Consider the following 288,358-nt stretch of genomic DNA (forward strand, 5'->3'; position numbering starts at 1 on the left):
CCAGGCAGAATCATCCATTTATGTTACCTACCTGGATCCTGTAGACATTTGGATACTCCCAATACTGTGACTCTCAGTACTCTATCTACAGCCCAACCTACATTTCTGTACTCCAAATAATATAGTACACTTTTGGCCATTTTCTCCATTTGTATGTCTGATGGGCCCTCACACTCAACATGGGTAAAACAAAGCTAATAATTTCACCCTCAGTTCTTCTCATCCACTTGTGTTCCTCCTCTGAGTGAATGGCACTCCCTGACATCCAGGTTCAAGCCTCAGATTCATCCTCGCACTCTATCATCCACCTTGTCAGTGGCATTCCATTGGTTAGCAAGTCTGCCAATTATAGCCCCTAAATGTCTCTCAAATGCATGGCCCCCTCCTTTCTCCCCACTGCTGTATTTGTAACTCAAGGTCATATCAGCTCCACATGCATGATTGTAATAGCCTCTCTAAGGCTTTTCATGATCAGGTCCCTACTGAGTCCTCCAGTGTTCTCTCTTTACCACTCAGTTCACACCCTAGGTTCAAACCCAGCACTGCCAGGAACTCTCCAGGTTCTCTACACCTCTATGACTACCTGCTCTCTCTGCTCAAAATAGCCTTCCCATTTCTCTGCTTGAAACACCCTTCCTATATCCCATGTTTCAGGAAAAGCCACACTCTCATATTTCAACTCAGACATTACCACCTCTAGAATGCCTCTCCTGACAGCTTACATCCTGTCTAGGGTCTAGAACAGATGCCCTCAGCACCTCTCACCCACTGCCCCCACTAAATTAATTTCCTTGTGGGTAGAAAAGGTATTCAGCAATGTACTCTACATGCTTTTTCTTTCTTTTTTACTCTACATGGCTTTCAAAGTGTCTGGCACACAATAGTCCACCAACAAGATCTTTTTAAGTAAATGATTCTCTGAGCAAAGTCTATCTCTATAACACTGGTGCCCTAGAGTCTTTGCAATTCAATTCCATATGTCCATTTTCATCTATATCTCTCACTACACCCCTACATGTATATCTAATGCCCCAAACAGTGTAAACAGTCAAGAATATCACATTATAGTCAAAATGACTAGGGAGAAAGTCTGTAAAACCCAACACTTATTATTCATAAATTGAGATAAATTGCCACTATGACTGTTGAATATGTAGCCAAATTGTTCTACTTCACTCCCTGAAGCTCTTGGGCTGGTTTCCCACATCTATCATTGCTCATGGTTTCCTCAATATCTCTTCTTATAAGTCTATCCTTCATATACCAGATAATATACTGTTTCCTTAAACCTGACCAGCTCGACATAGCCAGAAAAAGAAGTGATTACTTTTTCCCCTGAGCACCTCCATGACTTGGATTCTCGTATAACTATCCAATTTTGCCTTGTTTCATAGTTATTTGTGTGCATAGCTTTTATCCCCTTCCTGAGTATAGTTTCCCACAAATCAGGGACCATGTCTTTTTTGACCTTTGAATGCCCCATGGCATCTTGAACTCAATGAATATTTTTAAATACATATTAAATCAAATCAGATCGAGGGGAGCATTTCACCTATTTACAAACACACTTGGCATTTGATTATCATCCCCCAAGCCAACTGCTTTGTGAATTTGAAAAAGAAAAAAAACCTCATCCATGGTAATTATTAAGTACTAATTATCATAGTGGTTTCCTATTTATAAATGTTAAACACAAGGGGGAAAGGTTTTCAAAGTCACTGAGAGGAATAGACACGTTGGTTTCCGTTTCTAAAGGCAAAGCTACGGAATCCATTTTCATGTGGTCTGCTTGGACAGCAAAGGGATTGCCTCAGTTCCCAAAGGCAACTATATTGGCAACTCAGAGGTATCTCTTCAAGCCCTGAGTAGCTCCCCTGGAGCCTTCCTCAGATAAAAAGATGAAATTTAATTTGCCATTGCATAACCCAGTCACGGAAAGCTCGAAGGCACTCACGTTTTTCTTCCCTTCATAGTAGACATTTAATTATATGATAATTACTTACAGCTTGCTGCTCAGCTTCTACTTTTATGAAATGTAAATTACACTTCACTCAAAAGTGCAAGATGAGCATTTAAAATACTTTACTAGATAGATTTAAGGAATTTTCTGACATCTTTTCCCAGCCCAAGAATTAGGTGATATACCATTAAAGGAAACTTTCATTTAGATACCAAGAAATTTGAGTTCTTAATGAATACCTGAAAGACAGAAACACTTCCAAGGGGAAAAAATGTATATTGGGTTTTGAACAAATTCAGTGGCCTCGGTAAAGCCAAAGCCTCATCTCTGAGAAAATGTCAGCCTCCCTATTAACTGTGCTCACTGGTAGATTCATTAACTGAATTTTACTGGCAAGGCTGAGGGAAAGAAAAGTAATGGCAATGATAAAATAATACAATTTGAATGACTACTTTTGGAAATGAATGTCAAATGTATCTTATTCTTCCAGCATTATTTTCACCTGACATTAGAATTATGAACTTCTAACAGAGGTCCCTTGTGGCTCAGACGGTAAAGCGTCTGCCTAAAATGCAGGAGACTCAGGTTTGATCCCTGGGTTGGGAAGTTCCCCTGGAGAAGGAAATGGCAGCCCACTCCAGTATTCTTGCCTGGAAAATCCCATGGACAGAGGAGCCCGGTAGGCTACAGTCCATGGGGTTGCAAAGAGTCAGACATGACTGAGCGACTTCACTTCACTTCAACAGAGGTCAAATGATTGGGAAAATCATTATTTCCAATGCTACATTATGCATGTATGTAGAAAACCTTGTTTAAGGCATGCAAAGCCACAGGTAACTCAAAGAATCATGAGCCATTCTCCTTAAACTTTTCAAGGATTTGCCATTGTCCGTTGCCAGCTCAAAATTTAAGAGGGTTCAAGATTACTCTCCATGATATTTGTCTCTGGTTTCTCATCCGGGGTCTTGACAGGAAAGTTCAAAGAAACTAGAAAATGAACAATAGCCAGAAAAGGAGAGAAGTAACAGATTTTTGAAGTTGGAAACAAATATATAGAAATTTAAAGCAAATTATTTGCCACTGTTTGATCAAGAAATCACTAAGAATTCAAGTTCAACTACCACTGATAATAAGATTGTTTATTTGTAGATGATTTTACTATTTTCAAAGAAATTTCACACAAAATCATAGCATGTTAGAACTGTAAGGAACATTAAAAATCATGCAGTTTAACTCTAATATATTCATTTTCATTTTATTTTTAAAAACCTTTCAAGTATAACATGGCTTCCCAGGTGGCACTAGTGGTAAAGAACTCACCTGATAACGCAGGAGACAAAAGAGACATACATGGGTTGGATCCCTGGGTGGGGAAGATCCCCTGGAGGAGGGCATGGAAACCCACTTCAGTATTCTTGCCTTGAGAATCCCACGGACAGAGGAGCCTGGTGGGCTACAGTCCATAGGGTCACAAAGAGTTAGACACGACTGAAGCAACTTAGCACACACACCACACAAAGTATAACATATATACAATAAAGGTAAATCTTAATTGTACAGACTGGTTAACTTTAATAAAGTGAGCACACCACCTAGATCAGGACTTAGAACATTAATCAACTTCCCAAACGTCTCTCTAATGTCCCTCCTGGTCTACTATTATTCTGATCTCTATCATCATTGATTAATTTTGTCTGTATATGAATTTGATATAAATGGACTCTTTTGCATCTAGCTTCTTTATCAACCTTATGCCTATGAAATTAAGTCAGTTGTTTGGTTTAGTAGTAGTTTGTTTTTTCTAATTGCTCTGTGATATGACATGGCGTGAATATACCACAATGTATATATCTAGACAAATGTTGATGAACATTTGGGTTTCTTTCAGTTTGATGCTATCACAAATAATGCTGCTATGAATATCTTGCATTTGTCTTTTGGTGCACACACATATGCATTTCTATTGGAGAGACAGATTGACTTGTAAGGCCACTGGGTACACATATATATTCAACTTGAGTAGATGCTGCCAGTTTTCCAAAATGATTGTACCAATTAAGATTCCATTCAACAGTGCATGAAAGTTTTAGCAGCTCCCCCATCCTTGATTTTACTGGGTATCGTTGGTCTTTTATCCTGATAGATGTGTAGTGATTTCTCATTGTGGTTTTAATTTGCATTTCTCTGATGACCAACGATGCTTGGTGACCATTTCAAAACCTTATTTTTTGAAATATCTGTTCAAGTCTTTACAATTTTTAATTTGCTATCTATATTTTTATTTTTAATTGATTTGTAGAAATTGTTTATATGTTTTGAATATAAGCCCTTTACCCATTATTTAGATTTCAAATATTTTCTCCCACACTGGCTTGCCTTTCATTCTCTTAATGGTGTTTCTTAGATGAATAGGAAATTTTTTATTTCATAAAGTCCAAGACAGAGGACTCAACTTACTGATACAAGGAGTGAAAAAAGATTTCACTACAGATACTATATATGTTGAAAAGGATAATATAAACAATTCTATGCCAACTCTTTCAGCACAATAGTCAACGCAGTCTATTTTCATCCTATAAGCTATCACTACTATATAAACTTAAAGAAAGATTAGAAAATAACTTCTGCATTACTTAAAAAATATGCAAATTTCCCCCTTCATTTATTCACTTATTCCATTCTTTTTCATCTTCTAAATGTCAGATATTGGAAGGCAATGGGAATATAACAATGAACAAAAAGATTAGTTCCTATCCTTATAGAACTTACAAACCAATATTAATATTAACTAATATTAACAATCACTTTAATAACTCATTACCATTATTGTATGTGCTACGTAGAATAGATTCAAAGTGCTATGCATGCATGCAATGGGAGCCTAATTAGAGTAAGGGGCCATGGAAAACATCAAAAAGAGTGACATATAAGCTGAGTCTTGAAGGATGGCTAGGAGTTTGCTAAGTGAAGCAGGGTGAAGGAGCAGGGAGGTTGAAAAGGGAAAATTCAAACAGAAGGAGAGCTCCTCCCTCTCTCCTTTCCAATATCCACCCACACATGTGCAAACACGCAGGTGCACACACACCCTCAGTTCAGTTCAGTTCAGTCGCTCAGTCGTGTCCGACTCTTTGCAACCCCATGGACTGCAGCATGCCAGGCCTCCCTGTCCATCACCAACGCCCGGAGTTCACTCAAACTCATGTCCATTGAGTGGGTGATGCCATCCAATCATCTCATCCTCTGTCATCCCCTTCTCCTCCAGCCTTCAATCTTTCCCAGCATCAGGGTCTTTTCCAATGAGTCAGTTCTTTGCATCAGGTGGCCAAATTATTGGAGTTTCAGCTTCAGCATCAGTCCTTCCAATGAATATTCAGGACTGATTTCCTTTAGGATGGACTGGTTGGATCTCCCTGAAGTCCAAGGGACTCTCAAGAGTCTTCTCCAACACCACAGGTCAAGAGTAATACAAGCCTTATGACCTAGAAACCTGGGGATTCAACAGCTCCCAGGTCAAAGTTAAAAGAATGGTGTACTCTAAAGCCAAGGCAAAAGGAAGCAAAGAGCTAAACTGCTGCGCTAAAATCGAAGTGGCTCTGAGGTTTGGTACCTCACATAAAGAGGGACCTAGAGCTTTAAGACTGACCCTCCAAACTGGCAAGGCTAGTGGAGTTTTACCAATTCTACAAGTAGAGCATTTAGCTGCCCTGTTCCCTGACAGTGCACAGGAAGGTGACAAGACATCAGAAGAAAATGGCCAAGTGGTATCCAAGAAAGGGTAGACTGCAGGCTGATCCGGGGCTCCCAGCCTGGACAGAAACCCTCCACCTCAGCTTAAGCAGAATCAGCAGAGCTGTTAGCCTTGAAGAGACCATCCAGGATATAGACTGAAGATCTGAGCACTCCCAGTGATGGTCTGGGAAAGAGCACTTAACATGACCCTGGAGGCCTCAATAATCCTGACATTGAATTTTCTACCAAATTTGGGTGGAGCTGTGTGGTCTCTGGGCTTCCCTGGTAGCTCAGCTGGTAAAGAATCCACCTGCAATGCAGGAGACCCTGGTTTGATTCCTGGGTCGGGAAGTTCCCTGGAGAAGGGATAGGATACCCACTCCAGTATTCTTGGGCTTCCCTGGTGGCTCAAACAGGAAAGAATCCACTGGCATGCAAGAGACCTGGGTTCAACCCCTGGGTTGGGAAGATCCCCTGGAGCAGGGCATGGCAACCCACTCCAGTATTCTTGCCGGGAGAATTCCAGGGACAGGGGAGCCTGGTGGGCTACTGTCCATGGGGTCGCAAAGAGTTGGACATGACTGAGCGACTCAGCACAGCACAGCACAGTGTGGTCTCTAAACAGATTAAATCATGTTTGTGCTAAGTCGCTTCAGTTGTGTCCAACTCTTTCAACCCCTATGGACGGTAGCCCACCAGGTTCCTCTGTCCATGGAATTCTCCAGTCAAGAATACTGGAGTGGGTTGCCATGCCCTGCTCCAGGGGATCTTCCCAACCCAGGGATGGAATCCAGGTCTGCTGTGCCCCCTGCATTGGCAGTGGGTTCTTTACCACTAGCACCATCTGATCTTTTGTTTTCTGCTGCCCATCCTGGAACCACTGACAGGTACATTGTCATGGGTAGCCTTAATAGTCCCCACACATGTGTTGCAAAGATACTCAAATTCCTCCCAGGCCTCAAATTCAGCTGGAGTCAGATCACTGCCATGTCTCCTTAACCTTGACTTGAAGTTTCTTCAGGTGTTGAGGGTACTCAGTACTACCCAGGAAACACTGGGCTCTTCCCCAGACCTCACTGGGAAGCCAAATCACATTAGAGAACAAAAGAAATACAACATTTCTTTGATCCACATTTTGAGGCAAAAGGCTGTGAAGAAGTGGAATCTGGAAAAAGTCTCGAAGCAGTTTGAGCTGAGCTTCAGGTGTCTTTTACTGGATTCTGCTGGCCATAAGTGGAGATCAGATCAGTCACTCAGTCGTGTCCGACTCTTTGCGACCCCATGAATCGCAGCACGCCAGGCCTCCCTGTCCATCACCAACTCCCGGAATTCACTCAGATTCACATCCATCGAGTCAGTGATACATCCAGCCATCTCATCCTCTGTCGTCCCCTTCTCCTCCTGCCCCCAAATCCCTCCCAGCATCAGAGTCTTTTCCAATGAGTCAACTCTTCGCATGAGGTGGCCAAAGTACTGGAGTTTCAGCTTTAGCATCATTCCTTCCAAAGAAATACCAGGGCTGATCTCCTTTAGAATGGACTGGTTGGATCTCCTTGCAGTCCAAAGGAACAATTAAAGGTGCAGGGCCAGCATGGACAAATGCTCAGTAAATGAAAGAAGAAACGGTCTTGGCCCTTTCAGGGACCCATGCCAATCTCCAGAAAGTCCTCCTTTTTATCTGAGCTCCATCTCTCCCACAGGAGTGATACATACAAAGAAAGCTGGGCTGTCTTTCCCTAATCTATGGCTTCCCAGCAGTGACAGTAGGCCTCCCAATTGGCCACCAAGGTTGTAGGGGCAAAAATGTGCTTCACACTTAACTGGGAAAGAAGCTCCTCATTGACTTATGTATCATTAGTGCATCTTAATGTCATTAGGTACAAGAATAAAAATTTGCATAGAAATCATTGCAGGGAATTGTTTCTTCCCCATGCCGGTATTGATTTCCCGGCACCGTTAGCTGCTTAATGCTACTGCTTTTAATTGATTACTCCAGGGGAGTCCCTCAATAGCAGAATTCTTCAATTGAAATGCTAGGACATTCATTGAATGTGATTCAACAACCCCGATTGACTCAGGAGACCTCTGCCTTTCTATAGCACAATCAGAGCAGGCCCACAAAATTTAATAAATAATGTGGTCCTACCATATGCAATACTGAGGCTACAGCCCACTTAAAAACATGAACCTGTCCAGCTCTGTTTACCTGCTAAAAGTCAGTGATCAAGTCATACATTTGTAACTACACACAAAGTTGGGTATCTGAGACTTATATTAAAACCTCTTCTTGTTTCCACCTCTGTATGTCTGGGAAAACTCTAAAATGCCTGAATTCACCCTCCTGCCCTAGTAAACAGTTGAGTGACCCTAGCTTGACTCTCCTTTGGCTAACCAGGGGTATTGTAGTATTCGGTATTTACAACACCATGGTCAGTGCTGAGGACTAAAGAAGCTGGGAAGTGTTGGAGTGAAAGCAGACTAAGGCGAGGACAGTTCAGGGAGCACTTCAGTACGTACTAATTTACCCAACCCTCAGCAGGGGCTTCTTGTCTTCTGATTCACTTTTCTCTTAAATGTTGGCCTCAGGTCCATCCAACTGACCAAATATAGAGTGCCTCGGCAGGGTTACTATAAGTGTCAACCCACAAATTCAGGTGCACAAGAAGTTTTTTCTTGTGATTAGTCAATTAGAGGCCCCCATTCCTCCAGGTAATATAAAACTTAATCTCAGACCATTCAAGTTCTCCCCACAATCTCTGGGGCTGTGGCTAAGACAAAGAGAAAGTATTTGATCTTTTGTGTTCTGCTGTCCACCCTGGAACCACTGACAGGTACATTGTCATGGAAAGCCTTAATTGTCCCTGCACATGTGTTGCAAGAATATTTAAATTCTACCCAGGCCTCAATTTCAGTTGGAGTCAGATCACTACCGTACCTCCTTAACCTTGACTTGAAGTTTCCTCAGGTCTTGAGGCCACTCAGCACTACTCAGAAAACACTGGGTCCTTCCCCAGAACTCACTGGAGTCTGGGGAATAATAAGGCTACAACCAAGTCTAGTCCACAGGGCTGGAGCCAGGCTGGACTCAGGGGAGCCCTTCAGAGCTTGTTGCCTCCCTCTCTGTGAGGGAGAGGCCAGGCACAGTCCCACCTACTCAGCTTTCTCCAACCCTCTCTCCTTTGTCTTCCACTTGGGTCTTGCCCCACAGCGCAGGTAACCGCATCTCTGTTAAGGGTCTTTTCAAGGACTTTTGTCCTAACTCACTCCTCTCACATCCCATGGAATTTTCATCTAGTCTGGGGAGAAAAAAAAATTGGCTCAGGTTGATCCTGTATCCTTTCAAATCTATTATGTATGTCATGAAGTGTATGACCTGGGTTCTTTAGGGCTTAAGCTTCTGAAGCTCAAAAGCCCTGGTTCCTGAAACTCTTAATAGGCTTTTAAAAACTCAAAGGCTGAGAATTAACTTTTTAGTTTTCTGCTCTTCTGCTATAATAACCTTTCTGTTAGGTGATGAAATATCTTTGCTGAATATGGGAAGGGCTAGGTGTAAGGAGACACACACAGAGAAGATAATTCATTAAAATATTATCCCAACATGCTACTGTATACCTAAGGCCATGGTAGAAACTAGGGGAAACAAAAAAATGACATGGTCTATGTGCTAAAGACAATAAAATTTCATTATAGAGACCATGATTTACACATCTAAGATGCTCAAAAGACACATTGTCACATATAATGCAGGGTTAACTTGAATGATACTCAAAATGTTATGAAGAAGCCAAATAAGAGAGCTATCAAGATGAACCATAGGGGTCAGACACAGTTCCATGGATATGACTGACCTGAAAGAAAGAAGGTAGGAGGAGGTAATAAGTGAATAATTTCATCTCGAAAACTTTTCTCCAGGCAAGTGTCATGTCCTTTATATTAGGCTTTTTATGGTGTTTTTTCACTGCTCTCCCATGGGTTTGATGAAAAAGTCTATTTCTGCCTTTCAAAAACTAATGTGCCCTAGATTCCTCTTTGATTAGCCAGCATCCATACCAACATGTAAGATTTTATTGAAATCCATTTCTCCTGTGGTAACTGAGGAACACTTTGATACTCATTGCCCAAGAGGGTGGAACCATCAAATAGGACCACCTAAAAAAGGGTAAGATGTGCCATGACCTACATAGGTAAAGATCTAATTGTGCACTTTCACTGTGCAAATCTTTCTAGATAGTTAAAATGACTCCCTCTTTTTCTCTAGCATTTTGACATTTCAAACGCAATGCTCTGATCTCCAGGAAATGTTATTATTTGTTCAAACTAATAATAAAGGAAAAGAAGAGAGGGAGTTTTAGAACCCAATGCTGCAACAGCATATTAAAATCAAATCTTGGTTTTAATGTGTGTACATTTTGAATATATATTTTCATTAAACAAGGAGGAAGACTAAGAAACATTTTTATAAAGAAATATGCCTTTCAGTGGCTTCTCCGGTGGCTCAGAGGTAAAGAATCAGCCTGCAATGCAGGAGTTGCAGGAGATGCAGGTTCAATCCCTGGGTCAGGAAGATCCCCTGGAGGAGGGAATGGCAACCTACTCCAGTATTCCTGCCTGGAGAATCCCGTGGACTGAGGAGCCTGGCGGGATACAGTTCATAGGGTCAAAAAGAGTCAGACACGAGTGAAGCAGCTTAGCACTCATACACGCCTTTCAGGGAATTAATACTTATGTTTGCATCACTCATAATTATTCTTAGCTCTAATAATGTACATTATTACTACTGTAGCTAATTGAGAATTTTCATGTTTTCATCATATACTGAATCCCTTTTCCACTGTAAAAATACTTCTCCCAAGTTTCATTTGTATATCAGAATAACTCTGAGAAAGCACATTTTCTATTTGAGGATTTGTGACTTCCTACGGAAATCTATGATTTACAAAGAAAATTTAAAGTACTCTTCTCTTAAAGCTTTGCCTTAAATATATGAATAGGAAACCTTCTGCTTAAAAATTGATATACTTAATAATTAAGCATGGTGGTGGTTATGAACTTGAATATAACAAAAACCTGGGGATCTGCGGTGGGTAGAGGGGAAAAAACCTAGCTGAATTCAAACAAATCAACAAATTGTTACAGTAGCTCATGGGAGAAAAATACTATTAAAATAACTGCTGAGTATTTTTATATCTTGGAATTTAAGTCATTGTAAAATAGGGATGAAAATTAATGAATAAAACTTCTTTCAGTTAAGAGGAGAAAATGATCTTGTGACTTTTTTCTACTTTACTGGAAAAAAAAAAACCCTACAAAATGTATGTTAATAGTAAATAAATTCAAACCCTAGACTAAGCACCTGTACAAAGAAAAGTCATTTCCTGACTCTCTAGTCTTACTCTCAGGAGTCCGTGTTTCATTCTGCTGCTGCTGTTGCTAAGTCGTGTCAGTCGTGTCCGACTCTGTGCAACCCCAGAGACGGCAGCCCACCAGGCGCCCCCGTCCCTGGGATTCTCCAGGCAAGATCACTGGAGTGGGTTGCCATTTCCTTCTCCAATACATGAAAGAGAAAAGTGAAAGTGAAGTCGCTCGGTCGTGTCCAACTCTTAGCGACCCCATGGACTGCAGCCCACCAGGCTCCTCTGTCCATGGGATTTTCCAGGCAAGAGTACTGGAGTTGGGTGCCATTGCCTTCTCTGGTGTTTCATTCTACATATACCAAAATGACTACATACGAATGACAGAAGTATTCTGTCCATATAGAAGCATACATTTTCAGATTTAAAAAACCACACATGGAGTCACATTAGACATATTTGCCTACAACATTTTGAAAAACAACCGTATGTCATGGATGTCTTTACACATTAGCACATTCAGACTTGATTCATTCTCTTTAAAGACTCAGTTCAGTTCAGTCGCTCAGTTGTGTCTGACTCTTTGTGACGCCATGGACTGCAGCATGCCAGGCTTTCCTGTCCATCACCAACTCCCAGAGCTTACTCAAACTCATGTCCATCGAGTCAGGGATGCCACCCAACCATCTCATCCTCTGTCACCCCTTTCTCCTCCTGCCTTCAATCTTTCCCAGCATCAGGGTCTTTAGCAGTGAGTCAGTTCATTTCATCAGGTGGCCAAAGTATTGGAGTTTCAGCTTCAGCAACAGTCCTTCCAACGAATATTCAGGACTGATTTCCTTTAGGATTGACTGGTTGGATCTCCTTGCAGTCCAAGGGATTCTCAAGAGTCTTCTCCAGTGCCACAGTTCAAAAGCATCAATTCTTTAGTGCTCAACTTTATTTATAGTCGAACTCTCCCATTTGTAAACTTCCAGATGTTCAAGCTGGATTTAGAAAAGGCAGAGGGCCAGAGATCAAATTGCTAACATCCGTTGGATCATCAAAAAAGTAAGAGTTCCAGAAAAACATCTACTTCTGCTTTAGTGACTATGCAACAGCCTTTGACTGTGTGAATCACAACAAACTGTGGAAAATAAAGAAAGAGATGGGAATACAAGGCCACCTGACCTGCATCCTGAGAAATATGTATGCAGGTCAGGAAGCAACAGTTAGAAGTGGACATGGAACAACAGACTGGTTCCAAATAGGAATAGGAGTACGTCAAGGCTGTATATTGTCACCCTGCTTATTTAACTTATATGCAGAGTACATCATGAGAAATGCTGGACTGAAAGAAACACAAGCTGGAATCAAGATTGCCAGGAGAAATATCAATAACCTCAGATACGCAGATGACACCACCCTTTATGGCAGAAAGCGAAGAGGAACTAAAAAGCCTCTTGATGAAAGTGAAAGAGGAGAGTGAAAAAGTTGGCTTAAAGCTCAACATTCAGAAAACGAAGATCATGGCATCCGGTCCCATCACTTCATGGGAAATAGATGGGGAAACAGTGGAAACAGTGTCAGACTTTATTTTGGAGGGCTCCAAAATCACTGCAGATGGTGATTGCAGCCATGAAATTAAAAGACGCTTACTCCTTGGAAGGAAAGTTATGACCAACCTAGATAGCATATTCAAAAGCAGAGACTACTTTGCCAACAAAGGTCCGTCTAGTCAAGGCTATGGTTTTTCCTGTGGTCATGTATGGATGTGAGAGTTGAACTGTGAAGAAAGCTGAGCACCGAAGAATTGATGCTTTTGAACTGTGGTGTTGGAGAAGACTCTTGAGAGTCCCTTGGACTGCAAGGAGATCCAACCAGTCCATTCTGAAGGAGATCAGCCCTGGGATTTCTTTGGAAGGAATGATGCTAAAGCTGAAACTCCAGTACTTTGGCCACCTCATGCGAAGAGTTGACTCATTGGAAAAGACTGTGATGCTGGGAGGGATTGGGGGCAGGAGGAGAAGGGGACGACAGAGGGTGAGATGCCTGGATGGCATCACTGACTCAATGGACGTGAGTCTGAGTGGACTCTGGGAGTTGGTGATGGACAGGGAGGCCTGGCGTGCTGTGATTCATGGGGTTGCAAAGAGTCGGACACGACTGAGCAACTGAACTGAACTGAACTGAACTGAGCATGGTCCCACCCATCAGAACAAGACCCAGTTTCCCCGTCAGTCAGTCTCTCCCAACAGGAAGTTTCCATAAGCCTTTTATCCTTCTCCATCAGAGGGCAGACAGAATGTAAACCACAACCACAGAAAGCTAACCAATCTGATCACATGTACCACAGCCTTGTCTAACTCAATGAAACTATGAGCCATGCCTTGTAGGGCCACCCAAGACAGACAGGTCATGGTGGAGAGTTCTGACAAAACCTGGTCCACTGGAGAAGGGAATGGAAAACTACTTCAGTATTTTTGCCTTGAGAACCCCATGAACAGTATAAAAAGGTAAAAAAGATAGGACACTGAAAGATGAACTCCCCAGGTTGGTAGGTGCCCAATATGCTACTGGAGATCAGTGGAGAAGTAACTCCAGAAAGAATGAAGAGGTGGAGACAAAGCAACAACACCACCCAGTTGTGGATGTGACTGGCGATGGAAGTAAAGTCTGATGCTGTAAAGAGCAATACTGCATAGGAACCTGGAATGTTAGGTCCATGAATCAAGGAAAATTGGAAGTGGTCAAACAGGAGATGGCAAGAGTGAACATCGACATTTTAGGAATCAGCGAACTAAATTGACTGGAATGGGTGAATTTAATTAGATGACCATTACACCTACTACTATGGGCAAGAATCCCTTAGAAGAAATGGAGTAGCCATTATAGTCAACAAAAGAGTCCGAAGTGCAGTACTTGGATGCAATGTCCTTAAAGACTAGATAATTGATTTAACCAATTGCCTTTGGATAGATTTGATTGACCCCAGTATAGGGCTTCCCTGGTAGCTCATACTTGGTAAAGAACCTGCCTACAGTGTGGGTTCAGTCTCTGGGTTGGGAAGATCCCCTGCAGAAAGAAATGGCAACCCACTCCAGTATTCTTGCCTGGAGAATTCCAAGGACAGAGGAGCCTAGTGGGTTGCAGTCCATGAGGTCACAAAAGAGTCGGACATGACTGAGTGACTAACACACACAGTATGTTATACACATTAAACAGGGGTGGGTGAGTATTTGGAAACAGGAAACATTAGGAAATATCCTAACAGTTTAAAGTTTTCATGGACTAAAATAGGTTCTAATGATCAGAACAGACCTGAAAGCAGAGTGGCAGGTGGGGTTGGGAGTACGAGATCTTATTACTACTAGAAGAATAGGGTCCTTCCTAGGGCAGTTATGAAACATACTGTTGTTGTACCAGATGAGTAACTGCAAGTCATTTTCAACAGTGGAAGGGTAGCTTACACATAAAAAGGTCACTGTCGCTCTGTGTAGAGGAAATAACTGGAGTAGCTTAGCTAAAGCAAAATAAAAACAAAATGGTTTCAGAACAACCTCTTATATTCATTTGAGCTTTATTGACCATTTAATAAAATGGTCCAAAATAAACCAGGAGACCATGGCAAGTTGTAGCTGTGTTAATGATGAAAGGTATTTACAGTAAATGATATTTACTGTTTAAATTCAGCAGTCAAAAGAATCCCTTTGTAAACAAGGTGAAAAATGAGAAATTTATGTGTATTACTTCTAGACTGCATTACTCTTTGGAAAAATATGATCAATTAGAATTTTGGTATCACTGTTACCTTTTCCTTCATGTTTGCATCATGGTGATAAACTAAAGCTCTTATTTTCTAGGCACATTCTTCTACATACAACAGGTAAAACAGTGAACCTTCCATGAAAGTTGGCTAAATAGCTAAATGGTCTTTTTTTGTTGAGGCAGTTCATTATATTCTGAACCAGTGTAAGAACTAATGGAAACAAGAGGTTTGGAGTTTTACCTAAACAATACTATTTCCTTGGCCTGATGTGAAGAGCCAACTCATTGGAAAAGACCCTGATGCTGGAAAAGATTGAAGGCCAAAAAGAAGGGGATGACAGAGAATGAGATGGTTGGATGCATCACCGACTCAATGGACATGAGTTTGAGCAAGCTCTGGGAGATAGGACAGGGAAGCCTGGCATGCTGCAGTTCATGGGGTCGCAAAGAGTCAAACACAACTGAGCGACTGAACAAACAAAGAATGCAGTCATTTTTCCTCATAAAGATCCATCATATAGTCATCATAGAAACTCATTAATTCACAAATTGCTAACAGCATAGGGCTGAGCGGATGAATATGACAGGGTCCTTTTTCTATAGGACATTCTACAACAACACAACTTATACTCCCTTGAAAACACCACAGCTTTTAATGATCTTGCTCATTTCTTACATTTTTTTGTGTGTGTTTTCTCCCTAGACTGTAAGTTCATGAGGACAAGCACGATATCATGCTATACTCACTGGTTTATCTTGACACTCAGTCCGACATCAGGCACATAAATACTAGTGTTTCAGTGGATACTAAGATATATTGAACATAAAGAGGTCAAGTATAAAAGATGTGATGATATAAGTACCCCAAATTGAACAGAGACACAAAAATTATAATTTATTATTACATGGAGACTTTTTCAAACTGGTTTTCAAAAGTAGAATATGTTCATTACAGAAAATTTAGGTAATTCATATAGGCAAAAAGACCCAAAACAGAAGGAAAAACCACTTCTAATATTGCTCCTCAGAGATAATTCCTGTTAATATTTTGGGATAAATATTTCCTTCCAGATCTCTCTGACAAATCCATATATCTGTATAGACAAAACAAATATGCAAGTACTTACTTGGACACCAAGAAGTCCGGCTGTCATGGCTGGATTATCAGACAAATTCAAAAGCAGTTTCAAAACTTGAACCTGAAACAAGAAAAATATTGGGTTATTTCAGACAACCAAGCATGGATTTTCTCTCTCCCTGGCATGCTGTCTCCCAACTATGTCCATATTTTAAAGTCCTGCCTATTCTTCAAGGCCTGATTCAAATTCTCTCCATTCCATGAAGTCTTCTCAATTCATCTTATTTAAAACCTTAGTTTTTCAATTATACTGACAGAGAGACAGGGAGAAAATATTTAATGTCTTCACTACCCACCACTGGCCCACACAAATACTTAACACAGGGTAAGTTTAACATGTTATGTAAATAATCTTTATTATGTTTACTATTAAGTGAAATATGATCTTTGGAACCAAAAAGCAATCTCTCAAAGTTCAGTTTATTTCTACTTAAAGTATGAAAATTTGGGGATAGTTTGGTACTTTTTATTAGCTTACTGTTATTCCTGGTCCGATCATTTTTAGGTGAAAAATTTTTAAATCATTTAAATAGATAATGATATAAATATTAGTAAAAACATGTTAACTTATACTGGACTGGCTAAAGTATTAGCATTCTTTTTTGCATTTTAATTAATTTATTTTTAATTGGAGGATAATTACTTTGCAATATTGCATTGGTTTCTGCCAGACAGCAACATGAATCAGCCATATATATATATATATATATATATATATCCCCTCCATCTTGAAACTCTCTCCCACCTCTCACCCCATCCCACCCCTTTAGGTTGTCACAGAGCATCAGGTTTGAGCTCCCTACGTCATACAGAAAATTCCCACTGGCTATCTGTTTTACATATGGTAATGTATATATTTCCATGTTACTCTCTCCATATATCTCACCCTCTCCTTCCCCACCCTGTGTCCACAAGTCTGTTCTCTGTGTCTGCGTGTCCATTGCTGTTGCAAGTAGGTTTGTCAATGCCATCTTTATAGATTCCATACACGTGTTAATGTTAAATATTTGTCTTTCTGACTTACTTCACTCTGTACAATAGGCTTTAGGTTCACCCACCTCATTAGAACTGACTCAAACGTGTTCCTTTGTATGGTTGAGTAATATTCCATTGTATATATGTTCCACAGTTTCTTATCCATTCATCTGTTGATGGACATCTAGGTTGCTTCCATGTCCTGGCTATTGTAAATAGTGCTGCACTGAACATCTGGGTACACGTGGCTTTTTCAATTATGGTTTCCTCAGGCTATTTGCCCAGTAGTGGGATTGTTGGGTCATATGGTAGTTTTAGTCCTAGTGTTTTGAGGAGTCTCCATACTGTCCCCTATAGTGGCTGTATCAGTTTGCATTCCCACCAACAGTGTAAGAGGGTCACCTTTTCTCCACACCCTCTTCAGCATTTGTTGTTTGTAAAATTTTTGATGATGGCCATTCTGACTGGTGTGAGTTGAGAATATACACACTACAAACTCATTGTAGTTTTGATTTGAATTTCTCTAATAATGAGCAATGGTGAGCATCTTTTCATGTGTATATTAGTCATCTATATGTCTTCTTTGAAGAAATGTCTGTCTAGGTCTTCTGCCCATTTGTTGATGGGATTGTTTGTTTTCCTGATCTTGAGCCGTATGAGCTGCTTGTATATTTTGGAGATTAATACTTTGTCAGTTGTTTCATTGGCTATTATTTTCTCCCATTCTGAGGGTTGTTTTTAATCTTTATTGTTTCCTTTTCTGTGCATAAGCTTTCAAGTTTAATTAGGTCCCATTTAATTTTTGATTTTATTTCCATTACCCTAGGAGATGGGTCACAGAGGATCTTGCTGTGATTTACATCAAGGAGTGTACGGCCTATGTTTTCCTCTAAGAGTTTTATAGTTTCTGGCCTTATATTTATTAATAAGTCTTAATCCATTTTGATTTTTTTTGTATATGGTGTTATGAGGTGTCCTGATTTCATTCTTTCACATGTAGCTGTCCAGTTAGTTTTTCCAGCACCACTTATTGAAGATGCTGCCTTTTCTGCATTTTATATCTTTGCCTCTTTTGTCAAATATATGGTGCCCATATGTGCATGGATTTATCTCTGGGCTTTCTTATATTGTTCCATTGGTTTATATTTCTGGTTTTGTGCCAGTACCATATTGCCTTAATGACCGTAGCTTTGTAGTATACAAATTTCAATGACATTTGAAATAATCACATAGTCTTAGGGGAAAAAACTTATAATTACCAAAGGGTAATGGTGAATGGAAGGGTTATAATAGGAGGTTGGGATTAACTTATACCAATGATACATATAAAATGCATAGTAAGCATGGACGTACATTACCAAGGGTGGGTACTAACCAATCGAATAATCTATATGTGAAAAAGCCAGATATGAATAGATACCTGCATGGGTACAAGTGAACAAGATTCTGTACTTCTAGAGGAAACACAACATTGTAAGTTGAATTTACTCCAATAAAAAGTACAAATTAATTTAAAATAAAACAACTACTAAAGAGACACAAGCTTTTGGTGGCTTCTACTCTCACATTCCACTCTAATTTACAACCAGGAACTAGGACTAACCCTAAGACTCTGGTTACCAGAGTAGTAAGTCTAAGGATAGAAGAATTTCTGCAGTACTGTGGCCATGCTCTAAATAGCAACTCTATAACTATTGTTCATGGACACTTTGTATTCACAGGGAATACTGGGCTCTAAATGATACCTGCATTTAAAATTTTTTCAGGGGAAACAAATAGAAAATAATTTTTAAAAAAACCTGAGCACACTATGAAAAAGAAACTTTTATAGTAAATTCTACTCACCGTGTTTTAAAAAATACCCCATAAAAACTTGCTGAATGTCATAAACTATGACAGACATGAAATCAAAACCACAACAAGGGATCACTCTGCACTAGTGTGAAAGGCTATCATGACATATCTATGAAGAATAGTGGAAAAGGCACGGAGAAAATGGAACGCTGTTATGGTGCTAGTGCCATGTAAATGATAAGAGACAATACAGAGAGGAATAAGAAACTGCATTTAAGAGATGAAGATAGACCTACCATAAAATCCTGGAGAACCACCCTCCAAAGAGTAATTGAGGAGAAAATCAGATTTTTGAAATGAACAGGTAGAGATGAACATATACACACTACTCTCTAAAAAATAATCAACAAGAACCCAGTATAGGATGAGGACCCCTAATCAGTACTGTATAATAAACTATACGGGAAGAGAACCAGAAAAAGGACGTGTACACATCTATGTATAAGTGAATCATGTTGCTCTATACCTAAAAAAAAAAACAAAACAAAACTACATACTACAATATTGTAGGGTTTCCCTGATAGCTCAGTTGGTAAAGAATCCACATGCAATGCAGGAGACCTCGGCTTGATTCCTGGGTCAAGAAGATCTGCTGGAGAAGGGATAGGCTACCCACTCCAGTATTCTTGGGCTTCCCTGGTGGCTCAGTTGGTAAAGAATCCACCCGCAATGCGGGAGACCTGGGTTTGATCCCTGGGTTGGGAAGATCCCCTGGAGAGGGGAAAGGCTACCCACTCGAGTGTTCTGGCCTGGAGAATTCCATGGACTGTATAGTCCATGGGGTCGCAGAGTCGGACACGACTGAGCAACTTTCACTTCACAATATTTAAGTCACCTAATCACCAATACAAAATACAAATTACAAAAAGAGAATGCAACTCTATTCCCCTTAGGCCTTGGTGACCTGGGCTGCTGTCACATCCCTGAAGCCTGAGCAGGCTTGGATCCCAAGGATGGACTGTCATGGGGCTGATGGAGCTGGGGAGGATGTGCCAGCTAATGAGCCCTGCCCCACGGATCTGATGTGTTTATTCCCCTCTGCATGGGCTCATGACCTCCAGATCCAAGCAAGTCCTCCTGCAGCGAAACTATGCCTACTGCACCCAAAGGATGTGGAGCCTCTGCGCTGGAAGAGCTTCAAAAAGCCGCGTGGGCCCCATGTCTCCTGGTGGTCGGGTCCCCACCTCCAGCCCCCTTCTTTAGGGTCGCCCTACCTATGGATGAAAGCACCCTCCAAGAGTTGTGTTACAGGATCTGGGATGTGTCCAGGGGATAGGGGTAAGGAAGGAAGAAGGAATGGGACACAAGCCCTGGGTGTTTCTTCTGGCACATTCCACCCTAATTGACAATCCAGGAACAGTACTTTCCCTAAGGCACTGGTTCTCCAGTAACCAGAGTGGGGCATAAAGACATGCTGCCGCCTTTGGTCATTTCCCATAACAACAACTAATGCTCATGGGCACTTAGCATTCACAAGGCCTGAGGGGCTGTAAGTTAAAAAACACCTGCCCTCAAGAAATGTCCTAGGGGAAATGTCATTGGGAAAATATTAAAACATGGAAGCCATTCAAGAAGCCAACTTGAATAAGTATGTTTTTTAAAAATCACCTGAAAAGATGTCAACATCACTGAATATGAAAGAAATGCAAATAATCAACACTTCAAGGAGGTATCACCTCACACAGGTCAGAATGGCCAGAAGCAGAAACTCAACAAACAGTAAATGCTGGAGAGGGTGTGGACAAAAGGGAACCCTCCTACAACTGGTTCTGGGAATGGAAACTGGGAGTAGCCACTCTGGAGGACAGCATGCAGCTTGCTTAGCAATGAAAATGAGAATGAAATTAGACTACTCCCTAACAGCCTACACAAAATAAACTCCAAACAGATTAAAGATCTAAATAAAAGGACAGATACTATGAAACTCTTGAGGGAAAAAGCAGAACAAGCTTTGACATAAAATGCAGCAAGTTCTTTTTTGATCCACCTCTTAGAATCATGAAAAATAAAACAAAAATAAACAAGTGGGACCTAATAAACCTAAAAGCATTTTCACAGCAAAGGAAACCATCAGTGAAAGAAAAAGACAACCCTCAGAATGGAAAAAATTCTTGCAAACGAAGAACACATACAAACAACTTGCACAGCTCAATATCAAAAAATAAACAACCCAATAAAAAATTAGCCAAAGATCTAAATGCAGATTTCTCCAAAGACGTTATGCTGTGCTGTGCTGTGCTGTGCTAAGTTGCTTCAGTCATGACTGACTCTTTGCAACCCTATGGACTATAGCCCTCTAAGCTCCTCTGTCCATGGGCTTCTCCAGACAAGAATACTAGAGTGGGTTGCCATGCCCTCCTCCAGGGGATCTTCCTGAACCAGGGATTAAACTCATGTCTCTTATGTCTACTGCATTGGCAGGCAGGTTCTTTACCACTAGTGCCACCTGGGAAACCCCCAAGGTAAATCAAATGTAAAAAAATCTACAACAATAAATTCTGCAGAGGGTGTGGAGAGAAGGGAACCTCCCTACACCATTAGTGGAACTGTAAATCAGTACACCCACTAAGGAGAACAGTATGGAGATTACTAAAGATAGAAGTACCAAGTGACCCAGCAATCCCACACTTAGACACAGATCCAGAGAAAACCAAAATTTTAAAAGACACCAGGACTCCAAAGATCATGGCAGCATTAGGTACAATAGCCAAGATATGGAGGCACCCTAAGTGCAGAAGGACAAATGAACAGACACAGAAGATGGGGTACATATACACATTGCAATATTACTCAGACATACAGAAGGATGAAATAACGCCATTTTCAGTTACAGGGAAGAAACTAGAGATGATCATACTAACTGAAAGAAGACAGGGGAAGACGAGTATCATAGGCTATCACTTATGGTAAAATCTAAAAATGGATACAAATGAACTTTACAGAAGAGAAACAGCCTCACAGACTTAGAAAAGAAACTTACGGTTACCAAAAAGGAAAGGGGGGGGACAGGGAGTAATTAGCTGGTTCAGATCAATATACACACCTTAAAACAGGTGCTGAAGGGCTCTTAATAGTCACAAGTCTGACAGGGCTGTAAATGTCACCTGCCCTCAAGAAATGTCCTGGAGTAAATCATCAGAAAAGAATCCAAAAGAGGGCCAACTTTCAAGAAGCCAGTCTCAAGAGAGAAATTTACTCACAAGGTGTACAATAATAAAAGCACGTGGAAAGATACTCCACTAATTATTAAATCAATACCAATCAAAACAACAATGAGGTACCACCTCACACTGGTCATAATGGCCATCATTGAACACATTTACAAAGAATAAATACGGCAGAGAATGTATGGGAAAGGGAATCCTCCTACCATTTTGGTGGGAATGTAAAAGGTGAAGCCACTATGGAAAAAACAGTATGGAGGTTCCTTGAAACAGTAAACATAGACATATCATATGATCCTGTAACCCCATTCCTGGGCTTAGATCCAAAAAATTTATCACTCAGAATGACATATGCACCCTGATTTTCAGGGTAGCACTATTTAAAATAGCCAAGACATAGAATCCACCAAAATGTCCATTGACAGCAAAATGAAGACTAAGTGGTGCATCTATACGCTGGAATACTATTCAGCCATAAAACAGAAAGAAATAAAGATACTGGCAGCAGCATGGATGGACCAAGAAATTATCATACTAAGTGAGGTAAGTCAGAAAGAAAAAGACAGATATCATAAAATATCAAATACAGGTAGAATCTATAAACTCATACCAATGAACTAATTTACAAAAGAGAAACAGACTTACATATTGAGAAAACCAAATTATGATTATCTAAAGAAAGTTAGAAGGGAAGCATAAATTAAGAGTTTGGAATGAAAATATACACACTAATATATATCAAGTTGATAATGGAAAAGGAACTACTGAATAGAACAGGGAACTCTACCAAACAAACTATATAACCTATATGAGGAAAAAAAGCATAAATAGATATACATCTATACATAACTGCTTCAAGTTCCTGTACACCTAAAATAAACAAAACATTGGACATCGACTCTACTCCAATATAAAATAACAATTAAATGGCAAGTAAGATGATCTAAGCTCAGTCTAGGGGAAACCAGACAGTGATGACCCTATGAATTAGATATGTAATAGGCTATGATATTAATATGATACCACCAAAGATTTTCACTCAGCAGAACACAGAGTAGCAACCCACTCAAAGGTACCCAACCTCATATAAATGCAACAAGATTAAGAGAAGAAAAAGGACCACAGGTTAATCAGGGCAACACCCTCAATTCAGATGTGGGAAATGTCAGAGGGGACAAGACACGTTGCAGGAAAAGAACAGATATGGAGTTTCTGAGTACACATGATCCTGACCCATGGGGATGGCTTGTGTGTGTACATTTCAATCAGTCATGTCTGATTCTTTGAGACCCCATGGACTGTAGCCCACCAGGCTTCTGTGTCCATGGAGTTCTCCAGGCAAGAATCTTCCTGATCCAGGGATTGAACCCACATCTCTTGTGCCTCCTGCATTGGTGGTGAGTTCTTTACCACTAGTGCCACCTGGGGAGCAGATGGCTTGAAACCCACACAATCTCCAGACCCTGCTCATTTGACCTTTGACCATGACCACCTCCCTTCTGACCCCTGACTCCTAACCTCAGACCTTTGTCCTCTGACCCTTGAGCTTATGACAACTGACTCTAACCTCTGACATCTGACTTCTGGCCCTTGACCTCTGTTGTTGTTTGGTCATTCAGTCATGTCCATCTCTTTGTGACCCCATGGACTGCAGCACGCCAGGCTTCCCCTTCCTATAGCATCTCCTGGAGCTTGCCCAAACTCATGTCCATCGAGTTGGTGATGCCATCCAACCATCTAATTCTCTGTCATCCACTTCTCCTCCTGCCTTCAAGATTTCCCAGCATTAGGGTCTTTCCTAAATGAGTTGGATCTTTGCATCAGGTGGCCAAAGTATTTGGAGCTTCAACTTCAGCATCAGTCCTTCCAATGAACACCCAGGACTGATCTCCTTTAGGATGGACTGTTGGATCTCCTTGAAGTCCAAGGGACTCTCAAGAGTCTTCTCCAACACCACAGTTCAAAAGCATCAGTTCTTTGGCTCTCAACTTTATATATGGTTCAACTCTCACATCCATACATGACCACTGGAAAAACCATAGCTTTGACTAGATGGACTTTTGTTGGCAAAGTAATGTCTCTGCTTTTTAATATGCTGTCTAGGTTGGTCATAGCTTTTCTTCCAAGGAGCATGTGTCTTTTAATTTCATGGCTGCAGTCACCATCTGCAGTGATTTTGGAGCCCAAGACCTCTGACCCCAGTCCTAATCTGTACCCCTCTACATCTAATCAAATAACATACAAACAGAAAAAAAATAATAAAGCTTCACACACCAGATGAATCATGCACCAGATGAACATAGAATGAAGTCAACACCAAAGACGAAAAATTTATCTATTTGTCACCACCTGACCCTTCAGGAATTTGCCTTCTCCAGCTTGCTTCCCTGCGGATCTGAAGGTTAATTGTGACCTATGACCCTCGAGCCCCTTAGCCATGGACTGTTGACCACTGACCATTGAACTCTAACCAGGAACCCTACCACTGATCCTCTGATCCTCAATCCTCTTGACCTTGGACTGTGCGACCTTCCATATCTGAGCCTTGACCTTTGACCCCAGGCCCCACCCCCCCATGACCTTTGACTCCATGACCTTTGACCCTTTGCTTCCGATCCCTGACTCTTGAACTATGACCTTCTCCCCTAAACGAACTGCTTTAATTTTTAAAAGCTTAAAAACACAATAACAATGAAGCACTGATGTCCCTGTGGCACAGTCCCAAATCAGTGTTGATTTAAAGCTATGTCCTCAGAAGTCAAAGGTCAGAGGTCATAGGGCAGGGGTGGGACCATTGTCATAGGTCAAGGGTTAGAGATCAGAAGGCCATGATTCGAATGTCAAAGGTCATAGGCCAGTTTGGTCTGGGGTCAGAGGTCAAGGCTAGGATATCATAGGGCAGGGGTCTGGGGTTAGAGGTCATGGATGTATGATGCTTGATTAGCTTACTAGTCAATACATACTTATTAAATACCTACAGTATGCTGAGACATCCTGGAATGTGAAGTCAAGTGGGCCTTAGGAAGCATTACTACAAACAAAGCTAGTGGAGGTGATGGAATTCCAGTTGAGCTATATTAAATCCTAAAAGATGATGCTGTGAAAGTGCTACACTCAATATGTCAGCAAATTTGGAAAACTCAGTAGTGGCCACAGGACTGGAAAAGGTCAGTTTTCATTCCAATCCCAAAGAAAGGCAATGCCAAAGAATGCTCCAACTACCACATAATTGCACTCATCTCACATGCTAGTAAAGTAATGCTCAAAATTCTCCAAACAGGCTTCAGCAATATGTGAACCGTGAACTTCCAGATGTTCAAACTGGTTTTTGAAAAGGCAGAGGAACCAGAGATCAAATTGCCAACATCTGCTGGATCATCAAAAAAGCAAGAAAGTTCCAGAAAAACATCTATTTCTCCTTTATTGACTATGCCAAAGCCTTTGACTGTGTGGATCACAATAAACTGTGGAAAATTCTGAAAGAGATGGGAATACCAGACCACCTGACCTGCCTCTTGAGAAACCTATATGCAGGTCAGGAAGCAACAGTTAGAACTGGACATGGAACAACAGACTGGTTCCAAATAGGAAAAGGAGTACGTCAAGGCTGTATATTGTCACCCTGTTTATTTAACTTATATGCAGAGTACATCATGAGAAACGCTGGGCTGGATGAAGCACAAGCTGGAATCAAGATTGCCAGGAGAAATATCAATAACCTCAGATATGCAGATAACACCACCCTTATGGCAGGAAGTGAAGAGGAACTAAAAAGCTTCTTGATGAAAGTGAAAGTGGAGAGTGAAAAAGTTGGCTTAAAGCTCAACATTCAGAAAACTGAGATCATGGCATCTGGTCCCATCACTTCATGGGAAATAGATGGGGAAACAGTGAAAACAGTGTCAGACTTTATTTTGGGGGGCTCCAAAATCACTGCAGATGGTGACTGCAGCCATGAAATTAAAAGCCACTTACTCCTTGGAAGGAAAGTTATGACCAACATAGACAGCATACTAAATAGCAGAGACATTACTTTGCCAACAAAGTTCCGTCTAGTCAAGGCTATGGTTTTTCCAGTGGTCATGTATGGATGTGAGAGTTGGACTATAAAGAAAGCTGAGCACAGGAGAATTGATGCTTTTGAACTGTGGTGTTGGAGAAGACTCTTGAGGGTCCCTTGGACTGCAAAGAGATCCAACCAGTCCATCCTAAAGGAGATCAGTCCTGGGTGTTTGGAAGGACTGATGTTGAAGCCGAAACTCCAATACTTTGGCCACTCGATGCAAAGGGCTGACTCATTGGAAAAGACCCTGATGCTGGGAAAGATTGAGGGCAGGAGGAAAAGAGGACAACAGAGGATGAGATGGTTGGATGGCATCACCGACTCAATGGACATGGGTTTGGGTAGACTACAGCAATTGGTGATGGACAGGGAGGCCTGGCATGCTGCAGTTCATGGGGTTGCAAAGTGTTGGACATGACTGAGCGACTGAACTGAACTGAACTGAACAGTATTCTGAGCCCCATGCTAGATACTCTTAGGGCTATTTGCCTAGAAGTTAATCACCTGGATCTCTGAACAATTGTGTTTGTGTGTGTGTGCTTAGTCGTATCCAACTCTTTGCTACCCCATGGGCTATAGCCTGCCAGGTTCCTCTGTCCATGGGATTTCTCAGGCAAGAATACTGGAGCAGGTTGTGATGCCCTCCTCCAGAGGATCCTCCTGACCCAGGGGTCAAACATGTCTCTTGCATCTTCTGCATTGGCAGGTGGGTTCTTTACCACTGTGCCACCTGGGAAGCCAAGAGGGAACCATAAAGTGTGCAGTGTGTGCAGAGCAGCGGTCTCATGCTTGACTGTGTATCAATGCCACCTGGAGGATTTCATAAAATACGCATTGTTGGGCCTCACCTCCAGATTTTGTGATTCAGTAAGTCTTTGGTGATGCCTGAAAATCTCCATTTCTAACAAGGTCCCAAGTGATGCTGATATAGATGGTCTGGCAGAAACAACTGGCATTGCAGTTTAGAACCTGCAGGATTTAGAGTCAACCAAACCTGGATCTGAATTCCAGTTCTGGCTCTTATGAGCTGTGCAACTGTGAGTACATTACGTAGCTGCTCTGAGCCTCAGATTTTTTATATGCAACACTTGATACAATGAGATTTGGCAAACAGATTTGAGATCTGTTTGTTAAAGTACAGGGGAAATAGCAATGAGCAAGATAGACAAAAACTCTATGCAGTGACAACCATTCGGCACACTCACAAAGAGTTCAGCATATTTACCATTGTGATTAGCACTGTAAAGCAGGAGGGTGGTGTGCTATGAAAAACAGGGAAAACTAATCCAGATTGAATGGTCACAGAAAATGTTATTGAAACGGGCTGATACCTGAACTGTAAGCAAAAGAGCCCTTGTTCACTAGTAGGATCAGTAGGGTTGGGCTGCTACTATTTGTAGCTGCTGGATGGACAAGGTATGACTCTACGGAGATGGAGGGAAGAGGAGCATGGGTTACAAAAGGGGTCGATGAGACTGGTGGTAGTGGGTGGGGCTAGAGCGTATGGCCAATGGAGGAGGTTATGGTGGTAAGCATGACAGTGGGGAATCGTGGTGGGGTGATGAGGATATCAGGGTGTAAAGCCTGGTGGGAGTGATGCCTGGGAGGACTTGCTCTCAGTAGATAAGGTTACTGGCTATGACTTGTAAGTGACAGTGGTGAGTAGAATCATTATGAAGACTAAGGGGGGATTCCTTTAGCCAAATGACTCAAAGAAGGTAGTGACATTAAGTTAAAACTGGAAGGATGAAGAGAGAGGTGAGGTACACTCCAAGCAGAAGCAATTGCACATGCAACAGCTCTGAGGCAGTAGGGAGCCTATAGAGACTCAGTGCAGCTGGAAGGACATGAGTGAAAGAGAAAAAGCTCCAAGAGGGGGTTATTGGCTACTGGACAGAAGCAAACCATGCAGAGCCTTGTAAAAGTTGACGAAGAGTCTAATCTTTTTCCTAAGGGTGATTACAAACAATAAGATCGGTTTGGCATGTTCAAAAGCTCACTCTGGCTATATTGTGGAGAAAAGACTGGGTGTGGAGGACACAAGTCAGGAGTTTGGAGCAGACGGAAATAAGCCAGCAAGTCAGCACCAAGTCACATTTTTCTACTGACAGAATACAGGTACTTCCATAAGCAGAGTTCTCCCATATCTTCCTCCTCATGATTTCTTGCCTGGTATCCCAGTTGTGGTACTATGTAGTCCCACTCCTACACAAAAACCTGTTTCCAAATCTGAATCTGGATCTGAATTCCTAATACCCACTATCACGTGTGTGCATGCAAAGTCGCCTCAGTTGTGTCCGATTCTTTGCAACCCCATGGACTGTAGCCCACCAGGCTCCTCTGTCCATGGGATTCTCCAGGCAAGAATACTGGAGTGGGTTGCCATGCCCTTCTCCAGGGGATCTTCCTGACCCAGGGACTGAATCCGTGTCTCTTATGTCTCCTGCATTGGCAGGCAGGTTCTTTACTACTACCACCAACTGGGAGGTCCCCCCCCCCAAATACAATAATCCCTTGATAATTAACCACCAGTTAATCTGGGCTCTGCCAATTGCCAACTACTTGGATGACCATTGTTAACTGCTCACTTCTGTTTGGCTAACACTTGATTATTGGCTTACTTTGTCATTATGGATACTTACATTCACATCTTATCTGCTCTCAGTCCTCTGTGATATAATTTGATTCTGAACCTGCCCTGATTGAATTCCAACCATCATGCACTCAGGGCTTGTTGTTGTTCTTTAGTTGCTGAGTCATATCTGACTGCAGCCTGCCAGGTTCCTCTGTTGATGGGATTTCCCAAGCAAGAATACTGTAGCAGGTTGCCATTTCCATCTCCAGGGGATCTTCCCAAACCCACATCTTCACCCTTGCAAGAAGATTTTTTACCACTGAGCCACCAGAGAAACCCATACTCAAGCCTATAATAACTGAATTATGAAAAACCAAAATTACATCCTTGTCCCAGACCCAACCTTCCCCTGACCCACTAAGCCCTCCTGAATTCCCAAGTCTTACCTTATCCAATCTGGCCTGTTCCACCACCAGTCAAAGCCCTGGTTCTACTATCAGGTATTGTTGAAGCTCCAGAATGCCATTCAATAATTAATGTAGCCTGGGATGCAGTGTTACCACATCAGATCTTGCTGGCTGAGAAGTGGATGTGGGCTGTTTGAGATTCTTGGACTCTTGTGATTATATAACTTAAGCCTGGTAAACAAGTCAGAGCTGCTTCCTTATAACACCTGAGCTCCCTTCTGCTTTATTGACTACGACAAAGCTTTTGACTGTGTGGATCACAACAAACTGTGGAAAATAAAGAAAGAGATGGGAATACCAGACCACCTTACCTGCCTCCTGAGAAATCTGTATGCAGGTCAAGAAGCAACAGTTAGAATGGGACAAGGAACAAGGGACTGGTTCCAAATTGGGAAAGGAGTACATCAAGGCTGTATATTGTCAACCTGCTTATTTAACTTATATGCAGAGTACATCATGAGAAACGCTGGGCTGGATGAAGCATAAGCTGGAATCAAGATTGTCAGGAGAAATATCAATAACCTCAGATATGCAGATGACAACACCCTTATGGCAGAAAGTGAAGAAGAACTAAAGAGCCTCTTGATGAAAGTGAAAGAGGAGAGTAAAAAAAGCTGGCTTAAAACTCAACATCCAAAAAACAAAGATCATGGCATCCGGTCCCATCACTTCATGGAAAATAGATGGGGAAACAATGGAAACAGTGAGAGAATTTTTTGGGGGGAGCTCCAAAATCACTGCAGATGGTGACTGCAGCCATGAAATTAAAAGACGCTTGCTCCCTCGAAGAAAAGTTATGACCAACATAGACAGCTATTAAAAAGTGGACATTACTTTGCCAACAAAGGTCTGTATAGTCAAAGCTACAGTTTTTCCAGTAGTCATGTGTGGATGTGAGAGTTGAACCATAAAGAAAGCTGAGTGCCAAAGAATTGATGCTTTTGAACTGTGGTGTTGGAGAAGACTCTTGAGAGTCCCTTGGACTGCAAGGAGATCAAACAAGTCAATCCTAAAGGAAATCAATCCTGAATATTCATTGGAAGGACTGATGCTGAAGTTGAAGCTCCAATACTTTGGCCACCTGATGCAAAGAGCCAACTCATTAGAAAAGACCCTGATGCTGGGAAAGATTGAAGGCAGGAGGATAAGAGGGCAACAGAGGATGCGATGGTTGGATGGCATCACCAACTCAATGGACACAAGTTTGAGCAAGCTCTGGGAGTTGGTGACGGACAGGGAGGCCTGGCATGCTACAGTCCATGGGGTTGCAAAGAGTCGGACATGACTGAACTGAACTGAGCTCCCTTGTCCATTCCCTGGGAAACAAGAAAGCTCTCCTTCCTGGTTTGTTGGAAGGCAGTATTAACTCCATAGGTCAGATATGCATCTCTGAATATGTGTGTTAAGGCCCAAATGATTAAGTCCATGCTCCTCACATTCAACTCAGACTGCATGCGAAGATGGCAGGAAGGTGGGGGAGTGGGAGGTGAAGCTACTAATGCATTCAAAGTCCCTCAGTTTTCTGGACTTGTGTCAGAGTTCTCTGGGAATGAAATCAGAGGAGGGGAAGACAAGGGACCATGTGTAATAGCTGCTGACACAGAGGGCAGGTTTTTAAATTCAAGATCCTTCATCTGTAAACCTACTACTTCTTATTGTAAAGACCAAAATATTTTGAGGGTGGGGTGCTTTGGGGAGGAGAATTCTCCCTGAGAATGAGTCATCTCACAAGGAATCTGGGAGAGATCTCCTGATCAGGGCCTGATGATGGGTCTGGTACCAGGGGCTGGTGGTAAGGGTTTATCATTTAGAGAAAAGAATTCCTGAGAACAGGAAACCCAAGGCTATAAGCATAGTATCTGACAGACCAAGGCCAAAGAGGTGAAGTCGAAGTACACTTGTTGTTGTTCAGTCACTAAGTCATATTCGACTCTTTGTGACCCCATGGACTGCAGCACACCAGGCTTCCCTGTCCATCACCATCTCCTGGAGTTTGCTCAAACTTATGTCCATTGAGTGGGTGATGCCATCCAACCATCTCATCCTCTGTCATCCCCTTCTCCTCCCGCCTTCAATCTTTCCCAGCATCAGGGTCTTTTCCAATGAGTCAGTTCTTCGAATCAGGTGGCCAAAGTATTGGAGTTTCAACTTCAGCATCAGTCCTTCCAATGAATCTTCAGGACTGATTTCCTTTAGGATGGACTGGTTGGATCTCCTTGCAGTCCAAGGGACTCTCAAATGTCTTCTCCAGTATCACAGTTCAAAAGCATCAATTTTTCAGTGCTCAGCCTTTTTTATGGTCCAACTCTCACATCCACACATGACTACTGGAAAAATGATAGCTTTGACTAGATGGACTTTTGTCAGCAAAGTGATGTCTCTGCTTTTTAATAGTGATGTCTCTGCTATCTAGGTTTGTCATAACTTTTCTTCTCTACAATATGTGATAGAGGTGGCATGTTATCAGCATATCAAAAGGAGACCCAGCCCAACAGGGGCAGACCAAAGAGCAGTCAGCCCAAAATCAGGGCGTTTGTAGGACTCAGGAAGTCCTTGTTTCTTTAAATTTACAGGGACTCCATGAAACAGGCTTAAAGCTGGATTAGTCACAAAGATGATACTCACATCCAAGGTGTTGAGTTTTTCATTGGTTGGTCCCAGGACATAATAAATTCTATAATAAATGGGGTTTAGTTTTTAGGTTCTCTCTCTTCTCTTTTGGTACCCTCCCATCCCAGGCTTCATCCAGCCTGGCATTTCTCATAATGTACTCAGCATATACATGATGACGAGATGGTTGGATGGCATCACCGACTAAATGGACATGAGTTTGAGCAAACTCCAGCACATAGTGAAGGACAGGGAAGCCTGGCGTGCTACAGTCCATGGGATTGCAGTTCACTTCAGTTCAGTTCAGTTGCTCAGTCGTGTCCGACTCTTTGTGACCCCATGAACCGCAGCACGCCAGGCCTCCCTGTCCATCACCAACTCCCAGAGTCCACCCAAATCCATGTCCATGGGGTTGCAGAGTTAGACACAAATGAACAACTGAACAACAACAACATCCCAGACATTAATTGCTGTATCAGCCACACAGATCCCTCTTGTCAAGTCTGTCCTCATGATGCCCCCAAGCCCAGAAATCTCTACACCTTGGATCCCCTTCCATGCTGTCTGCCTGCCAGCCAGATGAAGGCATGACAGACTACTGACTGTTGTCTATCACATTTTGCCTTTGTATTTTAGTGGAAACTTTCGGCAATTGTGACTTTCAGTGATAGTTCCCCAAAGAGTAGTTCTAATATTTGGAACTTCTGGCTATCTAGTGTCTCTGGGACAATTTTTAGGGTTGGTTTAAAACAACCCAAATTTATTCTCTTATGGTTCTGGAGGTCAGAAGTCTGAAGTGAGACTCATCAGGATCTTTTCCAATGAGTCGGCTTTTCGTAGCAGGTGGCCAAAGTGTCAGAGCTTAAGCTTCAGAGATAAGTCCTAGTAATTCTCCAAGTCCATACTTGTTTATGAGGCTAAAGCCGCAGTGTAGACAGGACTTCCAAGTTCCTTCTGGAGGCCTTGAGGGGGAAACCTGTTTATTTGCCTTACTCAGCTTCTAGTACCTAGCTGCCTGTATTCCTTTTGGCCCATTTCTCCATCTTCAAAGTGTATCATTCCACTCTCAGTTTCTGTCATCACATCAACTTTTCTTCTGCCTCCAGTCTCCTCCTGAGTCCCTCTTATTAGGACCCACGTGATTACATTGGACCCACCCAGGTATTCCAGGATAATCTTCCCATATCAAGGGCCTTAACTCAGTCGCACCTGCAAAGGGTCATTTGCATATAAGGTAATAGTTTCTAGGGATTAGGATGTGGAAACACTTAAGGAACCATTACTCACCCTAACACAGAGAACCTTTTAAATTGTACCATGGTTTGAACTTTTTCTATCTCTGCACATAGTTTATGGATTAGAGGTTTTAAAGAAATGTGGATTAAATTAATGTTACCTTCACCCAATGATCATCTTCCAAAGGCTGTATGTGAGTGGAATGAGGTGATTGTGGGGTGGGGGAGGTGCATGTTCAGGAGATCCTGCAATGAGACACATGGAATTGGCCTCTTACCTGAGTAACTCCACTGCCAATTAGGACCAGGCTTTGCCTTGTACTATCATCTGAAGCCCCATCGCACAGTAATTCATTTCAGTGCTTCTGCTGCTTTTCCAATACAGTTTTGCTCTTGAGCCCATATGGCGCTCCCAGCCTAGTTGGAAATTGAAGGCCAGCTTCCTTCAACTCTGGCCTTGATGGAGGAAATAGGAAGTAGACATTTGGAAAATTCATCTGGGAAGGGAGGGAAATTAAAACTGAAGGAAATCCAATTGTTCTTCACAAATGTCTAAAGAAATTAGAGCAATGTTGACTCAAAATGACATCCTACTTAGTTTACAAGCTCCCACTTGTTCAGCACGCAGTGGGGCAGGAGCCAGCCTACCCAGAGAGGCTGCACAGGCCCTAGGAGCTGGGGGCAGGGATATAGTGGTGAGCAAGACAGACTCTATCCTGGGCCATCACTTCCAAAAGTTTTCATTCCAAGAAGAAATATATTTATTATAGCTACCAGTGAGCATGTGCTTCCTGTATACTAAGCACTGTGTTAAAGACACTACATGTGTCTTGTCATTTACTTTAACCTTCATGACAACCATGTAAAGTAGTTAATATTACCCTCTTTTATATGTTAGGAACCCAAGGTACAAAGATGTAAAGTGATTTGCGTAATGTCAAAAACCTCCTACAAGGCAGAGGTAAAATTTGAACCCACATATGTCTGACTTCATGGCAAATAGAAGGGGAAAAAATGGAAGCAGTGACAGATTTTCTTTTGGGGGCTCCAAAATCACTGCAGATGGTGACTGCAGCCAGGAAATTAAAAGATTTTTGGAAGAAAAGCTATGACAAACCTAGAGCACATATTAAAAAGCAGAGACATCGCTTTGCTGACAAAGGTCCATATAGTCAAAGATACGGTTTTTTCCAGTAGCCATGTACAGATGTGAGAGTTGGACCATAAAGAAGCCTGAGCACTGGAGAATTGATGCTTTCAAACTGTGGTGTTGGAGAAGACTCTTGAGAGTCCCTTGGACAGCAAGGAGGTCAAACCAATTCATCCTAAAGGAGATCAGTCCTGAATATTTATTGAAAGGATTGATGCTGAAGCTGAAGCCCCAGTACTTTGGCCACTTGATGTGAAGAGCCAATTCATTAGAAAAGACCCTGATGCTGGGAAAGATTGAAGGGAGGAGGAGAAGGGGGTGACAGAGGATGAGATGGTTGGATGGCATCACCGACTCAATGGACATGAGTTTGAGCAAGCTCCAGGAGACAGTGGAAGACAGAGGAGCCTGTCATGCTGCAGTCCATGAGGTGCAAAGAGTCAGACACGACTTAGCGACTAAAAAACAACAACATGTTTGACTTCAAAACCCATGCTATTACCCACTATGCTATTATACCACTCCACATGGAGCAGTTATATTTTGGAAAATTGATCATAGGAGCCATCTAAGGTTGTATGGGGCCCTCAGCTTAATGACAGAGGCAGAACATTGTCAAGACTTGTTTGTTGGGAGCTGCCCCTACACCTGAAGCCAGTAGCCACCTTCTCCATTACGTACCATCTCAACTCCATCAGGTTTGGCTCTTTCATTCACTTGGTCCTCTATTTTATTAAGGACTGAGTATTCGGTAGAATGTAGAAGATGTAGAAGACACAATCCTGCTCAAGATATTATATTGATCTTGCTAATCAGACTCTCCAACAAGTACAGGAGCCATAGAAAAGTACAGAAGCTGATGAAATTCACTGAACTCTGGGTTATTTTCCTTTTTGTCTTATCTTTTCCCTGTCCCCTTCAGTCCACAACTTTTCTGTCCCATATCTAATTCCTTGAACCTCAGATCACATTTCTTCTCCCCTCTTCAAATAATGACCCATTTTTTGTCCTTCAATATCTTTCTGTCACTTAATGAAGATTTATCCCCAATTACCTGATACCTGGTACTTTCATCTATTCACAGGTATCACAGTAACCCAGTCTCAACACATACACCACCACCACCACCAAAACAATGCAGCCTGTATTCTGAATTTTGAGACCAGGCAAATCGAAGAACTAGCAACCACTTGGTGGCAGCATACCCAAATTCAAATAGCAGGGACTATTTCTAAGTGAGAAAGAACAGTCTGAACTTACACAACTAAAGTTAGATAATGCCAGCTGCGCAAAGTTAAAGTTAGAAAAAGATAACCATGACACATCTATAAAGTAGTATCAGTTGTACCCAGGAAGACTGAAGTGAGAGTGTTGCAGTCCTGATCACTGCAGAAGAGAGACAGAGAGAATGCAAAATTCATTATGGGAGTAGGGAGTACACCCTCCAGGCTATAGCCACAAAAAGAGCCCTGAGTCCTCATGTTTCAGTTCGAAATGCACAAAGGCTGTTATGCCTCCATATTCCCTTAGAGCAAACTGCAGTTAGACTAATTGAATAATCCAGACTATTGGAAACAATGATAAGCCCAATGAAAATGCATATATAGACATTTTTCTTTCTGGTAAATGGGTCATTAATAATAGGATACCTAAAATAATACAAGCAGCAAATGTATGGTTTTGGAAACTGCACTCAAAGGGAGTCAAACCCTCCTCTGGGATTTGCACCAAATGTCAAATGAGCTCCCACTGATGCAAAGTTGCCCTCCTGATGCTCTTGAATTCTACAAAAACCCAGAGACTATATTCTATTCCTTAAGTAGCCAGAACAAGATCGTTATTAGCAGTCCAGCACAACAAACTTTCCCTGCTGTCTTTAAAAATATGGGGCTCAGAATAGCTTTGCAATTGGCCCCTTAGGCAAATTATCTCCAATTGATTAAGAATTGCCTATGCCTTGCATCCTACATGTCTGAAAAACAAACGGCTTCTCCCTTTCTCATTCGAACTTTTCTATTTTTAGAGGAGTCAGTCTATAGTTTTCATCCGTATTAAGACACCAAGCCAAGAAGTTCAATGGCAAAAAGCATGGGATATTTTAGCTCAGCTGGCATGCATAAGGCCAAAGTCAATCAAAAAAACATATTGAGCTCCTACTACGAACCCATTCCCACGCCAGCTGCTGTAAGGGAGACAGAAAAAGTTTTGGCCTAGTGCCTGGACTCAAGTGTTGACAATCTAGTGAGGAGATCAGATTAACATATAAAACAATTAACTAAAAGACAGACTGTGTTTTCAGTTGGATTGCTCAGAGACTAGGTGCTATGGCATTAAGAAAAGAGAAACATGAGTGTGGGCTAGGTTGTTGTCAAGAAGTGTGAAAGGTCTGAGATTTTACCCTAATTACAAGCTAGTAAGTTAACCTGTCAGTTTCATGGATATGGGTAGAAAGTATGAGACTCTGGGATTAGAGATGAAGGAGAATTTATTGCTCACAGCCATAGCAGTAGCACGCATAGTAGCATTTCTGCTTCGGTTCCAGAGTCCCAATTCCCACAGGACAACGGGAAGAGGGCCAAAGGACACCTGCCTGTGAAGTAATTTGCATCACAGGAGAACCTTGAGTTTAGGGAATTCAAGCTATAGAATCTTTTTTCAAATTTTATTTATTTTAATTGAAGGATAATTGCTTTACAATATTGGTTTGATTTCTGCCATACATCAACATGAATTAGCCATAGGTGTACATACATCCCGCCCCCCTTGAACCTCCCTCCCATCTCCTACCCTTTCCCTCCCCTCCAGGTTGTTACCATGCTCCAGTTTGAGTTCCCTGACTCATACAGCAAATTCCCTTTGGCTATCTATTTTACATATGGTAGTGTATACACTTCCATGCTATTCTTTCCACTCATCTCACCCTCTCCTTCCTCCCCACCCCATGCAATGGAGATGCAGATATACAATCTTTTTATAATGGGTAATAAGCATGCCTGCCCTTTGCTCCAGAGGGAGATACTACCTCTTTATTGCACTACCTCTCTTTTCCCTTTATAAACATTCTTGAAAAAAAAAACAGTCCCAAACAATGAACAGTCAGCCACTCAATTGTAAGATATTCAGATACACAAAAAATTCAGTAGTTAGGCAAGGGGTCATGAAGTCATGGCTTTGGGAGGGGTTGCAGATCCCAGCACAAACAACTTATATAAACACACGTCCATTGCAGAGCTACAGGTCTTCAAGATGAGGAATTTCCTAAAATGGCTAATCAGATCCTCAGGGGTCCAGTGCTGCAAAGATCTTTGTCCAACAGGCTCGTTTTGCAGACACGGAGACTGAGTCCCAGAGAAGTCAAGTGTTCCTAACATCATTGTGATATATGAATAGCTCATGTCCTAGGTCTGATTAGACAGGTATATTCTGTGCCCACTGTCCTGCTTTCCATAGTAGGGTGCTGGTTGAACATCTCATTAGAAATAAAATCACCACCTCTACCAGGTTTACACTAATGCATTGACATCCACAACACTCATTAAATGAACCGTAAATCCAATACACGGAAGTCATTTTCCACTGAATCAAGTCAGGCTTCCGTCAGAATTAGCATTGTGATACACTTAATGCCTGCAATTTGCAGGAGGTCTCTGACTAGATCATTTTAGATAAAGAGAAAAAAAGGTGCAATCATAAAATAGTGCTGAGAACATAGGTCACACTGCAAGCATCCTAACCCAGAGCTAGGGGTTTAAGGATAATCATTGACTCACATGGACAACTTAGGGAAGCCATCTAAGGGTTCTCAGTTCTTTGTTTACTCATCTCTTTGTACTTCATCACTGACTCCAGATCAGAACTGTCATAAAAATACTACTTGCTTTGTCCAAGAATACCTTTGGCCCTTTTCAGTTTGCATAGAAACAGAGCTGAGGAGGGAATATAAAAAGTATCCACTACTAAAACGGAACCCAGGGCTTCCCTGGTGGCACAGTGGACAAGAATCCGCCTTGTAATGCAGGGGACACTGGTTTGATCCCTGGTCCAAGAGGATCCCACATGCAATGAAGCAACTCAGCCCATGTGCCACAACTACTGAGCCTGTGCTCTAGACCCCGTGAGCCGCAACTACTGAAGCCCATGCCCCTAGAACCCATGCTCTGCAACAAGAAAAGCCACTGCGATGAGCAAAAGCCATCACTGCACTAAAGTGTAGCCCCGACTCTCTGCAACTAGAGAAAAGCCTTCACAGCAACGAAGACCAAGCACAACCAAAAAATAAAAGAAATAAAATGGAACCCAAAGTATAGATAGTCCTTCTTTTATTTGTGGGGAATCCGGATAAGAATAATAATCCCAGAGCAAGAAAGTTAATCAAACTTAAATATAGTTTCTACTTGGGTCTCATTAGGCCTGGCCCAGAAAGTCAGGAGCAAGTATTGAACAAATGAAAAATCTACCTGTGAGTTTCTGATTTTGTATGCAAATCATGCCATGGTTTGAGAAAATATAGCTCTTTCCAAAATCAGGAGTATACTGGCATATAAAAGCCAAACACGGAATGAAGTTATGTTTGTCCCTTGGCCCTCACCATCATTTCTCACCTCTAGGCTACCAATGCTCTGCTGCTGCTGCTGCTGCTGCTGCTAGTCACGTCAGTCGTGTCCAAATGCTCTAAGGCTGACTAAAAAGTCATTGCCATATGTGTGAGTGTGTGCAGACTCAGTTGTGTCTGACTCTGTGCAATGCTATGGACTGTAGCCCACCAGCCTCCTCTATGAGATTCTCCATGCAAAAATACTGGAGTGGGTTGCCATTGCCTTCTCCAGGAGATCTTCCCAACCAGGGACTGAACCTATATCTCCTGCATTGCAGGCAGATTTTTGACTACTGTGCCACCCAGGAAGCCCTCATGGCTTTATGTTGCTGCTGCTGAAGCTGCTGCTAAGTCACTTTAATCGTGTCCGACTCTGTGCGACCCCAGAGACGGCAGCCCACCAGGCTCCCCCATCCCTGGGATTCTCCAGGCAAGAACACTGGAGTGGGTTGCCATTTCCTTCTCCAATGCATGAAAGTGAAAGTGAAAGTGAAGTCGCTCAGTCGTGTCCGACTCTGTGTGACCCCATAGACGGCAGCCCACTAGGCTCCTCTGTCCCTGGGATTCTCCAGGCAAGAATACTTGGAGTGGGTTGCCATTTCCTTCTCCAATGCATGAAAGTGAAAAGTGAAAGTGAAGTCACTCAGTCGTGTCCGACTCTTAGCGACCCCATGGACTGCAGCCCACCAGGCTCCTGCATCCATGGGATTTTCCAGGCAAGAGTACTGGAGTGGGCTGCCATTGCCTTCTCCAGAGTTTGTCCAGAAAGGAGTAAAAAATATGATTGGGGCCTGAGATTCTGAGCCTTTGAGGACTAGTTGAGGGAACTAAAGATGTTTAGCCAGGAGACAACTTGGTGGGAAACTATTAGTAGTGTCTTCAAACCTTGGCAGGGTTATTATTTTTAATAGACACTTAGTCTGGGTGGCTCCAGAGAACAAAAATTGGGCTACTGACAGGTTGAAAAAGAAAACAGAAGTTAACTCTGTAAAAGAAAGAATTTTGAAATAATTGAAACTATCTAAAAATGGAATGGGAACCAAATAGGACAGGATGAATTTTCTGAATAGGGCTCATTACACTTACAGGATCTGGGAGTTAGGACCTTAAAGCGGCATGCTTCCACTAGACACCAGGACACTCAAGCCTCTGGTGTAAGAACAATTCATCTCTGAGCAAAAAGCCCATATCAGACAAATAAAACCTTTCGTGTTTTTTTTTTCCTTAGAGACTTAATATTAAAGGGCCATAGGATGTTGGAGAAAAGGGACTTCTAAAATCATCCAAGCTTCTGATTAAGTCCATATTGCACACCCTTTGAATCAATGGTGCCCAAGAAAGTTGCAAAAGAAATACCTGAGGACAACTTGAGATGTTACATTAACTTATATTATTCTTCAATCAAAAAATGGGCAGAAGACCTAAATAGACATTTCTTCAAAGAAGATATACAGATGGCCAAAAGGCACATGAAAAGATGCTCAACACCACTAATTATCAGAGAATGCAAATCAAAACTACAATGAGGTATCAACATACACTGGTCAGAATGGCCATCACCAAAAAGTCTACAAACAATAAAGGCTGGAAAGGGTATGGAGAAAAGGGAACCTTCCTACACTGTTGGTGGGAATGTAAAATGATACAGCTACTATGGAGAACAGTATGGAGTGTCCTTAAAAAACTAAAAGTAGAACTACCGTTATGATCCAGCAATCCTACTCCTGGGCATATATACAGAGAAAACCATAATTCAAAAGGACATATGCACCCCAACTTTCATTGTAGCACTATTTACAATAGCCAAGACACAGAAACCCTCTAAATGTCCATCAGCAGAGGCTTGGATAAAGAAGTTGTGACACATATATAAAATGGAATATTACTCAGCCATAAAAAGAATGAAATAATGTCACTTGCAGCAACATGATGATAATTAGTAGAGATTATCATACTAAATGAAGTTAGAGAAAGACAAATATCATGGTATCACTTGTATGTGGAATCTAATTTTTTTAAAAGATACAAACAAACTTATTCATAAAACTGCAGCTAATATATACTGAAAACAAACTTACAGGTATAAAAGGGGAAATGTGGAGGGGGAGGGATAAATCAAGAGCTTTGGATGAATACATACACACTGCTGCTGCTGCTGCTAAGTCGCTTCAGTCGTGTCCGACTCTGTGCGACCCCATAGATGGCAGCCCACCAGGCTTCCCTGTCCCTGGGATTCTCCAGGCAAGAACACTGGAGTGGGTTGCCATTTCCTTCTCCAATGCATGAAAGTGAAAAGGGAAAGTGAAGTCGCTCAGTCGTGTCCGACTCTAGCGACCCCATGGACTGCAGCCTACCAGGCTCCTCCGTCCATGGGAGTTTCTAGGCAAAAGTACTGGAGTGGGGTGCCATTGCCTTCTCTGAACATACACACTACTGTATATAAGATAGATAACCAACAGGGACCTACTGTATAGCAAGAAAGCACTACCCAATATTCTGTGATAACCTATATGAGAAAAGAATCTAAAAAGAATGAATGTATGTATATGTATAACAATCATTTTGCTGTACTGAAACTAACATATTATAAATCAACTATACTCCAATAAAATTTAAATATTTTTTAAAATGTACATTATTCTTGCCCTTAATTCAAATTGTGGTGCTGAAGAAGACTCTTAAGAATACTTTGGACTGCAAGGAGATAAAAACAGTCAATCCTAAAGGAAATCAACCCTGAATATTCGCTGAAAGGACTGATGCTAAAGCTGAAGCTCCAATTCCTTGGCCACCTGATGCAAAGAACCAACTCATTGGAAAAGACGCTGATACTGGGAAAGATTAAAGGCAGGAGGATAAGGGGGCAACAGAGGATGAAATGGTTGGATGGTATCACGGACTCAATGGACATGAGTTTGAGCAAACTCTGGGAGATAGTGAAGGATGGGGAAGCCTGGAATGCTGCAGTCCATGGGGTTGCAAAGAGTTGGACACAACTTAGTGACTGAACAACAACAACTATATACACTCTTAAGTCCCTTTAACAATAAAATTTTTACTTTTTTTCTTTGTGCCACGCTGACAGTGCCAATGGTTTCATGCTTTGCTTCTTTCAACATCTTCTATCACTTCACTGGCAAGCCAAGGTGACTTGTAGATAAAGTCACAGCATCTACTCTGCTATATAAGCAAGAGCTCCTGATACCTGTATGCATAATGCTCTCTGTAGCTCCTATTGGACTGTAGAAACTTCTGAATATCTTCCATACCCTTCATCCAGCTCTCTGGCCCAAGCAGTATACTGGGTGCTTCCCCTCCACTACAAAGAGCTCCATTGAAGGTATAGCGACTCTAAACTCAGGGTATAGACCACAAAGAACCAAGGAAGTAGATCTTCTCTGTCTTGCTACATTTTCCACCCACGTAAATATGTTGTTGTTGTTCAGTCACTAAGTCATGTCCAACTCTTTGTGACCCCATGGACTGCAGCACACCAGGCTTCCCCGTCCTACATTATCTCCTAGAGTTTGCTCAAACTCATGTCCATTGAGTTGGTAATGCTATCCAACCATCTCATCCTCTGTGGTTCCTTTCTCCTCTTGCCCTCAATCTTTCCCAGCCTTATTGATTCAGGACTCATTTGCACAGTGAAGAGAGCAAAATTAGGACATGCATGTGGCTTTCTCACAATACAGACCTAGAGGAGGAGGACATTCTTCCTCACACTTGGTGTCTGTTCAAGCCTGGTTGTTGATAAGCTAAAGCAGGAGATTTAAGGAATTTAGAAAATTCCTCTCTCAACAATGTGAAGCTTTCAAGACTTATCCCCTAGTACAGAATTCTATTTTGAGTGTCAAAAGCTGAAGGATAATATTTTCTTTCATATTTTATTCTCAACCTTTTTTTCCTTGGGGCATCCCTGGTGGCCCAGACAGTAAAGAATCTGCCTGCAATTCAGGAGACCCAGGTTCAATCCCTGGGACGGGAAGATCCCCTGGAGAAGGGAATGGCAACCCACTCCAGTATTCTTGCCTGGAGAATTCTATGGAGCGAGGAACCTGGTGGGCTACAGTCCATGGGGTTGCAAAGAGTCAGACACGACTTAGTGACTGAACACAAACCTGCTCTGAGAAAAGGAGTTGACACACTCGTTCACACTCAGGTCTTTGCCACTGAGTGACTAAGATTGAGGCATTTCTCCTGGGGAAAATTACAACTCAGTACGTATCAACTTTAGAAACCAGAATGCCTTTATAATTAAGGGGTTGAATTTAAGACTCAGATCTTGTCTCCCAACACTTGCTAGAGATGTAATCTGGGGAAACTTATCACTTTGAGCTTCAGGCAAACTCATCTGCAAAATATGGGAATACTAGCACACACCAAGCACCGATGTTATAAGGATTAACTGAGTTTGTTCTGTTAAAGTTCCCAGCCCTAACTCTGTCACACAGTGCATGTTAAATATTTATTTCCCCTATTGCAAAGGTATAATTCAAGTTTTATTTTTTAACCCATAGGTGAGAGGAGTTTGGGGAAGGCCAGAGGCCTTTCCTGTTCCTCTGAAATTGTGTTGTAGAAACACTTTATATGTAAATAGCCTTAGCATCTTATAATTTTTCACATAACATAGAAATGCCTTATATATATGTAGCCTTCAGTTCAGTTCAGTTCAGTTCAGTCACTCAGTCGTGTCCGACTCTTTGCAACCCCATGAATCACAGCACGCCAGGCCTCCCTGTCCATCACCAACTCCCGGAGTTCACTCAGACTCACGTCCATCGAGTCAGTGATGCCATCCAGCCATCTCATCCTCTGTCGTCCCCTTCTCCTCCTGCCCCCAATCCCTCCCAGCATCAGAGTCTTTTCCAATGAGTCAACTCTTCACATGAGGTGGCCAAAGTACTGGAGTTTCAGCTTTAGTATCATTCCTTCCTTAGCATTTTATAATTTTTCACATAGCATAGAAATGCCATATATATATACATAGCCTTAACATCTTAGAATTTTTCACATACCTTAGCTCTTTCAATCATTTTAACAACCCACAAGGGAGGCAGTGTAAACATTGCAAAGTGCTATTTCACTGGATAGGAATGCAGGTCTGGAAAAGTTGAGTCACTTTGCCAGAACCAAGGTGTTTTGCCTTCTAATCTAGAATTATCTTCTGATGGATAAGATCATATCTCTTGGTAGTCATGATGGGAGAGAAAGCAGTTTCGTCTCTCTAACCACATGGAATATTTTCTCCTCCTCCTTTCCCCACCACTAGGCTGCTCAGTTTGGGCAGTTTTCAAGGGTTTGTCAAGGATATTACAAAAAACTTCCTTTTTATATGAAACTTACTTCTGTAAAACTAACAAAAGGGTATCTCCTTTGGTATTGATAACATAATTTTTATTGTTGTTTTAAGTGATGTATTTTGCAAAGTAAATTATTCAGTCATAAATGTCACTCCATGAGGAATACATTCCTTCCACAAACCTTTGCTTCTGGTGTGTCTCAACAGGGATATGGTACCCTCTTGTGTGTCTCTGCTTCACTGATTGTCTTGCCCACCAGAAGGTCTACCTAAGGATCAGTCCTGTGTCTGATTTAATGCTGAAACCTCCGGCTCCCAGCACATGGCCTGGCCCACATGATGAGGAACTAAGCCAATACTTGTTAAGTAAAATGATCATTATACAAGGAGAAAACTGTTTTATTCATTCAACAATAATAGAGGATGGCCCTTGCCCTCTAGAAGCTCAGTCTCTACTTGGGAATGTTTCATAGTCCCCCATTGTAAGATCCTGGAGGTCAGTGGCTGGGTTTTAGTCATCTCTGTATCCCCATCACCTAGCATAATTCTTGGCACACCCAGTGCTTCTTAAACTTGCCCACTTAACTACCCCTAATGGTAGAGTAGATACCTATTCCTGAAGGAATATTGGGACCTACTCTGAAGTGCCCTTCACAAGTAGAATTTTCTTAGAAATCTTGTGTTCTACTCTTAAAATTCATATAAATATTATACTATATTCCACAACACAGTGATTTATACTTTTTAACAATGCTTAAAATTACTTATTGCCAAGTAAGAAATATGCTCCAGAAAGATGCTCATGCAATGCTAACTCAAACACCCATACAAGTGGGTAAGATGCTCTAGGTTCAACTTATTGGGCTCAGTGGAGGGCTTGATGGAAGTTTTCATGAAGGACTTGGTCTTTCCTGAAGCTAACTGGCACAATTAGGAGTGAGGTTGAATTGTGCTTAGATTTTTGTCTAAAATGATTTCCCAGAAGGTCCCCAAATGTCAAGCTTCAACTGACAAACTATGCTACATTCCAGAAGCAGGGGAACATAGTTTTCCTTAAGGGAGGAGAAGCAGGGAGTAGGGATGGTGTAGAAAGGAACTGGTCTACCTGGGGGCATTTTGCTTTGCATCAGTTGGAGAACTCCAGTGGTTTAGTTGCTGGCCCCATCTGAAAGTATCTGCTCTGACAGCAGTGGACCTGAGTGTGTCACAGAACCATACTTAGCTCAAGGGTAAGGGGACATGGCAAATGAGAAAAGAGCAAAAACAACCTAAAAAGAAAGGGCCATGGGGAGCACTACTTAAAATTGTTGTTCTACAGAGAAAAAAACAAACAGAAATACCAGTTAGGATAAACTAAAGAAAAATACAACAGTTTTCAGGAAGCCAGTACCTATGATTCCAAGGCCAGTTTTGTTGTTCTACTTTCTGGCCCTAGATTAAGCCCTGATCAGAGTCCTTCTCAAATTCCCAACTCAGACTATAGTCAGAGACCTAATCCCAAAAGTCATGTCACGAAGTGAGTAGTTGGCCACAAATAGGATAGCTAAAATAAGGTGAAAGATGCAGAACAGACCAGCACGTCTCAACTTTAATGTATATATCAGTCACCTGAGAAGCTTGTTAAGATGCAGATTCAGATTCAGTAGATCTGGGATGGCGCCCTCGTTCAGCATTTTTACAAGCATCATGTCTGCAAATCCAAAGACTACATACTGGCTGAGTTGCGAGGGTCTAGATCGAGACCTCTTCTCACTAATGCTCACCTCCTAGGTTCACTCTTTCAATGTTGATAGTCCCTATGTGAGCCCTTGAGATTACAGAGAAAAGGTGCAATTAGAATTTATAGCAATCAACTTTTACTCCATGCTATCTTTACACTTAGGTGCTTTTTATTGAGCATTAGGTACTGTAAATAATCCTGTCTCCCTGGGCTAAGAAAAATACATCTGGAGCAAAAGAACACAGGCAATAGAAACAATAACAATGGGAGCAAAAATTTATCTCCTAGTTACTAAGGCTCTGAGACCCAAGACACTAATACAAACCTAAAAAAAAGTATGAGATCAAAGGAATAAAATATATGCTATCTACTATTTTGTAAGTACTCTCCTTCAGATATTGACAGAGACAGTTCAGTTAACACAACAACCAAGGGTGGTCAGGAAAAGACGCTAAGCATGCTGCCGAGCACATCATGACTCTTCAGCAAGTAGTAACCTCTCAGTAAATCTTCAAACTAACAAAGACAGATTTCAGAAAGGCAAGACTGGCTTTGACAGGAGCAAGGATACATAATGGGAACCAGAAAACTTTAGAAATGTAGAGGAAGACTGTGTCAGCCAGGATTCTTCAGAGAAACAGAACCGATATATTACATACTATATTATATGTGAAAGATATTTATTGTAAGGACTGTCAAGTCTAATATCTGTAGGCCAGTTTAGCAGGCTAGAAGCTCACGCAGGAGATGATGCTACAGTCTCAAGGCAGAGTTTCTTCTTCTCCAGGAAACTTTTGTTTTTGCTCTTAAGGCCTTCAATTAATTAGATGGCTCCCACACACATTAGGAAAAGGCAATGGCACCCCACTCCAGTACTCTTGCCTGGGAACTCTCATGGGTGGAGGCCCCTGGTAGGCTGCAGTCCATGGGGTCGTGAAGAGTCGGACACGACTGAGCGACTTTACTTTCACTTTTCACTTTCATGCATTGGAGAAGGAAATGGCAACCCACTCCAGTGTTCTTGCCTGGAGAATCCCAGGGACAGGGGAGCCTGGTGGGCTGCCGTCTATGGGGTCACACAGAGTCGGACACAACTGAAGTGACTTAGCAGCAGCAGCACACACATTATGAAGCATAATCTCTTTTACTTAAAGCCAATTGACTATAGATGTTAACCACACCTACCAAATACTTCACAGCAACATTTATAATAGTGTTTGATTAAATACTTGGGTAATACAGTCTAGCCAAGTTGGCAGTTAACTATCACAGAGACTATTCTAGGTCATTGTTTCTCAGCCCTGGTTTCACATTAAGATCACCTGAAAGATTTTTTTTCCTTTAACAATAAATACCAAAGCCAGACCTTACTCCCAAGAGATTCCATAATTTTTAATAGCTTGTCATGCAATTCCAATGATTAGTGCAGTCAGGATGGACAACCACTAATTTAGAGACCAAGTCTCCTCATTTCACAGATGAAGATGCTGAAGGCCAACATGAGAAAAAAAAAAAAATTTTCCCAGCATCACTTCATAATCAGGGGACAGGTCTGGGATTCCTGATAACCCGGTATGTTCCCAACACTACCTCTGTCACCTTCAGCTCCTGACTAGGTGAATTTACAAAAAGATTTTCCATAACATTATATGTTGAATTTTGCTTGAAAATAATTTGGTATTAAGATTGGAAAGAGTAGGTAGGGTGGTATAGGTAAAACAATAGTGGCCATGAAGTGATTATCATTGAAGGCAGGTAATATATACATGAGGGTCTTATACTATTCTCTTTACTTTTTTATTACTCTGAAATTGTTATCAATACTTTTAAGATCAAAAACAAAAAAAGGGAATCCCATACCATTGTCTAACTCCACACCAAGGTATCAGCTATAATTAACTGACTTCCACTGGATTTAAAGAAGCCTCCCAACTTTTCAACGCTATAACTGGAAGCACAGGAGAATGGCCTGTCAGTCATCATCATTTCCTTGTAACTGCAATGAGTATTCAATCCTGAATATAATCTGTCTTTAAAATAATAAATAAACAAAAGTTTATCTCATGTTACTAACAAATGGGAAGAAGGTGCCTGTATAAAACAAGCTTGATCTTAGTGAGTTGCAAAGCACTAGACTGAGGTGCACATATTAACCATGGAAAGATTATTCTGCTATTGTTGGGTGAATTATTCTACAGATGTCACTTAGGCCAAGTTAGCTGATAACATTATTCAAGTCATATATAACCTTGCTGATTTTCTGCCTACTTCTTCTATTCATTATTAAAAGTAGAGTATTGAAGTCTCCAAAAATTACTGTTGATTTGTCTATTTCTCTCTTTAATTCTGTTAGTTTTTGCTAGATGTATTTTGGAACTGTATTGTTAATATATTTATAATTGTCTGCCTTCCTGATAGACTGACCATATTTTCATTGTAACATAGACCACCATCTCTAGTAATTTTTTTTGTTTTAAACTCTATTTGTCTAATATTAGTAAAGCCATCGCAGTTCTTTTATAATTGCTGTTTGAATGGTATTACTTTTTCCATGATTTTACTTTGAACTTATTTGTATCATTGAATCTAAAGTGTATCTTTTGCAGACATATATAGTTGGAACTTCTTCACTCTTAATCCAAGTTAACAATCTCTGTGTTTTGGTTGAAGTGTTTACCTTAATGGTGATTACTTATCGTGTAGGATTGATGTCTGTCATTTTCCTATTTATTTTCTATATATTGTACCTCTTTTGTTCTTCTGTTACTCCTTTAAAGCCTTCTGTCTTAAGTGAATATTTTCCAATATAACATTTTGATTTATTTTAATGATTTGACTTTTAACTATATTTGTGAGTTATTTATTAGTGGTTTTTCTAGGATTTAGAATGTTTTTTTAAATTATTCAGTTCAGTCATTCAGTGGTGTCCAACTCTTTGCAACCCCATGGACTGCAGCATGCCAGGCCTCCCTGTCCATCACCAACTCCCGGAGTTCACTCAAACTCATGTCCATTGAGTTGGTGATGCCATCCAGCCATCTCATCCTCTGTCATCCCCTTCTCCTCCTGCCTTCAATCTTTCCCAGCATCAGGGTCTTTTCAAATGAGTTAGTTCTTCACATCAGGTGGCCAAAGTATTGGAGTTTCAACTTCAACATCAGTCCCGCCAATGAATATTCAGGACTGATTTCCTTTAGGATGGACTGGTTGGATCTCCTTACGTCCAAGGGACTCTCAAGAGTCTTCCCCAATACCACAGCTTAAAAGCATCAATTCTTCAGTGCTGAGATTTCTTTATAGTCCACCTCTCACATCCATACATGACTACTGGAAAAACCATAGCTTTGACTAGACAGACCTTTGTTGGCAAAGTACTGTCTCTGCTTTTTAGTAAGCCATCACTTTGTCATAGCTTTTCTTCCAAGGAGCAAGAATCTTTTAATTTCATGGCTGCAATCACCATCTGCAGTGGTTTTGGAGCCCCAAAAAATAAAGTCTGTCACTGTTTCCACTGTTTACCCATCTATTTGCCATGAAGTGATTACTAATTATTAATTTATTATTTTTTTACTGTGCTGGTCTTTGTTGCTGCATGGGCTTTCTCTAGTTGCAGTGTTCCAGCTTCTCATGGTGATAACTCCTCTTGTTGTGGAGCACGAGGCTCAGTAGTTGTGGTGCACAAACTTAGTTGCTCTGCAGCATGTAGGATCTTCCCGGACCAGGGATCAAATCAGTGTCCCTTGCATTAGAAGGCAGATTCTTAAGCACTAGACCACCTGGGAAGCCCTACAACATATATCTTAACATAGTAAAATCTACTTACAGATTTTTAATAACTTAACTCTAGTAAAATATAGAAACTTTGCTCCAATAAGCTCCCTTCTTCCCCACCTTTGTACCATTACTATTATATATTGTATATCTATACATGTTATGAACACAAAAATATTGAGTAATAATTATTTCTATATAAATATTTTTAAATAATTTAAGAGAATACAGGAGAAAAATACAGAATCTTTTATATTCACCTTCCTATTTACCATTTCTGGCACTCTTCATTTCTTCTTACAGAAATGAGTTATTTATCTGGTGTCATTCCCCTGCCTCAGAATAGATCTATTCCTTCTCCCTTGCTTTGTGCTATTGTTGTTATATATGTTGCATCTTTATATAATTCAAACAATATTATTTTTAATTGGTATTTTATGCAATTATTTTTTTAAATCAGTTAAAAGAAAAAAAGAGAATATATGTTGGCCAATCACATATTTATGGAGCCAGACTTCCTGGGTTTAAATCTCTCCTCTGCCACTTACTGGGGCTTTCTAGGTGGCACAGAGGTAAAGAATCCACCTGCCAATACAGGAAACGCAGGAGATGCAGGTTTGATCCCAGGGTTGGGAAGATTCCCCAGAGTAGGAAATGGCAACCCACGCCAGTATTCTTGCCTGGAAAATTCCATGGACAGAGGAGCCTGGTGGGCTACAGTCCATGCGATTGCAGAGTCGGACACTAATGAGCACAAGCAAACAACAGCCACTTATTAGCTGTGTGACCTTGGGCAAGCTACATAGTTTATCTGTGCCTCAGTTCTTTTACCTGGAAAAAAAAAAAGATACAATAGTAGTACCTACTATATAAGGTTTCTCTGTTGGTATGAAATGAATTAATTTTTTAAGTGTTTGGAAGGGGGCCTGACACCAAGTATCTACTATATACGTTTGTTAGACACATAAATTGCCAGCTGGGAAACTTACTAGCCATGTGATCTTAGGCATGGATGTCTTCATCTTGAATATAAGGACAACAGTACCTACAAAATGTGGTTAAACTTATACATTCATGGTAGAAGTACAAATTGTAGCTAGGCTTTTGGAAAACAATTTGTCTCTATGTATAAAAATCTTTAATTTTTAAAATTGAACAACTAAGCAAATAAATTTCTATAGCACTAGAAGTAATCTGAAATATGGTGGTAGTGGGGTATTTTTCCCATGAGTGAAGTCATTGTGAAAGAATTTATAATAACAGAAAGATGGAAGCAACAATAGAGGAACTGTTAAATAAATTATTGTACATTCATTTGGAAGAATATTTTACAACCATTAAAATGACAGTAATAAAGTGTTATTATAACATGGAAAAATGCTTATATAGCTATAACCAGATAATAAGCTATACATACAATATTATTCTAATTATGTTAGAAAATGATATTCCTGTTTTTTAAAACGTACCAAAATTATAAGAGTGATTGTTTGAGACAACCAAACTAAATTTTTCTTCTTCTCTAATTTCCAAGCTGTCTTTTATTTTTTTCAATGTAGGTTTATTTCATACTAACTTCTGCCTTGTCTTCATAACAGACTTCAGGTGAGGATTGAATGAGACACTGATAGGTATGAAAGTGCTTTGTAAACTCTCACATAACAATCTTATGTAAGGTGTTATTATTTCATAAAGAGTTACGTGCAATCTGAACAGACACACATCTGCACTAAATGGCATTTCTGGGCAGTGCTTTGCACATTTTCACATCAGGACACACATAGAACATGAACATGTTTGTTGGCATACTGAGGAGAATGGACCAGGTTGCTTGCAACCAGAGCAAGTGGTCAGGCTTCTGGCCAACCCTAACCCCACCTGAGGGTGAGAGGACCAACACCAGATGGAAATCTCTGCTCTAATGGCCTTACCCTTTTTTTAAGAGAGGCTAAGAATTTTAGAGTCCAAAGATCCAACACGTTGTGCTCTTGGACATTTCACTTTACCTCTCCTTTACAAACAGAGATATCAATGTTCCTTTCCTTCCCAGTCTCAGAGGCTAAAGTGAATATCGAGGGAGGTGGTGGATGTCAATGTGCTTTGTTTGAAAATAAAAAAGACAGGGACTTCCCTGGCAGTCCAGTGACTAAGATTCCGTGCTCCCAATGCAGGGGGCCCAGGTTTGATCCCTGGTCAGGGTGCTAGATGCCACAACTAAGAGTTTGCATGCCACAACTAAAGATCCCACACACCACACAAAGATTGAAGATCCCGCATACCATAACTAAGCCCCAGTGCAGCCTAAATAAATAATAATAATGTTTTTTAAAAAAGAGAGGACATGTGGTGGGTGCTATTATTCTTTCACATTTAAACCCCAGGGAGGGCTTCAACACTAGGGAGGCCAGTGTGTTTTTAAATGAGACACATACATTGCTCATTTAGTCTACGAGTGCTCCCTGTTTGCAAAACACTGTGCTAGGTACTGAGAATCAAAATTTCCCATTCTATTAAGAAAACACTGATTTGTTCTTTGGCCACAGCAACAAGGAACCCTTAGAGCCAGTTTTAAACCCATTTCTTTGGTCAGTGACATGGGGTACCAATAGTTAGGCTTCTGAAAGCCAATTGATCAGTGACAAACCCATGCTTGAGAAAGTCAGCCAGCCCACAACAGACACGCTCCAGTTACCACATTGCTGCTGCTGCTGCTGCTAAGTCACTTCAGTTGTGTCCGACTCTGTGCGACCCCATAGATGGCAGCCCACCAGGCCCCTCCGTCCATGGGATTTTCCAGGCAAGAGTACTGGAGTGGGTTGCCATTGCCTTCTCCGAGTTACTACATTACTATAGCTAAAGATGCCAAGTTCCTAAATATTCTTGCTTCTGAAGTCCACCAGTCCCTGAATTCTGTGCTTTCCAAAACTCTATACGAGGTAAACTCGCTGCTTCTCTTAGAGTATCTACACCTTACAAGTGAAGCTCTCCCTTAGTTAAGCAAGCAATAGATTCACCTTTTGCTTTCAGTCTGAGTATTAGCCTTCAACATTACCAAAAGTACTAAAAGATGTTGTATAAATGATCCCAAAGTGGTCTCTATATATTAGCCCTATGATGTTGACTTCTTCATAGCAGGCTGGGATCTTTTGGTTCAAAAACCAATAGGCATGGTGGGGGTGGGGGGATAAATTAGAAGTTTGGGATTAACATAAACATTATTATATATAAGATACACAACCAACAAGAACCTACTGTATAACATAGGAAACTCTACTCAATAGTTTGTAATAGCCTATAAAGGAAAAGAATATGTACATATAACTGAACCACTTTGCTATACACCTGAAATTAACACAGTATTGTAAATCAAGTATACTTCAAAAAAAGCCAATAGGTATAAAACTCAAAATTTTACACATCCAACTGTTTAAAATATAGCCCAAACAGGTAGATACTTAGCTATTTAGAGCCTACTTGCTTTGCATACCCTACAAAACCACACCTAACAACTGCTAGCCATAGGTCAGATAAACCTTATCACTATAAAAGACCACAAGCCACTGAGCTGTTAAGAGCTCTCTGACTCAGAGCCACTGAGCTGTTAAGAGCTCTCTGACTCAGAGGCTTCCCAGCAACATCACCTAGATCCCTTCAGGCTCCTCTGTTTATGGGATTTCCCAGGCAAGAACACTGGAGTGGATTGCCATTTCCTTCTCCAAGGGATCTCTGACCCAGGGATCGAACCTGAATCTCCTGGATTACAGGTGGATTGTTCACCCTCTGAGCCTCAGGGACCTCTACCATTTAAAGCTGTCAAATTAGCGCCCAAATCAATTTCATTGTGTGTTACTGCCACCTTATGGTCATCCGTTTTTCCTTAATCAGCCCAGACAGGCTCTCAAGCTCACTACAAGGAAACATCAAGCTGGCTTGGCTTTTTGCCCTCCAGGAGTTCTCAGGTTGATGGCGGAGTTATGACAAATCCCTTCAGAAAGCTATAACAAACCTAGACAGCATATTAAAATGTAGAGACATCACTTTGTGATGAAGGTCCATCTAGTCAAAGCTATGGTTTTTCCAGTAGTCATGTACAGATGTGAGAGTTGGACCATAAAGAAGGCTGAGGACCAAAGAATTGATACTTTAAAACTGTGGTGCTGGAGAACACTCTTGAGAGTCCTTTGGACTACAAGGAGATCAAACCAAACAATCCTAAGGGAAATCAGCCCTGAATATCCATTGGAAGGACCGATGCTGAAGCGGAAGCTCCAATACTTTGGCCACCTGCTGCAAAGAGCTGAGTCATTAGAAAAGACCCTGATGGTGGGAAAGATTGAAGGCAGGAGGAGAAGGGGGCAACAGAGGATGAGATGGTTGGATGATATCATAGACTCAATAGACATGAGTTTTAGCAAACTCCGGGAGGTAATAAAGGACAGGGAAGCCTGGTGTGCTGCATTCCATGAGGTAACAAAGAGTCAGATACAACTTAGCAACTGAATAACAACAAAGGTCAAACACAGCTAGTAAGTTTCAGAGCTGGCAATTTATGAGTCTAACAAACATAGATGGTAGATACTAGGTGCCAGGCCCTCTTCCAAACACCGTGGCCAATTGATGGATATAAACTATTGGTGATCAGATTTGGGAGGGGGAAAGAGGTCACCTAGGGCAGGAATGTGTCAGGACTGGCTTTCTGGAAGAGGTGGAAAAGGAATTGGACAGTGCGATGACTAAGTAGAGAGAAAGTTTCTAGAAACCAAGAGAAAACAGGTCAAACCACTCATCAATGAGGTGATGTTCTAAAATTCTAAATCTTCTTGAAAGGCCTAGTAGACCTAGATTCCCTGCTGCTGCTGCTGCTAAGTCACTTCAGTCGTGTCCGACTCTGTGTGACCCCATAGACGGCAGCCCACCAGCCTCCCCCATCCCTGGGACTCTCCAGGAAAGAACACTGCAGTGGGTTGCCATTTCCCTCTCCAAGGCATGAAATTGAAAAGTGAAAGTGAAGTCACTCAGTTGTGTCTGACCCTTCGAGACCCCATGGACTGCAGCCTACCAGGCTCTTCCTTTCATGAGATTTTCCAGGCAAGAGTACTGGGGGCCAAATACTGAAAGCTAGTTTCTACCAAGTGGATCTGTGTCTAAGTAGTATCTCAAAGGTTTTTTCCCCTCCAATGATCACTAGAGTACCCTGGTAGCTAGCTGGTAAAGTGAAAATGCTGCACATGAAAATGATCACAGGCTAAGTAATGTGTGGATCGTGATATAGAACAGCTTGATGACCCATCTGTCTTCCTGGGTCTAAGTAACCCCAGAGAGAAATAACCTTTATAAACATAGAAGAAAGATTACATCCCACCATGGCTTTTCAAACACAAAAGAAATGCTCATAAATATTCTTTGATTTCACTGGTAACAGCAGTTGCTCACAGGAAAATAAAACCGTCCTTCCCCTGCTGTCCCCAGTCTTCCAAAGGCATCCCACTGCCCTGATCAGGTTATCCTCCTTGAAACAAAGTAACTTTTAATAAAGTGGGTTGCTGGCAGGGAGAACCTGATATGATCACACACCTGTTATAATAGGATTTAATTCTGCTTCAGATGTGCTAGTTTTAATAAAAAGGGATTGAGCAAATCGAAAATAAATTACATTGAAAGGTCAAGCTTATTGCTTGTACAGTTATGTTAACTCCCTCACCAACACTTTTAGAGACTATTTATGAGACCTTTTGATTTGGGAAAGAGCGGTATAAAATACATCTACAATTTCCCCATTATTTCCAGCAGTATTTCATTTTCAAGCGTCAATTCCAAGCACTTAAGTATGGCATTCTTTAAAGGGAGTAAATCTAAAAAGTATGAGTTGTTTACAGAATGCTATTATTCAATATATTAATAAAAAAAAAGCTTTCCTATCCAGTGGAAAGTTAGAAAAATCTTTCCAGAGTTTATGCAGCATGCTAATTCACTTGAGCACATGTGGAGTATTTATTAAGAATGTGTTGGCTCCCAATTTGAATGAATATATTCCTGTGACATAGTATCTCCTCTGCCAGAGGGAAGCCTGATTGATTTACTAACTAGGGATGATTTACTAACTAGGGACCAATGATCCACCCAAGATTGTTTTCCTGATCTTTATAATGGGACATTCAAGTAGATATAGTGAATTTGTTTCTTTGCTCAGCTTCAGTTAAGCTAGAATTGTTTCCATATGTGATTCCAAATGTCCTTCCCTGTTCCTAGGTTGATTTCATAATCCATCTATCAACCATAACAGAATGTTGAAAGGGACTTCTCTTAGTGCCCCCAAACTGGTGACTATTGTCCAAAACTGAAGATAAGTAATAAATAATAATAACAGCAAGTTTGCATGACATTTATTATGTACCAGGCACTGTGTACTAAGCAGTTTACAAAGCTTGATCCAATTAGTCCTCACAATGACCATAAGATATCTATAATATTATTTCATCATTATCCCCATTTTAGAGAAGAGGAAACTGAGGCACAGAAAATTTAAATGAGCTGCCCAGGGATACACAGTTTGTAAATAGAAAATTCAGGATTTGAACTCAGGAGCTCTAGCTCCAGACTTGAGGTGCCTTGTAGCCTAGATTGTTTCAAAATCTAAAGAGAGCCACCAATAAATGAGGCCAGATATTTTCCCCAGAGCTTACTGGACATACTGTCATCTTCTATCCTCTACCACTCTCCACCTCCAGTCTACTCCCCTGAGGCCTGGAGAAAGATAGAGAGCAATTTATTAGAGTTTTCAGCTTGGTGGAAAAGGAGAAAAGGTTTTTCTCTTCCCACCACCAAAACAAGTGAAATAGGGCATGGACCCCAAGAGCAGCTTTCATAGATTCGAGGAGAACCTGTAAGAACAGGAGACTGGGATCTTCAGACTGGTATCATCCAACAGGATGCTTGAAGAGTGATGGTAGACCCTGCATACTTACTCTTATACCTTTGGGTGCAACAGGGTGAGAATTCTTAAGACAGCGTGATATAGATTCTCTAAAGAAAGAAGTTGTGTGTGAATATTGAGGCTAGCCCTGTTACTCACCTGGAGATTTCTGAAGGCAGGTGACTTGCTGGAATACTCCATCCCAGTAGGACATGAAAGGATTGCAGTGCAATGTAACTTGGAGGAGAACAAGATGATGCTCTGACCCCCAGATCTCCACTGTGCATGAAAGTCACAGAAAAGGACCACAATAGTTATGTGACTCCACCCGAAGGAGCCTGGAGTAGAAGAGAAGGAGCCTGAGTGCTACCCAGACAGCTTCAGGGCCATCAGTCATGGCAACCTATCTAGTGAAGGGGTTGGGCACATTTGCTTCTGGGAATGACTGTGAGAGACCAACTGCCCCTCTCTAAGTGAGTTCTTAGTCACAGAGGACATTTCAATAGAGCTAGCCACCCCTCCCATGGAAGTCACATATGCTGCCTCTGTTCACAGATGGTAGCCCAGCAGCAGAAGCTACCCACAAGAGCTAGAAGAAAATCTAACCAGGGTGAGGCCAGGGGCATCACCTCATGCCAACAAACAGCTAAAATAGAAAGCAATAGCAAAGGAGCCAAAGGACAAACAGGAAGGGGAAGGAGACAGAAGAGGGAGACAAATAGCACCCCCTGCATCTACTCCTAGTTCTCCTATCCACCCATCTAGACAAAAATGTGGTAGAAACAGGGTATCTCTGATTCAGATATGAGATAGGAATTTTTAATAGACTAAATTTTACTCACTGACAAGGACCAGAAGATTATGAAATAAAAAAGGAAATCAACAGGGACTTCCATGATGGTCCAGTGGTTAAGACTCCACACTTCCAACACACAGGGCACAGGTTCAATCCCTGCTTGGGGAACTACGATCCCACATGCTGCATGACCAAATAAATATTATAAATGTTTTTTTTAAAAGGAATGAGAAGTAGCCATATAACCCAGGGAGCCCAGCCTGGCACTCTGTGATAATCTAGAGGGGGTGGGGAGGGGAGGGAGACTTAACAGGGAAGGGATATATGTTTAATTATGGCTGATTTGCATTATTGTACAGCAGAAAATCAACATAACATTATAAAGCAATTCTTCCCCAATTAAAAAATAAACTTTAAAAAAGGAACTCAGCAAAGCAAGGTTGGAGTCAATGTTCAGCAAACTTGAAAACTTTACATGTTAATATTCTACTAACTTAATATTCCTGAGTGAACCAGTTACATCAGAATTGCATTGTGGGGGTGGACAGAAGAACGGGTGCCCATTCCACAGGCTACTGTAGGAGTATAGAAATTACTCTCCCAGCCCTTCACCTCAAAGATTACAGGTCTATGTAAACATTCTGACCTCCTGGGGTTCATTTTCAGTCTGCTGTTCCTGGATTTATGAGCAACAGGTGTTGTCCAGACCATCAACCTAGTGGAGAATACAGTCACCCAGAAAGCAACAGGAACAAATTCATCTGTCTCTGATTCAGTCCCCGCTTGCAGAATTGGAGGAACTCTAGCCCCATCCACATACTTCCTTCTGGCTCAAGTTAGCTATGGTGAAGAACAGAAGAGGAAGCATCTTTGGAGTGTTTTGCAACTTCCACCTTAGACTGTATTTCCACATATTCCTGGAGACCAGGTCCTGAGCACTCTTTCTGGAACCTACTACGTGGTCACTGCCCAAAGAGCCTACTGCTATTTGCTGTTTCAGTGCTCCACCTCCATGGTACCGCTAGCGTCCTTGTCAGCACTGTGGCAGGGCTCTTCTGTATTGGCACTCTTCATCTCGCACAGAAACACTACACCAGAATGTGCTGCTACATTCCAGATACGATGTGGGAGCCCTCTCTCCCTCAGACTCTGACATTAGTCCCAAAGGAATGTGCCAGCAGTTCATATGAGTGTCAGCCTACCATGATGCCCTTGCTAATCCCTCTCCACACCACAGCATTTTCCCTGCATTGTGTTTTATTCTCTCTGTTACTGAGGTGAGCTCCTAATAATATTACATATGTATTTAGCAAGTGCTCTGTGGTCAAATGCTGTGATAACTGTATTATCACACTCAATCCTCAAAACCACTCTATTACGCAATTCCTGGTTGGGATTAGTTTTGCCCGGAAAAAAAAAAAAAAAAAAAACAGAAATAAAAGGGAAGTAATAATGGTTTAAATAGCATGGTGCTTCATTTCCTCTCACATCCAGGTAAGACTGGTGTGATACCCGCTGTGTCAGAGGCCTGGAATACCATTGCTCCATCTTGAGTCTTGCTTCCAGTTCCACTGTCATTTCACAGTCCTAGCTGGCTACTGGGGCTTTAACTGTGATGATCCCATTCCATCCAACAGAAAGTGGAAAAGTAATGGGAAGCATTTGCCGCTTCCCTTTAAGGACATTTCCTACAAGTTGCACATACTGGTTACAATGCATTGGCTAGAACTTACTCACATGGTCACACCAAACTGCAAGAGTCGCTGGAAAATGTATAGTCCTCAGTCTTGATGACTATGTGACCAGCTAAAGAAGTGGGGTTCTATTGCTGATGCAGAAAGGGGAACATATTGGGGGAACAATTAAAAATATCTACCATAGGTAGGTACAAGGTTCTCACACATGATTGTGCACTTTGTGGATTTAGAAAAGCAGAAAGATGGGAGATGAAATTTAGCCAGTGCCCACTAACGAAATCAGGGAGCCATAGATCAAGGTTCAGTGAATCTAGAAGGAGTGCCTTTTGTATTAGTTTAAGCCATATGAAATTATCACTCTCATAGATCAAAAACAACGGAGTAACAGCAATTTCATATAGTTCAACCTAATAATATAATCATACCACTGTTCTGCCTAATGGGGAAGGAGTCCTTATATCCCAATGGCTAATGGCTAAATGTTTTAGCAATCAGCTCTCTGGGGGCAAAAGCCCTTATTTGTAATATTTGCTGATTTCCATGAATAAAATATACTCCCACCTCAGTCAATCTCAAGCCTCCAACTTGACATCACTGAAAACAGTCAGGAAGATATATGCAATAACACAAAATTATATAGCTATTTCCATATACAAATATGGAATATAATCTCAAGAGCATATAGAAGTAAAATGTAGTAAAACAATTAGGAATTGATGAGTTTGCATATTTGTTTTCAATTCAGTTTTTAATAAGTTGATATAATTTAATTTTTAGCAATGTGTGTGAGCTCAGTCTCTCAGTAGTGTCTGAGTCTTTATGACCCCATAAACTGTAGCCCACCAGGCTCCACTGTCCATGGAATTTTCAAGGCAAGAATACTGGAGTGGGTTGCCATTTCCTACTCCAGGAGATCTTCCCAACCCAGAGATCAAACCTGAGTCTCTTGTGTCTCCTGCATTGGCAGGCAGATTCTTTACCACTGTGCCACCTGGGGAGCCCAATTTTCACCAATGGCTATGTTTAAAAATTGGCTTGCAAAATTTCCTGAAAAGTTAACATTGGTTCTTGTGAGCCAGAATGAGCCGGCTCCAGCATACACCCTTGACCAAAGATCATAGTCCAATCATTCAGTCATTTGACCTGCCCAGAAAATTCCTTGCTTTCTTCTGTGAACCAATACCAAGTCATCCACCCCTCCAGACTTCCAGACGTAGATGAGTTAACTGAATATTTATTGCTTGCCCTATACCCTGAGATCTCTGTCCATATATCAGCACTTATTTAACCTCTTTTATTTATCTTTTCAGCCTATATATCCCTTGGAGTACTAAAATCTGTTTTTCTCTATGTGGCTACAGGTTTTATGCAACATTGAAGTTTTCAGAACTATCTCTAAGCTTTAAATAAATGATTATACTTGCTTTAGTTTTAAATGATATTATGCCTCGATGGGTATAGCAGTGACTTTAATACAGTTTGAGATGCTTGAAGTTGAGCCTAGTGAATTTTTAATTAGGTATCAATCAAATAGAGAGACTAGTTATAAAGCATTATTTTCCAGTAAAGTCAGCAACATGGTAAATGATTTTATTGGTAAACCATGAGCTTTCTTTACATATTTATTATTATTATGTCAATACAGGTTTCCTCTATCTGCGTATGTATAGCAGTTGACAATATCAGCCACATTATTAGTTTGGTTTCCTCTGTTTAGCTAGCTTTGCAGTTGTGGTAAGTGAAGTCTGCATTCCCTATCTCAGCACTTTTGAAGAAGTGGCAGTTACAGTAAAACTTATATTAACTTGCACCCAAATAACAAGCCCTCTGTTAATTGAAAATTTTCTGCACTTTGCTCTTATGAAAAAAAAAAAAAAAGAAGAAGCAATTATGTGAGGATGGACTGACAAACATTTTCCCCCAAAAAATGTCTGGCACTAGTCTATTCAGTCCAATTTCCTGTACTATCTATTTCCATCTTGAGTTGCAGGAAGTAATGGGTGATCAGCACCTTGGCCCTTATAAAAAGCCTACCTCTCTAGGTGCTGTGGGGTTTGAAAGAGGCCGGAAGAAATTGACATTTATTCAATGACCTCTGTGAGCATCCTTGGAAAAATCATCAAGAAACTGGTAACTATGATTCTCCTGGGAGGGAAACTGAGTCATGGGGTTGGGGGGGGGGACAGTAATAACAAGAAGGCTTATTTTGCACTATAGCCCCTTGTGTATGTTTTGAAATTTTGATCATGCACCCATATTACCTAATTGAAGAAATTAAACGTTGTTTTAAATGTCCATCATGTTCTTTGCATGATCTAATAAATTCCCATAATGACACTTTGAGATAAGAATTGTTATCTCTATTTTTAGAGAGAGAAAACTAGAGCTCTGAGAATTTAGGTCACTTGCCTCAGCTCACACTAGTTAAGTAAGAGAACCAGAATCTGAACAAGGTTCTTGTTGCTGTTGTTCAGTTACTAAATTGTGTCTGGCTCTTTACAACCCCATGGACTGCAGCATGCCAGGCTCTCCCGTCCTTCACTACGTCTCAGAGTATGCTCAGATTCATGTCCATTGAGTCAGTGATGCTATCTAACCATCTCATCCTCTGCCACCTGCTTCCCTTTTCGCCTTCAGTCTTTCCCAGGATCAGGGTCTTTTCCAATGAGTCAGCTCTTCTCATCAGGTGGCCAAAGTATTGGAACTTCAGCTTCAACATCAGTCCTTCCAAAGAATATTCAGGGTCAATTTCCTGAACAAGGTTTTTATGTATGCTCAGTTGCTCAGTCGTGTCAGACTTTTTATGGCCCCATGGAATTTTCCAGGCAAGAATACTTGAGTGGGTTGCCATTTCCTACTCCAGGGAATCTTCCCAACCCAGGGATTAAACCCATGTCTCTTGAGTCTCCTGCATTGGCAAGCGGATTCTTTATCACTAGCGCCACCTGGGAAGCCACATGCCTCACTCCAAAACTGTTCCCCAAAGAAGATGAAAACCCAGTATTTATATTGAAGGACAATCTTGTTGGATAACTAATACATAAAACTCTGAAGAATTCATTACTGTATTTCATTGATTCTAAGAAATACATTTTTAATGTTCTGAAATTATTAAGATGTGTCTTCCAATGGATGGCATGCTGTCATATATTTAGTGGTGTTTTATTTTTCTTAGTGATTCAGTAGATAATGGCGTGTTTTCTCCACCAATGGTATCTTGGAGTCAATGAAATATGGTTCCAATAGAATGTAGAGAATGAAAAATCAGTGGCTCCAAATGACAGCCGTTCCTCATGTCCAACTCCCTCCAAGTCCAGAGAGAGGTCCCCACCTCAGCAGATGAACTTTCGAAAGGACATGTGAATAACCTCCACTGGGATTCCAATTTGCACCCTAATAACATTTGCATAAATTTCTTCCCTGTGATATTGGTGGATAATTAACCACCTTGAGCTCTGAATCCACACTGAGGATATCCACAGCACTGAGAATTTTTCTTTTGAAAACAAAAGGGAAATCAATTTCAGCCAATTCAGTTGTTTCCATTTTATGAAGCTAAGGTGCTCAATGTAAATTAATGTTTTGAATGTATGCCTTTGATCAATAGGTGTAATTATCGATTGGAATCACACAGAGCCAAAAGAAAACAAATCATTGCTGGCACTGTAGGCTTTATACCATGCAGATAAATCCCAAACACATCAACTCTGAGCTCGAAGCTTAGTGCTCCCCCACCAACGGCCGCGCAACATTACAAGTCAACTTTTAAAAAAGAATGCAAACATGTTCACTCTTGGCCTCCCTTCCTATGCAAACTCCTCTGGATTTTTAATTAAAAGAATCCATATACCAGAGTGAGGCAGTTGTTCCTGACTGGTCACTTGTCCCGAAAGTGACTAATATAGTTCCTCATGCTTAGTAATGATATGGCTGCCAGGAAGTATATATTAAGCAGAATATATTGATGTAGGGCCCTCAGGCAAAGCTAGCCTGATTTTATTATTCTTGGAGGACCACGAATGAACAAAAACCAACGGCAGCCCCTACCCCCAATCAAAAAGATTAGCCTATGAGCTTATTATTTGTCATTGTCAGAGTACACAGAGGTCTTTTCCTTGTTAAGTCCCAGAATCCATTCTAAGTCCCAGGCCAGTTTTCCATGCTCTCAAGACGCTTTGCAACCCCATGAACTATCTCCATTCACAGATGAGGAAACTGAAGTCCAGAGGCGATACATAACCAGTCCAAGGTCACAAAGCTAGAAAGTGGTGACCAGGGTTCGAACCCAGATCACTGATTCCAGTGCCTATAGAAGTAAGATCTCTTTATTTTCTTTGCCACATATCTTAGATGCCATGCTCCTATCCTCCCCAAATGTCACCTTCCATTCTCTTTATGGAGTTCTTCTAACTCCTCAAGCCCAACTGTTAGGTTGACACAAATACCTAGTTTCTTCCAGAAAGAGGTCTTCCTCTTTCTTCCTGAGGTCTTCCAGAAGACCTCAAACAACCAGAAACAAATGATCATGGTGGGAAATTAAAACTGGATCATCTGGTAATAAAGGTACAGGATCTGTGATTTCAAGATGTAAGACCTAATATTTGCAGCAATCTCTCAATCCAGCACCAATACCATTGAAATATAGAGGAATTCTTGAAAGACATGAAGCAGGTGGGATGGTGTTAGTGAAACCACAGCTCACGACACAGGCAATAAAACTCTGCTGTGGCAGATAAGAGAAGAGGAAAGGATGCTTCATGCACTCAGGTGGTGGAGTCAGGAAGGGCCCTCCCACCTTCTCCTTCCACAGGCCAGGTAGTAAGAACAGTAGTGTCTGTATCCAGGTGGGATCCCTGAGTATGGGAGCTAGAATCCAAGAGACATCAATGCTTTAGGTATAAGATTGTCAGATGAATTACAGGACACCCAGTTCAATTTGAATTTCAGATAAGCAATGAACTTTCCCCCCCATAACTATGCCCCATAAATTTCATGGGACATACTTATACTAAAAAAGATTCAGTATTTGTCTGAAATTCAGATTTAAAGTAAAAAATTCTAACATTATAAGATTTTAGCATGCAATATATGCATGCATGCATGCTCAGTCGCTCAGTCATGTCTAACTTTTTGAGACCCCATGGACTGTAGCCTGCCAGTCTCTGTCCATGGGATTTCCCAGGCAGGAATACAGGAGTGGATTTCCATGCTCTCCTCCAGTAAATCTTCCTGACCCAGGGATCAAACCCACATCTCTTATGTTTCCTGCATTGGCAGGTGGATTCTTTACCACTGAAGCCTGTACAAAAACATGATGCCCTGTAGGCCATGTTGATTATTCTCAATGCAATAAAATTGGACATCAGCTACAAAAAGATAGTTCCTTAAAATCTTTTACCTGGAAATTTTTAAAGCACAATTTGAAATAACTCTTAGACTAAAATATAAGTAAAATGGCAATTATATTTAGAGTAGAACTAATCTCAAAACATTAGGAATGGGTGCTCAACTTCATTACTCATCATGGAAACACAAATCATAACAATAACCATTATGTAACCATATAAATATTCACCAGAATGGCTAAAGTGAAAAAAGAAAAACACCAAGTGAGTTATGCAGAGCAAATGAAAATCTCACATACTGCTAAAAGGAGTATAAATATTTAGTAAAATTGGAAATAAACACCTGAATACATACATACATACCCTAGGATCCAGCAATTCCACTCCTATTGTATATACCCAATGTGTACGTTTACCTAAACATAGATACGAGACGGTTCAGACCAGCTTTATTTGTTATTGCTAAAAACTGGATGGAAAAAATCCAAATATCATGAATAATAGAATCGAGTAAACTAATGTATTTGTGCTCAGTCGCTCAATCGTGTCTGACTCTTTGCAGCCCCATGGACTGTAGCCCACCAGGCTTCTCTATCCATGGCATTATCCAGGCAAGAATACTGGAGTGAGTTGCCAAATGTAAATGGAGCTATGGACAGTAGAGGGCATGATAAGGCTCTTGGGTTCCTGGAAGACTCAGAATGTCTACTAAAAAGCAGGCCTCATTATTGTTGTTGTTCAGTCGCCCAGTCATGTCTGACTCTTTACGACTCCATGGAGTGCAGCACACCAGGCCTGTCTGTTCCTCACCATTTCCCAAAGTTTGCCCAGGTTCATCGGTGATGCCATCCAGCCATCTCATCCTCTGATGCCCTCTTCTCCTTCTGCCCTCAATTTTTCCCAGCATCAGGGACTTTTCCAATGAAAAAGCAGGCCTGCTTACGGCCATTTTCCTTGTGCTTCCAACGATATTTTTTCTGGGTCTATCTGATGACTCCCTGGTGCCACATGATATATAACTTCTTCCTTTTTTGTGGTTTTTTTTGGCTCATCTAAAGAGATCTCTTGGGAGTGGATAGGTGCCTAAGGAAAAGGAAGGCAGGTGCTCTCATTTGTAAGCAGTCCAGTTTGGCATCATGAAGCACTACCTAGTGTTCAGCTCACATGTTGTTTAATAGGAGGCTGACTTTTGTCTTTTAAATTGGAGAAGGAAATGGCAACCCACTCCAGTATTCTTGCCTGGAGAATCCCAGGGACGGGGGAGCCTGGTGGGCTGCCGTCTATGGGGTTGCACAGAGTCGGACACGACTGAAGAGACTTAGCAGCAGCAGCAGCAGGCTACCCTGGGTATTAGGTAGAAGCTTTGAAAACATGGCATTTGGAATGAGTTGGGATATTCAATCTGCCTTTCCCAAAAGGCTGGTAGTGGGGCCCACTTCTCTGTCAACCGTGGTGTGATTTCCTTACTATAGACCTCAGGCTCAGAAATCCAGGAAGATCTTCTTTGAGCCAGCAGCTGTTGTCAAAGAGCTGGAACTAAGGCCACAGAGGCCTGACTAGAAAGCTACCTTGTAACCCTGCTGACCTGCCTAGTGGTTAAAAAGGCAGGACTCTTTCTCCAGACCTTGAAATTGGCTCCCCCTTCTCATTAAAAATGAAATTCACAGAATTTTGAAGTTCATGAGGTTGGAATGTTCACTTGCTGAAACTGGCTCTTAATGTTCTCTCACTTCTCATCTGTGTCATCCTGTGTTCCAGCCTCCTGCCAGAGTGCCCATAATGCAAAAATAATAGCCCCTTCTCAGCAAAATATCTTGAGGTTCATGAATGACAAATAGCTGAAATAGGAGAGAACCCCTATCTTAGTTGACTATGTAAGTTTAAAATGTGTCATCTTTTATTTTTAATTATCTTTTCTCTTTTAATTTCCCTAGTGGATTTTGCAGAATTTAGGTAACCATAATTAGAAATCAAAGGGAAGGTCTTCCCTAAAGAATAATTGGCAAGCTTTTCAACCATAATCATCTTGACCAACATCTAATCATCATAAATAATCATACCCTTGGCATTTGTAAAGATTTTCCAAGATCTAAAGGTATATCTCTTTAAGAAGACATTAAATAAAAATGTAAAATGAAGGAATTATGGCAAAGTTTTATATTGACACTATATTTTGTTAAGCCTTTTGAAACAGTATAAGCTCTGATGTATGGTATGATTCATTCACTAATGTATTCATTCAGCAGATATTTTTAAAGAACTTACTAAATTTCAGGCAGCAGGTTACACACTGTGGTAGGCAAAATGGGCTCTGTCTGCACTGAGCTTATGGGTTAATTATGAAGATATATTAATACAACTAAAGCAGCAATTGCAATAATATGTGATGCATTCCGTAAAATGTTAACCCCTCAAGGAGCTGTGAGACTATGATAGAGGGACATTTCTCCTGGACTTGGGAGTAGGAATGGAGTTAGGAAGACTTCCTGATAGTGGGGAAACTTCAGCTGAGACTAAAAGGATGAGTTAGTCTGGCAGTATATGGACAGATGGGAGTTCCAGTCTGTAAGAACCCATACAACAGGCTAAAACTGTGAGGCTCTGAGTAGGGTATGTACTGGGAACTGAATTAAATTTGTTATGGTCATTATTAGTGTAAAAGAGAGAGTAGTCTGATTTAAGCAAATGATGTTAAGTAAGCAGACAGATGGCACCCCACTCCAGTACTCTTGCCTGGAAAATCCCATGGATGGAGGAACCTGGTGGGCTGCAGTCCATGGGGTCGCTAAGAGTCGGACACGACTGAGCGACTTCACTTTCACTTTTCACTTTCACGCATTGGAGAAGGAAATGGCAACCCACTCCAGTGTTCTTGCCTGGAGAATCCCAGGGACGGGGAGCCTGGTGGGCTGCCGTCTATGGGGTCGCATAGAGTCGGACACGACTGAAGCGACTTAGCAGCAGCAGCAGCAAGCGGACAGAGACCTGGTCATGAAAGATTTTCTAAAATGTGTTAAGAAATTTAGACATTTTCTTTAGGCAATGGGAGAGCCACTGAAGGCTTTTGAGCAGGGAAGTGACATGATCAGATTTATGCTTTAAAAAGCACGCTCCAGCTTCAGTGTAGAGAACTGACTGGAGGTGGGGAAAGAGTAGATGCAGGAGACCAATGAGGGAATTGCAGTAGTCCAACAGAGAAAAGGCAGAGGGGAATGGTAGTCTATGGTGCAGTGATGGAAATGGAGAATAGTGGAGAGATTCAAGAGATATTTGGAAGATAAGATAAGATATTCGGAAGATAAGATTGAATGAATATAGGAGAGGGGGAAAAAGGTGTCAAGGATGAGTCCTTGATTTAGGGCACAGAATTCTGGGTGGTTGATGATGTCATTCACTGAGATACAGAACACAGGACAAAGTGTGAACTTGAAGGGCTATGGGGAGGTGAAGGAGATGAGTTTAGTACTGGGAATTCTAAGTTTTGCAGCACCAGTGGCATATCCAGATGGAGATACCTAATCAGTAATAGAGGAGAGGCTTGGGCTGGAAATAAAACTTGAGAGTCACCATTATTTATATTATAGTTGAAGTCATCAGATAAGATTGCTTGGGCAGGGAATGTAGAGCACCAAGTAAAAAGGGTTGAGGCTCAAGTCCTGAGATATCCAACATTTAAAAGTCTAGGTGTAGGAGAATGAGCACCCAAATGAGACTGAGAGGGAGAGTCCAGGAAGAGGAAAATTAGAAGAGCTGTATCATAGAAGACATAGGAAAGGAGTGTGTTTAGCAAAAGCGAGTAGTGAACAATGTAGTAAGCTGCTGAGAAGCCAAGCAAGATGGGGACTAAGAAGTGTTCATTAGATTTAATGACAAGGAGATAATTACCTGTCCCCATATCTCAGGTGGGTTCATCTTGATCTTGCCTAAATTCAACCCAAGTATTTTCCCTCTTGTTTGCTTTACATACTGGGCTTCTTTACATAAGATTCCATTTTAAGAAAAAATTCCATGGATTAAAAAAAAATCTAATGGAAACAACAGGAAGTAGACACTGGACTAGGAGCTCCAGGTTAAGCAGAAATATTAGCAATGCCTTTCCAGCTCTAATATTCTGTGATTCTATCCTCTCAAGATACATTTCAGTCTAGACTTATCCTATTTCACTAACATTATCTTCAAAGAGTTCCTGGGCCTTCGACCCTATTAATCAGTCTCCTTTTATTGTCAACATCTTTTTTCTCTTCTCTGACAACCAAAATTCTTCCAAGTCAAACTCTTTCAAAGGTGAAAAAGTTCACCTTCTCTGTAAGGCCTTCCTTGACTTCAAGTAACACTGATGGTATGTTCCTCTGCCCTCACTTTAGCAATTATCACATACTACTTCTACCTAAACAGTTCTCTGTTTGAGATATGTCAGTCTTATCACCCTAGTGAGACTATAAATTCTTTTAGAGCAGCGACTATGTATTTACTTGCCTATCCACTCCCACATGCCAGACACAGGCTATGTGCTCACCAATTACCTAATAAAAACTATTTTCTCCTGAAACTGGTGTTCAGCCTTCCTTTTTAGCTATTAAGGCCATAAGACTAAGCCCCACTTTCTGTTATTGGTGGTATGCTTATTGCAAAGGATCTTCATTCCATGGCATTTCCCATAGTTAATGGGGTGAGGCAGGAAGATGTCAATACTTTAGTTGCAGTAAAGCACAAAAAACAGACAAATGCCTTGGGAAAAAAACAACAGCAGATACTGTGCTCAGAAATCTGGGACCCTTATCAGACACACTCAAACCCCAGCATGGGTCTGGCCTTGAGAGTGAATATTTCTCACTGAGAGACACTGATTTTTAAAGGAGGTCATCTTTGAGGTCATAGCTACTGGACTTTGGCCCCATATTGCTTTAATGGGGCCAATATAAAAATCATGCATTTTTTAAACAAGGGCTGTAGGAATAACTTTGCCTTTGTTTATGACGCATTTACTCTGGAAGAGAAGCAGGTAAATATGGTTGAGACTTTCATTAAGCTATAAAAATTGATGGAGCCAATTATCTCCCTTTAAAACTCAGCCAATATAAGGAGGAGAAGAGAGATGCCTTGAAAATGGAAATGGGACACAGATAGAGTGATGAGTGGCACCAGGCAGCTCTGATCTTCCAAATGGCTCTCAGAAAAGAGGGGGTCCTTCTGAGAGAACTAAATTGGACTGAAGTCAGCTTTTACTAAGCATCTTTGGGCCCTAGAGGTCTTTGTGTCTAGTCCTTTTGGGGATAATATTAAAATACAGCATTCTTGTTCCTTCCTCTGTAGAATGCTATAGTATAGTTGGTGGAGCCAAGACAAAGATAACTCAAATAACAAAAGAAAATTTACAAAGTGTTATTAGTGGAATCAAAATATAAATTAGCTTCAAGAACCTAGGAAATGGGGTCTCGAGGAATTACATGATGTGTGTGTGTCCAGTGTGTTCCCTCTTGTGCCTGTTGGGGAGGTAGTAGTGCCACAGTCTGGGAAATGGAGCTTCATCTTGAGGAAGTGTGTGAACTAGAATGTGGAGGAAATGGAGCATTCGCTGTAACTATATGAGCAGTGGGCACAAAGGCAAAAAATAAAATAGGGCATGTAAAGAAAAGGATTTTAAAAATCAGGCTATTTAGACCAGTGGGTCTTTGTGAGTAAGGCTGGAATTGGGGAGTTGGGCAAATAGGCATGCAAAGGTTGATAGTGGGGGAAAATGTTAGATTGATCAGTTGAGACTAATGGAAGGAGAGCTTCAAAACTCATGGTTAACATCATAACAGTGAAAGACCGAAAGCTTTTCCTCTCAGGTCAGGAATGAGACAATGATGCTAACCAGCACCAATTCTATTCAACATTGTCCTGGTGGCTCTAACCCAGTCGATCAAGCAAGAAATAAAAGGCATTCAGATTGGAAAGAAGTAAAACTATTTCTAATTTAAGATGACATGATCTTGTACATAGAAAACAATAAAGAATCCACTAAAAAATCTATTATAACTAATAAACAAGTTCAGCAAGGCTGCAGGATACAAGATGAATATACAAAACTCAACTGTATCTTGATGAACAAAGAATGAAATTAAGAAAATAGTTATATTTACAATAGCATAAAAAACAATAAAATATTTGGGAATAAATTTTGAAAGAAGTATACTCCAAAAACTACAAAGCATAGTTGTTGAAGGATATTAGAGATCTAAATAAATGGAAAAATATTCCATGTTCATGGATTGGAAGATTTCAGACTGTTAAGGTGGCAATATTCCCCAAATTAATCTACATATTCAACAAAATTCCTATCAGAATCCAAGATGATTTCTTTATAGAAATGTAAAAAATGATTCTAATATTAATGTATTAGAATTATAGTAAGGAATTGCAAACTTCCCAGAACAGCCAAAACAACCTTGAAAAGCAAGGACAAAGAAGGAGGAGTCAAACTTTCTGACTTCAAAACTTACTAAAAAATAATGGTAATCAGGACAGTCTGGTACAAGATAGACATATTAGGCAACAACCACAATAAAATAGATAATTTGGACTTCATCAAAATTTAAAACATTTGTGCTTCTAAAGATGCCATGAAAAAAATCAACAGAGAATCAAGAGAATGGGAGAAAATATTTGCAAATCATATATCTGATAAGGAATTTGTATCCAGACTATTTAAAAACTCTTATACCTCAACAATAAAAAGTCAAAATAACTCAATTTAAAATATGGTCAAATGATCTGAATAGACTTTTCTCCAAAGAAGATATAAAATGGCCAATTAGCATATGAAAAAACACTCAACATCATTAGCCATTAGAGAAATGCAAATTAAAACCACAATATTAAAACCATTTCATACCCCCTAGGATATAATAAAAAAGATATAAACACTAACAAATGCTGGGGAAAATACAGAGAAATTGGAACCCTCATACTTTCTGGTGGGAATGTAAAATGGTACAGCCACTATGAAAAACCATCTGCCAATTCCTCAAATAGCTAAATATAGTTGTCATATGACCCAGAAATTCCACTCCTAATTATATATACCTAAGAGGAACCAAAACATATCTCCACACAAAAGTTTGAAGACAAATGTTCACAGAAGCATTATCCATATAGCCCCAAAATGAAGTGAAAACTCAAATGTCCATCAACTGATGAATGGATAGATTTTATATATATAAATCATCGTACAAAGGAATATTATGCAGCTATAAAAAATAATGGAGTACTGATACATGGATCAACCTTGAAAACATTTTTCTAAGTGAAAGAACAGTAACATCAGACTACATATTTTATGACTCCATTTATATGAAATGTCCAGAGGAGGCATATTTAGAGAGACAAAAGCAGATTAGTGAATGCTTAGGGATAGGGCAGGGAGAGGGAAAGTAGGGAATGGTGCCTAATGGGTATGGAGTTTCTTTTAGGGGGAATGGAAATTCTAAAATTAGATTGTGGTGATAATTACACAACTCCAAATATACTGACAACCATAGATTGTACACTTCAATTGGTGAATTATAAGACATGTGAGTGATATCTCAATAAAACTGATACTATGAGTTGAACTGTGTCTTGAAAAAGACATGATAAAATACTGAGCACTGGCACTTGTGAATATGACCTTATTTATACATAGGGTCTTCGCAGATTTAATTAAGTTAAGATGAAGTCATGGGACTTTCCTGGTGGCTTCAGATCAGATCAGATCAGATCAGTCGCTCAGTCGTGTCCGACTCTTTGTGACCCCATGAATCACAGCACGCCAGGCCTCCCTGTTCATCACCAACTCCCAGAGTTCACTGAGATTCACATCCATTGAGTCAGTGATGCCATCCAGCCATCTCATCCTCTGTTGTCCCCTTCTCCTGCCCCCAATCCCTCCCAGCATCAGGGTCTTTTCCAATGAGTCAACTCTTCGCATGAGGTGGCCAAAGTACTGGAGTTTCAGCTTTAGCATCATTCCTTCCAAAGAAATCCCAGGGCTGATCTCCTTCAGAATGGACTGGTTGGATCTCCTTGCAGTCCAAGGGACTCTCAAGTGGTAAAGAATCTGCCTGCCAGTGCAGGAGACATGGGTTCAATGCATAATCTGGGAAGATCCCACATGATGCAGAGCAACAAAGCCTGTTTGTCACAACTACTGAGTCTGTGCTCTAGAGCCTGGGAGCTGAAACTGCTGAAGCCCAAGTGTCCTAGAGTGCATGCTTTGCAACAAGAGAAACCACCACAATGAGAAGCCCGTGCACCACAATGAAGAGCAGCCCCAGCTTGCCCGTGCAGCAACAAAGATCCAGCACGACAAAAATAAAGTAAATAATTAAATCATTTAAAAAAAAAAAGGTGACATCATTAGGTTGGTCCCTAATTCAACATGACTGGTATCCTTATAAGAAGAAGGAAACCTGGACAAAGATAGATACATAGGGAAAATGCCACCTATGCCAAAGGTACAGATTGGAGTGACATAGCAGCCAGCCAAGGAACACCAAGGGTTGATGGCCACTACCAGAAGCTAGGAAGAGACAAAGGGTGATTCTACCTACAATCTCACAGGAAGCATGGCCTTGCTGACACCTTGACGTCAGGCTTCTAGCCTCCATAAATGTGAGACAATCAATTTCTGTCATTTTAAGCCATCTAGTTTGTGGTACTTTGTTATAATAGTCCTAGCAAAATAATACAGCTATTTAGAGCATAAATAAATAAAATAACACAGAGTTTCAACTAGTATGGGATCAGAAATAATATTGGAGGAGTTCCCTGGTGGTCCAGTGGTTAGGATTCAGTGCTTTAACTGTTGTGACCTGGGTTCAAACCCTGGTTGGTGAGGTGTGAAAGAAAGAAGGGAAGGAAGGAAGAGAAGGAGGGAGGCAGGGAGTGAGGAAGGGAGAAATAACAATGGACTAAGAGTTGACCTCACTTTTTGTCCCAGTTCTCTCCTGACTCACTCTGTGACATTAGGCAAGTCACTAACTCTCTGAGCATAAGTTTTCCCATTTATAAAGTTCAGGGATTGGGCTGCATAATCATTAAGGTCCCCTTAAGGATGACATTCCCCACTATTAATAGAACTCATTCATTTTACAATTCCAAAAATGTTGGCATGAGGCTCCAAATTCATTTGAAACCAATAAAAAGTAGTGACATATTTTATAATCAAATTAACTCCTTCCATCTTGAAGCTCTTTTGTTCATCTTGAGATCTCACCAGAACTAAAATCACCCCCATTTTTTCATAGCTCCTACGGGACAATGAAATCATTCCCCAACCCTTGTGAGACATAATATATTAATAGTTTCTGAGACACAATTTAGTTGTGAATTAAACTCCATTTGTCCTTGTAAAGTTAGAACTTTGCTTTCAGCATTATGTTTATATAAAACCTATGTGATACCCATAACTAAGCCTCATTTAACCAAAGAAAGAAAAGCAGCATTGTCCTAGTTCTTGTTCACCCTGTATTCAAAGGCGCTTTACGTATTTTCTAAACCATTGGTTTTGATATACATTAAATAAATCTTGAGCTGATCTGCCTTTCATTATTAAAAATGTACAGAGTACTGTAGCACAGCATAGCAGGTGTTCAAAATGACTTCTCCCTCACTTTTCTATATTTTAAAAGCTTGGAACATAATACTCCTTCCTTTACGTTTCCTTATAACTTCCTTTTATCTCTCCTGTGGTCCTTTCTCTTTGCAAAAAAAGTCTCTTGATACTCTTGACGCTGGCAAATTCCACTGTAGCTCAAGAAATGGAGAATCCATCAGTTGCTGAATTGTCCACATGCCATAAAAATGTCTTTTCTTTCATACATAGCTGCATGTGAAGTTTAAACTAACTTCCAAGATCACCACAAACCAGCAGAACGTTTTTTTCAGACTGAATATTCAGGAAGCAGTTTTATATTTCGCTTCAAAATAATGAACTCTAAGTGCCAATCATTGGTATTTTGACAACTCATGATGGTTTCTATTTAATATTTCGCCTGTTGCACTTATGATTACAACTTACTGTTGTTAAATTTGTATCAAAATCTTTTATCCTGTAGGTATTTATAAAATGGTATTTTCAATTTCATGCTACAGTAGTTTTGCATTCATTCATTCAGTCATTCAATCATTCAGTGAGTATTTGTTGGTTATGATGTGAAGTGTCACACAGATTGACTTTTTACAAATTAAAACTCATTTCAATACAATACATGAATGGCTATTTAGAAGAAATCCAGAGTGGATCCTTCTGTAAATAATCATTTGGTAAATGTGAGGTCAAGTGGGCTTTAGAAATCATCACTATGAACAAGGCTAGTGGAGGTGATGGAATTCCAGTTGAGCTATTTCAAATCCTAAAAGATGATGCTGTGAAAGTGCTTCACTCAATATGCCAGCAAATTTGGAAAACTCAGCAGTGGCCACAGGACTGGAAAAGGTCAGTTTTCATTCCAATCCCTAAGACAGGCAATGCCAAAGAATGCTCAAACTACCGCACAATTGCACTCATCTCACATGCTAGTAAAGTAATGCTCAAAATTCTCCAAGCCAGGCTTCAGCAGTACATGAATCGTGAACTTCCAGATGTTAAAACTGGTTTTAGAAAAGGCAGAGGAACCAGAGATCAAATTGCCAACATCTGCTGGATCATGGAAAAAGGAACAGAGTTCCAGAGAACATCTAGTTCTGCTTTATTGACTACGCCAAAGACTTTGACTGTGTGGATCACAACAAACTGTGGAAAATTCTGAACGAGATGGGAATACCAGACCACCTGACCTGCCTCTTGAGAAACCTATATGCAGGTCAGGAAGCAACAGTTAGAACTGGACATGGAACAACAGACTGGTTCCAAATAGGAAAAGGAGTACATCAAGGCTGTATATTGTCACCCTGTTTATTTAACTTATATGCAGAGTACATCATGAGAAACGCTGGGCTGGAAGAAGCACAAGCTGGAATCAAGATTGCCGGGAGAAATATCAATAACCTCAGATATGCAGATGACACCACCCTTACGGCAGAAAGTGAAGAGGAACTAAAAAGCTTCTTGATGAAAGTGAAAGAGGAGAGTGAAAAAGTTGGCTTGAAGCTCAACATTCAGAAAACTAAGATCATGGCATCTGGTCCCATCACTTCATGGGAAATAGATGGGGAAACAGTGGAAACAGTGTCAGACTTTATTTTGGGGGACTCCAAAGTCACTGCAGATGGTGACTGCAGCCATGAAATTAAAAGATTCTTGCTCCTTGGAAGAAAAGTTATGACCAACCTAGACAGCATACTAAAAAGCAAAGACATTACTTTGTCAACAAAGGTCCGTCTAGTCAAGGCTGTTTTTCCAGTAGTCATGTATGGATGTGAGAGTTGGACTATAAAGAAAGCTGAGTGCCGAAGAATTGATGCTTTTGAACTGTGGTGTTGGAGAAGACTCTTGAGAGTCCCTTGGACTGCAAGGAGGTCAAACCAGTCCATCTTAAAGGAAATCAGTCCTGAATATTCATTGAAAGGACCGATGTTGAAGCGGAAACTCCAATACTTTGGCCACCTGATGTGAAGAAATGACTCATTGGAAAAACCCTGTTGCTAGAAAAGATCGAAGGCAGGAGAAGAAAGGGACGACAGAGGATGAGATTTTTGGATGGCATCACCAACTCGATGGACATGAGTTTGAGTATACTCTGGGAGCCGGTGATGGACAACAGGGAGGCCTGCCATGCTGCGGCCCATGGGGTCTCAGAGTCGAACACGACTGAGCGACTGAACTGACCGACTGAACTGATTAAATTAAATATTACCATATTGATCAAAATAACTAAGATGGTGTGTACCATCTGAAAATCAACTTTGCCAGTCAATACTCTGTATTCAAAATGTTCATCAGTGCCTGCCAGGCCCGAGGCCCATTGTGCAACTGCCCTATCCTTAGCCTCTGATGCCCACGCAGCCATTTTCTACATATTTCTCTGCTCTGCACTGGCCAGTCAACAGGACTCAGGATGGACTCACAATCCAAAGGCTGAAAATCCCTAGGCCAGCCAGCAACCCTTTTTGGCCTGACACAAAAAGATAACCTGGCCAGCCAATCCAATTCATAGTATTAGCAATTGGAGTTAGGAAACACAAGTAGCTGTTGGTCCTTTCCTGGCAGGAATGGAGAATGGGAAAGGTGATAAGAAAAGGATCATGAAATACACAAGTGTCTGCAGTTCATCACAGAACTACATGTGGACATCACAACAGCCAGGTGCCAGGAGGGATGGGACACAGGGAGACCTCTGTTTGGGAATGACAAATATAGAGGTTCCCAGGCACACAAGTAACAGAAGACCTAGAGAAATTCTCCTGGATTGAGACTACCACCAAAACCCCACTTCTTTTTTTTTTTTTCTTTTAATTTTTACTATTTGGAAAAACAAAACCCACTTCTACTTGACCACCAGAGGCCTGATTCAAGCACCCTAAAATGGCAGGTTTCAAAGTGTGATTCCCGGACCAGCAGCATCATCATCATCACCTGGGAACTTATTAGAATGCACATTCCCATGAAAGCAAGAACTCTGAGGGTGAAGCTCAGCTATCTATGGTTTATAAGCCCTGCAGGTGATTCCAATCCAAGCTCCAGTTTGAGAGCCCAGCCCTCAAACTGGCTTGGCCAAGAGTGCCAGCATTACCTGCAAATACACTGCAGCTGCCCTCAGGGCATCTCAGGGGTAAGCCTCCCAAAGGCAGGTCTCCAGTGGGTCAGATTTGCTCATCAAGGAAGTCACTTCTTTGCAGTACATGTATGCCTACCAGTCCCAGTGTAAAACCCACCACTCCCAAGCACCTGCTGGATGCAGTATATACTCTGAACCAGGAGCCACAGACAGGCCCAGGAATTGAAGATTTGAAGATGTCACCTAAGAGTTCTAGACACTGAGTCTGACGAGCAGCTTTTAATGTGTTCTTTTCATATTGTGTGCGTGTGTGCTGAGTCACTTCAGTCGTGTCTGACTCTTTGCGACCCCATGGACTGTAGCCTGCCAGGCTCCTCTGTCCATGGGATTCTCCAGGCAAGAATACTGGAGTGGGTTGCCATGCCCTCCTCTAGGGGATCTTCCTGACCCAGGTATAGAACTCGCATCTCTTGCATTGTCTCTTGCATTGCAGGCAGAGTCTTTACCACTGAGCCACTGGGGAAGCCTTTACTTCTAGATAAAATTGGGTTGTCTTTCTCCTGGAAGTGGGGGGAGCAGATGTTTGTGGCTGAGGTGTGATAGGGAGACCCTTCTACACAGAGAAACTTGGGTCCTGCATGTAGGACAAAGGTTGGTGGACCAACCACGCAGAAACCAACCAGAGGGACATGCCTGTTAGCCACAGCCTGCCTTTACCGTCTGCTGCTCGTGCCGCCAAGTTTTTAATATCATGTGACCTTGTCCTCTAGCCACAGGGTATACCCCCGACCTGGGTGCAATCAGGTCAATCAAAACACTTACCTACAATGTGACATGATGTAGAAGAGGATCAGTATACCTACTAGTCTCCCACTCAGAAATGTGAAGGCTGAAACAGTTAGAAGTGACAGCTGAAGCTTCCCGAAAAGGCCCTGAAGAGAAGAATCTATGAAGTCACAGCAAAGCAAACCAACAACAAACACGGAACGCTTCACACAGCACGGGCTTCTAAGACCTAAAATCAGTCGGCCACCCATTAAGGCCATAATCACAGAAAGAAGCAGATACTGAGAATGACAGTGATGGGGACATCACTGTCAGACATCATGGAGTCCTGGAGAGAGATCAAAAGCAGAAGTACCTGGATTCCTGATGGCTTGTGTCCTTACAATAGCCACCTTTTCATGGTGAGGTGGTCAGAATTACTGGAATGCCTGAGGAGGGGGAGGGCTGTTTAAATGAATTTGAGTGTAAGAGCAGGTGAAGGCAATTAACAGGATGGGCGAGACCCAGAGTCCATTAGAAAGACAAAGAAAATGAAAGAAAGAAACAAAGAAATACCTGCAGACCATCAGAGACAAAGTGCCTACAGATGCAAACCTTGAAAGGCTTTCTGTTGAGATAGTCATGGCCACAACCCCTTCTCCCAGGAGGTTAACCCGAACTCCAATTAAATGAAGAATGAATAAATGAATGTACCAATGAATAAATAATAAATAAACACATTTTAAATGAATGTGTAGGTAATGACATTTGTCAGGATAGAGAGAGGGGACTCTGGCCAAGGTCCAGTGACAGAAAGAGCAACAAAGCTTCTAAGATCAAATCACAATGAGAGTACAAAGAGCACTGTGAGTCAGACCTTGTCCAATAGAATCAAAGAGGAACCGAAGGCCTGTGTCTGTGGGATGGCAAATCCAGGAACCAATCTCAGCTTGGATCTTCTGGCATCCTGAAGAAGAGTTAGTTAACGTTTTAAAGAGCTCATGTTCGGATTTCACACCATTTTTGACCTTTCCTCAGGAGTGGCCTGGGTGGGGATCTCGCTTGGGGCCCCTGGAAGTGATGGAGTGGGGACGTTCTGCCCTGGACACATCAGTTCAGTTATCACACGTGGCAACGCACAGTCCAGCACCAGCCATGGCCTCCGGAGCAATGAAGGAATCACAAACCTTGCCAAATTCAGTGGCCGCAAAAGTGGCATGGAAAAAAAAAAAGTGGCATGGAAAGCCTGTTCTGAAGCAAACAACTTAGGGTAACAAAGGCGGAGGTTTCCAACCTCGAAAGGGTTTATGCAAATCTTGGCCTAGTACCAAGGGACAGGCAGGGGACCAGACAGAGACCTTGGGAAACCCTGTGGGCCCTTGGGGCATTCCCAGATAGTGCAGGACATTTGCTCTGAAGGCCTCTATTCTGACCCTGCCATTTTTGACCCCCAGAACACTTTTGTTCTGAATTTTGTTCTTTCATCCACCCAGAATATGGACCATTCAGGTGAGAGGAATTCAATTTTACTAGGAGTTTAATACCTCTATTTCAACTTTTTTCCTTCTTAGAATGTATAAATAGGGCTTTGATGCCTTGAAATCAGCTAAGCCCAGGAGAGGTATGCTAATCTTCCCACGAATAGAGGTGGCACATGTTGCATTAGGGTTTCTTCTCAGAGTACTCCTGCTTTACCAGTTTATAGCCATGATAACCTCAAGCACAGTGACTGAGAAAGGAGAATTAAAAAAAAAAAGACAGCCTCTGAAATCCGAAAGCTGATGGCCTGGTGCTCACAGCTAGGCCATGTTCTTCTTCCACTGGACATTTTAATAAGTTCACATAAAACGTCAAACAAGTATTGTTTGAATGTGAGACAAAGAAAGGACACTTCATAATTTTGTCTTAAGCACAAGGTCAAAGTCACTGTGCTCCAAACAAACTACCAAACATCGCTCCCTCTTGACTAAATGAGGAACTGCTATTTCTTTACCAGTTAGACGTAGTGGTCCCCAATCTTTTTGGCACCAGGGACTGGTTTCATGCAAGACGATTTTTCCATGGACCAGGGCTGTGGGGTGGTTTCGGGATGATTCAAGCACATTACATTACTGTGCACTTTATTTCTACTATTATTACATCAATTCCAACTCAGATCATCAGGCATTAGATCCTGGAAGCTGGGGACCCCTGATTAGAGCTTTATCCTTTCTCTAGCCTGCCCTCCCTGTAAGAAAGATTTCAATGAGATACCCAGTCATAGAATTGTCCCTGATTCCTGACAGCATCAATCTAGAAAGAACCTCCACTTCCTCAGACCCTTCCCCTACTTAACCAAAGCCCAAATCCTTTAATAAGTAGGTTCTTTCTACTTTCCTTTCACTGAGAGACCCCATGGCTTCCCAGGGTGTGCATTCAGCTTCTCTGTAGCAAGTAGTAAACCCAACCTGATCAACTACAGATGTGTTCCTGGTGGGCTTTAGCTGAAGGGCATTGCCTTGCCCCTAACATGCATTCTTTTAATTGATTTGTCTTTATTGCTTGTTTATGTGTGTGTGCATGTCTGTGTGTGAATTTTGCACAGAAGGTGGAAAGACAGAAAGTTTCAGTATTATATTTATGATTTTGTAGAGGTAACAGAGTTTCATATTGAGTGTAAACTATCTACCAAAAGTTTAAGAAGAACAAATAACTAGTCATAATTATATTTGGAGGAACTGCCTGTTACATGTTGTACTATGTATGATAAGTAATGTTACTTATAAACCACGTGAGTCCATTTTAATGATATTTTGGTGGTATTTTAACAAAATGGCTGTCAAGGTGGGGGCTCAGGGATGCATAACATTTTTTCCCACTTTAAGTAATGGTAATTGCAACTTTGATTCAGTAGCATTTGCACCAAAGGAGCGGAGAAGGCAGTGGCACCCCACTCCAGTACTCTTGCCTGGAAAATCCCATGGACAGAGGAGCCTGGTAGGCTGCAGTCCATGGGGTCGCTAAGAGTCAGACACTACTGAGCCACTTCCCTTTCACTTTTCACTTTCATGCATTGGAGAAGGAAATGGCAACCCACTCCAGTGTTCTTGCCTGGAGAATCCCAGGGACGGGGGAGCCTGGTGGGCTGCCGTCTCTGAGGTCGCACAGAGTCGGACACGACTGAAGTGACTTAGCAGCAGCAGCACCAAAGGAGAGTGCCAGGAACAAATCACGAGGAGAAAGATTGTATTCACAAGCCTTGGATGTGCAATAGCAGAGATCCATCCTTAAGAATGGGGAAATTCTGGGACACCTGAGGGGAGTTGCACACAATTTCCTTGTGGGATCACCAAAAAATTATCAATTTCCGAGTCTTAATAATAAATATAACTGGTAGAACTAACTAATCAACACAAAATAAAATGGTCAGTGTCTAAGACAGCACATGCTAAGATGTATTAGAAACAAAAAACTGAAAAAAATACATGTCATTTGTAACACTGGAAACTGAAAACTGACCTGAGAAAGTTTAGACTTGGTGGAAATAACCACCATAGAAAAACATGGCAACTTGTAAAACTGCACAAGATAAAATTTGTTATTTAATATAATTTTACAAATAAAAATTACAGGTTCTTAAAATTTTTAGACATGTAAATTTTGACCCAAGGAAACAGACTGATAAAAAATAATATCCACAGATTATAATTTACAAAGCAAATTTTACTATGAAAAAGTTTATTGATAAAGCAAATCCTTACTGTGAACTTAAAATGAAACTAATGAATCCCAAAGAAAATATTGATACTTTCAGTAGAATAAAAATACAAATGGAAAAAAAATCGGTACAGTTTAGAAAATCGATCAAGGACTCTAGTTGGCTTAAGGGAATTTGTTTCAATAAGAATTTGCTCAATTTAAAAAAATCTATGTTGGGGTATTAGTTAAGATATAGATACCTATGACAGTCCAGATACCAATGACAACAAAAATCAAAAAGAGTGACTTAAACAGATGGAAAACTATTTCTCTCTCAAGATACAGTCTGGAAGTGGAAGCACCCAATGGCTAGTCAGGCAGTTCCATGGTCATCGGGGACCCAGGCTCCTTGTATCCGGCTGCTACACCATCCTTGACATGCCTCCACATCACTCAAGGTGGTTACTCAAACTTCAGCCATAATAGGCACATTCTAACCAGCAGGAAAGAGGAAGAAAACCTCTTCTTTTAAGGACACTTTCCAGGAGTTGCGATGTCACTTCTGTTTACATTTCACTGGCCAAACTGTAGTATGCAGCTATACCCAGCCACATAGGAAACGGGCTAATGAAGTCTTTTAGACAACTGGCAATGTGAACAGCTGAAAATACAGTCTTATTACTAAGCAAGAAGTAAGAGATGTATGTGCTGTGTGTGCTCAGTTGCTAAGTCGTGTCTGACTCTTTGTGACCCTTTGGACTGTAGCCCACCAGTCTTCTCTGTCCATGGGATACTTCAGGCAAGAGTGGCTTGCCGTTTCCTCCTCCAGAGGATCTACCCAATCCAAGGACTGAACCAGCATCTCCTGTGTCTCCTGCATTACAGGCAGATTCTTTACCCACTGAGCCATTGCGGAAAGCCCCTTAAGACATATATATATATAGGGAAGTAATTAGCAGTCTCTTTCTCTTTTAGCATAATGGTGACATATATACATCCTTGTACTCATAAAGGGGGAGTCCAAATGTTCTTGTAGCCAAATAGATAAGGGATCCAAACTAGGGGCTCAAAAAGACTGCTAGTTCAAACGGCAGAGTAAAAAGGCAGGTGCAAAATATCTTGATGCCCTTCATGGACACATCAGGAAGGAAGGTTCTAAGTGATAGACTCTGGACTTTCCATTGAGCTGTGTACAAGGGGATCCCATGTTATAATTTGGGATACTCCTAGAGGACTGTTATTCGCACACTAACTATAAATCAGGACACCTCAACAGAAGCTCGTGGTAGATTCTTGTCCACCCACATCTTGTATTTAGACCTTTGGCCATGTAACTTTGCAGCACCTCTCATCAAGAAGTGGAGTCAATTTCAGTATCCTGTAAATCTGGTCCAGCCTTGTGATATGCTTTGATCAGTAGTATCTAGTGTGGAATCCAAGACTGGGCCTCAAGAAAGCCTTCTAAACTCCTGCTTTCTTTTGGATCCCTGCCAAGCTGCCATGTGAACAAGCCCCAGCTAACCTACTGGATGATAAAGCTACCCCCATTGCCCAAGCTTACAATCAGTCAATTCCTACAACCAGAGCTATTTAGCCAGTAGCTGACCATAGATATGTGAGTGAACAGAGCCAAGACCAAAAGAACCACCCATTTGAGCCCAACCCAAACTGCCAACCGACAGAATTTTGAGTTCAAGGAATGGTTATTTTAAGCCATTAAGTTTTAAGAGTGACTGGTAGGAAAAGCTAACTGATGCAGAGCCTAACTAAAGTAAAGCTAAACCAAGCTCAGTTACCCTCAAAGCCTGAAGCTAATTCTGAATATTCTCCTTAATGTATTAAGTCCAAATGCCTGCACCCTGGGAGGTACAGCCACTAGTTAGCAGGTCCAGGAGGCTCAGGAATCTTGCCATGCATCTTGCCATGTAGTAGTAGTATATCTTGCCATGCTCCAGCACCTAGCATTGTGGAAGATCTCCACATGAAGAAAATTACAGCATGCAAGTTATTCACACACAGTTTATCTTGCTTTTTTAACCATAAAAGTGAATCTTTTAAAAACACAGTGTGTCCATATTTAAATTTTAGCAGTAAATGTGCATTTATAATAGCATATGAAAGCAACACTTTTTCTCCTACTATCATGACTGGCAACAGCTGCCATCTCCCAGAAGAGAAGACTCAAAATACTGTGACACTGTCACATAATGGGCCATTGTTCTCAAGGACTCGAGTTCACTGACAAACTGTCTCACCAGTAATCACAAAATATGGTAAATAAGAAATCCCACTTAGGTGATATGATTCTCAAGAGAAGGTGTCAGGTTTGCATTCTGTAATGGTATTTCTTGTGACATTTTGTGGTCCTCAGTGTTCCAGCCATATATCAACATTAAATCAACCAAAGACTATACAAACAGACCTGGCTACAGAAACTGGGTATCTAAGCAGTGCAAGCAGTGTCCATATTGGCCTCCAGGGGAAGGGGTTCAAGGCTTCTCTCTGATCCTCTTCCTATCCTCTTACATAAGTCATGGCAGAGTGCTCAACTGATGGGTTCAGTTCAGTTCAGTTCAGTCGCTCAGTCGTGTCCAACTCTTTGTGACACCATGAACCACAGCATGCCAGGCCTCCCTGTCCATCACCAACTTCCAGAGTTTACCCAAACTCATGTCCATTGAGTCGGTGATCCCATCTAACCGTCTCATCCTCTGCTGTCCCCTTCTCCTCCTGCCCTCAATCTTTCTCAACATTAGGGTCTTTTCAAATGAGCCAGTTCTCTGTATTAGGTGGCCAAAATATTGGAGTTTCAGCTTCAACATCAGTCCTTCCGATGAACACCCAGGACTGATTTCTTTTAGGATGGACTGGTTAGATCTCCTTGGAGTCCAAGGGACTCTCAAGAGTCTTCTCCAACACCACAGTTCAAAAGCATCAATTCTTCAGCACTCAGCTTTCTTTACAATTCAACTCTCACATCCATACATCACTACTGGAAAAACCATAGCCTTGACTGGACAGACCTTTGTTGACAAAGTAATGTCTCTGCTTTTTAATATGCTGTCTAGTTGGTCATAACTTTCCTTCCAAGGAGTAAGCGCCTTTTAATTTCATGGCTGCAATCACCATCTGCAGTGATTTTGGAGCCCCCCCAAAATAAAGTTTGACACTGTTTCCACTGTTTCCCCATCTATTTGCCATGAAGTGATGGGACCAGATGCTATGATCTTCGTTTTCTGAATGTTGAGCTTTAAGCCAACTTTTTCACTCTCCTCTTTCACTTTCATCAAGAGGCTCTTTAGTTCTTCTTCACTTTCTGCCATAAGGGTGGTGTCATCTGCATATCTGAGGTTATTGATATTTCTCCCGGCAATCTTGATTCCAGCTTGTGCTTCTTCCAGTCCAGCGTTTCTCATGATGTACTCTGCATATAAGCTAAATAAACAGGGTGACAATATACAGCCTTGACGTACTCCTTTTCCTATTTGGAACCAGTCTGTTGTTCCATGTCCAGTTCTAACTATTGCTTCCTGACCTGCATATAGGTTTCTCAAGAGGCAGGTCAGGTGGTCTGGTATTCTCATCTCTTTCAGAATTTTCCACGGTTTGTTGTGATTCACACAGTCAAAGTCTTTGGCATAGTCAATAAAGCAGAAATAGATGTTTTTCTGGAACTCTCTTGCTTTTTCAATGATCCAGCGAATGTTGGCAATTTGATCTCTGGTTCCTCTGCCTTTTCTCAAACCAGCTTGAACATCTGGAAGTTCACAGTTCATGTACAACTGATGGGTAAGATTCCTGAACACCTGTTGAACCAGTTTCTAGTGGGTGGAGCCTTAGGAATATAAACAATCCCATATGGATAGAAAGACTGTTTTTGGATTCATTCCAACTGGAGCTGGTAGCTGTGAGCTTTTTTCTCACTGGAGTGGCAAATTCTGAAGTTTGATTTTGGCTTACAGGAAATGCTAAGCCATTCACCATGCTTTAGTTCTGAGTTGCAGGCTGCCTCTACCCTAAGCTGCCTTGTGATGGTTTTTCCAGTAGTCAAGCCCAGCTCAATAGAGTGCTGAACTAGGGTTTGGAGCCAATGTCTCAGTTAACAAAACGTTGCTTTGCATTCTTTTGACACTCTTTTAAGCATATGTATCCTTTGTAGAACAGCAAGAGTGGTAGGGCCAAGGCAAGATAAGTATTCCTGAGTTCCCTAGCCTACTACCGCCATAATTCCATCTGTTAATAACACCTGGACCTTACCTCCATCCCTAATGCTAACATGGTCTCAGTAGACAGCAGAAATATGTCCTAGAAACTGACATTCAGAGGGCAAGGTCCCACAAGAGATTGAAGTTCAGTCCTCAAACTACAGAAGCAGCACTGCTTCTGTAAACCCAAGCTATAATCTCCCATGTGTAATAGGCAGGTGTTGGTATTGATGCAAATGATCATTTTAGGCACTAGCCTTGTCCCTGACTGCCAAGTACAGGAGCAGGAATGTCTCGAACACAACCTAGGTCTCCCTATAAGAAGTGTGTGACATTTTTGGCCTATTAGATAGTTAGATCCAAATAATCATATGGCCAACTAGATGGCAGGTCCAGGGGTAAAGAGAAAATGATGAAGAAATGAAATTCTGGTGGTATCATGTGCCTTCTCTGAAGTTTTCTGAGTCCCTTCTCCATGCTATGTTCTCATGTTGACTCTGATTTGGGCATCCTCTAAATTCTAATCTACACATTTATAGAAAGATAAAAGGATAGAGTAACAAAAAATAACCATTAGTGGTTTGCACGGTTTGATCAGGAGACAGTATATTCCTTGCAATGGCTTTTCCAATCAGGTATCTTCAGTGAGCATTGGCCAAGCTCCAGCCATGGCTGTGGATTTCAGAGATTTCCAGTGTGGGATGCAATCATTGCAGGGAGGTAGAGATCACTAGTACAAGAGAATCCAGGTCTTTACTGCCTGGGGAAGGTAGCGTCTTGCTCTGACTTTGAGAATTGAGGTGGCCTGGACATAGTGGAAGGCCCTTTACCAGGTAGCATGATTATAGGATATTTTAAATGAACTAAAATCTCTTGTCCAGGAGATAATTTGAGCTGTAGGAGTGATGGGAGGCAAACTAGGAAAGATGAAATTAAGAGAAAGAAGAAACATTGAGATCTCAGAAACCAGGATGGATATATATGAAAGGGAAAAAGGACACACCTACAAGGATACAACCAGACTTAATTGTAATCAGCTATCATGAATGTCAAAAGCCGCCTATCCAGTATATACTGGGAAACAGTAGATGGAATACCATGCCAATATTAATAGAAAATGGGTAAATTATATTTTGGTAATGCTCTTATATGGCCAGTACAAAAACTAGATGGTGTTTCAAGACTTTCAGTTGATTCTACAACAGAGACAAATAAGGTATCAATCCTAACTGATGATGACTGTCACACACCAAATACTTTAGCCAAGATGACACCTTATTCAAAGATATTTTCTGTCTCTGATATAGCAAATAGGCTTTCGTGTCTACCACTGAAAGAGATATGTTAGTTCAAAACTGTATTAATGATGGAAGGTAGCCAGTTGACAGGAACAGTACTCACCATCACCCTCCCATAGGTATATGGAGACCCTAAAAAATAGGCCACACAATTCGATACTCCGACACATGGACAAATCTAGTATCAGATCACAGAAAGATCAGAAATTAACTAAGCATATCTTGGGGTCAATATGGAAGGCAAGGTTGAAAGTCAACAGAAAGATATAGCTTGAGCCTGACTTAGAGTGGCCTAAAGGAAAGTTCTCCCAGTGGGAAAGCAATGTATTGGGGAAGAACAAAATAATCAGGTCACTGGACAGACCAACAGATGGGAAAAAAAGCCTGTTATGACCAAGTTTCTGTAACGGCTATATGGAACAGCACAGTGAGAAAGGCCAACACTTAGTCCAGTTACCTCAATAAACCACAGGGAAGGGGCACCAACCAGCATGGAGAAAGCTTGAGAGAGACAACAGCCTGGATACCCGCTCTGGCTGTAACAAAAATTTGGGAAGCTTTTAACCTCTTCCTGGTATCTCCCAGGACCATAGCTACTGGTGAGATAAAAAAGTCTCATTCATTAATGGAGAGAAATGAGAATCCAATACTTTGTACCAATGCAAAATATCCTGGGCCAGTCAAGTCACACACTAACTGTCCACAAAGGGTTAGATCTAGGAATCAATGATATAATATCGATCATTACTCTTCTTCAACACCCAACACCTTCTTGTGAAATAACTAAGGGCTAAGAACAGGGAGAAATATCAATAACCTCAGATACACAGATGACGCCCCTCTTACGGCAGAAAGTGAAGAACTAAAGAGCCTCTTGATGAAAGTGAAAGAGGAGAGTGAAAAAGTTGGCTTAAACCTCAACATTCAGAAAACTAAGATCATGGCATCTGGTCCCATCACTTCATGGCAAATAGATGGGGAAACAATGGAAACTTTATTTTGGGGGGGCTCCAAAATCACTGCAGATGGTGACTGCAGCCATGAAATTAAAAGATGCTTGCTCCTGGGAAGAAAAGCTATGACCAACTTAGACAGCATATTAAAAAGCAGAAACATTACTTTACCAACAAAGGTCCATCTAGTCAAAGCTATGATTTTTCCAGTAGTCATGTATGGATGTGAGATTTGAACCATAAAGAAATATGAGCAATGAAGAATTGATGCTTTTGAACTGTGGTGTTGGAGAAGACTCTTGAGAGTCCCTTGGACTGCAAGGAGATCAAACCTGTCCATCCTAAAGGAAATCAGTCTTGAATATTCATTGGAAGGACTGATGCTGAAGCTGAAACTCCAATACTTTGGCCACCTGATGTGAAGAACTGACTCATTTGAAAAGATCCTGATGCTGGGGAAGATCAAAGGCGGGAGGAGAAGGGGACAACAGAAGATGAGATGGTTGGATGGCATCACCGACTTGATGGACATGAGTTTGAGTAGGCTTTGGGAGTTGGTGATGGACACGGAAGCCTGGCGTGCTGAAGTCCATGGGGTCACAAAGAGTCAGACACAACTGAGTGACTGAACTGAAGAAGAGCTACACATACAAGGGGTTTTAATTTGGGTTTCCTCGGAAGCAGACCCTGAGACAAAGATTCTAACACAAGCAGTTTCTTTATGAGTTGGCCCCAGGAAACAGAGAGGAGCAAGGAAGTGAGAGAGGGAAATGAAAGCAGTCAGTATGGAGTTTCTTATCAACACAGCCACAACTGTGGCCAACTGGAGCTTCATGCCATGGGTAAACTCTGGGGAACAACTTTGTTTGAGATTTGGCAACTGGAGGATTTCTAAAACACACCTGGAGAAAAAGCATGCAGACCCTAGTCTCATCACTGACACCGGCCCAGTAATCTGAACAAGGTGCACGGCACCATAATGGACCACAGTGGAGAGCTTTGCCAATAACTGGGAAATAATAGCACTTTATTTGGGTGACAGTAGAAATTACAGTTTCACCAGTTAGGTTTTCAAGCCAAACACCCAGCGACTAAGCTGCAAAGATTCTAGTGCAGTAACTTCTCTTAACTAGGTCTCACATAATGGACCTAATTTGGGGGCATACTTCATGGGAGAATGTGTAATCTGACAAGAACCCGGGTTTTCCAGACAGCATAAGCACTTGTAGGCTGGGGAGCCAGAAGGAATTGTGTGATAAAGACTGAGAGACAAGCGACTATGATGCAAATGAGAGACTGCTGAGCTTTCTATCTTTTTGTGATTTTAGAGTATCCAATAGATCAAGATAGATGCTTTACAAAGGCCTCTGCAGAAGCCTGGGGGTTACTGGGAAACCAGAGTCCCTGGTTCCCTCCTTGCACATTCTCTAAACAAGCAATCAGGTTAGGTCAGATTCCAATCTATTAGACCACTTTTACTGGTGGGCTGGAGCACTATGCATCTGTCAAATTGCATTCATGGATACAGCACTCTTCCACTGCTTCTGGTCTCTGAGCAGCTGACACAGTAACTAACTATCCTGTTCTTCCAATCCAACATGGCAGTCAGGTCCAGGGTTACTACCCCATCAGCCCAGGCCTCTGGTATGAAACAGGATTTATTTGTTGGGACTTTTAACTTTTCTATGACAGTTTAATTTCTCTGTGGGAAATTGACAATCAGAGGGGTTTCCTATGGAGACTTGGGGCATTCTGCATTCCCAACATCATATGGTTTGGACCATGCTATCATCTGCTTGTTCACTGTGTGGACCTCCTTGGTAGGCTACATTCATCAGTGATGCTGCACATAATCTAGGAGAGCTGAATTTCCCATCTCTTGGGTCCAAGAAAGAGCCATATGGCCAGGAAAATGGTCCCATGAAAAAGCGTGGAAGAACTTACCTGCAGATTTTCTCTCCTAAAGTAGATACCACATACAGCTTAGTCATTAACCCCTTTGGGTTAACAGAAAAAGAACAAGAAGTAGAGATTGTTACATGTCCATGAAAGAAGTTCAAAGATCCTAATTGTACCTGCTCCCACCCTCCACCTTCATTTCTCTGCAAGAAATGCTGAACTGATCGATCAGAGTCCAAGACCCTAATTGGGATATTTTTCAGTGCACAGAACTTGTGGGTATTAATAAGACCCTCTAATGTATAATTTTCTCCATCTCAGATGACTGGAACTTTTAATTTCATTGGAGTGGAAAATTCTGAGATTTTATTTTGGATCTAAGAGCTCTGGATTGAAGTTTGGAGCAAAGCACCAGCTAGTGAAGTATGACTTTGCTTACCTTTGCCTCTTTTGTGAACCTTACAGTAAGGGTGGTTAAGCCAAGGATAGATTTGGATATCTCTGGGTCCCTTGACCTAACACCATTGTAAACTCATCTCTTAATAGCAACCCAGTTTCATCCAAACCTCCAACAGAGTACAAGTCTCCTAATAGTGGAAACAGTAAAAAGAGTCCAATCAGGAGCACGGCAGTAAGAAATATGAAATCTGGACAATGAACAAAGACTTGGAAGAGTCCAGCAGACGATGGGTTGTCATTCTAGAAGATCTATTCCTATGTTGCAGAACCCCAATGACAATGAGGATGTGAAAGATGCTGACTTGTACCAAGCTTTGCCAGTGGTACACTAAACAGAGTCGGAGAGGAAATGCAAAAAGATCTTGGGTCAGGGAGAGAGCAACTCTTTCGTCGTCCAAATTTTAATAACAAACACCACCATCCCACATGCCCAGCTTTACTTAACTGCTATGCGTTTCACACTAGGTTCTGATCCATTTTCCCTGTTCCCTCATAACCTGACCTTGACTCTGATTAATCACACACTAACAGTTTCGTGTGACAGCCCCTGTGGCGGAGGCAGTAATGTAAGGCGTTCCATTTGTTCTCCTACATTTGCCAGTCCTCTGGCACATACACAAGACCATGTGACTAGTTTTGGACAATGAAATATAAATGGGTGTGACGTCTGTCACTTCTGGACTCAGGCAATAAAGAGCCTATATGTGATTCTCCAGACTCCTGTTCTCCTACGGTGGCAGCTGAATAACCCACACGTCCTAGATGGTGCAGATACGAAACAAGGGAGCCTCAGTCAGACTGGAGCCTGGAGTGACTGTGTGGAGCCGATCTCCTCCATCTCACATCTCACTGGCCTGTGTGGGATCTGTGGTGTGGGAAAGATAGAAGCTCTTGGTATATAAAAACTCGGATACTCTGTCTTGTGAACTGAGTATACTTGCATTCCTATGGAAGACCTCCCCCTTTCTTTTGCATGCATGCTGCTTATTTCATACTCGCAACTGAGTTGTTAATAAATCTATGTGTTATACCCAGACTCCCCTGAACTGGCTCTATGTGATAAAAGATCAGGCACAAGTCAGCAAGCAAAGCTTTAACTTTCAACCAAATACATAGTTGTGAACAATACAATTCAGTAAACACAACTATTTTCTACTGCACAAAACACAGGAAATAATTAAATTTCTTATAGACATTTCTTTATTATACTTTCCCACTTGAATATTTAGAGAATAATTTAAATGTAATGCATACTGACAGCAAGCACAGTATCAAATATTAGTTTTTTAATAATTTTCTGTTCTCACCCTTTATTCCTTTAGGAAAAAAATATTTAGATGACCTCAAAGAAACAATTATTATGCTAATCACAGTATGCAGTAACACGTACAAGCCCATAATCAATAGAAAAGAAAGCAACAAAGAAGTGAAAAAGTCTTTCTCCTCAAATCATTTTAATTCATTTTTCCACAGCCATATAAATTTAAAGTATGAAACAACAATAATACAGCTATAGAATCTAGGTTCTCTTTCAAAGCAGCGGCATATAAAACATAGAAAAGCTAAAACCTCAGCACAAGCTTCAAAAGAACAAGGACTGAGAGGATTTAGATGAAGACATGAAATACACAAAATACAGTACACAAAAATACTAGAATGCATAAAATATAAAGCTACACATTTCAGGTAGAAAGCATTGTAAAATATATAAAATATGCAAGAAATCAAAACCAAATTGATTTTTCTTAGAGTACCATGAATACACTGGAACTGGCAATTAGCATTTGAAGATGGGAACAAGAAAATAGCAGTTTCCCATTTAAAACTTTATTTCTAGGCTTTAGGATTTCACCTTCTTGACATCCTTCTTTCCAGAGCTCTCAGTAGCTGACTCTGCTTTTCTTTTCTGTGACTAAAATGGAAACAGATTTAATGTTCTGCTCCAATATGCACATTTTTAAATGGCCCAACAATGTTAAATCTAGGATGTAAATGCATCAAAAAAAAATTTTAACATGAATATTCACTTAAATGTTATACTCACAGTTAATGTTCTATATAGCCCAACAAACTATATAACCCAATGTAAAATAACCTCCAAACATGTTTTCTTGTTAAGAAAAGACATAAAATACCCATCAAAAATAGTCATCAAGTTTCTACTTACACATGGTACCAAAAATGTATGCTTAAAGAACTACTTAATACTTAAAATTTTCTGGGAAAAATGTTATTTATGAGTGTATTACTTTTGAAATGTTATGATAGATGCTAAAATACCATATTTCATATATTCTATGATGCACACTTGTTTCCCACTTTAGCATCTCTGAAATCAGGATGCATCCTAGAATTGATGACAAATCAGAGTTACTTGGCAGCAGTTTTTCTTAGTAGCACATAAAATAATGCTTTGTCTTACAATAGAAGGCATCTTAGACTTGATGAAATATGGTAGTTTACTTAACCACACTCAAATAATATGTTAAAGAGTACTTGAAATTGTAACTGTACAAGGCAACCTGACTGAGTTAAAATCATCTTACTATGAACAGTTAACTTATTACCAAGTAAATCAAGTAAAGCTTTGCTGTCTCCGCAAAGTTCTTATTTGTATTCATAGTTCCACAAAGATCAGAAAACTTCTTTGATCAAATCAGAACTCTCAGTTTCAACCTCAGCCCCACCCCCCCACCCCTCTTCTACTCCACATGACAACTCCAGCCTCAGTTCAGAGGGTTTTACTTGCATTATACTTCTGCTTAAAAGTCATGAGAAATTTTTAAAAATACTGAGCCCTGTTACTAGGGAGTTCCTAACCATATACGCTACAAACAAATAGGAAACACGTGGTTGTAGTGTAATTCTTTTTCTGTCAAAAACAAATCAGCATTTCATAAAAACCAGTCTTTATAATAGGTATCACTATAGCATTAAACATAATATAGGCATTTTAATTATGTAAAAAAAATGGGATCTACCTAAAAGTTAGGAAAATGCTGAAAATTTTACCATTGGAGTTTTAGTTGCCCGTTTCTTCTTTTCTGCTCTCTCTCTTTCCTCAATTTCCATATTTTCTTTCTCAATCAATGAAATCAGAGTATTACAGCGTCTCTGGAATTCCTGAACCAAATAAAGAAGACTTTTAATTTCTGCAACCCAGGTACAACCTTCAAAAAGTGGTAATTCTTCGATTCTATCACTTCTGTGATAGAGAATTTTCTAAGTTGGTATTCTTCAGAACAATATTCATACAGGCTATATTCCACTAAATATATGATAAGTGGATAAATATCATTCAGTGGGAGAATGAGTAAACTGTGGTACATCCATATCATGAAATACTGCTCAGCAGTAAAAAGGAAAGAACTATGGGTATATGCAGAAACCTAAATGAACCCTATCTGAGTGAAAAAAAGCCAATCTCAAAAGGTTACATAGCACAGTGTTCCATTTATATAACATTATTAAATGACAGAAGTTTAGAAATGGAGAACATGTCAACGGTTGCCAGGGACTAGAAAAAGGGGGTGAGGGGGTGTGACTTTAAAGAGCCAGCATGAGTAAGTCTTCTGGTGGTGCTAGTTACATGTACCTATGTGTGATCAAATTGTATTGAACTACACACTCGTGAGAAGGGCACGGCAACCCACTTCAGTATTCTTGCCTGGAGAATCCCATGAACAGAGGAGCCTGGCAGGCTACAGTCCATGGGGTCACAAAGAGTCAGACATGACTGAAGCAACTTAGCACACACATACACACTCATGCACGCACACACCCATGCACACACACACCCACACACAAACATGAGTTCATCTATAACCAATGAAATCTGAATACGCTCTCTGGATTGTACTAATGTCCATTTTCTGATGGTGACACTGTCCTGTGTTTATGGAAGATGTTGCCATCTGGGAAAACTTGGTGAAGGGTGCATGGGCCCTCCCTGGACATTTCTTCACAGCTTCCTGTGAATCTATAAATATTTCAAAACAAAAAGTTAACAAAAATCACATTAAAAAAATAAGGGGATGTCCTCTTGTCAAAGTACGATTTGGAAGTACTCAGCTTACAAAAGTCAGATTTCTTTTCTACAGGGATGCTCAGAGCCTTTAAAGTTCTAATAAGCACTGTCAACCACTAGGGTAGGAGATGGAGAAAGCAAGCAATTCCCAAAGCCATTCAACCAGCAGAAGTCTCTTCTCAAAGGATACCTCGTGGGATTAGAGTTCTGAGGAAACACTACTGCAGTTGTTAATTCAAAGCAAACAATAGCTGGAAAGACTCCACATTAATCTTGCCACTACCTATATTTCACTGCCAGCAAATCAATGCATCCAAACTATCAACAGCTTTTATGAACGTATGGTGGGCATTAAATATATGATTCATTAATATGGACACTCATATACATTAACCTTGTATATTTTGCTGTATTTTAAAGGTAAATAATGGCCTAATATCAAAGGATAAATAACATTTAAAATGGTTTCTTTTTGCATAAGCAAAAATATCTGATAAGATATAAAATAGCTAAATGCTCAAATAAAAATGTGGATTTATTAACAATTGAGCTGCTAAGTCACTTCAGTCATGTCCGATTCTGTGTGACCCCATAGACTGCAGCCCACCAGGCTCCCCTGTCCCTGGGATTCTCCAGGCAAGAACACTGAAGTGGGTTGCCATTTCCTTCTCCAATGCGTGAAAGTGAAAAGTGAAAGGGAAGTCGCTCAGTCGCGACCCCATGGACTGCAGCCCACCAGGCTCCTCCATCCATGGGATTTTCCAGGCAAGAGTACTGGAGTGGGGTGCCATTGCTTTCTCCTAACAATTGAGAACTCCAACCAAAAAGTGGTCAAAGTACAAGAATAGAAAACAAAATAATTTTAAGTGTCCAAATATTAAAAACTTTTTTTCACTCACTCAAAGACATGCAAAGTAAAACAATGATATATATTTACCAAATTAGCAAAGACATGTTCATGTGCGTGTGATACGTGCATCCAGTGTTGGCAATAAGATACTGAAATAGAAGTTCTCATTCACTGATGATGGGATGCCACTGTGAAAAAACTGTGTCCTCCCCAAATCTGTAAGTTGAAGCCTTAACACCCTCACAACGTGATTGCGTTTGGAGAGAGGGCCTTTAAAAGGAGGTAATTAAGGTTAACCAAAGGAAGAAGACACCATCTACAAGCCAGGGAGAAAGGCCTCACCAGAAACCAACCCGCCTGGAGCCAAACCCATGAGAAATTGTCACCTCATGTGGGTACTGTGTTATGGCAGCCCAAGCAGACTAAAATACTATCTTTCTAGAAAGAAAATTGGGAATATCAATGATGTATCCTAAAAATTTCATATTCTTTGAATGAACAATTCCACTTCTAGATGCTTAATGTAAGGAAATAGATATACACAAAGATTTACAAAACAATATTTAGAGCAGTGTGCTTTTTAGCAGTGGAGAAGGCAATGGCACCCCACTCCAGTACTCTTGCCTGGAAAATCCCATGGAAGGAGGAGCCTGGTAGGCTGCAGTCCATGCTAAGGGTTGGACACGACTGAGCAACTTCACTTTCACTTTTCACTTTCATGCATTGGAGAAGGAAATGACAACCCACTCCAGTGTTCTTGCCTGGAGAATCCCAGGGACGGGGGAGCCTGGTGGGCTGCCGTCTATGGGGTCACACAGAGTTGGACATGACTGAAGCGACTTACCAGCAGCAGCAGCTTTTTAGCAGAGAAATACTGGGAACTAAATTTTTGCTAATTTGGAAATTATGATATACATATAAATACATCTTTCTATATATACACATACACAATAGAAATAGCTGAGAGAGAACTATGTGCAGAGTTACTGGTAGTTAACAGCAGCTATTTCTGAATATAGAACCAATGGGAACTTTTATTTTCTTCTTTATACTACCATGTATTTTCTAAATTTTTTGTAATGAATATTGCAATCTGTAACATTTTTAAGAAGTGGCAAATTTTTTAAATACAGTTTTATCTTTCCAAATAAAAGCTAGAAAAATGGCACACAGAAATATTATCAATTATCCAAGCATTTTCTACTCTGTAAAATTCAAGCCCAAAAGAAGGCAGAAAACCAAAGACAGTCTAGCCAGAAAAAAATTCTTCATTAACAAATTATTGTTTAACTATTAAAAATAACCATCTTCAATTACTCAAGGTTAAATAATTTAGGAAAAATAACATTGGAATTTTCCTTACTTACCAAAACAATAGCAGTATCTTTAATATGCAGACCAAACACTCTTCATAGCTTCATTCAATACCACACATACAAATTAAACAGCATGTTATTCAATTTATCTATTATAGAAAGGGCTAAGTTGACCCTGATGAGATTTGATTGTTGGTTTCTAGGGAGACTAGAGTCTTTATGTGAAGCTGATTCTTGGATCATTAAGCTATACCCTCTGGCTATTATTATTTTCAATAAGTAATAGTTGCCTGTGACTGCAGATATCTTTAGATACATATTCATGGTTCATATGGGTGGTTCAGGAAAAAACTAATACTTTTGCGACAGTTTCATATGCAGGGAAGTAGAATATCTCAAGATGATTATAAATAGACTCTACAGTAAGTTCTTACCTTCATTCCTTTTAACCTGTCACTAACTACAGACAGAAAAATAATCTAACTCTCTGGAGAAAGGCATCAAGGAATGAGTGAGTCTGGATGTTACCTTCCTAGCGTAGGTAATGCCACTTCCTCTAAAGATACCAACCCCATCTTTTATTCACATGCTTAAAGACTGCCTAACTAAGCAGATGGTATCATAAACAGAACACTAGCTAACACCAGAAATTTCTACAAAGAAAGAGGCCAGATTACCAATAAAACAGTGATTCACTTTTTGAATAACTAAATGACAACAAAATGATTCTGAGAAATTTTATGATGTCTAAAGCAATTTTATCTTATATAATTTCTTATTTCACATACATGTTCCCCCTAGATTCTTGTACCTTTTTATCTTCCTATTTTCCTTGGGGTTACAGGGAGTAGTTCACATGGTCTCGAACTGTTTCCACAGTTCTGCGGTCTAATTATCTCTTTCTTTCACAATTTCCCCATGCTGGATTTAGGAATGAAATTGAAGGGAGAAAAACACAACACAAGATGAAGACAGGAGACACAAAAACAAGAAAGACAACAGAAGAACATAGGAAAATGACAAATGGAAAACTGTTGTGCAGTGTTAATAGCTGTAGCCGAAGGAAAAAAAAAGTACTTTGTGTTCACACATGCTCAGGAAATGCTAGGTTTTTAAAAGGTTAAACAAATTTTGTCATGGCAGGATTTCACAGAGCTCTTAGCAGTCTAATGTAGATTGCAAGGGGAAAGGGCAGGCTTCAAAACCTTGTTTTGCATATTGTACATTTGCAAATCCTGGAACAATGCTTGGTAGAAACCAACTTGGGAAATGCAGTGCAGGGTAAGAGTGATGGAGAAGACTAAGTTTGAAACAAAATACAAAGAACCTAGAAGCTAAAAACAAAGAACTAAGCAATTTTACTTAATTCAGTTGACAAAAGGATCTCACTGATGATTTTTAAGCAGGAGGAGTCATGTAATCAAAGGTATATTGTGTACTTAGAAATCTTCCCCTGATACAGAGTCTCAATAGGGGGAGCTTATAAAATTAGACTCTCAAGATTGAAAAGGACCTTTAAAAATCACTCAAGTTGATGCTGAATCTCTTCTACTGTCCTTGCTAATTAGCTGTCCAGCCTGTCTGAATTCTTCCAATGATGGAGTACTCGTTACCTCACAAGATTGCCTAGCCCACCTCTGAATAAGTTTAAAATATTCCCCTTATGCAAAGCTAGAATGTGCTACCTTATCGTTTCCAACAATTGGTTCTAGATCTAACCTTTGTAGTCAGATTGAACAAGCTGATTCTCTCTTCTGTACGACAATCTTTCAAATATTCCAAGGCAGCTCTCATGCCTCCATCACAATCACCACCAGACCTGCCAAACATCTCTCCTTTAGGCTCAATAGGCTCCCCCTTTACCCATCCTTCATTTAACATGTTTCCTGAAGGACTGTATAATGCTTATGTCTACCTTGGTTATATTATTTCTTTCCTTCCAGTTTTCTTACATATTCTTTAAATCAGGGGTCAGCACCTCTTTTTTGCGAAGAGCCAAACAGTAAATGCTGTCGGCTCCGCAGACCACATGGTCTCTGTCACAACTACTCAGCTTTGCCACTGCAGCATGAAGGCGTGTGGCTGGGTTCCAACAAAACTGTACAGACACTAAAATCTGAACTTTGCATAATTTTCACATGTCACAAAATAGCCTTCTTTTGATTTTCTTTCAACCATTTGAAAATGTAAAAATCATTCTTGGCTTGCAGGCTGTACAAAAACAGGTAAAGGGCTGTAGTTCACCAACCCCTGGTTTAAACTAGACTTTAGATTGACTTTAAGCAAACTGTCTGCCTTGGTTTTCCATGTCTTTTTAATGGCTTATGATTCTGTTCAATGCAAAATCACCCAAGTCCCAACTTTTGAGTACTAGGACATGGATCTCTACCTTTATTTAATAAATGATGGGATGTTTTCAGTAAGTGGCGCTGCCCTGTACTGTGTGGTGAATATCAATCATGCCAGGCACCAAGTTCAAACATCCTTTGCCCCAATACTCAGCTTCAAAGCATCAATTCAAAAGGCACAGAAAGCATCAGTAGACTTGAAGTGACTTATTGAAAGAGATTAAAGAGACTCCACATTACATTTCCTATGTACTAAAATCCTAGACACTAAGCCTGCCTAAGTCTGAATGACAGAAGGTCGGTACCCGCTATTGGTTCAAAGTCAAAAGCAGGTGAATGAGCAGGAGCAAAAAAAATAAATAAATTGCACTCCACATTGGTGCCTCAAAATTTGTAGGTAGTTCTATAAAGTCAGAATTTTCTTCTATAGTTCTTAGTAAAACAAAACTGGGAGGTTTTTTCTCCTTTGCTGTTTTGTAAACTCCCTGTACTTTACCTTCAGAATCAACACCTTCAACTATATATTGTGGTATATTTCCCAGGTTCTTTGTCACCTTGGAACCCCTCTCATACTAACAAAAACTAATGGCATTCTATGCTAGAATCTCAGGGCCCAAGCACACTGGCCATTAGATGGGAGTTATATATTCTAATAATAATAGTATAAAAATATCATGTATTTCTTATGCAAGTATCAAATGTTATGACAGTTTTACCTAATTGCTGCTACTTAAACATCGTTATTTGTACAATGTCATGTCACTTCCTCACAGGATAGCTGATGCTGCTATTTAGTCGCTAAGTCAGGCCTGACTCTTTGCAACCCTATGGACTGTAGCCCGACAGACTCCTCTGCCCATGGGATTTCCCAGGCAAGAATACTGAAGTGGGTTGCCAGGATAGCACATAAGCATAAATATGTAAAACAAACTCCTGTTAGTGCATGTATCATATTTCAGATTGTTAGAACAATTCAGTCTTAAACACTACAGTTACTAATAAAACACATGATGTTTACAACTGGCTATTCAAACCAAAGCTTCAGGGGTTATAGCCAACTAAAGTCCATCATTAGAGAAAGGGAGACGAAAATAAAGGAAGAGAAAAAAGAATTCAAACCCATTGCTACATTTCTTCACATTCTATCCAAATGTGATCCAATGATAGGGTCTATGAGACAGAAGCCAACTGAAGAACCAAAGTTCCACGCTCATTTATTCACTGAATGCCCACTTTGTGCGAAGTGTTATGCTGGTACCTTTAGATGTAACCATTTGCTCTTGAAGGTTAAGACAGCAGTAATAAAAAATGACTCTGGGGCAGATGGTGATATATTAGCCAAGGCAGGGGTTGGGGGAAAAGAGGAGGAATAGAGAAGAGACAGAGATAGAAATTTGGGAATTATCAGCCTATATGGGAGTTGAGGTAGACGTTTGCCCATTTCCACAGAGCAGTATTTCTATACAGTGAATCTGACCATATCACCGCCCTCTTAAAATCTTTCAATGACTCCCCATTTCTTATGGAATAGTGATCAAAGTTCAACAGGGCCCCTGGTCATTTGGCTGCCAGCTCTTTCCTCATCTTCCGGGACTTTCCTATTCACACCCCAGCACACCAACCTACTTGCAGTTTGTGAATATGCTGTGCTTGTTTCTACCTTTGCACATGCCATTTCCATAGTCCCAGGGCCAATTCCTTCCTGGTCTTTCAAGGCTCATTTCCAAGATGGACCTCTTCTGTGAAGCCATTCCTCTGACCTAACCCTTAAGGCAAAGTTAAGCACAACTCCTCCTGTACACACCTCTATATAATATCTTTTGGGAAATTAAGGCTGAAGAGGACATTTTAGTCTTTCAAGCACATGGAGAAATAATATAGAGCTATAAGCATAAAAGAGTTGGACTGTGAAGAAAGCTGAGCGCTGAAGAATTGATGCTTTTGAACTGTGGTGTTGGAGAAGACTCTTGAGAGTCCCTTGGACTGCAAGGAGATCCAACCAGTCCATTCTGAAGGAGATCAGCCCTGGGTGTTCTTTGGAAGGAATGATGCTAAAGCTGAAACTCCAGTACTTTGGCCACCTCATGTGAAGAGTTGACTCATTGGAAAAGACCCTGATGCTGGGAGGGATTGGGGGCAGGAGGAGAAGGGGACGACAGAGGATGAGATGGCTGGATGGCATCACCGACTCGATGGATGTGAGTCTGAGTGAACTCTGGGAGCTGGTGATGGACAGGGAGGCCTGGACATGAATCACCTGCTGCGATTCATGGGGTTGCAAAGAGTCGGACACGACTGAGTGACTGAACTAAACTGAACTGATAAGCATAAATATATTTTAACAATTCTATAGTCAAGAACTCATCAATAATTTCTTATTTTACCAATTTTTTGAATAATGTACTAATTCACATCCTCACATTTCATTAAGAAAGTAATGCTCTAAGATACCAATATTAGCTGTTATCACACAATTAAGTACTAGTACATAAAATGAAAAATCATGAGTGGCCTTCCTTATAAAATTTCCTAGGCTACACTGCATAAGCAACAAACAAAAGTGTCATTGTGACTACAGAATAGCTTGGAAATTTTTTAACTTGACTTCTGTTTTTCTAAATTATCTATAAAGAAAATTCTTCTCTGACTGGACAGATAATTTATCAAATATCCTGTGCTGAACTAATAACTTAATTAATGTTTACTATCACAGATAAACCTACAAAAAGGGAAGCAAGCTCATAAAAAGCTATAGCAATATTGTCTAAAAAGTCTTTTTTCTCCTACAACTCTAATGAGGAATGTCATGTTCTTAATTTTAAATAAGGAACACTTTCATTAATAATAAAGCTGTGATTTGAAAACAAACAGCAATAACATGAAATTTTTATTACATTGTACAACAGTGTGTAATTCTCTGAAATACTACCTAAAAAATTCATTTGAACTACCACAAAAGGCGAGGCAATTGTAATCACGAATTATTAATACTTTCATTCAACTCTAAGGTCCATGGCCACAGGATATGCACACAGAGCTTCTTGAGAGTCTAAGAGAGGAAAGAAAAAACTCCCTAGAGTCTAAAAATTAAGAATATTTTTTGGCTAAAATGAAGAGTCAGAGAAACCTTGCCAAGGAAGTATAGTCGCTATATCAAGAAATGTTCTTTATTTCAGAGAGCCAAATTCTGCTTTTTATCCTTTGAGTATTTCAAAGAACTTAAGAAGGAGCAAGGACTTACTGATTAAACTCTGGATACTTTCAATATGTCCTTTCCAGTAAACTGACTAATGTGCTAGATCTTTTAGACTTCTCAGATTCTTCTCAAATATCCCAGTCATATCAGTCTGTCACTAAATGAATGAAGATAGTGCCCTGAAATTCATTCAGTAAAAGGAATTAATGAGCTACTGTTGATAAAGGGATTGGCAACCTTATAATATAAAAGGTACTATACAAAGTATTATCTTTTCTTCTTATAGTCATCCAGCAAAGATACTTTTAATTCTGATAGTTTTAAATGTCCTAAGACTAAGACCTCACTATAATACATTTTTTTCTTAGAAGGAAAATGGTAGGGCAATTCATATGCTCTGAGCTTAAAAATCTAAATTGATCATATCCTTCCTACTTGTTTATGTAGTTCAATAGAGACTGATTACTTACTTAAAGACCACACAATTTCTCAGAGAAAGAAATCACAATCTTTTTAGCACAGAGAAATGGAACTAAAACTCATTTTCTCTTTTGTATAGCCAGCATTTTTAAATGGAAAAGAGCCTCAAAGAAATTTTCAACCTTTAGCTGAAGGCTTTCAAAATGTGGCATATTCAGAAGTGAAGGTTCATGCCTTTAAGCATTTTAAGACTGTTAGTTAAGTCAGAAGCCATGAATTCAGTAGTTTGAGATCTCTGAATAAAATATAACTACCAAAGTTTCTATTTTTTTCTAAGTATTTCACACTATTTATTGGTGTCTCTGGGAAAGTCATCTTTAAGCAAGACTGTTTTTAAAGACAGCTTCTTTAGTAAGCTAAGTTTAAGGTTTAATCATTAATAAAATGTTAATTTGAACACAGTGACACACTCACATAATGAATCAACTTATATCCTCTGTATTTTGGGGTTTTTTAATGAAGCAAATTATTTTAATTTTGGAAATCACAACTGCCTCCTTCAAGGGGGAAGTTTCACTTCCTAGATTGTGAATGATCCACTATACAAGACCAATTGTTTAAAATGAAGGGAAAAGAGATCATCTAGAAATAACAATAATCCATTTTTTAATTCCCTAATGATTTATATTATCATGAAATATTCTAAAAAGATGGTCTAAATAGTCTAAATCCAGAAACATAAAAATTACCCATTAACTAGGAAGGAAATGATATAGTGGAAAACGTAACAAAAACTCTGGATTAAAATATTTACTATGAAATAAGCTACTATATGTTTTTAAAGATTCTTTAGAAATCATAAATTCCACCTTCCAGAACATAATTAAGGACAGAATTGTCTTCGTTTTTAAGACAAAAGTTTCATTTTTCAGTCACGTATGTAGTTAATATCTACTCTTTGAAAAACATACATTAAAGATTTAAACCTCTTGGTAAAGAAAGACATAAATGTTTTGTAGAAAGATGGAGGAAAAGATTCTTTACAAGGGAGTTCAGAGACATCTAGTGGTCGTTAACAATACACTTGGTTTTTTCCCTAGAAAATGAAATAAGGCTACATAGTTCTACAGTCATGTTCATATTACAAATAATGTAAGATTTCCCCTGCACTTCTGAATCTGTTTCACCCTACTGCTTTAGCTTAATGTTTCCAGAAACCGAAAACAGCATTAAACTCAACCTTTAAAAAGTAGTAAAATATCACTGAAATAATATACAAAACTCTGCAAATGTTCCATCACATAAAAGGGCATGTATGATTTAAAACATGATTCACTAACAAATGCAGGTGGGTATTCATCTTTTACAAGCTGTTAATGCTGCTGTAAATTAGATAACTATATGCATAAAACGACAAATGGCTAAAAATTTTAAATGCCTGGCTTTTGAAAGGAGTTCTCTGCTAAACATGGTCATAGATGCATCAAGCGTGGATTCATTTTGATATTTGGCAAAACTAATACAATTTTGTAAAGTTTAAAAATAAAATAAAATTAAAAAAAAAAAAATAAAATCCAATATGCCACTCTGAAAAAAAAAAAAAAAAAAAGGCCAACAAGCTCACGGCCAAAGTCTTCAAAATAGAATCTAATTTTCAAAGCTAATAGAAAAGCTATTCTACACTGTTCTTCAATAGTCTATTTCAATGATCCAAAGAACCTGTCAAACAACTCTTCCCTCCAACATCAGTCCTTCATGCTACAGATTAATCCTCATCTTTTTTATTCTTTCCTCAGTTCTTTCTACTGTGTATTACTAACATTTATACCTCTTCCTGTTCCTTTATACAAGTACAGCACTTTACATTCATCCCTATTACTGACATGTAGCAAGGGAGATTCAATCGATTCATCATTACAATTTCTCTAGTTCCTTTTGTATTCTGGCTTGATCCAAGCTTGATCCAAAATATTTGCTACCTCTCTCAGTATTAGGTATTCCATAAACTTGATAGACACAGTCTAATAACAATCCAGGAACACTCTAAATTTGTGTTAAGTTTTAACACAAAATATCTGATTTATAAAGCATCCACCAAAATTAGCACCTTCAATACAGCAAGTCATACTTTTCTTTTCTTTTTATTCAATTTGAACTGAGAATATAAAATGGGTCAGACAAAATATCAAGCATAGCTTCACATCTCTATGAACTTTTGGCCAAGAAAACATTTATAATAGAAACTAAAGAAAAATGTCCATGGTTTGGATTGTTGGTTCTGGCTACTTTTAATGTTTTGTTGTTGTTGTTCAGTCGCTCAGTCGTGTCCAACTCTTTTAGGCTATATGAGTTAATTAAGACAAAATAGATTCAATTAACAAGACTGACGTGCCAACATTAAAAACATGTTGCATTTATTTCTGGCTTCCCTGATAGCTCAGTTGGTAAAAAATCCACCGGCAATGCAGGAGACCCCAGTTCGATTCCTGGGTCAGGAAGATCTGCTGGAGAAGGGATAGGCTTCTGGCCTGGAGAATTCCATGGACTGTATAGTCCATGTGGTCGGGTCACAAAGAGTCGAACACGACTCTTTCCATACCAGCATTTATTTCCATACCAGCAAGAACACTACTAAGCGGCATTAGGATTTAACAGGAACACAATTCATGTCAGAAAGTAACAAGAAATTACATCAAGCTAAAATAAAATCTCTTCTTAATTATTCGGTCTCATGATATTCTTACAAAAACTCAGGCAACAATTCCTTCTCATTAAAAATAAATTAAGTTATTCACACAGTCTCAAATATCACCTGCCTCATTACAAAGGGGAAACTACCTTTAAAGTGGAGAGCTCTGATGGTCACCATATTAACCCTGTAATCAAAGTCACCATCACCAAGAGTGTGACAACCTGACATAATGAGCCTCCTGATGTGATGCAGCACACATCACAGGCGGGCGGTTGCCAAAAATGCTTAACTTAAATCTAACAGTGAGCAAACAATGAGATACATGCTGGGCATTCTACAAAATGAGCCTGGGTACCTTACAAAAGTCACTGTCGTGAAAAACAAAAGTTGTAGATTGAAGAGACTAAAGAGACTCAACCAAATGCAGTATGTGAACTGTGACTGGCTCATCAATTTAAAAGAACAGCTATGTTGGTGGGAATGGAAACTAGTACAGCCACTATGGAGAACAGTGTGGAGATTCCTTAAAAAACTGGAAAGAGAACTGCCTTATGATCCAGCAATCCCACTGCTGGGCATACACACTGAGGAAACCAGAAGGGAAAGAGACACGTGTACCCCAATGTTCATCGCAGCACTGTTTATAATAGCCAGGACATGGAAGCAACCTAGATGTCCATCAGCAGATGAATGGATAAGAAAGCTGTGGTACATATACACAATGGAGTATTACTCAGCCATTAAAAAGAATACATTTGAATCAGTTCTAATGAGGTGGATGAAACTGGAGCCTATTATACAGAGTGAAATAAGCCAGAAAGAAAAACACCAATACAGTATACTAACGCATATATATGGAATTTAGAAAGATGGTAACAATAACCCTGTGTACGAGACAGCAAAAGAGACACTGATGTATAGAACAGTCTTATGGACTCTGTGGGAGAGGGAGAGGGTGGGAAGATTTGGGAGAATGGCATTGAAACATGTAAAATATCATGTATGAAACGAGTTGCCAGTCCAGGTTCGATGCACGATACTGGATGCTTGGGGCTGGTGCACTGGGACGACCCAAAGGGATGGAATGGGGAGGGAGGAAGGAGGAGGGTTCAGGATGGGGAACACATGTATACCTGTGGCGGATTCATTTTGATATTTGGCAAAACTAATACAATTATGTAAAGTTTAAAAATAAAATAAAATTAAATTTAAAAAAAGAACAGCTATGAGAGACGCTTTGGGGACAAGTGGAAAATTTTGTACATGAACTGTATACGAGATGATACTACTGAATCAATGTTAATATTTTCAGGTAGGATGATGGTATTGTGCTCATGGAGGAAAATATTTTTATTTAAGTGATAAACACTTATTTTTAGATGATAAATGCTGAAGTATTTAGAGGTGAACACATGATGTCTGTGACCTACTTTCAAATGGTTTAGAAACATAGATCTGTATATTAATAGAAAATACAGATCTAGATTTCTGAATATAGCTGTGTTTCTGAATTTCTGAGTATAATATATAGATTCTGTATGTATAGATAGATTCTATATATGTAAGTATATATACACACACACACATACATATATATACACATATGCATATACTAGTTAAGAGGAGAAAGCCAATGTGGTACAGAAGCTAAGTGAAGGATATGTGATGTTTGAAATTTTTCAAAATAAAAAGTAGGAGGAAATAAGCAAGAAAGGAATACATACCATGGCGGTTCTAGACTTGATAAACCAGTCAAATCTAAACTGAGGAGCATTCCGAACACACTGTCTCAATTCTTCATACACGTTTTCTCTATCAAAGCCCATTTTGTGTAACATACATATCAGGAATCTATCTTCTTCCTCAGTATAGTTCTTTCCTTTGCTAGTTCCATACTGAATACGTAACTGATGAAATGGAGCCTTGTATCTTGCAATCTATAGATTTAAACAAAATAGTGCTTTTAACTAAATATGCAGTAGTAATAAGTCAAAGCTAATCACCATTTAATCATCAATTGAAACAATCTATTGGTAATTTGACAATTAGGAAATATAGTACTTTAGCATCCAGGGCTTTCTTGATACTGATCCTTCGTTGAATTCTTGCTTCTCCACGTTCAATTTGAGCCATAATTTTCTCAATGTCCTGTAATTCATTGCAACGCTCCCAAAATACAGCTGAAAAAAACAAGAGTTATTATTTCACAATTCTGTCATCTTACATAAATGAATCCAAGGAACTATAGAATGAAGAATTAGCAGGAAAGGATGCAGTGAACTTATACTGTTTATACTTAAGATTCAGATTCATCAGTATATATAGACATATATATATATACATATATATGCATATATACAGGGCTTCCCTGGTGGCTCAGACAGTAAAGTGTCTGTGTGCAATGCAGGAGACCCAGGTTTGAACCCTGGGCTGGTAAGATCCCCTGGAGAAGGAAATGGTAGCCCACTCCAGTACTCTTGCCTGGAAAATCCCATGGATGGAGGAACCTGATAGGCTACAGTATATGGGGTTGCAAAGAGTTGGACCCAACTGAGCGACTTCACTTTCACATGCACATATATATATATGTTCAATTATTAAATACTCTTAAGGTGTAATAAATGAGGGGTATTAAATACCTCTTTTCATTTAAAAGTAAGACCTCAACAAGAAGATTTTAGATTAGCAATTTTCCTTTCATGAAATATTATGAAGCTTTTTTTCTATTTTATTTATTTATTTTTATTTATTTGGCTGCACTAGGTCTTAGTTCGGAGAAGGCAATGGCACCCCACTCCAGTACTTTTGCCTAGAAAATCCCATGGACAGAGGAGCCTGGTAGGCTGCAGTCCATGGAGTCGCTAGAGTCGGACATGACTGAGTGAATTCACTTTGACTTTTCACTTTCATGCATTGGAGAAGGAAATGGCAACCCACTCCTGTGTTCTTGCCTGGAGAATCCCAGGGACGGGGAAGCCTGGTGGGCTGCCGTCTATGGGGTCGCACAGAGTCGGACACAACTGAAGCGAGTTAGCAGCAGCAGCAGCAGGTCTTAATTGCGGTAAGTGGGATATTCTATCTTAGTTACAGCATGTGGGATCCAGTTCCCTGACCAGGGATTGAACCCAGGCCCCCTGCACTGGGAGGGTGGAGTCCTAGCCACTGGACCACCAGGGAAGTACCTATTATGAAGTTTTTAATTATCCATCTCAGATGACTACAATTTCAAAAGATACTACAGATACTGATTTAAGCTATGCTTTTATTTGAACATTATATCTTCTAGCACAGCCCCAGTTAAGCTGTCCTGAGTTAGTCATTCTACCTGGCCTGGTGTCAATTTGAAGGAGTATCTGACATAATATCTTCTTTAATCAACTTTTTTTTTCTTGCAACTTCATACACATTGATGCTTATTCCCCTTCTTGTCTTTTGAAGAAAATTCGACTTCAGAAAATTTCTCAGCACACATCTTTTTACACTATTTTCATTCAACTCTTGCTGCTAAAATTTAACTCTCTCCTCTATTTTACCCCTTTCTAAGTCTCCAAATGTCCTAAACTTATGCGGCAAATGGTAACAGCAGTAGTAATATTATGCTGGTATCAAAGTAAAGAACATTCATAGACTTGATGTTATACAATAACAACTCAATATAATCCATCTCTAAAGTCCCTGGCAATCACCAGAAGGCTCTTTCACATTTCCAAAAGAAAAATAAAGTATCTGCTCCCTAATTAAACATAGACTTATTCAAGCACTAGCACTAAAAATAAATTAAAAGTTGTTCCTAGTCTGTATTAATCTTTGGCATATTTATTAGTATTTCAATGTTTCCTCCTTACTCTTTTTCACAGCAAAAATATAGAATTTCACTTGTTAGGCTAAGTAGGCTTTGAGGGGCTAGCACGGAAACCTAAACCTACTTTGTAACATTTCTATGGGGAGAAATGTTCTAGGTTCTATACAGCTGCTGCTGCTGCTGCTGCTGCTGCTGCTGCTAAGTCACTTCAGTCGTGTCTGACTCTCTGTGACCCCATAGACGGCAGCCCACCAGGCTCCTCCGTCCCTGGGATTCTCCAGGCAAGAACACTGGAGTGGGTTGCCATTTCCTTCTCCAATGCATGAAAGTGAAAAGTGAAAGTGAAGTGGCTAAATTTGAAAGCGCAACCTATTTGGACTTTAGAAACTTCCTATGTTCTACATAAAGAAAACTTACTACACATACTTGTCTATTTTAATAAGATTTATTTTCAGAAGCCTGAGGTTGGCTGCACCGTGACATGGAAATCAGTATTTATTCCATATGCTTTGGCACATAATTTAGTTCTGGTCAAGACCAAAGACACAGCTGAGTAAGAGAGGGAGTTGACTCTAGGACCTGTCAACAGATTTATTCAAGCAGTCTTTTCAGATCTACTCCAGCTTGCCTGGAGTTAATGGAATTCATATAACCTCCCTGGAGCAAACGGAAACCCTGAGAGTGTCTGAGGATCTAAAAGAACCTGATAGGAATTCTCTACTTCAAGGACAACCTAGAAAAACACTAATTCCATCCATTGAAACTGAAGTCTTAGACTTGACTTGCCCAGAAGATGATCATCCACTAGCTACCCTTGTTTTATCAGTGCTATACTTCGCTCTATTAGCTAACTAGCAGGGACAACAGCAATTTGTTTTTGTAAGTCTTAACATCTTTTCATAGAAATGCAATTGTATTTTATACTTTCACCTACAGTGTATTCATAAAAGTCTAAAGGTCTCTGAACAAAGGTATAATTAAACTGACACAAAGAAATGCATAAGGTTACAAGTAAAACACCATTTTTGAAGTTATATATACAAACCTGAATATTCCATGACCTCTTCAGGGGATTTGCCCTCCACCTCTCGAGCTATATTATCAATGTCATCTCTTCCATATTTCTCATTAGCTTTAATGAACTGATTGAAATCTCGCTTAGTCCAGTTTGTGAATCCCTGTGAACAAAAAAGCAAGCATCATCAATAGAGGTTAAATTAACAAATCCAAATATTGTTCTATTTAGTTCTGTACAACAATACATTAAAAACAGTTCAAAAGACTTAAAATTTTTCTTCTTATAAAATCCCAGGTTTTTTTATGTTGGAATCAAAAGTTGAGTTAGTGTTATTGCAAAAATAACTGCTCTTCTATCATAAAGAGAATATATTTCCCTCTAAGTACTAAAAACTGATTTATAGTTTCAAGATATTATATAGTTTTTAACTCCATATTTTATAGATGCCTACTACATTAAAATACAAATGCATAAAATAAAAATGCTAATATAAATGCTGAAGTCCTGGATATTCCAGTACTTCATTTTTTTCACAGACATGTTCTTATGTAAAATAAGAAAAAAATTGTGGATGCTTTAAATCAAAAAAATACACAAAGAAAAAAAGACTGAAGAAAAATTTTTATAACTCTTACATCATTCCAAACTACTATGAATAAATAATTTCTGTTCAAAATTATATTCATAAATAGGATTTCTATAAACGGTGTTATTGGGCCCACTCAATTTCTTTCCTAAAAGAGAACAGTTTGACCAATCAGTGTTTTCAGTCTCTTTGGTATTTATTAGCATGTCTCTAAAGTCACAAGACTAAATTTCTGTCTTCCATTCCTCATGCCCCAACCCACATAAATGTGATACCCTCAACAGAGCAAAACTCTATCCTTAACCTCTAGTTGATAAAGTTTTCCACTACATTTTGTTCCTTTGTATTCCTGTGATTTTTTGAAAGATTAATTATTTAGGGCAGTAGAGAAAAATGACTAAAGATGACTTCAAGTACTAAAAGGGACAAAAAATTGATTTTGTTTCTAATTACAAACAAAAGCAATTTATCAGTTGAGACTATGTTCACAATATGTTGTACATTTACAATATACTGCAAGCCAAGGAACATTCTAAGACCATAAGTTTATTTTTGTGTTCAGGAAATAAATTTTGAAAATAAAACATGAATATTTAAATATTTTATTTTATTCTATGGTAAGTCCTAATATGATGGGGAAACAGTGGAAATAGTGTCAGACTTTATTCTTTTGGGCTCCAAAATCACTGCAGATGGTGACTGCAGCCATGAAATTAAAAGATGCTTACTCCTTGGAAGGAAAGTTATGACCAACCTAGATCGCATATTCAAAAGCAGAGACATTACTTTGCCAACAAAGGTTCGTCTAGTCAAGGCTATGGTTTTTCCAGTGGTCATGTATGGATGTGAGAGTTGGACTGTGAAGAAAGCTGAGCACCAAAGAATTGATGCTTTTGAACTGTGGTGTTGGGGAAGACTCTTGAGAGTCCCTTGGACTGCAAGGAGATCCAACCAGTCCATTCTGAAGGAGATCAGCCCTGGGATTTCTTTGGAAGGAATGATGCTAAAGCTGAAACTCCAGTACTTTGGCCACCTCATGCAAAGAGTTGACTCATTGGAAAAGACCCTGATGCTGGGAGGGATTGGGGGCAGGAGGAGAAGGGGACGACAGAGGATGAGATGGCTGGATGGCATCACTGACTCGATGGATGTGAGTCTGAGTGGACTCTGGGAGTTGGTGACGGACAGGGAGGCCTGGCGTGCTGCGATTCATGGGGTCGTGAAGAGTCAGACACGACTGAGCGATTGAACTTAACTTAAATATAAATATTATTTAAATATTTAATAACTTTTAACTATACAATGAGTATCTTTAAAAGTTTCAGAAATTTCTCACCATTGTATTAAAATTCTTTTCAAGAAAGGATATAAGGCATTTTGAGAATTATGAAGTCATTTCATAAATAAAAGATTAGTAGAGTATAATTTCAGAAGACAGCTCATAATCAATAAAATAAATATTTTAAGAATATGCTAGTAATTATTGTCTATCAGGATTCATATGCTAGTAATTATTGTCTATCAGGATTCATATGCGGGTTAAGTGACTTTAATTGATAAAATGTATGTCTTATTTCTAGTAATTGACACATATTTTTCATTTATGTATCTTTTAGTATTTCCAAAACTGTTTTATATAAGAGATTAAAAAATAGGGATTGTTGATCTAAATGTATGTCTACACTATGGCCCTGTGCTTTGCTGGTGTGTCTGATCAGGGTACCAGGCCCATACAATAAAAAATAAGTGTGATCTATATTTTCTTTTCTTCTACTGGTTGACTAAAAGTATTTCAATCATTTAAAATATTTTACTTGTGTGAGAAGTTTTTCTTTTTCTTCAGTCTCTTCTGGTGTAAGAGGTTCAGCTCCATCAATCTTTTTTTGTTCCTCTCGTTGAGCAACAGCTGGATTTGGGATATCAGGATTCCTTGGGACCTAAAGATCGAGAGATGTGTTATGAGTAAACTGTTGAGAAAAATTAATTAAGGGTATACATACTTGTATCAATATGTAGAGTTATTTCAACAGTAAATTATCATACCATGACACATGATCCTCTCCACATTTCTACTACCATGATATTACCAAAGTAAAATTGTTCTTAAATGTGCCATGTGGTATTTTATAGTTAAAAACCCATTGCTAAATGCCACATTATATTCTAGATTTAATCATACTGTGGAATGAAAAAAATCCCTATGATATCATTAATACATGGTAATAATATCATTATCCCCAACACCAACATTATACAATAAAATCTCAAGCCCAGAAACAAAGTTTGGTAGTACGGAAAGAGTCCATATTCACCTGGCAATATAGACCAGGGTATAGAAGTGGCAATGCACCTGAAGATTGCATCCAATGCTCTGATCAGTTCAGCGTGCAAAAAGAAAAGAGTGCTTTTACTGCCTGCCAGGGTATGGAAGGAGAGACCATCTTCACATAAAATGCAAAGACTGAAAGAATTGACAGAATAAAGAAGAAGCAAAAAAAAGAGAGAGAGAGAAAGAAAGAGACTATATATATATATATAAGAGGGAAGGGATAAGCAAAGCACACAAACAGCTGCGATGGGACCTGCAGTCAAGGGAAAAAGACTACAGCAGCCGTGACCAACAAAAAGTGTAGTGTATACTATACATCTCTGCATAGTATAGAGAATTGCAATACACTGACAACTGAGAAGAAGAGAGCTCAAGTTCAAAAGACTGAGGACAGAAGCTCAGCTCTACAAGGAAGCAAGCAGTCAGCCAGTCATCTGTATGTCAAAAATGTAGCCCCAGGGGCCTCAGTGTGGCCCCATGAACACAGACAACCCGTATAGTTCAGCAGTATGGAGCAGCATTCACTGTATAGAGTGATAAACTAAGTAACTCAGCGCAAAGCCTCACATCATTTTTAAGTGCATCTGCAGTGACAATGCAGCACATTGATTTAGGAGGGCAGGTATATAACATATATAGTACATTATTTATAGCATTCCATTACATATGGCAAGAACAGGATTGATGGTAAGCCTTCCACTGTTTGGAATGCACACCTATCATAAATGACTCATCCTCCAGGGGTATCAGATAGTCACGGTTTTACTGTGATGTAATTTTAAACGCATATTAGGGTATATCTCTCTAATCATTATACATATTTCATAGCACTTCAACCACAGGGTTGTAACTTAAATGTTTTTAAAAACTATTGTATCCAGTAGTTGTTTAAATATGAAACCTACTAACTGGGCATTAAAAAGAAATACTGAAGGACCTCCCTGATGGTCCAGTGGTTAAGACTCTGTGCTTCCAATGAAGAGGGCACAAGTTTGATCCCCGGTCAGGGAACCAAGATCCCACATGCATGCTGTGGCCAAAAGAAAATTTTTTTAAGACATACTGAAAAAACACATTCATTTGTAATCATCAGTACGAGACAATCAAATTAGTAAGTACTGACTAAATGTCTATTTTATCCATAGCACTATGACAGGTGTTCACTGGAATACAAAAAGTAGCCAACACGGTCCTTGCCTGCAAGGAGCTCACAACCTAGTTGTGGAATTCTGAGCTGTACTCTAAGAATTCTAAAGATCTGGGGAGATGGAAAAGAGAGAAAGAATATTCTAGGCTGGAGCAGTAAAGCAAAAACAGTGAAGGTAAAAACCAGAAGGAGCATATATGGAGTTTATGTTGAGAAGGGATAAGAAACAAGGCCAGGTGGAGACAGAATTAGAAGGCCTTCTCAAACCACACAGTAGGCAACAACAAGCCACCGGAGATTACAAGGGAGTAGTGTTATATCACCTGTAAACCTTGTGCTGGATGGACTGAAGTAGGGAAGCAACTAGAGGCAAGAGAACCAGCTAAACTAATCTAGAAATGAGGTATGATCACCTGGCCTAGGATGATAGCAAATGGAAATGAAAAGGAAGCTGTAAATTAAAAATGAAGTGTAGTCCAGTGATACGTATGGTTTAACATAACTTTTTTCAATAGCTAAATCCCACTGTTAGATTACCGGCACACCAGCAATTTCACTCTGAACTGTTACAAAGACTTTTAGGAGAATGCTTACAACAGTTTTACTTACAAGAGCCAAAATCCAGAAAACAGTCCAGATGTCCGTCAACAAGAGACTAGATAAGCAAACTGTGCTATTTCCTTACAATGGGATAGTACTCAGCAATAAAAAAGAATGAACCATTGATAATGAGACAACATGGATGAATCTCAAAAACATTATGCTAAGTGAAAGAAGCCTTACAAATATCATACGATTCCATTTCTGTGAAACTCTAGAACAAAAAACCTGATCTACGGAGGAAAATAATATCAGAACAGTGAGTTTGTCTGGGGAGTGGGTTTGGGAATTGACTGGAAAGATGCACTTTCTGGGGGACAGTAATGTTCTATATTTTTGTAGGGACTTCAGTCATGTGGGCATACCATTTGTCAAAATTCATCAAATGATACACAAGATTTATATATTTCAATGTATATAAATTTTATCTTAAAAATCAAATAAATATTGAACTCTGGCTAATGATATGCATATTGAAGTGCTTTATATCTGTAACTTAGAAATGCATTAAAAAATAAGGATATTCATTTGATAGAAAGCTGGAGAAATGGTTAAATAGGTGATAAAGCAAATACAGTAAGACGTAAATTGGAGAATATATGTGGTGTTCACTGTATAATTATTTCAACATTTTTCTATATTTGAAACTTTTTCATAATAAAATGTTGAAAAAATTACAGACACAGCTTTAAAAGTTTAACAGACCCCTTAAATTGCTAATGAAGTTACTTTGGCCTCAAATTTTAATTTTAATTGAGGAAAATCTATTTAATCTTAAGATATTGCTCTACCAAATAGCTTCAAACTTTGCATATGCAAAAACCCTTACTTTAACAAAAAATTTCACAAATACCTCATTTTTATGATAGAAAATGGATAATATACCCACACAAAATAAACTGCTTATTCCTGTGTAGATATTCCCCAATATTAAAAATTCATCCCTTGAATTTTAATAAAGGCAAAATCAGAATATTACATTATACCCATTAAATTTTAGGATCCACTGCTCACATTTTTAATATAGCAAAACTTGAGAATGACATTTAATTTTACATTTACTATTTTATTTCTAAAAGTTACTCAAAAATAGCTGCTAGAATTTTTTAATTAGAAATGACTCAAAATTCCTAAATTCCTGAATCTCCTACAAATAATCTACTTCTTAATATTTATTATTTTTAAAAGGTATTCATTTTTCACCTCATGAGGTTTTATGAGCACTAAGCTTCCCTCGATCTCAAAGTGCTATAAAAGAATTAAATAGACAAATTATAGGCCAAAAGACTAAACAGATACCTAGATAGTATCTCAAGTCCTCACATTGTATATATCTCACTGATGGTCCCCAGCAACACTTAACATACAAGAAGTTATCTTTCAAGAAAACAGCTCAATTATTATTTAGATTTCTAGTCAGATTGTAAGGAATTTGTGATTAAGAGCTATGTTCCATGGAAAAGTGAAAAACTTTTTGGAGGGTCATTTTTCTTAGGAGTTTCAGCAAGCATCTCATAGAAATATGGAGTACAGAATTAAATGTGACAACACACAAAATGAAAGTAGTAACCTGAAATCAACTCACGTATTTTAGTTCTACCACAGCACAACAGGTGGCCCACAATGACACATTACCAAAACTCACAAAGATCATAGAACTTCCTGCATTTGTCAAATGTTTATATCCACTTCTAAAGAATTTTTTTACTGAAGATATATGTTAGAATGTTCTACAGCCTTCTTCAGCTTCTACTACAGCAAAACTCTTTCACTGCAGGTCTTTAGATTCCATGGGACTTCTGGATACTCTGGATTTTTAAAATTCTGCAATTGAAATTTCAATTCAGTCACCTTCTTCCGACAGAAAGGTTTTAGTGAACAAGTAATTAAAAGCATTAGGGTAACTCCTTTAAGTCACAAGAGCAATGAAGCTTCTGAATATGTCTAACCTGCAACAAGGTCAAAACTTAGACAGCAGGGAAAACGGGCACATAATACACAGCTCTCCACCAAGTGGTGAGAGTAAAACAACTTCTCTCAGCTTCAAATAAAACAAAACTCTACAATTCCAGATCTTATTATCAACAATACTGCTGTGACTTTGTCATGCTGAGTATGGAGCGGAAAAAACACAATAGGAAATAAAAATGCAAATAAGCAGGCCTTGGAGAAAAATGCTATTTACCAACTGCTTCAAACCTACTGAGTTCCTCACTAGCTCCACCCCAAGTCACTACAGAACATGACTGTGGGGACTCAAAATGGGCAAAATGGAACCATGCACCACAGTGCCCCCAGCTTCACACAGAACCTCTAATCCCTGGGCTAACAATCATTTAAGCAAAAAAAAGGGAGAGAGGAGTCCCTTTTTGAGAGCTTAACTATGTACAGAATATCAGGAAACTCCATTACGACGGTCCCGTTTATCTGAGAACAAACTTATTGCTCCATTCACTTTTGTGGCTCGGGTTGAGTTTTCTGGAGGTTTAGTAGGGGAAAAAAAATCAATGCTATATATCCTTGAGAAGATATGCCCAACACTTATCAATACCACATCGTCCTTAACAGGAAGCTTTTGCAGATGATTAACATGCCATGCTCATCTGTCCATACAGTCCGCCCTCTGTATCTGTGGGTTCTGCATCCGTGGATTCAAGCAACCTCAGATTAAAAAAATATTCGGGAAAAAAAAATTCCAGAAAGTTCCAAAGAGCAAAATGTGAATTGGCTTTGGCTGCATGCAGGTAACTATTTACATAGCATTCACATTGTATTTATACCTATTTACATAGCAATTACATTGGATTAGGTATTGTAAGTAATACAGACATAATGTAAAATATATGGTCACATTTGCATAGGTTACATGCAAATTCTACACCATTTTATATAAGAGACTTGAGCATCCACGGATTGTGGTACCTGTGGGGGCTTCTAGAACCGATGCCCCGCAGATACTGAGGGACAACTGTACTCAAACACAAGATCCACCCAATTAAAGCACCCACCTTAGCTCAGGTCTGTAGCCCCTGGTAAAGAATGGAAGAGACAAGGTTCAGAAAGAACCAACATCCAGAATATTTTCTTCTTTGTTTTGTAAATCCTCAGCTAAGTATGCATATGGAGGACCAAGGGAAGTCTTAAAACAATACAAAGATAATCCCGGATGGGGCTGAGGAGAATTTGGGACTAGGAGTGGAGTGCCAGGGGATCATTCTCCTTCCACCTCCAACCCACCACCACACTCCCAGCCACCTCCATCTTTTCATCTTCACACTGTGGCAGCTTCCTGGCTGGTTTCCCTGGAGAAACTCACCATTCTCTGTGTTGCAGCCAGAGTGGTTTTTAAAAATGTAAAGCTGATCATACTCTACCTCTTATAAGTGGTTTGACCTTGAGCAAATTACTCAGGGCAAATTACTCAACCTCTCTATGCCTCAGTTTCCCCATCTGTAAAATAGGTATGTAGTTCCAGGGCTCTTCTGAGAAGGATGAACTAATCATTTTAAACTAAGGAGAGTAAGCAACACAAGTAAGGACTAAATAAGCATCTGCTGTTATTATTCCATCACCCACCTACCCCTCTGCCTTAAAAAAACATCTCAAAGGCTTTCTTTTGCTCTAAAGTTCCACCTAATTAATATGACCTATAATTAATGTTTAATGCTCCACATGATCCAACTCAACCCACTCATCTGTCATTCTCCATCTCACCACTCCCCAGCAACATTGGCCTTCTTTCAGTTTCTAAAGGGGCACTCTTCCTTCCTACAACACCTCTGTACCTGTGGCTCCCCAACCTAGCGCTTCTCTTCCACACTTCACTTGGCTAATTCCTATGCATCTCTCTGATCTCAGCTTAAATGCTGATCCTTAGAGACCACCTCCCTGACCTCCCAGTCCACATTAGATACCCACGTTATGCTCCCTTGTAGCACCCTTTATAAGCACTGAAACCAAATAAAGTTACTACTCTGTGCTTTCAGCGTAATGTCTGCGTCTCCCATTAAAATGTTAAGTACCATGTGTGAGGAACCCCCTTGTCTTATTCACCAGTTTATCCTCAGAGCTTGGCATAGAATCTGGCACAGGGGAGCACTCGATGAATATGTCTTAAATGAAAAACAGCCCTCCTTTCATTCACACTCCCTTTCTTGTCACTTCTCTCCAGGAGGTGAGGAACAGAACACAGGAAGGTGCCACAGCATGGATTCCACGCCCTTCCCTCTCATCACTCATCTCTTCCCTCTCTTCTCGCATCTTCCTCCCTATCACCCTTTAAAAGTTGTACTTTCATTCCTCTCTCTTCTAAAGTTTCCTCTCTCCTCCATCTCCTTCCAGCTGGCCACTGCCCAACTGTTCATGTAAGACCCCCAACCCCTAACCAGAATTGCCTGTAACGACAGGCACTGTTTACATTAAAACCAGAGCTGTGGTGAGAATGTGGTGGGCACTATATTATCACAGGGAACAGAATTTCAGTATCTCCAAAGAAGGAGTATAAACAGCTATATTAACAGAGGTGATTTTTTTATTGCTGCTACTTGACTACCACTTGGCTCACCTCCCAAATAACATGTCAAACCACTGTAAACACAGTCCTTATTTAGGGCTGCAGAAAGAAGCAGAGTTATGTCACATGCAGAAATAGCCCCGAATGTCTGAGTGGTAAGAGCATAGCATTTGACTGCTTAGAACCTGTGTTTGAGACCAGCACCTTTGGCAACTCTGTTAGCTACCTGACCTTAAACAAGTCATTTAACCTCTCCGAACTTGTTTCCTCACCTATTATATAGAGGTGATAACAAAACCTATCTCATAGCATTTCTTAGAAATCAAATGAAGTGGTAAAGCATTATCCAATTATCAGATGTTCTACACAGATATTTGGTTGATTACTAACTGAGGTCTAACATTTCAATTTGATTCTCCTCTCAAGTCTCACTAATAACAGTCAATAAAAGTAACAGAAAATAATAATCTAAAATGTTTAATAATCCCTAGTGGGATCATGTATATATATGCTTAACTCATAAAATCTTATTCACTACTTTATTAATTTTACTATTTTTATTTTACATTTTGAACCTATAATTTGCCTGTTTCTTCAAACGTATCGCTGTTTTCACTTTCTTTGAAGCTGGTTTTATACCTGATCTGATGTTCAACCGAGAGTACTTTACTCTTCTACAACTTCCTAAGAAGGATTTTATCCTGTCCTGTTGGTTAAATACATTCAAATTTAATCACATTTCCCTAACCAGATTATAACTAGCCACTTTATTTATAAATGTTCACATTTATATTCACCCTAACTTTCTTGTTCCTATTTATATATACATTTCCACTTACATTCACCTTAAGTTTCTTATCCCTATTTAAATATATCTAAACTTTGGTACATAAACAGCAAGCAAAACTTTTTTGTTCTATTTCAAAAGACAGTGGTCTAACTCTGGACAAATAGTAGAAACACTCCAGAGAGTCATTCAGTTCCAAAATATGAACTAACTTATAAATATCTTATATATATGTATGGAGCTCTTCTAGGCACATGACAGTTACTAATCAAAATAATTGGTCATAGTTCCATTTATGACAAAGATTCACAATAAATTTTAAAACACAGTTTCAAATTCATAAAACAAAAATCTTCATAAAATTATATTAGTGTTAATATCTGCATAATTTTGTTCATACTATTGATTATTATACCTTTGGTCATCTCTTTCCATTCACTAGGAAGCCAATTTCAACATACATAAATAGCCTGGAATGCTTAATCTCTCAATATGATAGCTTTAGTATCACAAACTTTAAATTTCACTCACTGTAAATAGGTTCCTATCTACCCATATAAATAAGAAATTTGAATTCCAAAAGATCATTTTTAAATTCCACAATTCACTATAATATTTATCATTATTTTAACACCTAAGTGAACATAATCTACTAACCACCACCGGGGCTTCTATCAATCTATAAGCAATCAACATGAAAATATTATTTCTTGGTCATTTTGAGGAAAATAATCAAAAATTTCTTATCATCTACCATACATTCACTTCTATCTAAATACATACCTATTACTTATTCTACATATTCTTTGAGCACTTGAACACTAGCATTATTAAAATAAAATGAATTTTTAATATTTTTAAAATATTAGATAATTCTCCATTAATCTCATTTAGTGATGATCTCACTAGTGACTGGGTAGTTTGATACTTTACTTCTAGTAAAAACCTTCTCTTTGGTTTTAAAAACACCACTATTTTTATTTACTCTTAGGTTCTCTCACATTAAAATGGAACACTTTCTAGTCTAGCTTAATACATTACATTAGCTTAAAAGATTATATTGTGCTAATCTAAAAAACTGAAAAATTACCTTATAGCCTATTGTCTTCCTATAATAAAGGATTTCCTTTTCAAGGAGCTCAAATAAACGTGGTGGGAAAAATTGAAAATCCTGAACATTTGGCTGTTTTGGAGGTCGTGGAGCCTGTGGGGGAAAAAATGCATTACACACATATTTGTTTCAGTTCATGAAGTGAACTTATCTTTTATTATTTCTTTTATACGTAGAAAAATAAATACAATGGAATCCATTCATAAGGCTGGGGCATATCAAGTACTTTTCTGTACTGTTATATTTTAGAGACTAAGATTTAGTACTAATATAAGTAAATCTGAATCAGAGACCATGCTACAAGAGAATTCTGCTATAGGACGTGAAACCTGGCCTCATACTGCTTTACCTTTGGAACCTTCGGCTCACTAACACGTAAAGCCTCTCTGAAGTAGGCATCCACAGCATAGTTTGCTTTGCGTTCTCGTTTGGGAGGTTCAATCCATTCCACCATTCCAAGCTGTACACAAAAACAAGAATGCAGAGTTTAATTACTCCAAATTGTTTTATAAATATCCAGTACATCAAGGCTGTAGAAGTGTGAGAAAACCAAAGCATTAGGAAGAATCAAAACTTGCTTTATAAAACTCTCACTGGAAGAGATACATGCACCCCCAAAAGAATCTGAAAAAAATAACTAAATTACTATGCTGTACACTTGAAACTAACACGATATTGTAAATCAACTATACTTCAAAACAAAGCGTTTTTAAGTCACAGCTATACATCCCAAATTTCAAAACCTCATTCTATATAGCAAGTTCAGGTGCAAAGATGGTTTTGGCTTTTTTTTAAAGTATGTTTGAAGCCTGCTGCTGCTGCTAAGTCACTTCAGTCATGTCTGACTCTGTGTGACCCCATAGACAGCAGCCCACCAGGCTCCCTTGTCCCTGGGATTCTCCAGGCAAAAACACTGGAGTGGGTTGCCATTTCCTTCTCCAATGCATGCAAGTGAAAAGTGAAACTGAAGTTGCTCAGTCGTGTCCGACTCTTAGCGACCCCATGAACTGCAGCCTACCTGGCTCCTCTGTTCATGGGGTTTTCCAGGCAAGAGTACTGGAGTGGGGTGCCATTGCCTTCTGAAGCTTAGCTCTTCCTTATTAGTAATTGAGAAGAATTTGTACAATCTGGTTAATATTTTATGTCAAAATAAATAGTGACTTAATACTGGAGGAAGACTAACATTGGTTCTGGTAACTCTGTTAAGTGTATGAATTAGAAAACAGTTGAAAAGCATAAAATACTGAATATCAACATGACAGCCATATATCCCTTCAAATCAAGAGAAATTTTAAAATGAGACCTCTTGGTAAGGTAGATGTGGGACAAGCCAGTGGAATCAGAAAGACTTGAAATTTGAAACAGGTTCTGCCACTTTATCAACTGTGTAACTTTGAAGAAATTATTTTTTCTATCTGTAAAATGGGAATAATAATAATACCTACCTGAGGATTACATGTGACCATATATGTGAAAGCATTAGGTAGACTGTCAAGAGCTAAATGTAAGCTATTATTAAACATCCAAAGTGGGGTGATTTAGTAGCATTTGGTAGACAATGATTTGGTAGCATTACAAAACTTTACCCTGATATCAGCTATAAAAAGTTATTTAAAAGTCAATATACAAACATGACAAAATGAAGTTCTAGAGTCTGAGGTGTGGTTTTCTAGCTCAGATATTTTTCTTGATTTCACAGTACCTAGCCTAGTGCCTTTACATAAAACTAGCCACTAATCTACAATTAATGGTCCCACTCTATTTGACCACATCTACAGGCTGAGTTTTAAGAGTGGATAATACATTTTAAGTATTTTTTAAGCTAATACATTTATTAGCTTAAAGATAATAATTTTTTAGTTTAGCTTAAAAATTAGCTTAAAAATAATAATTTTAAAATAAAAAATAATACATTTAAGGTACATTTTAAGAGTGGATAATAAACTAAGATGACTAGAATGGTTAGAAATCTACAAATTCTCAGTGTTTAAAGAAGTAAAGGCTAAAGTCAAATAAAATGGTGGTATCCACATATGGAAACGTCTGTGAGACAGAAAAAAACCAGTTCTTTGTTAGACTAAATGTCTCTTTTAACTCTGTAAGTTCATAAGAGATGGATAGTATAATGTGAGTTTATGTAAAATGAGAAATACTCACAACAGTGAAATGAGCTGTGTTTTGTCTTTCCCCTCAGATGGGCTAATGTGAGATGACAGTAATGGAAAAGACATTTTTCAATAACCAACATTTTATTTGTCTCAATTGGGGTTAAAATAAATCAATAATAACGACTTTCTAAAAGTAATGTATCTGGCCATTTAACCTATACTAGTGTGAAGGTTAAGGTACTCAAATTTGAAACAAGTATTACAGGGCAATTCCTGTACTTTCAAAAACAGAACAAATATGCCAAATTAGTTTTAGATAAGAGTACATTAATACAAACTTATTTAGGTCAATTTATTCAGAATCAATGTCAGCCACTGTGACTTAATTCATCAAGTATGGCTATGAACTAATGCAACTAGTTCAACAAATCTTACATGAAAATCTCCCTTACTGTGCAATTTCCATGATATGTATGAACAACATTCTTGCAGGTTTTCAATTCTTTTCAAAGGATAGTATGAACCTATTTTAAGAACCTATCTAAAAAATAAGGAAACACATTATAATCTCAACTCAGAATATTCATAAAAATTCTGATTTAATCATTCAATTATAAAAGTATGTCATCATAATTGTTATTAAATTTTTTTGTATCTGCACATCATTATTTTCTTAGAAGCACAGGAAAATATGTTATATTAGAAATGACAAATATTTTATTAAGCCTAATTTTCCCCGAAGAATGTAGATAAGATGCACCAATGATGGTTAGACTCTTCACTGTTTAATATTTTCTACTTTAAAAAACACTCTTAAAGCCAATAAGCCCACAGGAATAACTGCAAAATTAATTTTTAAAAAGTCACATAATGAGATCTAAAAAGCATATTAGGAAGGCAGTTTCTACACTATGCAAGCAGGCTATCACCTCCATCTCATCAGAGTAAACCATAAATGGTCTCAATTAAGGTTAGAGATGGAATAACCAGATAGATTTTGGTCAAGATACTAAAAACTAACCAGTAATAATGGTAGCAACAAAGTGTTATCACAATACTAGTTGCAATGTAAATTAAAATGACTCACCTCATTTTTCAATAAAATCAATACCCAAGAATAAGCTTTTTTTATTTTAAAAAATTCATTGTCAGTTAAAAAATATAACAGCTTTATAGAGCAATTTGAGTAACAAAATAAAAATGACAGAATTGTATTATAACTAAAAAAATAAATATTCTTAAGTCCATGGTGATATAAATAAATGAGTATATAAATAAATGGGGAGAAGGGACAGCTTTTCCTTACAGAAAAATCCCAATTAATAAATATAGATGGAATGAAGGAAATACAAAATTACCGTTAGGTAAATGCCACAATAACTATGGTAAGCAAACTCCACCAAGAGATGCCAAAATCAGTGTGTAAAAGTTTGAGGAGTAGCTCCCCCCACCAAGATATTTATCAATTACAAAAGGAAAATTGGTAACTCTACAGTGGAAAAATCCAGCAGGCGCCAGTCAACAAAGTGACTAAGATTAATGTCCCCAGTAACACAACATAGTGACATCATGTTCCCTAGTATGACGTACTGAGAAAGACATAACATCCCTTCCAAGGCATTCTTGCCAAAAATGCATAATCTCAATCAAATCATGAAAAAAAAAAAAAAAACCAAAAACCCAAAGTGAAAGACAAACTACAAGACAGCAGAAAAATACTGTTCAAAAGTGTCAAGCTCATGAAAAACAAAGAAAGACTGAGAACTATCACAGATTAGAAGAGACCAAGGAGACACAGCAAGGAAATGCAATATGAAGACAATGAGAAGACAAGCCACAGACTGAGAGAAAGTGTTTGCAAAAGACCTATCTGACTAGCAACCAATGTTTCATGTAAACTCTGAGAAGAAATAAATCTTGTCTTATTTTAAAAAAAAAAAAAGCTGATAAAAGACTGTTATCCAAAATATACAAAGAACTCTTAAAACTCAATAATAAGAAAACAACCAATCAGATTTTTAAATGGGCAAAAGATCTGAACAGACACCTCCCTAATGAAATAAACAGATGGCAAATAACCAAGTGAAAATATGCCCCATATCATTCATCAGCAAAATACAAATTAAAACAAAGACATACTACTACACTGCATGCTTGCTTAGTCGTGTCCCAGGTATCAAACCCACATCTCCTGCACTGGCAGGAAGTTTCTTTACCACTGTGCCACCTGGGAAGCCCCATTCACTGCCCATGAGAATGTAAACAGTATGGCCATTTTGGAAGACAGGTTGTCAGTTTCTTACAAAATTAAACATTCTTACCATACAATCAGGGCTTCCCTGGTGGCTCAGTTGGTAAAGAAACTACCTGCAATGCAGGAGACCTGGGTTCTATCCCTGGGTTGGGAAGATCCCCTGGAAAAGGAAATGGCAACCCACTCCCGTATTCTTGCCTGGGAAATCCCATGGGCAGAGGAGCATAGTGGGCTACAGTCCATGGGGTTGCAAGAGTCAGACTTGACTTAGCAACTAGACCACCACTACTACCATACAATCCAATAATCATGCTCCTTGGGATTTACCCAAAAGAGTTGAAAATCTATATCCCCACAAAAACCTGCACATGAATGTTTATGGCAGCTTTTATTCATAATACCAAAACTTGGAAGCAATCAAGATGTCCTTCAGTAGATAAATGCATAAATAAACTGTAGTACATCAGAAATGGATCTTAGCACTACAAAGAAATGAGCCATCAAGTCATGAAAAAACACAAAGGAACTTTAAATGCATATTACTAAGTGAAAGAAGCCAAGCAGAAAAGGCTACATACTGTATGATTCCAACAATATAATATTCTGGAAAGGGAAAAACTATGGCAATAGTACAAAGCGGCTGAGGGGAGGGTGGGATTACTAGGCAGCACACGGAGGGGTTTTAGGGCAATGAAACTATCCTGGATGATATTATGATGGTGGATATCAATCATTTATTAATTTATCCAAACCCATAGACTGTACAATTCCAAAAGTGAACCCTAATGTAAATGATGGCCTTTGTATGATAATGATATGTCAACGTAGGTTCAACAGATATGAGATGTTGATAGTGTAGGAAGCTGTTGGGGGGGGGCAGATAGGATATGGGAACTCTTTGTATTTCCCGCTCCTTTTTGCTATGAACCTAAAACTGCTCTTAAAAATAAAACTGTTTTTAGAAACTGCAAAGTGGGATCCTAGATTGTAAACCCTGGAACAGGGAAAGGATACTAGGGTACCGGGGGAAAACGTTAACTTTCTATACTTGATCACTGTAATATGATTAGGTAAATTGTTAACATTACGGGAAGCTGAGTAAAGGATATATGTGAACTCTGTACTATTTTTTTGCAATAACGTCTAAAGCCATTTCAAAATTAAAAGTTTTAAAAATTACAGCCATAATTTCAGTTTAAACAGAAACAATAAACAAATTTCCCATTTTTTTCAAGGGAACTTTGTGGCCCATGAAGTATATTACAAGGCATTATTTTATGAGACCACCTGTAACAAAGTCCTTCCAGCATTTAACCAACTATATGTCAACGGTAATATTATTACTAATGTAATTAATACTAAATACTGCACATTTTGTTCTAATTGCTCTAAAATGTAATGATGACAACATCCATTTGGTGAAAACACTGCTTATCTAAAGTCACTTGATTATGGGGAAAGGGGAGGAGGGATAAATCAGGAGTTTTGGATTCACATATACACACTACTATATATAAAATAGATAACCAACAAGGGCCTACTGTACAGCACAGGGAACTATACTCAATATTTTGTAATGACCTATAAGGGAAAGGAATGTGAAAAAATATATATATGTACATATAACTGAATTGCTTTGCTGTATACCTGAAACTAACACAACACTGTAAATCAACTATACTTCAGCTAAAAAAAATTTTAAGTCACATAATTAGTAATAGAGTTGTGATTTCAGCTTCAGAATCCAGGAACTCAACCACAATCCTATACTACTTCTCAAAAACCAAAGTAGTGGTACAGCAATAGCAGCAACAGCAAAAATGATAATGATGATAGTGGTAATAATAATAACAATAAACAACCAGCAAAATATATTAAAGGTAGCCTGTGGATAAGATCATTTTGACCTACATCATTTTCACTCTATAGTAGAGTACTGTTAACAGGTAAATGCCAGTGTTTTGTTAAATATTTAATTGTTATGGGAAGAAATGCTAATCTGAGAATCTAACGGTTGACAGTAAAAAGTTACCTTCTGTTTTTCTCTATAATCTTCTCCTTCAAACTTGTACAAACTTTGTTCAATGTCCATTCTAAAATTTCTCAGAGAAGACTCTCCCATTTTCTGCAAGCGTTCATTCATCTCTGCGGTCTAAAGTTGAATGCATTGAAATTTGAAAATTATCACTGAATTACTTATAAAAATCTGTGAGTTCTCTGTCTTTTAAAGGCAATTATTGATATGAAATATACAATCTGTTCATTTACAAGGTAATAATGCAATGATAACATCAAACTTGAATATAAATTTAATTTACCCCAAGTATTTTAAATATTTCAATGGTTCTTCTTAAGTGCTCTGACTAAGGCTTTCTCTAAAATCTTTCATCATTGAAAATGTATCCCTATTATAATTTCTGCTGCATAATTTTAATGGGACACATGGTAATGCTAAAAAAAGGCAAACTTGGACTAAACAACACATCTGCACACTAATATGAAACACAATAATACAAGATTGCTCAAAATCCAACATATAACCTCAGATACCTGAAAAGGTGCTCAATATCACTAATTGTCAGGGAAATGCAAGTCAAAGCCACAATGAGATATCATCTCACACCTGTTAGAATGGCTATTATCAAAAAGACAAGAAATAGCAAGTGTTGGTGAGGATGTGGAAAAAGAGGGACCCTTGTGCACTATTGGTACTGGTACAGCCACCATGGAAAACAGTATGAAGGTTGCTCTAAAAATTAAAAATAGAACTACCATATGATCCAGCAATTCTAAATTCCACTTCAGGGTATTTATTTGAAGGAAATGAACTCATAAATTCGAAAAGATACCTTCACCCCCATGTTTGTTGCAGCACTATTTACAATAGCCAAGACAGGAATACAACTTAAGTGTCCATCAATGGATGAATGGATAAAGAAAATGTGGTGTATATGGATACAATGGACTATTATTCAGCCATTAAAGAGAAGGAAATCCTGCCTTTTGAGACAGGATGGATGGATCTTGAGGCTATTATGCTAAATGAAATAAGTCAGGGAAAGAATGGAGAAGGACATGGCGACCCACTCCAGTATTCTTTCCTAGAGAATTCCGTGGACAGAGGAGCCTGGTGGGCTGTTTCAGTCGTCTCCGACTCTGTGCAACCCTATGGACAGCAGTCCACCAGGCTCCTCTGTCCACGGAATTCTCTAGGCAACAATACTGGAGTGGGTTGCCATTTCCTCCTCCAAGATAATTTCTAATCCCATGCAAAAAGAAAGGTCGTAAAATGCAGTCCTGATACAAGTGATTAAACAAAAAATTTACTTGGCTTTTAAGTACAGTAAATACCAATATTATAAGTATGAGGTATAAGGTCATTTGATTTTAAACTCTGGTTCTTAGTCTTTCTCACCAAAAATTAAACTAAAAAAATAAAAAATACTAAATTATCCCTAGATATAAATCTACAGATTTTTACAGAGAACATGTGTTATTTGAAACAGGCATCTGAAACAATGCAATACAATAATTATGCTGAAGCATGTTGATTTTAAAGCAATTGATCAGGAAAACAAAAAGCCATTTTAACCTACCTTCTTTTCCCCTCTTTCCAGAAGAGTTGTAATGTCTTCATCTGTCAGCTCACTTTCTTTAGAAGCAAAAACATGGGTGGCTCCATGACGTATCATTTGCAACATTTCCTCTTTTGCCATCTTGTTAGACTGTTGGTCAATGAGTCTTCCTAATAATAAAAATAAAAACTGTATATATTCAATGATATTTCAGAGAAAGCATAGCATAATAGTTCTAATCAGACACTACTACATTTAACCATGAGTCTTCCTGCAATGCAGGAGACCTGGGTTCAATTCCTGGGTCGGGAAGATCTCCTGGAGAAGGAAATGGCAACCCACTCCAGTATTCTTGCCTGGAGAATCCCATGGACAGTGGAACCCGGCAGGCTACAGTCTATGGGGTCACAAGAGTCGGACACGACTGAGTGACTAAGCACACATTTAACCATAAGTAAAGCTTTACAGCAGAAAATTAGTGAACTTTGAAGTAGTTTTTTAAATGAATAACCCTGCAAGTTTTTCTCCTACCATACTTTCTATTTCAATGAATTTCCTTCTATAAAATTCACTTAAAACACAGGAGGACACAAACATTTTTTCATGTTCAAACTTCATTTCTCAGATCAAATTTCTCTGTATGAAAAGGCACCCTCTAATACATATTTAAAACTTTAAGCCAAACTTTTATCTGCTACATAATATCAAGTACTTCAAAAGATATGCCATTGACATTCAACTATAAGCTAGTGAGGTTCAACTACCTACCCCATATACTGAACACAAGGTTTCAAAATGGGGATTTTTTTTTTTTTTAATTTGACTTTCTTCTCTAAGATTGCAGATTTTGGTCAACTATCATTAAAAGCAATCTCCTTTGAAGAAAACTGCATGTGTTTTTCCAAAGAAACATCTAAGTAAGTTTACACATATAAATACCTTGTTGTATGACAATTGAATCCAGTCTCAGTTTTATCTCAGCTCTTTCAACAATCCTTTCTTCAACAGTGTTGTCAGTGATGAGACGAAACACACGTACTGGCTTCTTCTGACCAATACGATGTGCCCGATCCTAGTAGAAAAAATCCTAATATAAGACACTGGGTATTCTGGATAAAATGTATGCTATAGCTAGCTTATGCTATAAAATTCTGAAAATAAAATTAGTTCCTGATCTCTCTAGACCGGCCACTTTTGAAAGAAGGATAATAAATATTATCTAGAGAACCCTGGGAACAAAGAAATCCACAAATATTCTGCTGTATAATTAATGGAAATTTCCAGAAGGACAAAAGACAAAAGCCCTTTAAGATAAGGTCTAAAAAGAGCTGAAAGCTTCTGGACTGAGTTACTGAGTAACTTTAAGCCATTAAATAAAAATATCTTCCACCCTAGCAAGGAGTTTTTTAAGTGAGGGGCAAAGTAGTTAACAAGGGTTGCTATGGTGGCAAAAGTCAGCCTTCTCTCATCAGCAAGCAGTTCTTTCTGCTTACTGAGGCAATTCAGCGTTCTGCAGTAAAGGGCCATAAACACTAATGGGAGATTAATACCCTTACTGTATGGTCTAGAATTTGGTTCTGTGGTTTACAGTTGGTAAAGGTGACAGGTGGCAAGTTCTGATAACAGATAAACAGCTAGGGGGAGTATTTTCTAAAACCCCAGAAGTTCTCAGCAAATATGTGAAGGGAGAAGGGTAGCTGAGCAAAAAAGCAAAGAAACAAGTTTCAAACAGCCCTGTACTAAATATAAAAACACCAGCACCAGTAACAGTTTCAACATAGCCCTCTGAAAGAGAATGCAACACCCCTACACACATTTACATTGCAAACTCAAATCAGTAAATTGTGAAAGATCAGCTATACTCTAACACTTTTAAGGAAATGAAGTGTTGTCAACAGGTTTTCCAGTTCACTAATTTACCAGGACTTACTCCTACCGAGTCAGATCAAACACGCTAAAGTAGTAATAACTGGTGCTAGTGGTAAAGAACCTGCCTGCCAATGCAGTAGACATAAGAGATGCAGGTAAGATTCCTGGGTTGGGAAGATCCCCTGCTGCTGCTGTTGCTGCTAAGTCGCTTGAGTCGTGTCCGACTCTGTGCGACCCCATAGACGGCAGCCCACCAGGCTCCCCCATCCCTGGGATTCTCCAGGCAAGAATACTGGAGTGGGTTGCCATTTCCTTCTCCAATGCAGGAAAGTGAAAAGTGAAAGTGAAGTCGCTCAGTCGTGTCCGACTCTTAGCGACCCCATGGACTGCAGCCCACCAGGCTCCTCCGTCCATGGGATTTTCCAGGCAAGAGTACTGGAGTGGGGTGCCATTGCCCTCTCCGGGGAAGATCCCCTAGAGGAGGGCATAGCAACCCATTCCATTATTCTTGCCTGGAGAATCCCATGGACGGAGGAGCCTGGTGGGCTACAGTCCAGGGTCCCAGAGTCGGAGTCCAACTGAAGCAACTTAGCACCAGCAGCAGCATGCCAAAGCATGTGAATTTTAAAATGTCCTAATGTAAGTATTTTCAATTCTCTATTACAAAAGAAAAGGGAGGACTTCTAAGCTCTGCCTCATTGGCATATGATTTTGTTTCCAAAGACAGTCAATTGTCCCCAAAATTCTGGGGATTTTGAATGCATAGCTATTTTGTATCTTTTTACTTCTGAAATTAAATTCACCTTAAAATTTGAGTCACAGTGACTGAAGCTGTAGCTCTAGTTCAATAAATGATACCATGATTAAAAGTAAGAAAAGCTCTTTGAATTTCTTAGGGTGGAATAGTTTCTGATAGTGTCTCTAGGTAGCAAATGTTTTCCTGGAATATATTCCTTTGTTACATTTTCACCTTCTTGCTCCAGTTGTTTTATTACAGAAGTTAAAATCCTATCTCTCCCAATTTTAGTGCTAAGGATTTTAATATATTTAGTTGTTGAGCAGAATAATACTTAGAGACTAATTTTTAATCCCTTATCATTCAAACATGAATGTACCCTCTTCAATACTTAGGAATGGGGAAAATTTTCATTTGTGTTTCATGATAAAAGCCAAAATCAACACAGAAATGCTGCAGTTGGATTTGGCATCTATCTGTTTTCATTTCGTTTCTGCAATTAGCATAGCAACTTTTTTTTCCAAACCTCCCAAAGACTGCTGTTCCCCTTTCATCATAAATTATCTTCATGCTGTATAAATCGCAATAGTTTTCTCAACTAAGATAAATTTCTGATATCTTTAAAGATAACTAACCATAGCTTGCAGATCCACCTGTGGATTCCAGTCTGAGTCATACAGTATAACCACATCAGCACTTGCCAAGTTAATTCCGAGACCTCCAGCCCTGGTACTCAGCATGAAGATGAATTTGCTACTATTAGGAATATTAAAGGCCTCTATTGCTTCCTTTTTTTTAATTGATAGGAGATGGAAGAAAAAGAGAGAAAAATAAAATTATATTACCAGAGTTCTTAAGAAATAAACAAACATTTTAACATGCATGCTCAAACCCCCATTTTGTAATATTCTTCCACCTTCAAAAATATTTAAGCATCTATCTATAAACTGCACTGTGTATACAGTAAAAAGTATATTAAATAATGTAACTAATCTTTAGACACTTACACCAGTAAAGACAAACAACAATCACAAAGACAAATTTAACTAAGCAAGTGATAAATTATTTTAAAATAAAAATAATGAAAATGTTTTAATTGAGTGAGAGCTAAAATTTATTTAGGGGGCAAAATATCAGATATCTCAACTTCATTCCCATTAATTTATGAAGGATTAATAAAGAAGATATAGTTTAGAAGACCAACCAAGAGAGAAAAAAAGTTTAGAAGTGGGAATGAGAGCAACAGATAAAGGGGAGGTAGGTAGATTTACTACCATATGGTGAAAAGGAGCAAACAGGGAAGTAATGAGGAAAATCAGGAAGGTAATCCATGGATATTTAGTAAAGAGTCTTAAAAATTAATAGGACATTAATATTCCTTACTATATAAAGATTTCAATTAATTAGAGAAAAAAACACACTAAGACCCCAGTAGAAAAATGAGGGGAAAAAAAAAAAGAACAGACAGTACACAGAAGAACAAATACAAATGGCTAATAAACACAAGAATAATGTTCAGTCTCACTAGTCATCAAGTAAATGCAAATAAAAAAACATAATACCATTTTTTGAAGATTAAAAGAATGATAATACTCAATGTTGACGAGGGGGCGATGAGACGGGCACTCTCATACATTGCTGCTGGGAGTGTAAATTGGTACAACCTTTCTGGAAAGCAATTTGGCAACATGCATCAAGAGTCTTAAATGTGTTCATACCCTTTGACCCAGTAATTCCACTTCTAGGAATTTATCCTAAGGAAATAATCAGAGATGGGCACAAAGATTTATGTAGAAGGACTTTTACTTAAGCATTATTTATAATAGTGAAAAATTGGAAACAACCTAAATGATCAACAACAGGGGGATAAATTATTTACTGTATGTCCATAGGATGAAACAGTACACTGAAATTATTTTTACGGTGATTTTTTTTTTTTACTAATATGGGGAAATACAACATAATGTTGAGTAAAATGTATCAGGATACTGAACTTTATATGTAGCATATACAGTATAATATTAATTACTTATATATTATATATGCATAGAAAGATCAGCCAGAAATACTTTTATTTTCCAAATTTCCTTGGCAATCATAGATCACTTTTATAATCATGAAATACAGGAAGTTCTATTTTCAAGGAATGGAATGGCATGGTCAAAAGCTGCAGGCAGAGAAGGCGACTCTGCTGCAGTCCATACAGCATGTAGAGGGGCAGTACAGAAAGCAGCATGGTGTAGTGAGAGGCAATTTGGTGTAGAGGAAATAGCAAAAACCTGGGCATGAGTCATAACTCTACCATTTATTACACATGTGGTTCTCAGCAAGCATTTAACCTCTCTGAGACACAGTTTCAAGTGGAGCAAATTATGCCAATACTTCACTGGGCTGCTAGGAGAATTCAACTGGAACTATAAAGTTGCCTAGCTTATAGCTGTTGCTTGATAAATGTTAGCTCGTTTCCCTATAAAAGTGAGGTTAAAGTTAAGGTAAGTCAAGGTTACAGAAGCTAGCTGAATTTAGCTATATCTATGGCAAATCTGAGTGCTATTGAGAAAGAACTGCTTATGAACAGCTCGTGAACAATTTGAGTAAGGAATCCAAGGTGGATTTCCACTTCTTATTGGGAAAACAGATGAAATGCTTATCTGAACGATGACATAATTGGGGAGGCAGGATGTTTCCAAAATAAAATGAACAGCTCTCACTGTGCTGCATCTGAAGTCAAAACATGTGATTCCAACTCTCTGAAGGGAGAACATTATTTAGCATTTTAAGAGACTGGGTAATTGGGGCATAATTAGGTAAAGTCCATATTATTCATGAGCAGAGAGATTAGTCAGAAATGCAAATTGGCTATTTGAGATCAGAAAGCACCTACTCTTCTGCTTTAATATCATCTTCATTCCAGGAAGAAGGGCCATCTTGAATGGTACTGTATGGCCTATGCTTCATGTGGATTGGCAGAAATCCATTCTCAGGAAGAAATCAGCAAAAGCCCAATAAAGTTTTGAGTTACCATTTCCGAGAGAGTCAGACTATAGAGCAGGGAACAGTGTAAGCTTTGAAACATCCTTATTTATAAGTATTAGCACAACCGTTTCCCCATAGTGGGTAGCAGGGAAACCCTTAATGTGAAAAGGGCCTGTGCTTCTGCTATAGGAGGCACACAAGGGACAGAGTGCCCCCTGCAGCTATGGAAGGACAAGGACATAGGCTGAGAGTCTCTGTGGCCTGAGAAGGGGTCCAAGAGCTGAGAAGTGCAAAGGCCTGTGTGCACTTTCATGACCTGTGATCTATACTGCACTGCACAGCACAAAAACTATGTTCATACCTATTCTATCCAGTGATCCTCACAACACTTGCAGGAAAACAAAAGCTTAGGCATTAATAGTACCCTTATAATATACAGTTAAAGATACTGAGGCTCAGAGGATTAAATAGCTTGCACACATAATGGTGGAGTTGATGTTAAATTCAAGTCTTCGGAAACCAAGTTCAATGCATTTTCCACTATACCATGAAATCACGGTCTCTGCCCACAGCATGAGTATAGACTTAAAACAGAGGCCAAAGACAGAGCCCTGAAGGATCACAGAAAAGAGAAGATAAATTAGCAGAGCCCTCCCTCAGAAAAAGTGCTTTAAAGGGTTTTATATACATTAGACCCCTGATATTCATGAGAAATAATCTTAAAATCTTTAAGAATTTCCAAGTTAAAAGACACAGGGTGCTAAATTCCTCATTAGCTAACTGACTCATTCCTGCACACCAACCTTTTAGTCTTCCAAGATCCAACTGAATGATAAGCACCTGTACCTATGTCGTCCAATTTCAGTTTTACAAAATGTCTATTGAGATCATTTCCTTTACAAATTATTGTCTCATGAATCCTTACAGTTGCTCATAAACTGAAAAAGTCTCAACTGTTCAACTCCATGAATGGCGAGGGTCTAATGTAGGAGGCAAATCAGGAAAAGAAAATGACATAGAATCAAGGGTCAAAGAGGAAGCTGAGAAACAGCAAGTCAAAAGGCCAAGGATAGCAGTGGTTAGAAGAGGTAAGGATGCGATGGTGCAGTGTCCTTTTCATAAGCGAGAATGTCTTTGAAAACCTTGGAAAGAATGATTTGTAAAGAGCCAGTGTAATGAAAGTCCAGCTGACGATCTCAAGGAGCGAAAGATGGTAGTGAGCAATTCAATGCACCTAGCTAAAGAAAAGGCCAAAATTCAAAACTGCCTAATGATGAAAAACATGGCGTAACTGAACTCAGATTTTTCAAGTCTTGTTTTATTTTCTCTTCCTCACCTCTCTTTCTTCATGTGGGGTTTGTCCATCCAGTCGACAATACTCGTAACCCCGCCACATACAATAATCCTCCAAAATGTCCAGCAAGCGTGTCATCTGGCTAAAAATGAGAACCCTTGAACCTAAAACATTTCACAAAAAAAAGGCAAGTTATTCAACTTGTGTAAAACTAACTTGAAAGTTAAAACATCATATGCAATATAAATATTTAACACGTGAACACTCATACCACTAACGAATACTAAGCCCCCTACACACATCTCTTCAATGGATACTACACAGAAGTATGTATTTGTTGAGTTATACATTTTTAAGGTCTTCAAAATCATACATATTGAGATGATTTAAAGTCTGCCTTTACTTTGTCCTGAGGATGTTTCTAGTCTCTCAGGCTCAGGAGGTACACCCCCACATTGCTTTCAAGCTTCTCTTCCTAACATACAAGTCTGATTGTGTCATTCTCCACAGCCAAACCTTCTGCAATTACCCACACCACCTTCAAAATAGCCCAAAACCCATAAAGCATGGTTTAAATGGCCTTTTGTAATAGCCCCAATTCATCTTCCCGGACTCATCCACTGCCACTCTATCCAAATACCATAAGCTCCACATTCCCTTCTTTCACACCTCTGCTTCATTGCAGAGATGGAAAACCCTTGCCCTCCTTTTTTTCCACTGTTTACTCCTATACATTCTGCAGTGCTCACCCTAAATGTTATCTTTGTGAAGACTCCCTCAACCCCTAATATCTTAGCATATCACAGCACTTATCACAATGACTTGCAATTATGCCTCCTCACTGCACTGTGAGCATCTACAAGGCAAGGACTGTTGTCTTAAGCATCTTTGTATACCCAGCCCATAGGGGCTTCCCAGGTGGCACAGTGGTAAAGAATTCACCTGCCAATGCAGGAGCCGCAGGAGACGCGGGTTCTATCCCTGGGTTGGGAAGATCCCCTGAAGGAAGAAATGGCAACCCATTCCAGTCTTCCTGCCTGGGAAATCCCATGGACAAAGAAGCCTGATGGGCTACAGTCCACAGCAGCGCAAAAGAGTCAGTCACAACTTCTTAACTAAACAACAACATACACAGCCCACAGGACAATTCCTAACCAAAGAGTAAGTACTCAACAATGTGTGCTGAATAAGTGAATGAATGAATGATGAACAACTAAGCAAAATGTTATTCATATACAATATTAAGTTATTCCACATTAATTTGAAGATCTGTAACTTACCCTGTTCTTTGAGTTTGGCCAATAGTTTATCAAGGACTACCATTTTACCACTGTTGCTAACAATGTGCTCATCAGTGGTGTAGGGGGGACCAGGTTCAGCACCATCAAACAGGTAAGGATGATTACAACACTTTCGAAGCTGCATCAAAATGTTTAAGAGTCGCATCTTGTCCATTTTGCCAGCAGAGTTTAAAACGTCAATATCTTTCATCAGGATTTTTGTATACCTAAAAATTTAAACTATAATTAATCATCAACTATTATACAGGCTTAACACCATCAAGAAATGTTCGTTTGGAAAAAAAAATGTCTTTTTGATAATCTGCTTAGATTCCTATTTAAAGAAAAACAAAAAGATCTGATTGGAGACTAAATCTGATGAGCAAAACCAAAAAACTAGCGAGGATTTGAGTATTCTAACTTGTGTGCTGCCTATAAACCGATTTCCTCCTGCTTTATCCATTGCTAAAAATTGCCATCAGTTGATAACAATTCAGACAACTACATACAATAATTATTTAATAACTACAATATTTTCTCAAAGTTGGCATCCAGCTTTTACTTGTTTGAGCTAAAAACAGTTGCAATTTCTTATACCTGTCTTCATAGGTCATTTTTTTCTGACCCTATAAACATTTTTATTGACTTTTCCAGACTTTCACCCAGGAAAAAAACAGATCTACGTATGCACCTGGGGAGTAGTAATATTTAATTCTAACAATAGCCAACTTGTACTGAGTGCAAGTGCCAGGCATATGGATCATCTTGTTAAATCTTCACAACTCTGAGATATGTACTAGGGTCACCACCACTTTACTGATGGAAATTCAGGCAGCTAAAAGAAGTGAAACAATTTATTCAGAGCCACAGAAAGGGACAAAGCAAGGGTTTGATCTTACTTCTGAGTCTAGAGAAATATGCTCTTTATCACTACCCTATACTGGCTTCAATAATAGAGAAGTGTCTATATAGTATATGTTACCTAATTTTATTTATATAAGCAACACTTTGCTTCTCTTACTAGCATTATTACATTATTAACATGTTCAATTTATATCAAATTTAGGATTCTGTGTGACTCCTCTTGTCAATTTCCTGTTCTGCTTGTATTTATCAAACCAATCCAGCTTCTATTTTTATAATATCTACAATCACTGATATTTTCACTCATTATTATGGTTATTACTATTTTCATTGATGGAAAAAGCAAGAATAACAAATGTGCCAGTGACATTATCCCCTTTAACTCTGACATCATTCTTATAAGTATTATTATCGCCATTTTACAGAAGAGAAATTGAGGTTACATAACTTGTCCAAGCTAAACAGCCATTAAGAGGCAATGCATGGACTCAAACACAGGTCTACAGACTCCCCATATTCTTTCCTAAAGGTTAAATAAAATACTTATCAACTTTATATTAAAATATTTGAACTACTTAACTTGGCACTTGAACCTAAAATGTACTTTCTGAACTAAAGTCACAATTGAAACACTACAAAGCTAATTTTTAATAAATCTTTACACATAAATTCTAGCAGAAATAAAATAACTCACCATTCCCGCTGCATTTTACTCAGTCCCAAGTAAATCTTGATTTCCTTTTTAGGAGGCAGACTCTTCTCCACATCAGTTTTTATTCGACGTAATAAAAATGGTTTTAAAACCTAAAAAGTGAGAGTTTTTATAAACGTTTATAAAACATTCAATATTATAAACCATTTATTTCACTGACAACACTCTGAGGTGAAATTTACTTCCCACTGTATAATCTGAAAAACACTACCAACACCAGTTGCTAATTTTCTTGGGAAAAAAGAACCAAGTAATGGCCCATTAGCAAATCAGAATAGGGGGCCTAAATTAGACATCCATGATTTGATGACACAAAAGACAATAAAAATTAAGACAACAAGATTACTGAATATTGAAAAAGTACAAAAAAAAAAAAACCTTTTTAAAATAATCTGCTGTCATATAAGATTTGTAAACCTGAGAGGAAATCTGAAATCAGAGTATGAATCAGAGTGTCTCTAAAAATGAAATAAAAATTCAAGCCATTTAAAAATGGCTTTAAATATATGAATGAAAAAAAAAAATAAAAATAAATAAATAAATATATGAATGAGAAGAAAATGGTTCAATGAAAAAGAAGATCAGAACAAAAAGAAAAAAACATGAAATTATCCATGTATACCTGCAAGGCAGATTCTATTACAAGAAAAAAACATCTGTGGGGCACCTGAATGTGCCAGACAATGTACCATGAACTTTAGGTAGAGTATGAAATCCTTATAATAAGTCTTTGAGGGAAAGACATTTATTTCAATTTTAGTAACATCACCAAAGTCACTCTGCTAGTAAATGGTAGAAACAGTAATCAAACCCACATCAGGCTGATTTACATTTAGCTCAGTCCCTGATTAGCGGTTGTAAACTGGGCAAGTTCTTTAACTTTTCCAAGCCTGTTTCCTCATTCATTTATCCAAAACATATAGATTTATGGTATATATCTATGCTAAGCATTTTAAATTGGGGAAAAGACACCTATTTCCAAGGCTGCTGTGACAATCTGTGGTAGTACATAAGTAGAGTTTAACCACAACAGACATCAGTAAACTGTAGCTATTATTACTAGAGATCCATGGGAGGTAAGGAAAAGGGAAGTGTAAAAGAAGACTTCTGGTTTCCTGTTTGGGCCTCTTAAATTTGTCTAAGTTGCATTTTTAAGAGTTTAAACTGTCTGTGAGACATTCAGCAGAACACGCAGATGGCAGTGGGATATGTAAGTCTTGAGCTTAGGAGAGCGATAAGGAGAGAGAAATTTGGGAGTTATAAGTATAGAGGTATAGCTGAAACTATGGGAGTGATCCTCCAGGAGAGCACATATGAAAAAGGAAATCAAAGACAAAGCCCTGCAACACTAAACTTTCAGGGACAAAGAAAGAAAAGCCCATGATGGAGACAGAAAAGAACCGCCAAAGAGATAAGACAAAATGTATTCCATCCCCAGACACTAAGCAGGAAAGCACTTCAAGCAGGCATGGTTAGAGGTACTAAGTATTACAGAGAACTCAGGGCACTGACCAAAAGGTATAATGAAAAATCACAAATACTTGTGAGGTTAAGTTTCAGTTGTATTTAATGGTCAGTGGATTCAGAAATGAATAGGACCCATCAGAGACAGAGTAGCCATTCCTCAAAGCTGACCGAGTTCCTGCTATGAGAGGCCCAGCTGTACTGCAACTTGTATGACAGGATTCTTCGAAGATTTGTCTTCTACGCCTCTGCATTCTTACAATAAGTTCCCTATTACATAAGGTCACTGGTTTCTGACTTGTTCTGTTTAACTCTAAATAAATATTTACATAACACATGATGACTGGTGGGGCTTAGAGTCAATAAATAAATTTAATGAGCAGTTACTCTGGACCAGGCACACGGGGCACAATGTGGTGGAAAACAGACAGGATCCCTGCCACATTAAGTTTACATTTTTCTGGGGGAGGGGGAGAGAAGGAGAGATGAGCAATACATGTTTTTTTTTTTTTTTTATAAGCAAAGACTGAGATTCTCATTAAAAACAGCAGACAAAAAAAAAACCACAAAACACATCTATACCATCTTACAAAACTCCACTGAGTCAATTAAAATTTAGTTGTACATTTTTAAAAAGAGTGAATACTGACTTCCCTGATAGTCCAGTGGTTAAGACTCGACACTTCCAATTCAGGGGGCGCAGTTTCGATGCCCCGTCAGTCGGGGAACTAAGATTCCCACATGCCACAGGCGTCACGGCCAATAAAAAAGAAGCGTGAACAGACGATTTGGTGGTGGATGAAGAGGGGAGAAACTAAACTTTCAAATAGCTTAGCCATCAAGGGAATAAACCAGAATCACAGCTCGAGAGGGACAGAGTGTTGAGGGAGTACTGTTCTGTGGATGTCGGGAGGAGAGTCTAAGTGTGGGTTAGGATTTAATGAGGGAGATACTTGAGCATGTTTACATGTTGAGGGAGAAGAGCCAACATGGAGAGAGAGGTAGAAAATTCAGCCAATAAAAAGGAAAAATTAAAGAGAAAAGTCCCTAAGGAAAAAGGAAAAGATGAGATCCAGAGTTCATGTTGGAAGAATTAGCCACTGCTCATGAATTTGAGCAAATTCTGGGAGATGGTGGAGGACAGAGGAGTCTGGCGTGCAGCAGCCCATGGGGTTGTAAAGAGTTAGACACGACTTAGTGACTGAACAACTATCAAAAAGAGAAAGAAAACCTCTTCCACTCAAACAGAAGGTAATACAGATGCAGATATTCTTAGAAGATGGATATCCTTCAAGAGTTCCTGCCTAATGACTTTTATTTCCTCTTTGAGAAAGGAATGACGTTACTTGCTGAGAAAGGAGGACAGGGAACACATGCGTTAGAGGTCTCGGGGAGACTGTGGAAAGTCTGAAATAGCTCTTACAGGAAGTGAGAGAGAACGCTAAAGAAGGCTACGAAGAAGGATCACCAACATCGTCAAATCCCAGAAGGGGAAGGTATTAAGGGAAAGGTATTAAAGGAAATCAAATCATGTCAGCAAACATGAAAATGTAGTGGTTCCAACCTGTACAGTGGGTGTCATCTTCTTTATCTGTCAGTATTGAGCAGCCTGAGTACAGAGCAGGTCACTCTGCTAGTAAGTGGTAGAAGCTGAATTCAAACCCAGAGGATAGCAGACACAGTTACATAATTGGTTTAGGGCTTTTAAGGCAGAAATGGCAGATCAAGAGAGCAAGAGAGTTTGAGATATTGGCCCCCAAAAAAGTGGTTCAAGTGATAGAGAACCTGCTCCTTGCTGAATACAGAAAATGTAACAACAGAAATGGGCTGATGGATGGGGGTAAAGCAGGGGTCCAGGCACTGGATGTCCTTGTGAGGTAACAGGACAAGTACAAAAGGAGTAACATGAGTGAAAGAAGGATACAAGAAGGGAAAACTGATGTTTAATGAATGCAATCTCAAGGATCCATGGAGTAGGGGAGAGTGAACAGCCTCTACGGGAGAGGACAACACTGTCCATGGGACAGCGCCAAAGCAAAAGAGCTGTTCCACAGAGAGGCTGAGGATATAGTGGGAGCGCACCTCCCAAAGAGGCTGTCAGAAAGGTTGAGAGAGAAAAACACTGAGACTGAGCTCAGAGGCACATCCACAGGTTCCAACAGATTCAGTATGTTTTCCAGCTCAGTTACACATATGTAATTACTAAGTTTTCCTATCTGCTATTACTTACTGCGTGAAGTCTTTCCACAAGTTTTTGATCACCAAGACAATTTTTAGTGTCAAACCAAGAATCAAAGTCCTGTGGAGGGTGAAAATTCTGCAGTAAGTGCCTAGTTTTTTTAAATAAATGTAACATTCTATAAATTCTTACACAACTCATATAGCAATAATCCATTTTAAAAGCACTGTCAAAATTATGTTAACTGTTATGGCCAATATTATTTACTTCTGAAAATAAATACTGGAGCAGTTAACAAAATTTGAACACCATTATACAAGTACTCCATCAGCAGTTTTTCTTTAAAAGGCTTTTATTAGGCTTCCCCATACCATAGCAGAGAAGGCAATGGTGACCCACTCCAGTACTCTTGCCTGGAAAATCCCATGGACGAAGGAGCCTGGTGGGCTGCAGTCCATGGGGTCGCTAGGAGTCGGACACAACTGAGCGACTTCACTGTCACTTTTCACTTTCGTGCATTGGAGAAGGACATGGCAACCCACTCCAGTGTTCTTGCCTGGAGAATCCCAGGGATAGGGGAGCCTGGTGGGCTGCTCTCTATGGGGTCGCACAGAGTCGGACACGACTGAAGCGACTTAGCAGTAGCAGCAGCAGCATACCACAGCAGAATTATAAACAGTTAAGAGGAGTAGGAATAAGAATATAAAATGGAAGACATGCTAATGAAAATGTTAATCAAACAATAAAAATGAACAAAAGCAAAGTAAGGTATACAAATAGGTAGATGAACTTGATACTTTTTTATTATCAATTAATATCAGTAATAAGGAAAATCAAGCTCCAAAGTCCTTAAATCATTCAATTCTGTTTGCTGCACTAGCATAACCTTGTGTCAATGATAAAAACAGTATAAATCATATTTATAAAATATGTTGCTTTTCAAATCACATATTATAAGCTCTTTAGTACTCACCAAATGTTAATACCTACAATAACTCAAGATTATTTCAATGATTCTACTTGCTAAACTAGTATGCAGAAAGCCCTTCCAATTTAATTAAAAGAAAATGTAGAAAGCATTATTCTGAACTCAGCCTACCTCATGTCATAAGTTGTGGTAGCAATGTGATACAGGCAAACCTTAATAGGATAATCTCAAAGCAAAGAAACTTATTTCTCTAAATATCCCCATTTGAAAAAATTTCTATTCAAGAGCTAAACCACAAAGAATCACAAATAAAAAAGAACTATCAATTTCCATCCATGGCAACCCACTCCAGTATTCTTGCCTAGAGAATCCCATGGACCAAGGAGCCTGGTGGGCTACAGTCCACAAGGCCGCAAAGAGTCGGACACAACTGAAGCAACTTAGCATGCAGGCATACATTTTGTGTTTTGAAAACAGATGTCGTGAACATAAGAAAAGTATACTTCAAATGCACTACTTAAACTTACTTCTGCAGAATTAAAGACATCAGGCAATAAAAAGTTGAGTAGTGCCCAGAGTTCATGCAGGTTATTCTGCAAAGGTGTTCCAGTCAGGAGCAAGCGGTTAGTTGACTTGAAGTCACGAACAATCTCTGAGAGCTAGAAAAATAAGTTATGTTAACATTGTTTTATTTATTAGAATGTTGAACATTCAGTTCTTCATCCAACCCAAAACATTTTTTGAATAAAAGTTGAAATAACTATTCATCCTACTTCACATGACATTGCCACAGTGAAGCACAGCTGAACAAAATATTACAGGCATTTCTACACTTACAAGAATGTAGATCACAGTCACATCTGAGAACCTTCCCCCACTTTAAAAAATTTATTTTCTTCTATTTTCGGTCCACAGAAACAGTCAGAACTCTATGGAATCCAGGCTGGTCACTTTACAGCATAGAATCACCTTCTCCATGCCAATCATGTTCATCCACCACACCTCACCAACTTCTAACTTGGCCTGGTCACAATTTTTAAGCACCACACCTGAGCCCATCTTCCCCGAATATCTTATGTTAACTTTCTAAATATAAAACCACAAAAATTAAAGCACAAAAAGTAGAAATCACAGTAATCTTATCAATAAAAAGGCTAGTTTTATATTGCTCTTAAATTAACAATTATTCTCTAACATGTATCCTCTTATCGAGTGTTAACTACAAAAAGCACCACCTGGTGTTTTGCTTCAGTTCTGTCTCTGGTTCTCCCAAAGCAGACCAATGACCCAAAGAGAGGTTCATCATCATAACTGATGCTTTTTCTACTGTTGATAGAGTGTAATGGCAAGAAATATTGGTATTTTTCAATGTTAACACCACACTCTAATACACACAAGTCAGGTAATTCTAGAAAATGAGTTTTTTTTTCTAATCCATATGAATACACATAAAGTAGCTCCTCAATAAAAAATAAACCAAAGCAAATGACATTTGTACACCAAATATTGCAAAAATATTAAAACACTGTAGCATAACAGAGTTATTTAGACTGCAACAGGTATAGTAAATGAATTTTCTTTACATTAAAAACTGAGTTCAATTTTCATTTATCTTATATTCAATTATTTAAACTCCAAAATCATTTTTAAAAACTGATTTTCATTCACATTCTGTGAATAAAATCACAGTCTATCACTTTTCAAATTCTGAATACAGAGGAGTAAACCAATAGATGTGGTAGTTAAAAGAAACTTTAATACAGATATTCAGAACTAGCTTACCTTAGATTTTTCATTCTTTATTCTGTGAGCCTCATCAATGACAAGGTATCGCCAGTGAAACTTTTTGAATACAGATTTTTCTTTAATTACCATCTCATAAGAAGTAACACAAACATCCCACTCTCCTGGCATCATTTCATCACGAATAAAAGCAGCCTGATGCAAAACAAAGTTCCTTATATTAGAATATGCTGACAAGATGTCACAGAATTAAAGCATCAAGAGACTATTCTAGAATCATTTGGTCTCATTCATTTTAGAGATAGGAATGCTAAAGCCCAAAGGTACTTTTATGGTCAATTATCTGGATGACATGCTAATACTTCCATTAACGAAAGAGAAGCAGAGGTTTCCATTAAACAAGTACAGTATATTCAATAAACTGGAGAAGTTCGTATCACCAAAAGATGACAATTATTCTTCATACCACAAGGGATCAAAAGGACATGGGCAAAAGGAACTAGTTTCTGAATACCATACTCTTACCAAGATCCAACCACTAACCAACATGATATCATTTTGATAAATGCTGCTGCTGCTAAGTCGCTTCAGTCATGTCCGACTCTGTGTGACCCCATAGACGGCAGCCCATCAGGCTCCCCCGTCCCTGGGATTCTCTAGGCAAGAACACTGGAGTGGGTTGCCATGTCCTTCTCCAATGCATGAGAGTGAAAAGTGAAAGTGAAGTCCCTCAGTCGTGTCCGACTCTTAGCGACCCCATGGACTGCAGCCCACCAGGCTCCTCTATCCATGGGATTTTACAGGCAAGAGTACTGGAGTGGGGTGCCATCTCCTTCTCTGTGTGATAAATGAAAAAAGCTCAATATACATGAGTGATTCCAACCTTTTGAGATCTCTCCTATGTTTCCTTCACTTTCTAGCAGGGATGAGTCATAAACTCTGTTAAAGGGTCATGAAAGCCCATTAGTGTTTTTGTGAAAGTCCTGATGTTATGAGGCTACAAATGCGATTTTATAAAAGAGGCTTGCTCTATATACTACAGGAATCTATTTAAAAAAAAAAAAGTGAGACTGCTTAAAACTATTTTTAAATCTTCATGTGGCCAATGTGCAATGTGACTGAAAGCACTTCTAATGTGTATTAACTGAATTCCAGATCATCTCTATTATGGGTTAAAACAAAACCAAAAAGGTTAACAAGGAGCAGCAAAATCTACACTGAGAAGGGGCTGATTAGTACTGTAAATCTGAAATGACAGTGCTCAAACATAACCGACTGTTCATCTCAAAGTCGTTATTTCATAAATTCAGTCGTGCACCAAACACACCAGGGACACTCTTAACAAATATTCAACGAGTGCCCACTATGTATAAAAGGACTGCCTGGACTGAAGGAGAGGACAGGAAAAAAGTCCTCTGTAGATCTCAGCCTCACCCTGGGAAGTGGTCATAGTCAAAAAGTTAAGACATTAGGGAGTTAGAGGCAAAATAAGAAGAACCAGGGCGCCAGACCCCATCTGGTCCTGCAAATACTTTATCCTTATTAGAGTTTGTGAAATACTCAGTTTAATGGTTCCTCCTACAGTTTCACAGAACATACACATTTTAATTTAAATTAGCTCTGCTTTGAAACTTGTGTAACTATTTGATAGTTTCAGAGTTAAATGTCGACAGAATATTCAATATCACATAATTCAAAAGTTCTCACAGGTGACAAAAATTAAGGCCCTTTGAGATTCATTCAACATCACAGTCAGTAGCAAAACTAGAACTAAAACCAGATCTGTTTCCGTGTCCATGACCTTTGATGCCTCTAGAGTAGGACAGGAAGGTGTCAAAAACTATGTTTGGAGGACTCCCCTGGTGGTCCAGTGGCTAAGACTCTAAGCTCCCACCGCAGAGGACCTGGGTTCAATCCCTGGTCAAGGAGCTAGATTCCACATGCCTGCAACTAAAGATCCCACATGCCTGCGACTAAGATCCTGCTTGCCACAGCTAAGACCCAGTGCAGTCAAATAAATAAAACATTTTTAAAGAAAAGAATTACATTTAGGAATCATACCTCTAAATACTTCAGAACTACATTAGCTTCAAATAGGATCATGATTTTCTCAAATAATTCCCTACCTCAATTAAATACTTACTGTAGCCTACATCAAATATTTTGTTACCAAACTGACCTCATAAAATGTTTACAGGAGGCCAGGAAAGTAAAAAGACCCAATATATCTATCCTGTGCAGTACAAACGTTCAAATCTGTCTATAAGTAATGTTCCAGATTTTCTCTATACATGACGACATCAATCTTTAAGTGTTGCATATGGCACATTAATTATTTATGTAATTAACAATTACTGGTTCTCAAACTCTTTGACCATGGCCCACAGTAAAATTGTGTTTTAGGTTGCAATTCAGTATACATATGTGTTTGAGGACATGTTTTTAGAAAGAAACAAAACACATTATATATTCTCACTCCTGTTTTCTATTCTATCCTATCTCAGTGTTTCAAAAAATTGTTGTCACCACTCACAAAGCTGAATCCCAACACATTAATGAGTAGTAATTTGCAAAACACCAACTTTGAAGGTTAGTTTTCATGATTAAGAAGTTTTTGAAGTCTCTAGAAGAATTTCAACCTCCCATGGGGTAGAGGTAGGGCGTGCTAAGTCTCTTCAGTCATGTCTGACTCTATGCAACCCTATGGGCTGTAGCCTGCTAGGCTCCTCTGTCTGTGGGATTCTCCAGGCAAGAATACTAGAGTAGATTCCCATGCCCTACTCCAGGGGGTCTTCCCAACCCAGGGATCAAACTCGTGTCTCTTAATCTCTTGCACCATCCTGCATTCTTTACCACTAGTGCCACCTGGGAAGTCCAGGAGTGGTAAAGATATAGGGCACACTCTCTGACATAAATCACAGCAGGATCCTCTAAGACCCAGCTCCCAAAGTACTGGAAATAAAAGCAAAAATAAACAAATGGGACCTAATTAAATTTAAAAGCTTTTGCACAACAAAGGAAACTATAAGCAAGGTGAAAAGACCGCCTTCAGAATGGGAGAAAATCATAGCAAATGAAGCAACGACAAAGAATTAATCTCAAGAATATACCAGCAACTCCTACAGCTCAATTCCAGAAAAATAAATGACCCAATCAAAAAATGGGCCAAAGAACTAAACAGACATTTCTCCAAAGAAGACATACAGATGGCTAACAAACACATGAAAAGATGCTCAACATCACTCATTATCAGAGAAATGCAAATCAAAACCACTATGAGGTACCATTTCACGCCAGTCAGAATGGCTGCGATCCAAAAGTCTACAAGCAATAAATGCTGGAGAGGGTGTGGAGAAAAGGGAACCCTCTTACACTGTTGGTGGGAATGCAAACTAGTACAGCCACTATGGAGAACGGTGTGGAGATTCCTCAAAAAACTGGAAATAGAACTGCCATACGACCCAGCAATCCCACTGCTGGGCATACACATCAAGGAAACCAGAATTGAAAGAGACACATGTGCCCCAATGTTTATCATAGCACTGCTTATAATAGCCAGGACATGGAAGCAACCTAGGTGTCCATCAGTAGATGAATGGATAAGAAAGCTGTGGTACATATACACAATGGAATATTACTCAGCCATTAAAAAGAATACATTTGAATCAGTTCTAATGAGGTGGATGAAACTGGAGCCTATTATACAGAGTGAAGTAAGCCAAAAAAAAAAAAACATCAATACTGTATACTAACACATATATACGGAATTTAGGAAGATGGTAACGATAACCCTGTATGCGAGACAGCAAAAGAGACACAGATGTATAGAACAGTCTTTTGGACTCTGTGGGAGAGGGCAAAGGTGGGATGATTTGGGAGAATGGCATTGAAACATGTATATTATCATATATGAAACGAATCACCAGTCCAGGTTCGATGCATGAGAGAGGGTGCTTGGGGCTGGTGCACTGGGATGATCCAGAGGGATGAGATGGGGAGGGAGGTGGAAGGGGGGATTCAGGATGGGGAACAACACGTGTACACCTGTGGCGGATTCATGTCAATGTATGGCAAAACCACTACAATATTGTAAAGTAATTAGCCTCCAATTAAAATAAATAAATTTATATTTAAAAAAAAAAGAGATAGGGCAGTAACCAATTAAATCCACTCTTTCTTGAAAACTCCCAGAGACACTTCATGGAGCCCATGGATTCCATATAATAAAATCGAAAACCACTGGCATACATGTTGGTGATGGACAGGAAAGCCTGGTGTGCTACAGTCCATGGGGTCACAAAGAGTCAGATACAACTGAGCGACAGAACTGACTGAAGACATAATGAAAACACAGCCCAGATATTTCTCAATATCTATGATCTTCAAGAAAATTACAGCAAAACAAATCAGTAATTTGGAAATACGAAATTTTTATAAGGAATGGTATTACATTTAAATAATGGCAGTGATCAGAAAGAGTTCTAAGTGACTAATTTGCTACTGGGAAATATGAGGCATAGGGAAGAATCAAGCCTGTAATTCTAAATTTATGAGCCCAGTATTTCAATATTTAAATTATTTATAAGTTAAATTTAAATAAATTTAAGTAATTTTTCTTCAAGCAAAATGATAAGAATAAAATTACATAATTCATTATGTTACCACTCTTTTGAGAATATCTTTTGATAACCTATCTAAATATGTAAAATAGAATAAATCTTTACTCCAAACTACGTTCTCTGCAGGCAAATAAAGACCAAGTTTAATAATATGCTTTCTAAGCTGATTATTCATTTTGGTATTTTTGCATAATTCATTATTTTTAGATTAATTCAACAGTCCTAAAATAATTGTAGCCTAGGACTAGATTGACAAATAGTTAATTTAAACAAGAACCCTTAATTTCTAATATTATCTAAGAATGTATGCAGACACCTATTCTTCTATTCAAAGATCAAAATTGAAAGCTGTCTATGCATAAACACAAAACACAAGGTTCTCTGTATAAGGATAAAAGGTTCCATTCATGTGTGTCTGCATGTGCATGTGTGCATGTAAACAAGTCGAAGTCAAAAGTAAAAAAATTAAACAAACTGAAAAGCAAATTTATACACTTTTGGCATCAAAATAGCACAAATGATAGAATCACTGATAAGATAGATGGTCAACAACTAGAAAAGGAAGAAATGAAGAACCCCAGGGTTAGTAGAAGGAAAGAAATCTTAAAAATTAGGGCAGAAATAAATGCAAAAGAAACAAAAGAGACCATAGCAAAAATCAACAAAGCCAAAAGCTGGTTCTTTGAAAGAATAAATAAAATTGACAAACCATTAGCCAGACTCATCAAGAAACAAAGGGAGAAAAATCAAATCAATAAAATTAGAAATGAAAATGGAGAGATCACAACAGACAACACAGACATACAAAGGATCATAAGAGACTACTATCAGCAATTATATGCCAATAAAATGGACAACATGGAAGAAATGGACAAATTCCTAGAAAAGTACAACTTTTCAAAACTGGACCAGAAAGAAATAGAGAATCTTAACAGACCCATCACAAGCACGGAAATTCAACCTGTAATCAGAAATCTTCCAGCAAACAAAAGCCCAGGTCCAGACGGCTTCACAACTGAATTCTACCAAAAATTTAGAGAAGAGCTAACACCTATCCTGCTCAAACTTTTCCAGAAAATTGCAGAGGAAGGTAAACTTCCAAACTCATTCTATGAGGCCACCATCACCCTAATACCAAAACCTGACAAAGATGCCACAAAAAAAGAAAACTACAGGCCAATATCACTGATGAACATAGATGCAAAAATCCTCAACAAAATTCTAGCAATCAGAATCCAACAACACATTAAAAAGATCATACACCATGACCAAGTGGGCTTTATCCCAGGGATGCAAGGATTCTTCAATATCCACAAATCAATCAATGTAATACACCACATTAACAAATTGAAAAATAAAAACCATATGATTATCTCAATAGATGCAGAGAAAGCCTTTGACAAAATTCAACATCCATTTATGATAAAAACTCTCCAGAAAGTAGGAATAGAAGGAACATACCTCAACATAATAAAAGCTATATATGACAAACCCACAGCAAACATTATCCTCAATGGTGAAACATTGAAAGCATTTCCCCTAAAGTCAGGAACAAGACAAGGGTGCCCACTTTCACCATTACTATTCAACATAGTTTTGGAAGTTTTGGCCACAGCAATCAGAGCAGAAAAAGAAATAAAAGGAATCCAAATTGGAAAAGAAGAAGTAAAGCTCTCACTGTTTGCAGATGACATGAACCTCTACATAGAAAACCCTAAAGACTCCACCAGAAAATTACTAGAGCCAATCAATGAATATAGTAAAGTTGCAGGATATAAAATCAACACACAGAAATCCCTTGCATTCCTATACACTAATAATGAGAAAATAGAAAGAGAAATTAAGGAAACAATTCCATTCACCATTGCAACGGAAAGAATAAAATACTTAGGAATATATCTACCTAAAGAAACTAAAGACCTATATATAGAAAACTATAAAACACTGGTGAAAGAAATCAAAGAGGACACTAATAGATGGAGAAATATACCATGTTCATGGATCGGAAGAATCAATATAGTGAAAATGAGTATACTACCCAAAGCAATTTATAGATTCAATGCAATCCCTATCAAGCTACCAAAGGTATTCTTCACAGAGCTAGAACAAATAATTTCACAATTTGTATGGAAATACAAAAAACCTCGAATAGCCAAAGCAATCTTGAGAAAGAAGAATGGAACTGGAGGAATCAACCTACCTGACTTCAGGCTCTACTACAAAGCCACAGTCATCAAGACAGTATGGTACTGGCACAAAGACAGAAATATAGATCAATGGAACAAAATAGAAAGCCCAGAGATAAATCCACGCACCTATGGACACCTTATCTTTGACAAAGGAGGCAAGAATATACAATGGATTAAAGACAATCTATTTAACAAGTGGTGCTGGGAACACTGGTCAACCACTTGTAAAAGAATGAAACTAGAACACTTTCTAACACCATACACAAAAATAAACTCAAAATGCTTTAAAGATCTAAACGTAAGACCAGAAACTATAAAACTCCTAGAGGAGAACATAGGCAAAATACTTTCTGACATAAATCACAGCAGGGTCCTCTATGACCCACCTCCCAGAATATTGGAAATAAAAGCAAAAATAAACAAATGGAACCTAATTAAACTTAAAAGCTTCTGCACAACAAAGGAAACTATAAGCAAGGTGAAAAGACAGCCTTCAGAATGGGAGAAAATCATAGCAAATGAAGCAACTGACAAACAACTAATCTCAAAAATATACAAGCAACTCCTACAGCTCAATTCCAGAAAAATAAATGACCCAATCAAAAAATGGGCCAAAGAACTGAACAGACATTTCTCCAAAGAAGACATACAGATGGCTAACAAACACATGAAATGATGCTCATCACTCATTATCAGAGAAATGCAAATCAAAACCACAATGAGGTACCATATCACGCCAGTCAGAATGGCTGCGATCCAAAAGTCTACAAGCAATAAATGCTGGAGAGGGTGTGGAGAAAAGGGAACCCTCTTACACTGTTGGTGGGAATGCAAACTAGTACAGCCACTATGGAGAACGGTGTGAAGATTCCTTAAAAAACTGGAAATAGAACTGCCTTATGACCCAGCAAGCCCACTGCTGGGCATACACACCGAGGAAACCAGAATTGAAAGAGACACGTGTACCCCAATGTTCATCGCAGCACTGTTTATAATAGCCAGGACATGGAAGCAACCTAGATGTCTATCAGCAGATGAATGGATAAGAAAGCTGTGGTACATATACACAATGGAGTTATTACTCAGCCATTAAAAAGAATACATTTGAATCAGTTCTAATGAGGTGGATGAAACTGGAGCCTATTATACAGAGTGAAGTAAGCCAGAAAGAAAAACACCAATACAGTATACTAACGCACATATACGGAATTTAGAATGATGGTAACAATAACCCTGTATACGAGACAGTAAAAGAGACACTGATGTACAGAACAGTCTTTTGGACTCTGTGGGAGAGGGAGAGGGTGGGATGATTTGGGAGAATGGCATTGAAACATGTATAATATCATGTATGAAACGAGTTGCCAGTCCAGGTTTGATGCACGATACTGGATGCTTGGGGCTGGTGCAGTAGGACGACCCAGAGGGATGGTATGGGGAGGGAGGAGGGAGGAGGGTTCAGGATGGGGAACACATGTATACCTGTGGCGGATTCATGTTGATATTTGGCAAAACCAATACAATATTGTAAAGTTAAATAATAAAATTTAAAAAAAGTAAAAAAAAAAAAAGATTGATGGTCAATAAGATTTTTTTTTAAAACAAAAAGTCACTCAGTGCAACTCAAAAGTGCTTAGATTAATGAGCTAGTTAAAAGTAAATGCAATTAAGTAAAGTTTAAAAATAAAATAAAATTTAAAAAAAAGTAAATGCAAATAAGCATAATAACAGATTTTCTGTTATGAATAGGTAATACATCTACCTCAGAAGAGTGTTGTGAGAATTAGCTCAATTAATATATTAAAAGCACTTACCTGGTACAGATGAACTTATCTGAAAGCAGAAACTGAGACACAAATGTAGAGAACAAACATATGGATACCAAGGAGGGAAGCGGGGGTGGGATGAGTTGGGATATTGGGATTGACATATATACACCCCTATGTACAAAATAGATAACTAATGAGAACCTACTATAGCACAGGGAACTCTACTCAATGCTGTGTGGTGACCTAAATGGGAAGGAAATTTTAAACAAAGAGAGGGGATATATGTATACATATAACTAATTCACTCTGCTGTACAGCAGAAACACAACACTGTAAAGCAACTATATTCCAATTTTTTAAAAATGTATAAGTACATTGACAGAGATACACACAAAAGTCAATAATAAGGAATAAATCTGGTATTTAAAAAAAGCACTTACAAAAGAATCTAACACAGAGTAAGCACAACTTAAGTGTTATTCAGTAGTAGTAGTCAACTCAAATATCTTTTATAGCAACAAAATTTAACCCCAGAAATGTTGTTATTCTTGATTGCCTTTTAAAACCTGTTTCTCACTTACTCTCGCATCCTTGTCTCCAACGAAACAAATAACACGAAGAGATGGGACCCATCGCTTAAACTCGTTCATCCAGTTGTGTAAAGTCGATTTTGGAACTAAAACCATGTGAGGTCCAGGAATGTTTCGATAATGTTTCAGATAACCAAGCAAAGCAATCGTCTGTAAAGTCTTACCAAGACCCTGCATTATCATCACAGAGAAAAAAATCCATAATCATTTTTTATTTAATGAAACATTTGTTAGTAGCAACATTACAAAAGATATCTGCCAAGTATCTCACATTGGGAAAAGTTAAAAGACTTTTTTTAAAGTGAATAACCATTCCAATTCAATACTTAGGCTGAGCACAAAAAGAAGCCAAGAACTTGCAGTTAGAAAGTTGCTCAACAAAGCAATTTTCTATTTAGGAGACTTTTACTCCTAAAGGAGTGAGCAACCCCTATCATTTTTTCTACTAGTTTGCAAAATTAGGAACTTTGTGTATTTCACAAAGACACATTTCCTTTATCAGCCTGCTTGGTGTTAGTGGTGGTGGTTTAGTCACAAAATGTCGGACACCCGTAGCCCTCCAGGCTCCTCTGTCCATGGGATTCTCCAGGCAAGAATACTGGGATGGGTTGCCATTTCCTTCTCCAGGGGATCTTCCCAACCCAAAGATCAAACCCGCATCTCCTAGGTCTCTTGCCCTGCAGGCTAATTCTTTACAAACTAAGCCACCAGGGAAGCCCAGTCAGCCTGCTTAGATACCACTCTTTCTTTCCCATTGCCCTCAACATTATTACAGCCCAGGTTTGAAATATTCAGACTCTGCATCTCAAGAAGTCTGTAGCTTTATACTCGCATCTCATACCCTTGAGACCTAAGGAATCATAAGGGAACAAAACATAAAAGAACTTTGCAGCCAGAAAGGAACCTAGAAATAACTTAGTCCAGGTGACTTTAAAAAGAAAAAAATAATATACTAACACCCATGAACCCACTACCTAACCTACGGGAAAAGGAACTATGTCCTATGTCACATGACCTTTTAAAACACTTTCTGACTTTGTCTCTAGTCAAGGTATATATTTCTTTTATAAACCTAAGCTAAAAGCTATTTTTATAGGCTTTATCCTGCCTGACATTTCACTTATGAGATGGGTTTTATGGATGTTATGCATTAAAATCTTAAAATGAAAAAAAAAATTTTTAATGTTTATACTCCTTAACCAAGTAATTCTGCTTCTAGAAATACTATGGAAATAATCTGAGAGGTGCAGAAAACTGAATTACAAGGGTTTTCATAATAGTATTATTAGACATCAAGTAGATACATATATATCAACCAATATATACTATATACATATATATTATATATAATACATCAACCAATCCATATGAAATGAATAAAATTATGTTACTCCCTATAATTAATTATTATGCAGTAATTAACAATTATTTTGACCAAAATGTTTTAATTATGTGGAAAATATGTATGAAGGTGAAGAAATCAGAATACCAAATCATATATACAATACAACCTCAAATATGAAAAATAAATAAAATCAGAGGAAAAAGACTAAAAAGAAATATGCAAACTGTTACGTATTGTTGTTTCTAGGTAATAAAAATAAAACTTACTTTACATTTTTTCCGATTTTTTCCCAAATTTTCTAGCATCATTAAACTTTGTCCTTTTTAATAATTAAAACATAACTGGTATCAGCATAAATTCAATATGAAATATCTTTAGTTAATTCCTGTTTAGACAGACTGCAGCCAAGAGGAGTTTGGGGCAAATAATCCCAGTCTTTCCGTTGTCCTGGAGAAGGAAATGGCACCCCCCTCAGGTATACTTGCTTGGGAAATCCCATGGACAGAGGAGCCTGGGGAGCTACAATCCATGGAGTTGCAAACAATTAACTAAGCTCCTTCCTGCCTGAGCTGACTGCAGTTTTCAAGGACCTGCCACACACCTACCAGTTGCTTAGCCAGGGATGAGTACTTATGGAACCAACTACTACACTACAAGCTATGGAGCATAAATAGTCATGTGGCCCATATGGACAAGTGATTGCAAATATGGCTCCAGAATCATATACAGGAGTATCACTACCCTCTCTTAACCCCCACCATATACATTTGGTCTTAAAATGTCAAACCAAGTCTTCATATACTCCTCTGACCTGCTGAATTAGCATCTTAAATGGCCTTACTTTTTCTCTTTGGTCATTTTTTTTTTTTACACAGTGTGCCCTCAGAATCCACAGGTTTCACATCCAGGTATTCAACCAACCGCAGATCAAAATCCGCAGAGGGCCCAACTGTGCTATGCCATTCTACATGAGGACTTGAGCTTCCACAGGTTTTGGTATCCACGGGGAGTCCCTGAACCAATCTCCCCTGTATATGGAGGGAAGACTATACCTCCCAACAATCCTCAGCTCATTTCCTGACCCAGCTGGCACTCTACTATCAAGACTCAATACTGCTCTTCACTTTTTTGTTCTGTATTCCATCTATTCACACTTGGTTTGATCACACACAGAGGCATTTACATTCACTCATGCATGCATTCATTCATTTAGCGTTTGGCTTTTAGCCCCACCTCAGTCCCAAAAGGATTTCAGGTAGCCTACAATGAAAACATGGAACATAAATTAATGGTCAAAGAGAAATAAAGAGGGCCAAGGAAAGTAAAAGGTAAAGAATAGGAAAAGGTACAAAGGACACAATGGGCAGACCATTAAAAGTTACACAGATGTTCCATTTCGGCGTTCACTATAGCTCTGAGCTCCTTGGAAGCCAAAGTGCAAATATCGACAAAAGTACAAGGAGAGTTTTTTTTAATACCATTTGAGGAAATTTCAATAACAAATTTAGGGGCCTGTAAAAGCGTATGTTCCAGAGGTTAAACATTTCTAGACTTTACAAATACCTTGTATGTTACAGCTAAATAAAACATCTAGCCTCCCAACTCCAGGGCTGGTGGGAATTTCAGCTCAGGTATTTCAAATTTACATAAAATTATTGATAAGTGAGAATGTATTTTTAGCTACCAACGCCTTACCATTTCATCAGCCAAAATACCGTTGACTCCATTTTCATACAAAGAGATCAACCAGTTCAGTCCTCGAATCTGATAATCTCTCAGTGGTCCTCCTTTCACATCTGAAAAAAAAAAATCAAGGCTCACATACTTTCATTAGTACAACCAAGTAAAATTTTTCTAAAACTAAACTGAAAACAAAAAACACCAACATGATGAGGTACTTACACGAAGGTGACACTTCAAATCTAACACATACATTAGATGTTTTCCGACTCTCTGAGAGGAGCTCTTCATCTTCTTCTTGTTCTGTGCGCCTGTGACGGTAGCTGAAACAGAAAAAGAAATATCTTCATATTCAATTCAAATGCTAAGGTGTCAATTAAGTCAGTATATTCTGTTAATATCTTTTACGAAAAAAAAGTTATCTAGAGTCTTGCATAAAAGTTGATAAAACCAGCTGACATTTTTATTGGTTGACTTCTATTGAGAAAAAAAGTATTGTCTCTAAAACATATTTACACAGGCGATAACCTTGTTTTTTAGACATAAAATCACACTAAATACATGAAGAAGGAAGGTAAATATGAAGGGCAGGAGGAAAGGAGGGAAGAAAGTTAGAGAGATGCCAACATACTCTCCAACAGAAATTAAGCTCTGCTTGTCATCTTTCTTTATTCGAGGGCGTCCCAATTTCATGTTCAGAGGAGATGTTGGAGATTTCTGTGCTGAAGGTTGAATGAAATGTGCAAAAAGCTCTGTCTGCTTCAGTAAAAATTCAAATCTCTTTGCTCGATCTGCTTTCTAATTTACAAGACAAAAGAAAAAGTAATGATTTCCTTTTCTGTTCTTTCAAAATTTAACAAATACACACATTGCACTTAATTTGTACTACACTCTAAGTACTTTAAACATACTAACTCATTTAATTCTTTTAATAAATCTATGAGGTAGGTACTAGTATCATCCCTGGTTTGATGCAGGATACAGGATGCTTGGGGCTGGTGCACTGGGATGACCCAGAGGGATGGTATGGGGAGGGAGGTGGGAGGGGGGTTCAGGATTGGGAACACGTGTACACCTGTGGCAGATTCATGTTCATGTATGGCAAAACCAATACAATATTGTAAAATAATTAGCCTCCAATTAAAATAAATAAAAATAAAACTGAGGCACACAGAGGGTAAGTAACTTGCCCAAGCTCCCACAGCTAATAAGGAGAATTTGGAAATGGTATTTTCAGATTGTCTGAATAGAAGCCAAGTGATCTGACAGGCTTAATAAATGCCTCAATAATAAGTATTCTGCTTAAAGTATTGGGGTCAAAAAGCAAATTCTGAATGGTTTGGAAAGCCAAGAATTTTCATCTAGAAATAATTTAAAACTCAGAATACAGTGTCATCTTCTCTCAAAATATTTTCAATGCTTTGGTACAATACATTTCTCTGCTCAAGTACAGTGATCTGCAGAATTGTGGTTTATGCTAAGAGTATATAAAGTTTCTCCCGAAAGTGAGGATTTAGAGAAAAAATACACACACACACATATAAGTGAAACAGTTAATACACATTAGCAATTCAGAAGTGTATGTTATAAATTCTAAATACATTTTAAAAGGTCATATAGCTTATAAAAATAAACGCAATAAAATTTTTTCACTAAAAACATCTTAAAAGATCAAAAGACTATTATTCTAGATAAAGAAAAAAACAAAGGTGATTTTTTAATTCCCAGTCACTTTCTAACCACAGGGTAGACAATATTTGATTACCAATGAAGGATGCATAATTAATAACATAAGAATCTTCCAAGAATTCATTACCATAAATACAAGAATTAGACAAATACATTCAGACCAGTAGCTGGAAGGAGGCCAAAATCTTTCCATTTTTATGTTATCCTCACTGGAATGTTGTTTCTAGAGTTGTTAAAACATTAACTTGTCCATGTTAGATGTGGCCTTAAGCGTTAAGGCACTGAGTTCTGTAAAATCACTACAAATGACCGAAAAATGTACTTCATCTCTACTTACTTTCAAAAACAACCCCTTGACAAAAAAAAAAAAAATATTTAGTTCCAGCTACCCATTTATTTCTCTTTTCAGTTAACCAAGTTCACTGGTTTTGAAAGATCCCAAGGCATAAAAGTCCAGTTAAAATTAAAGCTGAAATATGAGTTTTGGTGAGTAAAAATTAAATAATGAAATGTACAGCAAAGCGCTAGGTAGGTGTATCTAAGGTTATATTGCTTAAATGTGTAATATTTTCATACACTGGGCAAATAGCCTTCCCTCAAAAACATGTATTACATGTTTCATAATATGAAGCATTCATTCACATATCCAGAGCAAAGAGAGAGAGAGGAAAAGAAATACCAGGCTGGTTTTGTGACCTGCTTTCTCTCAGCCATACTGATATTGCCACTTATATTTTCACTTTGTGGATAAAATATTTCTAGCATAAAACATCCTATTATGGGGTAAAGAGGGCTAAACAAAAATGAAGAGATGTGGCTTCTGGTCTCAACTATTCCGTATCATTTCTCTGATACTCTATCTCCTCATCTTAAAATGAGGAAATTCATTTATCCAACAAAAATCTATTATGATGGATTATATATTAAATTACTTTTCAATTCTAAGGCCTATGATTCTGTATTCATCATATACACACATGTATTTTTTAATCTTTCACATCTCCTCTATAAAAATCAACTACTGTATTCACTCTTCTACCCAAGAACATATTTACCATTTTCTCTTCATATTCTGGATCCATTTCCTTTTCAGATTTAGAAGCTTTAACAGCAAGTTTGAGTTGAAATGGAGAAACGTTTTTCTAGAATTTCAAAGAAAATAAATCATCAAATTGCAAAGCAAGGTCAGCATTCTCATTTGAAGAAAATAAAAAGTAATTAAATACTAAATAAATAAATCCACATGGGCCATGCATGGACCAATGATGAGAGCATGTCATGAACAGGGCTTATGATTAATCCAGTTCTGTGCACCTGAGTCCAATTAAAAAAAAATCCAAAGAATTGTAAAGCCAGAGAAATAATACTAATTAAAAACCAAAAGGTGGGAAAATGAGCCTTTTCACCTATTGTGTAAAGCGAAAGAAGTGCATAACCACTCAAGAGGAGATTCAAAACCTAGGATATTTTCAACCACAAACCAAAGAATTCAAAGAAAGTAAGTATTAATTCTCAGAGGTACTTCTTTATGTAATGGAAAGAAGCCAAACTTTCATGAGAAAAGACTGTGGTTTCTGCTCCTGAAAAGATGTAATTTTTTAATATTGTTCTTATATTTTAATTAGAACATTAAAACTTTTATGTACTGCAGTGTGATCATTTATATTTGAAACAATGAAACAGTAGTTTCAAACTTCTGGTTTATGTTAATTTTCTCCAACTGGACAGAAAACCTTTTAAAAGTATATACATGAATATCTTGTAGAAGCAGTTTCTCGGGGCTATTAATTATTAACCTTTGATATTTAAAACACTATAATTTAGTGAATAGTAACATAAATCAGCTACTTTAGAATACTGAAATTATCTAGGGGGTTATGTCATGTACCCTATCCTTTTTAAAGACAAGCTTGTACTTATAAACAGATATGTAGAATACACCTCCATCCCTGTAAGAAATCAAGAAATAAAATAATACAAATATAAATCTACCCATTAGTACCAAAGTGGAGGGCATTCGAGTTTTAACACAGACTGCAAATTCAAAATACAAATCTGTGAAAACTAAAGAAATTATGTCCATTTGAGCATTACTTTTTTTTTTTTTTTCAGGAACACTATGTTCCTGAAAGCTTGGGTCATAAATCAATAGAAGAATGTGATCTTAAACAAGAAAAATCTGGCTCGGGTAGTTAATAAATGTTTTCCAACATTTATTAAAATTTCTATTTTGAGGAAATCCAAACTAAGATTATGGAATTTGACCCTGATCAGGGTTCTCCTTTGGAGCACTGATTAGATACTGTCCAGTTATTCTTAGCCCAAATAACAGCCGTCTTGATTTACAGCATCTCATATGTATATATGTGGGATGTTTTGAATGTAATTCTGGATGGATGAGAATAGAAACTACTAAAATGCCCTTAATAACACACTTTCAAACTGTCACATATGCTAGAAACTCTCTTTTATTTTCTAAGCAAAAAGTAAAAAAAATTGGATAAGAAAATTCTTTATCATTCCTTGAAAAGCTAAATGAAATCTACAAGTTTCAAAAATTACCTCTCAAATACACAAGTATATATCTAATAATGTGGAATGCAAATTTCACTTACAGAAAACTAAGACTTTAATATTAGAAAAACACTTGTTACTTTTCTCCTTACCTTGTAGTAGAATATCATAAAATTTTAATTATATGATAATTAAAATTCCTAATTGTGAGCACTGCCATTTAAAGCAGTAGGCAATTACTTAATTGGCACTATCTTTCACAACAAATTTTAAAATACCTACCTTCAAAACCTTCCCATTTTTGTATGTGTATGTTTTTGCAAATATACCTCTCATCCTAGGAAATATAAAAGGTGACTAAGATATTCTAATGAATTCCTTATGGGTTTTCTCATCTGGTAGTCTAGATGCTATAAGAATGCAGCACAAGGTCACCAAGATGTCCTGTTTAAAGACCATGACCTTTTTTTTGACATTTTCATTACCAAAAATACCAACTCCAATTGTCATGGCATTGGGTTATCCAACTGCTACTTAGAAAAAAGAAGTTCAAGAACCAGAAGGTAAAAAAAAAAAAAAAGAACCAGAAGGTAAGCAAAAATACCCTTCTTAGCTAAATGTCAGAAGACAATCCACTCTCATCTACTTCATGCATCATGAAAATGCTCTCATTCAGAGCCTATTTTCTTTTATTTAATATATACACAATTCCAGCGTGATTGATAATCTGGCTTCCTATTCTACAGAGAGTAAAAGCAGCAGCAAACGACTTGGGAACCACCATTTGAAGAAGACACCCTGGCAACAGCAAGAGGAATGGCGGAAGCCCAGGACTGAAACTTCAGTTCCACTGCAGGAATAGCCCTTCTGCTGGGTGTTCAGGTGATTTCCCTCTCCCTTTTGGATCACTTTTAATTTTGTATGTTACATTTGTTTTATTTGAAATGTTTTGTTATATCTGTGCCCTTTATCATAACAGAGGATTAGATGGTTGGACGGCATCACCAACTCAATGGACATGAGTTTGAGCAAACTCGGGGAGATGGTGAAAGACAGGGAAGTCTGGCATGCTGCAGTCCATGGGGTCACAAAGAGTTGGACACCACTGAGCGACTGAACAACAACAGACTGAAAAATTACGAAAAAAATCAACACAATATTGAAGTGTCTGGGAGATGGTTATTTAATTGAGGGGAAACAACCTCCTAGGTCTTAAATGCCTTTGTATCACTGTCAGAATACAACTGACACACATAAGAAAAAGGCATTTACTCTGCACTTTCAGGACACCAGTTAAGGCGTCAAGGCAGCATGTAAATATTTAGAATGGGGGGAGGTACCAGATTACTTTATTTGAAGGAATGGTACAAATGAAAGCACTTAAGCAGATGTTTTGGCTATTCAGATTTTCAAGGAAAAATTAAAAATAAAAAAGAAGCAGTGACTAAAGTAGTAAACTTCAGATATCCAGGAAGTAAGTTTCAGGCAGCATCTCATTTCCCTGTGCTGAACGGACAGATGAGGTACTATTCGGGCAATTTCTGATGAGGCCACCGAGTTATAGCAATATCTATGCCTCAATTCAGAGATTATACAGCTTTTCTATTGATTCCCAATCTCTTCACAATCCAAAAAATTTAATACACCCTGGACATTCGACAACCTTGATTGCCGTACAAAAGACGGGTGAGCATTTACATTCGTCCAGTCTAGGGAATAAAAGGCACCTAGACACACTGCTGAATTTCCCAACATTGATTTATATTGATGCTTGGTATTTGGCCCAGCTTTAATCACTGATATTGTCTTACCGATCCAAGTACCACACAGATCTTAAAATGCGTGTGTTTTCTATGGTTTTCACTTAGCACTACAACTGTCTTTCTGTTTAGTCAACCTTGTAATAGTAAAATATGTCACTTAAGCAACTGCTGAATTTAAAATTACTCTAATTCAGGGTGAAAGGTGTCAATTTCCCTCAAAAGCTTTTCATTTGGTCGTATAGTATCATATAATGATTCAGACAAAGCCACTGGAGATCGCTAAAGCATAATTCTAATTACCTACCTTTTTTTAAAATTGCGATATGTCTACTCGTAAATGGAAAAAAATTCAACCATAAGCAATTTTATTATACATGAAAAATCCTTATGCCCCATCCTATTCTTTATCTTAATTTTTTCAGTGAGTTTCCTAGTTTTCATTTGCACATCTCGATCCATACGACATATGCCTTACGGAGATAATACATATTTTTCTAGATCTGGCTTTATTAGGTGTCAGCGCGATCCCCTTATGTACAGTAGCAGCAGTTCATCCTGGCGACGCTGGGTTTAAAAAAAAATTAAAAAAAAAAAAAAACCTGCGTGTGTCCAGGAGCCAGCAGCGCCCACTAGGAAAGAGAGGCGGAAGCCTGGAAGGCTTGGGGCCGGATTGGGGGACCATTTGGGTGGCCCTGGAGTGAAACACTATACCGTCGGGGGCGGGGCAGGAGAGGGTGAGGGTGCACACGTTGGAAATTTTCCTAAGTCAGCGTCCACGGTGCCTCAGTTTGGGGTTTGGATTGGAAGGGGGCGGGGGTACAACACCGAGAGCTCATTTTCTCGGGGTGACACCCCCGCCTCACTCAGCAGGCAGGGACCAAACGAACAAGAGATGATTTTTTTTCTCTTTTTCCCCTGCCACCCAAGGGGCCGACACTGCCAATCAAAGATGTAAAAGTCTCTCCTCTCGTCCTCCGCCTCCCCACCACCGGCACCTGGAAATTCAAATTTTAAAAAAATAAGCCTCCAGCAAACCCCCTTTTGCGCGAGTGTGGGATTGAAGGGCCCAGATTTCCCAGGCAGAGGCCGACGGGAAGGGGGGGAGAGAGAGCGAGAGGAGAGGGAGAGGCGGAGGCTTTTTCCTGCACGGCCCCATCCCCCACCCCGTTACCCCAGTTCCGGGAACGCGAAGGGGGTCGGGGGCTGTCGGGGGGCTCCCTAGCCCCCCAGCCCCGGGATAACGGGAACCAGTCACCCCGCGCCGCACCCGCGCCCCGCCCCCGCCCTCCCGGCGGCGAGAAGGGAAGGGGGAGGGGAGCGAAGCCGAGACTGTTCCGCCGCCCCCACCCCGCACGCCCGCCGCCCCCAGCCCCGCCGAGCTCTGCGGGTACCTGTCGGCGCCCAAAGGTCAAGGTTTGGGCCCCTCGGAGGGGCCCGGCGCAGGATTTGTCCACCACATACACACCCCCTTCCTATTTACCTCCTTCTTCTTCTCGCCCTTCTCCGTGGCCACGGTGGCTTCGGTGGCCGCGGCGGCCGCTCCCTCCTCCTTAGAGGTGGACGGCCCCGGCTGATCGTCCTCTATGAGCACGATCGCGGCGGTAGCATCAGAGGCTGCCACGGTGCCTGCCACTGCGGCGGTGTCCGGCTCCATGGCGTTGGAGCGGGAACGAGGAGGGGGACGAGCAAGGGGACGAGGGCTCCGGGGCGGCGGCAGTGTCTGCACTGGAACGAGCTGGATGGAGCAGGGGTGGGGAATCACTCGCTTCCAACCCCTTCGCTCGGGCCCCCCTTCTTTAAATAACCCTCAACCCTGCCCCACTTCCGTCCACCCACCCTACGTCATGGCCTCCCCCCCGTCACCCTCCCCCCTTCCTCCACCCCCCCCCCAACGATCGCGAGACTCCCCCTCCCCACTCGGAGCCCGGGCGGCCCCGCACGACCAACTGTTGCCTGAGCGTGGGGCGCGGACAGGGGTGGAGGCGGGAACCCACAGCCCGCGGCCCCCTGAAAATCTCGCTCCCCACACGCCCCCAACAGTCAGCCCGAGCTCCCCTCGCAGATGTGTGCAGAAGGAATCCTCTTCCCCTTAAATCTGCTCTTTGTACCTCGGGGCGCTCTCCTCTTCTTGCACAAAGAACTTTTCCTCTGCCCATAACTGTACTGTAGAAGGTCTGTCTCACCATTTGCAAGCCCAGAACCCCTCAGGGGACTGCCCTTCCGAGGTCCCCAAAGAGGGACTGGTGGTGCCTTTCCCACCTTCGTAAATTCTGCAAAAGAAGCATTCCTTGAATCTCTTGATTGCAGCTGCAGACGTTCACTTTCAAGGCAAAGCGCGACTCGATCTGTTTTCAACTCAGCTATCTCTCAGATGGCCAGTGTACAGAAGCCTTTCTTTTGCATTCACCCCTGAATTTTAAAAGTCCTGGGGGGCAAAGTCAAGGTCCACACAGAACCTGGGGCAATTCATGTTAGGTGCCTAATATTAATAATTAGATTGAGTTATTGTGGGGTTTTTTGTTTTATTCATATCCCTGTTGTTATTTAGTAGTAAGTCAACACCAATCATGCATGATTGTGGATACAAAGGAATTTTGTAAAGGGTATGCAAATATTGTTATTAAATATTATTGTTTCTGTTTCTCCCCACGCATTTATTTTGATCAATAACGGGAAGATTTACATCTTAGTCTTAAAATTCAGTCATTAGGGGAAAAAAAGATAGCAAAACATATAGAACACAGTATACCAAGCAACAATCACAAACCTAAAATTTCCAAAAAGAAGCAAGTGTTTTCCAAAGTGGAAAGAAGTCACAATTAATTTCCCTCAACACACCTTTCTAAATTATGAACCTGAAGTCAAGTGTGATTTCCGCAAAAAGAGGGAAAGCACACAATTGCCCCCTGAATACATCCCTTTTTCCTTGGGATAGTACCCTAAATTCATTTTTTGTTTTAAAGCTGTGACTCGTTAATGTCCAAAGACCATGTGACATTTCGGCTATTATTGATCATTTACACCTTAGTGTGAATGAGTGTGAGATCCTGTCCTGGGACTGGTTTTGAACAGAGAAAAGGAAAGAGCAAAACACAGAAGATGGAAGGAGTGTGCCACTGAGAAGAAAGGAGAGGCTGGTGGTGCTAGCTTTTCTCTGATTTTACTTTCATTATGTTCTTCTCATTTACTTTAGATTTTGCCCTCAGTGCCTACATTTCTCACCCTGAAGTACACATGTGTACTATCCAACAGGTATATGGAGTCTCAATATTAAAAATCATTCCTATTTCTGAAGCATCAACTGCAATCCAAAAGTGGGATGGAATTAATTTACTTGACAGGTCATTCTAAACATGACTTTTTAAAATTAAAATGTGCAAATGTATTAAAGAATGAACTGCAGAGTTTGAAGTGTCTCCAAATGATAGCTTGAAACTTCTAATTAAATATCCTACCCCTTCCCCACTAGCTGTTCAGTCTCCTTAGTCACTAAGAGTTGTCTGGTGGGAAAGTTCAAGAAGCACTGAAAGAGAAGGATGCTATAGTACATGCATCCACCTGACTTGAAAAAGACCCTTCCAGAAAAGGGCAATGGAAGAGTTCTTTATCACCAAATTGCAGCTATGGGAGTATAGAATGCCCCTTCTCATTGCCTGGGGCATCCACAAAGAAAGTCTCAAGAAATATTCCTTGTGTATTGATGTATTCCTGCTTGCAAGGGTACTTTATTCGATTGATTTTCTCATTTCCAGTGTATGGTATTTCAGTTAAAGTAGTGGTCTAAATGTACTTTTGTGAGGAGATGTAGGAAACTCACATACTTTCATAACACCTTTTCTGTGGGAACATGTGTTCCCAGTTCCAAGAAAAAAGAATTTAGAAATTAATTTGGGGGAACAAAGCATATTTGTATTTGGCAATTTTCCATGTATGTATTATGTGATCCTTCCTTTGCAAGATGACGTGGCTGAAAGTGCTACCAAGTATAAGTTTGGCTGGAAAGGTCAAGGCTTGGTCCACAGACCTTGCCACCGGATTCATGTAAATATTGCCCTTTGGCTTGTGGCAACAACTGCTATTTACAGAGCATGTACTATCCTTATTTGCAAATCTGCCTAAAATTCATTATCTGTAGACTTTGTTCTCGAGTCACCTTGTTTCTGATCCTACTCAGCACCTTGCCCTGTCTGTTTCTACTTTCCCCTATTATGTCTTTTCATTTGAAATGGTCTTGAATTGTTCTTCTCTGTTGAGGCTGTAGAGCAAGGAAAGATTTTATAGAGAACCATGGAGTCATCTTTGAGAACCTCAAAAAGAATCCTAGTCCATAGGACAGGACAATATGTCCATTTTGGGCAAGTGTGAACATTGTAGAAGTTATCCAATAGTCATTTTCACATAGCCAAAGCTTGTTTACTAGCTATCAGAATGCGTGTCCAGTGGTGCTTTTAAATACTTTCATAAAGTTCATAAAGGCAAGGTCAAGGGCTTGGTGTTCCTTCTCTATCCTATATCTGAAATTCATCACTGAAACCACAGTATGCCAAGAACCACATTATGATCCCATTGCTCAGTGTTCTTCAGAAGCTGGAACAAACACTTCTGGTAACAGTATCTTGCTTACCACTCTAGTGATCATTCTGTTCTTATCAGCAAGCTACTTCACGATTCTTATCAAAGACATTTAAGCTAGTGACATTTTTGAAAATATGCAGTTTCCTTGGTACGTTAAGGAAAAGGTAAAATAGTAAAATAGCTAGTATGTCTATGTTATACTCTTGTATCAGGCACTGTGTTAGGCTCTTTACGTATGATACTGCTAATCCTCCTGGTAATTTATGAAATAAATATTTTATCCCTATTTTACATATCAGAAAACAAAGACTTAGGCTAAACAACTTCTCTGAGTTCCCCCAGATAGGGAGTGACAGAAACCAGATTCAAAGCCAGACTGTCTGGCTCCAAACCTCATCTTTCCACTTCACCTTTACTAAGTTCTCTGTTTTTTTTACAAGGCTTCCTTGCTGACAGTAGATATTATGTTGAGAAAATAACTGAAAAATATTTCTGCCAATTGTCTCCATGGTATTCACTCTCTGTTTATTAGGAGAAACTGTCACTTTTAAGGCTTTGGTATTATATCAACCCAGATAATTTCTTTAGCTACACATAGAAGTTGTTGTAAGGTGGAAGTTAAAGAATAATTTCAGATTCTTCTTGTATCCAAATTAAATTCTTGGAACAGTAATGGACTCAGGACAGTTGGAATTCAGGGACAGGGGTAAATCTAACAACTTAGATGTCTGAGAAGAAGCGTTTGGAAAAATATTATATAGTATATTCATAAATGGAATACTAAATGGTTATCTTGAATGATTATGTAAATATATATCTGATGATGTGGGAATGTGCTTCTAATGTATTGCTGAGTGAAAAAAGGCAAGCAAGAAAACAGAGTGACCCATTTTTTCAAAAAGAGAGAAAGAAATTTTTACATAAATAGATTTGCACAAAAGAAAGGTCTGAAAGGTACCACGCTAAATGTTAATAGTAGTTACAGCAAGATGGTGGGATTAAGTGTGACTTTTTCTTATTTTTGCTTTTCTAATCTAACTTTCCTCCATGAATGTATTCATACTTATATAATAAATAACATCATATGAATAAATCGCTCTACTGTACACCTGAAACTAACACAATATTGTAAATCAACTATACTTCAGAAAAAAAAATACTGAAAATAAAAAAAAACATTTTTCTCAGGTGAATCAAAAAATATTGCTGAAACCTGGGCAGGTTGAAATCATCCCTAATAGAAGGAGTAGGAAATAGTAGACAAGGTAAGTAAAAAAAACAGAACAATTTCACACTGAAGAGACAATGCAGTTATTACATGTGTAATATAACAGAAGAAATATAAATTACTATGCTGTTTACAGTAATGCTACCTGGTTAAGGAACTGGTTTTTGTTGACAATATTTTAAGTTGCATGTAAAAGAATTAGTTTTACTTCTAAAAGTTATCACACAAAACCTAGCTCAGGAAAAAATACAGCCAGATTTTTTAAATAGTGAAAGAATTTTTTTACTTCTAAAAGTTATCACGCAAAACCTAGCTCAGGAAAAAATATAGCCAAATTTTTAAAATACTTCCCAACCTGAAATTCTACACACCCATGTATGCCCTAAAACATGAAACACAGGCTAAGTAATCTGAATTGGGTTTGCTAAAAAACAAATGGTGAATATTAGAGGCAGAATAGCACAGTTATCACCAGCTTGGTCTCTATAGTCGAAAAAACTTGTAGTTCAAATTCTACCAAACAATTTAACCTCTCTAAGCCTCCAATTTGCAGCTGTAAAATGGATATAATAAAAGTCTACTTGAAATGAAGTGGAGGGAAGGGGGCCCAGGGAATGGCTCCCCAGTGGTTTCCCCGCTCCACACATACCCTTCAGGTGTTATGATGCCCTCTGTGATTTCTCCCACTTTTCTTCTTTTAATTTTGTCTTTCATATCCATTTTGGATAGATTTTATATGCATAATAATGGATTTATAGAATGCTTTTCAAGGCTCTTTTTACAGCTTACCCACTCTGTGTGGAACAGTATGCCAAGGATTATGATGACTGGCATAGAAAATGGATTATGTCCTTTCCCAGAGCCTAGACCAGTGGTTTCAAAATTTAACACGCCAGCATTACTTGGAGGGCTTGTTGAACACAGATGGCTGGACCCACTCCCAGACTTTCAGAATTGATAGGCTTGGGGTGTGGCTAGGAATTTGCCTTTCTAGCAGGTTCCCAGGTGATACTGATACTGCTGGTCCAAGGACCACACTTTAGAGCCAGCAACCTAGAACAGAGCTCAGCCAACTCTTTCTGTGAAGGACCAGATTATGAATATTTCAGGCTTTCTGGGCCAAAAGGTCTTTGTTGTAAGCACTAAACTCTGGGGTATAGCATGAAAGCGACATAGACAACAGGATAATGGTGAGGGGCCAAAAAATCTTTACTTGTGGACACTGAAATTTGAATTTCATGTGATGACATATTATTCCTTTTTATACTTTATCAACAATTAAAAAACATAAAAACCATTCTTAGGTCAAGTAAATTAAAGTCGTTCATTTGTGACCCTATGGACTATACAGCCCATGGAATTCTCCAGGCCAGAATACTGGAGTGGGTAGCCTTTCCCTTCTCCAGAGGATCTTTCCAACCCAGGGATCGAACCCAAGTCTCCCACATTGCAGGTGGATTCTTTACCAACTGAGCCACCAGGGAAGCCCAAGAATACTGGAGTGGATAGCCTATCTTTTCTCCAGAGGATCTTCCCAACCCAGGAATCAAACCGGGGTCTCCTACATTGCAAACAGATTCTTTACCAGCTGAGCTACCAGTCCTTAGGTCGAGGGTCATATAAAAATGGGCATCTGGCTGTGTTTGCTGACCCCTACCTGAAAAAGACTCATTGTCTAAGGAAGATAAAGCAAACACAAGCAGACAAGTGGGAAAAAGAGGCATAACAAAGCAATAAACATGTAAGGAGGTGTTTAACCTTGATAGTAACCAGGGAAATGCAGATTAAAACAGCAAAGAGATACTGCTATACATCCAATAGAATGGCTAAAAATTTTTAAAGATTAACAAAACCAAGAGTTGGTGAGCATGAGAAGCAATGGGAACCCTCATGTAGTATGGGTTGAGTGTGTACTTTGTGCAACCACTTTGGAAACCAGTTTGGCATTATTTACCAGCCCTGAATGCACATGTACCCTTGCATGATAGAGAAAGAGATGTGCCACCCAGATTCTCCTTCAAGGAAGGACATTCTGTGCAGATATTAGGAATGCCATCAACAGATAGCCTCCAGCTGCCAACTCCTTGAAGGTCTACTTTAGCTGCAAAGAGTTGCTTTGCCCCAGGGTCATGCTCTTCCTAAGATGAATGAACAAGGTCAGAGTGTCAATGAGCCAGGCCAGATGCAGAGCACACTAATGGGCACTACTTGTTCCAAAGCTCCACACCAGGTTGGCTCAAGCTTTGTCAGACTTGTGTCACAGGTCACCTTCCCCATCAGCCCAATCCTCCTTCCTCTGCCTTCCTTTCACAGGTGTTGGTCCTAATAAACATCTTGCATTCAACACTCCATCTCAGCTTTTGCTTCTGGATAGCCCAACCTATGACACCTCGGACCTAGAAATTCCACTACAATAATATATCTTAGAAAATATCATTCTTATGTAATCATCAAAATCTGTGTACAGGAATATTCATAGCAACTTTTGTTTATGAGAGTCAAATATTGGAGACCATGCAAATGCCCATCAACAGGGGAATGGATGTGATGTATTCATTGATGGAATATTATACTAATGAAAATGGCAGCTATATACATCTACATGCATGACACAATATTGAGTGAAATAAGCAAGTTATAAAAGCATGCATACTCTATGATGCCATGCATATAAAGTTCAAAAATAAGTGAAAGTATTTATGTTTACATTCATAATTGACAACTATAAAGAAAAGCAAATAAAATGGTTAGCATGAAAATAAAGATAGTAGATATATCCAGGAATGATCTTCAAAATTTTTAATGATTGTTATGATTCAAATCCTATTGGATAGATGCTTTTATATCTCATGAGAGTATGCTGGCTCAGTACTAACACTGGTTTAATTCTAGGTGGGGAAAGAAGGGGTGGTCAGAAAGAGAGGCACTTGGTTTGGAGGTACCTTCCAAAATGCTAGCAGTGCTTGGTTTCTTGATCTGGCTAGAGGTTTACATGGGCATTCACTTGGTAGTAATTTATTAAATTGTATACACACATTAAAAGCGGAAAAAATAGACATACTTTTATAGGAAAGTATGAATGCTTTATAAACGTTTACTTTTAAAAGTATAATATGGATGATTTGCATTGATGTAGGGCAGAAACCAACACAATATTATTTAAACAAATTTTTTAATAAAAAATACAACAAAGCGCCTGTAAAGCACTGCAGAGAGGGTGCGGAGAGTTAAGATAAGAATGATGACCTAAAAAGAAAAAAAAAAAAAAAAGGATGATGAGAGCTCATGCTTTGTTACTTCATTGTGTGCTTGTTTGTTCTGTAACAATATGATACAAAGCAGACCTTGAGAAATTCCAATATGGTCTATAAGAGGTACACAGAGAGAAACAATATTCTTTTCCAGCTGAGAGATAACAGGAAGAAAGCCTCAAAGAAGGACTATTTGAGGTGAGCATTGAAGAGTAGTGAGGATTCCAGCGGGTACAGCTGCAAGGGAGGTTAGAGGGAAGGGCAGCTTTCATGAGATGGAAGATGTGATTAAGAAATTAGTCAGGCTGATGAGAGCAGCATTTCCCAACTTGTTTTGATGTTTAATATTCTTAGATGTTACAAAATGTAAAAAATTCTAAATCACACATTATTTTTTGCAAGAGATACCTATATTGAATAACTACTGTGCTAGGTGCTAGATATACAGCCAAAGCAAGATAGACACAGTCATGGAGTTTACACTGACTATATCAGGACTTAATTTCTTTCTACAGGCACTATTCTTCCAGACAGCAGAAAACGATCTAGACTTATCCATGTAAATTCAATGTTGTGTGTGTGTGTTTCTCTGTGTGTGTGTGTCACTTCATGTTTAAACTCAGTCAGATTTAGGTGTAGCTCCCTCCCTCCTTCAGGACCTTCAAGTTGATTTTGGACTCTAGAGTTTATGTAAGACTAAAATAGCAGTGGTGAGGAGGTGCATCCACTTCTTGGGCTCTTGACATATTCTGCACTGGCCTTCCCTGAGATGTACAGTCACCCTGCCATCCATTCCTTCTGCCATCTCTGAAGGTAGCCAGCTCCCCATCAGGCTTCTAATGACCCCCATCCCTACAACCACCCAACACTGCTTCCCCTGGTCATAACCACAAGACTCCAGCTTCTGTTTTCTTTTCCAATTCACCTTCTTCTCAGTTCTGGGGCTCTCGTCTTAGGATGGAAGGATGGATGGAATGAGTAACATAACATGTCTTTCCCAGCAAGGATTCTTTCCAAATCTTTATGTCTTATATCCTGGACTGAGACATAAAACAATCTAAAAACCAAGAGTATGTTCTGCCCTTCTTTTGTGACATCTGCCTTGGAATGGAAACCATCCTCATGTGTCACCTCCTGCCTCAAAAGGTCACAGGGTTGGGACTTCCCTGGTGGCCCAGTAGCTAAGACTCTATGCTCCCAATGCAGCAGGCCCAGGTTCGATCCCTGATCAGGAAACTAGATCTCATGTGCCACAATGAAGTTTGAAGATCCTGTGTGCTGCAATTAAGACCCAGTGCACCCTAATACATAAACAGTGTTTTTTAATTTAAAAAAAAGGTCACAGGGTTGAGGTTAGAAGAGAGCTTGGGTAATCTTTAGAGATCATCCTATTGGATCCATCAAAGTGTAGATTAAATGCCGCAAATAGAAAAAAACTACTTTCAAAACCTGATTGGAATCCTTGAATTTTGTGCTTTAAAAAATATATCAGCTTGCTTATTGCTTTAGTAATTTTTGTGTTTAATCTTTGAATGATGACATTGGAAAGATGATTCTACTTGGCAGATGTAGATATTTTTATTTCTTTTTTTTATTTTATTATTTTTTTTTTATTTCTGATAAGCAAAAAACTCAGTTGAATTCAGCCATAACTCTATTTTTTCTTTTAGGGTTTTGAAATTACTAGAGAAATCTTTAGGTGCCATGAAAGAATTTTGATCAGATAAATGCAGCCTATGGGTCTGATGAGTATCATCTTGAGAATTTGTAGAATTTTAATCATTTTTACAGTCCGTATTTCGACATCAGCATCCCTTTGATTTTTTGCAGATATGTGTTAAACAGCTTATAGCCAGTAAAAAAAAAAATAAAGGTCAAGACCAAGATGGCAAGTTAGAAGTATTCAGCTAGATGATCAAAGGAGCACCTGAATCATGAACACACCCATCTGACTGCCACTAACCACTGCACTTGTTCAGTTCCTAAGGGAAATATTGGGTAGAGCACAACATTTGTGAAAAGTGGATTTGGGAGGTAACTCTGGAAAGATGTGTTCAGGATAGAATCCTTTCTGATAATTTTTAACTCCAATTTCTGAGAGAAGGGAGGCTGGGCAATGTCAGACCTGGCTATGGGATTTGTGAAGCAGAAAGGAGATCCTACTCAAGCAAAGTGAAATAGGGGAGGAGGGTGAAGGGAATTAGGAAGCTAACTAAGGCATGGGAAATCCCTGGTTGCCTAGTGGTTAGGATTCCAGGCTTTCACTGCCATGGCCTGGGTTAAATCCGATGCACTGAGAACTGCATGCACGGTCCAGGAACTGAGATGCACGATAAAAAAAAAAAAAAAAAGAAAGAAAGAAAGAAGAAACTAAACAGGGCAGGAAGTGAAGTGAAGTGAAGTGAAAGTCACTCAGTCGTGTCCAACTCTTTGCAACCCCATGGACTATATAGTCCATGGAATTCTCCAGACCAGAATACTGGAGTGGGTAGCCTTTCCAAAATCACTGTAGATGGTGACTGCAGCCATGAAATTAAAAGATGCTTACTCCTTGGAAGGAAAGTTATGACCAACCTAGACAGCATATTAAAAAGCAGAGACATTACTTTGCCAAGCCGTCTATTCAAGGCTATGGTTTTTCCAGTGGTCATGTATGGATGTGAGAGTTGGACTCTAAAGAAAGCTGAGCACTGAAGAATTGATGCTTTTAAACTGTGTTGTTGGAGAAGACTTTTGAGAGTCCCTCGGACTGCAAGAAGATTCAACCAGACCATCCTAAAGGAGATCAGTCCTGAGTGTTCATTGGAGGGACTGATGCTGAAGCTGAAACTTCAATACTTTGGCTACGTGTTGCGAAGAACTGACTGATTGGAAAAGACCCTGACGCTGGGAAAGATTGAAGATGGGAGGAGAAGGGGACGACCAAGGATGAGATGGTTGGATGGCATCACTGACTCAATGGAGCTGAGTTTGGGTAAACTCCAGGTGTTGGTGATGGACAGGGAGGCCTGGTGTGCTGCAGTCCTTGGGGTCGCAAAGATTCAGACACGACTGAGCGACTGAACTGAACTGAGCCTTTCCCTTCTCCAGGGGATCTTCCCAACCCAGGGATTGAACCCAGGTCTCCCACATTGCAGGCGTATTCTTTACCAGCTGAGCCACAAGGGAAGCCCAAACAGGGAAGGAATAGAGTAGCAAAGGGAAGGTGAGACAGAGAGAGTAGGAGGAGGCCTTTTCAGGGCCTCGTGTGTCAAAGGAGACTAGCTGTGCCTATTCCCTTCACATGAGTCTTTTTCACCCCAAATTCTATAAGGAATGGAAAGTATAAATGGAGATACATAAATAAAAATGAGCTCTTTGTTATGCTGCTCTGCATGGAGCACAATATCTATGTTGGATTTGTGTATTTGAAAATCGAGGCATTTCAAGTAGTGATGATTTAAAAATCAATGAATCATTTATGCCTCTGCTCAGTCTGTCTTCCAGCCTCTGGCTGCTGACTCACCTACGAGAATCTTCTTCCCCAGCCTCATCTATGTTAGGCAGGCTTGTTTTTGCCTTTGCAGGGCCTACACACTCTTTCTGGTGAAGGCTTCAGCCAGCATCATATTAAACATATTAAAATGCATCCCCATCCTGCATTAAAAATTTATATTTTTGCTATAAATTTTTGAAAGGGCTTTTGTAATTTTGCTCTTGAAATTATGTGTCTGTGCATAACTAATTTAATTTATAATGGCTGTGATTTCTCCATAATCATTGTGCATACTTGGAAATTCTTGGGAAGTCAGAAGATCTAACCTAAAAATTGCTTTCAAAGACAATAAACTTTTTTAATAAATGTAAAATTAAATAATTAATGAACTTGATAGAATGTTATATTTTGTGTCCTTTTAATTGAAATTATTTTTGAGTTTTTTTAAAGTATTTTATAGTCTATTTAAAGATCTCACTTTTTTATTTTGAGAAAGCCCTGAAGTCCTAAGCACTTAGTTATAGTTGTTTGATGGATAAAGGCAGGCACTGAACACACATTTATTCATGTGTATGTGTGTTGAGGGGATGGTTGTGGTGATGGTGAATGTGAGACTTGAAGCCAGAGTTTCATTTCTTTGAATTTTGTTTAATGACCATTTAATTCTTTGCATTGGATGCCTCTTGTATGTAAATACAAGTATAGGACATAAGACTTTTATTCAGTTAGACAAAATGCCATCTGGTGATAGATGAGACTGATCAGAGCTATACATATTAAGGAATGTACTACAGAATTGACAAAATTTGAATTATTAGCTATCAGAGATGAAGGAGATACAGAGTTCAGGGATAAATCTGGTTTCAAACTTGGTGACTAGATAAATAGTAGTATCATTAACAACCATAAGTAAGTCAGAGGGCAGTTATGGATAATATAATGATTTTAGCCATTTTACAGAAATGCTTAACATATACAGAAGCCCATAACTAAGCAGGTACTTGAAGTGATCCTAAAAAAAAGATGTACAATACTTTGCTACAGTAGTAGGCCTAGAGATCAGAGATCAGATCAGGCGCTCAGTCGTGTCCGACTCTTTGCGACCCCATGAATCGCAGCACCCCAGGCCTCCCTGTCCATCACCAACTCCCAGAGTTCACTGAGACTCACGTCCATCGAGTCAGTGATGCCATCCAGCCATCTCATCCTCTGTCGTCCCCTTCTCCTCTTGCCCCCAATCCCTCCCAGCATCAGAATCTTTTCCAATGAGTCAACTCTTCGCATGAGGTGGCCAAAGTACTGGAGTTTCAGCTTTAGCATCATTCCTTCCAAAGAAATCTCAGGGCTGATCTCCTTCAGAATGGACTGGTTGGATCTCCTTGCAGTCCAAGGGACTCTCAAGAGTCTTCTCCAACACCACATTTCAAAAGCATCAATTCTTCGGCACTCAGCCTTCTTCACAGTCCAACTCTCACATCCATACATGACCACAGGAAAAACCATAGCCTTGACTAGACGAACCTTTTTTGGCAAAGTAATGTCTCTGCTTTTGAATATGCTATCTAGGTTGGTCATAACTTTCCTTCCAAGGAGTAAGCGTCTTTTAATTTCATGGCTGCAGTCACCATCTGTAGTGATTTTGGACCCCAGAAAAATAAAATCTGACACTGTTTCCACTGTTGCCCCATCTATTTCCCATGAAGTGATGGGACCGGATGCCATGATCTTAGTTTTCTGAATGTTGAGCTTCAAGCCAACTTTTTCACTCTCCACTTTCACTTTCATCAAGAGGCTTTTGAGTTCCTCTTCACTTTCTGCCATAAGGGTGGTGTCATCTGCATATCTGAGGTTATTGGTATTTCTTCCAGCAATCTTGATTCCAGCTTGTGCTCCTTCCAGCCCAGTGTTTCTCATGATGTACTCTTCATATAAGTTAAATAAGCAGGGTGACAATATACAGCCTTGACGTACTCCTTTGCCTATTTGGAACCAGTCTGTTGTTCCATGTCCAGTTCTAACTGTTGCTTCCTGACCTGCATACAGATTTCTCAAGAGGCAGGTCAGGTGGTCTGGTATTCCCATCTCTTTCAGAATTTTCCACAGTTGATTGTGATCCACACAGTCAAAGGCTTTGGCATGAGTCCAGCTTGCCTTCATCCCCCTCTGCTGGCCCTAGGCTGAGTAGATAAAAATTTTTACCCAACTTTGAATACATCCTAAACACCACTTCAGACTCCCTCACCCCATGACCTCTGCCTACTATACTAATCCCCAAGCCTAATGCACCATCTTGGGATATTTTCCCTACTCCTGCTTTCCATCTGCCAAGCATTGTAAGAGACAGTTACAGACTCATGCTGCTTTGGACCACTATGGTAGTCCATGCCATCTGCCTCCAACTGGGCTCTCTCTGTCCCTCTAAAACCTTCATTAACTTTTCTGGATTCACTATCACTCTCTACCACTAACTGTTCCCTCCTCTACCTTGGTCATGTTCCTAAACCCTCTACTCTCAACTTCAATTTCATCAGAAATTACTTCAGATTAAATGTGATCATTCAGGCAGAGCAGTTACCATAGAGCCTGGCACATAGAAGTTTCTAAATAAAACACTTACTGTTATGACTGTGAACATCGAATGAATGCTGTAATGTGTTGGATTAAAAGCTCAGACTTTGGAGTCAGACAAACCTAAGTTTGAATCCTGATTCTGCCATCAACTAGCTAATGAGCAAGTTGCTAAACCTCTCTCTCAGTTTTCTCATCTTGAAGATGGAAACAATATTTAGTATTAGTATTATCCAAAGTAGTATACTGTAATATTATACTATAGTATAAAATATTATACAAAGTAATATAATATTATACTATAGTATAATAAAATACTATACAAAATTGCATAATATATAATATAATATAATATTATGCAAAGTAGCATAATGTTACTACTTTACAGGAATTTCCTGAGAATTAAATGAAAGTATATATGTGAAGCCATGTAAAGAATGCCTGTCATAGGAATTCAGTGTTAAGCCACCAGGATTATTATTTTGTTATTTCTATTAAAACATCCACTTTTTTAAAAAAAAATCATCATCTCCCTTGTAAGAGACCACAGTTTTTAGTGTCATCACCTCAGTATATTTCCATTTCTTCACAACCTCTTTTTCTTGGTGGTTTTTTTTTTTTGCCACCTCTAGGCTTTTGGGATCCTAGTTACCCTACCGGTGATTGAACTTGTGTCCCCCTCTTCGATGACTCCTCCTTTGCTTTAAGGAGGCTTCACATTTTGGCAAGAATTTTTGTTCAACCCTTCAAACTAATTATATTAAAATTATATTTCGTTCCTTTTTATTTCCAAACTCCTTCAATACATAGTTTTTTGCCTCCATTTTCTCTGAATATAGTCTCTCCTCAATTTCCTGTAAACTTGTTGCTACCCTCTCATGCGTGCTGCATGCTCAGTTGCTTTAGTCATGTTTGACTCTTGGCAACACCATAGACTGTAGCCTGCCGGGCTCCTGGATCCACGGGATTCTTCAGGCAAGAATACTGGAGTGGTTTGCCATTTCCTTCTCCAGGGGATCTTCCCAACCCAGGGAAGCGTCCTGTGACTGCTGCATTGAAGGCAGATTCTTTATCACTTAGCCACCAGGGAAGCCTGCTACCCTCTTATTGACCACTTATTGAAATTACTTATTTCATGGTTTCCAGTGAACTCCTTGACATATCCAAAGAGACTCTCTCAATTCTCATTTTCTTTGTCCTGTTTTCAGTGTTTGACACTGATAACCCTAAACTCCATATTATTTCTTTATTTTTCATCTTCATTGATTGCATACATTTTCAAATGTAGAAAAGTACATGGAATAACATAACCAACATATGTATCCTCCATTTAGTTCTATCAAATCTGGCCAGATCAACTTTCAGATTGTGTTTGAAAAAATAAGTATTTCAGATTATAGTTGATATTTCTTTTATGCCCTTCCCCAGTTTCAACCCTCTCCCTTTCTTGAATTTAACAATGATCATGCTCTTTCATGTTTATATCTTATTACACGTATGTAGCCATAAGCAATATATAATCTTTTCAAGCTTTATATAAATGGTATACTGTACATGTTTTATAATTTTTTCTTTATGCTCAATATCATATTCTTGAGATTTAACTCTGTTTATACATGTTGCTTGAGTTATTCATTTTAATTCCAAAAGAATATTCAGTTTCATGAATACCAGGGTTCATTTTTTCATTCAACTCCTGATGGACATTTAATTTGTTTCCTTTTTTTTTTTGAGATTGGCCAATCATGCTGCAATAAGCATTATTTTACATGTATCCTTATGCACAAAGGTTAGAATTTTGCCCAGGTCTATAGCTAGAAATAGAATTTCTGGGTTGAAGGGTATTATACAATGTCAAATGGCTCTTCATAGCAGTTCTATCAGCCTACACTCCTTATAGCAGTGATCAGAGTTCTATCTGTTCTACATTCTCAACAACACTTGGTGTTGTCTGAATTTTTACATTTTTGTCAAACCAATGATTGTGTAATAGTATCTCATAGCTTAAAATAAAAAAAAATATTGGGTTATAATTGATTTACAATATTGTGTTACTTTCAGGTGTACAATGAAGTGAATCTGTTATACAAATACATATATCCACTCTTTTTTAGATTCTTTTCCAATATAGGCCATTACAGAGTATTGAGTAGAGTTCCCTGTGCTATAGAGTAGGTCCTTATTAGTTAGCTGTGTTATGTATAGTAGTGTGTATGTATCAATCCCAATCTTCCGATTTATCCTTACTGGCCCCCCCGTAACAATAAGTTTATTTTCTATATCTGTAACTCTATTTTATATACCTGTAACTCTATCTATTTTTGCAGATAACTTCATTTGTAGCTTTCTTCTGGATTCCACATATAAACGATATCATACGATATTTGCCTTTCTCTGTCTGACTCACTTCACTTGGTATGAGAATCTCTAGGTGCATCCATGTTGCTGTAATGGCTTGAATTTTTAATTTCCCTGAGTAGTAATGAGGTGAATCATCCTTTCATTTCCTTTTGTCCTTTCATGTCCTTTGGATGTCCTTGACTATGAATTGCTTAGTCATTTATTCATTTATTGATTTGGGGCTGTGTCGGGTCTTCATTGCTGCATGAGCTTTTCTCTAGCTGTGGCAAGTTAGGGCTACACTCCAGCGGCAGTGTGCAGGCTTCTCACTGAGGTGGCTTCTCTTGTCTCAGAGCATGGGTTTTAGGGCGCAAGGGCTTCAGTAGTTGCAGCTCCTGGGCTCTAGATCACAGGCTCAGTAGGTGTGGCACAGACTTAGTTGCTCCACAGCATGTGGAATCTTCTTTGACCAAGGATCAAACCTGAGTCTCTGGCATTGGCAAGTAGATTCTTTACCACTGAACCACCAGGGAAGCCCCTTTATTCATATATTTTGTCAGTTTTTCTTGTTTTTCTGGGGGAGGGCATGCCCCATGCAAGGCATTTGTGATCTTAGTTCCCCAGCCAGGGAGCAAACCCATGCCCCCTGCACTGAAAGCATGGAGTCTCAACTACTGGCTCTCCAGGGAAGTCCCTGTCAGTTTTTCTACAAGGTTTCTTTCTTTTTTCCTCACTGATTTGTAGAGGTTCTTATACATTCAAGATACAAATTCATTTATTCATTTAATCAATATTTTTCTAGCATCTACTTTGTTCTAGGAATGGTTCTAGGTGCTGGGAATGCAAAAATGTAAGAACTCCTGCCCTTCCAGAACTCACATTCTGATAGGGGAAGGTAAACAATAAATGAAATTGATAAGTAAAATAAATTAATGAATAGTGAAAAATCTTCAGGAGAAAAAATAAACAGGGAAGAGAGATAGGGAGTATGTGTGTGTGGAAATGGGAAAGGAAATTGTTGAACTGCAATTTTTAAAAAACCTTTATAAAATTTCACACAATGATTTTTATTTTTTTTTAAATGTATTTATTTATGTATTTTTGGCTGTGCTGGGCCTTCGTTGCTGCATGGGTTTTTCTCCAGTTGTGATGAGTGGGGGCTACTCTCCTGTTGCAGTGCGTGGGCTCTAGGGCATGCAGGCTTCAGTAGTTGTAGTACAAAGGCTCTGTAGTTGCAGCTTCCAGGTTCTAGAACACAGGCTCGAAAGTTGTGGCACATGAGCTTAGTTGCTCCTCAGCATGTGGAATCTTCCCAGACCAGGGATCGAACCCGTGTCTCCTGCATTGGCAGGCAGACTCTTCATCATCGAGCCACCAGGAAAGCCCCTGAACTGCAGTTTCAAGTAAAGTTGTCTAGGAAGACCTCTCTTAGAAAGTGACTTTTGAGTAAAGACCTGAAGAAGGTAAGAGTGCAGGCAAATCTCTCTGAAAGTGTTAGCCGTTCAGTCGTGTCCAACTCTTTGCAACTCCATGCCATTAACTGGTGCCCGCCAGGCTCCTCTGTCCATGGGATTTCCCAGGTAAAAATACTAGAGTGGGTTGCCATTCCCTTCTCCAGGGGATCTTCCTGACCCAGGGATCAAACCTGGGTCTCCTACATTGCAGGCAAGTGCTTTACCATCTGAGACACCAAGGAGCCCAAGAGCGCAGGCAAAGTGAACCATCAGTGCAAAGGCCCTGAGGCAAGAGTGTGCCTGGCCAATCCTAGGAATAACATGGAACAGTGTGATTAAGCAGAATGAGTTGGAGTGAGTGGTAGGAGAGTGAGTTAGGTCGTGACACCTAGAGTGTAGAACCTCATAGCTTATCCTTTGTCAGTTATAGTTATTGAAAATATGTTTTGCCAGCCTGTGGCTTGTCTTTTAACTTGTTCATGTTATCTTTTTTTTTTTTTTTTGCCTGTTCTGTGATTTATTCTATTCACCCAACAATATATACTGGCCAGCCTTCTGAATCAGCTAATATTTAGAGACCTACCACTTTAATTTTTGCAGCTGCATAGTATTTCACACAGTATGAATGGACCACAGGTTCATTTGTATTTCTTTACATTCTTAAAAAAGAAATGCTCAGATGAACATTCTTGTACATTCTTCTTTGGGAACAGCTACATGTTAACCATATAGTGAATGTCTAGCAGTGCAATTTGTTTGTAACTAAGTATATGTGTCCTTTATATTCTGATATTGCTGCGTTTCATACTTTCATGTTATCTTGAAGTGCATACATTTTGATATCTAATGTAGTTAAATGTGTCAATCAATTCCCCTACTTCCTCCTTTTTAGTGTTATAAGTAATCATTCTCATTCCCTAGGTCATAATGATATTCTCCTATTTTCTTCTGAAAGTTGTAAAGATTTGCTTTTCACAGTTAGATCTTTAACCCACGGGGAATTGACTCTTTTCCTCTCTATGGTGTGAGACAGGGATCTAATTTTATAATTCTCCATGTGGATTATCAATATTCCCTGCAACATTTAGTGGATAATCCATTTTTTCCCACATTAATTTGAAAAGTCAAATATGCCTCATATCAACTTTCCATATATGTGTAGACCTGTTTTGGGGCTCAGTATTTGATTCCATTGGTCTTTCTACCTCCATACCACACCGTGTTAATTAATACAGGTTTAAAGTCAGTCTTGATATATAGTTCATCATAGAGTCTTGTGGAGAAGGCAATGGCACCCCACTCCAGTACTCTTGCCTGGAAAATCCCATGGATGGAGGAGCCTGGTAGGCTGCAGTCCATGGGGTCGCTGAGAGTCGGACATGACTGAGCAACTTCACTTTCACTTTTCACTTTCATGCATTGGAGAAGGAAATGGCAACCTACTCCAGTGTTCTTGCCTGGAGAATCCCAGGGACGGGGGAGCCTGGTGGGCTTCCGTCTATGGGCTCGCACAGAGTCAGACACAACTGAAGCGACTTAGCAGCAGCAGCAGCAGCATAGAGTCTTGAACAAAAGAATCAGTTCAGTTCAGTTCAGTCTCTCAGTTGTGTCTGACTCTTTGCAACCCCATGAATCACAGCACGCCAGGCCTCCCTGTCCATCACCAACTCCTGGAGTTTACTCAAACTCATGTCCATCGAGTCAGTGATGCCATCCAGCCATCTCATCCTCTGCCGTCCCCTTCTCCTCCTGCCCCTAATCCCTCCCAGCATCAGGGTCTTTTCCAATGAGTCAACACTTCACAAGAGGTGGCCAAAGTATTGGAGTTTCAGCTTTAGCATCAGTCCTTCCAATGAACGCCCAGGACTGATCTCCTTTAGAATGGGTTGGTTTGATCTCCTTGCAGTCCAAGAGACTCTCAAGAGTCTTCTCCAACACCACAGTTCAAAACCCTCAATTCTTCGGCACTCAGCTTTCTTCACAGTCCAACTCTCACATCCATACGTGACCACTGAACAAAAGAATAACACAACTGAAACATTACTCTAGGAAGAATATTCTTATGACTGTCAACAGAGTAAAATGGTCAAATGAGATATCACAAGGGCTTACACTCCAGTGATGGCAGTGTGAATGGCAAGAAAACAAAGAATCTAAAAGTAATTCCAAAGAACATATTAATAAGACTTGTTGGCTGATTGGATACGGAGCAATCAGGAGAGAGTAAGCAAGCATATGGGGCTTCCCAAGTGCATGCGTGCTAAGTCGCTTCAGTAGCGTCCGACTCTCTGCAACCCTATGGACTCTAGCTTGCCAGGCTTCTCTGTCCATTGGGATTCTCCAGGCAAGAATACTGGATTGGGTTGCCATGCTGTTCTCCAGGGGATCTTCTCGACCCAGGGATCAAATCCCCGTCTCTTACATCTTCTGCTTTCCCAGGTGGGTTCGTTACCACTAGCGCCGCCTGGCAATGCAGGAGACACAAGCAAGCACATGGCTTTGAAATGTCAAACCTGCATCGCGGTGTGAAATAACCGTGGGTTTTTGTTATCCAATGCTTTCCTAACAATGAGTTATATTAGGCAAGGGATGTGGGCCAGGGATAATATATTTGGTGTTTGCCTGCTTACAAGTGAGCTTAAAGGGGGACAGAGAAAGCAAAGGTATGATCTCTGGGGATTTTTCCGATTTAGGGGGTGGAAGGATGGAGTGAGGTAGGAGGACAAATGAGTGGTAGGATAACCAGCACGGTCCATTCTGTTAACCATAATAAGGATATTTTGAATAGAGGATATGGGTCCTAGTGGCCCCAACACCTTTGAGTTATTTGATGGGTATGACTGTACTTTGTTTCTATTGCAACCTTCAAGATCCCCAAAACAAGTCTGGGGTCACAGACAGCCTTGAAAGCTTATCCCTTGCTGGACGTGGGGGACACGCCCCCAGTCCGTCGAGTTGGCCTGCAGTTCCGCAGGTTGGCCGCAGGGGGCGGAATCTGCGGCGGCCTGGAAAACTGGCGGGGGTGGGAGGCGCCGCTCTCTCTCGGGTCAGGCTCCCGGCTCCCGGCTCTGGGCTCCAGGCTGCGGGCTGCCCGCGCCCAGCACGGAGCTGTTTCTCTAAGGACGCGCAGCCGAGGCTAAGGGGTGTGAGGACGCGGGAGGCAGTATCGTCGGATCAGCCCGCAGTCCGCAGTCCCGCCGAGCCTGGAAGCCGCCGGGATGGAGCCGCCGCTCCCGATTGGAGCCCAGCCCCTTACCGTATCCGCCTGAGAGAAGGGGGAGGGGAGGCCGCGCAGGGCGGGGGTGGGGGTCCTCGGGACTGCGGATCGCGGCGGAGGGGCGGCTAGGGGGCAATCGGGCTCCGAAGCCCAGCCGAGCGGGAGAGGGGGGCCGGCGCGGGAGGCGCTGCCTCGGACGCTGGGGAGGAAGGGTGGGCAGAGGGGCAGGAGCTTCTCGCCACCCTGCACCGCGGGTCCCCTCCTGGGCCGCGCTTGTAGAGAAGACCCTTGACTAGCGCCCGCATACTATCGAGGGTATGGAGATGAAGGGTCCTCTCCGGGAGCCCTGCGCGCTGACCCTAGTCCAGAGGAACGGGCAGTATGAGTAAGTAACCACCTGATACCCACAAAGGAGGGGAGCCTGCCATTACCTCCCAACCCCAAACCGCGACAAGCCACGCACCCTCCTCCCACTGAGGCCACGTGGGCAACAGGTTCGGCCCGGGTGTGAAGTGCCAGTGCTCTAACCACCCGGCTTTCTCCCCAAGTTTGCTCCTGGCCTGTGGCTCAGCAAAGGGCTCAATGGGCAGGCAAGCAGGAAGCCTGGGTTCTTAGTTCCTGCCCCTGCAACTGACATGGGTTGTGTAATCCTGGGCTGGTCAATAAAGCTTTCTGGGCCTTAGTGTCCTCATCAGTTTAATAAAAACATGAACTGCCTTACTTTATAGCCTTTGGAGTTATAACTGGGAGAATAATAAATACGAAAGTGGTTTACAAAGAAGTAAAAGTGCTGTAGAAATGCTTCATTGTTAACCTTCTCTTAATCTCATTCAACTGGTTCCTCCAGTCTCCCCACCCCTTTATTCCATTTGCTTGAAGGCATATTCATTAATTCAGTCATGATTTTGTGTAGGCCAGTAACTGCTTCACTTACTGACTTGACTGTTAGAAAAAGTAATGACATGTGTAGAAATGTAAACGACTTTTGGCCTTTCATCAGGGTGTGTTACCTTCCACTCTGCCTTGGACAGTTTGATCAAAAGGTTTTGATAAGCCATCACTATAGCTGCTGATCTCACTTCCTTGCCACTAATGCTTCATCTAAATAAAGTATCTCTGATGACTATCCTATATAGGTAGGTCCCTATCCCCTTATGCCCCAGCCACCGCCCCTGGTTGTTGGCTGGTTTCTTGACATCAGTGAAGAATTGTCAATCACTTAAATCCTGCCATCCCCCAACAATGGATTCTGCTTAAAAACAATTTTTCTCAGCCCCTGCGTTTAGATTGTCCAGATTCAGTCTTTGTCTATGCTGTCTAGTTTACAGAGAAGAAATTTCCATTAGCCTAGCCTGCCCTATTCTGAAACTCTTGGTGCCATTCAAACTGGATGTCGGCTGGTTCTATGGAAGTAGCTCTTCCCTAGATTCTGCTTGGTCAGTTCTGTTGATGTGATAAGTTCGTATTTTTCCCAGATTTCATCAAACTGGAAGACCAGTTTAATGAAAGTAAATTCAACAGAAAAGTGAATTGAAAAGTGGAACACCAGTACCACTTCCAAAAGCAAGAATAGAATGGGAAGATATGAACCTTGGGCAAACCATTAAATTTTTTGTGCCTCAGTTTCCTCTTCTTTAAATTATGAGGATTAAATAAAAATAGCTACAGTGTTGAGATGACCACATCCCAGGATCTGTTCCCTTGGTTCTGTAGGTTTGTAACTGTTCGGCTGATAAGGGAACAAGCAGCTGGCCTTGAGAGAAACACCTCTTTCTATCTGGTCTCATGTACTGGAAACACTTTTAAACTTGCAGTGGTAGCTCTCCTGATTATTTTTGTCTTCCCCCCAAGAGAAATAAAATTCTGTGTTACAGTTCTGTATAAGTTATGAGTATAGCAGAAGTCACACTCAATGGCTTGATGTGTGTCAGGTACTCTTCTAAGCACTTGCATGAATTAGTTCATTTAACTCTCATGTAAGGATTGCTGTGAAATTGTAATATTATCATCGTCATCCCCTTTTTCTTGGTGTAGAAATGGAGGTTTAGAGAGGTTAAGTCATTTGTTCACAGTAAGGAAGTAGCATAGCTGAGATTTAAAGGCATGTAACATCTCAGAATTAGATCATATCTGAGAAGTTTCTTTTGAAATCATTTATTAGAGACACTACATTATTGGTCTATATAATCCTTGTCTCTTGGGTGCCTTCTTTAGTTTTGTAGTTCCTGCTGTTAACCACAGGAGAAATTTACTTGAGAGACTAAAATTACAATTGAAAACGACTGTATTGCACACAAGGAATCGAACACTGACATTCTTTTTTTTCAAGGTAAATAGATTATGATGCAACCTGTTGTTTCATCTTTAACCTTCCTTAAACAAATCAGAGTATTTCCTAGGGAAATATTTGTGGACTTGACTTGATTTCCCAGTTTATGTTTTTTTATTTTTTTTTGCGGGGGGTCACATTTCTTTTTTAAATTGATATTTATAACATTATGTTAGTTTCAGGTGTACAATATAATGACTTGATATTTGTATATACTATGAAATGATCACCACCATAAGTCTTATTAACATTCATCACCACACATAGTTAACAATTTTTTTCTTTGTTTCTGTCTTTGTGCCACGTGGTATGTGGGATCTTGTTTCCGGGGCTAGGGATTGAACCTGCACCCCTTGTATTGGAGGCACAGAGTCTTAACCACTGAATTGCCAGGGAAGTTCCTTCAACATTTTTTTTCTTTTGATGAGAACTTTTAAGACATATTTTCTTAACAACTTTCAAATATACAGTACATTATTATTAACTATAGTCATCATGCTATACATTACAGCCCCAGGACTTAACTATTTTCTACTGGACATTTGTACCTATTGACCTCCTTCACCCATTTCACCCACACACCCCCATCCTCTGCCTCTAACAACTACCAATCTGTTCTTCATGTCTTTGAGTTCAGTATTTTTGGTTTTTGTTTTTCTGTTTCACACATGAGATCATATGGTATTTGTCTTTCTCTGTCTGACTTTCACTTAGCATAATAATGCTCTCAAGGTCCATCCATGTTGTCTGTTTTGTGTTGGTTTTTAACAAGACAATCCAGTTGAAACTTTACTGTTAATGTTCAACATCATTTCTGTATTACTTTACTTGGGAATTACGTTGGTTTGTGTTCATTTTCCTTAAAGTAAGCTCTTTCTCGTTGACCATTGCTTTGTCCATCTTATCTAGTTTCTGGTCTACATCTGGGTTTATAGGACTATACTCAACTCATGAACTTTGCAGTTTGAGAAGGACCTGCCCCCATACTCTTCTTTCTAATCACATTAAACTATAAATCCCTGAAAGTTAGGCAAGTAGAATCAGAGCAGAAAAATGGCACTAATATTTTTATCTCCCTTAGTTCTATCTAAGCATTTCTTTCCCTCAAGTTACCCCTTCAAAGTTAACCAATTTGAAAAAAAATTCAAAAAGCTAAAATGACAAGCCCCCAAAAGACAACAAAATAGAAATCAAGCCCTTCTAAAGAATGACTTCTAAGGTCAAAAGTTGACCACGTATGTTTAGAAATTCACCTCTCTTTGTAGTTTAATTAAATGTTTATTCAACTAAAGTTATTGATCATCTATTAGGTAAGAGACAAAACTGAATATGATAGGGTCTTTGCTTTCATGGAGTTCAAATCTGAGGGATTCGTATGTAGTTTTTTGTATGTATGTATATAGTTATATATGTAACTATAATGGAGTCTGTTAAGTGCTATATTTGAGGGACACGCAAAGGCATGAGGCCACTAGTTCTGCCTGAGGTTACTTGGGAGGAGTTTCACAGAGGAGTTGATAGTTTGAACTAGGTCTCAGGGAAGGAAAGAATAGTGCTCCTGGCTCAAAGAACCACCTGAAGAGTGATTTGGGGGAAGTTAGGAGATGTTCAGGATGACCTTTTACCAGTAGGTTACACCTTGATTCTGGACCACTAAGATTAAGTAGTAAGTGAAAATTAATATTTCAGGAATACATAGGAATTTGGAAGTCTTGTATTTCATACCGAGGGGCCAAGTTCAGTCATGCTTACCAGAATTGTAAACCATGATGAAAACACAGGATTAGTGATATCTGCTACCTCATTGGTCACTGGGTCATTTTGACTGATGCAGCTGGCTGGGCACCTCCTCTTACTTCTCCGTGAACCTGTATACTTATTTGAAAAGATAGAATCATTCTTTGATAAAAGCCATGGGAATAAAATCAGAAAGCTAATTGATAAAATTTATAATCCATTTATTCAACAAACGTGAGGGACTGCTACATGCCAGGTGTTGTACTAGATGCTAGAAATACTGTGGTGAAAAGACAGCCATAGTCCCTTCTCTCATGGTCTTCACACCTAACTGTTAGTTCTTCACTCTGGTATGCGTAATCTGAAGGTGTGTGTACTATATCTCATGCTCTTAAAATTGTAAACTGTTTTTAGGACATAGACTGTGTTCTCCATGGCATTGAACTGTGGGTATTCAGGTACTGATCATCACTAATATCCTTTTAGACCTAAAGCAATATCTACCATGATTCTCAGATCCAGGTAACAAGATCCAACAAGTCTAATAAATACAGACTAGATTTGTATAACAATACAGCAATGTATTTTGTTGTTAATTTCTTTTTTTTTTTTAGTTTTTTAGTATCTATTCGTTGATGCATTCTTCTGTTTCCTAGGCTAATAATCCAGTTGCACAAGAAGGAACAGCGTGTTCAAGATATCATTCCTATAAATAGCCACTTTAGATGTGTTCAAGGTACTAGCTTTAATTGCTTAGTTAGTTTTATAATGTTTTTTTCTTTGGTCGTTATCATTGTATAATATCATACATACTTAAATTTGTCACTGCACATAAAATGACATGCATTACCCTCTGTAAATAATCTACCATTGAGAAGATAATAAATTCTTTGTCTAAGAGTACTGAAGGATTATATTGAAATATATATATTCTCACCTGCCACCCTGGCTGGGGTTAGAGATAGATGTGGTCTGTTACCTATGTAGGTAGTCTTTTATGCTGATGAATCTGTATGTAGATTTTAATCACATTCTTGGGCTTAACTGATAAACTGCTCATTGTAAACTATCAAGGTCATTTCGATTCACATGCGTTCAGCACTTTCTCCCCACACTATTTGAAATTAAAACATTTGGCAACATGTCTTGCCAGATTGTAGTACCTTACATTCAATTGTGCTGATTCTCAAACCTTGACATTGGTGAATCAGAAGAAAATCGACTCTGGGGAGGAAATACTTGGCTTCCTGCCTTCAAATTTGGGGAAAGGGAACAGAAAATCTGTTGTTTCATCTGCTACAATGAGACTCAAAAATTGGGAGGTTTGTGTAGGAGGTGTTGCTTCTGTCATTTCACATTGCCCTAGAAAGGAAATTGATTATTAGAGAACAAATGCATTATGTTTCCGGTGGCTCCATTGGTTTATCAGACAGGCATTCTGTGTCAGCTACAGCTTCTTGGAAAACTTGAATCCTGCCTTGCATAAATTCTTTCTTAAACTACATGCAACTTTTTTGATCACAAAATAATATATGTACTGTAAAAAGTTGGGAAAGAACAGAAAATTATAAAGGAAAGAAGTAAACTCACGTCCTTCAGAGATAAATACCTAACATTTTCCTTTTTTCTACACATGTAACTTTTAGGGTCGGTGGAGCTCATATGTATGTGTTTTTTGTCCGTTCTATTTGCTCTCATGTTTTGAGTGCTTTTACATGCTATTAATAGTTGTATACTATTCAATTTTGTGAGAGACCTCTACTGTAGTTATTCCCTGTGTTTGACATTTGAGTTATTTTTTGTTAGTATAAATAATGAATCTTCCTGCATGTCTCTTACTTCCTTAGAATTTATTCCTATAAGTAGAAATACTAAGTGGGCATGACTTTTTAAGACAGCGTGTATTAAGAATTAAAAATACCCACTGTGAATAGAATCCATATTGTGTAGTAGAATGAAGTCTTTTATTTAGCCTGCCCTGTGTAAGAGAGACATTGAAGGAGGTACCTGCGTGCTGAAATAAGTTACTGTGGTCACCTCACTTCTGATAGCATAGTGCTTTTTGTTACATACTCAGACCTTTAAGGAAGAGAAAAGCCAAAGACAATGATGTTAGTATTCTATTGACTCTATACCTTCTTTGTGCTACTTCTAGAATCTCTTTTACCCTGTTTCTCTTGGTATTGTCTTTAATAAGAAATAGATGGCAGATTGCTAGGCTGGAATCGAGGAAAATTTGTGTGCATGCACATAGTAATCCTCATGACAAAAGGAACAGATACCTCCTTGAGTTTTCACATCCTTTCTGTTTCCCAACCTGTACATCTATTTTGAAAAATCTATGAGTACTTGGGTTTTAAAGAATTAAAGTTACCAAAGAGCAGTTGTGAACTAATACCTCTGTCTTGAAGCACTGTTGTCCCTTGCTTCATTCATCATGCTAGTAAAAGTATTGAGACTATTCTCTAATATTAGACAACTTGGGGCATCCGGAGAAGGCAATAGCACCCCACTCCAGCACACTTGCCTGGAAAATCCCATGGACAGAGGAGCCCAGTAGGCTGCAGTCCATGGGGTCGCTAAGAGTCGGACACGACTGAGCGACTTCACTTCGGACACGACTGAGAGACTTCACTTTCACTTTTCACTTTCATGCATTGGAGAAGGAAATGGCAACCCACTCCAGTGTTCTTGCCTGGAGAATCTCAGGGACGGGGGAGCCTGGTGGGCTGCCGTCTCTGGGGTCGCACAGAGTCGGACACGACTGAAGCGACTTAGCAGCAGTAGCAGCAGCAGGGGCATTATCAGTTCTTCTGTTGTGCCTGAATAATGGAGCCAAATTACAATCCAGGCAAGTGAGGGAGCTAGAAAAGGTTGAGATTACTCCTGGGCGAGGTGGATCCAGACTCATCCCAAGGAGTCAGTGCCTGCGTGCTCAGTTGCTCTTTACGACCCTAGACTGCAACCTGCCAGGCTCTGTCCATGGAATTTTCCAGGCAAGAATACTGGCGTGGGTTGCCATTTCCTCCTCCAGGAAGGAGTCAGTACCCAGAGGGAGTACCCAGAGTTTAACCAGCCAGGAGGGCCTGACAGGTGCCAATGGCCAAATCCAGGGAAGTCCAAGAGGAAGTGATGAGTTGGATCTAGACACTAGAGGTAAGGGAGGAAGTCTAGGTGAGCCATGGAGAGAAAATAGAACTTTGAACTTGACCCGTATTATACTTGTTGGGTGTGGTAAGCCTTGGACCCACAACCGTTAATGGTAGCCTGAAGATAACTTCAAGTATTCTCTGTTCCTGTATGGGGCAGGGGTGGAGGTAATGAGGTCATTGGAAAATTTTCAGAGACTAGATTTGAGTTAAGAAAGTAATTTACCTCTAGGCTTTTGGGGTCACTTTCTTGGCTTTTTATAAGAATTATCTAAATGATACAGTTAGATTATATTAAGTTAGTGTGTTATAGTTGAGGGGAATTAAACTCACCTTCACTTAAATTAACATGTTATATTCCATACTATTGTCATTGCTTGATTTGCTTTGAGGAATTCCATGTGATTACTTGTTCAATGCATTTTTGTTTTAGTTGAATTGCTTATAATCTTTAGGACACAGTGCTATTAAAATCCCCTTTTAAAAGTGCTAAACAAAAAAGCAAAGGATTTTTTTTTTAATGTGTTCTAAAACCTAGGAGTGGTGATTAAAAGAAGTAGTTAGGTGTGTACTTCTGTGGGTTATAATGAATGGTTTTCTCTTCCCTGATCCTATTCTTCTTTTCCTTTAGAAGCGGAAGAAACTCTTTTAATTGACATAGCTTCAAACAGTAAGTATCTTTCTGAATGGAGTTGATTTTCATTCAACAAATATGTACTTGAAGACCCACTGTATGTAAGACACCTTTTTTGCACAACTTTTATCTTACCATTTTATCCTGTATTCTCTATTTTCATAATGCAGCCATACAAATTAGTATTGCCTCCCCAAAACACTTAGCCTAAGCTTAAGAAAAAGCAGGTGGCTGGCAAGAGTCTTTAAAAAGTTGAAAACGTGATCTGCTTTTCTGATGCTGAACTTCTTTGAGATACTAGTTTTTTGTTGCTATCAGTTAAGTCATTCCTGTGGAGTAGGAAATTGTAGGAAGGGTCATAGAATGTTTAAGGCACAAAAGGTTTTGAGGTTTTTTTAACTGCTGATACGTTTTAAGCTTTTTTCTCCTACCTACTTTTGATTTTTACATGTTAAATCATAATGTTTTCCTTAATTTATTATATTATTTGGGAGGCTACAGAGTCCCTTTTGTACCAGGGAAATCTTTTTTTCCTTAAAATAATTTTGGTCTTTTATTTAAGACCGTCTTCTCAAGGCATTTCTTTATCAGAGAGAACACGGTCTTCCTTCTCACTGTTTCCATTCTCGCATTTTTTATCTGTTTGAAACAAATCATCTTAGACTTTCTGTGCAAGCTGTTCTCCATTTATCATCTAAAATTGTGCTTTGTTAGCATGGGGAGGAAAAAATGGGCACTTGAATGCTACTGTATCTACTCTGTGGTTGCCATGGGAAAGAGTATGTGACGACACGAATCCAAATCAAATGGGGTGCTTTATCTCTTGGTTGAGTCCTTGGATGCCTGGGACTTGGCCCTTAGCTTGGGGCTATCAGTTCATACATAATTTTGCTTAGACATAGTCCCCGTCCTTGGCACTATTGTTTTGTATTACACAGTTTAGGTACTTCTTCTGATTTGGATTTTATTATTCTTTCCTTTGGTCATAAATTTTGGAAGTCTTAAGGGCTGATCCTAAAAGGCTAAGCACATCCAACTTCTAGCTTCTACTGCAGATATCCAGGAGAGCAAGTAACCTAATATCTATGTCTTACTGTACTTAAAAAGGAGAAGGCAAGAGCAATACTAATAAAGCAAAATGTGAGCAAAATTTGTTCAGCAGTGTGACTCACATTGGTGCTAAAATCTTCTGAAAGTAGATACCTAAATGTCCTGTTTTAGTATGGAAATAGGTATTTCCATAGCTGAAATGTTAAACTGAGCTGTGCCTTTTCTCTTACAAACACCTAATTTATGGCGTTGGTTTAGTTGGCCTCTCCTGCATGGAAATTAACCATGTGTTGCTGTGTCCAGAGTTCAAGTTACTAGATTATATGGGAAGGAGTTAAGTAACCACTTGAATAAAATGCTTCATTTCTGCCTATTTATTAACATTTGTACTGAAACTAGATTTTGTCTTGATCCTTAGGCTTCACATATAAACCTTTAGAACATAAAATATGTTGCTGGAGAAGACCTTGGGTTTGTTAAGCAAGGCTGATTTTACTGAAACTTTGTGTTTTCACACTGTCTGGATGTTGGTATTAAACATTTTAAAATACTTTTTCTGATTATAGAGATAATACATCCTTCATTATGTACAATTTGTAAAGTTCAGGAAAGTTTAAAGTATAAATTAAAATTACACTCCTGTGACCTAGAGATCACCACTGTAATTAACATTTTTATGTATCTCCTTCCAGTCCTTTACTTATATTTTTACATAATTGGAATCCTAATATATAGCTTTTATCCTGTATTTTCATTTAACAGATATTGTGACCTTTCCCATATCATTTAAAATAGTTTAAAAACATGATTTTTAATGGCTAACATTTCACCATAGATATGCACCAAATTTTGTTAATTTAACTCCTTTGTAAATTAAGTCACTGTCAAGGAACATGGTATATCTCTTTTTACTTACCGAGGTTCTCTTTATATCTCTCAGTAACATATTGTGGTTTCTTCATAGATAGCAAATATTTGTAGGTTAAGTATTTTTTGATGGATTTTTTTGCTGCTATTGTCAGTGGAACTTTTTTGGGGGGAAGCTTTTTCTCTTCTGTTGCTTACTACTAGTATACAGAGCAGCTGTTGACTTTTAGATATTTAGCTTTTATCCAGCCACTGTACAGAATTTTATTTTGGGGGAGCCTTTTATTTTCTTTTTTGGTTTTGATAGCCCTAGTCATCTGCAAATAATAGTTTTGTGTCTTTCTAGTAGCTATACCTGGAGAAGGCAATGGCAACCCACTCCAGTACTCTTGCCTGGGAAATCCCATGGACAGAGGAGCCTGGTAGGCTAGTCCATGGGGTCACGAAGAGTCGGACCTGACTAAGAGAATTCACTTTCACTTTTCACTTTCATGCATTGGAGAAGGAAATGGCAACCCACTCCAGTGTTCTTGCCTGGAGAATCCCAGGGACGGGGGAGCCTGGTGGGCTGCCGTCTATGGCGTCGCACAGAGTCAGACACAACTGAAGCGACTTAGCAGCAGCAGCAGTAGCTATTAGTTTTGATTCCTAGCTCATTACACCAACAAGAATTTGGAGGTCAGCGTTAAATGATGATGATGATGATGACATTTTATGTTTAGCTCCTGATTCCAGTGAGAATGCCTCAAGTGGTGCTTCACTGTTGAGGACATTATTGCTTATTGATTTTATAGTTTTATTTTTAAAAATGTTAAGAAACTGCATATATTTCACATTTGTATGAGTTTATTTAATTTTTTTGGCCATGGCATATGGGCATGTGGGATCCTAGATCCCCAACCAGGGATTGAACCCACGCCCCCCTGCAGTGGAAGCACAGAGTCTCAACAACTGGACCACCAGGGAAGTCCTTTGTGTTTTTAAAATGATGAATACTATTAAATTTTATCAAATGTCTTTTTAGTATGTATAGAGATGATTCTATTGTTCTTCCTTATTTGACCTATTGATGGATAGTATGATACTAATTCCTTAATACTGAGCCCTCTTTTATTCATTCTTCAACAAATATTTGTAGAGTGCCTTCTATTTACCAGGCAATATTCTAAGTGCTGCACAACTGGTAGAAAATAACATAGATAAGGTTGCTGCTCCTGCTTTGGTTCTTGCTTCTGTGCTATTTGGTACTAGTGTCACATTGATGGCTATAATCCGTTAATCCTTTCCATAAGCTTATGAATACCTCTTATGTGCCACGCACTATGCTCTAGGGATACAGGGAAAAGCAGCATAGGCATGGTACCTCATGAAACTTAGTGCAAGAAACAGCTTTTATTTTTTTATTTTTTAAGAAACAGCTTTTAAACTGATAATGTATGGTTACATAGTTGCAGGGTTGTTGTTGGTGGCTTTTTTTTTGGCTTCATCACCCACAGCTTGTGGGATCTTAGTTCCCCAACTTGGGATTGAACCCAGGCCCTCTGCAGCAGAACCCTGGAGTCCTAACTGCTGGACCGCCAGGGAAGTCCTCATAGTTGCAGTTTTGATAAATACTATCAGGGAGAAATAGAGAGAGTTGATAAGACTAAATTAGTCAAGGTCCTTAGGGAAGGCCTCTTTGAAGAAGTGACTTTTAAGTTGAGACCAGAGGGGATAAGTAAGAGGTGAAAATGGGCAAGAGAAGATTCCAGGTAAAAGGAACGTCATGGGTATAGGCCCCAAATTGGGAAGTAGCTTGATACTTTCTTTGAAATGAAAGAAGACCAGGATGCCTGAAATAAGTCTCAGGCACTAAGGTAGGCCAGGCTAGGACCAGATCCAGTAGAATCTTGTAAGCCATGATGAGGAATCTGGATTTTTAGAGTTTAAAAATTGAAAGAATATGAAGGATTTTATGCCCATGTTGGGTTGCCAGGAGGCTCTTTCAGTTTAAGCTAGAGTGCTAGAGAGTATGGTGGCAGTAAGAATGGAGAAAAGTAGACAGATATGATAAATGATTTTGAAGAGTAAATCAACAGAGGCTGGTGTGGGGGTAGGGGGTAAGCTGAAGAGAAGTTGTCAAGGATGAATCCTAGATTTCTGGCATGAATGTGGTTGGTGGTACCATTTGCAGAAATAAGAACATTGCAAGAGGAATGAGTTTTCCTGGGGTTTTAGCTATGTTTACTTTGAAATTTCTTTGAGACATTTGAGTGTAGATGATAAATTGGCAGTTGAATGTATGCATCTGAAGCTCAGAAGTAAGGTCTGGGTCACTAGCACAAAGAGGGTATTTGAAACCGTAAGAGATTATGTGATTGCATTGTATACCTGTGCTATCAGTTATAGTAGGCATTAGTCATATGTGCCTATTTAAATTAATTAGAACAAAATTAGAAAATCAATTCCTCAGTTGCACTAGTCACATTTCAAGTCTCATTAGCCACATGGGGTCATCGTTTACCATATTGCACAGTGTAGTTATACAACATGTCCATCATCACAGAAAGTCCTATTGGACAGTGCTGATACAGAGTGAGGAAAAAGATTTAGGATTGAACTCACTCTACTTTTTAAAGTTTGGGTAGAGGAGAAGATACTTCAAAGGGCACTAAAAATTAGTGACCAAAGAGAGAGAGAAACTAGATGAGTATGGTGTCATAGAAGCCTTTTTAAGAGACTATTTCAAGGAGGGATCAACTGTTGATTTCTGCTGATAGATCTTATAATATGACTGAAGAATATCCATTGAATTTAGCAATATGGAGATTATTGGTGACCTTAACAAAGCAATTTCAGAGGGGTAGTGGGAGCCAAAGTCACACTGGAATGGATTAAAGAGAGAAACGAAAGGTGAGCAAGTAGTAACTTAACTATGTGTCTTTCAAAGCTTGACTGCAGAGGGGAATGTAGAGATGAACTGGAGTTGGAGTGGGATATGGGGTCCAGGAAGGTTTTTTGTTTTAAATGAGGAGGATTTAGAACACGATTTATTTAAATGCTGATAAGAAGGAGACTATGTGAGGGAGAGGTTGAAGATACTGAGGGGAGGTGTCTAGAGAATGATTGCGAGGGTAAGATTCCTGAGAGAACCCAAGGGGTTGTAATTCCTCTGATCTTCTTCCTTGTACCAGAAGGGAAAGGAGAAGATGAATAGAGATACAGGTAGGATATGATGGCTTCCATTTCCTTTGAAGTATGAGGTAAAGCAGTCTGCTTGGGAGAAAAGAGCTTGGGAAGAGTGGGATTCAAAGACTGATGATAAATGTGAAGTTGTGAATTGTTTTTCCAGATAGTGGGAGACAAGTTGACTATGGAAACTTAGACTGATTCCTATCATACAGGGCCCTGTTGAGGTTAGCAGTCAATTTATAATGGGGTGTGTGTGTGCTTGTGTATCTGGTTTTATTCCCTCAGATATAAGTACAGAGAACGCAGTTAGTTGGATTTCTGAGTGTTGAGAGTTAGCCAGGTAGGCATTAGCCAGAACAGAGTGAGTGGTAAGGCAGTTCTGGGTTTTTGCAACAGAGTGAAATGATGGCTTCTGTTTGACAAAAAGGAAAGCGAAGGGCTTCCTGGTGGCTCAGTAGTAAAGAATCTGCCTGCCAGTACAGGAGCTTCAGGAGACCTGAGTTCAATCCTGGTGTTGGGAAAATCCCCTGGAAGAGGAAATGGCAACCTATTCCAGTATTCTTGCTGGGAAAATTCCTTAAGCACGGTTGCAGGGTTAATGTCCTCACAAAGAAAGGTGGGGGAGGGTAGTGAAAGCAAGAGAGAGTGAATGAATACTGAGAAAGTGAAGGGATCAGTGTGTCAGAGGTTCCCCTAAGAGCAGGTAAGTGGCAAGGAGTTCAGAGTGGGTATTTGAATTAAAGATTTATGAGGTGATGGTGTTTCTGTGACAAAAGATCCAGGGTATAACTGAGTAGTCCCAGTAAGACTGAGGGAATAGGTGGCTGAGGTGGAGGGGCAAGGTCATTGGATGAGGAAGTTGAAGGTGTTGACTGAGTTTTCGGTGCTAATTTTGAAGGGATGCAAAATTAAAGCAAAAGTGTGAGTGGAGAGAAAGTCTTATGAATCAGGCCTGGATTCAGAAGTTTCTGGGAGGTTGGTGCATGATCTCATGGAGGAGGGAAGGGAAAGCGCTGGCATAGTCCAGTGGGTGAGCCTCAAAGGAGAAGGGATTTTTCCTGAGGGAGGAGGAGAGGGAATGGTCTGGAGATGGCATTAGGACAAATAAGGACACCAGTCTTAAATTACATAGTGTGTGAGAGACTATAAATAGCCTCTACTTTGGAGGGCTATGGGGGAGCTACTCTCAGGGGCCAGCCAGTTTGCAGGTGACTCTGGTTTTCTGGATGCACTAGATCACCTGGGGGAGTATTTTTAGAAACTGCCAGTGGGCTTCACCCCCAGAAATTCTGTTTTCTTGGCCTGGGGTGGGGCCCAAGTGTCAGTATTTCCTGAAAGTGCCTCTGGTAATTCTGATGCTCCCTGAGTTGAGAACTACTGAGAGATTCAGAGAGTATTCAGAGAAGTTGAGGAAAGAGGAGTGTTAGCTGATCTCAGAGGCCAGAAGGGCTGGCAGGGAAGAGAGTCTATAGACGGTTGGGTGGAGGGGGTAATTTGTTCTCTTTCCCATGCAACATGGTGAGAGAGCATCTAGTGTTTTTTGTTTTGTAAGCAGTTTCTGGAATCTTCTGTTAAATGGGTCAGTGTATTTTTTTATACTTGCTAAAATGTATCTTTCAAGATCCTGGAACAGAGAGAACACATGTTCCTGTTCTAAGTTTCTATCCGATACAAGCTGCTCCTTTTAAGTTTTTTTTTCTACTTTTAATATAAATTATCAGAGAAAGAGAGGACTATTTGTGTCCTGAAGGAGGTTTTCCCTGTATCTTGAAGGCAGTTCTAATTCACAGTCCTTATTCATGCCCTTTTTTTTCTCCTTACAGTGGCAGCCTCATTAATTTTCTTATTGCTGGTCCTCTTGCGTGCTTTTTTCCCCCATTTTTATCCTCTATGTTTTTCTCTTTCTTCTGATCACTAAATCTGTGTAGATAGAAACATAAAGAAATGCAAAGAAAGAGAGAGTCAAAGGTTCAGAAGTGGATTTCTACCATAAGATACTATGATTTTCATTTCATTTTCTCATCTCTTTGTTATTTACAAGTGTGAAAGAGTCCAGTTCTATAGTCATTAAATGCCTTCTGTCTGTGAAGTCTGATGTCATTATTATCAGTAAAGTAACTGATGAGCCCAGTTTTCCTGGGGCTTTCCTGGTCTTATCTTTAGAAGTCTTGAGTCCTAAGAAGCCCCTCTGTCCCAGACAACCCCGGGAAATCATTGAGAGTGTTGTGTTGGGTAACCCTTATGTGCAACCTGTCTCTTGCCCTCAAAGAGCTTATAGTTTCCAGGGCCATGAGAAAGCAGTATGTGTAATAAATCAGTTAAAATAAGAATATAAACAAGGACATGGGTTTCCTGGATCACCATAGCCAGACAGTTGATACAGATGGTAAATATAAGGCTTTAGAAAAGGGGAGACAGTATGTTATATACATAAGAAACTGAAGTCCTAGGTAAGTTTGCTTCTAATTACACTGTTTTCCAATTGGCTATACTTGAACCAAAACACTCGTGGACATGGGTCATTATATTATTTTTGTGAGTTTTTTCAAGACATAGATTTTTTACTGGAGGTAAATGAGGTATGGATGCTTCTTTTCAGAATAATTCAAGCCGATCCCATTATGCTTTTCTTTTTTACTTAGCTTATAAATTCAGTTGCCTGAGTACAGTCTGTACCTAAGGAACAAACCATCCTATTTCCGTTTTTCCCTTCACACTTCAGAGATTCGTATTATGTGATTTGGATTTGAAGTGGTAGGAATTTCCAGCTAGGAGGTGTGAGGGGGGGTGGTTGGGGAATTGATCTTTTGCTAGAACTTGAAGGTTCCTACAGTGACATATGAGCAACATATTAGAATGTAGGAAACTATGATGTTATTATACATCGTGTCACTATATTAGGCTGCTCATTTACACAGTTCATTAGCCTACATTAAATTTTTCTCCGCATCACCCCCAATACCACCACCACAACGAATCCCTTGATCTTATAGGTATGCTTCATACATTAGAGGTCTGGAATGTTTGCTATCTGGATCTTCTTCTATTAAATTGGTAAGTTGAAAATATGATCCCAAGAAAACATTATATGTATATGGATTTCTGTTCTTTTTAGGTGGCTGCAAAATTCGGATTCAAGGGGACTGGACCAGAGAGAGACGCTTTGAAATCCCTGATGAGGATCACTGTGTGAAGTTCGTCTCAGAGGTCCTTGCTGCTCAGGAAGGTAACTCAAACCTCAGCAGTTTTCTTTCTATTTGTCTGGGACATGCATACAGAGACATGTGGCCGTTAGCAGAGTACCTTGCCCATGGAGCCTTGATAGGTGATTTTTTTTGTTGTTCAGGAATGACCCCAGGGATAGATTAGGGTAAGTCTACTCAGCTTTAAGGACCCTGAGTCAATTTCCAGAATCTTCTGTTTCTTGCCATGGCCAGCTTACTGCAGACAGTAATCCTCCTCCAGCCCCAGATGGTCCCAGAGCTGCTCTCATTTTCTTAGTCTCTTCCTTTGTGTTCAGGAATGGTGCTAAGTGAATGGCCTTTGGTGGTGGTGGTGGTTTAGTTGCTAAGTCGTGCCCGACTTTTGCAACCCCACGGACTGTAGCCTACCAGGCTCCTCTTTTGGTTATGGTAAGTTCCATTCAATGGAATGGTTGTTCCACTCTATGACCCCTATCTCTCCAGCTCAGTCACAGCTTCTTGTTCCAGACCAAAAGGAGTCATCCAGCTGGTACCAGAAATTAGACACTAAGGACAACTCTTCTGTTTTTTCAGGTACTGAAAAGATTGTTTTTTTTCCCCTGGTCGCTATGATGATTGCAGAGTCAGTAGATTTTATCTGGGCAGATAAGATAGTGTGGAGTAATGTCAATGTCAGATACCTTCTCCTATGGAGCGGTTTTGGAGTCTGTACTCACCACCTCATGTTCAGTCCTGTTACTTTCTATGGCACATTAGCTCTTTCGGAGCCAGCTTAGCAGAGGTGTAAAAAATGCAGACTCCAGGGGCAGACTGCCTGGGTTTGAATCACAGCTCTCTGACTTCCTAGTTATATGACCTTGGTCAAGTTACTTTGACATCTCTGAGCTTCTGTTTCTTTTTCTGTAACTTAGGAAGATTTTTTAATAGCACCTATCTCATGAGGTCTTTGTGACGATTAAAGTGAGATAGTGATATAATCCCTAATTATCAACCAGGCATTGTGTTAAAAGTCTTCTATAAATACTCGCTCTTTTAGTCATGTTCCAAGTTAATGTAACTTACTAGTTATGTTTATCATTCTAGTTAATATGTCAGTGGTTCAGGGACAGATGTGCTTCTTCCCCTATCTACGTTATCACTGTTCGTATACCTTTCTGTTTGGTAACGCCGCTGAGCAAATAGGGGTCAGACCAAAACCGCTGACCAAAGCAAAGTCCTATCTATCCTGAACAAGTTGGATGTTATCTTCCCCCGCTTTGACTCTGGGTTTTGCATCCTTCAGGGCTTCTTGGATTTGAGGATAATTTTTCATCTATGAATTTGGACAAGAAAATCAATTTGCAGAATCAGCCTATAGGGGTTCACCGGGAACCTCCACCCCCACCCCCTTCAGTGAATAGAATGTAAGTCCTGTGTTGAAACAGATTTCCCATGTGTGAGACTTTCCTGGTGAAGGCAGTTTCACTTCTGAATTGCTCATTTATTTGCTAGGCTTTCACGTGAAAAAGAAGCTTCTAATAAGGAACCCCCCAAAGTGACCAACACCATGCGGAAGCTCTTTGTACCAAACACCCAGTCTGGACAGCGGGAGGGTCTCATCAAACACATCCTGACAAAGCGAGAAAAAGAATATGTCAACATTCAGACTTTCAGGTTAGTCTCTCTCCTACTTACGGAGGTGAAACATTAGTTACATTAGTTGATATAGCAAAAAATGTTCTTTTGGTATTTAAGATATTAGTGTAATTAGCTTATTTCAGAATAAAAGCATAATAAAAAAGAATGGTGAGCTGATTCAAGCACCTGTCTTTATGCGGTCAGTAACCTACATATCCCCAATAATGCAAATGCTACAATTTCCCTTGGATTTTCTAAATCCAAATGATTTAGATTATAAATCATGTGGTGTATTACTAAATGATACCACATCTACTAATACTATCCACTCTTAGAGAACGAAGTCAAGCTCACATGTACTAGAGAATTGTCTCCTAGCACATGCCATAAGCAGGTGTGTTTATCTGTCTGACCTGCTGAATTTCTTCTTGCCAGTATCGGCAAATTAAGTCCACTGTTACTGCTAGACCTTAGTTTTCATTTTCCTACTTTGGTAAGTTAACTAAAGGAAGTTTCACCCAATCCTCTTGATTGGGAGGCCTATCTTGAATTCTTTCCTCTATTATATTTTTCATTTCATTTTTACTTGTTGATATCCTCTTTTTTGGATTCACTGTGTGTGGCGTGTGGAGTGGTGTAGTGTGCTGTGTATCTCGATGTGCAGAGCAGCAACACTTTTCTTTGTTATTTGCGAACAGCATGTACCCTTTTAGTCCAAGATTCCAGACCCATCTGCTATCCCATTATGCCTCATTTATTCTAATTCAGTCATGACTATATCCCTGGGCTGAAGCCTCCAGTTCTTCAGATTCCCCAGGATGCTTATATTTGTATGTAAACAGTTAAGACAGTCATGAGTTTTCCCTTATGCTTTCCCCCTTAATACTATATCTGTCTCAACAGAATTTCCTCCACAGATGTCCTTGTAATCCTTCAAGAAGTGAGTTTTTGGATTTAACTATGGTTCCTTATGGAACAGTTATCCATATTAGACATCCTTACAGAGTGAAGATACCTCTTTCCTATCCAGAAGCTCTCCCTTCAAATAATGTTTGGATGGAATGTAAGAGGAAGGAAATGTGGTAGAGCCATTAAATTTGTGTTTTTTAAATAGAAACTTGATTCCTTTCTGTAGGTTTACCTGATGTGAAATTTAGAGAGAATAAGCCCACTGCCTTTGCATTCTACAGGCAAGAAGGGTTTTTTGGTATGTGTGGCAAAGCAGCTTGAGAAATTGCAATGGCTTTTTGTGAATATACACTTGTATAGAAATAATGAGAGAACTTTCTTTAGTTCACACTTTACCTTTGTTTCTAAATTATTTTTTGGTATTATGTATTAGATTTTTTGTTGGAACGTGGAACGTGAATGGCCAGTCTCCAGATAGTGGGTTAGAACCTTGGCTGAACTGTGATCTGAATCCTCCTGATATCTACTGCATTGGGTAAAATACATGTCTGGAATTTCATTTTGTCTATATGTTTGGTGTTACTTTATGTGACATTTTGCCCTTTTTTCCCCACTGTTTGTAAAAACCTGCTGTAGACTATGTATGAGAGCTAACTTGTGGGTCAAAGTTGTGAGATCATAAAGGAATAGATATCTAAAATGCTGTGAGGAAGCATCTAGTCCTCTTAAAACCCCTAGAAAACTATATTCTTCATAGAAACTGAGATCTGAGATTAATTCTAATAGTGACTATTCCTAGGATATACAAGCAAAGCTCTGTTATCCCTTATGGAAGTTTTTTGTGTTTTGCTTGGCCTATGCATATACTTGTGGGGGAGTCTTTTGAAAAGAAAACTACTTGTCCTTACTGATCACTTGAATCAGTAGAGCAGTTCTCTAAAATTCCTCTCTCCCACATTCCTTTTTTCACCTAATGTCTCAGAAAATGGGACAGGAGGTAGTCAGAGATAATTATGGGATGTAGATCTCACATCCTCTTGTTTTCTCAGATTCCAAGAGCTGGACTTGAGCACAGAAGCCTTTTTCTACTTTGAATCTGTGAAAGAACAAGAGTGGTCCTTGGCGGTAGAGAGGAGTTTGCATTCCAAAGCCAAGTATAAGAAAGTAAGCCGCATTTAATTATCTTTTTTAGTATATGACTAAATAGCACTCACTGGAAGTTACTCTGTTTATAGCTTGTTCCAAAAGAATGGATTAATTGAATTCTTCCCCATGTGTAATACCGGATAGGGCAGACTAATGCTTTTCATTCCTATTTCCTAGAAAAAAAATTCCTTAAGCTTCTCGATTCTATAGTTTCATTGCTTGGCTAAGTTTTAAGAGAAAGGAAGAATTTTACTGTACTGATAGCAATAATTAACTCAAATGACATGTAAGTGACTTTTTGCAATAAGATTTTAAGATTGAAATTGTTTGCTTACACGGTCAGAACTGGATGCTTTACAGAAAAGCAGTTTGAAGCATGTGGGTGCATGGGGTAAGCTTTGGAATTGGAGTAAAAACAGGAGTGTTGTGGAATTTAAATGAGTTTAAAACTTGGTTGTAAGTCAAGAGTAGAGTTGACTTTAGCAAGGTGACCCAATTTGTTGTTCTTTAGAAGGCAAATAGTAGAGGCTACCAAAAGAGTTATTTTAATTATGCAGCTACCATACCAAGCCCTTCAAAAGGAGTCATCTGTCTGAGTAATTTTCATCTGCACCTTCTTACACCTGATGCAGGTGATAAGACTGCTGAAGATGTTATTCCTCTCATATAGACTAATACATATTTCAGACATATTTCTAGTTCACAAAGAAGTCAATAGGATTGTTATACATTTTATTAGGAAATTGTAAATCAGAAACTAGGAAGGAGAGGCAAAAGGAACAAGCTGGGATAGAGGCTTTGTCTTTATTATTCAACTTTTTAATACTGCTTACTCATGGTAGGCTAAAATGTGATTAAAATAATGAATATAGAGCTGAGGGTACTCGTTGTCCCTGAAGACTTTTACTGGTCAGAGCCAGATTAGCACTTTCCTGGAAAAATTTTGTTTCCTCTTTATGAGGTCCATTGGGAAATTAGAGGATTTAGATTCAAATTGAGGCATGATTATATCTTCTTGGTGGAAAATTACTTGTGGGAAGTTAGAGATGTGCAAAGAGTGGTATTAACACAAACCTCTTCTAATTCCCTGGAACTTAAAGGTTCAACTAGTCCGCCTTGTTGGGATGATGCTCCTGATATTTGCCAGAAAGGATCAGTTGCGATATATCCGTGATGTTGCTACAGAAACTGTTGGAACTGGAATCATGGGAAAGATGGTGAGTTACTTTGGAGTTGAGCTTGATTATGATTTCATGTCCATATGAAGTTCAGGTGCTCATTGTGTCTTTTGTACTAACTGTGAATAATTACTCTTGCTAACAGGGAAACAAAGGTGGGGTAGCTGTGAGGTTTGTATTTCACAACACTACCTTTTGCATTGTCAATTCCCACCTGGCTGCCCACGTGGAAGAGTTTGAGAGAAGGAATCAAGATTATAAGGACATCTGCGCACGAATGAGTTTTGTGGTCCCAAATCAGACCCTCCCACAGCTGAACATCATGAAACATGAGTGAGTGGTTAAGTCTTCTTTAGCCTTTGAGTAGCAGAGCTGAGAAGAGACTAACCATGATGAGAAACTATAGAAATGTGCAGAGTGAGAGATTCTGTTTTGGGATTGGATTCACAAAGAAGAGGAAGGTTTTGAGAACTAGCAGATGCAATGAGTCAGAGAAATTAGATTTGCTATCAGAGGAAAGGTTAGTTCTATCAGTGGACATCTGAGTAGTGGTGGAGGGGATCTGTCAGTTGTAATCAATTTTCATTATTTTTTATTATAAAATAGAAATATTTATTATAAATATAATAAAAGGTGAAAGGAAAAAATCCATCATTTCTTATCTCTGCTTTCCCCAGCCAGTCCCTCCCTCCAGAGAAAAGCATTGTGGACAATTCAGTGTGTATCCTTCTAGATCTCTGCTGTCCAGTATGGCAGTCTAGTAGCCATAGGTGGCTATTGGGCACTTGAAAGTAACTAGTCCAAACTGAGGTGTGTGGTGAGCATAGACTATGCACTGAAATTACAGGGGAAAATATAAACTATCTCCATTTCTTAAATATTGATTACATGTTGAAATGACAAAAGTTTGGATATATTGAGTTGAATGGAATTTGTTGTTAAAGTTATTTTCACTTGTTTCTTTTATTTCTTATATTCAGCTACTAAAAAATTTTAAATTACATTTGTAATGTGCATCCTATTTCTTCTGAATAGTGCTGTTCTAGACTTTTATCTATGCACATGCACACACATACTCATAATATAGGACTGTATTATCCTATTTTTTGTGAATTATTTTCCAAGCCAGTAAACATAGATCTACATGATTCTTTTCACTGACTGTGAATCATTCAGAAAAGGGGCCATGGTGATTTAGAGACACCAGTGGTTAATATGAAAGGTTAGTGAATAATGGAACTTAATAAGAACAGAAACAAAAATCAGTTGAGGAATGGATTGTTAGTAGAAAATAGCTGTAAGGAAATTAACACTAGTAATTGAAATTCTGAGAGGGTGATGAGACTTGGAATAAGTGGTTTGAGATAGGAATTAGCAGGAAAACAAAAGATAATTTGAGGGCTATTAGAATCAATAGAGAGTGGGGTAATTGAGGAAAGAGTAGGGCAAGATAGTGATGTTGGCCTGTTCCATATTGTCTCAACATTTAGGATTGTATGGAATTCTGCTTCACAGTGGTAAAGCAAGGCCTTGACATCAGTGGTCATAAAATTGACCTGAAATTCCATAAATTTATTTACCTGGGATTCCTTAAATTTCATGTTGCATCAAAGATTGGCAAGGAGACCCATTTAGAATTTGAAATAGCCCGTTTTGGTGCAGTCATTTCAGGGTCTCCCCTGTGGGGCTCTAAGCACACCTGGGGGTCTGTTGCTGTGATTGGGAGCCTGTGGGCTGCCAGTCTCCTTTCTTCCTGGGACTTGGACTGTGGTTCCCGGGCAAGGGTAGATAGACTGGTGACAGCAGAAAGCCCTGAACCTCTGTTCGCTAGTGGGCCCTGCCTGAGAGAGGTGTCATTCAGACTGTGCAGACCCTCGTGGAGAGCCAGTAGAACATCAGAGCTTGGAGAGGCAGAAAATGTTCAGATTCTCTTCCCCTAGAGACCTGGCAAGCAGCCAGGTGAAATTTTGAAGCTAGTCCAGCAAATAAACTACATGCTTCTCTGAGGCAGTTAACTCCTTGGCTCCCGAGTCCCACACACACCCCATATTTCTCCATCTTTGTTCCTCATGCGTGCAGTGTCCGTCCTCCCACCTCTTTTCTCATCCCCTTGTCCCTCTCAGGCGTTGATAGTACTCATCCCCAAAGGGTAGTTAGCGCTCAAACCCCTTGTCAGATAGTGATAAATGAATGCTTATCAGTAATCTACCCATTTTCCTTCTCTGCATTCTCCTCTCATTGACTTTTATGCTAATTACTGCTACTCTTACTCATATATTTCTTGATCCTCAGTGTCGTCATCTGGTTGGGAGATTTGAACTACAGGCTTTGCATGCCTGATGCCAGTGAAGTGAAGAGTCTTATTAACAAGAATGACCTTCAGAGACTCTTGAAATTTGACCAGGTAAGTAAAATTTTATCTTATAGGTACTTTCTTACATAGCAGATAAAATTGTTAAGCCCCATGGGAAGTGTGTCTTTATCTAGAAGTAGATGGAAAGGTCTCATTGTCTTGGGAAAACATTGTGATAGTGAAGTAGTGAATACACACAAGGTTTTTATGAAGTACTTGGATGGGAGGAGGGGAGATAATATTAGTGATAAATAGTCAATGTAACATTTATTCATTAAGTCTTTATCAAGAAGAGATTTCAGAGATTTGTATAAATGAGTTGGAGAATGGGTGGGGTTAATTGGAAAACACTTCCTGGAGGAAACAGGCCTTCAGCTATGTTGATGTGGTTTGGCAGATGGAACAGGGTAAGCTGCTCTATGATTACTTGGCAGGCTCAGCAACAGCTTGGAGGTAAAAGAGGGAGGCCCTATGAGGGGATTGGGGAGCATAGGAGAGAAGTTTGTCTGGGACAGATAGCACAAACTGTGGTCTAATGGGAACTGATGGAGGAGTTGAGACTAGCTGCTTTATAGATGTTAAAACTTGTCAGGGAAGCATTGATATGGTAGCATTTATATAAAACGATATTGAGGAACCTAGTTTTCTGGCAATTTGCCTCAGAACCTGGCACAGGACTTGAATTTTTTAGTTCAGCATATGGATACTACTGCTAAAAGTGAATGCTTCTTATTGAGGGGAGAAAATGTTTCAAATTGACTTGAATGTCTATTTTTTTAATGTCTTTAAATCCTAATATGAGGCTTTTAACCTTCAGATATGGTCAGAATTCTGGTGTTTTGCAGTAGAATGGTTTTTATAGTGAGCCTATCTTCACCCTGTCTACCTTCACATTGAAGTTGGCTAGCTAAACTTCTTTGCATTTTTTCCTCTGTCCTGCCTCCAAAGGGGGTACAATTGGAATCTTATGTAATTCTGGTAAAATACTTGAGTGAGGATAATTTTCAAAATGATCTCTAACTCTTACTGAATTTGGCTTTTGGAATTATCCAGTCAACATTTGTGTGCTTTTTTTAAAAAAGCTGTACTCAAACTATTATATATAGGATAAACAAGATCCTAGTATATAACACAGGAAACTATGTTCAATATCCTGTTATTAACCATAATGGAAAAGAATATGAAAAAGAATATACGTATAATTGAGTCATTTTGCTATACAGCAGAAATTAAGAAAACATTGTAAATCAGCTATGCTTCAATAAATTAAAAAAAAAAACATACTAACTTCAGGGAACTTATGATTATTCAGGTTTCATTTTTCCATTGTACCCTGACCACCATTAGCAATAAAAAATTAGTGACATGCTTATATGAGCATCCTGTCTGTGGGTGAGTTTAGATGCTGTGGGAATGTCAAAATTTAATTCATAAGGCACAGAAATATTATCTATGTACTCTGACAATTGCAAAAGATACAGAAACTAGATGCACAGAAAAATAGCTGATCAACCTGATTATCACTTCTATTAAGATGGTGTTACCTTGCTTATATGATACATTTTTCTATCTCTAGCTAAATATTCAACGCACACAGAAAAAAGCTTTTGCTGACTTCATGGAAGGGGAAATCAAGTTTATCCCCACATATAAGTATGATTCTAAAACAGACCGATGGGATTCCAGGTAAAATAACAAGAACCTCATTATGGAATAGGTTAAAACCTGATCTTACTTCTGTCCCTCTGAATTGCTGAGGGACTGGGAAGTTTTGGGGTCTTGCCAGAAGCAGAGATAAAAACGTAATGGCTCAGTGCTCTTAAAGAAGAGTTTTTAATTCCTATGTACTCACAGGTGAGCTCACCTTGCTTGCTTGTGCTTCTGCTCAGTTGCCCAGCTGTGGATTCTTTGCGACTCCACCAGGCTCCTCTGTCCATGGGGTTTCCCAGGAAAGAATACTGAGTAGGTTGCCATTTCCTCCTTTAGGGAGCTCACCTTAAGAGGGTGTGAACTGCTCTGAAGTTTTATGAGCTGCCTGCAGCGCCTTATTCTCTCACCTCAGCAGACTGCTTATTTGATTTTTGCCTTCCTGATCTTGCCCCTATTTCCTTACCTAGTGCCCTATTCTGCTTCTTTGCCCAAACTCTTTTTTAAGCTCTTTAACTCAGGATACCAGAGGTGAAAACAAAGCAGCATGAAAGGTTCTTCCAGCACAGTGATTCTTGATCCTGAGTGTACATTAGATTCTCCTGTGTGTGTGTGTGCACGTGTGTGCACGGCTGTGTCTGACTCTTTGCAACCCCATGGACTATAGCCCGCCAGGCTCCTCTGTCCATGGGATTCTCCAGGTAAGAATACTGGAGTGGTTTGCCATTCCCTTCTCCAGGGGATCGTCCCGACCCAGGGATCAAACCTGCAAGTTCTGCATCCCCTGCATTACAGGCAGATTGTTTACCACTGAGCCACCAGGGAAACCCTAGAATCTCTTGGAGGACTTTTAAAAATACCAGTGCCTGATCCTGGCCTGCATGACTGCCAGAGGAAACTGAGAATCCTGTCTAGTGGGGGGCTATTGATTTCCTGATCACCCCTAGTAAAGTGCCTCTGTCAGTGTGTGCCTGGTGGCTGTGTGTCTTCTTACTATTTCTTCATTCACTATGGTTTCCTAGTTGTTTGAACCCAGAAGTTTGAAAGAAAGAGAATTCCCGGGCATCATCAGCTTCTTTAGACTTGGACTGCCAGCGTGGGGAGGGAGGAGCCTGTCTCTCTGTCCTCTGAGGGAGGGAGCTGCTCAGCAAGTGAAAAGTGACTCTGACAGATCCTGTGCACGTTGCTTTGTTTCTTCCACTCGCCTGACTTGAGAGTCAACTGAAGAGCTACTGATATGAACTTTAGTTGTGTCCCCATCTGGATCAGGTGTATAGTGTTTCTTATTTTAATAGAATGATGAACAGGCTTTTTCCCTTCCTTTGGTATTCTTATAGGCTGTTATGTTCAAACTTGCATGCTTAGATTTTTTTAGTTCATCTTTATTAGAAGCTCGACTTGTCCATAAAAGTCTAGGTTTAAAGAAATCTCTGCTATTACCCATCTCCATTGATTCAACCCACTCTAGAAGTATAGGATTGGATTTTTAGAGTTCATTTGTTGTCTATCTGTTGTGAAGTGTCATTGCAGTTGATAGAACAAACAAAGAGGAAGTATTCTGAGTATAATCCTACCCTTCTGAGGTTATTTTGCTGCTGCTGCTGCTGCTGCTAAGTCGCTTCAGTCGTGTCCGACTCTTTGCGACCCCATAGACGGCAGCCCACCAGGCTCCCCTGTCCCTGGGATTCTCCAGGCAAGAATACTGGAATGGGTTGCCATTTCCTTCTCCAATACATGAAGGTGAAAAGTGAAAGTGAAGTCGCTCAGTCCAGAAGGTGCTATTCTACTTTCCCTGGGGCAACATTATTGAAAATGTAAATCCTGACCCTAGGAGCACTGTTTACTGTTTATTCATTCCCTGATAGCTCAGTTGGTAAAGAATCCACCTGCAATGAAAGAGACCCTGGTTCAATGCCTGGGTGGGGAAGATCCCCTGGAGACGGGATAGGCTACCCACTCCAGTATTCTTGGGCTTCCCTTATGGCTCAGCTGGTAAAGAATCTGCCTTCAATGCAGGAGACCTGGGTTTGATCCCTGGGTTGGGAAGATCCCCTGGAGAAGGGAAAGGCTACCCACTCCAGTATTCTGGCCTGGAGAATTCCATGGACTGTATAGTCCATGGGGTTGCAAAGAGTCGGACATGACTGAGTGACTTTCACTTCACTTCACTTCACTGAGCACCTACTTTCATCAGATCTTGTGCTGGGGCTGAGAATTCAGTGGCAAACAAGACAGTCCCTTCACAGAGCTTGCAATAGAGTAAGGAATAGTTGAAGTCGTTAGGAAAGGAGAAGCAGATAACAAGAGGGCCGAACTCAGGTCTGAACCAGTGTGGTAGATATTCCACTCTTGTGTGGTATGTTCTCCTTCTAATCCCTTGCTATTTTTTTTTTTTTTTTTTTTTTTTGCAGTGGGAAATGTCGGGTGCCAGCCTGGTGTGACCGAATTCTCTGGAGAGGCATTAATGTTAATCAGCTTCATTACCGGAGTCACATGGAACTGAAAACCAGTGACCACAAGCCTGTTAGCGCCCTCTTCCGTATTGGGGTAAACACTTGTTTGTTCACAAGTTGTTTGTTTGTGTGTTAAGTATCTATTCTTAGGGCATTATTTAGACTCAGAATGGATCAGTAATTTGGTGAACCATAAATGTTTTTAATTCATAGCCAAATAATTGTTTGCAACATTGAGAAGTTAGAGCCCTTGACCCTCCTAAATGCTGTCCATATGGCCTTTTAATGACACAGATGTTTCTCATGCTGCATAATGTCTGGGTAGCACCCTTCACCTCCTAAAGTGATTATACATAAAGAAGAGCTTGAAGCCAGGTTTTAAAGGATGATGAATAGCTTTGCATCAGAAAGATAGTGAAAAGAGGAAGCACTGGGAGAGAGGTTCCTGGTGGAGGGCTGGGGACAGCAGAAGCAAAGAGGCACAGACTGGTCAGAATACATCATCTGTATGTAACTCTAAGAGGCACACTGTCAGTCCTGCTAACTAAGATATTGAAGTCTTCCCATCCAGGAGCATGGGGTTGTTTTTTTTTTATTGTTGTTGTTTTTAAAATTTATTTTTTTATTGAAGGATAATTGCTTTACAGAATTTTGTTGTTTTCTGTCAAATCTCAACATGAATCAGCCATAGGTATACATATCAGATCAGATCAGTCGCTCAGTCGTGTCCGACTCTTTGTGACCCCATGAATCACAGCACGCCAGGCCTCCCTGTCCATCACCAACTCCCGGAGTTCACTGAGACTCACGTCCATCGAGTCAGTGATGCCATCCAGCTATCTCATCTTCTGTCGTCCCCTTCTCCTCCTGCCCCCAATCCCTCCCAGCATCACAGTCTTTTCCAGTGAGTCAACTCTTCGCATGAGGTGGCCAAAGTACTGGAGTTTCAGCTTCAGCATCATTCCCTCCAAAGAAATCCCAGGGCTGATCTCCTTCAGAATGGACTGGTTGGATCTCCTTGCAGTCCAAGGGACTCTCAAGAGTCTTCTCCAACACCACATATCCCCTCCCTTTTGAACCTCCCTCCCATCTCCCTCCCCATCCCACCCCTCTAGGTTGATACAGAGCCCCTGTTTGAGTTTCCTGAGCCATACAGCAAATTCCCGTTGGCTATCTATTTTACATATGGTAACGTAAGTTTCCATGTTACTCTCTCCATACATCTCACCCTCTCCTCCCCTCTCAGGAACACAGGTTTTAAATTTCTCTTTAACTCTGTTGCATCCTTGGAGAAGGCAATGGCACCCCACTCCAGTACTCTTGCCTGGAAAATCCCATGGACGGAGGAGCCTGGTAGGCTGCAGACCATTGGGTTGCGAAGAGTTGGACACGACTGAGCAACTTCACTTTCACTTTTCCCTTTCATGCATTGGAGAAGGAAATGGCAACCCACTCCATTGTTCTTGCCTGGAGAATCCCAGGGACGGGGGAGCCTGGTGGGCCGCCGTCTATGGGGTTGCACGGAGTCGGACACGACTGAAGCGACTTAGCAGCAGCAGTTGCATCCTGGGCTGGAATAATGGCCAATATATGAATTGTTTTGTCTCCATTGTGAGTAAAGTTTTTGCTTTCCTGTTGTATTTTCTAGGTGTGTATTATTAGTACACAGGTTATATTCTGGGATCTTGTTGACTTAATTTAGTACAGCTAGTACATTTAGATTATTCCATGTAGATTTTCCAGACCTGAGGTCATATAATCTGACAGAATCTGTATAGGGCAGTGCTTGATAGAATGGACCTTATAGCTAGGCTGCTTAAACTCTCATCCCAGCTCAAACTCTTTCTAAATGTAACCATGGAAAATCTATGCAACATCCCTGTACTTCAGCTTCTTCCTCTATAAAATGGGGAAAATCCTCAAGAGGATTAATGAGTTCAGACATGCCAAGAGCACAGTGGGGTGGATTTCTTTCCTCTGTGCATATGTAAATTTTTTTGACTTCTGAGATTGGTTCTCAGCAATATGTCTTATCCAGCTCCTGTCTTAGAGGGTAATGACTTTGGAGCATTTCCTTTATGTAAAAGTTTAATTCTTGGTCTTAGATTCTAAATTTTATTGGGTCAATCATGACTTGACTTTCTTCCATTTTGATATTTTAAAATAATAATAAGTAATAATAGTATATGTTCCTCAAGTATGTAGCAGTATGTAGCAGACACCATGCTAGGCAATCTATATACATCTCATTTGCTCCTCACAACAATGCTTTGAGTTAAATATTTCTCATTTAACAGATGCATGTTGATGTATGGCAAAACCAATACAATATTGTAAAGTAAAAAAAAATAATAAAAAAAACAGATGAGCAAGTGAAAAACCAGTGAGTTTAAATAAACTTCCTTAAAAAGCATTTAGCTAGAAGAAGAGCTGAGATTCAAATCTTAAGCCTGTCTAATTCCCGTACTTACAGATGATCTTTCCACTACCCCTGCAAGGCCTCCAGAGGTCCAAAGAACTTGCTGAGTACATATACATTCAGATACTACTTTTTACCCACTTAATTTCTAGCTTAGACTTGTAGACTGCCATGTTTTCTTCATTTGAGTTCTCTCAATCCATTTTTAAAAGGATATCTTCCTCCCAAACACTAACCTTTTTAGTTTCATCAGCTATGCTTAGCTTTTCTGTGTATATTTTTTTCAGAACCTCAGAATATTTCTAATACTCCATACATATTAATGCAAAGCTCCCAGAAGGATATTTACAGTTTTCCATGCTTTCTGTGTATTTTTGTGTATCTTTAATAAATGTGGCTCAGATGGTAAAGAATCCGCCTGCAAGGTAGGAGACGTGGGTTCGATCCCTGGGTTGGGAAGATCCCCTGGAGAAGGGAATGGCTACTCACTCCAGTATTCTTGCCTGAAGAATCCCATGGACGGAAGAGCCTGACAGGCTATGGTCATTGTGGTCACAAAGAGTCAGACACAACTAAGCGACTAACACATACATGTTAATGCAGAGCTCCCAGCAGGATATTTACAGTTTTTCCATGCTTTCTGTGTATATTTGTGTAAATATATTATATCTGTAATAAAGGTCTGCCTTTCTAGTTTTTAATACTTTTTAAATTACACAGAGATGCAAACATGTTTTCTCTTTAAAATAAAAATAAGCAAAATTCACAGGTAAAGCTGAGATCTTCAGCACCCGTTCTAGCCTCCACTCCCACTTTTGCCCAAACCCCCACTCCCTAACAAGGCCAACTACCCTTATGAATTTCTTTTCTTTCTAGACCAGTGCTCTCCAATAGATTTTCTGTGATGATGGAAATGTTCTAAATCTATCCTGTCCAGTCCAGTAGCTACTAGTTGCAGGTGGCTACTGACCACTTGAAGTGTAATTGAAAGAACTGAATTTTCGATTTTATTTAATTTGGAATTATTTAAATGTAAATTTCCTTATGTGGCTACTGGCTGTTATATTGGTCGGCACAGTTCTCAATGTTTGCATTTGCTTTTCTGTTTACCTATACCCAATATGGTATTATTTGTGTGTTGCTGTGTATATATCATAAATGGTCTTATACTATATGTGTTGGTATACAACTTACTATTTTTTAATTCAGTGGTATATTCTAGAATGCTATCCATGTCTTTCTATAAAGATCTAGCTCATTGTACTTATTTCTTAATTCTAATTTTGTTGGTAATTTCTTTTTCTAAAATGGGTGTGTTAAGTGGTGACATTCTGTGGTGACATTTTTCCCTTCATTACCCTTCATGTGCATTAAGGGTTTTGATCATGATAATGCTCTGAGAAGAGCTTTGGTTTTATTGGGTAACCACCCCATATTTTGGACTCTTAGGCATGCTATGATTAGAGGCTTTAAGAACCACATTACGTTTCTTACCACCATTTGCATCAGTGACTGTTAACAAAGGGACCAAGTGCTCAGGGGCCAATTAACTTAAGACTTGCTGTGGGCTGGCTGAGATTAAGCTGAGATGGGGTTCCGACCCCTGCAATTGGTAATGGGATCTGTTGCATTAGTTCTCAGACTTTGGTGGATTTCAGAACTGCCTAAGAGCTTCAAAATGCATGGACCGTGTCCTCTGGAGACTTTGATCTGTGGGCTGAGGCATCTGCGTTTTTAAGACCTACCCAAGTCACATACCTGGTATGTTGGAAAGGGTCTTATGCTAGAGGTTCGGATAACACCTCTGCTGTTAACTGGTAGTGAGCAACTTAGTTGATTTTTTTGTACCTTGAGATTCTCAACGGTGAGAACAGTAATCCTTGCTTTGGTCACCTCACAGGTTGTTGTGAAAATAAGATGACATATGTAGAATACTTTTTGAAATGAAACTTGCAAAATGTTGAAGAATTTAAGAAGTATTAAATTCCTCTTACCCTAACGATGGGTTACCCCTCAGATCTCTAAATATGGTTCAGATATATAAAAACCTTTGAGATATTTGAGATACTTGGCTCAGCTTTGATTATTTTTCATGATTTCCTTACAGCCTCTACTGTATGCATCAGTCTGTTTTTTTAAATTGAATTTGTAAAGTTTTCTATTCTGAAAAAGAAATCAGGATCTTAATAAGTGAAAAGGCTATGTTAATTTTGTTCATTTGGAGCATCAACTTGTATCAAGTTTTAACAGTAAAAAAAAAAGGCACAGCTGTGTCAGGAAGCTGAAAGTGCTGTGTCAGATGGGAGTTTTTTGATCTGTTAGTCAGAATGATTTGTTTGTCTGTTGTCATGCTTTTACTCTGGGACATTTTGTATCGGCTGTTTTCTAAAATGACTGTAGGGTCTATTTACTAACATACCTTTATCATCATATAATCTGAGCATCAATATTATGATTCTTGGCATTGTGCATAACAGCTAATAGAGTTAAATGCTTTAGTAATTATTTTCTGCCATTTCAGTGCTTCATAATCATTGTTGGAAACAGGTATGTTTTGACACTGTCAATTTGTATAGTGCTGGAAATAATATTTAAGCACAGTCATCACATTTTCTCCACCACTAAATTAACTAAATTAACAGTGGAGCAGAGAATATTCTTCCTAAATATTTATTGCCAAGTTTCTTAGCACAGAGGTGTAACTTTTCCAAGAAGTTAACCAATTAACCTTACCTCTACCTTGCAGTGTATGATTCTGTAACGCTTATTTAATTTCTGTTTGTTTTACTGACCTTTGAAAGATAGTTAGATTCTTCGAGATATATCAGTTGAGAGCACAGAAAACTAAATAAGGATCTGTTTTGTTTTGTTTTGTTTTGTTTTTTCAGATAAAAGGTGTGAATGAAACAAGATTTCAGAAAGTGTTTGAGGAAGTTGTTTGCACCACAGTTTATTTGAAATGGTTGCTGTAATGACTGGTTTTAAGCTGTTAGGTAATCTCGAAGGAAGATGAGCTGTGAGCATGCAAGACTGAAAAGAGGGTTCATTTTCTTTCAGGTGAAGGTTGTGGATGAACGGAGGTACCGGAAAGTGTTTGAAGACATTGTACGCATCATGGACAGAATGGAAAATGATTTCCTTCCTTCCTTAGAACTCAGCCGGAGGGAGGTGAGCATACCCAGCCACCTGTCTCCTGCCCATAGTGGTCAGCACACGGGAAATCATGTAACTAGCAGAGTTGTGAAGACTGTGTGAGCTGAAGGCAGACTGCCTCTGTTCCTGTCCCTGCATTGCAACCTAGTAGACATATGACCGCAGGCACCTGTCCTACCCTCTCTGAGCCACAATTTCCTTTTCTGGATAAAGGGACAGTTGTGAGGATTACTTGAGTTAATACATGCGAAGCCCTTAAAACAGCACTGGGCACAAAGTAAGCCCTCAGATGTTAGCTGCTCTTATTTAATATTTCAGATTTGCTGGTTAATTCATATCTTAGGAGCCAGAAGGTGATCACAGGATACATGCCCTGATCTGAGGTCAGGTTATCCTCTCAGGATCCCAGGAACAATCAGTAACCTAGAGAAGCAGTGAGACCTGCTTCACTCCACTGCCATTGTGAGAGGGGACAGTGGACAGCTGGCTCGCTTGGCGAGCACATCAGCAGTTAATAATGGTTAATAATGACCTTATTCTTTATTCATATTCTCTATGGAATAATCCAACTGACTTTCTTCCCCTACTAGTGATGCATGTTTGTGTCTGTCTGTTATTCCCCAGTTTGTGTTTGAGAATGTGAAGTTTCGGCAACTACAAAAGGAGAAGTTCCAGATCAGCAACAATGGACAGGTTCCCTGCCATTTTTCTTTCATCCCTAAGCTTAATGACAGCCAGTACTGCAAGCCATGGCTTCGGGCTGAACCTTGTGAGGGCTACTTGGAGCCAAGTGAGTTTCCCCTTTACCATTGTCTCTGCTCGCAATGTACTGTCCCCTCATGACTCCCATCCCCTCCCTTTGTTTAACTTCTTGTTTTCTAACCACACGTCTCTCACCTTCACTGTCATTATATTGGGGTTTCTCCATTTTTTGTGTGTCCCATCTCTCCTTCATCACTTGATGATTTTTTTAGAGGACAGTTCTTCTGTTGGTTCTCATCCCCTTTCTGCTTTTCCACTGGAAGTTTCTGTTACTGTGTATCATCTCTTACATTTCAGATGAGACCGTGGATATCTCCCTTGATGTGTATGTCAGCAAGGACTCTGTGACCATCCTGAACTCAGGGGAAGATAAAATTGAAGATATTCTCGTCCTCCACCTGGATCGAGGCAAAGATTACTTCTTGACCATCAGTGGAAATTACCTCCCAAGTTGTTTTGGTACATCCTTAGAGGCTTTGTGCCGAATGAAAAGACCAATTCGAGAAGTTCCTGTTACCAAACTCATAGACTTGGTAAGAGGCATCGTAAGGCGTGAATCTCCCTAAGGTGGAAATTTAACAGTGCTTCAGTGATGTCCTCCTTGTCTCTGTGCTTTCTCTTTGGTCAGGGCTGATGGGAGGAGGTGGGGGGTGGACCACAAGTGGTGAATAAGAATGTCACTTTACTCTAGCACGCCTTTCATAGGATTAAGCCTAAAAGGAAAGAGAAGAGAGTAATCTGTAATTGACTCTTGTCGTGGCTATAATAGATAATACAAAGTTCACTGAGTGAGATTAAAGCCTCCCTTTTCAGAGATACAATGCTTAATTGTTACACTCTTCATAGTTTCAAGTCATTTTTTTAATAAATTAACATGTATGTGAGGTCCAGTGAGGGGCAGGGCGATATTATCCTCATCAAACTTATGAGAAAACCGAGGCACAGAAACAATAACCTGCCCAAAGTGGAATAAGTTAGTGATGAATCTGTCACCCAGATTTTCTCACTCCCAGTCCCGAGCTTCTCACTGTATCATCATGTCTGATCCAAGTCAAACTTAGCTGTTTGTTGGAGCCGAGACCATAGTGAAGCTCAGGGTACCTGCCTCAGGGCCCCTGGGGGTCCTTACTTAGGTGCAGGCCCATCCCCCTCCTCACCTGCAGCAGTGGAATCAGAATCTCAGGGTGCAGGGTCTGGGGATTTGTGTTTTTGTCAGCATCCCAGATGGTTATAATGTGCACTGAAGTTTGATACAAGTTTAATGTGACTCAACTGGAGAAACAAGAAGAGGATTTCCGTTTCCCAACACCAAGCTATATCCTTAAGGAGGAAATGCTTATTATCTTCAGGAACATATATTATTTAGTAACAACTGTTAGAACTGTTCTCCTATGGAGAAGGAAATGGTAACCCACTCCAGTATTCTTGCCTGGAAAAGTCTATGGACAGAGGAGCCTGGCAGGCTGTAGTCCATGAGGTTACATGACTGAGCGTGCATGCAAGAGGAAGGTGGAGGGAGATTGGTTGGTAGCAATAAACTGGTAGAACTAAAAAAAAAAAAAAGAACCTTTCTTCTAAATAAAAATATTGTATTTGTGTGCAGACCTGTCTGGGAAGTACACTCGGTCTTTTTTTTTTTTTTTACACTCAGTCTTTTACCAAAGAAAATTAAATGATGTGACAGCCATATGTCATCATTACCACCAGTGTTCACATTGATCCTTTTGGCTTAGCTGGAGCAGTGATTGTATCATCTGGCAGGGAGGACTAGACCGGCGGGCAGGCTGCTGGCTTGTCAGAGTGTGATCCGTTCTGTTGCCATGGAATTGTTGTAGCGATGACTCAGATGGCAGATTAAAACCCTTGAGCTCACTCACAGTGTTCTTTCTTGGAATTATGCTTGTTTCCCTAGAGCCCTCATGACTGTATTATTTTTCATGATACTTATTTTTTTCTTCTACCATCATATTTCTGTGTTTTAGATTTATTATTTCACCTTTTAGAATATATTCTAAATGAAGTTGTTTCCCTTTCTTTTTCCTACCACCTTGCCTCCATCCCAAACGCCATTTCCCAGCTTTCTTGTTCCCAACTTTTATTATGAAACTGGCACATGTGCAGAAGAATTGAAAGAACGGTACAGTAAACAACACCCACATGCTTTACACACTTATACCGACATATACCTTTTTTTTTGCTATGTTGTTCAAAACTAAGTGGTGATGTGTCACTTTCCAGTATACACTTTGACCTGCTTCTCGAGAAAAAGGACACTTTCTATATCAGCACAATACCATTATGACACCTAAGAAAACTAGCCAGTCAATATTCAGATTTCTCCACTTGTCCCAATAATTCCTCTCATAGCTTTGTAAAGCCAAGATCCAATTCAGATTCATGCAGTACATTTGGTGAGGCCTCTGCAGTCTCTTCTAGAGAACAGTTCTTCCCTTTTTGTCTTTTGATGACGTTGGCTTTTTAAAAATCCAGGACAATTGTCCAGTCAGGGGCCTGCCATTTTAAACATTTGTCTGATTGTTTCCTCATAATGATTTTTTAAACTTATCCTTTTGTACTCCCTCTAACTGGAACCTTTTGCTCAAAGTTGGCTCAGGCACTATATACTACTTTTTACTGTAATTGTCCCATCTTAATTAAAGGGATGGGAAGGAGACTTAACCACCATTAAGGAAAGTTTCTTTAAGATATTATCAGATAATTCAGCTACATTTGACCATGAATAGGAAGTAGCCAAAATCTTTAGTAGAGTTAATGGCTCTGTAGGAAGCCTTTTTCCTTCTTTTTGTGCACGCATGATTCAGAGTTTGTTTGTTTTTTAAATAGAACCCTGATCATTTTTTTCTTACAAAACTGTTGAGTTCTTCTTAAATTGTATGCGTGTGGTCACAATTTATTCTGTTTAAAGCTTTAATTTTGTAGGATTTAGGGTCCCAATTCTTTCACAGCCTGTTGCCTTTAATTATTATTAAATTCCTGGATCTCATTGATGAGGAAATTATCCATATTAGTGTGGGGCAACAAACAAGAATCTAAGATTATCTGTACCCCATTTGTAATACCTTCCCATGCTGTTTTGGCTTGATTTTGACCGTCTGAAATGCTTCAGTTTGTTTGTTCTTGCTTGTTCCAAGACCCAAGATGACATTTCAAATCCCATGAGACGGTACCTATTGTCCTTTTTTGTATTATTTACTCTAAAATTTGAGTGAAACTAGAAGTGAGTTCAGTGCCTGTGTTGACTCCCCTGTGCTGTTTTCACCAAGATTCTTCTGCTACATGCTCTTCCCCGAAAGTGCAGAATAAAGTAACTGGTATAAATCCTTTTCATTCTCCCTGATAGTGACTTTGCCGCTACTAGAACTGTTAGGATTAGCACAGGTGACAAACAGGATAATCTCTTTGTAATTATTCTTTTCCAGAATTAAGGTAGATTTTTCTGGTTTATTAAGTAGCATATACTCGTCAATATGTATTTGTTGTATATTGAATACAAAGTATTACAGAGTTTATTGGGTTCCTATAATTCAGTGGTGATGAAAGTTTACTTGTATTTACAATATGGCTAAATTCTAAACCAAGGTTAATAGGAAGTTGGTTAGAGATCATCTAAACATTAACTTCCTTTACTGGCCCATGTCCAGTGTGTTGGGTAAGTCAATATTTTGGAAAGTTATTTAAAATGAGTCATTTAGAATGTGGAACTTGTAATTTATATTAACAAATAGATTCCTTTCCTGTGCTGCTTACTCAAGCCCTTATATGCTGTAAAAGCTTATAGATTGATGAGCTAATTTCTGTGAAAATCAGTCTCAGAATCGGCCTATTTTGGTGTGTGAAGCTGCCTAAGTAGGGTGGGAATGGGGGATGGAGAGCCTTGAAGTCAACAGATCAGTTTATACTGGAGCCAGAGGGCATCTAGACCCATCGGAAGTCTTTGATGAGTAGTATGTGGTTGTAAATGGTCACATTAGTAGGTGGTTATAAATAGACACATTTGGAGGGACATTCTAGTTTATATGTAGATTGGACTAATGGGAAAGGAGACTAGGCTTGAACCCATCAGATTTAGCTAAAGGTTTGGCTTGTAAATACAGAGATGGAAAAAGTTGAGAGATGAGGGAACCAGCTGTATTTGCTTGGGGACCTGTCTATTAAGGGCTTTTCTGGCCACTCAGATGGTAAAAAATCCACCTGCAATGCAGGAGACCTGGGTTTGATCCCTGGGTTGGGAAGATCCCCTGGAGGAGGGCATGGCAACCCACTCCAGTATTCTTGCCTGGGGAATCCCAATGGACAGAGGAACCTGACAGGCTACAGTCCATGAGGTCGCAGAGAGTCGGACACGACTGAGCGACTAAGCACATCACATGTCTATTAACAGAACAATATCAAAAATCTGAAATAGCATGAATAACAACTTGGTGATTAATTTGTTCCCAGTGATCTCTTTAGTAGACGTTTATTTTGTCTTTCTGACCTAATGACCCATTTCTTACCCTATGAAGTTTAAGGTTTGTGTTTCTTTTTAGATTTCACATGAATGAATCCTTTCTAGAACTTCAGTAGGTGTTCAGTTTTCTGCTTTTTATTTTTAAATTTGAATCTGCCTCTAAATGACTTTTTTACATGATTTTTATTGCATTTATTACTGGGAAATTTCCTCTAAGGCTGAATGCTGGGGTGAAGAATGATTTGCAGTGTATTTGTTATAAGCCAGTGTTCCCACTGGTGACTCCTGGGCTCTTTTCCCTTTTTTTTTTTTTTTTTTGAACTTTTTATTTTGTATGGGGTATAGCCCATTGACAATGTTGTGATAGTTTCAGCTGAACAGAGAAGGAACTCAACTGTACATATGCATGTATCCATTCTCCCTCAAACTCCCCTCCCATCCAGGCTTGGCTGCCACATAACGTTGATCATAATATGATCAACATGTAACCTTTTGCAGCCAGTAATCAAGTCAGTTGAACTAAGTGATTAGCAGCAATGGCAGCCTGCCTTAGGAGAATGCTCTTTTTTAGTGAGGGCTAGCAATGGCACCCCACTCCAGTACTCTTGCCTGGAAAATCCCATGGATGGAGGAGCCTGGTAGGCTGCAGTCCATGGGGTCGATAAGAGTCGGACACGACTGAGCGACTTCACTTTCACTTTTCACTTTCATGCATTGGTGGAGGAAATGGCAACCCACTCCAGTGTTCTTGCCTGGAGAATCCCAGGGACGGGGGTGCCTGGTGGGCTGCCATCTATGGGGTCGCACAGAGTCGGACACGACTGAAGCGACTTAGCAGCAGCAGCAAGTGATATTTCTCGGAGAAGGCAATGGCACCCCACTCCAGTACTCTTGCCTGGAAAATCCCATGGATGGAGGAGTCTGGTAGGCTGTAGTCCATGGGGTTGCTAAGAGTCGGACACGACTGAGTGACTTCCCTTTCACTTTTCACTTTCATGCATTGGAGGAGGAAATGGCAACCCACTCCAGTGTTCTTGCCTGGAAAATCCCAGGGACAGGGGAGCCTGGTGGGCTGCCGTCTATGGGGTCGCACAGAGTTGGACACGACTGAAGCGACTTAGTAGCAGCAGCAGCAAGTGATGTTTCTATTTTCAGAGTTGAACCTAGAGTTGAAATAAGTATAAGTTACACCCACTTTCTGCCTGCAGCCAGAGGAATAAACTATCAATGTAAGTCTGCTGCACCTCCACTAGTACCAGAAACCTTTTGATTTCAGAGTTTTCTCTTGTATCCATTCATTTTTTTAAAAAAAATGTTATGTTCCCATTATTAGGTGAGGTGCATACTCCCACTTGATCTACCTCCTTAGCCTTTTAATGATTCCCTCTGCCTCTATTTCCCTAACCTTGCATTTGCCCTCTTCAGGGCTGTCGGACTGATTGTTTTGTAATACAGCTATGGGGCCTATGGTTTCCTTGCTTAAAGGCAGACCTTTGGCTCCCCTACATCTGCTGAATACAATCCAAATTGCTTTACCTGTCATTTAAGGCCCTGCAGAGTCTGACTTCAATATACCTTTTTAGATTTATTTCCTGATAGTTTTTTCATTCCCCCTTTATCCTCCCCCAGGAACCATATGACCAACTTTTTCCTAATCTCGCCACCTTTGTTTCTTTCTGCCTCCCTGCCACTTGTAATGTCCCCATCTCGTCTCTACCCTTTAAAATCCTGTGACTCTTTTAAGGGCTAGTTGGACTTCCTTTGTACCCCTGATTTTTTGTTTATTTATTTTTACCATTTATTGAGAACTCAGATTGGTGAATCAATAATGCCAGGCCATCAATTCTGGGCCTCTTTACCCCAACTCAGTTGCAAACCCGAGTCAAAGACCATGTCTTTCCCCTCTGTGTAGCCTCACTTTTCACACCTGCCCCCCACCACCACCCCTCAAAGACACTTAACGCAGTGTCTGCACTGGTAGATAGTGCTCAAAGAAGACCTTTTTGATGGTTTGGCAGGTTAGTATATAAAAACTCTACCTGGTTTTACTCTTCACATCATATGGCACATATTCACGGGAGGGAAAATAGAGAAGTCTGTCAGACAGGAAGATTCTCTGTTTGTTAACAAGTAGTTCTAAATTTTAAAAAAGATTGTACTCCAAAATTGAGTTAACTTAGATGTTTGGCCCTCAGAATTAACTTCCGAAGTATTATAATTACAATACTATAAATTTTGTATCCTTTATAAATCACTATTATTCTGATTACTTTTATTTCATTCTATATATGATATTTCATTGTGTATATGCTACAAAAACATGGTTAACTCATAATGTAGCTAATAATACTAAAAACTCCACCCATCATATGGAACAGGCACGTGGGACCAATGCACTCAGCACTAGTTGGAGTGTCAGGGAACACGTACTTCCCCACCTCCAACCTCCTGCACATTTCTGATGGTGAGATCAGGATTTCTCCTTTCACTCTCAGACCGAGACATGGGATTTCTATTCAGGTTCTTGGTGGCCCCTGACAGGGTTGGGAATTGTTGGGGAGGTGCAGGGAGCTTTGAGAGACCTGGCCTGCTGCTGGCCTTTTGCAAAACCACTGCACACCCTCCGCCCCCCTCCCCTACTCCGAGTTTTAGGCCACTTCCATGTGCCTGTGAGGTAAATGTTGTTGTCTCTGGTTAGAGATGGAGAAACCGAGGCTCTGTGAAGTTCAGTAGCTTGCCTGCAGTCTGTACAAAATGAATAAGAAGTAGAATGAAGATTCATACGCAGGACTGCCTGACACCCATGCCTGTACTCTTTCCACTAACCCTGCTGCCTTTTAACTGTCTTTAGCCTGCCGGAGAATAGAATACATTCTCGAAGATTTCCTCCACCTCTCTGTCTAGGAAGCAGTCAGTTTTTCCTTTTCTGAGTTACCTAAGGGAGCATAGTGGTCATGACTGTGGAGTCAGTCAGACTTGGGTTGTAATCCAGATTCTGCCACTTAATACCTAAGAGTGTGGCTGTGGGCAAATAATTTGATCTCCCAGAGCCTCAGTTTCCTCATCTGTAAAATGGGAATAGTATCTACTTTGCGTTTGTGCAGAGACTAAATGACACTGTATATGAGCCCGTTGCAATTACTGCTGGCAGATACCCCTACATGGAAGATACCCCTTAAGTGGTGGCAGTAGTTATTGTTGTTGTCTTTGTTAGATGGTAATAATGGTGAAACACAAAGATGATTTAAAAGATACCTTCTTCCCTCTTCTTTGCTTCTCTTTTTTTCTGTTATGCCTTGTAGGAAAACACACTAGGGGATAATGATGGATCTTATGGTCCACAAAGGTCTGGAATGAAATGAATTTGTATTTCAGAGAGACTTCATATTTGGGGACTCTAATGGCCCTTGAGGAGGGGAGAGGGTACCAGGCAGGGGAAAGGAGTGAGAGAGACTGCTAGCTAGGCTGAGAGGCATGGCAGTGGAGAGGAGAGATGCTCACCATCTCCTTCTGCATGGCTGCTCTCGGGCTCACAACCACATTCTTCCATTGAAGTGGCACTAGGGTGAGCGAGATGCCGCCCAGCAGCGCAGGAAGAGGAAACCCCAGTGGGCGTTTGGCTGATCAGCTGAAATCTGCAAATGGACACCAAAGTCTAGGACTGAACACGTATGTTTCTTGAGCGATAGTCTCAACAAACTGCCCAAAATTGAATATGCATAATCGAGAAATTTGTATGTGAGAATGTGTTCCATTTTCAACAGAATTTATTTGCAGAATTTAAAGCTGTTTAAAATATATGTATCTAGTAAGCTAGTGCATTCTGATAATACTGATCTGTTTCTAATTCTGTAAATTAATTCTAATCATTTTCTGTCTGTCAATGACTTTCTTTTCCTGCTCTGCTCTCAGGAAGAAGACAGCTTCCTAGAAAAGGTAATGCAATCCGTTGGTGATTATGCATTTCCCTGTGCTTGGTTAACATTTAACCATGGTCCTTGGAATTTATCCCTCTGCTTTCCCATATCAGAGACCTCTGACTCCATGAGAATCCCCCCAAATTCTGCCAGCTGTGTTTAAATGTGTCTAAAGTACAGGAAAGATACTTACTACACCTGCCAAGTCATTGAGACCCAGAACATAAAAGCAACAGGACCCAAAGTTCCAGATTACCATTTTTTGAAATGAGAAGTAACTGAAGAGCTGTCTTGATGTATATGAAAGCTCATAAGATGGAGGAGGGTACTGCTTAGCCATTCTCCATTTTCAATGATAGTAAAAGCAGAAGTGAATTTCTGTTCTTTAAGAGTGATTTGGGGGAAGTGATAAGAGTAATTACCGAAAGAATACACAGATATGGTCAAGAATAGAGCATAGAATAGAATCCTAGACCTGAATGAGATCATAGGGATCATGTGGTAGAGTTCCCTGCCTTCAGACAGGATAAGATGTCGTCTCCATTCTAACAGACAACCCAGGAAGGTTGAGAACCTCACTAAAGTCATCCTGCTCCTGACATCAAGGGTGTGGAGCACAGGGGACTAGAACCCGGGTCTCCTGCATACCCAGTGCAGGAGCCAAGTGAGCACTCCTTCTGTGGTGCTTTGCCACCTCTCCATCCTCAAGCTGGAGGGTGCCCAGCTCCACACAGGGTCATCTAATAGAGAAACATGGGCTTGAAAACCATTCTTAAAACACTGTCACACAGTATCTAATGTGACCTCCCCCTTTGGTGGAGTTTAGTGTGTTTTGATGGTAGGCACGGCATACTGTTTTTGTGCTTCAGTTAATAGCACGGAGGTTACAGAGTATGGACTTATCAAGCACTGAATGTGTCCCATTGAAAGAAGACACAGCGTGCCTGGTTTCTCTTTGAAAAATTAGAGTTCAGGATCATTTGTGGACTTTTTTTAAAGTTTGTTTCTTGGGCGTAATCTTTCTCTAGACTTCAGAAACAACAAGCATGACATTTCGTATTAGCACACATGAATTTGAAAATGGATAGTGGATGGTGTATGTAACCTGGTGGCATTTTATCAACCTTTTTAAACCACTAAGGATTGAGACGGCTCTGCTTCCCAACCCTTTCCTGTTAATAGCAGGCCATGTGTCTTTTCATCTTGAACAGTGCCTTGTGTTGCCTTAATGCCTTAGTACAGGAAAAGTGCTAATTGGATGTCAGATTTTTTAAAAAGTACATGAACTAGTGCTGAATAATTTATTCTGCTGAAGAATCTGTACATGTGTTGCATTTGGTCCAAAAAGTGAGCAGAGTGCATTATGGACAGTGTTTTGGCTCAGGTGTCATGTGGATGCCTGGATTTAATACTTGCAAGTGGAAAGAAGTTAATGGATGAGCCATGATTGAAGGTCTGGCAGCTCTAGGAGACGTGAATATAAAGTGATGGATTCCCAGGGAAAGAAAAGAAACAAAATGAATGTGAAGAAGATAGATTTTAAATGCTAACCAACTGTCACGCTTCCTTCTCTTCCTGATGCCCGTAGAAAGGCACAGCAGCTTTAAAAGGTCACCCGTGCATGTTGAAGAACAGAACACTCTTCTTAGCCCTCTGTCTGTTCTACTGTATGCACTCACTGAAAGTAGTGAAATACTTCTCTTCTTTCCCTTCAAGTGACACAGCTAAGGGTTGTGGATCAAATTTACAGCACTTTCTAAGTTTGCGTATACATAATATGTGACCTTAAGCCAGAGGTGTAGGAGGTGGAAGATGCCAAAAACTGGTCACCATTTTCTGCACTAGATTTTGTATGAAGGCTGCCTTCAGATGCCTTTTAACCTATTTCAGAAATCTTTGTGATATATTTTATATTTGACTTATATAAACATGAAATAATTGAGTTTATTCCCCATTTTCCAGTTCAGGTTTAGTTACTGATCTAACTTATGTCGCTTCTGGGTTTTCCTCTGAGATTCCTTCAGGAGAATCTAAGAAAGAGTAGAAAGTTAGGTGAATGGAGTCAAAGGCCTGAGAACTCTTTGCTGAGCTGTTACTATAAAGAATAACTTCTGGACTCAGAGCCTAGACTTTTCGTGGTATTTCCGGCTCTTGGTATGCTGTGTTCAGTTTACTATTTTTGGATCTTAGGACTTTGAGTTTTAGTGCCTTAAGATTAGATCTTCTGTCAAGCCTGAAATATTCATGCATGTAGGTCTAATGTGAATTGTCTTTCATTCTTGAGGACCAGAGAACGCCATTTAAATCAACAATGCAAGCTCTGATATTTGTGGTAAGACCTAAAAGAAGAATAAATTAAAAGTCAACAAAAACCTCAGTAGCTGCCGCTTTCTCCAAGTGCTCTGTTGACAATTGTAACTTAATGGTCCGTGAGTCTCTGGTAGTGTGTGGACTCTACCGTGACTGTGTTGCCGGTTCTCAGTGTCACCCTTGAGAGGATTTACAGGGCACAGTGCATCGATGTGAGAAACATAATAAACCCAGATGGAATGCTTAACGGTTAAGTGAAGCGTCTTGTTAGAAAAGGAGATCATTTAACTGTGGAAATCCATATTGAGTGCCTTCTGACCAGGAGCGTCCCAGGAAGGAAAAAAAAAAAAGCAGTCTTAAGAGCTGAAGATCAGATAATACCCATATAAGCAGAACTGGGGTGGGGGGAAGATGGTTTCACACAGGAATTTTTATTGAGACCCTTTTGACTCTCACTGTTTTTCATCTATTAGGAGAAATCCCTTCTGCAGATGGTTCCCTTGGATGAAGGTGCCAGTGAGAGACCTCTTAAGGTCCCCAAGGAGATCTGGCTCCTGGTAGACCATTTATTCAGATATGCCTGTCACCAGGTGAGTGAGGGCAGGCCTCTGGGCACCTTTGGAAGGCGCCTGAGTCTACTGGGAAATGATAGTACCTCGCATCAGCATAGATAGTGCTTTTAACTTTCCCAAGCCACTTCTGCAGAACAGCACTGTCACCTGAGAGCACCTGGGCAAGTGGAAGTATTCCCATGTATAGCTGTGAGAGCTGAAGCAGGCAGGCTGGGGGATTTACCTAAGACTATGGCATAAGTGTAGTGGCAGAGTAGAGCCCAACTGAGCTCCCCTGTCCCCTGGCCACACACGCTTTCCCCTGGACCACTCAGCACCTGAGTCCAGAGCACCTGCTTCAGCTGTCACCTTGGCATCGCAGATTTCAAAGTCCAAAGCAAACTTCCATCCCATTTTTAAAAAATTTGTCCTTTTCAGTCCCATCTAAAATACCTACCATCCCCAACCCATTCTTCCAAAAAAGAAAACTTTCTTGGGACTACATTGAAAGATAATGTTGTCTTACCTACTGAAAAGTAACAGAACTTGAAAACAAGGTTTGGTGTGGACATACCCTTGACTCCTGCCCTAGCAGTCTGTGTGTCAATATTTGGATATGATCCCCTGTTTGGACTCCACCTTCTGTACCTATCAGGAGCCTGGAAGTGGGAATGCCTGATGTCCCCGTCGAGTCATCCAGTCCCCTGCCCTGTCAGGTGCAGGCTGAAACCTTGGACGATAATCTCCTAGTTTGAAAGAAAATTTCACACGGATTACAGAGATGATAAAGGGAAAAGGTGCCATTGTCACACCTCTGTTCCTCATCATGAATGATGCTTCTTCCTTCCCCTCGCTTCCTGCTGCTCTCCTGATCGCTGGGTAATTGTCAGAACCTTAGGGCTGGTCATTTTGCTGTTTCATTCATTGTAACCTCTTTGGTAGGAGGATCTGTTCCAAACCCCTGGAATGCAGGAGGAGTTACAGCAGATCATTGATTGTCTGGACACCAGCATTCCCAAGACAATCCGTATCCTTTTCAACAAAAGCTTAGGAAGCTGGATGTGTACTTGCCCAAACTCTTCTTCCCACCTACGTGTGATTTTTGTGTTTTCCATATTTATTTTATTCGTAACTGTCTTTTGACGATACAGTTCTCAATTCCCTTTAGGAACTTTCATGCTTTCTCTGTATGAGATGCTTACTAAAAGGAATCAAAGGGTAGATAACCATGAATTGTAATTTGCATGGGACATATGACCAACAGCCGTGGTGCTGCTCTGCTTTAGGCCAGTGATCGCTCCTGCCACCACACGACCGGGAGGAGGATGGAAATCTTGGTGATGAGTTTCCAGTGTGAACTGTCATTCTGCAGGCCACGTCAAGTTCCCTTGACTCTCGAGTCAGGCCAAACGTCCCAAGAGTGTTCGGTCAATTCTCTAATAACTCAGCTGTAGCACACCTGGACCACTAAAATATCAAACCCCAATTAGGATCAGGGTGCCCTGAATAAGAGGAAGAAAACCGCCCCTGAGGGAGCTTGAGGGAGGGAGCACATTGCATCTAAGTGTGGCCTTTTTCCTGGAGCCTCTTTCCCTTGACAGAAGGCCATCCAGCTGGCAGTAACCACTCAGTGGCTGAGGCACTGCTCATTTTCCTAGAAGCCCTGCCGGAACCTGTCATCTGTTATGAGCTCTATCAGCGATGCCTCGACTCTGCTCAGGATCCCCGGATCTGCCGACAGGTGAGTCTTGTTGCTCTGAGAATGTGTTTGAGGCAAGTTCCCCCACAGAGAAATCAGTCATTTTTACAAAGCCAGCTGGACAACCAGCTGTGTGCTAGGATGGGTCTTGGTCTGTTCAGAGCAGGACACCAGCATTGAGAGTTGGGACCCTTCAACTGTAGGCTGTGTTATTTCCTATTATATTTGCCACCCTTTTCCAGTTAGCCCGTTGAGCAGGGTGCACACCTCTTCTCCAGAGTAAGATTGGTAAACTGATCACATGCAGCATTCTGGCCAACTTGACCAGGAAGGGTGGGTGCCACTCGTGAGCCTTTCTTTTTGTCTTCTCAGTGTTTGTTTTTAATCTTGAAATGCTTTTGAGGCACAATAACTGAGAATACCTCTGAATCAGACCAGTGAGTATCAGGAGGCGCTCCCACCCATGCCAAATGGCATTGCACAGAAAACCATTCAGCTTGGCAGATGCCACCGCCACCTGCCTGGGGAGGTTGGGAGAGAGCAGGCTGACACCCATCTGCTCCTGAGGCAGGGCGTGCATATGACTATGTGTTAACATGGCCTACTCATTGAGTGGACAGGGGCCAAACAGGATGACCATTCTGCCGTGTGAGTTACCATTCAACAGGTAGTATTGGTCATGAGTCAACAAGGGACGGGTCCTGTAAGGGTTGAATTATAAACCACTTTCATGGCAGTTGTGAGCTCTTCTTACTCCCTTCCTCCATGTTATCCTCACTGCCCACCCCCCTTTTTTCTTAAAAAAAAACAGGTGATTTCCCAGCTTCCAGGATGCCATAGAAATGTTTTTCGTTATTTGATGGCATTCCTTCGAGAACTCTTAAAATTCTCCGAGTACAACAATGTCAACGCCAACATGATCGGTAAGAGCACTTCTAGGAATGGCCACACGGGAGCATTGGTCAGGACTGTCCATGGATGGGGGACACATGTATTCCCTTCTTCGTGTCCAGGCGTGTAACAGTCACTTCCTCCCACTGCCCTCATGCCCTGACCCCCATCCCTGAGGTTTTGCTTAGGTTGTGTCTGACTGAGGGTTTTCCCTTTTCTTTCTCTCTCCCTCTAGCTACTCTCTTCACTAGTCTCCTCCTAAGGCCTCCACCCAACCTTATGGCAAGACAGACTCCAAGTGACCGCCAGCGTGCTACCCAGTTCCTTCTGACTTTTCTACTTGGGAGTGATGAAGACTAATGATAAGCCTTTTCCTCTTACTACTCCCCGAGGTTCTAGAGGCAGAAGATGTTGGGCCTCGAGTATTTCAGAATGATTTCAAAAGTCATGCCACAGGAAGGGTCCGTTGCAGAATTTCAAGGCTGTTGGCATGAAAAAGTTCTGTTTCTAGTGTGAAAGGAAAAGAGTCTCCTAACCCCTCCCTTGCCATATTCTACGCAGCAAGATACTTTTAGACTTATATTGCCAAGCCAAAGTTAACCATATTTTGGTGTTTTTGTGTTCTCTCTTCATAAGGCAAAGAGACCTGTATTTACACTCCTTTACCTGGGGATGTGTGTGTTGCCCTCCAGCCCAGCCATCATGATTGTCCTTAGCACCTGAGACCTAGATTCTGAGGTGTTCCCATTCTAGGCCCACAAGCACTACTTGCCATAGCTCAGACTTGTCCGTAGTCCTTGGTCTAAAGCACTTTGGCACTACCGCCCCCCCGTATCACCCCTTTGTACTCTACTCCACTAGTACTACCATGACGAAGAAAGTCGGTGAGGCTAATGCCTCCTTGGGTGTCTCCAACAGTGAGCTAACCATCTCCATGTGGTTTTTACATGCATTTGTGCATTCCTGCCACAATGGTATCTGTGCCCCTCCCTAACATTGGCCTTTTATGGATCTATGATGAGTGGAAGCATATTCTCTTGTCTCAGACCACACTTAGTAGCAGAACATTAGGGACTATTAGAGATGACATCTCATTGATGTGAGAGAATCACACAGTGGAAGCACTCGAGTGTTTCAGGAGTGAGAATATTCATGTTCGACAGGTCCTGCTTCCTACTATCCCTTTTGGTTCTTATGCAAATTGTACACAAGAACCAACCCTGGGTGTCTGTGGGGCCCACACCTCACTTAGAAATCCACCTCCAGAGCAACGCTTGTACCACAGTCAAAAAGGGAGGCTGCACCCCAAGTGGGCCTCTCTACAGAAACTGTTCCTTCCCCCAGCAGGGGGATTGAGGATAACCCTGAGAATCCCCTCTCTGCTCTCCTGATGTACCGTCGCCCCCTCCCGCATCAGGACTGACTGGGGCTCTGCAGCCAGCTGCCCTCGGCTCCCAGTCACCTGTCCAGTGCTGCGTAAAAGAGACTGTGCAGTGGGACAAAGCAAGCACCTTCTCTCCCTCCCAAGACAACCCTCTGAGCTTGTCATTTACTCAAGCTCCTGTGGGGCAGCCCTTTTTAAAAAAATTAATCTATGTTGGTTGGTAAACCGGCCACTGACTACAAAACTGCCTGATGTAATTGACTTCCTCCTGGTTTTCTTTCATTAAAACCACCCTGAGTTGACTCATTGTCACATGTTCACATGGAAACCCCAGAGCCGTGTGTATAGGCTGTGTGCAAGGTCTTAGGCATTGACTCCTGACTCTTCCAGAGCATCGAAGCAGAGAGCCAGGAAAGCACTGCCACTGAGTGGTTCTTCAACTCCCCTGTCTCATGCATTGAGTTCTTTGGGGGAAGAAAAGGTATGTATCCTGTGATATTCTGCCTAAAGCCTTTCCTGATTGGGAATTATGGAAGTAGGAGTCAAGTTATTGGTACCAAATAGCTGCAGACCTGATAAGTCAGGGGCTGGGTGCTGAACTTAGTTACTGGCGGACTGAACACAACCATTTTGTCATGTCCACTAGGTCAGAAAGGGATCTGAGGAGAGGCAGGTGATAGATAGACGCTGGGGCAAGGTGGTCACACAAAGACAGGGAAGTGCCTGTCCGAGACACATTCCCCAGTTGGCTACCACCTGGGGCCTTCATGTGGTCAGGGCTGTGGTTGGTGGGGGCTGTGGGCAGCATCCAGCTCGCTCTCTGAAAGGCAGGTGCACTCGGTTGCTTCACTGCCTCCACCTTCTGTCCAGCTCTGGTCCTGGGATGTACACAGGGTCAAGGGTATTAGACAATCTCTCAGGATGGGAGATCAGAAACAGAGCAGACATAAGAAATCTGTTTCCCTGCCTACTCCAGCACCCCACTCTCTAACTCCTAGGTACCTGTAATGTACTATTTCCTAGCGCCTCTGAAGTAAGGAGTTTAGATCCAGCTGGTAAGGAAGGACTCTGCAGCTGTCGTTTTAGGGAAGAAATGGTTTAACCCCTCGTGATGATGTTGCATTAGTCTCCCTTTCACTGTTTCCTAATTTTTATCCTGTAATGACTGGTTTGTTGTATTTCCCAAAAATGTCTTGGTCACTAAGCAAAGCTGCTAGTGGGATTCTGTATTTCGTGTCATCTTTTTTATTATAATTTATTGCAAATTTTTTTCTGAATAAATATATGTTGTGTGAAAAACCAAAGTGTGATCTTAGGAAGAACTGAGAGGGAGGCTTATGTCACCAGGTCCCACATGACTGCTGCCATCCCCCCAGCTATGCCTGGAGTGGCATTTCCTATCTTGAAAGGAAGTAGTATCAGAATTCTCAGTGTACTTGCCCTTGGAGAGGAGAAGAAACCACATATTATCAAAAATAAACAAAGCAGTCACAGTGCTTTCAGAAGTCAGCCAAGGAGCCTTATTTTGACCTTGGGGATTCAGGCAACAAATAACACTGTTAGAAGAAAAGATGTTGATTCTTGATGGCCACATATGTCACACTGAGTCAGATCCATGATTGCGCCAGCCTCAGGAATCTGGCACGCTCTGTCATACGCATTTTTGGAGAACTGCTTTGGCCTTGGCACCATAGCCTCAGTAGTTTAGACTTGCCTCCCAAAGAGCCTGTTTTCACATCGTTCATTTGCAACTTTTAAAAAAATCCATTTTGAACTTGTAGTACCTCTTGGGGTGACAAAGCCCATAAAGTTAGTTGTGCTTTTTTGAACTTGAATCTGAGCTCCATCACTTGGAAGAGAAAGCCCCTCATTTGAACATAGTGCCTTTATTCCCCTGCCTCCAATCTCTGGTATGGATTTGGGCATTCTGATTCCTTTCCCTTTAGGACTGAGGAGGCCTCAGCTGGAGGCTTCTTTTCAATCAGGGTCGTCTTCCAGTCTGCTCTGTGAACTTGACCCAAATGAGTGTGCTGATTCAGTGTTGTCATGAACAGTTTTTGTAGCCCCACCCAAAGCCTTGGCAGAAGAAGGTGTTTCCTTTTGCAAGTGATTCCCCACCGAGGATGGAGCAGCAGGCAGTGCGACAGGGCAGCCTCAGTGACTACCCTCGCGGAGGTTAGAAACTGCCCACCAGCTGCTGTTACAGGAGACCCATAGTAGCTTTCCTGAGTGCAGGGCAGGTGGAAGCCCTGTCTCTTAGTGTAGCCTAGCAACCTAAAGGAGAAGGCAATGGCAACCCACTCCAGTACTCTTGCCTGGAAAATCCCATGGATGAAGGAGCCTGGTAGGCTGCAGTCCATGGGGTCACTAAGAGTCGGACACGACTGAGTGACTTCACTTTCACTTTTCACTTTCCTGCATTGGAGAAGGAAATGGCAACCCGCTCCAGTGTTCTTGCCTGGAGAATCCCAGGGGTGGGGGAGCCTGGTGGGCTGCCATCTGTGGGGTTGCACAGAGTCGGACACGACTGAAGCGACTTAGCAGCAGCAGCAGCAACCTAAAGCTACATGTTGCCCCGGCAAGATTGCTGCTAAGTGTTAGAGAACCTTGGTGATGGTCTAATCTAATCCTGTTTTTTCTCATGATCAAAGTCAGGCTCAGAGGGGACAGTGAGTGACTTAATGTCACTTAGGTTAGTGACAGGGCATGGCATACTGGGGAAAAAAAGAGCTCCAGCTTTGGAGTTAGACCCAGTTCTTTTTTCTAATTTTTTTTTTTTTAACAAAACTTTTCAAACATATACAAAAGCTGAAAGAAGAGAACATGAACACCCTAGACCCCTAACCTGCGTTCACTAGCTGTTAACATTCTGCCCTAACTGCTTTATCTCAGAGGGGCCTGGTGTCAGTCAGGGTTTGGCTACACCTCCTTGTGCATGGCCCTGGACTAGCTAACCTCTAGTTTCCTGGCCTATCAAATAGAATGGGCAGAGTACCAGTCTTGTGTGACTTAACTACATCACTTTCATCACTTCCCTCTTGAAAACCCTTCAGTTACTTCCCAGTGCATTTAAGAAAAAAGGCCAAACTTTCCTATGCCCCACCAGGCCTTGCATTATTAAATGAGAAAGAAACAAAGTGGCAAACGTGGTGCCTGGCACATAGTGGGTGCTGTGTGGATGCCACCTATCCCCGCTCCCCCCAGCTCTGCGCCAGACAGCATGATGCTGGCTCTGCTGCCCTACCCAGGGTTTTCTCACTCTCATGTGATGTTAACAACCTTGACTCGGTAAAATCTGACACCTGCTCAGCCTGCTCTGCTGCCCTCCTCCCCCCACCACAGACACACCATCCAGTCCCCTTCCATACTTCCATATTTCAGTTTCACCACACATCTTTTGGGAGTGGGACTGAAGTGTCAATTAAAGGATGAATAATGAGGTGCCATCACCAGCATGTCACACCTGATTGCGGTGAGCCTTGAACCTTGGAACCCCACTCCTGGCTCTGCCCATGCCCACCGCCGGCTTCCTTTTGCTCCTTCCTGTGCTGCCCACCCTCAGTGCCTGGCTCCTAGCCCCACTTCCTCTGCCTGTGCCTGGGATAAAGTGCTCCCCCCCCCCCACCGCCCAGTTACCACCTTTGCTGCTCACCTAAGTTGATCCTTTCCCAACCGATGCTGCCTTCTTCCTCACCTTGGTCCTGGTTCCCTGGGAGGAGATGAGGTCACACTTTGAACCCATGGCTCTGTGCTGGTCAATGACCCCATCTTGGCTGCTAGAATCATCTAGACCATGTTTCTCAAAGTGTGGGCCCCAAACCACCATGCTGAGCACTGAAATGAATTCAATAAATATAATCCCTGCCATCTACAATCAGGCCCCCAACGACCAACACCTGGAAACCAGTCTAAATCAGCGGTTCTCAACACCGACTGCATAACCTGGGGTACTTTGAAAAATACCAATGCCTGGGCTCCACTTTGGACTGTTTGCACCATCCCCCATCCCTGCCACTATACTGTGACACTGTCCTTTCACTCCTCCCAATGAGCTAAGCTCTTTCCCACCCCAGGCCCTTTGCAGATGCTGTTTTCTCTGCCCAGAAACCCCCTCCCTCATGTACTTCAGAAAGCCTCGCCTCCATCTTTGCCGTGCTTAACCCTGAGTCACCACCTGCCCCACCCCGTGGTCCCCTTCACTCTGTGCTCCCATTCCTAGGTTCCTGGCACAGCATACTGGCTGGCTGGCTGCCCCTGGGCCTGCCATGTGCCACTCATTCCACAGTCCTCTTCATCTCCTCCTGATCCTTCATATACCTGTGCCTTGGGGACCAGGGAGGCAGGGAACTGCAGAGGTTCTTCACACAGGCTCCAACAGCCAGACTGCCATGTCCTAAATGTCTGACCTTGGGAAAAAGTGAATTGACCTCCCTGGACCTCACTTTCCACATCTTAAAATAGAAGTAATGATAGTGCCTTTCCTCATAGGATTGTCATGAGATGAAATCAACTAGTCTGAGGGGCTTGGAACAGTGCCTGGTGCATAAGTGCTAAATAAATGCAACTAGCACAATTATTCCAAAACCCTCCACTAGCCTCAGAGCCCAGACCCCTCTTTTGCTGCCCTTCAGCTCTCAGCAGGTGACTGCACCCTTTGTGAAAATGTCAAAGCGGTCAGCTGAAGCAGTGCACTTGAAGCCCTGCACTGCATATCAAAATGTCTGCAGGGTCCCCTCATCCCTCCCCCTTCCCTCCTGTCTTGGAAGTAAGTGATCTCCCCTGCCCAGGCCACTCCTCCTCCCCACCTCCTCCACCCCCACTGGCCTTGTTCCTGTCACCATCACCCCTCCTTTCTCAGCCTCTACACCAGCCATTCATTCAAGTATTTACTGACTCTCTCCCTTGCACCAGGTGCTGTTCAAGGTGCTGAGGATATAGAAGTAAACACAGTAAAGTGGCTGCTCTTGTGGCACTTTCTCCAGGAGGGTGAGGCAGACCAGGGTAGATGCACATAGAAATAAACTGTGCACAGGGTTACTGGAGATCATGATGAGAGCTCTAGAGAGAATAAAGCAGGGTGATGTGCCAGAGGGCATGGCGAGGGGACTTGCTCAGGGACACTTGCTTTGAAGTCATGATGTCTGAGCTGAGATCTAAATCTCAGGAAGCCAAAAGATCCCATATCTCGATTTGAATGAGGATTACAGAGCATACATACTCCCTTGTCCCAGAAAAAAGCTAGCTGCACAAGATCTGGCAAGGAACCTTCCAAGCAAGGAAGGAGCAAATGCAAAAGTCCTAAGGCAGCAGAGAGCTTGCTGAGTTCAGGGGGCAGGCAGGCAGAACACAGCTGAGGGGTTGGGCAAGAGGCAGGCAGGGACCTGACCAAGTGCAGAGCCCAGGAAGGAGGCTGTCTTATTCGCCGTGCAGTGGGAAGCCGTGATGGCGTTACTCAGGAGTCATGTGATTTATGCTCCCTCTCCAAATCTTAATAATAGTAATAATTCATAACTATAGCTATTCTTTGCCCCAAGTGCTGTATGAATACATTTAACCTCACCTTAGCCTTGACAACCACCTTACAGGGTACCACTTTATCCCACTTTCACAGGTGGAAAAAAACCTGAGGCTCAGAAAGTGAAAGTGAAAGTGAAGTCGCTCAGTCATGTCCGACTCTTTGCGATCCCATGGACTGTAGCCTGCCAGGTTCTTCTGTCCATGGGATTTTCCAGGCAAGAATATTGGAGTGGGTTGCCATTTCCTTCTCCAGGAGATCTTCCCGACCCAGGGATTGAACCCAGGTCTCCCGCACTATAGGCAGATGCTTTACCATCTGAGCCACCAGAGGCTCAGAAAGACTACCTAATTTGGTATTTGGATAGTGGCAGACCAAAATATGACCCCAGACCAAAATTTGTGCTCTAAAATACAGACACTATCACCCCAGCTAGAGTGGGGGTGAAGGCAGGGATGTTCCTTAAAATCTCTCTTTTCTAGCTTGTTGTTGTTGTTCAGTCTGGCTCAGCACACCAGGCTTCCCTGTCTGTCACTATCTCCTGGGGTTTGCTCAAACTCATGTCCATTGAGTCGGTGATGCCATCCAACCATCTCATCCTCTGCCACCCCTTTTCTCCTTTTGCCTTCAATCTTTCCCAGCACAGCCCAAGATTTCAAGTCAGCTGCATAACCTGCCAGTAGCTCAGATTCAACCTGACATTGACCCTGACCAGCTTCCCCTGGCATCCTGCTCTCTCTCACCACTCAGACTTGACTCCATGCCTTGGCACCTGCCCCACTTCTAATCAGCAAACAATGGCAATCCAACAAGTATTAAGTTTCTGGTAACTGTAGGCCACTATGCAAGGTTCAGAAGGAAACCTAAATGAGTAAGACTGATTATCATAAGGTAAGATATATGTAATACTTTTTTTAAAGAAGGAGAGAGGGAGAAAGGAAAGAAGGTAGGAGGAGAGGAGAGCAGAGAGGAAGGGAGAAAAGGTGGGATGGGACATCCACAGAAAAGAAGCTAAGGTCAAGTCATTCACAGCCTCCATCCAGCCCCTCCTTGTCACTCCCCACCTCCTGTGCCACACCACTGAACTCAAATCCTCATGACCTAATCCCTTTCTAACTAATTTCTCAGCTGCCCATAGCTCTCCCTTTCAGTCTACTCTACACACATCACTGCACAGCTTGATGTCATTCCCCTAAACCCCTCTGGGCCCCTCACCCCCGCTTACCACAGAAGTGCCAGTTCTTCAGCCTGGCAGTAAAGCTCTGGGTCTCTTCCGCCCATCTCACCCACAGAATCTCCCTCTATTGATCTTGTCATGCCTGTGTCAGCCACCTAGAACCCTCCAGCCCCTACCCCTCCACCTGCCCAAACCCCACCACAGCCACTGTCCCCTCCTCCTGGAAGCCTTTCCTCATGACTCCTGCCTCCCTTGAACTCTTAGAACCTTCCCTTTGTACCTCTATTTCTAACACACCACACAACAAAGGGTGGTGTTGCCACCTTCGTGAGAGTGGGATTTCCCAGAAACCCAAGCTAGGCATATTTCGGGTTTCCCCATGATGCCTCACAGAGACCGAGAGCTCAACAACATTTGGTTAACAAATATTGTCCCTCAAAGCACTTAAAGACACAAGTCTGTATACAATAGGTGTTCCTGAAATGTGTAAACATTTAATTATTCATATTGAGCTCTTTTAACTTTGGAGACTCTCATGTGTGTGTGTGTAGTTAGTAAAGTATAGTAATGTAATACAAGAAGATGATAGCTTTCAGCAATATCCAGTACTATTTTCTATTGTTTTGTAGACAAGAGAATTAGCCTTGCTGAATTTGCTTCCTAAGAGTTCTCAAAGTTCCTCAAAATTTTAAAAATAGAGCTACCATAGGAGGGATTTCCCTGGCAGTCATATGATCCAGCAATCCCACTTCTGGGAATAGATCCAAAAGAATTGAAAACAGAACTTAAAACACATATTTGCACACCCATTATTCACAATAGCCAGAGCACAGAAGCAACCCAAGTGTGCACTGACAGATGAACAGAGAAACAAAATGTGATATACGCATGCAGTGGAATATTATTCAGCCTTTAAAAGGAAGGGAATTCTGACACATGGTACAATATAAATGACCCTTGAGGGCATTGTGCCAAGTGAAGTAAGCCAGCCACAAAAAGACAAACACTACATAATCACACTTACCTGAGATGCCTAGTCAGCTTTATAGACATGGAAAGTAGAAAGGTGGTGGCCAGGGGCTGAGGGGAGGGAGAAATGGGAAGTTGATATTTAATGGAGACAGAGTTTCAGTCTTGCAAGATGAAAAATTTTGGGAATCTGTTGCACACTACTGAACCATAACCACTCAAAAGGGAAAAAAATAAAATTAACCAATAGTGGTAAATCTTATGTTAGTTGTTTTGCTTTTAACCACTATTTAAATTTTTTTATTTTAAAAATAGGGATTCTCAAAAGGCAATTTTGACCACACCACCCTGGTGTTTAAAACTATTTAGTAGTTCTCTGGAATTTTTCCTGGGATCTGTCAATACAAGGCCCAGCGGGTCTGAGCGGCTCGCCTGCAGCCTCCACCCACATTCGGCCACCGGATCCTCTTGGCTTCAGCCACATGGAACTTCTGTCTTTGACTACTCTCTGCCTCCCTCACCCCAAAGCCAGCTCCCCCGCCACGCACTGCACTCTCCTCACACCCTTTCCTCTCTCCCAGAGAACTCCTCCCAGTTTGTAATTCTATGTTCATTATTTGATCAGGGTCGCTCTCTCCCACTAAGTCAGGAAATCTGGGGAGGCAGACAACACATTCTTTTTTTTTTTTTAATTTTCTTGCTAAGGTGTCTCCAGCATGCAGCCTACTGTTTGGCACCCAGTAGCCTATGTCTAGCATAGGCACAGGCGGGGGAAAATCCACACATCTATTGTTTGTCAAAGGGTAAAGGAGCCTCACCTTGCTAGAAGAAATACGGCCATGTATATCAAAGAGCCTGGAAGCATCTGTACTATTGATGGTAATTCCTCTTTTAAGAAATGATCCTGGTGGTTCAGTGGTTAAGAATTCACTTTCCAATGCAGGGGACATGGGTTTGATCCCTGGTCCAGGAAGATGCCACATGCCAAGGTGCAACTAAGACTGTGTGCTACAGCTACTAAGCCCACATGCTCTGAAGCCTGCAAGACACAGCTAGAGAGTCTGCACTGCAATGAAGATCCCCCTCTGCCTCAGCTAAGACCCAGTGAAGCCAAATACATTTGTAAAAATTAATTCACAGATTAATTAAATATTTTAAAAAAGAAATGATCCTAGAGGGGCACACAGACATAGATTCATGGAAGTTCATTCCAGCGTTATCCATCAGGGCAAAACCTGGAAGCAAGCTACATAAACTTCCAAACTGGAAGGTGGATCTACACATTGCAGATTTTTATGGATAAAATACTATGCAGCATTTATAAATAATGTTTCAGAGGAATGGTGACATGGAAACATGCTAAGATGTGCCATTGAGTGGAAAATAAAATATAAGCAGGTATGTACCAAATGTCCTAAATTTTAAAAAATCAGATATAAAGATAGTACATAAAGATAAGATATATAATGTACAGCATGATGACCATAGTGAACAATACTGTATTGTATATTTGAAAGTAGCTAAGAGACTAGGTCTTAAAAGTTGTCAGTCATCACAGGAAAAAAAAATGGAACTCTGTGAAGCAGTAGAATCTTTTTTTGGTGGGGGGCCACTCAGCAGGTACGACCTTAGACATGGAGTCTTAACCACTGGACCACCAGGGAAGTCCCGTGTGCAGCAATGGATGCTAAGTAGGCTTATTGTGATCATTTCATAATATATATAAACCTTGAATCATTATGTTGTACACCTGAAACCAATATGCTAAGTCACTTCAGTCGTGTCCGACTCTGTGCAACCCCATAGACGGCAGCCCACCAGGCTCCCCCGTCCCTGGGATTCTCCAGGCAAGAACACTGGAGTGGGTTGCCATTTCCTTCTCCAATGCATGAAAGTGAAAAGTGAAAGTGAAGTCGCTCAGTCATGTCCAACTCTTAGCGACCCCATGGATTGCAGCCTAACAGGCTCCTCCATCCATGGGATTTTCGAAGCAAAAGTACTGGAGTGGGGTGCCATTGCCTTCTCCGGAAACCAATATAGTTATCTGTTAATTGTATCTCAATAAAAAATAAATTTAAGAAAAGATAACACATAGGCACAAAAATGGCAGACAGTAGTCACTTCCAGGTTTGGTGGCACTGTGGGCATTGGGCCCTGCAGGACTCTATAATGGATGCTTTAGAAGCCATTCAAAGAGGGGCTAGGGACTTTCTCCTCAAACTGCAAGCTGCTCTGCTAGGCAAGCAGAGGTTTCCCTTAAGTTGCATGTGTATTTGGAGTGACTTTGGGGGTGCTAATGGAGGTTGCAGTAAAGCCCCCCAAGCCACCCTCTGGTGCCAACCTGAATGATGTTTTTCTACTTTTATATTTGTTTGGTTTTCTAAATGTTTTACAATGAGCATGCTTTACTTTTTATATCAGGAAAAGATTAAAGGAAACATTACTCCTTAAAAGAAAGAGATGTTTGTGTGTTGAATGAACGGACACAGTGTCCTACTCAGGCATGTAGGCGGCTGGAGAGGGCCTCCTGGGCACAAAGCCGGGCCCACTGCTCGCGGCTTCCTCGCATCCCAGGCCTGCTCTGTTCTTCTTATCTGCAGCCTTCTCTCCTCTGGCTTCTGGCACTTCAGACCAGAACACCACCAGGCAGCCTTGGGGGCCCATCCTGACCGTGGGCCGTGGGGCTCCGTGGGCCATGTCACCGTAAGTCATGTCCATGCACAAAGACACTTACAAGGGCCGTTCAGGGACCTTGGGCCACTGCTCTACCTTTAATTATGGTGGCCCTGGCTCCAAAGACCAAAGATCATTTACCGGTCACAGCTGTGGCCAGTAGGTGGCAGAGAATGACTGTCCCCAGCTGTAAAACTGGTATTTAAAGCTATAGAGACTTCTCATTTTCTGATAATTTCTTTCTATTTGGAGGAGTGTGACTATTCTTATAATCTCTTACTAATGGCCTGAAAAATCCACAAAAACATCTTTTCAAGACTGCATTGTAATCATCTAAAGTCCATGGAGGTGTCAGCCTTCTCTTTTGCTGAAAACCAGGTGGAATTAAATAGCATTTTCCTCCCTTGACTCCTCCCCCTCCCCTCTTCCAAGTTATTTAGAAATTTTCACGGACAGTCAGTGGGGAGGTGAATTTGTCACTGCAAGCTGAGGAGTTAGATCTTCTCTGGAGACGGGTAACTTGGGAAAGAGGGCTGGAGGTGATGATGCAGTTGGAGGCAGGGGAGACGCAGTTGTGAATGGGGAGAGACAGAATGATCTCTGGCCAGCCAATTGGAGAGGAAGTGAAAACAAAGGAGACCAAACAGCTGGCTACTGGTTGAATTATGTCTCCCCACTTCCAATAAATTTGTGAGTTAAAGTCCTAACCCCAAGTATCTTAAGTTGCTCCAAGACTTGTGGGATCTTCCCCGAACAGGAATGGAACCAGTGTCCCCTGCATTGCAAGGTGGACTCTTAACCACTGGACTGCCAGAGAAGCCCCATCAGCTGTTTTGTATATAAAGTTTTATTGGAACACAGCCAAGCTCATTTATTTGCATGTTGTCTATGGCTTCTGTTGTGTGGCAAAATCAGTGCTGAGTGGTCCCGAGAGAGACCATATGGCCCACAAAGTCTAAGATATGTAGTATCTCGGGCCCTTCACAGAAAAAAAATTTGCTGACCCCTCCTCTAGACTGGGGTGGTCTGAACCGCCCACCACTAGAGGCTGTGGCCCCCTAACAAAGCACCCACAAACCCAGAGGTTGGCCCTGGTGGTAGTTACACATCGCATGGCATTTAAACTGCAGAAATTCACATGTAAGTGCTCAGAACAGAGAGATAAAAATCACTATTTTGTGCAGCAATTTCACCCTCTACCACTCAATGAGCAGATAGCTTGGCTGAGCATGAGATTCATGGGAATCATGACTCTGCTGTTCCCTCCATCTTAGTGCCCATGTGCGTCACTTGCATGAGCATCTCTCCCACTGCTGTGCACAATTCTAAGTGTTGACTCTGCTAAGCTACCTCCTGGTGGCTCAAACAGTAAAGAATCCACCTGCAATGCAGGAAATCTGGGTTCAATCCCTGGATCGGGAAGATCCCCTGGAGAAGGGCATGGCAACCCACTCCAGTATTCTTCCCTGGAGAACCTCATGGAAAGAGGAGCCTGGTGGGCTACAGTCCATGAAGTCGCAAAGAATCAGACATGATTGAGCGACTGATACTCTCACTTTCAAGCTGTATTGGCACCATAGAGCTGGATCCAGACCTCGCACATAAACCAAGACAAATGCCCTTCATCAGAGACTGAGAAATTCTTTCCCCACCTGAGGAGGTCAGGTTGGAGACATGAATGATGACTGATGCCTTGTGGAACCCAGTGATGGCAAGAAATTGCATTGATGGAGTTGGTCTACAGCAGGTAGCCCCCTTGCTGAATAGAACGTGGCCCCTGGGGCCTTTCACCTGCGTATCTCTCAGCACTGGCCAGGAAGTGGGGCTAAAACACCATATAGGATGGAGCAGGCCAGTGGCTCATGCAAGGTGAAAGACTCCGGAGCGTGTGTTGATGTCACAAGCAGATCGCAGCCTCTCAGCCCAGGAGGTCAGGCAAACTATTGTTCATTAGTTACTGGAAGATAATTGGGGCACTGCACTGCTCAATGACCATGACCATGGTCTCCACCCACAGCCCACCCAGATGCACAGAACCTCAAGAAGTCCTCATTCTGAGAGATTCACAGCCCATGGAAAAGATGCGCTGTTTCATTTTTCAAGTAGACAACTGGAGACCCAGCGATGAAGTGAAAGGAAGAGAACTTAAGGCACTTTAGACACTGCTGCTGCTGCTGCCGCTGCTGCTGCTAAGTCACTTCAGTTGTGTCCGACTCTGTGCGACCCCATAGACGGCAGCCCACCAGGCTCCCCCATCCCTGGGATTCTCCAGACAAGAACACTGGAGTGGGTTACCATTTCCTTCTCCAATGCATGAAAGTGAAAAGTGAAAGTGAAGTCGCTCAGTCGTGTCCAACTCTTCACGACCCCATGGACTGCAGCCTACCAGGCTCCTCCATCCATGGGATTTTCCAGGCAAGAGTACTGGAGTGGGGTGCCATTGCCTTCTCCGGCTTTAGACTCTAGCTGGTGTCTAAATCCTTTCAGAGACTCAATCTCAGACTCTGAGAAGTGCTCACCTTAACAACAATAACAAAACAGGTATTAACTCATGTACTGATGAGGTGAATGTTATTGTTATTCCCATTTTACAGATGAGGCAAATGGCAAGTTGCATATTTGTCCAAAGTCCTGGGCCCTGGAAAATAGAGTCCAGGGCCCCCAGGGGCCATGGCAAACGCTGATGGCCAAAATCCTGCTAGAAAGCAAAGGGTGTGCTATTCCTGGAGCACACCACCTCCAGCCAGATAGCACTTGGTCAATGGTCACCTCAGCCTCCTCCACCCCCCACAGCCTGGGGTATTCCCAGGCCCCCACAGCAAGTGCCTTGAGTCAGAGAGCAAAGGTTAGAAGCTGAATTTCTGGAGCCGAGTTCCTTTTTAAATTCCTCCAGACTAGCCTTCTGCTCCTGCCCGCAAGGTCATCTGAGGCCCCAGGTCTCTCAGCTCCCCAGATTGGGGCCCAGAACCTTGGCTCTGGCTGCACACTCAAAGCCTCTGCTGTGGAAGAGAGAGTGGGTGGGACATTTGCTTGTTTCTTTCCTTCTCCGGCCGAGACCCCAGAGAGGGTGGCGGCATGCTGGAGAGCTGGACGGTCACCCTTGATGATGGCAAGGCCCACTGTGCGGCTGGCAACATGTCCACTGTGGGGAACCCATCTGTCAGAGCCACCACCCCTCCACAGGCACGTATGGGGAGGGGATCCTCAAACACAGCTACCTTTATTGGTTTTTATCAAATATGAAAGACTGGACTCTGACCAGTTCAACCCTGAGTCCTAACAAGGACAGAGACCTCAGGGCCTGGTTGTTCAATTCTTCAGGTGTAACCTTGGGCCACCTCTCTACCAGCAGGTTCACTGAACAGATGTGCTGTTCAGATCCGTAAGAGCCAAGGAGTGCCAACAGAACTCCTGATGGATGGCCACCAGAAGGGGCAGGACCACTGTGCCCTGCCAGGGAAGAGATCAGGATGGTTAACCTCTCCCTGTAAACCAGTCCAAAGACCAGTCTCCCATCTCACTTCAGGCTTCCTTGGTGGCTCAGATGGTAAAGAATTCTCCTGCAATGCGGGAAACCTGGGTTTGATCCCTGGGTTGGGAAGATCCCCTGGAGGAGGACATGGTAACCCACTCCAGTATTCTTGCCTGGAGAATCCCCATGGAGAGAGGTGCCTGGCGGGCTACAATCCATGAGGTCACAAAAAGTTGGATGGGATTGAGCGACTCAATCCAAAGGCAAATTGGAAGTGGCCAAACAAGAGATGGCAAGAGTGAATGTCGACATTCTAGGAATCAGCGAACTCAAATGGACTGGAATGGGTGAATTTAACTCAGATGACCATTATATCTACTACTGTGGGCAGGAATCCCTCAGAAGAAATGGAGTAGCCATCATGGGCAACAAAAGAGTTTAAAATGCAGTACTTGGATGCAATCTCAAAAACAACAGAACGATCTCTGTTCGTTTCCAAGGCAAACCATTCAATATCACAGTAATCCAAGTCTATGCCCCAACCAGTAACGCTGAAGAAGCTGAAGTTGAACGGTTCTATGAAAACCTACAAGACCTTTAAGAACTAAAACCGAAAAAAGATGTCCTTTTCATTATAGGGGACTGGAAGGCAAAAGTAGGAAGTCAAGAAACACCTGGAGTAACAGGCAAATTTGGCCTTGGAATACGGAATGAAGCAGGGCAAAGGCTAATAGAGTTCTGCCAAGAGAACGCACTGGTCATAGCAAACACCCTCTTCCAACAACACAAGAGAGGACTCTACACATGGACATCACCAGATGGTCAACACTGAAATCAGATTGATTATATTCTTTGCAGCCAAAGATGGAGAAGCTCTATACAGTCACTGAAAAAAAGACTGGGAGCTGACTGTGGCTCAGATCATGAACTCCTTATTACCAAATTCAGACTTAAATTGAAGAAAGTAGGGAAAACCACTAGACCATTCAGGTATGACCTAAATCAAATCCCTTATGATTATACAGTGGAAGTGAGAAATAGATTTAAGGGCCTAGATCTGATAGATAGAGTGCCTGATGAACTATGGAATGAGGTTCGTGACACTGTACAGGAGACAGGGATCAAGACCATCCCCATGGAAAAGAAATGCAAAAAAGCAAAATGGCTGTCTGGGGAGGCCTTACAAATGTGAAAAGAAGAGAAGCGAAAAGCAAAGGAGAAAAGGAAAGATAAAAGCATCTGAATGCAGAGTTCCAAAGAATAGCAAGGAGAGATAAGAAAGCCTTTCTCAGCGATCAATGCAAAGACATAGAGGAAAACAACAGAATGGGAAAGACTAGAGATCTCTTCAAGAAAATTAGAGCTACCAAGGGAACATTTCATGTAAAGATGGGCTCGATAAAGGACAGAAATGGTATGGACCTAACAGAAGCAGAAAATATCAGGAAGAGGTGGCCAGAATACACAGAAGAACTGTACAAAAAAGATCTTCATGACCCAGATAATCACGATGGTGTGATCACTCATCTAGAGCCAGACATCCTGGAATGTGAAGTCAAGTGGGCCTTAGAAAGCATCACTACGAACAAAGGTAGTGGAAGTGATGGAATTCCAGTTGAGCTATTTCAAATCCTGAAAGATGATGCTGTGAAAGTGCTGCACTCAATATGCCAGCAAATTTGGAAAACTCAGCAGTGGCCACAGGACTGGAGAAGGTCAGTTTTCATTCCAATCCCAAAGAAAGGCAATGCCAAAGAATGCTCAAACTACCGCACAATTGCACTCATCTCACATGCTAGTAAAGTAATGCTCACAATTCTCCAAGCCAGGCTTCAGCAATATGTGAACCGTTAAATTCCTGATGTTCAAGCTGGTTTTAGAAAAGGCAGAGGAACCAGAGATCAAATTGCCAACATCCGCTGGATCATGGAAAAAGCAAGAGAGTTCCAGAAAAGCATCTATTTCTGCTTTATTGACTATGCCAAAGCCTTTGACTGTGTGGATCACAATAAACTGTGGAAAATTCTAAAAGAGATGGGAATACCAGACCACCTGACCTGCCTCTTGAGAAATCTGTACGCAGGTCAGGAAGCAACAGTTAGAACTGGACATAGAACCACAGACTGGTTCCAAATAGGAAAAGGAGTACGTCAAGGCTGTATATTGTCACCCTGTTTATTTAACTTATATGCAGAGTACATCATGAGAAACGCTGGACTGGAAGAAGCACAAGCTGGAATTAAGATTGCTGGAAGAAATATCAATAACCTCAGATATGCAGATAACACCACCCTTATGGCAGAAAGTGAAGAGGAACTAAAAAGCCTCTTGATGAAAGTGAAAGAGGAGAGTGAAAAAGTTGGCTTAAAGCTCAACATTCAGAAAACGAAGATCATGGCATCTGGTCCCATCACTTCATGGCAAATAGATGGGGAAACAGTGGACACAGTGTCAGACTTTATTTTGGGGGGCTCCAAAATCACTGCAGATGGTGATTGTAGCCATGAAATTAAAAGACGCTTACTCCTTGGAAGGAAAGTTATGACCAACCTAGATAGCATATTGAAAAGCAGAGACATTACTTTGCCAACAAAGGTCCGTCTAGTCAAGGCTATGGTTTTTCCAGTGGTCATGTATTGATGTGAGAGTTGGACTGTGAAGAAGGCTGAGCACCAAAGAATTGATGCTTTTGAACTGTGGTGTCGGAGAAGACTCTTGAGAGTCCCTTGGACTGCAAGGAGATCCAACCAGTCCATTCTGAAGGAGATCAGCCCTGGGATTTCTTTGGAAGGAATGATGCTAAAGCCGAAACTCCAGTACTTTGGCCACCTCATGCAAAGAGTTGACTCATTGGAAAAGACTCTGATGCTGGGAGGGATTGGGGGCAGGAGGAGAAGGGGACGACAGAGGGTGAGATGGCTGGATGGCATCACTGACTCGATGGACGTGAGTCTGAGTGAACTCCGGGAGTTGGTGATGGACGGGGAGGCCTGGTGTGCTGTGATTCATGGGGTCACCAAGAGTCAGACGACTGAGCCACTGAGCGGCTCAAGTCCTCTCCCCTCAGCCTGCAGTGTGCTGTGTGACCACTGGGAGGTGCTGTTGGCTCACAAGAAGCTCTGAGAAGCCCCGCCACCATTCCAGTCCTAGCCTTCTGGTGGTGAGGAAGGCCTTAAGGAAACCTGTGGCTTTTGGGAATTGTTTGGGATTTTCCTCCCTGGCAGGAAAGATGTGTCCTAATCAACCTCAGAGGCCTGGGCTGGGCACCCCATGCCAGTCGTTGTGGAGCGTGGAACAGAGAGGCAAAGAACAGAAGCCTGAAGGTGGCCCGGATGACACTCCAGGCTGCAGTCCATTGCTGATAAACGACCAAACAAAGGGTGAGACCAAAATTCAGAACCAAGCAGATATGGAAGCCAAGGAGCTGAGCAGAGGCATATGGGGAACTGCAGGACATCTTGGCTCCTGGGTTCAAGGATCTCTAGGAGGTTTTAGGAAGAACCCTTTACCTCGGTGTGTGTGGTGTTTGGGATGGGGTGCAGTTAGAGGACCAGACACAGAGCAAGCAGCTCAGACTGAGAGTGGATATGATGTCTGACGCTTCCTTCTCATTTTCCCTCATCCACAGCATCTCCAAGTTCGTCCATTTCTGTCTCCAGAATACTTCTTGAATTTTTCCACTTCAATTCCAACTCTACTGCCTCCACATTAGTCCAAGCCTCCATCATCTCTCCTTGATGACTCTAGGATAGGATTTCCAGATAAAATATGAGATGCTCAGTTAAATTTGAATTTCAGATACACAATGATTCTTTGTATATCACATACAACATTTGAGATAGACTTACACTAAAAACTGTTCTCTGTCTGAAATGTCCATTTTAGTGGACATACTGTGTTTTTTTTCCTTCTATTTTGTTTTTTTTTTTCAATCTGGCCACCCTCCCAAGCGCTTCGCCAGCCTTAGACTCCTACAGCCCGTTCTCTACAAAGCAGCCAGAACGAACTCATGGAAATTCACTTGTCAGTACCCTGCTCGGAGCCCTTCAAGGACTTCCCAGTTGCCCTGGGATAGGGTCTAAGCCATCCGAATGGCACACAAAACCCTCCGCCCCTTGAACACCAGCCAGATCTCAACGTCATCTCCCACTGTCCCCCCCAACCCTCACTATGGCACCAGCATATGAAACATCCTGTCATCACTTACATATGTCCCGTGCCTTCACACCCACACCCATCTCTGTCCAGAAGGCCCTTAAAGAACGTAAAGCCAGTCATCAAACTCAACCAACACCTCTTCTTGCCAATCTCTTCCTGACATGTCCCCTGTCCCTCCCTCAAGCCAAACAAAATGCACTTTAACAGCCTTTATTTCATTGTATCAAAATGATCTCTCTGTGTGTCTGTCTGTCCCTCGAGACTGCAGCCCCCTAATCAAGGCCCAGCAATGAAGTCAGGGAAGAAGTACGGAATTGTAGATAAAAAAGAGATGTAGCCAATATTCAGTTCACGACTCACCCGGTTTATTGCACAGGTTGGTCAGAGTGGGGAAAATAGAAAGGGGAGTAAGGAACCACTCCAAGGAGGAGCCCGGGGACGAGGCATCAGGAGCCACCATCTCAGGTTCAGCCACAGGTCTGGCCATGGGTCTCACATGCGTGAGCAGGGATCACCCTCTGCTCGCGTAGTACCTCCAGCAGCGACCCTGTGAACAGCTCTCAGCAACACAGAGCCCGGTCTTCCAATGAGGAAACTTCAAGTCGCTCAGCTCAGTGGTCCCTTTTTAAGAAGTCCATCAGTAGGGTGCAACAGTTATGCCCCAGGGTGTCTTGTCTCTATCAGTTGCTCTTGTTCCAGTGAAGTCTTTTTGTGGACGTTGCCAAACAAATTTCTTATGTAAGTAACACTCTTTGATTTAAGACACTCTAAGACACTCGCAGTCCTATACCACATGCTTTAAAACCACTAATATGGAAGTTCACATTGGCCACTGTGACTCGATTTAAACTGCTTAAAGATGGCTGAACAAACATATCTTAAATCCTGTGTTTCACAGAATATGAGTAGGAATCACAACACAAAAGAAATCACATCATAACAAGGCCCCTTCAAAGAGGAGTCCTAATGTGATTCATCTTTGTTCCCACAGTGTACAGCGCAGAGCTTGACCCAGAGCGGGGCCCTCGATTCGTGTGAGGCCTGAATGAATGGGCAAATGGCCGTAAGAGATCCTAGATCTGAAACCTAGCAGGCCCTGGCAGCGGCTACAGTAGCAACGCAGTCCACCAGGGGACAGAATAACCTCAGTTTTGTTTGGCTTGTTGAGGGAGTGGTACAGAAAGCTGCCTCCCTGGCATTCGGCTCCCTTTCCCAGTTCCAAGTTTTTGTTTATGTTTTGTTTTGTTTTTAAATCATGGAAACACAGAACAGGAAGCGACCTTGTGAGACTATACAGACCAGCCCTCTGCTTTCAGATAGTTTAAAAAAATTATATTTCCATTTAATATCTGCTTTCAGACAGTTGGTCTTCCCTGGTGGCTCAGCTGGTAAAGAATCCGCCTACAATGAGGGAGACCTGGGTTCAATCCCTGGGTTGGGAAGATCCCCTGGAGAAGGGAGAAGCTACCCCCTCCAGTATTCTGCCCTGGAGAATTCCACGGACTCTATAGTCCATGGGGTGGCAAAGAGTCAGACATGACTGAGCGACTTTCACTTCAGATAGTTTAAAGCATTCTTTGGTTTCTTACAGATAATCACAGGGAGCTTAGGAGACCTACTCCAAATTATACAGCAAGAGATGGAACAAGGAGGCCTGTGGCCCACAGGTCAGCCAATGGCATCTCACTGGCTTCTCCTGCAGCCCTCTGAGGGCGGCACCACCATCACCTTCCACCTGAGGACATTCACAGAGAGGTTGTTCTTTAGCCGAGTCAGTCAGTGGGAGAGCTGGGCCTCAGACACAGGTCTCCAACCTTCCTTTCCACTGCTCTTACCTCCCTCATAGTCACAAAACTTTGCTTGACTTTTTTTGGGGGGTGCAAGGGTTGGAGGTGAGGAGTGCTATTCTCTGGGCAACTTCCTTACAGGCCTCATCTGGGCTCCCCTTGGAGGAAAGTCTATGTTCTGGGCCTGCCCGTGTAAGGCAAGGTTGGTTGCCATGCGGGCCCCAGACCCTGTCCTCCATTCCTCCAGCTACTGGCTCAGCCTCACCCTAGAGGGGCCACAAGGAAACCACAGCCACAAGAGCTCTGTGAAAAAAGCTCAGAGGGATGGAAGGTTTTCGGGGATGGAGTCTCACACCGTGTAACTGGTTTGTTGTGGAGTCTTGACTCAGTGGGGTACAGACATACCAAGCTTTTCTTTTTCTTCAGTCACTATCCCCAACCTGGGAACTGTCTGGGGGCCTCCCCATGTCAGAATTCCCTGAAGTGGAAGAAGCTCTTCAGCCATACAGATGACATCAAATATGTAGAAGCCCTATAGAAACTGTGAAGTGCTGGGCCAAGGAGAAGTGCTAATTATTAACCAACTAGAAGAAGCTGTGTGTATGTGTGTGTGAGTCTCTCAGTCATGTCTATTTGTTTGAGACCCCGTGGACTATAGCTCACCGGGCTCCTCTGTCCACAGGATTCTCCAGCAAGAATACTGGAGTGGGTTGCCCTGCCCTTCTCCAGGGGGTCTTCCTCACCCAGGGATCAAACCTGGGTCTCCTGCATTGCAGGCAGATTCTTTACCAACTGAGCCACCATGGAAGCCCAGAGGAAACTGTTCATACCCTTGAAGAGCTTACAGAGATTGGGTGGGGGGAGTGCAATTCAGAACAGATGATAACGGAAGTTGAACTGTGGAGGGCAAGAGAGTGTGGTGGTTATAGTAGAGGGTCTTAGAACTGGATACACCTGGAATCTTGCAGGTTCTGCTGTGTGACTTTGAGCTTTTTTGCTTTGTTTTGTTTTTATGGCCATGCCACTCTTGCAGGATCTTAGTTCCTCAAAGAGAGATCAAACCTGAGCCCTTGGCAGTGAAAGCTCAGAGTCCTAACCACTAGACTGCCAGGGAATCCCTACTAGGTGACTCTGGATAAGTCCCTTGCCCTCTCTGAACTTATTACCTCAGATTTAAAGTAAGGATGATAACACCCTCCCCCCTCAGGATCCAGAGGATCAAATGAGATGGCATTCAGGTCGTACGAGCTAGTGAAGGGCTTGGTGTGTAGTGGTATGAGGTAAATGTTGGTTAGAGCTATTGGTATTAGATCAGCAGGAATTAGAAGGGAAGGGGGAGTAAGGGAAGGCTTATTACGGAAGGTTAGGGTTAAGCTTGGCTTTAAATGGGGAGACGAATTTGGAAGGTCAGATAGAAGAAGATTCTCGTAAATCTTGCCAAGCATTTGAATGAATGAATGAATGAGTAAAAGCAAGGCCTCAAATTTCACTTCCATCCTCTCTCACGGATGGGCTGAAGACATGGTCACACAGGTGGCCTGACCCAAGAGGGGCATACCACTGAGAAGTCACAGGGAAAATGAAGTCTTGAAATGACCCTCCTACTCCTGATGAAATTCAAACCTCCCCATGGGTAGAGGAGAGGTAATCCTGGGCCAAGCTGTGTGGTCTGCCTGTCCCTCCAGCCCTCCCCTGAGAAATGGATCCCTAAGAAAGTGCCTCCTGGTCGTTAGTGGATAAATGAGTGACCCCTTCCAGGGAACTGGTGTGCATTTCAATGGAGGCTGTCTGGAGACAATGCCTTATCTCCCAGGGTTTCCCAACTTTTTAGCAGCAAGAACTCTTGTTTTCTCACTTGAGAGCTCCATGAATTCCTGGAGCAGTTTACATCTTCATTGTTGGCTGAATCCTGGGACCCAGAAAGCATGATTTGATTTGCATCTGTTTGAATACCCTGGGCTCACTGGATCCACACACAGTCATGAGGGGCAAGCTGGGCCAGAGGGACAAGTGCTGGTGGCGCTCCTCTGCTTCTGCTCTTGTTTGGATAAATACGGTCTACTCTGCGTCCTTTTCTCTCCCACTCTGCGTTGCTTTAGGTAGGCCAGGTTTGCGGCAGTGACACAGAAGCCCTGCAATCTCAGTGGTTTACCACAGGAAAGGCTTGTTTCTTGTTCACGCAGAGTGTGATGCGAGTTGAGTGACAGGTAGCAGGGCTGTCTGGAACATGTGTCCTCTAAGAGCTCCACAGCAGGGAGGAGAGAGACAGGGAAGCTCGAATCTTAGTCATCTGGGGCGGCCATGACAGACTACCACAGACTGGGTGGCTGACACAACAGAAATCTACTCCCCGCAGCTCTGGAGGCTGGGAAGGCCAAGATCAAGGTGCTGGCTGATTTGATTCCTGGTAAAAGCTCTCAATGGACATGAGTTTCAGCAAACTTCGGGAGACAGTGAAGGAGAGGGATGCCTGGTGTGCTGCAGTTCATGGGGTCGCACACAGTTGGACATGACTTGGCAACTGAACAACAGCAACAAGCTCTCTTCCTGGCTTGCAGACGGCCACCTTCTCACTGCGAGCTTCCTGCTGTCTCCTCTTATGAGAGCAACAGTCCCGTCAGACTAGGGTCCCATGCTCATGACCTCATTTAACCATAATTCCTTCCTGAACCCAAATACAGCCACCCTGAGAGTTAGGCCCTCAACATATGAAGCGGAGACACAACTCAGTCAGAGCTGATAACAAGTCTTAAGCCCCTCAGCCCCCAAAGTGATGTACATGGCTTCCAACGACTCTCTCTCAGTCAGAATTCCTCACGTGGACCAAACTTAACTCCAAGGGAGGCTGGGAAGCATCGGGGAGCAAGCGGATATCTGCTGAGCACGACGCTTGCCACACATGGTCTGCTGGACAGGGTCAGGTGAAGAAGAAACATTTTGAGAGAGTAGCAGCACTGAGATATAAGGGAGGAAACAAACTCCTGACGTGGCCTTCCAGGCAGGTTTGAGGAGCCAAGACATGGAACCCAATTCTAAATAGGATTCTTGGGGGTGGGGGTGGGAGGGTAGGAAATTTGTCCCTGTGGTTGGGATATTTTGAGGTTTTACTGTGTCTCCTGCCCAGGATGTGGACACAAACGTTTCCTCACAGTTATATCAATAGGGACTCAGGAAATTCAGATGAATTGGGCAGAGACCAGGCTTTGGATTCCATTTTTTTAAACTGACATATTGCATATTTCCCTTCCCAAAGCTCCGTTTCTTATTTTTTATAAATTCATGTTCTACTGCGTGCGTGTGTGCTAAGTCACTTCAGTCGTGTCTGACTTTTTGTGACCCTATGGACTGTAGACTGCCAGGCTCCTCTGTCCATGGGGATTCTCCAGGCAAGAATACTGGAGTGGGTTGCCATGCCTCCTCCAGGGGATCTTCCCGACCCAGGGATCAAACCCGAGTCTCCTGTGTCTCCTGCATTGGTAGGCAGGTGGTTCTTTACCACTAGCACCACCTGGGAAGCCCTCATGTTCCCCTGCTGCTGCTGCTGCTAAGTCGCGTCAGTCGTGTCCGACTCTGTGCGACCCCATAGAAGGCAGCCCACCAGGCTCCTCTGTCCATGGGATTTTCCAGGCAAGAGTACTGGAGTGGGGTGCCATTGCCTTCTCCGTCATGTTCCACTACACATATACAAACAAGGGAGTTAACAATCGTTGCCAAGGACAAGTCTTCAGGAAGCTACCTTAACGACTGGATACTTGAGCAATGTGTTCTGACAGGTTGTTTGAAGAGAGACTATGGGTCACGGCTTCCCTCCTGGAGGCTCACAGGGCCCACACCTGCCTCTCCAACCTCACCCCTCTGCCTAACGACCCAGGTTCGCTGGCCTCCATTCTATTTCCAGAGACTTCAAACCCTTGGCTGCTCTGGGGCCTCTGTGTTTACTGTTCCCTCTGCCTGGAATGTTCTTCTCCCAGATCTTTGCAGTCTGCTTCCTTTTCATCTTTCAAATCTAAGTTCAGACCACCTCATAGAGGTCTGACTACCCATAAAAAGCCGTAAGTCTCCCACCACCCCCCCCAGCCACCACATAGACAGCTACTCTTTATCATCAGTAGGTTTATTTCTTTGGTATTATATCAATGAGTACAATCTGCACCTACTTGGGTTTTTTAAATATTTTTAGTCCATTTATTTATTTGGCTGGGTCAAGTCTTATTTGGATGTGCAGGCTCTTTGTTGCAGTGCTTGGGCTTCTCCGCTTGCGGCGTGCGGGTTTCTCTCTAGTTGAGCTGCACAGGCTCCAGAGCCTCAGGCTCAGTAGTTGTGGTGCACAGGCTTAGTTGCCCCATGGCAGGTGGGATCTTCCTAGACCAGGGATCGAACCCACGTCCCCTGCACTGGCAGGCGGATTCTTAACCACTGGACTGCCAGGGAAGTCCACTGTGCCTACCTGTTTGATTACTTCCTTCTGAATGGCTTGCAAGTGATTTCTCAGGTCTGGACCTATTGAACTGAGTTTCCCCAGGGAAAGTAGAGGAGACTGTGATGTCTCTATCCTTTGTGTCCCCTGTGGGAGGGAGGGCCAAGGCTGACTCACATATAAGAATATTTGAGTTCTAACATGGCAGGAAAGTCCCCAAATCCCTGGGTGAAAGTCACACGTGAGATTCAGTTGAGCACCTGCTGTGTATAAGCTTAATGCCCACTGTGTTGTAGGGATCTAGGCAATCCTGGCCCCTGCTTGCCTTCATGGAGCTTGCAGTTCCTATAGAAGGCTCATCAATTCAGTAGTGACATTACATGTACCCCTCCTGCTCCTTGTTCTCCTCCTCATGACTGTTATATTGATAACAGTATCAATAGCTAACATATTCTGCTCATATGTGTCATTCTTGACGTGGTGGGGCAGAGGACAAAGATTCTCACCTTATACATTCATTGTCTAGAAAGAACTATACAAATAATAAGTGACACTTGTATAATGCTTATTACCTACCATGTTCCAAGCACCTTACATCTATTCATTCATTTTAAGCCCTACAGCGGCCCTATGAGGGAGGCGCTATTATCATTCCCATTTTTACAACGATACTAAGGCTCAGAGAGGTCAAGTAAGTTGCCTGAGGTGGCCCAGCCAGTGAAAATGAAATGAGCTATTATTAGTCACTAGCCGGGGAGTTCCCCTGTTTCTGTTGTGGTCGTTGTTGACCTAAGTTGCTTAGGAAGTTCTCTATCAGCTCCTACTGCAGTTTAGATCCTGTCTGCTGGTAGTCGTGATAAACAACATTGCTGGAGGTGACCTGTGTGTGAACGGGGCACTCCTGAATTTTCTCATGGCTTTTGTATGTGATTGAAGAACTTTAAACCTCAGTGAGGCCCTTCCTTCAGAGTGACGATTGCAGTAACTGATCTTGGCAGGGAAATCATGTTTATAAGATTTTTTTTGTTTTAAATTAGTATCTCACCCTGACCATTTTTCTGGCTGTATTCCCAAATACCAAGCCTGCCCCTCTGGAATGGCTGAGAACGCATGAGACTGTGAACACCATCATATTTTGCATCATGCTCAAAAATAGTAGAAATCAGTGAGTTCATTCAATCAACATTCTTCTTGAGCGCCAACTCTATGCAAGGCACTGTTCTTGGTACTGGGGCTACAGCAGTGAGCAAAACAGCCTAAACTTCCCTGCCTTCATGATCCATACAGTGTGCCAGAGAGATAAACAGACAATAAAGAAAACGAATAAGTATAACATATCATTTGATGATAAATGCTGTTGGAGAAAAGTAAAGAAAAGAAAAGGAGAGCTGGGGATAGGTGCCCTTTTATATAGGGTGGCCTGGGCAGGCCTTACTGACAAAGTGACTCACAGGCAAACCTCTGAAGGAGTGAGGGTGTTTCCTGTGGCCTAGCTGGAGACTTTTGTATACACAGACCTAGGGCACTGGCTGGCTTGCCAGGGCCTGGGAGGTGGATGTTCCGCGTGCTCAGCAGCTAGTGGGTGGGGCTTGGCACCACTAGCTCAGACCAAGGGTACCCACCCACCCTGCCAGGGCTTGGGAAGCTGCTGTGTTGAAGTGACCCCACCCCTGTGCTTCTCCTGCAACTGAAGGGATGGGTGAACAACCACAAGAAGCTCCCAAAGTCTCAAAGGGGCAACCCTCACTCCGCAGTTCCCTGCTGAGCGCTTCAGCTGTGTCTGTCCTTCTGACTTTGTATCTTTACTGTGGAGGCAGCCCTGCCATAGGCCCTCTATCCCCCTCCGACCACCAGGGGCGCGCTCTGCAATCTCTTCCCTGCTGGAGGTTGTAACATTTGCATCAAAAAGATGTTCCCAAAGCCTGGAATGTGTGTGTGTGTGTGTGTGCGTGTGTGCCCTGTGTGTGTGCACTCCACGTGTGTGTGCGTGTTTTCCATGTGTGTGTGTGTATGTGTGCACGTGTGTGTCCTGTGTGTGTGCCTCTGTGTGTGTGTGTGTGTGTGTGTGTACTTTTGAAGGGGGGCTGTATTTCAGACCTTCACACCTATCAATTCCTGTCTTGTGCTTCGAGCACACGACTGTTGATCGAAGCTTCTTGCCTTTGTTGCACAGTGCAACACGGGGCGATGAGCCTGACTCCAGCATCAGACTGACTTGCCCTTCAATACCAGTCCCACCATGACCCACGTGCTCTATGGCCTCAGACAGGTCGCTTGTAACCTCTCTGGGGGTGCATTTTCTCATCTGTAAAATGGAGAGAAAAGCAGCACCTTCCTCACCGAATTGTCCAAATTAAATGAGATGAGCCAGCAGTGGCCAGCAGGGGCCAACTTGGTTCTGCTCATCACCTGCCCAGATCCAGCTGCCACACCCATGAGACCTTGCAGTCGGGCACTCAAGCATGTGGTGTGGTCCCCACAGAGGCCAGGCCAGAGAGAATCCCCAGATCAGTGCACCACCCACACCCGCATGGTCCATACTCCCTCCAGTGCTAGAGCGGCAGCTAGGGGTGCTGGGAGCTGCTCCCCCGCGGAGGTGGTGCCGAGGCCACTGTGTCTCTGTTCCTCTCCTCAGCTTCTGGGCCACAGGCAGTGTCATCACTCTCTACCATTTTTTGGGAAACGGCTTCCTCTCCTTGTCCGAGACTCTTCCTATTCTCTTTTGGGCCCTTTTCTTTTGCCACCTGCCAATCCCCCAGTCTCCCACTCCCCCATCCCCGTCCTTAGTTATCCCTAGTCTTGGCGGTTAGTGGATCCCTCTTGTCATGGGGAGGCTCATTGGATCTTATCGTATGTCTCACTGGGCATGACAGCATGGCCCATTGTTGGCTGCTGTTGGTGAGAGAGGAGGAGGGAGAGGAAGGGAGAAAAAAAGAGGGGACTTGGTCTCGGCCCTGGCTGATGGTGGAGGGTGCCACCTCGCGCAAGAGGGAGGGAGGAAAGTCTAGGGGGATTCTGTCCATAGCCCAGTGCTGGACTCTGCAGCCTGTACTTTATGCAGCAGAAGAAGGAGTCTGCACTTGGGGAGTGGGGGTAGGGCTGGACGCTGCAGGAGAGGAGGGATTGGCATGGGACGGGCAGATTGAGTTCTGGCCGGGTTGGGATGCACTCATCTGTGTGAGAGCTGGTGGAGGGGACCAGCAGGCCTTCAGTGAGGATGGAAGGAGATGTGGGTCAGGTGCAGGCAAGAGGGCAAGCAGCCAGGTGAGGGCAGAGGTAGGGGTAGCAGAAAGGCAGAGAGGGACCTTGGGCCAGATGGCTGCAGAGGCCATAGGTCGCCCTTTCTCTCCACCTCACATTCTCTTCTCTTTGTATCCTTTATTTTCTGCACGCATCCCTACTCTTTCTCCATCCTTTGGGTCTCATCGTCATCCCTTTTTTCTTCTAAGTCTCAGTTATTTCATCTGCCGAATAAAGGTGTTTGTGCTGGAGACCGCAGGCCCCCAGTGTCACCTCTCCTGCTTTCCCTTCAGCCTCTGAAATCTGATTCAATAAGAGCTGCTGCCTCGGGGCTGTGGATGTTCCCCAGGCTGGCAGTGGAGCACGAGGGTCCAGACCTTGGCTTCCCTGTCCTTGCTTGTGTAGCAGCGGTTGTGGAACAAGCCTGTTTCACTTCTCACCCAGGTTGGACATGGGAGAGGGTGCCAAATCTAGAAACAACTTTTCTTCCACAGTCAAATGGCTTCCTCTCAGCGCCAGTCCCTTTAAGATGAGAAGGAAACCAGAAAAAGAGATCTTTGATGTTGTTCAATTGAGAAATCCATCAGGTGGGAGAGAGCCAGAAATGCCAGAGAGAAGGGTTCCGTGATCGCTGCACTGGCGGGAGTGCTGCCTGGACTTTGTTTTTGTTTTGATGGTAAATATCCCCTGATATAAACATAGGCAGAGCAGGGTAAAAACAACCTTTGGTCCTCAAACAAACGAACGGAACCTGCCTTGCACGGGCGATGGGTCTTGCTGCAATGATGCAGCTCAAGGGGCCTTCACTGTGGAATTTCCTGCCTTGAGCATGATGGATTTTCCATTCTTGTCCCCGGATGAACACCCTCCTCAGTGCCTTTGCCCTTGGCAAAGCCCCCCAAGAACTGGACAGCACTGTCTCAGCTGGGCCCAGCTTCAGAGTGGGGTGCCTCCCCCTCTGGAATCAGGGCTGAGGTGAGTGTTGGAGACTCATTGCCGTCAGATCCCTGGCGACTTAACTGGAAACCACCTTCCTTTTCTGTCCCATCTTGGACTTCTCCCTTCATGTGCCAAACACTTCAGTCCTAATAGATCATCTCTTCTTTCCAGGAGGGGGCCATCTTTTCCTGCATCCCTGACTGTCTGCTTATTCTGTTCCTTGGACCACTCTGCTCCCACCCCATTTCTGCCCATCCAAGAGACAGTGTAGTCTAGTGGTAACAAGCATGGACTCTGTCTAGATTTGATCCTGGGCTCCCTTGCTTGCCATCTGTATAGCCTCTATGCCTCCATTTCCACACCCATTAACTGAAGATAATAATGGTTCTTCTTTCGTAGGATTGTGGCTAACCCTAAATGAGTTACCATGTGTAGTGCATGCAGGAGAGTATCTGGTAAATCAGAAGCACTATATGAGGGACTAGTAATTCATATCCAAATCCAACTTCTTTTCAAAAGTCAGCTTCAATGCCACCTCCTCCATGAAGTCCTCCTGATCCACTCAAGTGAAAATACTCTCTCCCTCCTCTAACTTTCCACAGGGTTTTAATTGGATGTGTCCTGGGGACCCACTTGGTATCATAACAAGACACGTACATGTGCCAGTCACCTAAAGGCTGCGATCCCTCCTGTAACTCCCACAGGGCCTTATATCCAGGAGGTGCTTATTAGGTCCTTGGGGAATGATTGCCCAGAGTTGAGAAGGGGTGATAATGGGATCCAGGGGGAGACACCGTTGCTCCTCAGTCCTGGCTGGCCTCCCCCACGGGAAGGTGGGGGACCCATCACCAGGGAGGTATGAGTGCTGCCCCTGGGGCCGGCTCACATGGATCCACCACCACTCCCTGATCAGGCCCTCCAGGCTGGGGCACAGTCGACAGCAGACCCCATGTTGGCCTCTGACGGTAGTGGTGAAATACACTCTGGACCACATTCGGGCTGCTTGGTGCCCCCTCTCATCCTGGGATTCTCAGCCAGATTGACCAGGATCTCAAAGCCAAACCCCAGAGATTTCCTGCCCCCCACCCAGGGCAGCCCACTGCTCCCCTTCCTGCATGGTTGACCCAGTTCTGCTGACCTTGGGCTCCAGATGCTCTCTCTTCCTCCCCCCCTCCCTCCTGGCCAGCGATTATAGACACATTTAGCACCTCCTTGAATCAGACCCATCATTCACTGGGGCCTTGGGCCCTATGAGGGTGCTGAGCTGTTTTCTTGGTGGCCCCAAGCACCCCCATATACCTTTTACTACTCTGTTCAGATTTTTGTTCATTGCCTATGCCACCACTTGCTGAAATGACTCTGTGGCCTTCAAGCAACTGTGGCTTTTCCGTCCACTTCATAGCACCTAGCATGATGGGGTGAAAGTTTTGGCCTTGCACACAGTAGAAGCTTCCTTAATCCTTTCTAGTTCGATTGCTGAATTAAGGCGTGGGAGGAGGGAAATACAGCTGCAGTCACTCTGATCATATTCTTCTTAAATTTGAAATTCTGACCATACTAGGGATCCCAGAGTTACCAGGTTATGCATGCCCTTTGAGATCTAAATGATATTACTTTGAGTTCTCCCATCCCCACCCCCAGGCCATGACCCAAGCAAATCAAGAACTGTATCCAAGGTATTGGTCAATTCCTTAGGGTGGAGGAATAAATAAGATTTATATTCTCACAGCCTCCTGTGCCACCCAGGTTCCTGGAGCTTTGGGCGTGGTCTCCCTATTGACTTCCACCCTATTGACCAAGGCAAGAAACCTAGACCCTTCCCATCAAGAAAACAAGAGTAGAATCGACTGAAGGTCTTTGACTGATGGACCCCCAGGGAAGGAGTCACATCACACACAATTCACAGACTTCCTCCAGCTCCCCGTCTCCTCTGTCTCTCTTCCTCTCTGCTCCTTACTCTTTCCCTCCAGGGTTCCTAAGATTGCCCCAAGTTCTTCCTCCACTCCCTGAAGCCTTTGGGACCCTTTTGTCTAAGTCTTTTTACCAACATAGGTAGTTCTAGCCCTGTGGATTCTTGTCGTTAAGGAATAAAAATGTCTCCACCTCATTATATGAGCAAGCTCCTTTCCCTCTCTGCGCCTCAGTCTCATGATATGTAAAATGGTCTACAATCACTAGATCAGCCCTGTTCAATAGAAGTATAATGAAAGTCATAGATGTAATTTAAAATTTTCTAGTAGCGGCATCAAAAAAAGTAAACGGGTGAAATTAGTTCTTGTTTATCTTCTCGGGTAGCAGTGAGGGAGCTACTAAAGTATTGTTTAACAACATTAGAGAAGTAAAATTGATGTATAATAAACTGCACATATTTAAGGTGTACAGTTTAAGATCTTACATAGGTGTATACCTGTGAAACCATCCTCAGAATAAAGGGTCCTTGTGCCTCTTTGTAATTATATATGTTTAATAGTATACTTTATTTAAGTCAATTTATCAAAATAGTCCTTTTTACATGTATTCAATATGAAAATTATTAATGAGGTATTTAACATTTTTTGAATACCAGGTTTTCAAATTCCGGTGTGTCTTTTCTCACCCTTTTTTAAAATTGAAGTATGGTTGATTTCCAGCGTTGTGTTAGTTTCCTGTGTACAGCACAATGATTCAGTTGTATATATATATACGCATTCTTTCTCAGATTCTTTCCCATTATAGGTTATTACAAGATATAGAGTTCCCTGCGCTATGCAGTGAGTCCTTGTTGTTTATCTATTTAATGTATAATAGTGTGTATCTGCTAATCCCAAATTCCTAATTTATCCCCCCCACCAAATTCTGGTGTGTTTTACACTAATGAGGTGTCTTCTTTGACACCAGTCACATATCATGTGGCTGCTGGTGACTGTTTTGGACAACAGAGATCCATGGGGTTTCTCAGCACCCTTCCCTTTCTCTCATTGAGGGGCTCTCTGTGTCTGTCTCTCTCCCAGGCATCGCCTGATGCATGCCCTCGTCTTTGGTCTTCAGACACTACAGCATTCTGTTCCTGGATCCTTTACTTGGCCCTCTCTGAATAGGGTCCAGCTTGGTAGCTTATGCCTTGGGGGTGGTGAGCAGGCTGCTTCCCAGGGTTCAATATGGTTTGAACCAAACTGTAGCTGTGGTGTGTATGGTCTGGGTGCTTGTCCCCCTGGTGCAGCCCGCCATCTGGACTCACCCCCACCCTGGTGGAGACATCCAGAAATGGCCACTCACTGAAACCTCTCTTATGCAGTTCAATTAGAGAGAAGGTTCTGGATGAGGCCATTTCCATCAACAACAGAGTTAAGGCAGATCAGCTGTGACGTGTATGACTAATCATAGAACAGCTAAGTGCAGACGAGTGACCTTTTGTGATAAATGAGATTGGATTCAGCATCATTCTTATTTAAATAAAAGTAGAGTCAGAGTTCCCCACAGAGCAAAGTCACTTTCATCCCAGCAGGCCTTTTTAAATGGGAGAGAAAGTGGGTTATAGCTTCTGGGCTGGGAATCACGCATGACCCCCAGCCTGTCTTCCCACCCTTGAGCAACCGTTGAGGATCATGAATAGGTGCAGCCATGATTACCACATATGTCTGTGTGTAGGTTGGGACAGGGGGGGTTGGTTGTTATCACAACCCAAGTATGTCAACAGAAGCATACTCAGAGTGATTGTGTTCTGTTGCTTAGTCATGTCCAACTCTGTGATGCTATGGAATGTAGCCTACCAAGCTTCTCTGTCCATGAGATTCTCCAGGCAAGAATACTGGAGTGGGTTGCCATTTCTTCCTCCAGGGGATCTTCCCAATCCAGGGATCAAGCCCACATCTCCTGCATCTCCTGCATTACAGGTGGATTCTTTACCACTGAGCCACCTGGGAAGCTTAGAGTGAGTTGCAATGCGTAAAAAGATTGAGGAGTCCTAGAACAGAGAAGTCATGTGGGTTAGACTGTCCAGAGTGAGAGGCCTCCATTGGCCTGAGGCCTAGCATTGTACACTGAGACACTGACATGAGGTGAAGAGGTGAAGGCCAGCAGTGCCCAGCCAGAGCACACTAGGAGGGGCCCAGGGAAAGCACAAGAGGGCAAGCAACCTTCCAGACCCCGAAGCCCTCAGAAGCAGCCCTTATTTTGGCAAAGCAGAGCAAACCCAGGGTCAGGCAGGCCCAGCTTTCCCTTACGCCTATGGGGCACCCTGCTGAGGGTTGAGGGAGCTGCCTGCTCTCCTCAGGGACAGGGAGGGAGGCTGGAGGGGGATCCGACAGCTCCCAACCTCTAGGACGGGCATTTGGGGCCAGAGGGAAGCGACATCTTTGCTTTTGCAGCTGCAGCGGCAGTGAAGAAAGCGGGAGGGCATCCTGAGGCAGGAAATGCCTATCAGTGTCATCCCCAGCTGCTTCCGGCTTCCTCCTTCAAGGATTCCATGGCTCCTCTGTATCCCCGCCAGCCCCTGTCCCCTGCCCTGGGTTCTGGCCGGCAGCTGTGAGCCCCCCTCAAGGCCCACGTCATGGGGCCACCGAAGGGCTGTTGGCTCCCCATTGTTCTCAAGGCTTCTCTGGCATTCCTTTGACTCAGGAGGGGAAATGCCTGAAGCTTCCCCTCCACCTCCTCAGAGATGCTTGGCCAAATAGTCACTACCAATGCGGATCTCTCAGAGGACACTGCAGGGAGGGTCTGGCCATGCCAAAAGTCCACCTGCTGGAGGCCAAGGACGAATCTGAGGCACTGACTTGCTCTCTGCTTCTTCGGCTGACCCTAAAGGCCTTTCTCTCCCTCCTGAGTGCAGTCACCCCACAGTTACCACACACACACACCTGTACCCCTTGTTCCCCATCCTACCCATTTCCACACAGTTCTGCACACACTGTTGTACACACACCCCACCCAACCCATTCTCCCCGTAAAGCCGTCAGGCGTGGCAGGGCCAGAAGCTACTGCCACTGTGGATGTGACTCGAGGCTCTTTTAGAAGCCTTCCCTGACAATAGGCACAACAACTTCCTGGGTGGAGGCTGCCCCCAACCCCACCTACTGTGTGCCAGGCTCATAGACACTGAGAATGCAGTGCAGAGCACCCCAGACCGAACCCCTGACCCTTCCGCAGTTTATGTTCTAGTGAGAGGAGGTGGAGAACAATAAACAAACCAGTAAAATGGACAAGAAGGCGGTGACAGAGGATGAGATGGTTGGATGGCATCACTGACTCAGTGGACATGAATTTGAGCAAACTCCAGGAGACAGTGAAGGACAGGGGAGCCTGGAGTGCTGCAGTCCATGGGGTCGCAGAGTCAGACGCCACTTAGCGTCTGAACAAAAACAAAAAGGATAATATGACACATGGTGCTAAATGTTATTGGATGAAAAATAAAGGAAGAAAGAGGAATAGTGACTAGGAGAGGGTTTGAAGCTTTAAATACAGTGAGTAGGGAAGGTTGACCAAGAAGATGACATTTAAGCAGATACTGAAGGATGTGAAGGAGTAGACGGTGCTTATATCCAGAAGAACATGATGGACATGGAAGTAGTACATGCAAAGTCCCTGTGGTAGGAATATGCCTGGAACGAGCAAAGACTAATGAAGAAGCCAGTGTATTTGGAGTGGAGGACTGGAAGGAAGAGCAGCAGGAGGTGAAGCTGAAGATATAATGGAGGCCAGATCCTAAGGGCCTTATTTGCCATTGTAATGAGGGAGATTAGGGCCACTGGAGGGTTTGGAACAGAGGCCCAACCTAATCTGATTTAGATTGTAAAAGATTATTCCAGCTGCGGTGTAGAGAATAGAATGTAGGGGGACAAGGGCAGAGACAGGGAGACCAGTTAAGAGTGTCTTCAAAGTAATCCAGGTGAAAGGCGATGGTGTGCCCCAGAGGTAACGGTGGGTGAGACATGGCAGAATCTAGATCTATTCTGAAGGTAGAGTTGACAGGATTAGACAGGAGGAGTGGGATGTGAAAAAAAGAAAATAATCAAGGACGTCTCAAAAGATTTCCACCTGATCCACTTTGAAGTTGTCATCTACTGCCATTTCCTGCAGGGGGAGCAGGTTTGGGGGTTGGAGCAGAATCAGGCAGGTGGTTGTGGCCATATTTGAGAAGCTTGTAAGATGTCTAAATAGGCAGTAGGGTACATGAGTCTGAAACTCAGGAAAGGAACCTATATCTTCTCTGTGCACATTTTTAATGTTTTTATTATGCAGTGTGTATAAACAATTTCTATGATTGCTTTATGAGTGTTTAAATTCTATATAAATGATACCATGTTCCTGTTTGAGATTGATTATGTTGAAACATACCGTTCCTTCCAGTTAACTCTATAATGTCGTTGTTCCATTATGCCCCAATTTATGGACCCAGTCCCCTATTAATGGACTTAGGTTGTTTGAATTTCTAGCTATTTTTTTTTTTCTGATTCCATGGAGTGTGATGCAATGCTTTCTGCTGCTGGGCATACAGATACAAAGTGATTAAGTGCTTCTGTTTACCTCCATCTGTGTGTCTGGGATCATTAATTCCAAGGTATTAGGAAATAAACCATATCTGTTGATTTCACTGTGCCCTGTTTAAGCTGGGCCCAGCCAGATTTCTCCTTGATGACATTTGGTTAGCCGTGTTGTCCAAACTGCTGGAAAGTAACAGCAATAATTTGAACTTCATAAGTTGCCCCCAAACTTCACAGCTTCAAACGACAGGCATTTTTTTTCAAACTTTAAACTTCTTATTTTGTATTGGGTTATAGCTGATTAACAATACTGTGGTAGTTTCAGGTGAACAGCAAAGGGACTCAGCCATACATATACATATATCCATACTCCCCGAAACGCCCCTCACATCCAGGCTGCCACATAACATCGAACAGAGTTCCCTGTGCTAGACAGTAGGTCCTTGTTGGTTATCCATTTTGAATATAGCAGTATGTACATGTCCATCTCAATCTCCCTAACTATCCTTTTCCCCTGGCAACCATAAGTTCTTTCTCTAAGTCTGTGAGTGTCTTTCTGTTTTTTAACTAAGTTCATTTGTATCATTTCTTTTTAGATTCCACATATAAGGGATGTCATATGATATTTCTCCTTCTCATGACAGGCATTTTTATCTCATGGTTTGTGTGGGTCAGGAATGGGGTACACTTAGCTGGACTCCATCTCAGGTTCTCTCACAAGCAGTCGAGGTGATGGCCAGGTATAAGCACCTCAAGGTTCACCTGGAGGATGGTCACTCCCAGCTGTCTTATGAGGCTTTTGGAGGGGCCTCCAGGCACTCACTGGCTATTAAATTGAGAGCCTCTGTTTCTTTTTTTTTAAGTTTTATTTCTTAAAGTGAATGATAGGTACATGTATCACTTTCCATACCCTCCTGTATTTTAAACATTGCCTAACTCCAGTACTTTGGCCACCTCATGCAGAGAGTTGACTCATTGGAAAAGACTCTGATGCTGGGAGGGATTGGGGGCAGGAGGAGAAGGGGACGACAGAGGATGAGATGGCTGGATGGCATCACCAACTTGATGGACATGAGTCTGAGTGAAGTCCGGGAATTGGTGATGGACAGGGAGGCCTGGCGTGCTGCGATTCATGGGGTCGCAAAGAGTCAGACATGATGCTAAATTTTATTAAAACTTTGTTTAAAAATTAATCGGAAAAAATCCTAACACGGAACTTTAAAACTGAAAACTACTCAGAGGTCCCCTAACTAGCTACTTCACAGAACCAAAATAAAACCAGAGAGGTTAAGTAGTTGGCCTATTCATCACTATAGACTGGATCTACTAACTTATAGTCTTTTCATCACAGGAGTATGGGTTGAAAATAAATTGACAGCAAACATTATTTCTAACACATATTTGGAAATGAGAAAATTAATTTTCTATGGATCATACAATACCTGCCTTGCTATGCTAAGCACTCCCTCTGCATAGTCTCACTTGACCTTATAAGGTAGGTATCATACTACCGGTATCCCCATTTTAAAGATCAGGAAACTGGTGAGCCTCTGTTTCTTGCCAGCTGTCAGCTGCCCTTACTATAGGGCAGCTCACAACGTGGTAGCTGGCTTCCACAGCACCAGCAAATGAGAGATGATGGGAGAGTGCAAGAAAGACAGTAGTCACAGTCTTACAATCTAACCTTGGACAAAGCAGCCCATCACCCTTCAGTTCAGTTCAGTCGCTCAGTCATGTCCGACTCTTTGTGACCCCATGAACCACAGCACGCCAGGCCTCCCTGTCCATCACCAACTTCCAGAGTCCACCCAAACCCATGTCCATAGAGTCGGTGATGCCATCCAACCATCTCATCTTCTGTCGTCCCCTTCTCCTCCTGCCTTCAATCTTTCCCAGCATCAGGGTCTTTTCAAATGAGTCAGCTCTTTGCATCAGATGGCCAAAGTACTGGAGTTTCAGCTTCAACATCAGTCTTTCCAATAAATACCCAGGACTGATCTTTAGGACGGACTGGTTGGATCTCCTTGCAGTCCAAGGGACTCACAAGAGTCTTCTCCAATACTACAGTTCAAAAGCATCAATTCTTTGGCGCTCAGCCCTCTTTATAGTCCAACTCTCACATCCACACATAACTACTGGAAAAACCATAGCCTTTAGTGACAGACATTTGTTGGCAAAGTAATGTCTCTGCTTTTTAATATGCTGTCTATGTTGGTCATAACTTCCCTTCCAAGGAGTAAGTGTCTTTTAATTTCATGGCTGCAGTCACCATCTGCAGTGATTTTGGAGCCCCCAGAAATAAAGTCTGACACTGTTTCCACTGTTTCCCCATCTATTTGCCATGAAGTGATGGGACCGGATGCCATGATCTTAGTTTTCTGAATGTTGAGCTTTAAGCCAACTTTTTCACTCTCCTCTTTTACTTTCATCAAGAGGCTCTGTAGTTCTTCTTCACTTTCTGCCATAAGGGTGGTATCATCTGCATATCTGAGGTTATTGATATTTCTTCCAGCAATCTTCATTCCAGCTTGTGCTTCTTCCAGTCCAGTGTTTCTCATGATGCACTCTGCATATAAGTTAAATAAGCAGGGTGACAATATACAGCCTTGACGTACTCCTTTTCCTATTTGGAACCAGTCTGTGGTTCCATGTCCAATTCTACCTATTGCTTCCTGACCTGCCCTTGCTGCTGCTAAATCACTTCAGTTGTGTCCGACTCTGTGCGACCCCATAGACAGCAGCCCACCAGGCTCCCCCATCCCTGGGATTCTCCAGGCAGGAACACAGGAGTGGGTTGCCATTTCCTTCTCCAATGCATGAAAGTGAAAAGTGAAAGTGAAGTCGCTCAGTTGTATCAGACTCTTAGCGACCCCATGGACTGCAGCCTACCAGGCTCCTCCATCCATGGGATTTTCCAGGCAAGAGTACTGGAGTGGGGTGCCATTGCCTTCTCCGGACCTGCCCTTGACCATATTCTATTTGTGAGAAGCGAGTCACTAGCTTCAGCCCATACTCCAGGGAAGAAATAGACAAGGGTGGGAATCTCAGGAGGTGGGGATCATGGGGACCATCATAGAGGCTGCCTACCACAGAAACCAGAGGACTTAGGTGGAGAGGGGTCAATGAGACCAAGTGTCTACAGAGACACACACTAAGAAAGATGAACAGTGAGTTGGGGAAGGGGGCAGAGCCAGAGAGCAGAGCTTGGGGACGACTCTGAGTTGAGCCAATGAAGATATCTGGTAGAGATTCTTTTTTTCAGATTTGGCAGTGAGAGCGAAGTGCCTATCAGTGAAGGGATGAGAAGCTCCTAGCACATTTGAAGGTCAAGGGAAGGAGCCAATGGAGAGGTGAACATTGCAGATGGTGGAGGGGGAAGGAGAAATTGTGGAGCCAGACCCCCCTAGGACAGGACAAAGGGAAACCTGTCAATTGCTGCGAGCATTTACATAGCGCCCTGTAGGCTACAGGTGCTTTTACCAACCCAGAAATGTTAGCAGGGCAAGTTATAGCATCACCCCCATTTTACCCCTGAGGAAACAGGTGTACAGAGGGGCTGTCTGAACCAGGGCTAGAATTCAGGTATTCTACCTCCGAGTGTTTCAAGTCCGTGTGGCTTCCTCACTGGGCCCCAGTGCTCTCAGCATGCTACTCCACTGCTCAACAATCAGCCTTGGCTCCCTCCTGCCTGTGAAGTTGAGGAGCTTTTCTCACCCCGAGGGGACTGATGAAGGACAACAGTTTCACTTAAGGCAGGGTTGCAGATGGGAAGGAGTAAGAATTCCTCAACTGCCAAGGGGGCTGTAACTCAAATTCAGCAGCTTTGGGATATGAGAGGGGTGTGGGGAAGACCCTGCAGAGTGGCTTGGTGACATATATGCCAGGGTCCATGGGATTCTGATTAAACACTGTGAGGCAGCGTATGGGGACAGTTGCCTGGTCAACGTGGGCCAACAAGGCCCCCAAGGCTGACTCTCCCAGTGGAGGGGTGGTCCTCATGAGCTCCTCTCTCAGCCACTCAGTGCGGCTGACTCTCCTGACTTTGGCAACATTTGGAAACTCACTGTGGAGATGTTGGCCTCCCTCTGGGAACTCCAGCTCCACCCCCCTCCCCTCACCATGGCCTTAACGTTGCCCCAGAAGACTTGGAGCACCTTGGGACAGGGGGGCTGTGTCTTGCCCAGCAGGCAGGGAAGCCAAGCCCTGCCCTTGGTGAGCTCCAGGACATACATACAACTCACACACAGCAACACACACAATACCCACAACTTACCCTGGCCCCAGGACAAGGAGCCAAGAACACCCGACCATCTGGAACCACCTCAGCTACAAGGGTCCTCAGAGTCTTTTCAGAGCCTCATTTTCAGATAAGGAAAATGAGGCAAAGAAGAGGGAGCTACTGAGTGGCTGAGAGGGAGGGAGGCTGAATAGTCTGAGGGAGATGCGATGCTAAGGCGGGAGTACTGCTAAGGAGAGTGTGAAGGAGCTGATGTAGGCAATGCTTGAGAAGGCCTGGGAGTGGCATACTGTAGGTGCTTAACAAATGCATCGTAAATAAATGAAAGAGATTCTTGCTGCAGGAGTGGGGGAAGGACAAGGCCACAGGGGTATAAAACTCAGTCCTGCTGGGTTCAGATCTGTGAGACTGGAATAGCCTGGCTGGGCTTTTCTTTTCAGGGGTCACAGCTCTGACAGGAAATGGGGGTGGGGACAATGGGGGGCGGGGTTAAAGGGAGGGAAGCCCCACCCTTAACTGAGGCAGAGAGCTCCCTCCTTGCTTTCTCCTACAATTTTTATGGAGCATTTACTTAGTGCCAAGCAAACGCGTGGGCACACGCACACACATGCACACACACACACACAGCAGTGACACACACTATCAACACCTCCGTATTACAGATCAGGAAACTGGCCCTGAGAAGTTCAAGACCTCGCCCATAGTCTCACAGCCGATAGTGGCCATCTGGTTTCAGTGCCTGCGCTCTTAACTCCTACAGTATATGCCCTTCTGGCTGTAGGGACAGCAGGGCCCTAAGGAGACTGCCCCAGGGAGGCCTGCAGTCACAGAGCTCCCAGTGTAGAGACAGAGAGCAGCTACCAGGAGTGACACAGCCGTGGGACCAGGGCCCACACAGGAGCAGTGAGAGGGCCACAGGCACCCCGAAGAGGGGCCAAACCTAGATCTAGTCCAAGCCTGGTCTAGTGTGCCAGGGAAGGTCTCCCTTGAGCACTTGACTCTTTCAGCTGAGATCTAGTTTGATTCTTGACACAGCCCAGTTTACAGAAAGGACAACTGAGGCCCAGAGAGGTCAGATGACTTGCCTGGGAACACAGAGTCACAGAGTTGGGACCCAGAGTTGAGGCTCAGACTCCCAGGCCCCCGCACTGGCCCGCAGTAGGAGCAAATGCAGACAAGCTCCAGAGAAGGAGGGAAGCTGTGCCATGAAGGAGGGTGTGAGGCAGCGATCCCTGGAAAGTCTCCAGCGGGAGCCTGCACACTCTGGCAGTTCCTGGGGGCAGACAAAGGGGGGCCACACCCACCAGGCCACCAACTGGGAGGTAACTCCATGTGCTTCTGCCCCAGACCTTCTGTGTAATGGACGCGGTGTTCACGACACCTTCCCCTGAGTTTCCATGGCAACTAGGAATCATCTCGCTCCCCAATCACAACTCACAAGATGTTCTGCCTGTTGTGGCCAGCAGCTGTGTCAGGTTGTGAAGAATAACAGATGCCTGCCCTTTGAGACTCGATTTGTTCTCCAGTCATCTCCGATGGGGCAGAGGTAGATGTGATTTTAGTTGGGGGGAACAGGGTGGGGGAAGGTAGTAAGGGGTTTCTGATACTTCAAATGCATCCACCTGTCTCAGCTCAATGTCACTAGAGATAGACCATGACCAGCATTCATCCCACAATCCCCTGCTGGAGCTAGTAAGGCGATGTCTCTGCTGAAGACATGCTCAAGATTCAATAGACCCAATCTTCAGTTACCCTCGAGGATTCCATTTTCTCACCTGCTAAATGAAGATAATTTATTTTTCTTTTTGGCCGTGCCACATGGCATGTCAGATTCTAGCTCCCTAACCAGTGATTGAACCCACGTTGCCTGCATTGAAAGTGTGCAGTCTTAACCACTGGACCACCAGGGAAGTCCTGGAAGAAAATTATACCTGTCTAAATAGATTATTATAAAGAAATAAGATGACACCTAGCACAGAAAGTATGTTTTAGTAAAATGTGTAGCACACAGCAGGTGCTCAAAAATGTCAAATTTGGAAGGTCCACTCTAAACATTTTTGCCTGTCCCCACAGATCCTTATTAAAACCTCCATAAATAAATAGAAAGACAGAAGCCCCAGGGGTCTTCGAGAATTCAAAAAGCCCAAGTTAGAGGTCAATCAGATGTGCATAACACACTGGTTTATTGACAGTGGGCCTACCAGCATGAGAGTCCTGCGTTTCAGTCCTGGCTTCCCTTGTAACTCAGCTGGTAAAGAATCCGCTTGCAATGCAGGAGACCTGTGTTCGATCCCTAGGTTGGGAAGATTCCCCTGGAGAAGGAAATGGCAACCCACTCCAGTATTCTGACCTGGAGAATTCCATGGACTGTACAGTCCAAGGGGTCACAAAGAGTCAGATACGACTGAGCTACTTTCACAATGACTGGCTGTGGGGCCTTAGGCAAGTCACCTGCCCTCTTTGGTCACCAGTTAATCTTTCCATTTGGACTGGCTTAAGCAGAGGTTTTTGACTATGTTCCACAGAAGCTAAGGTTCCTCAGGGACACTGTGGTAGGCAGAAGGACAAGACTGAATGGGGAATGCCCCCACCCATCCAACTTTGATGGAATTCATATGTGCCACAGCTTTCAAAGTAGTTTGAAAACTCTGGCCTCATGGTCCTGGATTTGCTAGGCAGACATGGCACCTTGGCTGCTTCCTTAGCCCCAGAGGGTAGTGAGTCCAGTGGCCTGGCAGGAGCCATACCAGGACATGTCCCCGACCCCAGAGGTATCCAAGACTTCATTTTCCCCCATGAAAAACCAGCCCGAGCCCTCTTCCTGCCTTGGCACTTCTCCCTGACAGTCCCAATGGCCCAAGCCCTGGCTGCTTCAGCCAGACACCCCAGACCTGTATGGTGAGGGGCCTGGGGCAGAGAGGGGGCCTCTGAGGGGGGACAAGGCTGGGCTGGCGGACTCTTCTCCTGGGGGGAACAGCAGGAGCCAAGCCCCAGGACACTGGACCAGTGGCCTGCCTCCCAGGGTGTTCTTGCTGAGTGTGGTGGGTGGGGGCCTAATCTGCATTTGGGACAAAGCCTACCCGGTGCTTGAGTGTTGTTGCCATAGAGACTCAGAAAGGTGTTATTAGCATCTTTTCAACTCAGTGGCCCTGTGTGGTCTGGTCCCGTGCAATCTTAGCAGTAGCACACCATCACCCTGGCAACCCATTAGCCTAGTGTTGTTACCATGGAAACCCCAGCAAGGTCGATCAGCCCAGGAATTCCCCAGAGGAGATGTGCGCTGGGGGACCCGCCCATGGCAGTGCCCACTCCTCAAGCCTCCCAATCGACAGTGCCCCACTCCATGGGCACCAAAGGCAGTTTAGGATCTTTTTTGGACGAGCTCAGAGTCAGTGTGACAGGAAAGAATTTGGCCCTGCAGAGTGGCAGATCTATATGCTTCGTTACCATGGAAATGGTGCTTTTTAAGGATCTCAAAGCACAATGCAAAACTAACTCTTCCAGGGGATTGAGGCTGGCCGGAAAGGAGGCTGTGAGCCTCATTCATTTGTGCATTCATTCATTCAGCATTCATTGGCTACCTATTAATACAGTGAAAGCTGTGTATGTCTTAGGTGCTTCCCCGGTGGCTCAGACAGTAAAGAAGCCACCTGCAAGGCAGGAGACCCAGGTTTGATCCTGGGGTCGAGAAGATCCTCTGGAGAAGGGAATGGCAACCCACTCCCAGGTGGCACTAGTGGTAAGGAGCCTGCCTGCCAATGCAGGAGACATAAGAGATGCAGGTTTGATCCCTGGGTCAGGAAGATCCTCTGGAGGAGGGCATGGCAACCCACTCCAGTATTCTTTCCTAGAGAATCCCATAGACAGAGGAGCCTAGAGAGCTACAGTCCATAGGGTCACAAAGAGTCAGACACGACTAAAGCAACTTAGCATGCAAATGTATGTGTTGGCTTCTAACTATAGAACCATCTTCTCACTCACTAACCCCAGTTGAAAAATGACTAATGAGATGGGGGTAACCATCCTACTTCCTGATTCAGTCTCCATTTGAGGAGAAGATATTGGCATGCCAAAGGGAATGGAATCACAGGGCCTCTATGTGTCTAGGGATACAGGGAAAATATTTCCTTCTGTAGTCTCCTGTTTTAACTTACACCCTACTTGAGTCTTCAGGAAATTGGGATCTTTGTGTAGTCTGGATCACCAAAGGCTTGGCCAGACATGTATGAAGATTCTAGCAGTCACAGTTGCATGAAGTCAGAATAGGCTACGCTGGTGAGTAGTGAGCTCTCCATCACTGGAGGTATGCAAGCAGAAGCAAAACAGCTGCTCAGTGAAGACTGTCTATAGGCCATCGAGCACAATGATTAAGAACACAGGTTCTGGGGGCCGAACGCCAGGCTTCAACTCTTGGCCCAAGTGACTCACTAGGTGACTTGGGGCAATTTTCCTAAGGTTATCAAGCTTTGGTTTCCTTGACTATAAGACGAGAATGATAAGAGTTTCTACCTCAAGGGCTGTTGTGGGGATTACATGAGTATAATATATGCAAAGCACTTATAAGAGTATATAATAAGTGTTCAATAAATAGTAGCTGCTATTATCTACTGATTGCTCAACTAAGGTCCCTGTCAACCCCAGGACTTGGTTACACCTTGGGGATAAAAAAGAGATTCTGGCAAGGCTAAGATTGCAAGATCCCCTGTTGGGAAGCTGCCTGAGGGGAGCTCTCACTCCTTACCTGCTTCTAGCAATGGTTTCCGTCTCCAAGCTCTGGGAATCAGTGACTCCATTGAGCCTCAAGACAACTCAAGAGGTACAGTGATCATCGGCATGTTACAGACAAGAGAGGCCAAACTCGGAGGGGGAGGGTGACACTGCCGAGGGGCAGAACAGGGATGGGAGCTTCCTTTCCATCACACTGCCTGGCAGTCCTCAGGGCCGCCATATGGGGAAGATGGCAGTTGGAAGGGGCATGTCATGGGGCAGGCCGAGGAGCCCTGCCCGGGCAGTAACTTGTGGACAGCAGCTCCGCACAGTTCGCATTTTTCCTAGGAGGAGCTGAGGCCCAGGGAGCAGAAGAGGGTGTTTCCTAGAAATGCTGTGGGTGTGGCTGGTGTGCATTACCCATGGGCAAAGGACAAGGCCAGGCCTGTTCATGTGTTCTTACTTGAACCTAAACTTGAATCCTTCTGAGCGCCCATCCCTTTGATCTCACTGAGAAAGCTGGGCCTTTGGGCAAAGTCCAAGGGAGTCATTAGACTCTGATCTGACATTTCTGTTCTCAACCTAATGGCACAAGTATTTAACTGATGGCTGGTGGCCTGAGCAAGTGATTTTGCTTGCTGAGACTAGTAAGGTGGTCCAGTGTTTTCATGCCATTTGGAGACGTGATGAAGAAGGGGGCTGTTTAAATAGAAAAACCTGCTGTTAGGCTGGAGAACAAGAGTAATACTCATGGTATCCTGAAGCTCCAGGTTAATATATATATATATATATATATATATATATATATATAACCTGGGAGTATAGGAAATGGACAGGGGTGACCGATAATCTTTAATAACCAGCATGGCATGGCCATTAACTGATCGGAATGTTCAGAAATACCCAGGAAGGCGGCCCTAGAGCACACCGGGAAAGAACAGCCCTGGATTGGGCCTTGCCAGGCAGTGGGATGCTCCTTTGGGCCTCTCCTGGGAGCACGTGCAGAAATCAGATTTGTTGTTGCCTCCAGAGGCTGTGAGATTCCCACAGTAGCTGCGGGTGTGCAGGGGTGTGCCTGCTGGGGGAGAACTGGTGGAAAGGCTCTTCGGGAAAGCCCAAGACCCAGACAGCCTAGGAAAAGTCTGGTATGTAGGCAAATAGGGCCCAGCCTGGACTCAGAGAGCGGAATGCCACCTTTTGAAGCCACCAGCTGGAGAATTGTAGCCTGGCATCCTTAGGTGGTAATTTCTGTCCCTCTTCCAGGCACAAGCAGGAAGCATGCAGACATACAGTGCATGCCGTGGAGCAAACGCACATATCTGCCCGCACAGTGTTCACACACACAGTCCACCTGTGCGCATGACCTGTAGATACCTTCTCAAGTCATGGGACCTCCACACTCACACCCACAAAATCATTCACAGACTCAGAGTCCTGCAGCAGAAGCAAGAAAAACAGTCAGCTTTCACTAACTCCAGTTGGTTGCCCTCCACATACACATTGGTCTTTGCCCTTCCTCACACCTCCCGGTGAACCACAGAGTTGAGGTGACCTCAGGAACTTTCCTTCAGTGGCCAGTGAGAAGTCCCTGCCATTCCCAGGCTCGACCAGCAGGGAGCAGCCTCTCATGCCACACTGAATTTCACCAGTGGACGGAGGGCCTAGGAGGAGAAAGGGAGGTGGAGCACAAGAAAAGTGGAACATTTAAGAAGCATGCCAAGTGTCCAGCCAGTCTGAGAGCTGGCCCAGGCACAGCCAGCCACCCAGTCCTGTGGGTGTGGGGCCTCAGCCCCTCCTGCCCAGCTGATGAAATCGATAGAGCCTTGGGCAAGCTAATGAGATGATATTTTAGTTACCATAGCAGGGCCCTGCTGTCGCTCTGCCCAGCCGAGAGCTCAGAAGGGAATCAGCTAGCACACACGACTTGAATGGAATCTCTCATTTTGTGAATCATAGCGCCTCTCAGGGCCCACTTTCTGTGAAATGGGTTTAAGAATAAATCACACATGCTCACTCCCTCCAAGCCGTGGGCTCCCTCTGCCAGGACTTCCTTTTTCTTGCTTTATTCTCTATTCACTCTGACGTCTCCTGCCACATACTTCTCAAGGAAGCGTCTCAGACTCTCCTCCCCAGCTGGATCCCGCCACTTCTCTGTGATCAACTTCCTCGAGTCCTGTGCTTGCCCACAGGGCCCTGACACCATCCTGGTCAGACCTGCCCTTGGGACTTTTGAATAACACAGGTCTCCCTCACCTGGTTCAAGGAATGTGGCACAGAGCACCCACTCAAAGGCATTTGTTGAATGTTGAGAAATGAATTTCTATGGCCCTTGGCAGGAGACAAACTGGGCACCCTCTGAGGTAGGCATTGTTCACACCTGAATCACCTCTGTAGCGTAGCAAACTTTTCCACTTCAGAAACTTCAGCCTCTCGACAAGCCTGTGAGGAAGCTAGGGATTATCATTTTCATTGTACAAACAGTAAAACTGAGGCCCGGAAAGGTGAAGTGTGACCCAGGCTTAGTGCTTGGAGGAGCCAGGATTTGTAAGCCTCCAGATCCCGTGCTGATGCAGGTAGATGTAAGAGACGTGTGTTTGATCCCTGGGTCAGGAAGAGCCCCTGGAGGAGGAAGTGGCAACCCACCACAGTACTCTTGCCTGGGAAATCCCATGGACAGAGGAGCCTGGTGGGCAACAGTCCATAAGGTTGCAGAGTTGGACATGACTGAAGTGACTTAGCACAGCACAGCGCCCCATGTGGAAAGGTGCTATCGTTAGATTCCCCTATCAGTCATCACTTTGGGCATCATCACCTCCATTGTGGTAAAGGTCATGCTCAGTCTGGCCAGAAAGTATATATTTGGCAAGGACACAGGCTTTGGTGGAGGAACAAGCCTGGATTATCTGGGCATCGCCTGCCCGTGACTTTCAGGGCTGGAGGAGCATCTGGTCAGGCTTCATAAGAGAGGCGGCCTTAGCTGGCACTTGAAGGACTGGGAGAATTAGAGAAGGCAGAGAGCCAGGGAAGGGAAGGCTGGGGAGACTAGAGGTGCACCGAGAAATGGGGTTTGGGTGACGTAGGCCAAGTCCTTCCCAGCCTCTGCTTCCTGAAAGATACGTGAGATGCTCACTCCGTCACACTACTGCTGGGACCATGGCAGCAGTCAGGTCCCACCCTTGCCAGAGGCAAGGAAAGGAACAGTCTTCTCTGCAGTCACTCACCTACCATCCTGCACAGAGTAGGTGCTTTTTTTTTGTTGAGCTCATTGTCCAGGAAATTGATTCTTTTGAATCAGTCTTGGGTGGGGGCAAGCAGAACAGGTTTTTCTTGTGCTTTGGTTCTGAAAATATTAGCCTCAGCTGAGGCGAGTTGGAGCTACTTTTGCAACTTGCACAATGCATGGGACCTGAAACTTGACAGGCCATTCGGGAGCTGGGATGGGGGTAGAGAGGGCTATAGGGCTGGGCTGCGGGGTAGCCCAGAGTCACCTTGGGGTGGGGTAGGAGGGGAATCAGTGTGAAACTCCTGGGGAAAGGAGCATCTGAGGTAATGGAGGTACAAGGGACCCAGAGGTGAGCACTCCCTCCTGAGATGCCTCCTCCCCGTATCCCCCATCCCTGTGTGCTCTCTCCCCTCCCTGCTTTGTTTTTCTTCTCTTATCATTCAGCTTAGGAGTTCCCAAAAAGGTGTGTGTGCTAAGTCACTTCAGTCGTGTATGGACTGCAGCCCACCAGGCTCCTCTGCCCATGGGATTTTCAGGCAAGAATACTGGAGTGTATTACTATACCCTCCTCTGGGGGTTCTTCCCAACCCAGGGATTGAACCTGTGTTTCCTGCATTGGCAGGCAGGTTCTTTACCACTAGTACCACCTGGGAAGCCCCAAGAGGACTCTAGGCTATGAGAAAGTTTGGGAGTCTAGAGATAGGGGTAGGAAAGCTTATGACAGCGCCAGGGTCACTGACGCTTGTCCCCACACTTGCTGGGGTAGGAGTCCGAGACATCCCTGCCTAGATGGAAAGCTGGCTTCTTCATCCAGGCCAGGCCAGTGTCCCAGATCCCACAGACACAAGTATTGCTGCTGCCGTTGGACTGAGGGACCCAGAGTGAAGGCTTCCCCATCCCTGGGGAGTAACTGCTTGGCATTTCACTAGTGCCTTTGGCTTCCTTTAAAACAGTGTCACCTGGGTCCTTATTCCGTTACATACCACAGAAGATCCTCAGACGAACTTAGTCTCTTTGTGCCTCAGTTTCCTCAGCTGTAAAGTGGAGTTATGATGGGGACTAAGTTAGCTAGGACAGGCGATGCACTCAGAACAGTGCTTGGCACCCAGGAAGCGCTGGCTCCCTACGTGTCTGTTAGGACCGGCTTGGCGAGTCCCTCTAAGTGAGTCCCTTTCCTTTTCTGAGCCCAGCTTTCTGTAAAAAGGAAGAGGCTCAGCAGACTGAAGGGCCTCTCAGGAGCCTGCCAGCTCTGCTCTGCTAGGATTCTGTAAATCTGAGGGAGGAGGAGCTGCAATTCTTGTCCTGTGAAAATAGGTGAGGGGGAACTGGGATCCCCAGAAGATGAAATGACTTGCCTAGGGTCACACAGCCAGTTACAGGCCAAGCTGGGATTAGGATCCCAAGTGCTGAGCCACTAGCTTCAGGCCACTGGGCTGCAGCCTCCCCATTCTCTCACACTCAGCGAAGGTCAGAAAGCATTTGGCTTGCAAGATGGGAGAAGTATAACACAGAGGTTCCAGGGACTTCCCTGGTGAACCAGTGGGTAAGACTTTGCCTTCCAGTACAAGGTGTGCAGGTTCGATCCCTGGTCAGGGAACTAGGATCCCACATGCCTCACAGTCAAAAAACCAAAACATAAAACAGAAACAATATTGTAGCAAATTCAATAAAGACTTTTATTGAATTTAAAAATAAAATTAAATGAAGGTTCCAGCAGCCTCTGGGGCCAAGGGAAGCTTAGAAAGACCCACAGAACCCAGTCATGGACTTCCTCACTGGCCAGGGATCCTGTTTCCCACCATTTCTTCAATTTCTTCTCCCAGAGCACTGATTCCCTCTGAAGCATCTTTGCTGTTTGCTGGGACCACAACAAAGCTTCCTACCACCCCCCTCTTTCCAGGCAGCCAAAGCAGGTGAGGAGGCTGAGACCCAGAAGGGGCTGAGGGGAGACTTTGCCAAGCTGCCCAGCCAGCCCTGGGCAAAAGCAGATTTGGGACTGGAAGTCAGGTTTCCGGGTCCCTGGCCTCTGGTAGAAAGGAACCTAGGGGCCAGGCAGTTCTTCTTGAGTAAGTGCCCAACTCCGAAATTCCGGATAAAGTGCTGCCCAAGGTAACGCTGCCACAGGGGAGAGTGCTGAGGGCCATCCATGCTCAGGTAGGCCCTGTGGATTGTCTGCGTGTGCACATGTGTGTCAAGTCGCTTCAGTCGTGTCTGACTCTTTGCGATCCTATGGACTGTAGTCCGCCAGTCTCCTCTGCCCATGGGATTCTCCAGGCAAAAATACTAAAGTGGGTTGCCATTTCCTTCTCCAGGGGATCTTCCTGACCCAGGGATTGACCAGCGTCTCTTCTGTCTCCTGCATTGGTAAGTGGGTTCTTTACCACTAGCACCACTTGTGAATCCCATGGGTTTTGTAGGCAGCTAACCTGAGCTGAGAACAAAGCCAACTTTGAGACTGCCCTGGCCAGTTAGTGGCTCTCTGAGTCCGAACAAGTGACTTGACCTCCCTGAGCCTGTTATTCCGTCTATAAATTGGGGACAATGATGGCTGCCCTGTCCACTTCTCAAGGTTAGACTGAGGCTTACTGAGGATAATATTACCTCCCACTAGGGAGCTCATACATGAGACAGGCACGGTGCCCAACACTTGACCTGCATCGTGGCATTCCATCCTGGCCATAGTGCTCAAAAGAAGCCAGAGGATCCTGTCCACAGAGGAAATGGGGCTCACTGAAACACCAGCTTTCAGGTCTCACAGAGAAGTGAGTGGTGGTGCTGGGAGTTGAGCCCTGATCTGACTTCAGACTTCCCCTTCCACAGACAGCCCTCTGCTAGTATATCTATGGTCAGATAGCATGGAACAGGAGCCAGCTCCTAACAAGTTGATTAACTGCTTTTAATTCTAGACCTTGCTGCAGAATGGGAGTCCTCCCTTTGGGCCCCAGACAAGGGTTCAAGGGCTCTGTTGGAGGGCTTGCTGATGCTCCACATGAGAAAGGCTTCTATGGCCCACCATCTGTTTTTATAAATACAGTTTTGTAGCACAGCCACTGTGGTTCATTCACATTTTGTCTATGGCCACTTTTGAAGGGCAATAGCTGACTTGAAGACTTGGGACAGAGACCTCATGGCCTGCAAAGTCAATTTACAGGAAAAGTTCACTGATCCCTGATTTGAAACATTCAAGGATATGCCCTAGATGCCCCTCTGGCCTTTGATTGATGTCCAAGGCAGCAGTCAGGAGTGTCCTTCTCTGAGCACTGGCCAGTATGTAGGGAAAATTGGTTTTTCAAAGAACCCTGGAGAGACCTTCCATTTCAGGGGTTCCAGAAAAATGCTGGCTCAGTCAGCAGCCCCTTCTAGGATCACAAAAGAAGGTAGTAAGTCTTCTCCACCATGCCCTTCGGCAGTCAGCTGAGGTTCACTCTATTTAGAAATTTGGAGTTGAGAAATTTCAGTTGAATAAACCTCAGGCCTGAAAAATAGAATTCTATAAGCACCTTGGAATGACCAGCCCCAGTTAGCAGTACCGAGTCAGCCAGGGCTTGTGGGAGAATCTGAAATGTTACACATCTAAGTGGCTATGGCTCATTTTATACTACACCTGGGGTCCTGAGAAGCCTTGTATAGCCTGAGTCTGTTTACCTCCCTAACCTCTGCCTTTTGGGGACTGTCTGATTTCCAGGTGGATTTGAAGAACTGTTGTTTTTCAGGTTTATCTGCCTCCCCCCACGCCCTTCCACATCTTGGTCCAGTAGTAATCAGTGAACAAAAAGTGAATTCCTTTTTCTTTTTTTTTCTCTTTTTCAAAAACAACCCCCCTGCTGCTGCTGCTGCTGCTGCTAAGTCGCTTTAGTCATGTCCGACTCTGTGCGACCCCATAGACAGCAGCCCACCAGGTTCCCCCGTCCCTTGGATTCTCCAGGCAAGAACACTGGAGTGGGTTGCCATTTCCTTCTCCAGTGCATGAAAGTGAAAAGTGAAAGTGAAGTCGCTCAGTCACGTCCGACTCTTAGCGACCCCATGGACTGCAGCCTACCAGGCTCCTCCGTCCATGGGATTTTCTAGGCAAAAGTACTGGAGTGGGGTGCCATTGCCTTCTCCAACCCCCCTACTCTGATTCTATTGTATTTACTTGGTCAAGATATCTCCAAAGGGTGGCAACCCTTATGTCCCACCTTCTTTGGGTTTGATGTCTAATTATACTTCCCAGGTAGATAAAAAGAACCTGTCTGCCAATGCAGGAGATGCAAGAGACACAGGTTCAATCCCTGGGTTGGGAAGATCCCCTGGAGGAGGGCATGGCAACTCACTCCAGTATTCTTGCCTGGAGAGTCTCGTGGACAGAGGAGCCCGGCAGGCTACAGTCCATAGGGTTGCACAGAGTCGGACATGACTGAAGTGACTTAGCACACATGCATGCCTATCTTTACAGAAAGCCACCAGCTTTACTTCTCCTCATCGTCTGGTCCAAGGAGATCAGACTTACCACCACTCACTAGCATCCAGTGATGAACTGTGCCTGGAGGACCCCGGTAGCCACTCCCCTTCCTTGTCCCCACCTCCACTGTCCACCATCCTCCTGCCAACTTTACCAAACGCAACTGGGTCTTCTGGGACCAGTGTTAGCTGGTCAGTCTCCATTAGCCTTTCTTTGATTCCACCAGTCCACACCACACCATCTATTTCAAGTGCACTTACTGGTGTTTAAGTACATTTTGTACTTAAGTCTTCTCTCTAATTAGGGGATCTTTCATAGTACTATAGAAAGAGTTTACATTCTAGAATTCAAAGTCCAGATTCTAGATTCACTTGCTGGCTCTGAGCCTTTGGGCAAGTTCTCTTAGCCTGTTTTCTCATTCGTAAAATGGGGGGTCTGTGTTTTACAGTTGTTAGGATAATAAAAAATTTGATATTTTTTTCAAAGAGCTCTGTAAACTGTTACAGGGCTACACACTTACGGGTCAGTATTAAGTTGTTCTGTCCTGCCACCGCCCACCCCCTCCTTGGTTTCATGTGAAATTAGAGCTTTGGGGGTGATTAGGGGAGGTAACAGACCAATCAGCATGAAGCCAGCCCACCCCAAACCTCCTTGCCTAAAACCAGTTCCTTTGAGGACCAGTTTGCCTAAAAGTCAAAGTAGTAATTTTGAAAGACGGCATTTTGTACCAATTTTCCTAAGAGGCACTTCCAACATAATGTCGTTTTCTAAAATCACTGTCACAATCTGCAACATTTTTGTCAATGATGAGATTGCTGTGTGTGCTGGTGGGTGGTATTTTCTATTTGACCTTTCATTGAGCAGCTTTATGACTTTTTAGCAAGTGTCTCAAGACCCTTTCTTCAAATTGTATATTTCTAGAACTAAATACCTGTCAAATCTGTAGAATTTCCCACAAAACTTGAAGGTACCTTTTGGATCACTCCTGTCTCCTCTTCGCTGGGTTTTACTCTGGATTGTGTATGCCTGTGTGCACCTAATGAGTTGATTAACTAAATTAGCATGTACCCAGCATTCTTTTCTGTTCTCCAAGATATTGGCATTTTGACAACAAGCGTGAAGAAGTGAGACAGATGGGGCAGAATTGCATCAAACTCCTTGCATTTTATTTCTCAGGCTATCTTGTGCATCAAGCAACTCTACTTTGTGAGACATAAAATGATACATACAAAGTCATTATCAAATGTATTTATTGCAGGAAACAGAACATTTCTCAAGAAAGGCAAACTGGCTAAAAAGTCCCAGGAGTGTTCAAAAGTAGATAAAAATAGAAGAAGGCACGCACCAAGGATATAAAACAATTTTTAGTAGAAATCCCACCTTTAATCAGAATGTTCTTAAACAAATTTTTTTAATCCTTTAAAGGACACTGCACATAACAATTAGGACATTCAAACTGATGCCAACACACTTAAAACTGGACTGCATGTTATGTGAACTGGTCATTAAGTATAGCGATTCTTTTTGTGAGTTTTTGGCAAATTAGTTAGAAGCCATCAGACCTGGAACTGATAAGAGAAGGCAGGTACTTCCTTCCCTGTGCGTGAAGTTCATGGGCATTGGGGGTGGGGAGGGACTGGGGACCTCAGGGGAGAGGTGTGCCCCTCCTGAAAGTGACCTCCAAGAGTAAGGGTGAATTGTCAGCTTTTCATTCTTTATTATAAGACATATTTACACTGAACAATCTTTACAAACACAGTGAACACAACTAGGGAAAGGGAAGGCTTTCTTAATGAAAAGGGCCTTAATAACTTTGTATAAATTAGTCTAAGAATCACACACAACCACTTTAAATAAGACAGACCCTCAGCATCCCCACTGCTCGTGTCCCCAGACTTTCCCAGCCATCCCTTTCCATCTCATTCCCCACAGGGCTGGGCAACTGATGCGACAGGAGAAGCAGAGAGGAAGAGGGGAAAACGGCCCAGTTCCTGGTGGGGGCATCCATGGCAGAAGAGGCTTTCTGGACACTGGTCAGCCCCCACTCCAGGCTGAGAGGCATTGGGGGGTCAGCGGGTGCCCAGCCTGGTTCCCCAGGGTGGGCCTTGAAGCAGCAGCAGCAGCAGCAGTAGCGTTAGCAGCAGTGGAGGGAAGGGGAAGGGTTCGGGTATAGGCGAAAGGGATCTGTTGTGGGACTCGGGGGGCCCTGACTCCCCCTGCTCCCACACATACATGGGTGGCCATCAGGCTCCTGTCTTCCCTTTTCTCCTTCCCAGGCCTCTCAGAAGAAAGCCTGCTGAGATCCACACTTCCTCCCATCTTTCCTTCCTCCCTCCCTCCCTTTCTTTCCTCTCTCCTTTCTGTCTCCCCCCCTCCCCAAGGAAAGGCCACTGGGAGAGAAAGTCCTGTCAACATGAAGGGAAGGCTATTGAGTCCAGTTGGTTAAGGCCACCTCCTGGCTTCTGGGAGTCTCGGTGCCTGAGCTGCCGCTATGAAAATACCTGGGGTCTGCGAGTGTCACAGGAATGGGAGTGGCTGGCCAGTCATAGAACTTTCCAGGCCAGGTTGGGGAATGGACCCGAGGCCAGGGAGGCTGGGACAGCTCCGTCCCACCATGGGGCAGCTCACAGCCAGTTCCCTCCCCATTCCTGGGCACCCTGAGCCCCAACCCCGGGAGAAAGGCACTTCATGGCTTCGGAAAGCCTCATCAAGAAGGAAGAGGATGTCCTCATGTGGGAGCGGGAGACCTGAGCCCTCATTCTGGCTCTGGTGACACTGAGCAGGTCACCATCCCCCTCCAGGCCTCTGCTTTTTGCAGGAGTTTGCATAAGGAGGTGGAGCTAAGTGATCTCCAAGGTGCCT

At 41.4% G+C, this 288,358-nt stretch overlaps 3 protein-coding genes across 12 annotated transcripts in view; 1 reads left to right on the plus strand and 2 right to left on the minus strand.

Moving 5' to 3' along the window:
• Nucleotides 1–9,258: 9,258 nt before the first annotated feature.
• On the minus strand, nt 9,259–164,795 carry SMARCA1 (SWI/SNF related, matrix associated, actin dependent regulator of chromatin, subfamily a, member 1). 7 transcript variants are annotated; one of them, XM_055564582.1, is made up of 26 exons: nt 164,456–164,795; nt 159,754–159,840; nt 157,641–157,807; nt 157,232–157,332; nt 157,025–157,125; nt 153,976–154,155; nt 144,857–145,012; nt 143,602–143,733; nt 142,198–142,266; nt 138,486–138,595; nt 136,928–137,154; nt 135,690–135,811; nt 133,096–133,131; nt 132,013–132,165; nt 129,712–129,844; nt 128,794–128,942; nt 127,230–127,349; nt 121,185–121,295; nt 120,815–120,928; nt 112,163–112,285; nt 109,790–109,922; nt 107,004–107,122; nt 106,667–106,879; nt 93,106–93,216; nt 15,915–15,986; nt 9,259–9,537 (listed from the first exon to the last, which is right to left on the minus strand). In XM_055564582.1, exons 1-26 carry the CDS (start codon nt 164,627–164,629, stop codon nt 9,490–9,492), a joined length of 3,261 nt encoding a protein of 1,086 aa, XP_055420557.1. In that variant the 5' UTR covers nt 164,630–164,795; the 3' UTR covers nt 9,259–9,489. The 7 variants fall into 7 exon arrangements, with proteins under 7 accessions (XP_055420557.1, XP_055420556.1, XP_055420558.1 ...); XM_055564581.1 differs by lacking the exon at nt 9,259–9,537 and adding an exon at nt 11,446–12,026; XM_055564583.1 differs by lacking the exons at nt 9,259–9,537; nt 15,915–15,986 and adding an exon at nt 91,286–92,005.
• A 20,071-nt stretch (nt 164,796–184,866) lies between these two features.
• OCRL (OCRL inositol polyphosphate-5-phosphatase) lies at nt 184,867–235,387 on the plus strand. Of its 3 annotated transcripts, none has more exons than XM_055565738.1 (24): nt 184,867–185,123; nt 185,398–185,468; nt 189,806–189,885; nt 192,930–192,968; nt 201,136–201,246; nt 201,707–201,796; nt 202,506–202,626; nt 202,715–202,876; nt 204,183–204,284; nt 204,799–204,913; nt 205,996–206,112; nt 206,219–206,406; nt 208,366–208,477; nt 210,003–210,112; nt 212,485–212,620; nt 218,003–218,113; nt 218,723–218,888; nt 219,158–219,393; nt 227,244–227,267; nt 230,032–230,148; nt 231,052–231,136; nt 231,723–231,850; nt 232,620–232,731; nt 232,935–235,387. In XM_055565738.1, exons 1-24 carry the CDS (start codon nt 185,085–185,087, stop codon nt 233,057–233,059), a joined length of 2,697 nt encoding a protein of 898 aa, XP_055421713.1. In that variant the 5' UTR covers nt 184,867–185,084; the 3' UTR covers nt 233,060–235,387. The 3 variants fall into 3 exon arrangements, with proteins under 3 accessions (XP_055421713.1, XP_055421712.1, XP_055421714.1); XM_055565737.1 differs by having other exon boundaries at nt 184,868–185,123; nt 185,389–185,468; XM_055565739.1 differs by lacking the exon at nt 227,244–227,267 and having other exon boundaries at nt 184,869–185,123; nt 185,389–185,468.
• A 51,253-nt stretch (nt 235,388–286,640) lies between these two features.
• The window catches only part of APLN (apelin), a 9,327-nt gene continuing 7,609 nt past the window's right edge, over nt 286,641–288,358 (minus strand). For both annotated transcript variants that reach the window (XM_055564647.1, XM_055564646.1), the window contains exon 3: nt 286,641–288,358. This exon is cut by the window's right edge and continues 816 nt beyond it. The gene's annotated coding sequence lies outside the window, so the exon portion shown is untranslated.

This window comes from Bubalus kerabau, chromosome X, assembly GCF_029407905.1.
Source record: "Bubalus kerabau isolate K-KA32 ecotype Philippines breed swamp buffalo chromosome X, PCC_UOA_SB_1v2, whole genome shotgun sequence".
Taxonomy (NCBI): domain Eukaryota; kingdom Metazoa; phylum Chordata; class Mammalia; order Artiodactyla; family Bovidae; genus Bubalus; species Bubalus kerabau.

What these genes read in the sequence shown, in the direction of transcription:
- SMARCA1 (XM_055564581.1), bottom strand. Translation starts at nt 164,629, where the DNA reads ATGGAGCCGGACACCGCCGCAGTGGCAGGCACCGTGGCAGCCTCTGAT. An exon ending in AGCTTAATTTCTGTTGGAGA is followed by an intron (nt 157,333 to 157,640) that starts GTATGTTGGCAT and finishes TTTCTGTTTCAG; the next exon opens with CTACCGTCACAGGCGCACAG. An exon ending in AAGAAAAACTTCTCACACAA is followed by an intron (nt 109,923 to 112,162) that starts GTAAAATATTTT and finishes TTTTGTTCACAG; the next exon opens with GGATTCACAAACTGGACTAA.
- OCRL (XM_055565737.1), top strand. Translation starts at nt 185,085, where the DNA reads ATGGAGCCGCCGCTCCCGATTGGAGCCCAGCCCCTTACC. An exon ending in CAGAGGAACGGGCAGTATGA is followed by an intron (nt 185,469 to 189,805) that starts GTAAGTAACCAC and finishes TCTGTTTCCTAG; the next exon opens with GCTAATAATCCAGTTGCACA. An exon ending in TAGAACTCAGCCGGAGGGAG is followed by an intron (nt 218,114 to 218,722) that starts GTGAGCATACCC and finishes GTTATTCCCCAG; the next exon opens with TTTGTGTTTGAGAATGTGAA.